Source organism: Caretta caretta, chromosome 6 (genome assembly GCF_965140235.1).
Source record: "Caretta caretta isolate rCarCar2 chromosome 6, rCarCar1.hap1, whole genome shotgun sequence".
In the NCBI taxonomy this organism is placed as follows: Eukaryota; Metazoa; Chordata; order Testudines; family Cheloniidae; genus Caretta; species Caretta caretta.
Window position 1 is genome coordinate 49,615,757 of NC_134211.1, and position 227,904 is coordinate 49,843,660.

The 227,904-nt window shown below is 42.8% G+C and overlaps 1 protein-coding gene and 1 long non-coding RNA gene across 3 annotated transcripts; one reads left to right on the plus strand and one right to left on the minus strand.

Annotated features, from left to right (window-relative positions):
• Positions 1–9,899: 9,899 nt before the first annotated feature.
• Positions 9,900–203,076, minus strand: ABTB2 (ankyrin repeat and BTB domain containing 2). 2 transcript variants are annotated; one of them, XM_048852837.2, is made up of 17 exons: positions 201,614–203,076; positions 71,043–71,189; positions 67,976–68,186; positions 38,005–38,157; positions 33,268–33,433; positions 29,592–29,681; positions 29,040–29,141; positions 25,183–25,279; positions 23,587–23,722; positions 21,476–21,702; positions 20,344–20,522; positions 19,295–19,400; positions 19,078–19,180; positions 17,940–18,030; positions 15,858–15,926; positions 13,446–13,559; positions 9,900–12,143 (listed from the first exon to the last, which is right to left on the minus strand). In XM_048852837.2, the coding sequence occupies exons 1-17, from the start codon at positions 202,482–202,484 to the stop codon at positions 11,946–11,948; spliced, it is 3,060 nt and encodes a 1,019-aa protein (XP_048708794.2). In that variant the 5' UTR covers positions 202,485–203,076; the 3' UTR covers positions 9,900–11,945. The 2 variants fall into 2 exon arrangements, with proteins under 2 accessions (XP_048708794.2, XP_074985604.1); XM_075129503.1 differs by lacking the exon at positions 201,614–203,076 and adding an exon at positions 72,430–72,449.
• LOC125637814 (uncharacterized) lies at positions 34,430–37,584 on the plus strand. Its single transcript, XR_007357082.2, has 3 exons — positions 34,430–34,515; positions 35,516–35,593; positions 36,611–37,584. It is a non-coding gene; the product is annotated as an uncharacterized LOC125637814 (long non-coding RNA).
• Positions 203,077–227,904: the final 24,828 nt, after the last annotated feature.

Here is a 227,904-nt window from a genome sequence, read left to right on the forward strand (position 1 = left end):
GGAGGCAGGTGTTGGATCCTGGGCCTTGGTTATCTGCTTCTGGGCAGTAGGGGCTGGAGCGTGCTGTGTTGTGTTCCAGGGTTCCCCTGTGGCTGACTCAGGATTGTTGACTCCAGAGGGTGCTGGATCTCCTTGGTCTGAGGGATGGTTACTGCAATGCAAGACTTTGCAAGGTGTGTCATGGGTAAATTGCATCGTTTAGGCTTTGAGTGGGGCCAGAAGGTGTGGGAAAGGAATTGACTTGTGTACCTAGAGTTAGTGTTAAATGATTGGTGTGGAATTGAGAATGATTTCATTGGTGCCTCTGCTTGTTTTGCTTCCTTCTCCGGAATTTACAGATGTGTGATCTGATTGGCCACAAATGACAGCAAAAGGTGCTTGAGGTACCTGTGTGTTCCTTGCAGGAGACTTAAGCAACAGTTTTAAATTGTTTCAAGCTGAGCCCTTTGACCTGTGTGCAGATTAGGACTCATTCACACAGAAGTTGGTGTTTACCCTGTGATGGGTGTTCACCTCATACAAAGCAGAGCAGGTGACATTAGATTGAAAGGCTGCACCTGAGGGAGAGCCAGGGCTTGAGAGGCTGATTGATGATGGAGCCCAGCTGAGAAGGAATGGGTGGGGCTGGCAGAAAGCTGGGAAGCAGGCTGCAGTCACACCCTGGGAGAAGGAAGATGTTTTTGGGGCTGCAGTGTTAAGTAAAGTTACAGTGACTCCTTGGGAAGAGGGAGTTTGGACTGGTAAACCTGGGAGCCAGAAGATGTAGGAAGTAGTCCAGGGAAAGAGCAACAGGATCAGGGAGAAAGCAGGTCACAGTGCTACATATAGGGTCCCTGGACTGGAACCCAGAGTAGAGGGCAGGCCTGGGTTTCCTTAGCAGCCCCTGGGAAAGTGGCACAGACTGAGCATTGGAGCCGAAGACTGCCTGGGACAGTTGTTCAATGGGACTTTGCTAACTCCGGAAGGGGACTACAGTGTTGTGACTAGAAGGCCAAGACAGGAAGAGAGAACTCCCTTAGTCATTCAGAGAGAGTGACAGAAGCGTAGTTGGGTCTGTAAATGAGCGGCGGAAGGGGGCATTGGACTGGAAGGAGATAATCCCCAGAGCAGCCAGGAGGAGATGCCTTTGTGGTGAGTGGACCCCGTGACATACTCATTGAATATGTTGCTGGTCATTATACCAGAGCAGTGGGAGGCTTTTCCTATTGCACATCACTGCTCAAGGCCAGAAAACTCTAATTGAAATTCCTCTTCTTAAAATGTGGAACTGGTGAAAACCACTGAGCCTGTTGTAGGAATCCTTAAACTACGGTCCTCCTAACAGGGTTCAGAGCTGTGCAGTTTAAAATGAAATCTTTTATAGGGCCCATTTGGCTGCGATGTCTACCAGAAGCCAGTTTGTGTTAAAGGTGAGACTAATGGGCAGAGGGTTGTGGGGTAACTGAGGAAGTTGATATTTATTTCCAAGACTAAAAATACCTCAGATGTGTATTATAAACTATATCTTTGTCCCTGTCTCTCCCAGCTATTTGTTGTTGCTTGTCTTAGATTGTGAGCTCAGGGACATGGTCTACCTGGGTTTGTAAAGAACCTCTTACAGCTAAGCCTTGAGCCTGCTTGGGGCCTCTGGCTGCTCCCCTGTTGTAAATGTTACAGGTAGCATCATGGTCTCATACACAGTGCATCAGACTGGGAGTCAGGAATACTGGGTTTTATCACTCCTACCTACCCTTGACTTCCTTTGTCTTTGGGCAAGTCATACACATTCTCTGCACCTCTGTCTGTTCAGGTGGGGATAATACATAGCCTGAACACATTTATGGGCTTCATTAATGTTTGTAAAGTGCTTTGTGATCCTCTGGTGGAAGGTGTAATATATTATTCAGTGAAAAGAAAAGGAGTACTTGTGGCACCTTAGAGACTAACCAATTTATTTGAGCATGAGCTTTCGTGAGCTACAGCTCACTTCATCGGATGCATACCGTGGAAACTGCAGTAGACATTATATACACACAGAGACCATGAAACAATACCCCCTCCCACCCTACTGTCCTGCTGGTAATAGCTTATCTAAAGTGATCATCAAGTTGGGCCATTTCCAGCACAAATGCAGGTTTTCTCACCCTCCGCCCCCCCCCCCCCCCCACCCCACCCCCCACACACAAACTCACTCTCCTGCTGGTAATAGCCCATCCAAAGTGACCACTCTCTTCACAATGTGTATGATAATCAAGGTGGGTCATTTCCAGTACAAATCCAGGTTCTCTCACCCCCCTCCAAAAACCACACACACAAACTCAATCTCCTGCTGGTAATAGCTTATCCAAAGTGACCACTCTCCCTACAATGTGCATGATAATCAAGGTGGGCCATTTCCAGCATAAATCCAAGTCATTATGCAAGTTAGCCTATTTCCCCTTGCTTTTTGCTCCCCCCCCCCCCCCCCAATGTTCTAGTTAAACTTGGATTTAAACTTGGAGAGTGGTCAGTTTGGATGAGCTATTGCCAGCAGGAGAGTGAGTTTATGTGTGTGTGTGTTCCCGGTGGGGGGGTGAGAGAGCCTGGATCTGTGCTGGAAATGACCCACCTTGATTACCATGCACATTGTAGGGAGAGTGGTCACTTTGGATGAGCTATTACCAGCAGGAGAGTGAGTTTGTGTGTGTATGGGGGTGGGGCGGTGAGAAAACCTGGATTTATGCTGGAAATGGCCCACCTTGATTACCATGCACATTATAGGGAGAGTGGTCACTTTGGATGAGCTATTACCAGCAGGAGAGTGAGTTTGTGTGTGTGGTTTTTGGAGGGGGGGAGGGGGTGAGAGAACCTGGATTTGTGCAGGAAATGGCCCACCTTGATTATCATACACATTGTGAAGAGAGTGGTCACTTTAGATGGGCTATTACCAGCAGGAGAGTGAGTTTGTGTGTGGGGGGGTGGAGGGTGAGAAAACCTGGATTTGTGCTGGAAATGGCCCAACTTGATGATCACTTTAGATAAGCTATTACCAGCAGGACAGTGGGGTGGGAGGGGGTATTGTTTCATGGTCTCTGTGTGTATATAATGTCCACTGCAGTTTCCATGGTATGCATCCGATGAAGTGAGCTGTAGCTCAGGAAAGCTCATGCTCAAATAAATTGGTTAGTCTCTAACGTGCCACAAGTACTCCTTTTCTTTTTGCAAAGACAGACTAACACGGCTGTTACTCTGAAACCTGATATTATTCAGTGGAAATTAAATGATGATGTAGCTTGCTAAATCATATGGTCATGTTTTTTCAAACAAATGGCTTCATTTTGCTTTTACAGCTATGCTTTGCAGGAGTAATGTATTACATTGGCAGGTTCCCCCACCTCATTTGCAAATATTCTTGAATTCAGGCTACATGGTCACAATATATGAAAATATCATTGGTCAGGTGACGCTTTTTGCATATGAGTGACGTACTCTTACTGTAACATCTTTCTACCTGTGCTGTTCAGGACGTAGGTGTGGAAATGCCGATTTCTGGGGAGACCCTAAAGTGGGTTTTAAACCTGTTGTGTCCTGAGTGGGTAAGATTAAACTGGGTTCTTTAAGCAGCCTAGCAAAATGAAAGAGAGTGGAGCTGTTAACTGCTCTTCATCTGACTTCTTTCTTGAGCTCTCTCTAGTCTTCTCTGGTTATAGATTCCTGCTCTATTGAATGTGTATTGGATACAACCTAATTCCTCTGAAATTGGTAAGAGGCTCACACTTCTGTTAATGAGTAACTGCTCTAATCAGCTCATGGGATAGATACTATTTTATCTCGGCAGAATATTGACTGTTTTGGAAGGGAGTGTATCCACAGCTGAGCTGTGTTCCAGTACTTTGGAGTATGTAAACTTTGTGATCATTAACTTCCTTTGGATCCCTCCTTCTGTTCATCAGTCACTTGTGGAAAACAAAAAACCTCAAGTGCTACAATAAGTGGCACCAGATTTTTACAAGCTTAGTTGAACCACATTTTCCCTGTCTGTGCTTTAGATCAGTCAAGTAGATTAAATTGCAGCTTAGAATAAGGGCTTGTTGAAATGCATCTGTTTAGCTTCATGAGAAGTTACTCCTTTGCAGAGTTCGTCTAGTGTTCTCCTTCTCAGACATTTCCCCCCATTAAAAGACTGAGGCAATTTTCTTGGCTACTGAGGCTACGATATCACCTTTGTGAGGGTTTCCTTGCTGCCATGTTTGTATCTCCCAGGCATAGCCAAGGTTTCACTGTACTCCTAGCCGCTGTGTGCCAAATGTTCTCCTTTTCCGTAAGAATCAATCTTAAGCACTTCCGTTTTTGTACGATCACTAGTGCAGCTCTCCTGTTAGCTGCTCTCCTTGCCAGAGGTGTAAATGTCCATGGCTGGTCTGGGCTAGCTGTAGCAGTCCCCCCAGGACAGCACTGTGCTGGCCTGGGCGAACTTGCATTTTGGTGTCCCTGGCCCCTTTGTGTGTGGTCGCAAAAAGCAAAGGAGGACTTGTGGCACCTTAGAGACTAACCAATTTATTTGAGCATAAGCTTTCCTGAGCCACAGCTCACTTCGTCGGATGCGCGAAAGCTTATGCTCAAATAAATTGGTTAGTCTCTAAGGTGCCACAAGTCCTCCTGTTTTTTTTTGCGAATACAGACTAACACGGCTGTTACTCTGAAACCTGTCATTTGTGTGTGGTGTCTCCCCTCCCCTCCCCTCCCCTGCACCTGGCCCCTATGGGCTTGGCAGGCTTCCCAACCCCTGCACTCTGCCCCTTTGCCCCTAATCCTGGGCTCTCTCTTGCACCCTAACCCCTGCACTGGGCCCCCTTTTCCCCTAACCTCTGCACCCCTGTCCTGCTCCCCTAACCCCTGTGCTCTGCTGCCTGTGCCCATGTGGGGAAACTGACCTGAATGCATGGAGTAGCAGGCATTGTTGCTCCCTCGCTGCCCCTCCCCACCCTTCCACCACCCGCTGCTCCACCACGCACCCCTAGGAAGCAGAGAAGGGAGGATGGAGGAGCCATGTCAGGGCTCCCTGGATCGCTTTCACCACCTGGACTGCATAAGGGGAAGGCAGCAGAGCAGCAGCTCCTGGTGCTCACCGCCCAGCCCAGCCCAGCCCAGGTGGGGAAAGTGACCTGGATGCAGGGAGCGGATGGTGTTGCTCCTGTGAGTCACTGCTTCCCCATCACCGCCAGTGTTCCTCCATTGGGAGGGAGAAATCTGGGTGCCCCCAACCTGGCACCCCCTGCTAGCCGGGAGCAGGGTCTGACTCCACACAGACAGTGTGCATCTCTGTGATGCTGCGCAGCTCCCTCTTGGCCATGGTGCCCTGGACGGTCACCTGGGTGGCCCACTCTAAGGCCAGCCCTGCTACGGTGTCTCCTCCAAAATTAGAGCCCACAGCCTCTTTGGTCAGAAATCTGTTGTTTCACCACTATCTCTGCGCTTCTCAGTAGCCTCCCATTACAGTCTCTCTAGTCCCTAGCTCACACTCCTGGTGTGACATTTATAAAGGAACTTCTTTCCATTTGTCTGCTGGCTTCGGAAACTCAATTCCTCTCTCTGGCTTATGTGTTGCCCTTTAAACTCTGACTTTAATGCTCCCTCTTCCTTGCCAGCACCTGGTCGATGTACCCTGGCCTACTCTCTGGCCCTTCACCCAGCCCCCCAGTTCATCTCTGAGCACACATCTGAGGATAGAATGAGATCTGTTTTTCTTACTGACAAAAGTGAGTGTCGTCGTGTCCCGTCCCCCCCCCCCCCCCCCCGCGGCAAAGCCCTTAACATTCCTGTCCAGGAGCACAGTGCTTTCCTATTACTCTTCCTGTGCATGTGTTCACCAGTGGAGGGCATTATAGACACCCAGAAGAATCAGGCATGCAATCCCTTTGCTGCTTGTGCTTTATAGCAGAGGTCCATGCCAGCTGAACTGCATGCGCTTCTCCAGTAGCCCGTGCTCCCCTTCAGTCTTGACAGTTCCTGTAATGGTGTGAGGGCTGTCAGACCAGGTCTCTATAACACAGTTAAAGCCTCAAGGCCAGTCCTCCTATGGTTCAAAGCCATCTCCTGGTGCCTTGGCCTAGCATGTCGAGGTAGGAGCTGAGCTGTTGCTGTAGATCTCTCTCCCCTCCCTCCCTGGTGTGCAGCAGTGACCCTGTCAGCCTGTGATGAGCAAGTGCTGTGGCTAATTGGAAGGAAATGGCAAAGCCATGTATGAGCTGAGCAGCTCTCTCAGCAGGAGGTGGATAGGCATGACCTAGTTGTCAGTGGAATCAGCCTGCCGCCTTGGAGACCTGTGAGCTATTTTGACAGCCGGAGTGACCTACCTGATCTCTAGGAGACGTAGCTTGGGTGGAGAGGAAGAAACAGAACTGGTGCTGCTATTGTGTGTGGGGGCAGGGGCGGGCAGGCGGAGTTGACTCTGCTGGGGTGGGGTGCTCCTTTGGCCTGTTCTCCAGCTACAGGAGGTGAGTCCCCATGGCCCTGAGGCTTGACTGTGAGCAAGGTGGTAGAGTAGGGAGCCCCTCTGGCTCTAATAACACTGCATACAGTAAGGGGCGGGAAGGAGGGGAAAGCATCTTTATTCTCGTCTGTAGCTGTTTTTATACCACACTCACCCTGTAGAATCTGAGTGCCTTCCCATAGGGCATTAAGCTGCATGGCTGCAGATCTGTCACATGTCGATTGGTCTTCCATCCTAGGGTTAGGCATTTGACTGGACCAAAATAATTGATCGAGTGACTGGTTAAATATTTAGAGCACTAACTGGTTAAACAGTAACAAAAAGAACAATACTTTATGGTCTCCAATAGGCTTAGCCTTAGATATACACTTGTGCCTAATTGCCAAAAACAAGTTACTTAACTAAGTTAAGTAAAATGCAAAACAATGAAACACAAGTTCTAAAAAATGAAAACTGCACCATGCTACAATCGAATGGTGGGCTGCTGCCTACACCAGTGTGTTGTTGCTGGAATAGTTGATGATGATAAAATTTGACTCTGGTCAAATAGGCAGTCAGCTGACCAGTCAATGACAGCTTGCAGGCCTATCTTCTCTCCCCAGAGGGAGAAGGGTGTCCACTGGAGTGCATTCATTGGGTAGTTATGTGGGGGGGGGTTAATGTAAATATACCTGTTGCCATGTGTTGGTATTGGAGAAGGCAAGGTAAAAGAATTGAAGTGGTGAGATTTGTTGGTCCTTAATCCTGTCCTCCATCTAGGTTTTGTGATAGTGTATCCCTAGATTCCCCGAACATCTAGACCCCATGATCATTGGGCTTTCTCTGTATTGGTGATGCATCTAGACTCATTTTCGACAAAGAAACGTTATGGTGCGCACAGTCGTGGAAGCAGGGGCCAGAGGCTGGCAGTCAACACAAAAGGGCCTTCCCTGGCTCAGAGCAAAGCTGAGCAGAAAGTGAGGTGACAGTTGAGAGATGTAAAATCCTTCCCCACTCTGGGCTGTGGGAGCCCCTGGGAGACTGAGCAAAGCTAGGTGAGAATTTCACTCAGTCTAATAACCTGCCACTCCTGCTGAGTGCAGATGTGGGGCAATGGGCTGTGACTGCTCTGTAAACCAGGCCAGCAATCTAGCTGAGGGGCTCAATAGTTATATGTGATCAATACCAGCCCAGAGGTGGCCTGAATGACTGACTACAGTGGGGGGTGGTTTTGTTCTGAAATCTGCATTTGCAGTCCAGTTTTGGAAACAATCTGTGTCTCTGACAAGCTGCATGAAATCCCTGCAATCTGCTCCTGTAGCATGAGCCTGGGTTCAGCTAAGAGCCCCATCTGTGAAATGTCAGATGAGGCACTATGGACTGGTCCTGTCTCCAAACATTTTGCCTTTCGTCAATGCTCATCTCCTACCCTAGAGCAGCCATGGGAGTGCTTGAGAGCCAACAGAGTCCCAGAGGATCATGTGAACTTTGGCCCTGTAATATATCATTAGCCAGTCTTGTGCCAAGGGGTTTATATTGTTATGACCAAATTGAGCATGGATGAACCCCTAACATAAGGCAGCTACTGCCTTTGCCCAATCAGATACTCATCTAGCTGGGTCTTCACCACACAGGCCCCCTCACAATACTGCAGTGCATGTGTCGGAATTCTGCTTCAAGTCACCATGTCTAAATATGGAATCTACCTTATTACAAACAAAGCCTACAACCCACTGGGGCAAATCATCTTGTTTTCCTTGATTCTGTTGCATAACAGGAGCTGTCCAGCTGTTCCACATGTGCATGAGGAACCTGCTCTAGGCATATTCCATTTTGTTAGCACTAGGGTGCCATGGGGTGTTTCTTCTTTGCTCTGCAAAGGTTTACTCCGAAGTTTAGCACAGTCTTTACTGTAGCCTGGAGAAAGCAGCCCTTGAGTGACTCCAAGCCCCTGAAACTCAACAAAGGACACCCTAGTGAGATGATGTGTATTTCCTTTGAAGTTTTGTGCTTCTCCAGAGGTGCCCAAAGTTTGCCGGCAGCCCTTGATTTGCACAGAATGGAACAGGTAGCCAGGCAACCTGAAGGAAGTACTTGAATGTATTTATTCCATTTCCTTGAGTAAAAAGGGGCCCCTAGGAAAATCTGTCCATCTTCAGCTGAGACTTTTGTTTGTCCCATGATTCCTGAGTGCAGGCCTGTTTTTTACTGGTACATTTCTAGGTGTCTCACTGGCATAGTGCACAAGAGAGCACATGCTGGTATGTATTTGTCCCAAGGGAGCATTGTTGATCATGTAAATCAAATGCTAGGAACTGCTCTGAGACACAGATTGTTACAGAACCTGGCCCCAGAGCTAACTGCACAGCCCCTGGGGAAGAAGAGCTGTGATTGCTAAGGAACAGACAGCCAGCAGCCAAACAGACCCTCCTGCTCTATGGAAATTGTTCTCCTCTAAAACAGGGTTGGTAGGATGCAGAGAATTGTAATGTACTAAGCAGCCTGAGAACTTAGGTGCCTAGTTCCCAATTTCTTGGAGGATTTGGGCCTAACTACCTCTGAAGCTCTGGGCCTTGTCCCTGAGAGGAGACATGCTGCACATTCAAAAGGTGCAGAAGCCTCTCTCAAGCCCTAAATCAGTAGGGCTGGTGCTGTATGAGTGCAGCTGAGTCAGTGGAAGTAGGGTATGCTATTAGGGGGCAGCTGTACCCATTTTAGCTTTTCTGTTTGAAATGTTGTTATGAGAGGGTGTCCTAAGTGCCTGTCACTCAGCAGTTGGGAGGGAGCTAGACAGAAATTTGTGGTCTAAGAGTTGATTAAAATAGTTGCATAGGTTAATCCTCAAATGCTGTGCATGCTGGCTTGCCCATGATCTCCTCTGCTGAGTTACTACAGTAATTACATACATTTGGGCTTCTCAGCCAAGCTGGCTATATCATCAAACCATTTTCCCCACAGCCAGACTTCTGCTGAGGATTTCAACAACATTGCTCCCTCCCTGGAGACACTTAATAGGGCTCTAAAGAGCTGAAAGGGGAGAGAAGTAGCTGCGATGAAAGAAGACCCTAGCTCAGTCTCTTACTGAAGAATGAAAAGGAGTACTTGTGGCACCTTACTGAAGAATGTTTTTATTTGGATTTTTTTTTTTTTTTTATTTTCTAATTCTCTCCCCCTTCTCCCTAGTCCCTGTTTGACAATAATTAAAGTGAGTGATTCTCAGGCAGGAAAGACACATCCCCTCATGTTTGCTCCCCTTGTACCATGGCATGACAAACATGCTTCCTACCCCCCCCCCCATGGGCATTTTCAAAACTATTCCAATCTCAAAGGTAAATGGCACACCTGTCCCTACACACACAATATACAGGCTAAAGTACAGAACAGCCTTGTCTTCATTAGTGGAAAAATGTTACCATGTGGTAAATGCTTCCCCCCCCCCGTTAAAATAACTGAGTCAAAACACAAAGCATAAATGTTACATTGTTAGCAAAATCCTGGTACATTTACATAAATGACACCATGAATGTACAGTTAACAGACGATATTACAGCAATAAAACTGGACCTATGCTTTTGTACAGCTAGCTGGAGCAGCTCTTTGAAATATTTTCCAGGCTATGGCCTTTTTGGGGTTTCTTCCAGTGAGAAAGCTGGAACAGCCTCTGGCTTTCTAAGAATAAATAGGGTTAATGAAGCTGGTGCTCTTCAAAACTGTGTATTTATAACACAAGTCAGACCAGTTGGAAATTGGCTGAGAACACCAGTTGATCATCCATAGGCTTATATGTCCCTGGCTAGCCAAGCACACTCAGGTCATGCAATCTGCAATCCTGTTTTGACCAATTAGCTGGAGATGTTGCACTCTGCCCTTCCTTTCCCCTCCTCCACCAAACCTTGACTGTTCTTTTCGGCTGAGCCTGAGCCTTCTCCCCTCAGCCTGTTTAGCATTTCATAGTTCAGATTTCCAAGAAATCCCAACTCTACATTGAAAGCTTTCTTTCCCCCCTCCCCCCGCCCCCCAGCCTAAAATGAAGCATTTTAGCTAACACTTTCAGTATGTGCCAACACAGACCAGCAGGGAATGGTTGCAGGGGGCAGGTTTTAGCTAATGGTGACAGCAGGATGAATGGACATCAGTCACCTTACATCTTTGTTTCTAAGATCTGTGCTTGTATTTTTTTAAAAAAAGTTTGGTAGTTTCTGCCCTTTGTAAGCTAAGAAAACACAGTGAATCTTAAAACTAGATACTTCAACCCTAAGTACTGCAACCTAAACGTTTCCTAGACATAGAGGGCAACGGTGAGCTAATGCGTGCAAGCATTCTGCAGTATACCCTTCCCCCCACCTCCAGGGAAGTAGTGTATTTGAGGAAGTATCCCCATTACTTCCATCTCCACAGCTGTAGAGAGGACTGACTTGCCCATGGCCACAAGTTTGTGTCAGGCTTTCCTCTCATGCATGTTTCTCTACACCACGCCACCTCCAGCAAGAGAGCACAGCATCAGGGAAGAATGAGCTGTACATTCCTGCTTGGCTTTAAGGGAGTCTAGGTGGTACACACAATACTAGGACCTAGGCCCCTCAACACAGCAATAGGTTTTGCTGCAGCATTTTTGAAAACCACCTCCTCTCATTGCATCAGTCACTAATCATGCAGGAGTGCTCCATGTGCCATTCCCAGACTGTTAAAAATGGGATGACTTGGACACTACAAGACACTTGATCAAACCTTTACAGTGTAAATAGGATAGGCTATTTTCTTTCCCATTGGCCACCACTGAACACAGACAAGTAGATCAAAACTTGGCTACATTCTCCAAAGTAGGTGCTACTGAAAAAAGATAATTGTAGAGGCCTATTTTACTGTCTCACCTTCTCTCAGCCTTGTGGGGTGCAAAGAATTTATGGGCAACAAGGCTAGAGTCTTTTGCCATGTGTAAAACTCGTGTTTATAGCTACAGTGGTAGCCTGAGCATGCTAACTACTATACGCATTTGGTCAGGTGACTGAATGCTCAGAGGTTCATGGGATTAGAGGACTATCAACACACCCTTTTAAAAGCACCACTGGTGTATACACATCAACCTGATGGGGAGTGTAGATTAGATTAGCATGTTCGAAACACCCCCAGTGTTAGGCCTCACTCTGCTGCATCTGCGTGCGCTGTTTCCCTAGCAGCTTTCACCTTGTGCTCATGAAAACGGAAACATAGATCTTCTCTTCAGGCCAGGTTCTTCAGTTGCTGCCTCCATTTTTCCTGTTGGTGCTGTCCTGGTGTCACTCTGATGCCGTACAGCACAGAAGAAAAAAGCCACCTCCCCTCCTTTGTCGTTAGAATAGTTGCAGCACTCTAACACGCTCCCCAGAGAAATCACTGCCCTAAGGGCGTCAGCTTAGGTGGGGACTTTCAGCATGAGCTGGTGGTTCCATAAGACAGACCTGGAAGCCCCAGCTGGATAAGGTCCCGTGCCAGTGTGATGCCCTAGCGTTCCTGCTGCTGCTGCTTTGCCCCTGCCTCACACTCTTGAGGTGATGTAAATAGAATGCAGTCGACTGGCCAGTGTTGTCTGCAGGTCCCGCAGAGGGTCCAGACCTTGCACCTTGCTGTTCCTGCCGTAGATGAGCTGTCGGAACGAGTCCTGTTCCAGCAGAGAGTTCATGTGTTTGAGGAAGAAGCCCTCGCAGAATGAGGCCAGTTCAGGTGCACTGTGGATCTGTAAAACAGAACAGGAGCCAGTGACCTTCTCTGTGAGCCCTACAAGTTAAAGGACATTTCCACAGCTGCCACTGCTAAGCCCTTTCCCTCTGACAGCTTCATTGGGCAGGATGCCTGCAAAACAAAGGACGGTTAGGGGAAGGGGTATGTACGTAATGATGTAGTTGGTAAATGCTAATGGAAAGGACACCCATGCTACGAAGGACTCTCTTTCCTCTCCCTGTGTGCGTGCATGCAGCTGGAGAGGTTCATCCCACTGGGATATTTTCCAGGGGATGAAGTAAATTTTTTATTTCTAATCCTCTGATCTCCTTCTGTTAGCTGAGCCACAGTCCAGTGGCCCTTAAAGGAAAAGAGCAGCTGGCTGATGAAATGGCCAAGATACCTGTTTTGTGTGAGCCTCAAGTCCATGTGTCGCATCATCACACAACAAAGGAATCTTGCCAGCTGGTATGTAATATGAGTGGCCATGGAAATATGGTGTATATGATAGAATGCTCACTCCTAGACCAAGGCGCAGAATGAGATGGGGAAGAGCCACTCTAATACCATGCCTGTGAGTGCCTCAGATTGTCCCAAGGGCTCTATAGCTCCCAAATAGTCTCCTTTGGTTCTCCCAGTAATTATTTACCTAGTTACATCCACTTCAGCATCATCAGATAAGACACCACGACACTGGGGGAAAAGCAATGTATTTTATGCTCAACATTTAGAAGCTCCCAAAGGTTTGGGGATTCTTAACAGGAATAGAATTTTTTTATAAAAGTTACATAAGGAACTCAATTTACATTAGAAAATCAATTCCCCCCCCCCCCAAAAAGGAATAGTTTCCCCTTGGCTGTTGGGAACCCAAACACAGCAGCCTTGGGCAAGTGCATGAGATTCCCACATTGAAACTGTCAGTCTGGTGTCACTGCACATAATGCAAAAAAGTAAACAAATATTAATAGAAATATAATAAATATTTAATGTTTATTTTACTTCCTAATATTTTCTGATGTAATCTTTAGCAGCCTGCTTCTGCCTCTCTACTACATCCCAGACTCCTGCTGATTTCCAGGAATGCTGAACTGCTCTATGTTCCTAGTGGTAACACACGTTGGGTCATTTATATTAAATTACAGATTGGATACAAACTCTCATTTTGCAAGCAAATTTAGTGCAGAATTGGCTCAGCCAGTGCATGCCTGCATCATCTTGCACCATGACTCTTGTCCAAAATACCACACAGCATCAAGCATGTGAAGTGCCTGTGTTCCTAGGCATTTGTGGGGTCTAAACAAGATAGCTCAGCCTTTACCTTTGCATATTTATAGATGTTAACAGAGCTCTCCATACTGATGCTCTGGGCACATAAGATTTCACAGTGTCTTTGGAGGCCATCCAGTTGAAACAGGCTGGCGGCTGACAGCAGCTATTGGGACAAGAGAGACATTTTTCAAAATCAAAGTGTGGCTGACTCCTGACTTATGGAAGGCAAATAAAAACATACATTCCTTCCTCAAAGGATCTTCTAACTCCTTCTCTTGAGGGCTAGCCCTCCTGTGAGAGCAGAAGGCCAATAGAGAAGAATACACATAGCATTTTCATTATTCTGAGTATAGCACTGAATGAAAGTGGCAAGCGCCTTCCTGCATTCTTAAATTTGTGCACCTCCTAGAAAAGTCAGAAGAGAGACATTTACTACATCCACTGGCAGCTGAATTCATCTTCCTTTTTGTTTAGGTGACTAGGGAACTGGAGACAGTCTATGACGGGGTGGCCAAATTTACTGACCTGCTGAGCCTCATATGACCATCTTCAGAAGTTCGAGAGCCAGGGTGCACCTACCAGGGCTTGGGGCTTCAGCAGGAGTGGGGCTGAAGTCCCAAGATGCCCCTCCCCACTGCAAGGTAGAGGTCCTGAGCTCCTTTCTCTCCTCTCCCCCCCCCCCCCCACTTTCTAGTAAGTAGAGAATGGGGGAAGATGTGATGAGAAGCTGGAATATGAGTCAACAGTGGGCCCTTGTTGCCAGAAAGGCTAACAGCATTTTGAGCTGTATAAGTAGGAGCATTGCCAGCAGATCGAGGGACGTGATCGTTCCCCTCTATTCGACATTGGTGAGGCCTCATCTGGAGTACTGTGTCCAGTTTTGGGCCCCACTCTACAAGAAGGATGTGGAAAAATTGGAGAGAGTCCAGCAGAGGGCAACAAAAATTATTAGAGGTCTGGAACACATGACTTATGAGAAGAGGCTGAGGGAGCTGGGATTGTTTAGCCTGCAGAAGAGAAGAATGAGGGGGGATTTGATAGCAGCCGTCAACTACCTGAAAGGGGGTTCCAAAGAGGATGGCTCTAGACTGTTCTCAATGGTAGCAGATGACAGAACGAGGAGTAATGGTCTCAAGTTGCAGTGGGGGAGGTTTAGATTGGATATTAGGAAAAACTTTTTCACTAGGAGGGTGGTGAAACACTGGAATGCGTTACCTAGGGAGGTGGTAGAATCTCCTTCCTTAGAGGTTTTTAAGGTCAGGCTTGACAAAGCCCTGGCTGGGATGATTTAACTGGGAATTGGTCCTGCTTCGAGCAGGGGGTTGGACTAGATGCCCTCCTGAGGTCCCTTCCAGCCCTGATACTCTATGATTCTATGTGTGGGACTCTGCATGCCATACATTAATGGTAAAAGAGCCACAGTTTGGCCACCCCTGGCCTATGAAGTCTTTTAATCTACCCTAGGCTGTCAGTGACCAAATATAGTTACTATCTGATGGCCTATGTGTCTGGCCTCAGTCCAGTTCCTAGTGTACAGACCTCGTCATCACAAAAACCAGCACCATAACTGTCTCCATGATAGCAGTCTCAGTAGAGAGGCCTGGGACACTGAATTATCTTCTCACCCTTTGAAGTACTCCTTAAATGGCAGCATTGAGGCACATAGGCAGGGTTGGGTGTTGTACATGTTCTATGCCCAAATACAAGGGTTGGCTCCTCACTATGTTTGCTTAAAATGTAGACAGTAGAGGGAAATCTCTCTTCTATCTGCTGTGTTCTATTACACATTCCACATGGTCTATTTTCCTGGGGTAGGAATGATTCATACAGGAAGTTTCTGTCCATGTTTTGAACCCGCTCCCTGTTAATTTCATTTGGTGGCCCCTAGTTCTTGTGTTATGAGGAGGAATAAATAACACTTATTTACTTTCTCCACACCCATCATGATTTTATAGACCTCTATCCCCCCCTTAGTCATATCTTTTCCAAGCTGGAAAGTCCCAGTCTTATTAATCTCTCTTCATATGGAAGCTGTTCCATACCCCTAATCATTTTTGTTACCTTTTTCTGACCTTTTCCAATTTCAGTATATCTTTTTTGAGATGGGGCAACCACATCTACACACAGATCTCCTTGTTCTGCAGAAGCCATCTGAAGTAGTAACCGCTTCCTATTTCAGATGACACAAACTTCCTGAGACCTAAAAACACATTCACCTTCCACAATTCCTTATTTTCTCCTAAAAGAACACTGGGTGTTTTAACACTTTTCTGTGTGCATAAAGCAGCCACATGACATGTCCCATGAAAACATTGGTAGCTGCTCTCATCTTTCCCAGCAGTCACTTGTCAAGCAGTATTGACTATGTGCTTTGAAAGCATCACCTCCTTTCAAAGCCCTAGCTTCTTTTGGCTTCCACGCCCCATCATCCCTGAGTGCATTTGGAAGAAAATGTTCTCACCTCTAGGATATCAGCTGTGGGAATTTCCATAGATTCTGTTCCTCCATAATATAAATACTGCATCAGCATCTGAAATAGGAAAAGGGCCAGGCCTGAAGCTTTTGTCAGTCAGGACACAGAGGAATTTAAATACCCATGCTGCCCTTAGGAAGCAAACAGAAATCACAGCTCCAGCTTCCCGTGGGTCTTGATAACAGCTTTGACATTTTCTAATGGCCTGGCTGTGGTGCTTTCCAATGTTCTTTTCTTTTTCTGGCTTTGAAGGGAGCCACATCAAGGAATTTAGGCCAAGGGTGACAATGTGTCTCTGAGCAACGGCAAGGCCCCTGTTAAAACTCTGCAGGGGGTCCTGTTTTTTGTAAAGCTTTGCAGGCTAGCTGCACCCAGGAGCTGCCAGGCAGTGAAATTGGTGGCAGGCTAGCTGAGTGCATATACACTGTACAGCCTGCCAGATGGTGACACACTGCCCTCCCCCTAGAGCTTCCAATAAGCCTCCCCATATCACAAGTCTTTCAACCGGGGGGTTTGAGGCCAGGAAAGAGAGGGGTTGTTTGGCTGAGGAGACAGACATGGGCAGCCCCCGTTTCCACTCTCACCCTCTCATGCTCACCTCCCTACTGTTCCAAAACCAACCCCTTTGCACTCTCCTGCCCCTTCCCCATGCCCGTTATCAGGGAACTGGTTTTTCACTTGAAAACCAAGGTCATCCCATTTACTACTATTTATATTGCAGTAGTGCCAAGCAGCTGCAGTCAGGGTCCCATCGTTCTAGATGCTGTACAATCATATAGCAAAACCTGATCCCTGTGCCTGCTGCTGAACAGAACCCAGGTCTCTTGAATCTCAGTCTCATGCTTTATCCACTAGGCAAAACTGTCTCCCCTAAACAGTGAAAATGATACCACTTTCAGTAGGTAACCTCATGTCCTCTAAGAACGTGCCCCAAAGTCTCCTCACACATCCGCTCCCTCTCTATTTCGTTAGAAGGGCACCTTTACTGGTCATTTCTTACAGCTTTCAGTGTATTATTTTTCAATCTACCACATTGTCCCAAGAGGCAAAATCCTCTCCCTGCCCTCTCTGGTTCTACGACATTGCAAACACCACAGCCTGAAAATCATGCCTTGGAGCTTCTCGAATCACAAAACCCCATTGATCAAAGACCTTCTTCATGCTATGTTAAGGAGACCTGCCTTAATACACTTTATTCTCTTCAGTCATGGGCCTGAGCTGCACAGCTTGGATGCAGACACTGCAATTGCTTTTCAATTCAAATACAAAATGTCAGAAACCCTCTTGGGATAGAGCAGTAGGGATGTTTCTGTGCTCAAATTATCCCCATTGGATGCGGAGATACTATATGGTGATGACCATATAGAGACACTGTGAGGGAGAAAGCCAAGATGAGTCCTAAACACTTTAGTGAAACAGTTACAGACTTTCAGCTGTTCTGCACTTTCAGATTTCTCTATTCTGCACATTTCCTTCCTAATTTGAAATGCAGATCTGAAAACCTGGAACAATGCCTGACTATTGGATTTCACGGACCTGCTGGGTTTTTTTTTCTTTTTTTTTTTTTTTAAACCTACCATCTCTTCATCATGAACGAACCTCCCTTAGGTCACATAAATATGGAAACACCAACAAAAGTAATAGTGGAATTCTCAAAATCAAGTCTTTAAAGAGAGCCCCACCGACTTCTGACCGTCTGATTTGAATTACTAGGCAGGTCTCCGGCTCTATCCAGGGTTCTTTTTTTACTTAACACAGCATGAAAATTGTGCCTGGGAACTTGCAGAACTACACAAAACTACTCAAATAAAAGACCCTATTTGTCCTCCGTTATGAAGGAGATTGGCTGCCTTAAAAAAACCAAAATCCAATCGTATTCTTTTCAGAGCTAGGCCCAAGCTGGCAAGTTTGGATGCAGATCAGAACACACCTAAAAACGCAGAGATGTTTGAATCAGACCAATTGCGGTTATCATTTCTCTCTGACATTAAAACATGTAGCCTTTGCTTCACAGTCAGTACAGGAGGAGACAAACAGTGCTCGTGGTAAGGGTGCGCATAATTTACATACCTTGAAAATACTGTATTTCATATCACCAATTTCAACAGTCTTACTGCCTTGGCTGTCTAATTCTGGTTTATTGGTCATCAGGGTCTTAAACCTGAGAAAATGGAGACAGAAGTTTGCTTAATAGATTTTCTGCATTTTTGCCACTCTGCATCATCTTTGCTTGGGTTCGTCAGTAAACAAAGGGGAAATGGAGAATCTTAGTCCTAGTGTATTTGCATTTATACTTTATATTTTTCAAAACAAATAATCAACATGTTTAACAGCAACTAAACTGTAAACTTCGGAGTGCAAAATCTGTAAACTCCCCAAGACTGGATTCACTCCCATGTTACTGCAGTTTTAAGGTGTTCTAATTGCACTGAAATCCATGGCATTAGACTCACATAAAACTGGAGCTGAATCAAATCCTGAGAATTGTACATTGCATTAATATTAGTTTTAAAAGCAAATAACTGATCCTATAATAGGATCAACTGAAAAATATCTCCATGTAAGGAGCAAGAGCAAAATATATTGGGGATTCAGTGTATTTTGTAAAAAAAATCAAGGTACACAGTGCTAAGGAGCCAAATTCTTTATACCTCCCTCACTTGCCTTTGCTCCTGGGGTGCAAGAGAGGACAGAATCTGGCCTTAACGCTTTTGCTGAGGACTTCCCTGGGGTGAGGCAGGCTCCAGTAAGTACAGAGCTAGAATACCTGGCTCCTACACTGTCCTTCCCTCAGCCTTGGGGGTTAGAGGCAAGGAGGGGTGGGAAAGAAGTGGCCAGAGCAAGCTGCACTCCAGCTATGCTCAGGTGCTGGACAGTTCCTTAGTAAACATTAACCACTAGTGCATGCCAGAGCAGCCCCCTTGTTGTTCTAACCTGCATTGGGACTGGGTAGAAAATCAGGTCTGACCCCACTCCCTAATGGTCTGAGCATAGGCAAAGAATCTGGCTCTAAAAGTTTTGTGGCTTGATCATGTAAACTCAAGTGAGTAGTCTTTACTCATGCCGGTAGCCCCATTGAGGCTACTGGTGATGAAGGGCTGCTCATTTGAGTAAGGGATTACAGGCCCCTGTCCTCCATCACTAATCTCCATTTAGCACGAATAACACAGTTGCAGTTAGTAGGTGTAGCTCATGGAGGCTGACTCACCTGTTGGAAGCAGTAACCAGCAGGACTTTGTGTGCATAAAACAGCTTTCCTTCCACTAGAAAAGTTACATCAGACATTTCTTTATTGTTTAGAAAGTGAGGATCTGTTGGAAAAAAGATGGGACAGGGAAAAAAGTTTAAAATGCTGCAGCACGCCAAAGAGAAAATGCAAAACCACTGTGGAAACTGTCTCACTGAGATAAAGCTGAGTATCTCACCAAGCCGGGCCGGCAACGTCTTTTGTATTTCAGGAATGTTGGGTATAGGACTGCTGCCATAGCAGTGGGTGAAGATGGCTGCAAGCTGCTGGTTGATTGAATCATTCTGTAAGGAAGAAGGAATTTATATCATTAGTGCTTAAAAGTAGGCTCCACGGGCTGTAATAGTTTGCTTGCTGCTTATATAATAGGAATCTTCCTTTGCTGCTTTTAAGGACTACTCTGTCTATAAGGGCTCTGTGCAGAGAGGCCAACTCAAGACCTATGCACACAGGTGAATTTCACCACAAAAATATTCTCAGCAAGTTTATGGCACACATCTGTCAAGGAAAAAGAATTACTTTAAGAGAGCTCAATCCTTACACAGCAAATCTCCCCCGACTTCTACACAACAAAATCCACAGCATGGCTTATCATCAGGAAACTGTTCCTAACGTATCAGTTTGTTGCTTGGCTCTGCACTATTTTAAAGTTCAAATTTTGCATTAGTTTTTAACCATCCAGTCCCTCTCCCTGCTATCTCCAGGGAGTCTACAATGATATAGGCCCTGATCTTACTCCCACTGAAATCAATGCAAAAACTACCATTGAATTCAATGGAAGCATGGTCAGGCCAACTTTTAAAAAGAAAGAAAAAAGATTGCTATTCAATAACAGCTAATAATATTGTTCAGAAAATTCCAGGAAGGTAGATGAGATGCTACCGACAGTCTGAGCTCCCCAGTACTTTGCAGGTAATCCCTTTCGTTACTGTAAACTCACTCAGTTCCAAAAGCCAATCACTAAAGTGGGGTTTATACAAGGATTTCCATTAAAATAAGCATCTTTGACATGGAGGAAGCAAGTATTGGATCCCTCATGTCTTGATCCCTGGTAGTGCATTATTACATAAGCTTGGGTAAACACAGCCACGGCTGTCTGTACATCCATAATTCATTCGGGCCCTGACATGGGTTTACGTTGCTTCTAGTAGAAACAATAATCAAATAATTGTGAAACTCCTGGCTCAAAGGATTTGAACTTCATGTTGTTAAAAAATGAATGATTACTTTGCTGGTTTTGAGGATATCAAACATTAGCTGCAGCCCTTCGTTAACCAGCTCTTCGTTATAGTCCTCCTCCTTAATAGTGACAAACTCCCTTAAGAGGTTCTGCACGACTGAATAGCGAAACTGGTAAAAGGTTGTCCGTAATGACTCAATCCACACATGAAGCTTCCATGGGATTCCTGTAACCAGACACAAGGGAAAGTGAGTGGGGGGAGGGTAGTTGCTGAAATAGCAAGCAAGAGGGTATTTCCTCTCTTACTCTAATCATCATCCGCATTTAAGTGGCTCTTTTTATTTTGAAAGTGCTTTACAATTTACACAACTAATTTGACCTCCCAGCAAATCTGGAAAGCAACTGTACCACTATCCCCATTTTAAAGGTGAGGAAGCTGAGTCACTGAGGAAAGCTCAGGAAAGCGAAGTGACTTGCCCATGGTCACAGAGAAAATTAGCGTCAGGACTAAAGATTAGAACTCAGGAGTTCCTGTTCTTGCCAAGCCTGCTATCCCTTTAACCTTCATTTCATCCACCGGTTTTCTCTGCAAGCATAGCAGCAATCTGAATTCTGCAGATTAGCTGCACCATTACAGAATAGCCAATTTTATATAAACCCATTGTGATAGCTATAATTCAGTATTGCGGCATGTTTGTTCTGATGAGCTATCTTATTTAGACATGCACATTTCAAAGTCTTCAGTTGTCTACCTTACAGGTGTAAGAATAGGTGCAAGCCGGGTCCTCAAATCCTATTCCTGGGCATTGACTGTCTCTGGTTTTGAGAGCTCAACTTGAGACACTTCCGAGGGGCCTGAGTTTTCAGATGTGCTGAGCACTCACAACTCTGACAGACTTCAAATGGAGTGGAGTGAAGGGATCAGCTGCTCTGATCTTCAGGTCCCAGGCTGTTCCAGAAATTGGGGCACTCTAAATCAGTGGGCCCTTTTGAATATGCAGCTGAGTGATCAGTAAGCAGTTTGATTTCTTTTCTATTTAAATTAGAGACTACCCTTTTCCCCCATCAATGTGTGTCAGATCTGAACTTGATGGTGAAGGCCCTTCTCCTAGTGACCTGTAATCCCTGCTCTCGCAGAGACAGGTTATTAGGGTTCTAGCTACTTCAGATCTGCCTTACCAAGTACCCGGAGCTCCATGGTGATGTCCACGTAGCCATGCTCAGCACTGTAATACATGGCCTCCTGCAGGGCCTTCATCCTGGTTTTACACAGCCTGACCTGCCCCTCGATGGAGCTGTCCTGGCTGGAGGTGTCACTCTCCACTCCCTCAGCTAAAATCTCCTCCAGCGAGAGAACATCTCCCTTCGACTGCTGAGGCTGGGTCAGGAGCTTGCGCAGCACGTTTCTGTGGAGGAAAAAGAAGAGGAATTGCTCTTTAATAAATTAAAGGCCCACAAACCAGACAGGCCAGGCAGGGTGATTTGGGCCCAGAAGTCCTGGAAGCCTGACTTAGTGACTCATTTCTTTCCAGAGATGAACCCTTCCTCCAGGGGTGCTGGAACAATTTTTACAGGGGGATTGCTGAGAGCCATTGAACCAAACTGTAAACCTGGTATATAATGGAAACCCCTTCAAGCCAGGGAGTGCTGCAGCATGCCCCGCACCCCTAGTTCCAACACCTATGCCTTCCTCCTCCCCCCAGAGATGGAGCTGGGTTCCTCTAATGATTGGGTCTTTAAACGTTATTATGGCAGATTAGTCAGGACTGGTTTCATCAAATCCTGTGAGTGTTTGCTTTGTGTGGCTGGCAGACCAGCAATACTAGCAATGGCTTGCCCCTGTCCAACACCAGAGGGTCCCATTTAGAATTCCTGGGTCCTTGGTTTTCCTACAGATGTGAGAAGCCTTAAGGGACAGATGTTGGCTATCCAAGACAATTAGGCCAACATAAGATGTTGTGCTGAATTGCCACTAGCTGGCGCTCTCAGTGCACAAAGAACTGGATTTTACCCTTTCTGCATGAATTGATACTACATAATCTCATGCCTTCTGATCACCCTCCCACAAAAATCATCCAGAAATAGGAGGCTTAACTTCATTATTTGCATAGTAAGAACATGTTATAGAAAGAGGACTCTTACTGTGGCACAATTAACCCATCGGATGCTTTACCATAAGACATTGCACAATCAAGGATGTTAACACTGAAAAGATAAGGTGCAACATTTCACAAGCTCTTGAGTCATGGGAAGTAGCATTAGGAAAATGTTTGTCGGTATAACTACATCACTGTAGTTCCTGGGGAGCCAAGTCTTAATGCAGACATGCTGCACCAATATAAAGTGGGGTTTACATTGTTATGATTCAATTTGGTAAGTTACCAGCATGCGCTGCATTGATGTAAGCCCAGTTGTACACTGCTGCAGCACATCTAGGTTAAGGGTTTGGAATTGGTGTAACTATATCAATGTGGTTACACCAAAACTAATTTTTCTGATGGAGACTGAGCTAGAATGATTTCCGGATCAGTTTACAGATAATGAAATGTTATTTCTAAATACCAACCCTGCAAACACAGCCTGGAATGGAAGAGCCAAGCTGGTTTTTTTCTGATTCACACATCATCTGTATTAAAGTTTCTGCAGACCTAATTCTGCCCCAGATTGCACCTCAGGAACCCCATTGCCTTCAAATTCTGCCTCCAGTTATACACGTGCGACCCACATCTTCGGAATTGTGCCCTGCAGTTGGAACTTAACAATTCTGTTGTTGCTGCCTGACCCAGAAACAAATCCAGCTCCTTCTCTCCTAGCTATGGTGGCTCTGTAGTGCTGCTAACAGGTGTGAAAAAAGCAGAAGAAAAACTTATTTGCTGACTTTAGTGACTAAAATATAGATCTGCAAACCCTGTGGGATTGCATCTGTTGAATAAGAAGGTGCCAATTTTACACAGTTATTCTGGGAATAGAACCACTCAAAGTGATAATTACTTTCCAATGCATTCCTTCAAAAGTAAGTGCAGGGTCTGGCCACACTGGAGTCAGAATAATGCTAGTAACTCTACTGCATTAAAACATGGCTATTGCTGGGAGGGTTCTAGCAACACTTCCTAGACCAGTGTGGATAGGGATTTTTGGTCTGGGAATTGTGGTGTAAAGCCATGCTACAGCCTGTGTGCGATGCGGGTACCCTACAACAAGAGACCTCAGTGAACTTGTACAACAATTGTATACGAATCCCCGCACTGAGAGGGTCTTCAATTTAAGGCTGATTTTGAACAGAGGTTTACCTGTGCCCATGTGCGGCTGAGTGACTAAAGCAGTTCATGTCTTCGTGAAGCGATGAGGACATCCCATTGACTTCCAGCATACTCAGGAGGGGGTCTGCGCCCCTACTCAATAACAAACTGACCAGCTCATAGTTCCCTAAGAATTGGCAGGAAAGTAATGATAATTCCATTTTCCAGCATCCTTTAAAAGGCACTTCTATAGCACCCCACAAGTGTTAATTAAGCCTCACAACACCCGAGAGGGAGACAAATATTATTATCCCCATTTTACAGATGGAAGAAACTGAGACACAAAGAGGCTAAGTTGCCCAGTGCCACACAACTAGTTAGAGGCAGAGCTCAGAAGAGAACCCAGGAGTTCTGGCACCCAGTCCTGTATTCTATTTGAAGCACAGGCACGTCTTTATGTATAAATGGGGGGGGGAAGGGAGGTATATTTTACTATATTTTTAAAAAGTTACATTTCCCTCGTGTTTCAACATCTTGAATTCAAACTACATTACAAGCAGATGTACATGCATCTGGCTTCAATATGGACAGATTCTCAGTTGTCAGCTCCTGCTGAGTGTAGCTAAAAGGGGGTCCAAAAGGGAATCTGGGGGCTGCTCTAACTTTCTAGCTGGCTATGGCCCGCAAGGGGTCATCCTGCAGCCATGGATAACTGGAGCACCATGCATTCCAGCCACCCTCCATCCCTGCTGCCAGAGGCTGCAGGAGTGGTGGTGGGAGAGCCAGCTACAACAGCTTTGGGGACAACCTTCTGCTCCCTTTATGCCATTGGGATGGCACAAAAAGAGCAAACCAGAGAATCCATCCCATAATAATCAGACTTCAAACAATGGAGAAAGAACAGAGGAAAACCAAAATGGTAGGCTGCAGGTGAGGGAGAAGAATAATGATCTTTGAGCTGGCACAGGTGAGTCCTTATATGCCATGTAAACCCCCGACGTGGCACCTGCTTGGAGAACAGGCTCAAGATGTTGTTTCTTTTTTAAACGAATGAGATAAAGCAAAGATCTTTGTACAACCTAGGATGGTTTTTCCCAGTGTGACTCTTGGGCTGACGAAAGGTGTTAGTCTGACAGCCTTGGAGGCTATTCAGCTCCAGGAGAGGCAGAGGATGGACAGTGGCAACCTAACTTTCCCAGTGCTGCCCCATGCACGCACTATGAGGGAAAGCACGCTGCAGTCCCACTCAGCACTTGGCTTCCCTGCTGAGGCTGTTGGCAGGAAGTGATAATTAGTGACAGTGGTAAATGTGGACTGAGCTGACACGCAGCAGCACATTTCAGGTCGGTCACCAAACAGCAGATGGCAACAGCTCTCAGATACTGTTAACCTAGGCTAGGCTTCCACTAGTGATTTAGGCATGAAAAAAGTACTGTATCCCATTATCTAACCCCCGGAAGCTACCTACTCCCCCACCAGTTTGAAATTTTCATTACACCTTTCATTGTTAATTGGCTTAAAGTACAATGCAAAGTAAATCCCAAGTCATGTAACTAAAACCTAAACATCTGACCCATACTTCTATACTTCTGCCATAGTTTTCCTGTGATCTTGGGAGTGAGAACGTAAGCATCTTATTTGACTCACCTGCCGCTGAAGCCAGTTGAAGTGGGGTCTCAGCATAATTATCCTCACCGCTGTTAACTGCGGAGCCCTCAACATGGGCACCAGCATCCAAGAGCAGCTGCAAAAGATCAATCAGAGACAAGAAGTTCAGAACCGAGCAATTCAGAAAGACACAACAGAAGAGCCTGTGTGTTGGGAGGAAAACCCATTAGGTCCGTAGCAAAGGGTGAAAAACACAAAGGGAGCTCAGCAAAAACTAAAGGAAAAATATCCATCGCAAGGCAAACTCACCTCTCACATGCATCTGTTTGTTGCCTGAGTCTGGGACTGAAGCCTAGGGGCTCATGGCTAACATCTCTTTAGGGATTTATTTATTCTTCTCTCTTTACTGTTCTTGTTTTTTTTGTTTTTGTTATACTCGGTCTAGTTCTGGTGAAAGGTATCAGGTGGACAGGAGACTAAAGCCCCCTATTTATTGTATCCCAGTGGGCACGTTTTCATCTGATCACCAGACTCAAAAGGGTTAGATGCTTTTGCAGTGTGGGAAATCCCTGCCATTTGGTTACATGCTGTGCAGGAAGCAGACAAGATGGCTAACGGAATTTGCCACAGGAGCCAAACTGCTCCGTCAGAACCTTAGGCCCTGCAAATTCTGGATGACAAGACTCCTCGGGCTTCCCTGATCTGCCACCCGCGAAGCCTAATCCTCATTCGGGGCATAAACTGTGTCTTTACTTTGGCCAGGGAGTTAACCAGCCCCCACCCTGGGGGAACTCTTTGCAGGCAGACTGGCGCTAAGCCAGCCGTAACTGGCCATGGAGGAGTGGGGACAATATCCTTTTCAAACATTTGAAGTAGCAAAAAGTAACAAAGTCACATTGACACCATCATGTGGAGCGGGATCAACTGGCAGGAAATGGAGGTGACTTAGCTGTAACTGGAAGTTCTTTGAGATGTGTCATCCCTAGCTGCATTTGACACGTGGTGCCCATGCATGTAAATTCTAACAAGCAGTGTCCATTGGCCTGCACACACGCAGTCATTCACCTTGGGCTCCAGACTGAGGGCGTAAGAGGCAGTGTGGGCCGATGCCTCTCCAGTTCCTCCTTGTACCGCAAATCTAGTAAGATCCAAAGCAGAGGGGATGGAGGGCAGATAGGGACCACACATCTCAAAGAATTTCCAGTTGCTGGTAAGTAACCTCCATTTCTTTTTCGAGTGCTGGTCCCTATGTGTATTCCACATGTGGGTGATTGATAAGCGGTACTCAGACTGGAGTGGGGGTGCAAGAAAGATGCTTGAATTATTGCAGTTCCCACTACTGGGTCTGCACTGGAGGTTTAAACTAGCGTGTAGTGTTTAATGAAGGTGTAAATGGAATTCCAGATAGCTGCCTGCCTATGTCCAGTAATGGTATTTCATCCACTGATGCTGTAGAGGCAGTTTGTGCTCTGGTGGAGTATGCCCTTACTCTGTCAGGTGGAGGGATGTGCACTAATTGGTAGCACGTGATGATGCACCCAGAAATCCATTTAGAGATCCTGTGAGACAATATAGCTTGTCCTTACAACCTCTAAGTTATGGCAAGATAGGGGCTGAGGTCCCAGGGGGCGGTTAGGGGCGGTGGTCCCTGGAGGGGGCGGTCAGGGGACAAGGAGCAGAGGGAGTTGGATGGGTCGGGGGTTCTGAGAGGGGCAGTCAGGGGACGGAAAGTGGGAGGGGGTGGATAGGAGGTGGGGGCCAGGCTGTTTGCAGAGGCACAGCCTTCCCTACCCAGCCCTCCATACCGTTTTGGTACCCTGATGTGGCCCTCGGGCCAAAAAGTCTGCCCACCCCTGACTTAGAGTACAAGGATAAAAGCTGGAGAAATCCGTGGACACAGGGATTCTGACACAGGCCATGTGGTGGTAAGAGGGAACTGGAGAGGTTATGGCCTGTGCATGGCTCTTATGCCCTCGGTCGGGAGCATGAGGTGAACTACTGTATAAGTGCAGGCCAATGGACACTGCTTGTTAGAATTGCCAGACTCGGGCACACGTGGACCCACTGGGAAATACACATAGGGAGCGGCACTTGAAGAAGAACCCTTCATTTATAAGAACAACAAAGCAGGTCTGGGCATTTGTATTTCCAGGCAGGGGCAGACACCCTGTTGACCATGTATAGCCATAGAGGGCAGCTAGTTGGGATTCTTTCCTCTGGGAAAACCACTGCTCCTCTACTGGACAGAGTCACAATCATCCAGCTATATGGCATAAACCTTACACTGCTGGTAGTTGATGGAGTTAATCTCCTTTTAATTCACATGGCAAGAACCTGTGCTTTTGGAGCAGGAGCATCTGGGTTCTATTCATGCTGCTGGTATGGCATGCATTTCTGAGCAGCCATCGTATGCAGCACAATGACAATCATGGAGCCCTAGGTGGTCACCAATTTATTACATCCCTTGCCTCGGCACAGACTGGATGTATGATTGTGCCTGGTAATTTCACATTTACATTTTCAGCATAATATTGCTGGTGGAGGACAATGACTTTTTCTACTTACTAATTTATTTCTCCCTTGATGGAGAAGCTAGATCTGGCAAATCCAGTCATGGATATCAAGAAAGAGGCAATTCCACTGGGCTTCACTACATTCAGAGAAAGCGGAGATAGGACTCTTTCAGTGATGATCATTGTAGGGAAGGTTTTGACATTAGATTTAGAAGTTTAAATACTTAAAACATCTAAGTGAATAAACACTCGCTGCAGGCAACATAATACGGCCCAGAGGAGCAGAAGGCTAAGTTCAGTCCAAGGAGCCTTGTTGATGTATTTCTCAGCACCGTCTCCTGAGAGTATCACATGTATTATCTCACATGTAAATTAAAATTGTACAACCTTTGAAATGCAAAGAGTGCACTGGCAACTTGCCAAGGACATGAAGGATGAATCTAATTTGCATTTATATTTGCATACATTTGTAAAACCAAATATAAAAAAACCCCACATTAGCTTATAGTTGTGTCTTCCTTGAGAGCTGAATAGAAATTACTTATTGCCTCACCAGCAGCTGAAAACCTCCTGTGGATCAGTTTTGACTCACTCTGAAGTTAGAGAGAGAGGGTGGGTACCTTGGAGGGCTCCACAAGGCACCCCGGCATCCAATTCTGCATGCCCTCTGTGTGAATTCAGCAGAAAGACTGGCAATGAGCATGCACAGAGCTTGCAGGAAGGGAATCCAAATGTACCTAGTGAGCAAAGGAGTGGCTGCATGTAGCAGCACTCCCACTGATGATACATTCAGAACCCATTGTAGGAGAGTCACAGCTTTCAGGGCTGGAGCATGCAAAGGGAGCATAGGGTGCTCTTCTCTCAGGAGCGGGCTTCTAAGCAGGAATGGACAGGCAACTCAATTTTTGCACCTATAAAAAGTATCCAGGCCATAGCTAATACTTTCAAGAAACATGCTGACCAAGCACTCTGCCCATACTTGGGCACACTCCCCTGAAAGCACCAGTTCACCAGACACCATTGTTAGTGGCTGATCCACATTGTTTTGAGGCCAGAAAAACTTAAGACATTAATATACAAATAGTATTTAGAAAAAAGAATAAGAATTTGTAGAATGTTTCATTGTCAAAGCCTTTCCAGAGCTTAACGAATCAACCCCCACCAACACTGTAAGGCATGTCACATTTCCCTCATTTTACAGGTACATGGATAATCAGTGATTTTAAAAAGACCAAAGCAACAAAGGGAACCCAGTTCTGAGCTTGGTTTAAAAGCTAGGAGGTCCTGGCTCCCTGCCCTGTGCTCAGAGAAATAGATCACCCCTCATTCTCTATGTATATTTTAAGGATTCATCACAACTGTGTCTCCCTCCCCTTTGCTTACCTGAACTACAGAAATGTGTCCATGTAGCACAGCAAAGGTGAGCGCAGTCCAGTGCCGGCTGTCGGGATGGACTGAGGGATATCGGGGATTGCTGCCAGGAACCTGGGAACATGAAAAGCTCAGTTATTGACCATAGCAGTCTCTGTCTCTCTCCCATATTCTTCAGACTCTACTGTAACTGGCATTTCCCTGGGGAATAACAATCCCTGGTAGTGACAGACTGACACCATTCAGAGAGTGCTGCCTGGGCTGATCATTGTGTTCTCTCGTCTGGGCTTCTCTAATGTGCCTATTGATTTCCCTTAGTGGCAGCTCTTTCCAAAAGGAGACCTTTTTTGCTCCCTGTGTCAATCATTATTTCAGCCACTGCGCACTCCAAGGGGCTTTGGGCTTTATTTCTCCCAAAACCTTGAAACAATGAGCTCTGAAAGTAAGTCTGGTGTACAAACTCCACAAGCTGGAGCTTTTGGTTGCCGGGAGCGATTTCATAACCGATCCTGCTTATTTACAAGTCAAAGATGAGCAGGTTTTCTGGTTTTGGCTCTTACTTACTGGTATATCCAAATTTGCTCCAGCATCAATCAGCATCTGGACCATGGCTTCATCTCCAGCAGCACAGGCATACATTAGCGGGGTCACGCCCTTCAGGAAGAAAAGTCAGCAACAGTTAGCCTGTATCTATGGGCCTCACAGCAGAGAGTCCATCGGCCAAAGGGGCTGATGGAACTGGGTCTGCAATATAGGTGTGTGTGTGTGTATATTTATAATATATATATAAATAATGTGCAGTGTGTGATGTACATACAATGTGTGCGTGTATATGCATTTGTGATTTCTGCGTGCTGCGGGGGAAATCAAGACATTAAAATAGGAATGTGACATGTCCTACATTGAATAAATAGCAGATGAGCTAGCAGTCATTTTAAATGAGTTATTTAAAATCCTAAACTTTGCACTGAGCCATGTTTTTAGAGGCAGCCCCTTTCCTAAGGCTGCAGGAAAGGAATAGAGCTCCTTGCATCCTCCTTGGCCAGGGGAACTTAAGCAGAAACAAACACAGAGAAGTTTACTTGGCAAATACGATCTCCATTGGCAAAACAATATTTGTTAAAGTATTTCAGCACTGACAGAATATTTCTACCCATAAAATCTCTCTCTCTTGCTTTCTCTCTGTTTAAACAATGACCAGCCAGAGATTACTCATGAGCTAGACTGGCCGTATTTACAAACAAATCACTCCAGAAATAGCCAAGCCAAGTAAATGGCCAAAACTTTCATGATGAAATAGACTGAAGCTCACGTCTCAGGTTCTTTCACTTTTCATTATCTGGGTTTTTTAAATTTTATTTTATTTGATTGAATTTTTCACAAAGGGGCATGTCTGCACTAATCAAACAATAATCTAGCCTCATTCTTACAAAGGGGCCTGAATCAAACCCTGGATCCAAATGCCAGGTGTGGAGTTTGGATCCCACACATGCTGCTCAAGCTTCTCTCTGAAAAGGCCAGAATCTGAATGCCCCCAGACCTGGGACAGTTCTGATCCGAAGCTGGAACTGCCTTCTCTGGGAATGCTTGGAGCTGGGGTTTGGCTTTGATGCAGGCACATGACAAGGGTAGGAAATTCAGCTGTAGATTCAGAGTTAGAGCTGTGGTTTAGGTTCTGGGCCATCTCTATTTGTAACTAGAGCCCTGCCAAACTCAGGGGTTCAATTCTAAGGGGTTTGTATAACTCCATCTTTCCATTTGAGTCATGGGCCTTTTGCACTCCCCTCCCCACAAGTTTTAATCTGCATTTCAGGTTCAGATAAAAACCAAGAACTCAAAAGGAAACTCACCCCAAACCTCTGAGTTTTATTTTTTCCCCACAAAACCATATGAAACCAATGAGTAGCAAATGGCATCCATTGGAAACCATAAATCAGCCCAAGACATTGCTCCAAGCTCAAACCTCAGTAACCCTACTCTGAGTATTGAGGCTACGACTAGAGCTGGGTCTGAACAAACACTTCAGACAAACACCTTCAAAATCTGAAACTGGTTCTGAATGGTGGGGCCAGCGGCTATCTCACTTCCATCTGATTGGGTGGCCCTTACCAGGAAAGTTTTGTCCAGCTCTGCTCGCCATGAGTGGGGCAGTAACACCTGCAGTAATGACTCAGAGATTCCTGCCTACTGTGTAGCATTTTAAGAATGATTTCCTTTAGCCAGGGTAAGTCTAATATGAATGTATCAGCTGGGCTGGCTAGGTATCACTTTGGTTAATGCTCCACTCTGCTGTCCAATAGACCTGGGTTCTGTTTCCAGGCCTTAAGTCAGTTTTCCATAGGCATGCTGGCTCTGGCACATCCCATTACAGAAACAGGTGCCAGCTGCAAAGTTCAGGTCTGGATCCAGATCCCACATATGGTAGAGTTGACATCTAGGGTTTTGATTTAACCCCATCCTTAGTTGGTAATGCAGCAGAGAAAGCATGCTCAGACCCTGGGACTCTGAAAGAAGAGAATCGTCTTGCATTGTTTCACAGTGATACAAGTGGCTAATCACAGAACAGCAGTGTCTCCCTAGACATCCTCCTCCAAGCCTCCTTAGTCAATAAGATGCTAGGATGCTGGGCTGTAAATTTGGGAGAGGTGTCCTCTGTTGAGGACATGAAAAGTAAACACCAGTACAGCAATCCTTAACACTAATTCAATGAAATCCTCCAGTAGGATTGGCTACAATATGACATCAATCGGGTGATAATGAGACTATGATATCAACTGTTTACAAAGTTTTAAACCCCTTAGCTTGTGCTGTCAGCAAAAACCATCAAAGTGCAGAGTTTGGCTGAAAAACAACCCCCCACCCTCTGTCTGGCTGAAGGGAAAAAAATTGGCAATTGGCTCTGCGCTGTGATTTCTTTGGTGTGAGGGTAAATAAATCAGCAGGTCACTGAACAAAGCATCAGAGGCAAAAAATATCAAAGATTTGTTTTGAAAGAACAAAAGTCCTCTGGGCTTTATATCCTGAAACCACAAAAATGTGAGGGAAAAAACCCCCCAAGTGGCAGATTTTCATGAAACAAAACAGACTGGAGCCAGCTGTATTGTTTTAAAAGTGGCGCTAGTCTTCCTCCAGGCTGCCCCACAAATGTGTGCTGTTGCCCCTATGCCCACAAAGCCTATGTAAATCAGGTCATTGTGCATCTAATAACTCACCTGTACACAACCACCTTTCATGGACAATGCCTGTTTGCACACTTACAGGCAATTTCCCCCCCCTCTCCCCCACTCCAGAAGCAATAGGTGTATGTGCATTTGTGAAGGTGGGTCTATTTTAAAATATAGTCTGCAAGCCTGCAATGATGTGCAGCACTATAGATATTATACAATCATAGAAGATTAGGGTTGGAAGAGACCTCAGGAGGTCATCTACTCTAACCCCCTGCTCAAAGCAGAACCAACCCCAACTAAATCATCCCAGCCAGGGCTTTGTCAAGCTGGGCCTTAATATGTTTGTCAACCTTTCCACTCCTAATAGGTATCTTGCTGTCCCCGAATAGAAGCAGCTCCTGCTCATTGCCACAACTATTGTACTGTCATCTCAAAGTAATTTTTTAATTCAAAGTAAATTCAGTGCAAGGAAAGGTGCCCTGTACGGAAGTCCACTGTTAATCATTGGGACAGAGTCAGTATGGGCAGTTCCAGGCTATTTGGCTCATGTGCCTCAACTCAGATCTGAAGAGACCACTTCAGAAGTGAAAGGATAAAGAAGTCATCTGCCTGCTGAGCTCTTCTTGGCCTCTCTGTAGAGGGTTCCAACTGGGGCGTTAAGAGCAGCATCTAACTCAGTTCATACAGGTCACCCAAAAGCCATCAGATAGTAACACCTTTTGGTCACTCCTCATTGACCTGGCCTGAATTTCAACTGGAGAACTAGCCACTGGCAGCAAGCATGTAGGTATCTTAATTTTGCAAACATTTAGGTGCAAAACAAAATCTAGCTTTCCTATTATATATCCTGAATACTAATCTATCCTCCATTTGTGCTGGAGACATGCCATAGAGCATTCCAGGGAATGCAGCTGCTCACCAAGCGATGTAGAAACAATTCTCTTTAAGAGTTCACAGGCTAACCCAAGCTAGAACTTGAGAAAAATACCTGAGTCATCATGCATTGATTTGCCTCTACAAAAAATATTTAATTTCCTCATGCAGGAAAACTTTCTCAGGGTCTTCTCATATACCTGATCATCCATTGTGTTAACCCCATCAGGTCCCAGTGCCTCTATAGCTTGGTTGATTAGATCAGTCCTTCCACAATTTAACATTCGGAAACCCAGGTCCTGCTGGAATTTTTCAGTAGCAGCCTTAGCATCCAGTCTTCGGAAGGAGCTAAAACAGCATTCAGGTCTGTTGAGGACAAAGGCCAAAAAGTGCAGCAATTATTTCAGGAGGGTTTGTGTTTTAAATAAGCAATTAGTTATAGTACTGCTTCTCCAGATGGCTTTATGCTCCATTATTGGGTTTTTCTATTTTGCCTGCAGAAATGTTTGTTATATAATTGTAATGCATCAAATGTATATGAAATCATATTCAGAGAAAGAGAGGGAGAAGAACTCTGTTGAAATAAAAAGTACAAATATAGTTCCATGATTAAATAATCATTATGGCTCTATGTAAGAGCCTGGCTACTATTCCCAAATAAGATTTTGCTTATCATGATCTTTTATCACCTTACTCCCACATTTTTTCATCCCTGCATTATAATGAAGATTGTCCATATCTTCTTTTGGGTGGCAGACCATTCTCAGATCCACCCCAATAAAAGCAAACTTACTCCTGGGCTATATTTATATTAGGCTCCTTTCCTTCCATTCTCATCCTCTTGACAGCTACCAAGCTATCTGCTTCTAAACAAAGATAAAGGAGTCTGGAGATTATTGTAAATCTCCAGACTTATCTTTTGAGAGACATCTGAATTCTGAGGCTAGGAGCCTCTCTTGTGCACTGAAGGAACATCACCAAGTTGTAGGCATTTCCTATCTCAACTGAACCTTGACATGGTCACCCACATTGTGTGATTTCATTTGCTGCCTTCTCCACTGGCAGCCTGTCCTGACACGGGCTCTTGCGCAAACTCCCAGCTGCTGCAGTATTTGGCTGCCAACTTCCTTTGAAAAATTAGACAACCTCAACATATTTTAACCTCTTTTGAAACTTTGCGTGGGCTGCCAGAGAAGTAATGCATTCATGGTTTTAGAAGGCTGTGCATGAAACTTACTCAGGGTCTCAAACTTATCTGGTAACTTTTCATACTCTTGTCTTTGCAGGCTGATGACAAATTGTGACCAGATGCCACAACAGACTTGTCCAGTTAGCAAAGTCCTTCACCCATCTAGTGGCTGGCCTAATTGTACGTGGGAGTCCAGCACAATACCACAGCCAAAACTCATATGAGGACTTTGGTGATCTACAAGCATGAGGTACACTAGGTGAGAGTCCAATGTGAGCCTCTATCCAGTGGAGCTAAGTAGGAAGATTGTTTTGGTTTAAGACTAGACACTATCAAGAAGTTGCCCAGGGCCACACAGAATGGCTTCTTGGGCTAATACACTGCAAGCGCTTGCCCGTTTAGTTCTTACTAAGAACTTGCCTACACTAGGTGAAAAGGTGTTACAACACCCACTTGGTTGGAATACCTTGCACTTGTATTGCCTGTACAAAGCCATGCAACAGCATTTTCCAGCCATCCCTTTCATTTTACAGGTGTTGGTTTGCAGTGCCTGGGACAAGGCCTTCAGCTCAGGCCCAGCTGAGCAGGTGCCACCTACAATGGTGTTTCTCCCCATTGTGGACGGAAAACCACACTGCAGCTATGACTAGATGGGTTCAGTAGGTCCCAACTTCACCCCACAATGCAGGGACTTACACTTGAAAACTACCTCAAATCTCATGCTCCTAGCAAGTGGGACAGGTGCTTCACAGGCTATGCAAGTGTCCAGGGGCTATCCAGAGAAGTGTCAACTATGCCCAGGGCAGAACACCATCCTTCAGAAAGGAGCTAATGTCTAAGTATTTCCTAGGAAAAATTCAGTAGGAAGGTAACACTACAGTCTTGGAATTTTGTTATTGTGAGAGATTTTTCATGTATTAGATAGTCGTTATTAGGGCAGGTCAGTGAAAAGGTGTCTATGGAGGAGTGAACTGTCTGAATCATCAGGCACTAGACAAAGATGAATGCAGTAGACAGGCCAATAGCTACTGCCAGAGGTAAGGTAACAGGCGAAGGACCAATGACCACTGCTAGAGGCCATAGGTGGATAAACAGTCAATCCTGGAGGTAGGGTAAGTGATTAGATGGACAAGCAGACCACACTGCTATGATAAATGTTATTATTATGATACTAGATTCCTATGTTCCCCTGAGAACAATTAGCTTCTGTCAACTTGAAGTCTAGTGAATTTCAGTAAATGAGTTAAATGTATTTTCAGGTGCTGTGCCTGCCCTTGAGCTGCGACCTTACTCTGTTCATTTGTTTGGCTCTGCAGTCACATTGTCCTAGTTTCAAAGTAAGTGCTCTGTGCAAAACAAGGGGAAACTCATTAACCAATGCCACAGAAATAGTGAAACTGACTACACACAGACTGCTGTCAAATACACCAAGTGAGCCATCTAGAAAAATAGAGAAATACCTTTGGCTCTCATCTCTCTGGGTTACAGTGATCTTAGCTATGCTTGTAACAATAGGTGAGGCTATCTCAGATAGCTGAGTGGTTTTAAGTTGATGGTGTCCATTTAAGCAGGTACGGTCAGGGTGAGGAGTGATGATGTTTATAGATCACTTTTTGAAATGATACACTGAGAGCATTGGATTGAAAATCTTATAGTCACTGTCTCTCAAACAAACAGGTGTGGAGAACTATTTGTCTAAGAAATCTTTATCAGAAGATAGATATATAAAGTTTTAGGACAGAGGTCATTATAACAGCAGCACTTACCCTTCTACACCGCCTTTCATCCATAAATCCCCCCCAAGTGACAGAATCCTCCTGCGAAGTGCGAATTATCATCATACTTTGTAGACGATGCAATGGAGGGACAGAGCAGTTGTGATTTGCCTATGATCACACAGTAAGCCAGAGGTACAGCTGGGAATAGAACCCAAGAGTCCTGACTCTCTGTCACTTGCTCTAATCACTAGACACAATTGCTTCCTGTAAGTGAGAGGGTCATGTCATTGGCACTACAATAGGGACACCTCCCTCTTTTCAACACTTTTTTCACGCAGCACAGTCAATGTTCCCACCTCCAAAAACCCCATCATAGGGAATACTTAGGGCCTTTGGGATAACAGCTTAGAAAAGAAGGGTCAGAACAAACCGTTTATGAAGTTCAATTCTGACTTGTGATTTCTGCCTTCTGCTGCAAACACGATGTGCATTATTTGATGCAAAAGCTGCCTTGGTTGCAAAGAAAGATTTATGGTATGGTATATTTTGGTGAACGGCAGGAGAAAATATATGGGTGTGGGAAGGAAAAAAGCACTTGGTATTTCTTACAGATTTTTTCTTTTCCCCTGTAATCAGAACAACATGGATAGAAACCTTCATCAGACTCCTTCCAAGAGCCAGTTTTGAAACTCCCCTCTCAACAATCAGAATACAGAACTGAATTCCTGTATATTCCACATGCTGTGGCTGAATCCCTGTCCTCTTTCCTCCCCCTCACCCCATTCATTCATATGAGAGTATCTGGATTGCCTGGGTTTCTAAAGGTGGCTTTGTAGTTTATCAGTATGTACTCTCAGCCTTAATTCTACCTTAGCAAACTTTTTGTCTAGGAATTTCCCTTTAATTTATATCAATACACTTCTGAAACAGAACCTGAAAAACCCTTTCCTCTTTTTTCTACATGTAACCTAGAAATTAAGGAGCCATTTGTGTTTCATATACAATATCTCTCTATTGAATTTACAAAAACCTGTGGAGATTAAAACAGCACAGGATACCTTTGAAGTGGGAAGCCTGAGTTTTGAACAGTTCATTCAATCTAGAGGAAAGATTGAAAAAAGAACTATGAAACTAAGATTGAAAGGAGAACTACTGAAACGAGCAAGAGAGAATGCTGATAGTTTGCCCTTCTACCGTGCCATCTCAGAACCTCAGAGCCTTTTACATTGTTTATTTCAACCTTTTGTGGTAAATATTGAGGCACAGGAAAGTGAAGTAACTGCTCCTACGCCACACAGAGAATCAGGAGAAAAGCTAAGACTAGAACCCAGAAATCCTGACTAAAAACCCCTTGCTGCAACCACTAGATCCACCTCCCTTCTTCGCACAAAAGACCTAAAAAGTAACAGTACATTTTTTTCCTTACAATGTTAAAAATATCATTTATTATTGTTTATATGTCCACTGCAAGGTCACCATTAATTAAATGCAGCAGGATTAATTTGAGGAGGAAAAATTCACTTTGCACTAATGTGTACATTTCTAGCTGGGGTTCCACAAAGCAGTTTCACAATACCAAAATCAGTGCTAACACCAGTAAATTTAGCAGAACATAGACAATCATTGAAACACAAATGAGTACTAGCGGCCCCAGCTTACTATAAAATTATGAGTAATCCATGTGTGGAGGAAGGCTCTCTAAGTCTAACATTTTAGACTTAGGCTCTTCACCAGGGTATTTAAAGAGGCAAAGGATGATCTTGTGGTTAACACTTGGGCCTGGGAATCAGTCTACTTATATTCTTAGCCTGCCTCTGCTGCAGACTGTGTGCATGACAGAGGGCAAGTCACAATCTCTCTGTGCCCGATCTGTAAAATCAGGCTAAAACTTCCTTAGCTCACAGGAGTGCTGTGAGGCTAAATTCAGTGATGTTTATAAAGTGCTTTGAGAACATCCTCCAATGGAAGGTGATACAGAAGGGCAAAGTGCTATGATTATTATAACTGACTGTAAAGATAAGCCCACATACTTCAGCTGCCGTGGTTCGCAGTCCAGTCCTGGTAAGAGCAGCCTGGCCGTCTGCCTGATATCATCGCTGTCCACAGTTAAACTGCGCCGATGCTCAGCGTAGGTGATAGCCACTCGCATCCACTCCATCAGCGGGGGCAGAAGCATGAAGGGCCTGTGCAGAGAGTGAAGAGACCCGTTACAGTCAATGCTGGTTTCTTATCTTGTATGGTGAGATAAAATGTACTCCACAGTTTCCTGGACATGAATGTTGGGAGGTGGGCCAGAAGGCTCCCTGTTTTATCACTGCATAAAACTCCCCCTGTAAAAGCAAAGTCTGCCTCTTTAGCTGAGTGCAGCTGACTGATAGTTTAACAGGTAAAAAAAACTGGATTTGGGATGAGAGTTTTGACAGCTCAGCCCTGATTATCTGAACTTCAGTTTACCCCAGACGGAGTCATGTTGAGTTACGTGACAGTGTGTGAGACTGAGTGAATAAAGAATGGTGCCTCCTGGTATCTGGGCCACAGAAGGTTAAGGGGCCTGCTACTGCTCCTAGCTATCAGCAGGCTCTTTTCGCTCAAGTGGTTGAGGCTTGTGGTTTTGGAGCTGAAGGGGTTGTCCTAGCTCCTCATGTGTGAGCGATTTATATAATACATGCACCTGTTGTCTCTAGAGAGACACGGTGGGTGAGGTGATATCTTTTACATATACCAATATAACCTCACCCAACTTGTCTCTCTAATATCCCGGGACTGACGCAGATATAACAACTCTGTTGCCTCTACCACATGGGATTTGTTACAATGATCTGACCATCCGTTATGACATTGAAAATATCCTTGACTATTCAATTAACCAAACTTACTCAAGGCTCCCCCTTGACATTCGGTTAATCCATGTTTTGTGCTGTTAATATCAATGGCTCTTCTCACTCTACATTCCTTGCACACAGAGATCAGGTCTCCATTTCTACACATTTGGCCCTCTAGGTCTCAACAGAGCTGTAAGAGCTATGTGTCAGGTATGTTTTTCCACAGACAAACATCAAACATGTACTTTCAGTTTGGAGGACTTATTTTAGACTGAAGGGGAAAAGGAAAACAGATAAAGAACTAATATGTCGTCTCCATGAGAGAGTACAGTGTGTGAGAGACTCACTCTGTAACATTACTTAGATTAGAGACTAACAAATTTATTTGAGCATAGGCTTTCGTGAGCTACAGCTCACGTCATCGGATGCATTCAGTGATGCATCCGATGAAGTGAGCTGTAGCTCACGAAAGCTTATGCTCAAATAAATTGGTTAGTCTCTAAGGTGCCACAAGTCCTCCTTTTCTTTTTGCGAATACAGACTAACATGGCTGCTACTCTGAAACCTGTCATTACTTAGCTTGTAAACTCTTTGGGGCAAAGATCATCTACTTTTGTGGTTGTACAGTGTCTAGTACAATGGCGTCCTGTTCCAGGACAAGTGCTCCTAGGTATTACAGTAACATACATAATGATAATAATGTTTGTCATCTTGGGATAACTCTCAGAGAATGTCTGAGACAGGCTAGGAGGCCTCCTTTACTTTTAAAGGTGCAGTAAGATAGAAAACAGCCCTACAGTTACACAGGCATATATAGCACAGGTAGCTGGGTACCTGATTTACAGCCTCGAATGTATCAGCGTATTCCCACACAGCTAGCCTGACAAATGATGATTTGTTTGTTTTTTCCAAAGGCACCTGCCACCCGAGTGCTAGGCTCAAAAATACCACGTATACTTCAAAACTCTATAACTAAATCCACCTCAGAGTTGATTCACAGTAGCAAAGAGTTGTTTCCCTTTTGAACATTTAAACTGGAGGGCTTAAGGGAGAGGGTGCTGCTTCTTTATAAAGTTCAAATCAGTCAAACACACACAACAGAGGAATATAAAATGACTTGGGTATTAATGAAAGTGGCTGAGACTGTGAAAGGCATTTTCAAAGTGATGCATAGGGAGATGGGGGGGAAAGAATTGAAAGCACAAATCCTGTTAGAAATTATTACAAATAATGGGATTTTCAAGCAGAACTCCCTGTGTAAGGCTTTGAACAGCCATGTCTTCAAGTTGGAATATCTGCACATCAAAACATGTACCATCTGCTTCCATTTTGCTACTAGCAAGGTGCATGCTAACCAGGCACCAAGATTTTGTTGCATACGAAGTGCACAGTTTCCCCTCGTGCTCATTTTTCTGCTGTTCTCAGCAGAAGAGAAATGCCCACAAACTCACAGACCCATTCCATCACCTAGTCAATGCCCCCTGACTAATGCACAGATGTTCCTGACAGTACATTCCCAAGCACTTTATCCAACCTGCAGTCATTTTAAATGAGCCAAGTTATGAGGCTTCTAGTGCTTCCCTTCAGAAGATTATCTCACAGCTTAATAGGATCCCACCAGTAGGAAGGCTGTCCTGATATCCAGCTACATTTCCACAACTCACTCGGCTTCTGTCCCATTCCGGAATGTGTGGGATTCCCTCCTCTGGTGATGTGATACCAGAGTCAGTCACAAAGTCACCAGCAGACCTGGAATGTGAAGGGCTTGTGGGATAAAAAAAGTTTCCTGATCTGAGCAGAATTTTCAAAGGCTTTAAATCTCACTCCTGAGCAGGCAGTAGGTCACGTGGTGACCAAGAGGGAATGACTTCAGATTGTAAAAAAGCCCATCTAGTAAAGGGTTTGTTCTCCACTTGCTGGCTGCTCTTCTAATTTTAGTTGCTTTGCTCGTGTTTCACTTACCTACTTGGTCCATTAGACCCTAGAAACCAAGCCTGTGAGGCAGAATTATCACGTGTAGCCAGTCTGTGCTCAAGAAGAATATCACTACAGCACAGAAGTCCAATGGGAATAGGGTTAAAAGGGAGCTGTCTGCATAGCTAGGAAACAATAGCAGCCTAATTTACAAAGGTTCAGAGTATCTGTAGCTCCCCTGGAAGTCAGGAGCTCAGCACCTTTGAAACTCAGACAAGCACCTAAATGTGGGAACAAACTGCCCAAACCATTGCAGTCTCTGTTGAAATGACCTTCCTGCCAGCCTTGTGCCCTCAGAAGCGTTGCTTATTTCATTGCAATAACTTTATGCCCAGCTACAGTGTTCTCTTCCCCCTTGCCCCAAACCCCAACACTCCATATTACTATGCAAGTCAGAGGGAATCGCTATCTCTTCAGGTGAGTGACCAAAGATTTCAGCTCCTGTTTATCCGTGAAAGCTTTACACGTCCATGGGACTTCTGCCCTGGGAATGGATTTCCTTTTATGCCCCCTTTTACACAATTATTTCCTTTCTTCACAGCTCATATGACCCTCCTAGGCATGCTCACAGGAGCAGCTTTGTGTTACTTTACTCCCCAAAAATCTGTCAGCAAAGATCCTTGCTGCTGTTATATGATCCAAACTCTCCGAGAGACAGACCAGTTCAGTGGGATGAAATGCCAACACTCTCCACCCCCTCACAAAATAAATGGTACTATCGCACTACCTGGCCTTTTACCCTGGGTGCCCTTTGCCTTCAGGCAAATGTTGATTATTCCACAGTTTGGAAAATATGGGGAAAAAAATTGCAGAAAATTAATGGGAGATGCCTCAAGTTGAGCAATAAACTTATGTATGTGCCATGCTCTGCACGACACATTTTCCTTAGGAGTTTTTGACATTTAGAGACATTTGGCAGCCCATAAAACAGAGTAATCCAGCTCTGGAAAAGGTTCTGACTCCCAGTGCCTGGATTACAAGGGCTCAATACAGTCCAAGAACATACTCTGTTTTCAAAGCAGAAGAAAGCTACCGTTGCTTCATTCAGTTTCTCCCAAAAAAGGGAGGGGGGGCGCCTTAAAAAAACCAAGTAACCTAGCATGAGAGTTAGGGAAGTGCATGATAGCGATGCACAGAATGGGCATGTCTCACATGTATATCTTGCAAAGTGTGAGATTAATATCTGACAGTGATATGTTGATGATGTTTTAACAAGAAACTCCTGCATTTCTCTTGCCCTTCAGCTTGGGATAAACTCCATGTTTCCAGGGGTGGAGACGGGGATACGTTCTTGCAGAGGGGTGAATCTACTACTCCCCCTCCCTCATTTAAACAAAAATGCTTTCTCAGACCCATAGTCAAGGAGGGAGGCAGTAACAGGACTTGTCAAAGGAAGTTACATTAAGTTCACTAGCAAAAACTGTTATAACTGTTCCTGGAAAATAGACTGTGCTCATTTGATTAGTATGGCCCACTATTCAATTAGCAAGTGAAGATCATGGAAGGGGGAAGGAGATATCCTCCCATGGGGACATGTTTAGAAACTACTTGGTATTTAGTGCCAACTTGTCTATTACAAAGGGTAAAATAGCTCTTCAGAAGTATTTTTACCCACACAACCTCTCTGCTGCTACGTGCAATGGGATAGGCTCACCACCTGACAGGCTCACCAGGCTGAACTGGAGCTCCCAAAATGTTGCTGACTTTGAAACACTCCTCCCAGAAGCAGCAGCCCCCCTAGGGACATGCCCCCTCTATTAAACTGTTTTTACTGATGAGATTGGAAGTTTGATTGATTAAGGGAATAGTGCTGATATAAATAGACTTCTCTAAGCCATCTGACATGGTAACCACATGACATTTTGATTAAAAAACTAGAATAATATAAAATTAACATGGCACATATTAACTGGTTTAAAAGCTGGCTAACTGATAGGTTTAAAAATGTAATGGTAAAGAGGGAATCATCATCGAATGGGTGTGTCTCTAATAGGGGCTCACTGGGATCGGTTCTTGGCCCGACGCTATTTAACATTTTTATTAATGACGTGGAAGAAAACAAAATCACCATGGATAAAGTTTGCCAATGAAGAGGCCAGGTCACTGAGCCAGAGCAACCTGAATTGCTTGGTAAGCTGGGTGCAAGCACATGTTTTAATATGGCTAAATGTAAATGTATACATATAGGGACAAAGAATGCAGGCCATACTGACAGAATGGGCACTTCCATCCTGGGAAGCAGTGACTGAAAAAGATTTGGAAGTGGTGGATAATCAGCTGTTCCAGTGCAACGCTGTAGCCAAAAGGGCTAATGCAATCCTTGGAAGCATAAACAGGGGAATCTTGAGTAGGAGTAGAGAGGTTATATTACTTCTGTATTTAGCACTAGTGCAACTGCTGCTGGAGTACCGTATCCAGTTCTGGTGTCCACAGTTCAAGAAGGAAGATGGTAAATTGGAGAAGGTTCAGAGAAGAGTCACGAGAATGATTAAAGGGTTAAGAAAACATGCCTTATAGTAACAGACTCAATGAGCTCTATCTATTTAACTTAAAGAGAAGGTTAAGGGGTGACTTTATTACAGTCTATAAGTACCTACATTGGGAACAAATATTTAATAATGGCCTCTTCAATTTATCAAAGAAAAGTAGAACATAATCCAATGGCTGGAATTTAAAGCTAGACAAATTCAGACTGGAAATAAGATGTGAACTTTTAAACTGTGAGGGTAATTAATCATTGGAACAACCCACCCAGGGTCATGGTGGATTCTCCATCATTGACAATTTTTATACCAAGGCTGGGGTTTTTCCTAAAAACTCTGCTCTAGAAATTATTTGGGGGAAGTTTATAGCCTGTGTTATAGAGGAAGTCAGGCTAGATTATTACAATGGTCCCTTCTAGCCTTGGAATCTATGAAATACATGGGTTAGTCGTATGCAAAGAAGGGGAGATCTCCAGGAGGGCAGGAACTTACCCCAATATCCTTCCATTTGAACACTGGTATAAAATGCTTGGAGGATGTCTACACTGGGGTGTAATTTCCATCTTGGATCAATGTACGCTTGTTAGCACTGTAGCTGCAGTAGCATGGGCTAGCCATCCAAGTACTTACTTAGGGTCCTAGATGGGAGGCCAATGTCAATTGAATTTACTGAGCATTGCCCCAGGGGCTTCTACTCTTCTTGTTCCCAGAGTCTCTCTACCTCCTCCCTGAAGTCTCCTCTGTCCATGTCCCATGAGGCTCCTCTCTGCCCTCTCCCACACCCAGATGACTAGGGCATTGAAGAGTGGGGGTGGAAAGGAGACATTCTGCCTGCTGCCTCCTTTCTTCTCTCCCTGTGCTGGGCTCTGGTCTCCTGCTGTGATAGCGTGAGATGCATAAGGGAGCGAAGAACGGGGGCCAGCAGTGGCATAGCCGCGGCAGAGAGGAGAGCCTGGTGTTTGGAGAGAAAGAGGAGGTTGTCTTCCTGCTGGCAGGTCAGGCAAGGCTGGTCCTGGGACATAATTGGAATAGCCCATTATTGATCTGATATGTCCTGTGCTGGAGCACTTTATACTGCCAGGGCAGTGATGGGACTGGATGATTTAATAGATCTTTTCCATTTGTAACTACTACTACCTAATCCTAGGTAGCTGCTTTAAATACATGCAAACCTGAGCATCTCAAAACACATGTAAACACCATAATTAACACTCTGTCAAGTGTGAGCCACATTAACTCCTCTCCATGCCATTTATGGGAACTATATGCAAACTGCACATGGACAGAAATCACAAATCTTCAGATGTATGGTTTTGGGCTTGGTACTGTACACTGTTTCCATTGGCACCAAACAGAGACAGAGAAAGAAAAGACAAGGGAGAACAGCTGACTTCCTAGCTATCATCTCCCAAGGAAGGAGACAAAAACATGCCTATTCACAGACAGAGAGAGGGGTAGGGGCTTACACGGAACTCCTGTAGAAGTTGGAGCCAAACAGTAATACCTGACCCAAACGACACCCACATTTTGACCCAAACTGCATGGCTAGGGCCCATTTCATGATGTGGTGATGTGGGTCAAGGTCATTGTCAAAGAATGAGTTGGCTCTTCAAGGGAGTTGTGGGTCAACCTCACCTTTGCCAGCCGTAGCCCCTCTCCCCCAGGAGGAGAAAATGAGTGGGGTCATGTAATGGGGAGCATGTGACTAAGACCCAGGCCTGCTGGGATGGCAGTCTGTGGGAGAGTCAGAGGAGAAACTCCAGTTAGAGAAGACCTGGGCAAGAGTGCTCTATTCAAGAGCAGGGGAATAGCCAGGAAAAGACCAGAGAAGAGGCCCAGGCTGAGTAACTCTCTAAGGTGCTTTGGCAGAAGGCCTGGGACAGAAACCTGCAGGGAGCAAGAGCTTGCTAAGAGGAAAGCCTCAACATGGACAGGGCTAAGAACCCTGCACCAAGGATGTGACACAGCTAGGAAGGCTGGGTGGAAGATATGTTGTTCTGAACTTTACATGAATAAACCAGACTCCCAGAAAAGGGAGGGTTATTGAGAAAACACTCAGATTGTGAGTTTTATTAACTAGGGAAGAAGGGAACCTGAGGCAGCAACCAAAACTAGACCAGGTAAGCCCTGCTACAGTCACCCAACAAATCAGTGGCAGATTAGAACCCCAGACTCAACTCCCAGCCCCTTGCTTTAATCAGCAGAAAAAAACTGCTTCTTTTAATATTAATATTCTTTTAATATATATTTATGTATGAACACAGAACAATAATATGCAAAGTGATTTAGAAAATGCAGGCTAAGACATGTTCCTGGCTCCAAAGAGCTTCCATATAAAGGACTCCTATTTCTTTCAGAGTCCAGATATTTTTCTCTCCAGGAGACCTAGCAAGTGTGCTGGGACAGGAAGATAGGAACTGCTATACTGGATCAGACCAGAGGTCTGTCTCGACCAGTGTCATGTCTTTGACATTGGCCAGCACCTGATGTTTCTAAGGAAGGGACAAGGAGTTGCTTAATGGACAATTGTGGAATAGACTGACCACCAGGGGAAGCTTCTTCCTAAACCCCATGAGTTACTGGTTGGCTCATATATTAAAGCATAAGGAGGGTTTAATATTCAGTGGGTGTTCTTATTATGCATATCAATGTCTAAACTTTTTTTTAAAGCATCTTAATGCTGACATCAGGAGCAGTGAGTTCCATAGGTTAGCCATGAATTGTGTAAAGAATATCTTTTTATCAGTTGTCAGAATGACCCCTAGCAGGATTTTTTTTTTCTGTAATGTAGGTGTCCTTGCAGTTTTCCCCTTGAATATGCAACACAAACAAGCTAGTCCTAGAATATCTTCAACCTAAAAGTTCAGTTCTGATCTTACTTAAACCAATATTAAAACTAAACCAAAGTTGACTAGAAAACATGACAAAGTTGCTGGGTTTATGAGGAACTGACTATGGGTAAAAAATCCTTGAGTGTGCAGCCCACTTGCAATTTACTATAATCACATTTTTATAAACTGCACCTTAACTCAGAACAGGAAAAGCTCCCTCTTTCCAGGCTGAAAGCATTGTTTCTGCTCTGGAATGTGCAATGCTTCTAGTTAGAAAACCAAGTCTACAACATCTGTATGCCTCCACAGAGAGGGCTCTAGCTCTCTAAACAGAGAACATTAAAAAGCAAACTGCACCTAAAACTGTGTTCAGTTTCTGGTAAACATAAGCAGTGGCCTTAAGCATAAAGCCTGCAGGTTACTGGCATGGCCTACTTCCACCCACTCTTCCTGTGCTGTCTGATGGGCCCCTTTGATCTCCCCACTAGCACTGGAACTGGTGAACTACCATGAGTCCAGAGCTCAGTCCCCTGACAGTGGAAGCAGAGGGGGATTGTACGCAATTCACTTCTTCCTCTTGCTCCCACTTACCGCCCCCAATGGCAAGTTGAGGCTTCTCTGAAAATTGTAATGCTGATCCTGTACAGATGATAATCTGGAAACAAAGGAAAAGGTGAATTCTTTTGTGCGACTTTGGATAGCAGTGTTGGACCAGATCTCCAGCTTTAACCTAAAATTAGCGTTCATTTACATATTTAATTCACTTTAGCGAGAGGCAAATGCAACTCGTGTGGCTGAACTGTGCATCTTGAGTTTGTTAAAGTTCCACTTGTACACACAGAGGAAAAGCTTTGCCAGTCATCTACTGCCCTGACAGTCTGTGCTATCCAATGAACACCTATAGCCCAATCCTGCTGGCCTCCTAAAGGACTGCAAGATGCAGTCCCTAATCCTGCCTCAGATTGGGAAAGTGCATCATCAGATTGTTATTAAAATGAAGGTTCTTCACAGGACTGATTAATGTCTCTCACCAGGTCAGGATCTCCTTATAAACCATTTCTGTGCATCATGACCTGACCAACTGTACCAACTCCTATAGCAGTATCAGTCTATAGCCATGTTTCCAGTACTGGTGAGTGCAAGGGTTAGTTTCCTTTTCCTGGGTGGACCCTAGGCCCTACCCTCTGCGATGGTTGCACTGAGGGAAGCAATGGCTGCACCTGCTGAACAGGTGAAGCAAGGGGACCTCCTCCCTCTGTTTCCCCCCTCCTCCCAGGCTTTATATGCCTGAGCAGAGTTCAGGAAGAGGCATAATCTCCATGCCTTCCAGACACTGCTACTTTGGCATTTTGTTATTACAGCTCTAAAAGTCTTGAGTCTTAAGTGACTTGCCCAGGAGGTCACTGACAGTGGGGACGGACTACAACTTCTGGCACTCAGCCCTGTGCCTTAACCAAAAGTCTAGCCTGCATCCCCCCCTCTTGTAGGTTTATTCTCTTTTCAAAACCCACAATTAACTAAGGATGGGCAAGCTGACCTGAACCTTCACCTGTCCCTCAAGCCAATCCAAACCAAGAATCTGTAACGGCTTCCTTTGTCTTCTCCCACCCACCTCCATTTCCCCCCATTTCACGTACCAACTGGAAATGAGAAGCCTTGGAAGTCTCATGAGAAAATCCATTTTTGTGAGATTTCCAGGCTGGTTCTTCAGCCTAAAGGGTCTGAGGAAGTTTGGATAAAGGTCCAAAAAGCTTCCAACTTTTTGTTCTTGTTCAGACCAACCCAACCCCTCGTGGTCCCATGCCAAAGGGTTCATCTGTACAGCAGCTGGGAGCAAGCCTCATCGCCCAAGTAGACAGACTTGCTGTAGTGGGGCTTGTGTTAGCACCCTAAACATAGCAGTGGCGATGTTATGGCTCAGGCTTCAGCTTGGGCTCTCAAGTCCACCCAACCCTCTAGGCATGCGAGCCCACATGTTTACCAGGGCTGGATGGCTCAGTCCCACTGCAGGGTAGACATACCCTAACGGAGTTCCCTTAAGAAATACTGCCATGTGCTACAGGTACAAAAAAATGCATAGAAAGAAAACTATGTATACATTGTTGATCCTAGCATGCATGCAAAGAGATGCCTTAGAGGGATGGTGCTGCACCAGCATACTACGTGGTTGCCACATATGCAGGAGGATGGAAGGCCTAAAATGGGGTGGTCTGTTGCTCCGGCACTAGCATAGATCCTGTGACCAGGAAAACCAAGAGCTGACTCCTATAGTTCACTTCAGGAGCTGCAGTAGAGGACTATGTGAAGACCACACTGCCTGCAAGAGGATTCTGAGATGGTCAGGGCAGCATTTATTGGGGGATGGTGTGGTTTTTCAGCATCGGGTACTGTAACTTGCTCTTCCTGATTTTTGCCCAGTGCCGTGATATGGTCCACTATAATTCCCATGAGCACCAAAGGGATCAACAAAGACAACAAGCCTTTTAGCTGTGACTCAGAATTTTGCCAATTGTGTATTTTAAAACACATGTTGCTTCTGTTTGCCAATTCAATTCCAGAACAGATTTTCAGGGCCCAGTTGCAAAACCATGAAGATGGGCGATTGCCCTTCTTAATGGAAACTGCTGACAGCCCCTAAATTACAACAGTGTGAACAAAGCACCAGTAAGATGCAATTTTTTTTTCCCAATACGGAAATATATAAAGCCATTTAATTAGTTTTAACTGTAAAACATAAACAAAGACAGTCCCAAATTAGACAAATGGTTCTGGCAATAAATAGGAAATCATTTCCGGTTAGCTTACAGCACCAGACAGAACATAATTAATATTTCAAAAGAGAATTTTCCAACACAAAACAACATTGTATGGAGCACTAGACTGTCTGAGACTAACAGGAGACTCTTTAATTTAAGGAAAGAGGAAAGGCTGATACCAGCAATGCTTGTGCCGGAGATGAAACCACTATTTTTTTTTAAGCATTTGATTGATGTTGCATTTGTGTGCAACATGCTGTTGCTGCAAGTGTGGCCTTTGTGTAACACAATTCCCATTTGATGTCGATGCCAGCATTTTCCTTATGAAAAGTTAATTTTTCAGCTGTCGATAATTAGCTGGAGTCTGAGAGGAAGAGTTCCAGAAACTGACTTGGCCTGAAGGTGTGAGCCACCATTTAATACACGCAGATGAAGTGAACAGTGTGTGCTGCTCAGTGCTGAGGTACTGCAATAGAATATGTGGACTAAATCATGTACTCACTCCACCCAGGCCTGCTACTACTTTACTCAGGCTCTGGCTGTACTGTGCTGTGGTCTCACCAAGCAAGCAGAATCCAAGTGGGCCATTACTTGGACAGAGACCACCAAGCTGCTGCAGGAAGTGGTGGTTGCGAATCAGTAGGGGATGCTCTTCTTTCAAAGTGATGAATCAATGCCCCGCATGAGGTTACTAGTGTTACACATGGCATCTTTTTAAATGAAAGATGAGGAAGAGTCTGATCATTTGTGCTCATGATACACTATGGCACTTTTTGCAAAAAGCACAAATGTTAATGTTGGTCTCCTAACCAAGTACCAGTTTCAAATAGATTCCATATTATTCTTCAGTTCCTGTCCTCAACTGTTGTGCAGAGTTGCTGCACACTCTTGAACAGCTAGCTGCTCAGCTGCATCCAGAGGTGTTTGCATGTCAGTGGGGAGCGAAACGATCCCTATATATACACGCCCCCTTTTGTCAGGGAACTTAATTAACTAGTATTTGCCTAATGAATAGAGATAATTAAATAAATGGTAGAGACTGAGATTAAGAGATATGATTACTATCATTAGTAGTAAGAAGGGCTCTGAATATAAAGAGGACAAAAGCTGGGTGCCATCTTGCTATACTTAGCTACTGATCATTCAGAGCCAGGCTTGAAAGTGTAGTGGTGGATTAATAAACCTCCTTCTCTTCACTACATTTAAGGCAGAGAGGAAATCTCACAATTTCAAACCCATTATGCTTGTTTCATTGTGCAACATACCTCATGTATCTCTATGAAGGCCAGTCACAGATAGAAAGTTAGTGACAGTTTTGACAGACATACCTGGAGGGATTCAGCTCTACAATTCCAAACATACTAAATTCGCACTGTGTATACTTTAAGCCTCAGACAATCAGAAAGCAGCACCCGGCATCATAACCACAGATTTCAGGTCATTACTTTATGTCTCAGCCACCTTTAAGTGTATAATAATTAATTGTATGTTACACACCGTCATTGGACAGAGTCTTTTGGCTAATATGCCATAAGAACGTCCATAAACAAGAAATGCCGGTAAATGTCAAATGCTGGTTTTATACTTTGATATTTTACCACACATTCTCGTGGGAGCTTTTCAGCAGATAACAGTTTGGCCTTACCTTGAAGAATTTAGGCAGGATACCTTCAAAGCTATGCTGTGCAGTTTTTGGGATCTATTAGATAATATGAACCTGCCACCATCTCAAATGAATTATTAATTACGATGCTTTTTCCTTTTGGATAAATAGCATTAAACAGTTATACTCCTCAGGTTCATGGCATGAGGTTGCCAAGCTCCTGTTGTAATGAAATCTATGTGATTCAGACAATAGTCACAATTATTAGATAAATCATACACTTGGGGATTATGGTTCTCTTCCAGTTTCTTAAACACAACCCTTTACCACTTGAGATTAAGGAAAACTCCTTTAGCTGCTAATGGTAGCAGGTCCCTTAACCTCTCTGTGGCCCAGCACCCAAAAGGCAAAGCCAGTGTATTACTAAAAAAAAATCAACCTGCTGGAGAAACTGTAGACAGCTCCCTCTCCTCACTTCTACTCATCCACACACATGTATTTCTAGGGCATTGAAGACTACAAGCCAATCTCACTAGCTAGCACTAACAATATGAGGACTCTTTATGAACTGAATTTTGCAAACAAATAAGTAACATATAGGCCCTGATCTTCAAACATGAACATGCAATTGTATGCACAGTTATAAACCATGACTGTTAGCGCAAATGAGGTATTTGCGCACACAGACGCATAAGCAATAATTGCATGTGCTCCTACTGCATACCAGCTAGTGACACAGCCATGGTTTTGTACTTCTGGTACTCTGTGTTATAGGTATGCAGATATCATGTTGAGTTTGCAAATGACTGAAGAGCAAATTGAGTGTGCATAGCACTTGTTGTACAAGCTGCTCATAGGAGTGTAAAACTTCCCAGCCACTTCTCTATATCCATAAGCTTCTGTACCCGATTTTTTTAAATGTATATTTAATTTGTACGGCCTTGCGCAGATACACAAATGTGTAACCACATCCGATCTGTGATCCGCAACAATTATCCGTGCATACCCGTGGATTTGCAGGGCTCTACACCGGGGGCCAGACTGAGGCTCTGAGGCACGCCCCCTCCGGAGCCAAGTCGGGGAGAGCCATGCTGGCATTTGTGAGGAGCTACGGCAGCCCCTCCACCAGCCCTGAGCAGGAGGCTTGAGCAGCCCCCCAGCCAGTGTCCCAGCCCTCCGCCCAGGGCAGGTGGAGGGACCCAGGCTGCCAGCACGGCTCTCCCAAACCCGGCTCCGGTGGCGGAGGGAGGCTGCTCAGAGCTGCAGCCTGGCCACAGTAAGATCTGGGCGGGCAGCTGTGGGGAGCCGCAGCAGACCCTCCACCTGCCCTGGGCGTGGGCCCTGCCACCAGGCCCTCCACGCAGGGCAGGTGAAGGATCCACACCGCAGTTCCTCACAGCTGCCCATCTGCTCTTACTATCAGAGCCCTACACGGATACAAAATCTGTATCCGCATCCACGCTGGTACCCGCAGAAACAGTCCACAGATAGAAAGCGGATACCCTTGGATTTGAGGGCTCTATTAATTTGCTTTATTTGTATAGGCCAAGTGAACCACCATTCTCATGCTTCCCATGGGGAGTTTCTTATACACAACTAAAACAGATGAATGGTCCTTACGTCGTCCTCCGCTTTCTTCACCTCCAGAAGGTCCTACCAGACCAATGCTCTTCATTCTCAAGTGTTCTAAGAGCGCAGCAGCATGGCAGCTCCAGCAACATACGAGGCCTTCCAACCTCTGGCTAACAGATGGGCCGAGATCTGGCATGTGGTGAGATGAAGATTTTTGTTTCCCTTGTTTCCAAATGACAAGGATATTTTTTCCCATTATGTCTGTTCAACCTCAGTTGTCAGAAAGCACATTTAAGACCAATGAGGCAACAGTGAGAAATCCATTATGAACGACACATGAAGTGAAACATGTACCAATCCTGCTGCTAAACATAATACGGGTGATTTATTTTTCTTTAGTTTTTTAATTTAACAATTCTGTTTTATCATTAAAAAAACTCTGTCTCCTCTACATGTCTCTGCACCACCTGTTTGAATAAGCTGCTCTAGTCAACATCCAGGTGTTTGTGTTCCAGACACAAAGAAAGAGTAAGCAATCCAATGTATGTGGGAGATGGGGACAAGAGGAATCCCTCTTTCCAGTGTTGGTTCTGACACTCAGAAAAGTGAGAAAACTAAATCAGCATAAAATAAATTCACCCTCCTTCTAATCCTATACATCACATCCAGCTGTGGTAGCCTGACTTGGTGGTGCCCAGGAATGACTGTGGCAGGAAGTGCTGCAATGTTGTAGCTAAACACAGTTGGAAAATAGTGGTATGAGATCCGACTTCTGCTGGTGAGTCCTAAAGTAGCCTGAGATTGTAAACAAGGCATTGATACAGTGGTACAGCAACAATAGCTGAAGCAGGCCCAAATCCAACTAATTGCTCTGATCACTTCGCATTGCTAACCCACATAACCTCCGAGCTGAGTTACAGCAAGCTTCAAATTACGTCCTTGTGAATCACATAGGCATTTCAACAGATTTGACACAATTTGTGTGCAAAATCAAGAGAACTTCAATAGGGATTTAGCTGAGAAATCTGGGTGAGCCACATAAACCAGCATTTTCTCGACAAATTGCTGAGGAGAGTGTTTTATAGGGTGAATGAAAGATGCTATACAAAATAAGTGCCTGATCTGGTAACCCTTATGAATGGTCCTTACTGAGTCCACTACTGGTACAAGTCAGATAAACACAGGTTGCAGGATCAGTCCCTAGAATTACTTGATTACACTGAATTTCTAAATGTGTTGGGTGTCTCTCCATCCAGGACCAGGACCAACCACAACAGCTATACTCGTCAGGTAGTCTGGAACTATCCATGATGAAAGATTTGTAAGAACCAGGGATTGACCTTTCTCAGCAGAAGGCCCACAGCTCTGAAAGTCCTTTCAAGAGGAGTTAAGCCTGACCACAAATTTAACTGCCTTCATATCTTAATGTAAATCCCACCTGCTGTTTTGGCCTGTCCATGATAATGAACAAAATGTGGGGAACAAAAGATAAAGAAGAAAATGTACTCAGACCACGTCAGAGAGAGAGAGAGAGAGAAGAATAGAGTACTCTTCATGTTGCTCCTTTTCTCCTTTGTGAGATACCATAGTGATGGACTCAGTAGAAGAATACAATAGAAAGTTATATTGTACTTGTCACATGATCAAATCTTACTAACTGGTCTGTACACTCAGTTGCGCAGGAATGATGTTTAACCCTGGAGGGAAGTTTGGTGCAGCCACAAAAATCTCCACAGTCAAAATATTATTAGAAAATATAAAATCCCATTTGCAGGGCATAGACGTTATTGCAGAGTGCACATGGGGGTTGAGTGTAGAGTCTCCAATGTGCGGAAACAGGACCTGGGCAGAGGAAGCATACGAGACTGCTAGCCCCAGACTTACTAGTGAAGGAATCATAAGCTGATGTGCCAGTGTTCCTGAGTGACCTGTCTGGGAAATAATTTAGTTCATTTCTTCCGAGACTGGTCCTTGCCTGCCGACTGTGAATTCCACCCCTGCTAGCTGACCCATCAGAAATGCTATTTTTCTTTTCCACTTCTCAACTTAGTTTCCCTGCTTCTTCTACACTCTTCTGGTTCATGTAATGTTCACTTTCTCCCAGGCCTCCTCGCTCTGACTGGGAAGGAAGGTAAGGGGGCTGTCTCCAAAGTTTACTCCGCCAATTGCTTAGCAGAAGGGACAGCCTTTGCCAATGGCTAACTGCTGCACCCAACATCTTTTTAGCACTGGCAGCCTCTGCCTGCATGCACAGGAATCTGGAGTCTGACACAACTTCTATCTACCAGAAGATCACGCTGACTTGGTGCCATCAGACAAGTTCAGGCTAGATTCACACACTGCTCTTCACAGCCAGTTCTTTCTGAGAGCATTGAGTTGTGTGTCTCCGAAGTCAGCCGAGGGTACAAGAAAAAGAAGCAGCTGCTTCAGACCCTAATCATTTGGGGACCCCTTAAAGAGGGGAAGCCTGCCAGGTTCCGCAACTCCTTGGCTGGCTCGGTCTCTTTCTCTGGCAAACATACCCACTTAATGTGGGGGAAGGGGGAACAATGTGGGGGAAATTCCCATTCCAGCCTCCCTCTGCAGATCCAAAAGCTTAGATCCAAAAGGAAGGGGGAATCTCACAACAGCTACCCCATTCCTATAGGGGTGGGGTCGCTGGAATGGATGATCACATGGTCTCCTCCTTCCAGAAGCCTTAGGTCCCATCCTTGCTTGGTTCTTTGTATGTGTTTCAGCTGGTGATGAGGTGGACCAATCAGTTTGCATAGCCTGATGGGGATTCAGAATGAAGCACTTTGAACACAGCCTGTTAAAAAGGACTCCTGCAGACAAACCACAGGCTATGCTGAGTGTGCTGTGAGCATTCACCTGTGCACCAGAGCACTAGTCACTTAGAAACACAGTATTGCCAGCTCCTGTGATTCTGATGTCACCAGTAATGAGATTTTTGGCCTTGGCTGCAGGCAGGCTCACCATGACTCAAGATACAGCAGCCGCCTTTGTGTGATTTTCAGACTGCCAATTCCCATGAATTTCAGTGGGCGTGAGGAATTACAGCATTTGGCGCTTCAAACTTGCAACACTTGTTAGCTCATGTTTGGTAGCCCCCAAAAGTTTGACACAGGTCAGATCAGTATTTTCTGTTTACCATTAGGTAGCAGTTTGTCTTATGATTTCTCTCTTATTAGACAATGTTGGCAGTAATCCTTGTATTTGCAAAATAAAGAAATTCACAGAACATTCTCTTGTACAATATTGTTTTCTAACCTAGATGAGCATTTTTTCAATTAACCTCCCCTAAACCTGATCCAATGCCCATTGAAATCAATGGATAGACTCCCACTGATTGCAATGGGCTTTGGATCAGGTTCCCTACCTGTATTACAGTGTTTTAAAACTGAAGAAACACTCTTCAGCTCTGCTTCTTAGCAAGTAAGAAATAGCTAGTGTCTGCATGCTACCCATTTGCAGTTCTTGTAACTACAATTTCAAGAAGATTTTCAATCTTAAACTCTTTGCTATTTGTGCATTAAGTTTCCAGCTGGTCAGATGAAAATGAAAGTGTGTGACAATGAGTGAGTGCCTGGGTGACTAAAGGGCACATTTGGAATGTATTCCCAGGGCTGGTACAACCAGAAGTCTCCAATACCAGGTTCCCTTTATTGTTCATTGTTTATTACTCTACAATACAAAGATCAACCTAACCAGTACACATCATAAAGGGAGGGGAGGAAACCCAAGGAAATTTTTTTAAATTGTTGGGGGTTTATTTTACTGCAAAGACATTTTAGGGATGACAGAAGGTGAGCGAGGATTAGGATCCCTGGCTTCTCTTCCCAGCTCTGGGAGGGAGAGTATGTGTAGTGAACAGCACAGGGGACTGACTGGAGTTAGTCTTGACTCAAAAGTTCTCTTCCTATACTACTGATTTGCTGGCATGTCATTTAACCTCCATCTGCTTCAATTATTCTATAGGCGTGTGTCATGAAAGATAATATAATAAGAGTTTTGAAAAGCTCTATTAACTAATGTGGGTGAAGGGCATAGAACTCCTTGGTTGAATGCACATTAAAGGAAAAGAATGATGATGGAGCCAAGCTGACAGTTTCTTCTCTGGGCAACCCCCATAGTTGCTATTCCTAATGGAGGTTAATATTTCCTACTGGAGTAAATTACAGACCTCAAGTTGCAGAACTTGCCTGTTTCCTGAGGAAAGAGTTGGTCAGTGCTTAAACAATATCAGTACTAAATAAAGGACAGTCTCCGGCCAAGTGCCCCTCAGCAGTAGTGGCTAGCAGGTTGTTTTGGCTTCCTCTTTTATTGTTAAGAACATCTTCATAACAAAGAAGGAAGCTAACAGCTAAGCTGTTCTGAAGAGTAAACGTGACTTGGTATATTTTATGACAATAGCCACCACCACCTCACTCTTTGGCCCTGCAGAGATTAGAAACTAAACTCCCCCTGGGGTAATCCTAGATTTTCACAGGAATCTCTTTTAAAGGAGGCCCTAGCAATTTGTGCTTCACAATTCCTTATTCATGACTGTGTGCCTCTGTGATCTGATAGTGGATTATTAAACCAAAATATACTGTTTTCATCAAATGCTTATTGTAAATGCCAGGTTGATGGTTTTCAAAAGAATATCTGCTCTGCAAGACAAATCCCACTCAAACGAGTTTCATGTCTGAGTTGATTCAAATCTCCTGTTTGTGGATTACTCTGGGGAGAAACCACACTGTGTTGATGGAATATATTCTAGTCTATCATATTTGCTGAAAGGAGAAAGAGAGTAAGCCACATTCTACTCTCAATCCCCGCCAGTGTAAATTTGGAGTCACACCACTGAAATTAATGGTGTTGCTTGGCTGCAAATTACAGCAGGAAGTGATCCAGTGGTAGCTCTGCAACTCTAAAATTCTTTCTTAAAATGCTCCTTATCGACATTAGGAAGCATATCTTAGTGGTTACAGGGAGGTAGGAGATACAAGTTCTTATTTCTAGCTTTGATGCAGACTTGTATGTCACCTGTGGCAAATCACTTACCTCTCTGTCTCAGATTCCTATAATTGAGTGCCCAAGCTGCATAATCAAATCGAGGGCTCGATTTTTGTCACCCATTCTTACCTTGAATAGTACTGTACAAGTCATTCTGGAGTTATCAGTGGAACTATTTGGACAGGGCCAGACTGCGATACCCTTACATACATTGACTTCTGTGAGACTACTGATGGATTAAGGTACTATTCAACATGATTAAGAATATCAGTCTGGTCCATAGTACAATACTACTCAAGGCAAGGGGCTCAATCAGGGCCCAAGCAATTCTCTATCTACTTATGTTATGCCTCACGTATATAATAATATGTAATAATTTCCAGAGACAATTCACTGATTTACCATGCACAGTCATGATAACCATGCCTCTAAATTCATCATGCAAAAAAGAGCTAAGCTTATAAAAAAAATCTCCCATAAATTAAAAAAAAATCTAAATCTATCTGCTTCTAGAACTTGAATGAAATCAACTCTCTGAAACTCCTATGCATTTCTCAATAGTCACTGGTTGTCAGAAGTTGAAGTATAGAAGGGCTTTTTTACAATACTGTACATTTATTGGGCAGATCCAAGTAGTTCCATATGCCTGAAAAATACATGGCTACAGCTACCCTTGAGCTGAAACTAGATTTGGACATAAATCAAAATAAGGCATAAAACAAGATGCAGTTTCCCAATCAGAAAGAGAAAGACTGAACTTCAGAGTGAACTATGGGATGACACACCCATAAAGCCAGTTTCAAAGTGAAACAATAGCCAGTTTCTCAAGTGCTTGATGTGGCAGGCCTAGAGAGAACAGCCCCATCAGACAAGAGATCTCAGAATGTAATTTTATTGCCAGCAATCTCAGAAACATGGCTTATTGAGCTGAATGTATCAAGCTATGTTCCAGATGGGGCGCAGAGAGCAACAAGACAGGGCTGTAAAAAAAATTTGAACACAAATATCTTCATAGAATCATAGAAGATTAGGGTTGGAAGAGACCTCAGGAGGTCATCTAGTCCAACCCCCTCTTGAACCTGCATTAGGGAGGATTCTTCCAAGGAGATCCAAGAGACAGCTTGTGGTTCCGCTATTGCACTACATGACACTTCATGAGACCAGAGTACTTCTGTAAAAGTATTGCTACTGAGGCCAGGTCTATAAACGTACATCAGTATAAATGTGTCACTCAGGGGAGTGAAAAATCTCCGCATCCCCACACAGTTATATCAACCTAAGCGCTGGTGTAGACAGTTATGCCAATGGGAGGACTTCTCCTGTTGACAGCTGCTGCCTTTCGCAGAGGTGATTTAACTACAGCAATGGGAGAAGCTCTCATGTTGGCATAGTACGGTCTTCACTGAAGTGTTACAGCAGCGCAGCTGCACCGCTGCAGTGTTTTAAGGGTATCACCTGCATCAAGCCTAAAACATAGATATTTAGAATGCAGTCACACTCCTACTGGCTAGATGTCTTCTGTACACAGAGGAAGAGAACATCTGCCAACCAGGATTGAGAGGCTTAATTGACTTTGGCCCTAAGCACTTCACCGATGAGATGAAAGGGGTGTATAAGGAAAAAAGTATTTTTAATTTTTTTGTTTCAAAAAGCAAAATGAGAAGATTTTCCAGGTGGGTGTCCTAACACTACAGGAGTAGCCATGCTGGAACACTATCTTCTTCTGTGCAATGCTGGATGCTTCGTAGGAAGGGGCAAATTCCTCATTAAGCACTTCAACATGCAATACTATCCCGTGGGAGAAGACCTCTCCCTTTTGCTAGCACAGGTTAACAACAGTAATGAAGATGTGGTGGCATGGGTTTCAGCAGTGGATAGTCACCCCAGTACAAGCCCACTGGGGACATTGGGTGCCTACCAGGGTTGCTGGCCCCCCTCTGAAGTCCATGCCACCGCATCTTCACTGCTATTGTTACCTGTGCTACCTAGATTAAAGATAGACATACACAAACTACTGTGCATACAATGGGCTGACCGCCAAATCTGAGCAAACATCAACTTTAGGCCTGTCTGGACTGCGGTTTGATTGTGGATCTGGACTTAATGACTTGGGCCCATCTCTGGTTTCTCTCCTAGCTAGTGAAACCCTGGGCTCCAACACTTTGTCAAATAAATGTCTAATTCTTTATTTTGTAACTAGCTAAGCCATTCGTCTCAATATTTAAGGAGTACTTGTGGCACCTTAGAGACTAACCAATTTATTTGAGCATAAGCTTTCATGAACTACAGCTCACTTCATCGGATGCATCTGATGAAGTGAGCTGTAGCTCACGAAAGCTTATGCTCAAATAAATTGGTTAGTCTCTAAGGTGCCACAAGTACTCCTTTTCTTTTTGCGAATACAGACTAACACGGCTGCTACTCTGAACCCTCTCAATATTTAAGTGACATTTAATCCTGAGAGAAGCTAGCACCATAAAGTGCTGGTGAGTTTCCTCTGGGTTCTGGGAGCATCAGCATTGCTGCATTTCTCATCCTTCTCCACTGAACCACATTGCAGAGCAGACATTGCTGCACATACTCCATACAGCAGAAGACACAGAAGGAAAACAGCTAGTCTCAATTGGTCATCCTTTCTTCTGCTGCCTGGCAAACCAGAGTGTGCACTGAGAGGCAACAGATGATGGCAATAACGTCTATACATTGCTCCAGCTTGGCCCTTTTGGCAACTGAGGCTTGAATGGTTTCAGAGTAACAGCCGTGTTAGTCTGTATTCGCAAAAAGAAAAGGAGTACTTGTGGCACCTTAGAGACTAACCAATTTATTTGAGCATGAGCTTTCGTGAGCTACAGCTCACTTCATCAGATGTATACCGTGGAAACTGCAGCAGACTTTATATATACACAGAGAATATGAAACAATACCTCCTCCCACCCCACTGTCCTGCTGGTAATAGCTTATCTAAAGTGATCATCAGGTTGGGCCATTTCCAGCACAAATCCAGGTTTTCTCACCCTCCATCCCCCACACAAATTCACTCTCCTGCTGGTGATAGCCCATCCAAAGTGACAACTCTTTACACAATGTGCATGATAATCAAGTTGGGCTATTTCCTGCACAAATCCAGGTTTTCTCACATCCCCCCCACCCCCATACACACACAAACTCACTCTCCTGCTGGTAATAGCTCATCTAAACTGACCACTCTCCAAGTTTAAATCCAAGTTAAACCAGAACATCGGGGGGGGGGGGGGGAGGGGGTAGGAAAAAACAAGAGGAAACAGGCTACCTTGCATAATGACTTAGCCACTCCCAGTCTCTATTTAAGCCTAAATTAATAGTATCCAATTTGCAAATGAATTCCAATTCAGCAGTTTCTCGCTGGAGTCTGGATTTGAAGTTTTTTTGTTTTAAGATAGCGACCTTCATGTCTGTGATTGCGTGACCAGAGAGATTGAAGTGTTCTCCGACTGGTTTATGAATGTTATAATTCTTGACATCTGATTTGTGTCCATTTATTCTTTTACGTAGAGACTGTCCAGTTTGACCAATGTACATGGCAGAGGGGCATTGCTGGCACATGATGGCATATATCACATTGGTGGATGTGCAGGTGAACGAGCCTCTGATAGTGTGGCTGATGTTATTAGGCCCTGTGATGGTGTCCCCTGAATAGATATGTGGGCACAATTGGCAACGGGCTTTGTTGCAAGGATAAGTTCCTGGGTTAGTGGTTCTGTTGTGTGGTATGTGGTTGTTGGTGAATATTTGCTTCAGGTTGCGGGGCTGTCTGTAGGCAAGGACTGGCCTGTCTCCCATGGCCGTTGGAGACAGTGAGGTAACAGATGGGAGGGGCTCCTCTCTGAAGTAGGAAATTCTTAGGTCACTTTTGAACCTGGTACATAGAGCAGCTGCCCAGCTGAAAGCAAAAAGAGCATCAGCCATTCTGAGGCATTTCAGTGCAACTGGGGGTGGGAGGATTTGACTGATAGCGGCCTGGTTGGCAGTCACGTCACAAAAACAGCCCCCTCTGAGTGAACAGCAAAATCTGACATAAGTATTCTGAAGGCCTCCAGTGGCCAGCAGTCAGAACCACAGTTTCTCTTGTTCCCATGAGCTGGGCCCCTGTGTACTCATGGATGGCTTTTTGCAGTGCTCACAGCTTTTTCAGCCTAGAAACAGTCAATTTCTATCAAGCTGGCAAGTCCTGAATTTTTACTGCTGGCTGAATGGGGCCTTCTCCATCAGCTCTGGAATAAAGTTTTTATTGGGAGATTCAAATGCATGAAGAGACTGTGAGCCTCTGCCAACAGAGTGTTATATACTCTCTGCCATTCAGAATAAAACGACACACTGCAGACAGGGTGTGAAGCATGACACATGTGCATCCTGGACAGTTCATAAAGCTCTGACAATACTGGCTCCACTGACAGTGATGATAGACACGATTAGACTTAAAAATAAAGTATTCCAAAGTGCTTTACAAAGCAATGCTATCAAGAAACAACCACTGCAGACAATTGGTATCTTGGGCTTATGGGCTTACATTCCACCTGAGGATCTCAAAGCATTTTACGAAGATGGAGAAGGTATCATATCCCCTTTTTACAAATAGGGAAGTTGAAGCATAGGAAGAACATAAGAACAACCACACTGGGTCAGACCAATGGTTCATCTAGACCAATATCCTGTCTTCTGACAGTGGCCAAAGCCAGGTGCTTCAGAGGGGAAGAACAGAACAGGCAATCAGTGAGTGATCCATCCCCCATTGTCCATTCCCAGTTTCTGACAGGCATGTGACAACACGTCCACAACCTTGGACACCCCATCCTCTTTTGGAGGCAGCATGGTCCAGTGGCGAGCAGACTGGCCTAGGAGTTACATGGGGCCCATGGTTTCTATTCCTGGCTCTGGTACGGCCCTGCTCTGCAAACTTGGCCAAGTCACTTCACCTCTCTGTGAATCCGTTTCTCCATTTGTAACATGGGGATAATGACACCTTTATTTGTAAAGCACTTTGAGATCTATGGATGAAGAGATAAGTATTCCAGAAGGTCTATCATCTAAGAGATAAGTATTATTATCTTGGCCAGATACCAGAGTTATCTTCTACTCCTTTGAAAAACACCACAATATCTTTAAATTCCACCTGGAAAGCTAGCAGATGTGGGCAAAGGGCCCTTGGTTTAACATGGGATAGTCCTTCTCAAAATGCCGTGCCCCATAGTCCCACTAGCATTGGACATGATCACGGAATGTAGAATGCTACCCTCTGAGCCAGCATTTCTCAAACAGTGGGTCCTGGGAAAGGTCTAAGTGGGTTGTAGTGCAGTGCCCCAGAGATGCTCGCTGCCCTGTGTTCTCACTTCCCTTGGGCAGCAAGCAGAGGCTTGGGGAGCGTGATCCAGGCAGCAGCAGCATGGAGGAAGCACCTCTGGGGCACACACAGTGGGGACAGGCTGCTAGCTGTCTGCTCCCCGGCGCCAGTCACTTCCTCCATGCTGCTGCCCCTTGCTCTCACTTCCCCAGCAGGCAGCGGCACAGGGAGCAGGACCCAGGCAGGAAGTGGCCGGAGCCAGCAAGTGGACGGACAGTCAGCAGTCATGGTGGCCCGGTTGTGGAGAGAGAAGGGTTGGCTGGGGCTGTAGGAGGGGACAGGGCTGGAAGAGCCAAGCTTGGGAGGAGAGGGAAAGCAGAGGCCAGAGGGCTGACAAGGGGAGCAGGGGTAATGGTGGGTCTCCCCACAAAAAAGACAAAATGCAGTTAGTCGCCTTAGTAACAGTTTAGGAACCACTGCTCTGAGCCATACTGACATCAGCAAGGGGAAAAAACAGGGCAGGAGCTTCGGGAGCGAGCCACACCTGTTTGTTCTTCACACAACGAAAATATGTTGGCTGCTGTGTAATCTTTGTGAAACCCAAGAGATATGAGTGCCTGGTGCATACTGATTTTTGCCAGTGACTAAGGCAGATGTGTTCTGATATGACACTCATGAGCTCTGACGCCCTCAGGCAATCTGGGATTTGTTGCTATGCAAAGATTTACTCACATCTCAGATCCTTGTCTAGAGGGTTTGACATGATATTTCACAGGTGTGGCACTTTGCAAATTGCAAAACACCTCCCTGGGTGTCTCATTTGGCACAATGCAGCAGACAGTACTCTGCATGTGCAGAGGATGAGGCCAAGATGGGGTTCAAAGTACATCATGTACCAAACATGCTGTTTTCAACAGGGACAATGTTCCAAGGCTTTTTACTTACTGATGCCTGTTTTCTCTCTTCACTGCAGCTTTCTGCCTCTGGACAGGAATCAGAACACCACAGAGCCGCATCACCAGCCAACAAGCTTCCCCAGGTTTCAATGTGAAAATATACACTAGAGTCCTAAATAGGAGGCTTCTGCCACTTGCCAACCTGCAGAGAGGCTCCCAAGCTTCTCTCAATCCCACATGGCTCTCACTATCTCTACCCCTTCATTTACTGCCACCACTTTTGGTCTATCAATTTGGCTGCTAAGGGAGTTACCATGGACAAGGAGGTGCAGTTTGCATGTTCTTATGAACAGAGGGGGCCTAAGTGTGCAGGCCACTTGCATGGGGATTCTCACACACAGTTTACACTTCCCCTTTATATGTGCATTCTCACACTCCCTCACATACACATGAATTGCACTCAGAATGAGTTGGTTGTAGGGTGCTGAGTCTGCATGTATCAGCAACTCTGTAGTTTGACAACATGTTTTCAGCACCATTTTGACAGCCTAGACATGACAGCAGCCATCAGGGATAGTTTTAGGATAGTGAATTCTATATTCCCCCAGTGTCAGAGGGAAGCACTAAAAAGTCCTTCCCAACCCTGATTTTGCAGTGATTTTCATAGTATGCCCCTTCATAAGTGTAATGGGTGGCATAAAACTGATTGACAAAGAGCTCATCTGATAAAGCAAATGGCTAATAGGTTATGAGCTTTGAATTTGCAACAGCAATTCCCACTGAAGTAAATAGGAGTTGCAGGTGCTCAGAGCTTCTCAAAATCAGTCCTGAGTTTACAAGACTAGACCTGTAACTCTAATAATCATCTCCCTCCTTACTAAATTTAGGGCTTTTAAAAACATTGATAGATTTTGCATGGCAACCCAGGAACCACAGCACAAACAATTGCAAAGCATTTCAGCATTATTGTCCTGGTTCATGACTGAGATTTTTCATTAGAAAATAGCCCAGATTTGCAGTACACATTAAAAGTATATTCTAGAGAGACCATAAATGCACAACAGAGCAATGCAGAGTTTGCAGCTGATTTAGCACAGCTCAGTAAAGAATAAAAGGGCTGGCTACACAGCTTTGCCAAGTCAGAGTAGGTGAATCAATGCCTTCATCTATCAGACTGCGCCCTGGCACACACTTATGCAACCTGGACTGTCTTTTCCCTTTAGTTGGGAATGAATAAACAGACTCATGTACAAAGCGTCCCCAGCAATATTTACCCCACTAGCCATGTTAAATAACAGGGATTGGGGTCAATGGGGTATGGACACATACAAACATATCTCGGAACAGATTCCAAGTGGGGTTGGAAGTTAGTTGCTGTTGGTATATCCAGCAGTTTGACTTACACAGGTTCCATCAAAGTTTGAAGCCATTTGCTCAGTCTGGTATATTCAGGCTCATGTTTTTTTTCTAATGCCAAACTTTTGATTTTTTTAAAAAAAAATATCGCTTTTAATTTCCTGTACACCTAAGTCTCGATCCGAAGTGAGTGGTGGGAAACATTCCAAAAACCTGCTGCTGATGCAGCATCTAGTATTGATTTAAACATAAAATAGACATACAGCTTGCATTGAAATTGTGATATTGCATTCTCTAACCCAGCTCTGGAGATCATAGAAGGGATGCAGGTGTGGAAGAAAAGTGGAAAACTGGGACGGCATTCATGTTTTAACCCATATAAAACTCTGATCAACTACTCTCACTGGGTATGTCTACTGTAATGTAGACATACTGTGTGTGGCCTTTTCAGATTGGTAGGCCAACTTTGCAGTTATTACGTTTGCATCCCCTTCCCTATTTTAACCATGTAACTTTATTCTTTATCTATCTAGATACAACAACTTAAAAGGAAACCTGCTGCATTCCCTATTTCCTCTTATTTCTATCACAAGCTCACACTGGTTCTCTCCAGTTGCTTCTATTCCCACCAGACAGATCTTTTTAAGGTTGTAGTTTCTTCTGGAGGAAGATCGGGCATCAGTACAGGGAGAATTATTATTCTGGAATAAAGTAGCACGCCAATAAGATTGAGACCCCATTGGGGTTGGTGCCGCACAAGAACATAGTAACAGTCTGCCCGGATGAGCAAAGGAACCTCCCTGACAGTCTGCTAAGGGGTAGGCTTGTGAAGGGATTCAGGAAGGAACATCTTTCAGACTGAGATGTGCACTCTGCTTTCTCTATCAGGGACACTTTATAATTGTGCTCTCTTTATTTGCCATTTTTAAAAATCTACAATAAAGACACTCAGGCTGAAATTATAGCAGTTGCTGTTTGGATAAAGTGACCAGACGTCCTTTTTTCCCTCCCAGACTTCTGCATTCTGTCCTGGAAACCTGGAACCAGGAAATGGGACACCCATTTTTATGCTCAGCACCTCTCCTCGCCCACGGGTCCTGCTGGGGGCTCTGCTCAGAAGCTGTTATCCCCTGTGCCTGAGGACAGCAGCTACAGCAGACTTACCACCCACCACCATCGGGGCTTGGCCAGTGGCACTTGCACCTCCATCGGGCCTGAAGGAGTGAGCCCTGGCTGGCAGCGATGGCAACAGCAGCAACAGTCAGGCTTGCAAAAGTGGGGCTTGGCAGCGGCACCAGCCCTGAAGGTGATGAGAAGGGGTGAATGCATGAAATGGGCTGGTCCATGTCCACACTGGGAAACGGGGGAAGAGAAAGTCATGAAGGACCCTGTCCGGGGGTGTGTGGAAAGGCCAATTTGTTGTGATTTATAAATTATTTTCTCCGTTAGTGTTATTAAAGTGACTTTCAGCTAACTTTTAAAAATGACATTAGATGTTAAGTTTGTTATTTTATTATTTTTAAGTGAGAAAAAAATTGTAAGTTAAAAACATCTCTTTTTAAATTAATGGGAGATTGAGTGACAGTGGAATAATCTGTTTTTATCATATTGTTACGGCAGGTGTCACTTGGTGGTGCTGTTACACACAGTCTTCCAAGTTCTTAGCTGGCAAGAAAGTTTTGGACAGGCTGACATGTAAGTCTTGGGAAGCTGTGCTGGGTTGTTGTTAGCCGGATTATGCAAGATTGGATATAGAGGCAGCTTGGGGAGAGAGGGAGCCGTGTGAGCAGCTGGAGAATTTGCTGTCTGCCTTGGGCTCTGATAAGAATCCATTCTTGAGGCAGAATTGCTCCTTGGGAACCAGGCACTGGTTGGGCTGTGATGCCTGAAAGAAGGGATTGCCCTGCATGTTGTTCAACCATCTCATCCCAGCACTGGCGAATGTGTGCAAATAAAGCAAATTTACACTTAGAGTATATCTGGATTTCATATCACCAAATTTCTCTTTCACTGGAGAACTGACCTATAAGGCCCTGGACATCTGCTGCCACTCAGCACAAGGGGGACACTGGGGTCAGTAGAGGACATTGGTGTTGGAATAAGGGGCCACAGTATTAGTAAATCTGTGACAGGTATCATCCCTTCCCCTGCTCCTGTGCGTTTTCATTTTGAGAATGTGGCCACCTGGCATGGGAGTTGGAATCTAACACAGTGCAAGCCTAGGATGCTTCTCAACCAGAGACTGCTCTCAAAAGGAGCAAAAGGGATATGCTGTGTGCTTGACTTTCTGCCAGGCTGACAATGAACCACATAGCAGAAGGCACACTAACATGTCCTGGGTACAGCTGGCCAGAAACTGGAATTCCCATTCTATGGGACATTCAGAAATTTAAAAAAATAATAATTCCAAAACAGAACAAAAATGAAATTTCAGCATTGCTTGTGGAATGTGAATACCAAAGTTTTGTTTTGCTGAAGAGCTGGGATACTGGAAGCCCTAGCTCAGGGGCAGTCCATCTGGTGGGCTGCCTCAAAACCAGGGACCCTGGGAACCAGAAAGACGGGAAGCCCCAGAGGTCCAGGCTAGCAAAGAGCTGCAAGTTTAGGAGCTGGACTCCCAGGCTCCCCATCAGCCTGCCAGGTGGGCTGCTGAGGAGCTGGGTGGGTGAGTCAGCAGGAACCCAGGCAGGTTTTGAAACCTAGCTGGCAGGCAGAGCTGTATCAGAAACCTGCAGGGTTTCTGTCAGAATTTAGTCAAAAAATCAATACATGCCCCCAGAACGTTTCAATTTAGACAAATCAACCTTTTCTGATTAAAAAATATTCCACTGGAAAATTTCCAACCAGATCTAATAATAAGACTACTTGCAGAGTCAGGTACTACTTGGCATGAGTAAGAGTGGCCCTTTTGTTTTTATTGGGGTATTGACTTCTTGTGTAAGTTTCCCACCTACTAGACACGTAGCAGCAACTGAAATAAGCCCCCTCTGAGGCTCTCCACTGCAATCAACCTTCGTATTCCCAAGAATGATGACAATCATTAATCAGTGGTATTGAGAAGGTAACGTTTTCTTTGGTAAGGTCTTTACTGCTTTAGGCAGCCACATGCACTCCTGGCAATGTCCCTAGACAAGCCTTGCTGGCGATATACAGTATACATCTTGCTCGGAAAAGACTGTCTGAGAAAGTAGCTTGCTTCCCAGCTCCAATTCCAACACCTTGTAAACTTGGCAAGACTAATGACCCATGCTGGCTGGACAGCAGGAATAACTGATGCCTGATAGATAGCCTCCTGCAAACGAACTGCACTGCACATAAGCCCTGAGCTATTCTGCAAAAGGAGGCCTTGTTGGCCTGATTTCCTTACTGCTAACAGTTAACAGACTTCCCTACCGTTCATTGTTCAGGGTCATCCTTGGTGGATCCAGGTTGGGGTTCTCCATGGACTCCATCTGAGGACAGCGTAGGAAGTAGTAGAGGGTATGGAGGGCATCAGGGGACCAGGTAATGGGCTGCTGTTGCCTTGTTTGCCGGATAGGGCTCATGCCAGGGCGGAGGGTGTTCAAACATTGCATGTGGTGCATTGCTCGCGATACCAAGTCACCTGCACAAAAGGGGACAGGAAAAGCATTTCTGAATGTTTATCCAGACCCATATGCTTATTTTCTCAGCTAAATAAAATCACTGGCAACTGAGAAAGCCTTCTTTGTGTGTAATTATTATTTACCCACTAAGCCAATAGGCAGGTCCTGGAGCTGCCATTTTATAGTTTATTGCAGCGGTTCTCAACCTGTGGCCCAATCAGCACAGAGCTGCGGCCCATGTGACATCCTCAGGGCCACAGACAGTAATGGATGCGGCCCACAATGTTAAATAGGTTGAGAATCACTGGTTTATTGCAATGGAAATTTAATTTCCTTTTAAATTCCTAGCCATTAGACAAGTCATGGTAGAATTAAACTACTATCTAAGTAGCTAAACTTGCCTGTCATCTGGGATCAGTGTGATGACTTTGCATTATTTTTCTTCGCTATTTTAATGCTGTTTCTTTTCTTCTGAAGCCACATCCATGGGTTTCTTGCCTGCCTTTGGCTAATGAAATACACTTTGTAAGATCCTACATCAGCACTGGGTTGGGAACATAATTTATGCAAGGGGACAGAGGCAGCGTCCATGTAGGTTGCTTGTTTTGGTTCTCCCTGTCCTCTACATGTTATGAGGCCAGACCAGTTCCCTACATTGGAGCCATCTGATCCCACCTAACTAGCCCTCAAGTCCCAACTGTCTGCCCAGGTTCTTATGACAGAAAGAGGAAAGCCTCTGTCCTAGTTGGAAGTCCCTTCTTGTTGGTTGTCCGCTTCTCTTATCCTCCTCACTGTTCTCTAGCTGAAGATTGATTCCAAGGAGTAACAACATCCACCTCCCTTATTAAAGAGCCAGTCCTTATATTTCTCTCTCTCTCTGATTTTCACAGACCTTGCTGGAAGTCTCTCCCTGAGCCTCATAAAGGTCTCAACTCAAGGAGAAAGCATCCAGTGTCTTCTGAGCTGCTCAGTTCTTGGGGATTCTGAACCCTTGTCAACCGTCCTGTGTCAATACATTGGAAGACTCCTGACCAGGCAACTGGGAGGGGGAAAATCTATGTTACACAGCTGCTACTAAGAAGATACTAACCCTTCCCCCTCAGAACAGGAAGCTGCTGTGGGTTAGCACCTGCAGAGAACACCTTTGGTTATATAAATCTCAAGTGCTCTTCAGCTGACACTTGCTTTAAACATACTACACCCCACGTTACAAACACTACAGTAGCCTGACAGTAAAGGCCTCAAGTGTTACAATTTACAGTAGTGGTATTCCCGTAGCACTAGTCTGAACCACTACTATAGAATACCATATAGGCACAGGGTCTCTTTTTTCCCTGGGAATCTTCTGTTGCTTTATGTTCTACCGTCCTCTAGAATCCTCACAGGAAATGTTCCTCTATTGTGTTCTATGGTTACAATGCTGGGAAAGGATGGAATTGAAATAGCCACCAACACCAAGCTGGGTCTGAGATGGCGCCGTGAACTTAGCCACTCAAAATGTGAATTCACCCCCCCCCCCTTGACTCCCAGTGCAGTTCTTAGGATGATGCTAATCCACTTAGGTCTAACAGCAAAAAGACCAAGTTTACTACTATGCCTCCAGCTGAACGCTTTAGGGATTGATATTACACAGGCTGGGGAAAACACATGGCTACTGTATGTCTGAGCATTATGCAGTTATTAGTGAGTCAGATCGATGGGGTGTTAAAACCTCACTTTGCAACGTGAAGCTGTGCACTCATTCGTCGCATAGTAAATTCATTTTACAAGTAGACTCCAGAGAGGAAAAAACCTCCTAATGTCTCTGCCTTTCTCATTTCTGTTGCTCCTGAATCTTTCCCTAAAACCCAAACATTCTTACAAGAGTCCTGTGCATCTTCTAGCTTCTGTGCTAATCCGGAATCCCGCATGATCAGAAAAGAAATACATCTGGAATTCAAATTTTCAGCAAAGAATAACATCCCACTCCCTACTTCTTTGGCAACCTCCAGACCATATTTTAAAATCAGTAGGTGACTATATCAGGACATCCATTCACTAGACGTAATGACTAAGCTGGCCAAAGCAGGGACTAGGAAAGAGGGAGAGGAAGCCGCATTCAATCATGGGCCCATGCTACAAAAGCTCCCTTGTGTTCCAGCATAAATAGAGGTGTGTTAAAAGAATTTGAAAAACCTCAAATTAAGGCAAGTTGCAAAATAAATGGTGAAACCACAAGCTCTGGGCCTGGCCAACCCCTGATATTCATTAGCCTTCAGATCACGGGGACTGGGACAGTCATGCCAGCAGAAATTTTGCAAGGAAAACCAGGCCAGAAAAACACAAATCATTTTGGTTTATTTTAAAGGGGCACTGTCAAGTAGTTTAGGCCCAAAATCTGGGGTTTGTTAACAAAAAAGATTTACAAAATTGATTATATCAGAAGCATTCTCAGGATTTCCCTCCTCCTCATTTTTATATTTTAAATTAAAACAAAAAACTTTCCCCTGGAGCGTCTGCCATCCAAACTTTACTAGTGTATGACAACTAGAAAGTGAATTTGTGGCCATTTGACTAACTGCTGTTAATCTGGTGCTCCGACATTAGGCTGATGAAAGCCATTTAAGCACCTACATAGCTAGTAAATAGATCTTTCACCAGCACTGAAGTCACTAAGACAAAGAATAAAATGCTGGAAGAGGGACATTTTATGCATAAATTAAGCATAAAACATCCTAATCTGATTTCCACGAACAGCACCCTGAAACAATCAAATTTTACATAACATGGAACCAATGCCGCTCATGCTGAAGCCAATGACAAAACTGCCATTGACTTCAATAGCAGCAGTCCTTATATTTTGTTTAAACAAATGATCAGTTACAGCTGAAACTCACTTAATTCTGAGATGCTTCCAACGCAAGTCGCCAAGAGAGACTGTTCCAGAGTTCGGAGCTCCAGCTGGGCATAAGCATCGGCCCGTCCATCACTGCTTATGGAGCCATCATTGTAGGGGCTGAAGTAGGCAGGCAGAGACAGCACACCTGGGGAGAGCAGTGAACAGGCCTGTTACAAGTGAAATTGCAGGGCCAGGGGAATACTCCACCATTCAGGGATGGAATGGAAATACTGAAAGCACTGATTTCTCTTTGTAGTGGTGACTGGGGAATTCAGTGCATGCTGCTCACTCAGCCACAGTGCTCAGGTGGTCTTTGGAACCAATTAATTCTGTTGATTGGCAGAAGCGGAGCAGCTGGGCTCTAGGGAGCAAACACAAATACTATTTGCAGCCTGTAAATGCTGGGAACAAAGAGTTTGTAAAATTATTTTATTGTAAAATTACAACAAAAATTTTGGAGAGTCTAAAGAAGCCTTTAAAGGTATGTCCACACAGTAAAAAAATCCCACGGCAGTGAGTTTCAGAGTTCAGGTCAACTGACTCTGGCTTGCATTTCAGGGCCAAAAATAGCAGTGTAGATGTTTGGGCTTGGGCTCCAAAGCCCTCCCCCCTTGCTGGGTTTCAGAGCCCAGGCTCTCACCTGAGCATCTACTCTGCTATATTTAGCCCTGCAGCGCAAGCCCAAGTCAGTTGAACCAGGCTCTGATACTCACTGCCGTGGGTCTTTTTTTTTTTTATTTAGCTGTGTAGACATACCCTAAAACTGTATATGCAAAAATGAAGTTGTGTGCCCACAGGCTGAACTTGCATAGCTGTAATCAGATTGTTGGATGCAATAGCCTGATTTTTAAGGTTGTTGAGCATAATTGCCAAGTCCAGCTGAGGTGAATGGGAACTGAAGATTCTCAGCATCTCTGAAAACCAGGTCATTAATGATCTCATTTGTGCAGCTGACAGTAGGCAGTTTTGAACGCACAAGTTTAAATTTTTTTACGTGTTGTGAACATTTGGGCAGGTAAGATTACTCTTAGAAGCGGATTTTGAAAAACTGGCCCATAAAAGCATTTATTTGCATTTCTACAAATGACCCAAATAGAAAGTTCAATTAGAAACACCTCTCCCTCTGTTACACTCTCTCTCTCTCTGGTTGTTAAGCATGTTTCTAAAACCGTTTCACTTTCTTTACAAAAGCATTGATGTAAAATGACTAGTTATGTCAATAACATAAAAGCAATTTATATAGTGGTGATCAGAACCCACAATCTGCTTCCCCTCCTCCCCCCCACTGTTCCTCACATGTTCTTGTCAGCTGCTGGAAATGGCCCACCTTGATTATCACTACAAAAGGTTTTTTTTTCTCTCCTGCTGGTAATAGCTCACCTTACCTGATCACTCTCCTTACAGTGTGTATGGTAACACCCACTGTTTCACGTTCTCTGTGTATATAAAATCTCCCCACTGTATTTTCTACTGCATGCAGCCGATGAAGTGAGCTGTAGCTCACAAAACCTTATGCTCAAATAAATTTGTTAGTCTCTAAGGTGCCACAAGTACTCCATTTCAGTCTGCTTTGCGTATCACTTCACAGTTCTTCCTTTGTCTATAACAAAACAGAGCCAAATTGGGTGAGAGTTTGGTGCGACTGGAAGTACTGTTTAGAGCCTGTCATAATGTCCACAGGCACTGAGCGAGCTTACACAGGCAATTCAACCATTGCACTGGAATCCTGATGTGCAGCAGCTCCCATAATTCCACTCCTCGATCCATCACACAATTTCTTGCTATTCCAGACCTGGGACCCCATACACTTCTCTGTCAACATACCTCAATCTTGATCTGTGGCACCCTAAGCTATTCACTTTTGTCCCCACACAGCTCTGCTAATACATTTCAGTACTGTCATGCAGTACCCCTACTGTTCCAGTCCTAGATGTGGAGAGTGCTTCATTCTTAATCTGCAGCCACCTCCTGTCATGTCAGTCCCCTGCCTCCCATCAAGCAGATAATTGCCAGTTAACCTGCACCACACTGGGAGATCTTTGTTACTTTGTCTTGGTGTTTTCTTTTGAGATTTTATACAGAATTGATCTCTCCCTTCCTCTCCCATTCAGCAGGACACCTCCTCTTCACATCCTGTTCAGTGGCACAGCCAACGATTGCATCAAGAACTTCCTAGACATTCTGAGGATAAGGGAATGATTTATCCTGCTGTGTCTCTGCACTGTACATCACTGTTGGCTAATGCAGAAAACCCTGCCAATGGTCTCTAATCTGAATAATTAGGAAGCTCGAGTTCTAAGAATTAATAGAAGCAACACATGCAAACTGGAAGCGCTCTCTCACTACACTGCAGCCCCCTACACAGAGTGTGAGCCCACTTCCTTTTCCCATGTTAGTCTTATGAAAGGACATTTTAAGGCATATGGATTGAATTTACAACAGTGGGAGAAGGAAAATGGGCTGATTTGTTAAAAGTTTCAAATGGAGCGCACAACTCTAGGAAGGTGGAAACAGAAATGGGCAGTTACATTAATTAAACAAGCAGGGCACACACACACAAAAAAAAGCTTTCGGAGCAGATCACCCTCCCCTCTGCTTTCTCCCCCAACGGTTTCAACTGAAAGTTGGTTGGTTTGTTTTAATTACAAATAAAGATTTTGTAGAATGATTTAAGCTGGGCAGACAAATCAAGCAAATTTTCTCAGCTTTTCAGGTTATGGCTTGGCAGTTGTTGGGAATAGTTGGAAATAAAAGTGATTTATTCACTGGGAAAAGTCACTCATATCTGCCCACAAAGTATCGTAGTATTAGAGGGCAAAATATTTAGGGTCTAATGATTCCACTGGCTGGGAGAGAGGTATGCCTGTTACTTAAGTGGGAGATGAGAATGGAATTAAGTCCTTAAGGCCAGATCCACAGCCCACTGATGTCTGTGGCGGTATTCCATTGATATAAATGGGTTTGAGATCAGGCCCTTAATATACAGCAATAGCATTTATAAAATTTGTTTCCTGTTAATTTAGCAGTGTGTGCGTTTTTCACAATTGAAGGGTACTGAGTCCCTGACAGAGTCCTGAGAACCATCCCCTTTTCCCCTGTTGTAGCCTCCCCTTTCTGCAAGGCTTCACAGCACGCTAGCCATTCTTCTGGAAGAGGACTGGAGAGAGCTTCCTATGTAGCACATCAGCACCCTTCCTTAACAGGCCAGAGTAATACATTCCATTCCCCCAGCAAGCAACAAGCTTGCTGGCATCTGAAACACTTTGCGGCCTGGGTGAAGGAAGCAAAAGGCCAGAAGGCAACTTCAATACTTGCTGTAAACAACTGCAATTCCATTGACATCAATCTCCTCTAGTTGTTAGCCATATAGGGCCTGTGATACATATGTGAGCAATTCTGATTCTCTTCATTAGAGAGCAGTGCACACATGTACCCTTCTTTCATAAGGGTTACATTTTTACTCATTACTGCATTTTACACTCACTGCATTCTTTCTTGGAGATGAAAGGGTCCTGTAGTGGAGAGAAAGAGCACTTTGCTCACAACTTTTCAAGAGACTAACAGGAGCGACTGACTGGGCAGCAAGAGTACAATATTCACCACAGTTTGTTTACAGCCTACTTTACTGTGCTAATTTTGGTACTACTTCCGTAGTCCCCATCACTTCATGGGAGGTAGAGAAATACTGTTAGTCCCACTTTGCAGACGAGGAACTGAGCCCCAGATGGATCTGTAGCCACACTGAGTCCATTAGGGTTGGACTCATGTAACTGGGAGCCAAATTTGATCTTTCAGAGGAACAGCCGTGTTAGTCTGTATTCGCAAAAAGAAAAGGAGTACTTGTGGCACCTTAGAGACTAACCAATTTATTTGAGCATGAGCTTTCGTGAGCTACAGCTCACTTCATCAGATCAAATTTGATCTTGTATCTTGTATCTTTTAGCCTACAAGAGTCAAACATGGTTTTCATGATGGATAGAGTCAACTGCACTGCGACATGCTATTCTGACTGCAGATATCAGAAATGTTCTGTAGCAGAGATAACAACACAGTCCCACCCAGAAGTGGAATAATTTTCTGAAACGGTGTTAATCTGACAAAAAAGCAGAAACTCAGACAGATGCTTCACTTTACTTCTCAGAGACATGTGGATAATGTATAAATCTCACTCCGAGCTGGAGGTGCTGATGGTGATTCTGATTTGGTAATGTCACATGCTTTTACATGCTCCTGGGATAGGTTATTATGAATGCGTCAGAATGTGAACATCTTACCTTACTTTTGTATCATGACTTTGCAAAGGTGGAAGTGGAGCATATTCTAAGTGGTTAGAAAAGGAGTTAAGAGTGGCTGTGCCGCTGACTGACTGACCAACCTTGGGCAACTTTCATCGCTTCTCTGTGCCTCAGTTTCCTCCTCTATAAAATGGGGCTAATTATGGTTACCGATCCGAGAGTAGTGCTATAAATCTTAATTAATATCAGTAAAAGTGTTTTGAGATTTCCAGATAAAAGATATTATAAAAATGCAAAATATGAAGTGTAAATTGTTCTGATTGAATTTGTACGGCCTGTTTATGAATTTAGATTTGGCTTTATACATTTTTATTCATGGTCATATTGATTTTGATCAAGGCTAACTAAATAAGCAAAATATAACTCAATTAGATTAATTTGTACCTGAACCTTCTCTTTTTACTTTCAATCTGGGAGTAAAACTACAGTTGACATGAATTTCAAGGGTATATTTCCCCCACGAAATAACAACCCAAAGCAACCTTTAATTACAATGCTGCAATGATCCATCAACAGCACACTTTGTTGTCTATAAAATATTTTTTTGTTGTATGGGTTACATTGTGTGACTCTCATCCATTCCTGGCCATGCCCTGGTATTTTGGCAACAAAACTATATATATTTATTTATTGCCAAAGAGATTAAGGAGCTAATCCAACTCCCAATGAAGTCAACAGAAGTCTTTCTACTGATTTCAGTGTGGTATGGATCAGGCCTTAAAATCACAACAATTTAAGCAGCAGCTTTTCCCGAGATTATTGGGAGGTAGCACTACATACAGCAGCCCAACTGAAAACACCTTCATAGTTCTGTGATCAAGGCAAGGTTTAACAACAGTACTTAGTTTCTGATATTTTCATAGGTTTTGAAATAACAACTGGGAATAAAGCAAGGTTTATTCTACCTCACTTAATATACGAAATCTGCTCCAGGGCTCTTAAAAGGCAGTTACTGGGTGGAGTTCCAGTCACTGGGTGAAGCAGTTCTTCAGAATGAAACTGTTCTGCTAGCCTGAAGGTTTTTGAATTGTCGTCTGTAATCTGATGCTTTTTAAGAGCAACTGAAAAATGCTTCTGCAATCTAAATTGAGTCCAGGGATAGACAAAAAACACCACCAACAAAAAATGTTCACACCATTCGACATCTTGTTGCTTTTAGTGGTGCAGTGGGGATGCTGTTATGGCTGGTGGGCCATCACTTCCCAGGCAAGTTGGCCATGCAACTCTGCAGTTTCCACCTGATGTGGGGTTTGGTTCAAGCTCAAAGCTCAGGTCAGGTTTCTCTAAAGGTTTGAGAACTTCACGAGTGACTCCTGGGCTGAATTTTGAGCGAAGCTGGGATAATTTGCAGCTTGGCATCAGTCACATGACAATTATGGTTTGGCATCAAAAGGTGAACTAGGAGGTTTTGACTGGATTTTGTTTGGAGATTTCATGCTAGAGGGATCAAAATCCTTGTCCATGACATTTTATCTTTACGTTGTTAAGCTCGCCAAGTTCTTTGCATGTGATGTTTATGGAAAAGGACTCTCCAATGGGAAGATTTTCACTGTGTTTTCTGGACTTCATAGCACTTTAAAGCAGTTGGTACAGAAATCTGCTGTAATTTAAATCTTTCACGTTGGAAGACAGCTTCTTGACTACCTTGTCAGCTCTTTGAGGTCTTCCAGATGGTTGCATGACGTTTAGAGGTGGCCTTTCAGAAGTGGTAAAGAGCCAGTGAGACTGGTCTGAAAAGCAATGGAATTCTGCCATCTGGGATTCCTTGTGGAGATTGCATAGGGCACTAACTCTGCTAGAAAGGTGTGACAAAGTCTAAAGAGCTTGGTTCAGGATATATTAAGCTACCAAACACAGATATCGCTATCCCATGGGGCATACGTTGGGGAGTATGGAGACAAGGAGGGGGTTACATGTTGCGCTTTAACTTGTTTTTAGATGAAACCAGTAAAATTGCGTTTGTTTTATACATCTTTCCTCTGGGCAGAACAAAAATAACCTCTTTAAAACAAGGACTATCTTTTTGTTCTGTCTGTACAATGCCTAGCACAGTGGGGTTCATGACTTCCTAGACATTACCATAACATCAACAAACAAAACAAACATGGGACAAAGATCCATTTCAGGAAATTAAACCTAAAGATGAATTTTTGACAGCTCTGGGAGCACTCACTAGATTCAGGATCATATCTAGCCATTTACCTATCCTTAATCATGATACATTTTGTATGAGTCACATACGCACCAAAACAAAAAGTGTAAATAATACACAGGATCCATCAAGAATATAAAAAAATAAGAAAGAAAAATGTCTTCTGTCATGGGCATCAAGACAATTTTGCAATATATGTCTTGTGATTAGTTCCATACGGAACATTTACAAAGGTCAAATGTTAACTGAATCCAGTAGGCTTGTAGAACTAACATTTTAGAGACAGAAGGGTGAAATCCTGCCCCCACTGAAGTTGATGGCAAGACTCCCATTGATTTCAATGGGGCCAGGATTTCACCTAGGAAATCAAGAAGACTCTAATCCAGAGGTGGGCAACCTGTGGCCCATCAGAGTAATCTGCTGGTGGGCCATGAGACAGTTTGTTTACATTGACTGTCCGCAGGTACAGCTTTGCGCAGCTCCCAGTGGCTGTGGTTCACCATTCCCAGCCAATAGGAGCTGTTTGAAGTAGCGGCTGGCCCGCACTGTGGCCACCTGTGGCCGGGAACGGCAAACTGTGGCCACTGGGAGCTGTGGGTGGCTGTGCCTGTGGACAGTCAGTCAATGTAAACAAACTGTCTCATGGGCTGCCAGTGGATTACCCTGACGGGCCACAGGTTGCCCACCACTGCTCTAATCCAATTGCAACTCTAATTACCCCGTTTGGGTGGGACACAGAGACAGATGTCCTTTTTCTACAAAAAGTGCCATAAATCTTAAACATCTTGAGTGGTGAGGGACTCCATTAATTTCTGTCCCGCAATGCAGTGCCATGCTACACTGATTCAGAAAGGACTCAGAACAAAGAGCACCACCTACCAAGTCTCTGCCATCTCCTGGACCTTTTATTTTTCTCCTTGGCAGGCTCTCATCCAAGTACTATGAAAGCTCAAGCCTACTTGGTTTTATGAAATCTGACATCATCACAGCGATAGTCTACTGTTCCTTCTGACAGCAGAGTACACCAAAGGAAACCAGCCAACCAAAGTGTTCCTCCGCTAACATATACAAATGTAAACATATCAGGTTCTGAGATCAGATACAGTCATGTATCACCCTGATAGGAAGACAGGAGTTGGGAAAGAAGTTTGTGATGGGAGAAGAGTGCTTATAACTGCTAACTAATGGGAAAGTAACAGTTTTGCATTAAGTGATTACAAAACAGATGGGCACATCATTCAGTGGGGCTCTGTCAGCAGTAAGAGAAATCAAAACCAGTCATATGTATGAGCATCCACATTTAACAATCATACCTTAATTCAAAACAAATGCGGGAAGGAGACAGCAGGAGGGAAAGAAAGGCTTAAGCACTGAGACAGAAGGGTCCTTGGATTATCTACAAGTGCACAGTGGTGCACAGTTTAAGAGCCACTGTCTTAGCTGTTCAGTTCTGGAAACTGCTGGGTACAGATCAGATCAATTCGCACACCCACACATTAAAATGAGTTTTGTGGTCTCACACTGATTGTTTGTGGCCATCTTTCCACACCAGGCCCCTCACATACATGCGAACTGGCAGCCTCTTCTGAGGGACAGCCAGGGCTCCATTTGACAACACCAGTCAGGACCGTGGTGCACAAGCATAGCCAGGAATGAGAGAGTAGGGGGTGCTGTAGTCAGGACACTTGTCGAGATGAGGGGATAGAGATTTGGGGGCTAGACTAAAATAGGAGGAGAAGTGTAGGTCAAGATTTAGGGATGATGGCCAGGGTGAGGGATTGTTGCCAAGATTGGAACAGTTGTGGGTGTTGAAGGTCATGACTGTTTGGTAGGGAAGTGTGGGGAAACTTTTACAGTGCCGATCTGTACTACATTTAGCTCTAGGCAGAGCTCTCAGTTTCATGAGTGGAACATACTTTGTGTCCTAATGCACACATCAAAGACTAATACTGGCAGCCACAGTTTGTCTGGGCTTAAGTAACATGTTATCAAGAGCCAGCATTGTCTTCTAGAAAACAATCTGGTCATTATTAGCAAAATATCAATAGGCATTATTCAGAGGAACAGCCGTGTTAGTCTGTATTCGCAAAAAGAAAAGGAGTACTTGTGGCACCTTAGAGACTAACCAATTTATTTGAGCATGAGCTTTCGTGAGCTACAGCTCACTTCATCAGATGTTTGTGAGCTGTAGCTCACGAAAGCTCATGCTCAAATAAATTGGTTAGTCTCTAAGGTGCCACAAGTACTCCTTTTCTTTTTGCGAATAGGCATTATGTGGCTCAAGCATAAAGATGCCCCAAAACTGCAGGCTTAAGGACACCCTGAAAGTCCATTATCTCTCCGCTATAACCTGGCTCACCAGCCCCAATGTTCCATAAGTATGTGGAAGAATCAGAGTTTACGGACTCTGCAGCTCTAGGGGAGCTATTACACTAACATTCGGTGTACATTATAGTGCAGAAAATCTGTAAGTCAGCACAAATCCTTAAATGCCTGGGTAATCTCACGGAACTAATCATGCTTTCTACTAATACTGGACTGTCAGAAAACACTAACAGGTTTTTATTTCACCCATCCTTGAAATACAATCATCTCTGGGGTGGCACATGGCTGCCATGCTACATCAGCATCAAATAACTGTTTTGGGAAAAGGAGCGGACCATTGAAAATGCTGGGGTTGGGCTGGAGGTAGGAGGTATAGGGGTAGGGTACTGGAAGTTCCATAGCATGGCTGGGACAAATGGCATTCTAGATGATCAAGAGTGGATAGAGCCTCTTTTTTACATCGTATTCAAAAGCTGACATGAAGATGGCAGAAGGGCAGCACACTACCAGCAAACACAGCAACAGGGCATTGGTTATTGTTATTATTCAGAGAGAAGCAATCACCAGTCCGACTTCCCACACCACGGTGAGTTTTCCTTGGAGGTCTCCTGTCTAACCACTGACCTGGCCTGACCCCAGTTGCTTAATTTGATATAATCTGATGAACACACATCCTGAGCTGGTATTTTAAAGGATAATGGAAAACCAGGTACGTTTCCATAAAGTTCATCATAAACATATTTTGCAATCTGGAGCAGTCAGAAAGGCTAATAGAAAGTTAAGAACCACTAGGAAAAGGATAGATAATAAAACAGAAAATATCATAATGCCACTATACAAATCCATAGTATGCCCACTCCTTGACTACTGTGTGTGCAGTTCCAGTCATCCCCAGCTCAGAAAACACACATTAGAATTGGAAAAGGGCAACAAAAATTATTAGGGGTATGTAACAGCTTCCATATGTGGAGAGATTAAAAAGACGGGGACTGTGCAGTTTAGAAAAGAGATGACTAAGTGGGGATATGCTAGAGGTCTATAAAATCATGACTAGGGTGGTGAAAGTGAATAGGGAAGGTGTTATTTACCCCTTCACATAACCCAAGAACTAGGAGTCATGCAATGAAATTAATTGGCAACAGGTATAAAACAAACAAAAGGAAGTACTTCTTCACACAATGCACAGTCAACCTGGGGAACTTATGGCCAAGAGATGTTGTGAAGGCCAATGTATAAGTGGGTTCAAAAAAGAATTAGATAAGTTCATTAGCCAAGACAGTCAGGGACACAACCCCATGCTCTGGGTGTCCTGAAATCTCTGACTGCCAGAAGCTGGGACAGGAAGACAGCGCATGGATCACTCAATAATTGCCCTGTTCTGTTCATTCCCTCTGAAACATCTGGCCCTGGCCACTGTTGGAAGGCAGGATACTGGGCTAGATGGACCATTGGTCTGACCCAGTATGGCTTTCTTTTGTTATTATACATCACCTTTTATCTGAGGCTCTCAGTGCTGTGGCCGGAGGGCCACCATCATTACCTCAGTTTCATAGATGGGGAAACAAAGTCATAAAGAGTTGAAGTGAGCTGTCCAAGCTCACAGAGGGAGTTAGTGCCAGATCTCTGCATTGCCCACATCTCCGCATTCAGAGCCACTGATTAGACCAAATTTGCCGATATTGAATCATTGTTCTATTGTCAACTAGCCCAGATTTTAAATAAGTGGCATGGCTGTGTTTTAACTTGGGTCTGGAAAACTATGCTCACTGTTTTACAAGCTATGATAAAGTCATTTGAAAATGTGGTCTTTGATGTCATCATAATACATTAAAAAGAGACAGAGGAACTTTAATAATTTTCCCATAATTTCTAGAAATGTAAATTTTTTGTAGTGCAACCATTGCAGCTACTTGAAAAGAATCTGATGTGCTCAACAAACACAATCTCGAAGCGCAGGGCCATTCTCTCTAAGATCACCAGCATTCATGGCATCGTAATTTCCATGTGGAATTTGAGGGCATAATAGGACCCTGCAACTCAGCTGTAACAATAGGTTTCGGAATAAACCCCCTGTGCTTTTATAAATTTCTGTTTTCAGATTCCAATTAGACTCATTAAAGAGCAAACCCTCTACAGGGCTGTAAATATCACATGGACAAATGAAGAGAAGCTTTATGAGGCACAGTATATTTGCCACAAGCTTTCTGGAAGAAGTGAAGAAAACAGACACACTTGCCAACAGTGAGTGCAGTCTAATGGGTAGAGCAGGAGACTTGGTGTTATGCTGCCAAGGTTCTATTTCCAGCTCTGACACTGACTTGCTGTGTGACCTTGACCAACTTACTGGATCTCCCTGTTTCTCAGTTCACTTAACTGTAAAATGGGAATAATACTTCCCTACCCTCCAGGGTGATTTGACAGAAGCTGCTTTCTTAAATCATCTAACTTCTCCACTCATTCAGAATCATTCCCGTACACCTCAGTAATGTCCCTTTATCCAATATGTACCGACAGTAATTTTCTTATGGTCCTTTTTCAGTTAATAACATTAACAACTTTAATTTAGTTTTACCCCAAAGAATCCAAAGTGCTTTGCAAAGTGTGCATAGGGATCACCCCACTCCACCCCACCCGAAATGCAGCTACCTTTGGGGTGAAACTCAGTAGCTCTAACAGTGCATGACAATACAACGTAACAGCTTAGAACTGGAAGAGACAGGATTTATCCAGTTGAAACTACAGAGGGGAATGTGGGAAGGTAGAATGGATTTTAGGCAGGTAAAATAGATTTTGGCTAGGACTCTGGGATTACATAGTTACTGTTACAAAACATGCCATAAGAGATTTACTTGTCATCTAGGGTGACCACCCATCCTGAATTGGGCAGGTCAGTCCCAAAATGCAGAGTTCAAGTCCCAGTCTCGGGCTGAATTACTTCCGGACAGCATTTGTCCTGGATTTCCTGCAGCACCACTCCATGCCTGTCTGAGGCTCAAGGGCGGCACCAGCCTCTTCCCAGTGTGGGGGAGGCTGAGGTGGGCCTTAGTCCCTCACTCAGGGCAGATGGAGGGTCTGGGGCTCCCTACAGTGGCTTTGGCTCCCTGGGCATCTCTTCCAATGGCCCGGCTCCCGCTTTCAGTTTGGCCAGGGGGCAGGGCCACAGAGAGGGGTAGGGCTCCTTCTTGTGTCCCACTTTTGCCATGAAGGAATATTCTGGAATAGCTAATGTGCATTAATATATTCCACAATAGTTATTCCAGTCAATTTCCCTGGGTAGTTAAGACCTTAGTCTGATTAAACTAATCCACATTCTGGTCTTTCCTGGTTGGATTTCATATACCATTCCATAACATTAAAAATAGATCATCTATTAATCAACATCAAAACCATAATTACATCAATCATTTGGAATTCTCTAAGCATGAGAAATAAATAATTCTGTACATCTCAAATTAAAAAATAAAGCTTTACAAAAGGACCTCCTCCCCCTTTTACAATTTAGAAAGCAATTCTAACTACCTCCCAATATTTAGGAGGCTGTAGGTATGAGCTGCTTTAAACCACTGTAGGTTGCTACTAATGGTATCTCACTCTACACATATTTTTAATACCTAATATTGTAACAAATCCATGACCAAATAAGAACTTCATGGTGACGGAATTCAGATCCTCCTGTTCCTAAAGGACAGGCGACTACCACGTGAGCGAAGGATAATCTCCATTAGCAGTATAGTCCCTATGATGCACAGTGGTACCAGACAGAATCAGAACTCCTCAATACACGATACTGTCATTACAATAGATGTGTAGAACCGGGTAACATTTTTCAAATAGATTATTCACCAAAAAATGCAGTTTCAGTTCACAAAACTATTTGTGAATTTGACACAGATTTGCTAGATTGGGGTGGGGAGGAGAGAGAGAGAGGGAGAAGCGGCTAGATTCACAAGGGGATTTAAGCACCATTTAGGCCGTGGGTCTCCCACATGCCAGCTGAGTGCCTTAACCATTAGGACAAAGGCCATAAAGGAGGGCACCACCTCCACCTCCTCTGGTGATTTTGTGACTCTAGTCCTTTCAAGATTCCCAGAAACAAAATGCTTTGGGTCAAACAACATAACATGTTTCCTTAGACATGAAACAGACTTCATAGAATTCTTCAATTTGCCAAAAATGTCTGGATTCAATTTACCCTGAACCACATTTTTTCTTGATTTTTCAGAACGAACTGCCAGTGAACTGAACAATCGGTTGTATATGTATACAATCGGTTGTATATGAACGAGTAAGTTGTAGCACCATTGCCTCTGACTCAGTTCACTTGATACAGTCTATGAAAGTGGACTGTGAGGGGTCAGGCTGATGTCTCAATTAGATAGTCATGTGCATATCATACAGGTAAATACAAATGACTCATAAAAGGATGGGATTGTCAGTCATTGACTAAAGCTAATCTGTGTCTAGCCAATGTGAAACTCAAGGAACATTCATCTCTAGGGCCATTTATTTAAAAAAAAGCAACTGAAATAAATGACACATGCAGTACATTGCAGTTTCACACACACAGTTAACTTCCAATGTACTGTACTCTGTTGACACTCTGACTACAATAAACAATGCAGTCAGGAGAGGTAAACTGGTCAGACCACCATTAACCTGCACGCACAGCTCATTAATCACGAGGCCTCACCATTTTTACAGAACTTGCCTGGGGCTCACATTAAAATGTCTTGGTGAGCTCAAGTTTTGGAATAAACAAACATCAGCACTTCCCACTCTGGAAAGAATGTTTGTGTCTGAAAACAAAACCCATGTGCCTCTTGACAGGGTTATTTACATGGTCCAGAATAATTTGGACAGTGCTAAAGGTCTGTGTCAACTGTATATTGAAAAAGAATCCATTTGTCTTTTGATTCCGATTTACTCAAATAAATACTTGGAAGTATTTGGCAGGCCACTTTTTCTACAATATGGGATATCGTTCTCTTAATAATAAAATAATAATAATAATGTTTTGCATGTCTATATCTTCTCCCATTCAAAAATCTTAGAAAACTTTATCAACAAAGGCAATTACAAAAAAGGCTCACAAGAACCCTAGAGTCAATGAGAATTCCACTCATGCAACAGCTGTAGGCTCAGGCCCTCTCTCTGCTCTTCGGTGGCCTCTCTCCTACTCTCTCAGTGCTGCCCTGCTCTGTCTCCCCTTATCTACTTCCATGCTCACTCCTCTCTTTCTATCTTATTTCTTTTCATGATATGTGTCAGTTTCTCTGGCTTTCCAGGGCCTATTTTATTCTCCTTCATTGCTTATGCTCTCTCCCCTCATCCACACCACACAATCAGGGACACTGCCTTTCCACCAGTGCCAAATATGTTGTATACACAAGAACACACCCCCTACCTATTTTTGAACCGTGCCATTTCCCTCTAGAGTGGTGATGGGACAATCAGAATTTGGCAATATCTTTCGAGCCCTGCATTAAACATCCATTACTAGGCCCGGTCCTTGCTCTCAGATAATCTAAAACAGAGGCACTTTTTAATCCGTAAATCCTTGGTCATAGCCATTTATAGTTTGTACAACAAGCATAACTTGTGTTTCATCACCAACGGGCAACCCTTCTTTAGCATCCATTAGGGCTCTAAATATAACTCATCCAAGCAGCAATTCAGTTTCCAACAGTGTCTCTTTGAGTTTTGTTTTTAAAAGCAAGTTTGTCTACTGTCTTATTTCTAGACATTTACATTAAGAATGAAATACTTGGTTAAGTAATTGGTCAGAGATTAATAGATCCATTGCGTTGTTTTAATACTCTAAATAGTTATTCAAAAAAACCACACACACAAATACAAAACAAAAAATTCCACCAAAGGTTGCCAGAGTTTTTATTATAGAATAAAGGTCTCTTTAAAAAAAAATAACCCCGAAAAACATGAAAAAAGCAACACTGAGAATATCACTCAGATCTGACAGTTATTTAGAGTTTAGAATCATTACCACAGCCCAAGCTACTAACATGCCAGCTACATTAGAGACTGAGAATTAGTATCTCATGAATTTTAAAAACATGGGAGAATACAGTCTACTGCAGCCATTGTATTTGTGCACAAGCCCATTTTGGGCTCAATTACTTTATATATACTTTGCCAATGTACTATTTTGCTGTAGTTCAGTGGTTTTCAACCTGGGGTCCACAGACTATGCCTAAGATTTCCAAAGGGGTCCGCACCTGCATTTGAAATTTTAAGTGGTCCACAAATGAAAAAAGCTGAACACCACTGCTGTAGTTCTTTCATAATGGAGGGTGGTGCTAATTAGACTGTGCTGCCTAGGAAATATATCCAGAGAGCCCGAGCTAATTAATTAGAGATTTATGCCATTGCTAGGTATTCTTTTCTTGACACTTGGAGTGCAGCTTTTTGTGGAGAGGACCTCCTTTGGCTGAGGTGCTGACAACACAATGAATCAGACTGTCACATAGCAAAGGAAAAAGAAAAAGTCTCTGCTAGGGCAGGACAGGTTCACATTTTTGCACAGACAGCACACAGGGAGGATGGCAGCCCTCACTGAGGGAAGGGATCGCATTCACTCACACACGTACACAGCTACCACTCTGTGTCTCACACTCAGACAAAAGCTTTAGAAAAAGAGGAAGATGCCTTGGCAGCAGCATATTGAGTGTTCCAAACACAGAGGCTGCTGACCTCACAACTCTGACTGTTGATCTCTAGTGGATAGAATCAGAACTGCTGCATCCTGACTCATAGGCCCTCTACTACTAACACAAGATGAAGCATCTGAGGCTTGTCCCTCTGGACTAGGAAGATCAAGTTCCATGCCCACTCCTGTTGGGAAGTCCTGAGTGACCTGCTGGGGTACAACAAAGGGATAACTGCAAAGTCTTCCATGATCATACATTTGTTACACTATTTTCCAGTCTGATAAGCAACTCAGAGATCTTTGCAAATAATCATGAATTACACCTTGGAACATGCCCTCCGATGAGACAACAGATGTATAGAAATTGAGCAACTTGCCCAATGTCACAGCAGGTCAGGGACAAGGCCAGGAATAAATCCTTGTATCTTGTTCAATACACTGGAAGGGCTACAGCAGCACAGCTGCACCGATGCAGCTGTGCCGCTCTAGTGCGTCTGGTGAAGATGCTTTGCCAACAGGACAGAGCTCTCCCATCAGCATAATAAAACCACCTCCCCGAGAGGTGAGAGCTATGTCGGTGGGAAAAGCTCTCCTGTCAAAATAGTGCCATCCACACCAGTGCTTAGGTCGGTGTAACTTACGTTGCTCATGGGAGTGGCTTACTCACACCCCTGAGTGACATAAGTTATACCAACATAACCTGTAGTGCAAACAAGCCTTAGGACTACCACAATCCATCAGAAGACATGAGTGAGAGGAGGGAAAGAAAAGGACTTCATCAGAAGGCCAGGTGGTACTTATACAGCATTAGTACAAAGTGTCTGCAACACTGGGCACAAGCACAAACATGACCACTATGTGGGTATTTGGCTAGCAATAGCTTTTATAGTATTTCAGCAGATTATGATAGACACTGAGTCTTCTTGATAGCCCTGAAGTTGGCAAGAGAGGAAAGTAGGCTGTCGAAGGAAGATCTTGTTATTGCCAGGGATGTTAACGTGACTAGGTTGTTCTGTTAGGTAAATGATGACAGCAACAGATTCTCTCTTTAAAATGCTACTTTATGAAGCAGTCACATTACACTGTAAATTAAAGGTGAGATTCCCACTCAGTTATCCTTTTGTTGATCCCGCAGTTAATGCAAGCGATGATGATCTGGGTGGTGATCCCCTCCCAAATGGTGATTACATGGTATCCAGCACAGCCTCACTACTGATGTTCAATAAACAAGCACACCATGGAAGTGCTCCAGAACCAGTCAGTGATCTATTAGGAGAGAAGGTGAGATCAATAGCATGTGACTGATCACCTTTTGGATCCAATTGCTTTACCCTAGTGATGTTAACAGCCCTGTCTGCTGCCAAAGAGAAATCTTAGGACTGGAAACTGCTGTGTCTTCCATGTCATGGGAGAAAAGGAAAAGCTAGACCCAGCGAGAATGCAGACTGGCTGAAGATGTTTAAGTGTTGTGAAAGGGGTATAGAATAGAGGGAGTGGTTCTACAGGAAGTAGAGAAGGAGAACAGTGGGGAGCAGAAGGAAAGGTTGCATGAAGGAGAGGTAAGTCAAAGAGCAAGTGGATATTAGGAAAGACTCCAACAGAGGGAGTACATTTAGATCACCCTGGGAATAATTTTCAAAATATCTAACCTTTAGAAAAAAAAAATTTCAAAGTTCTGAGGAACTCATAACACTCCCCATCCATTAACCCCCAATGGTACCTCTCCTTATTCCTACACAAGGAAATCCAGCAGAACTCAGACATACTTAATTTTAACACTGACGGTATTTCACGTGCGCTTTTGGGGCCAAGCAGTTTTGTTTGAGTCCCTGCATTTTTGATGTGCGTCCTTATGGCTACATTTCAGAGATAACCATACTCCAAAAGAAACAGGACTTAAAGAAACTCAGGCAAAGGAATCATCATACAATACTATAACCTAGAAGTCAGGATAGGTTTGGAGCTTCATTACAATTCCTTCTGAGTAGGACAGTCAGGCAGGCATGGACAAAAGATGCTACATTCTTACTACCAACTTTCCTCAACTCCCCCCCCCCACACACACACACTCTACCCCATTCTTTCTAATAAATCATTGATTTATTACAACAGCCCTCAAGGCCCAGCTGCTGCTGCTTCATCGCAGTGGGAGCCAAATGATGATTGAGATGCCAATATATTAGACTGGCCTGATTCACAGAAGCATAAGGAACAAAGCATTTGTGTACAGCAAAGAGAAATGAATTTAAATCAATTGCAATGCAATTTTCTGTGATGGATTAGCATCTTTCCTTTGACCTAAACATGTCATGCCATCTTTATGCTGACAGCAACTAATGTGCAAATATTTGTGCTGTGTGCACCCTGTAGGAACTTTGGTTTTTCAGTTGTAGAGTTATTTTCTTGGATATTCTGCTCATATGGAAACAATCAGTTTTACATTTCACCTTGAGAGCTTCATGTCATTATACTGTTCTAGCTATTGCTGTTATATTTTTGTCCAAGAGTATAGGGGGCATACAGGGTTCTTTAGAGTCTTCTCTAAAATCCCCTGCTTTAGTCTGTAAATCTTGAGGTCCTGAATGACAAACTGGCCAAGACCAGGACACTAGATTTTCTTCAGTACCTAACAGTGTTATATTCCAGTTAGCGAGAGGAATCAATGATAGGCTGACCCCAGAGAAATGTTCTACCTTCCAAAGCGATCCTAGCACATTTCCTGAGGAGCAGTTGACAAGGTTTAGAATCAAACAGATCTCCCACCTGGCAGTACTGGGTGCTATGGTGAGCCAGCAGGTTGTCCTGATACCATTATCTATATTCCTTGTTAATTAGATTTGGCATCCTCAAATCACTGCATAAACATTAACTAATTTATCCTCACAGCACCCCTGTAGATATTAACCCAATTTTATAGATGGGAAAAATGTTTGATGGTGACACAAGGCCACAAGGGGTGTCAGAGGCACAGGCAGGATTTAGAATTCAGGAGTTTGTGATCCCGAGGCCCATGCTCCCCTCTGCAGATCAAATGGCCTCTCAGTTAGACAGCAATCCCTCCACAGGTACCAAAAATGAGAACATGGAGGCCTACCACATCATCACCTGGGAACCTGCTCTCACCGAAGCCAGTGGAAGCTTTGCTAGAATAAAGTCCTTGACTTCAGTGGGAGTTGCTAATGTTGAACACTGCTCAGGAGTTGGCCATACGCAGTGCCAACAGATACACTTAATTAGTGTTCAACTGCAGATAACCGATGCTATCCATTTCCATTTTTGACCAGTGCAATAGCTGTGTTGGGGTTCCAATGGATTCCCAAGTAGCAAACACATCACAGCCAGAGTGGTCATCTTTACTTTCCTCTATTACCAGGCCCTATGTTTCTCATCTCCATATTCTAAGAGATGTCATAGCTTGTCTAAATTGTCACAAAGTAGAGCAATGTTTCTTCTGTATTTATGTTTGGTAACTGTTCTTTCCTTATAAAAATGACCACTATTTCTTTGAGGTGTTTTAGAATGATGGGGAAATAGCCAAGCATCAATGGACCTTCTTTCAAAGCAAAGCACGCAGATTGACACTCTTGTTTCTTATTTATATTGCAGTAGTAGCTACAGTCCTCAACTGAGATTAGGGCCCCGTTGTGTTAGGTGTCATGAAAACACATGGTAAGAGATAAGCCCCTGCCCTGAAGAGCTTACAATCTAAATGGACAAGACAATCAAAGCCTGAGAAAAAGGAAGCATCGTTATTATCATTTTACAAATGGCGAGCTGAGAAATTAAACGACTTACCAAAATCACACAGGATGTCCCTAGCAGCCCCAGGAATAAAATCCAAATCTCCTGAGTTCTAGTCTAGTGCTTTAATCAATAAAACCACCCTTCCACTCCTGATATATCAGGGAGTTTGCTAATTTGAGATTTACTGCATCATGGTATCCAGGCTGATGTAATATTTTGGCCACAATAAAAAAAAAATGAATCATAAGATATTTTCTGGAAACATCACCATGGCCTCCACCTCCAACCTTTTCTATTGCTTTCCTTCTGAACAACCTTTTGCACTTGGCAAATTCATTTTGTAGCAGGAAGCCAAAAATAAGAAAATTTGGGGAAGGAGAATGCTCCCTGTAAATTCTGCTTTTTAACTCTAAAAACAAATCCTTTACTTTTTGTCTCAAAAGCAAATATGTTTAAATGATTCCTGCTTAGGTTTTAATTCTCTGCATGTGAGCTGCCCATTCCTGTATGTACATTATCAGCTGTAGCCTAGCAAAATCAGTGCAATAAACCATGAAGGCAGTTATAATGAATAATGCAAGTGTTGAGCCTTCAGCTCATTTTTAATGCCCTAAGGGTCCTGCAGAGGTGTTAACCCTATTCTATGTATCTGTATGGAATGCGTAATCTGACCCTTAGTGCCTTGTAATGGGGACCTCTCATGGGGCCACTTCTTTAGAAAGAATGAAAGGTGATTCTGTCTCCACACACAAGGGGGTAAACTTTTTCCCCCAAATGAAAACTGAGAGTCTCATGTAAACACATGACTCCAGGAGCTGGGACCCCTCACTCCGGCCCTGCTTGAAGGAGACACCTCTGTGCTGAAGCATCTGGGGTTGTTAATGCTGTAGGTGGCATTCTTCTCTTCAGCTCTGTGTTGAACTAACTCACCAACAGTGCTGTTTGGGAGCACTGGGCTGCAAACAGTCCCAACCAGCTGTGGTCATTAAAGTTTCTGTGGCACTTTGTTTCTAACAGTAGATGTGTTAATGTAACGTCCAAATTGGACAATTAGTCTGTCAAAATAGTTGCCGTTTACAGTGTTGTTCACTTCCTGTCCTAAACCTGCTGTATATAGAGCTGCTGTGTGCTGTTAAGCAGCTGCCATGTTCTACTCCAAAGGCTGCTGCATTGCAGGGGCAGTCAATGTGGAGGTGCTGATTCTTAATTACTAACTGGTTGTTTTAAATACTTTGCAATGGATTAAATGCTATAAAAGTGCAAAGTATTATTACTACATTAAGAATATTTTATGCAACAGAAAGCTGGTCTACATGGACCTTTACTATGTGGCAAGCCAGGGTATGAGGTCTAGTTTGCCACACAATAACATCCTGTGTGGACAGTGCTACAGTGCCCTAAAAGTTCCATTGTGCACACTGATGCACTCCCATTTCAAACAGCAGTATGTCACTCTACACTGCAGAATTGTTTGTGTGCTGTCACATGGGACACTACTGCATGGCAAGCTAGTGTGCTGTAACATGCTATGTCGACGAACCCTGAGAACAAAGACAGAGGTCCAAATTCTCCTCTAAGCTACATCCATTCAACTGCAGTGCCGTGCTGTGGTGAACAGAATAGAATAGGAGTGCCCGGATTTGAGGGCTGAGTGAGAACCTTTATGTTAATGTAGGTCTTTCATCTTGAGGGAATAAATGCTACTATAGATTAAATTGTTTCTTTGCAAAGAAGTCTTCAACCTGGCATCCCTTCTGTCAAAAGCAAACCCAAGAAACAAAAAGCAACCCACCCACCCGCATGGTGTGATTTGATGCAGGAAGTCATGGAATGAGATTCAGCTCCTGATCACTTAATTCTCACAAATCCTCTTAAACAGTTCCTGCAGTCTCCCATCGGAGCTGACATTCTGGAAAAAATAGTAATAATAATCTCTTAAGCCTTTTGGGCTTGGTGCAGTTCAAGGATGCAAAGCTGGACTGAAAGCGCTTAGCATTTGAGGTTGGGTTTGAGTTAAAGAAATTGGCAAATCATCAGAAAGCTGCCCTAGGACTCAAAAGGCACTCCAAGTTATCAGCAAGTTTCCATTCACTGTGCTTGCCTAAGAGGGGACTAAAAAGGGGATGATGCAGATAATGCTTTCAGTCATAAAAAATGGGTAGGTAAGATTGTAGCAGGAACGGAAGTAATTGTGCTTCAGATCCCTCTGTTGGCTTTTTGCTTCCAAAACCAAGAGGAAAGATATATTTTGAGTCAAGACAGACCCAAGCTGCAAAATTGTGAGTGGGTTGAACTCTGGTTCCAAAGAGGTGGGAGAGGAGGGCATTAGGACTTGGCCCCTTTTTAAAGACAGGGTCCATTTGGGAAAGTCAGAATCAGATCTGGGTTCAGATTCAGACCTCAGGACAACTTCCTCTCTAAATATGGAGAAGGATCAGATTTAGGTTCCAAGCCAAGATGGAATCTTTAGTAACTGTTTCCATCTCTGTCATAACTTTGAACATTTGTTAGGCATCCCTCAAAGTCTCCTCTTTAAAACAAACAAAAACAAAACACACAATTCTCATAACCTTTCCTCTCAGTGGTCTAAGCAACAGACCAGAAGTACTAGCACTTACTGGAAACTCAGTGTCATATCGCAACTGGGTCACCTCCAACCTTCATCCTTCTGAAACAGATCAGCTACAAGTGGGAGGCTTTGAGTTAGGACCTTAAAATCCAAAATGTTCTTTCCTGCTTTGTATGGACATGAGTGACCATATAGCAAGTGTTGGGTTGTCCCCCAATGTCATTGGTCACAATTTATCCCACCAAACGCTGTTGTGTAATATGCTGCATGCCAACTGGTTGCCACTCGGTTGCCACTCTCCTCCTCAGAGCTGGTTGCATTTCAATGACACTGCATGTGTCTAAATTATGAAGTACATTGAGATAGAAGATGCAATGTAATATATCAAAAGTTAGTTTCTTCAAATTTGTTTGTTTGCCTTTTGATTCATCCACGGAGGTTCACCCTGTCCATATCTTTATTGGGTGACAGCAACCATATTGCCCTGCACTTAGTAATAAAAGTGGAATCTAAAGTGCCTTATGCATTAATCATGTCATCTCTTTCATATTCTGTCCCTTTGTTAATACAGTCTCACTATTTCATTTGTTTTGTTTCATTGCCTCTCTGTACCGAGCTGATGACTTCAAAGATTTTTCTACACCACCTAAATCCTTTTCCAGTGCAGTGTGCTGGATGACTTTCCCAGTTAACAACACATTCCGAGCTTGGCTCCCTCACTTCCAAGTTAGTGAACTATTAAATCTACACAGTTAGATTAGATAGTATTTATATGTTAAATAATCCAGGGGGAGGAACGGATTACTGTAATCTGGACGGGGGGCATATGAACCCCTCTCCTGCAGGAAGGTCACGGCTGGGTCAGGCTGCCATAGAGTTTTCTAGCAGGGGATAATTTAAGGTAAAAACCTGGGGCAATGAGGGAAGGGGGAAATCATGAAGATGATTTTATTCTCCAAGAAAAGGGAAACGTTCTTGAGGCAATATTATGAATCATACAACTGTACCATTCATCATTGGAATTAGAGCCAAAAACACATACAAGATTGCAAAGGCAATTGTAGGGGGAAGTATGGTTTAGTACTCAGTGCACAGGACTGGGACCCAGGAGTTCTGAAATGTATTTCTGTTTCTGCCGCTGTCCTGTCATGCAACCTTCGGTAAAGCACGTGCCTCAGTTTTCCATCCATAAAACAAGTAACAATAATGCTTACCACACAGCTGGCATTATGAAATTTCATTCATGTTTGGAAAGTGCTTTGAGATCCTTCGGTGGAAAGCAATCTAGAAGTCCAAACTACTACAGTATTTTCTGCAGGAGGTAGTAATTTGACAGAGGATGTAGCTGGTATTAAACTCATAAGAACAGATTTAAAATTTTTATTAAAGATAATGTTTAAAATCAAATTCACACAAGTTAAGAGGGAAGGTACTGCACATCTGTGGTCAGGCTCGAGTTATTAGGGATTACAAGTATTGGTTACAAGATTCACAGGATACATACATAGTACATAACCAGCGTAGACCCAGATTGGGGTGCGGGAGTTTTTAAAACGTCAGTGGATAAGTGGTCTCGGGTACGCGACCCATAGAATGTATTTAGAGTCCAAGTCAGTATTGGTGTAGTGAATAAGTGCATGAGTGGGTTGAGTCCCTTGGTTCGTCAGGGAAGGAAGGAAGTGGGTTATTTCCCTGACTGGCGTTCTCGATTACTCAACCTGTTACTGATGGTGTCCCATGATGTGTTCCATGTAGATCAGTCGTTCTCAAAGCTGCTCTGCCACTTGTTTAGGGAAAGCCCTGGGCGGCCGGGCCACTTTGTTTACCTGCCGCGTCTGCAGGTTCGGCTGATCATGGCTCCCTGGCTGCGGTTTGCTGTTCCAGGTTAATGGCTGCAGAAAGCGGCGTGGGCCGAGGGACATGCTGGCCACCCTTCCCACAGCCCCCATTGGCCTGGAACAGCAAACCACAGCCAGGGAGCCGTGATCAGCTGAACCTGCGGACGCGGCAGGTAAATAAAGTGGCCCGGCTGCCCAGGGCTTTCCCTGTACAAGCAGCGGACCAGCTTTGAGAACCACTGGTGTAGATGTCTCTGGACCACCTGATGGTGTCAGACACCATGAGCTGTCTCATGAGCCGGGCGTAGCGCCAACCGACTCCACACGCTCTCAGCGCTGGCTAGTTGTGTGGGTCCCACATGCCCAAGGCCCCCACAACCAGGGTGTGAATCTGGACCTCATAGCCCTGGGCTCTCAGGGCTTGGCCAGTGGGGTCATGGTACACTTAATCTTAGCCAAAAGGCCAAGAAGAAGTGTTAAAGTCACTGCCTTACAAGGCCGGGTTTGTGGTTCACCTAAAGGAGACTGATACAATTCAAAGCTAATATGCTCTTTGCCTACTCACAGCCCAAAAGGAAGAAGTCTTGAACAATTCAGTAACCCCCTTTTTAAACACGCTCCCCCCCCCCCAAAAAAAAAAAAAAACAAAACCCACAAAACAAAAAGCAGCTCCTCCATTGAGCACATGTAATGGAAGGTGCTGGCAGGGTTTATTTCTAATGTGTCATCTCTCTTTTTTTTTTTTTTTTTTTTTTTTTTTTGCAGATAGAAGATTTTATCACATGCAGTTGTTAAATGAATAAACAGCTTCACAACAATTATGAGATAAGGTTGAAATCCATCAGTACTCTCCAGCCCTTGGCAAGCCTGAGTGAAAATGGAATACAAACCTAGGCATGCTAGCTGGAGAGCAGGCACATAATTTTGTATCTCACAAGACACACATATTAGAAGCACTGCCTACTGTCAGTGAGTGACTGAAATAATCCACTGTGGTTATTGACTGAAGAATACCCAGAGAGCTTCACGCCCAAACCTCAGGTCTTACAGCAAAGGCTGGAGTGGGAGATGGTTTACCAGTCTCAGGTTAACATAAAGGAAGGATGACCTTTTAAGTGAAACAAAAGAGTATCAGTATCCCATTTCTGCCACTCACTCACAGTGTGGCTTTGGGTTTGTCACTCAGGTTCTCCATGCCTCAGGTTCCCCATCTGTAAAATGGGGCAATAATAGAGCCTTCACCATGAAAGAATTCATATTTTCAAAAGCAACTGTCATCTGAGGTGGGGGGATGTGTTCTCTACAGTACACTGAAAGCTGGTTTCTGCATCAAAGCTGCCTTTGGAGCAACATTCTAGTCTACGGCCTGGTTTTTATTTTGACCTTGAAAACTAGGTGAATCAGACTGAGTGTGAAGAGAACAAAAGGATAAATAGGAAGAAGGTACACGTGTGGATGAAGCAGCAGCGGGAGTGTGTCTCTGATTGGAGAGCTGGTTTCTGTGGGTGCTGGGAGAACACAGGACCCAAAGAGGCTCATTTACCACAACACTGCAATGAGTAATGAGCCCATGTGCCTTCCAGCAGGGAGCATGTGATCAGCTTGAGGGTTTGTGGGAGGAAGAGGTCTTTCTCCACCATGCCCTAATTGGATTGTTATCAACAGCTATTCAGTTGCCTATGATCTGCTCATGTGCTTCATTGTGACCTCTTATGTGGAACCAATCCACAGTGAAATTACATAAACTTCTCATTTATCCTCTGCTTTAATTTGCTTTTGACGTAAGCTATCATCTTTAAGTGGAAACCGTTTCTTTTCTTTCCACACTCTGAGCCTGATCCTGCAAGGTGCTGCATGCCTTTATGCAATTGCAGACTCCAGTGACTCAGCACCTCTTGATCCCACGCTCCATGAGCATATTGCCCCTCTGGGAGAGACTGGGATTGGAAGTCTAAATTTTATCCAAATCCTGTTCCAGCCTGAGCTGTCCTTGCTCAGATAACAGCCAAAGAAAAATGGCATATGTTTCATCTGAAAGTGACTGATTTTCATCTACACCAATTTCCTAACCCTTCATTAAAGGCAAGAAACTGGTCAATTCAGCTTCTTTACTCCCTTTCACATGGTCTTTAGCCATGACTAAGGCTTGGCAGACCCACAGCCAGGCTGTGAAATGGATGAACATTTTTTTCTCTTTTAAGAAGCATAACCACTTGGCTCACTTTAATGCCCCTTTAATCTCTTTTCAATATTCACATATTTTCCAGTCCAACTAGAAAGCAATATCTGCTGCTGGATACTGTATTATTATTATTTTTAAAAAAGAAACAGCCCTTGTTGGTTGATTATTCAGCATCATCTGACTGATCCTGCAATATGGAATCAGAACAATTTTTGATCCAGATAATTGAAGCCAAATAGACTAGTTTGAATTTTTTTTTAAATTTGTTTTACAGCCCATCATCATGAACAGCTTAAAGTATGCTGACCCCAATAGCCTGCCACGTATAAAGCCTGGTTAGTTCAGGTATCTGCAAAAGAAATATACTAATCATAGTTCATGCCACTGGAAAGAAAGACTTTCCCTCAGGTTATTTCCATATTTGCAATGCTCCCAAATAAAAAGATCACCACTTGCTGCACTGCAGCATGAAGAGACTGTTTCCATGGGAAATCATGCAAACAATCAGAGGAATTTCTTTAAGTGTTAGGTTGACTTACTGGCAGTTTCACACAACCATTGGTTTCTCTGTCATGACAAATATTCAAGAGGAAAGTGAACACTAAGTAGAAATGTCAAACTTCTTCTACTAGGCACAAGGAATGTCAGTCTCTCTCACTCTGCCTTATTCCCAGCACTGCCCTTTTAACCTGCCACTTCCCCAGGCTGTCACGTGCAAGCAATGTTTAGGTGCCTCAGTGACACAGGCAGCTTGATCCCCGTCTCAGCTCAAAAGAGTTTTACATCAATTTCAATTGAGTAACACCCGACTTACTGATTTCACTTAGGCCAGTGTATCAGATTCCTTATGTCTTTTACTAACTACACCATGCAGAATCTGGAGTTAACAGAAATCACCTAAAGAAACAGGAATTGAAGTGGTCTCTCAGAGATCCTGTTACATCCTCCTGAGAAATAACACTGTGGGAGAACAGTTATCCTTTAATTTCTCAACACTGCTGAAACAAACAAACAAAAATCCTGCTGGTACTGCAGTGCTGAAGGCCTAACTATTGCTAATAAAGACTCAGGAAAAGAAAACCCTTCTTCGCCAGAAAGGAGATTGTTTTACTGTCAGTAAACAGAGACCATCGGCTTGAAGCCATTTAAAAAGGAAGAGGGTGGGCAGAGTTAAAAATGCTCTATTTTCCAGTGTTCCACATTCCCCTGCAGTTTTTGTGGATTTTGCAGTCACATTTTCTTATTTTTAACAACGATCGTCTCTGCCCTTTTGCTGTGGGGAGAGGCCCACACAAACAAGGAAATGGACTAAATGACATACAGAGTTTCATTATTAATAATCAACCTCATGCCTGACTGTAGAAGACATTAGTTAGTGACTAAGTTTAAAAATTCTGACCTACAATGACTTGCTCAAAAATGAGAGAGAAGGAACAGAAGTAGGAACAGAACTCAGGAGTCCCGACTCCCACGTCCCTGCTCCAATCACCCAACACCACTTCCAGGAATTAACATGAGTAGTGTTAAGATAAAGCCCAGCCTAGCTGTGCTTTACACCTGTCTTTGGAGTTCTGATACCGCTACACTATATCTAGGTCTCCTGTCTGATACGGGCTGCTTAATGAAGGAGGATGAAGACCAAAGTTATGAGCATCTCTAGGCTGGCATCACGAAAATGCCAACACTGGCTGCAGCATCTTGCTGTTGTTTGGCAGTTCTTTCAGTTGACAGTACTGCCAGTGACACTGGACAGAAAAGCAGCAGCAAGGGACACTGTAGTCCTGTTAAAGCAGCACCCACCACACAAAAGAAGGAGGATGGTCCAATGGTAAGACGATAAAACTAGGTTTCCTCATTCCTCGGCTAATTTCCTGCTGTGCTACAGACTCCCATGTGTGACCTTGGGCAAGACACTTAGTCTCCCTGTACCTCAGTTCCTCGTTTGTGTAATGTCGCTAATAGCACTGCCCTACTTCACCGGGTGCTGTGAGGAGCCACACATTAAATGATTGTGAGGTGCTCAGAAACAATAGTAACAGGCGCCATATAAATTCCTAAAACAGACAGGTAGCATGGGGTCTCTAACTCAGCCATACACTTTAGGCAGCGTAGTGCCAGCCGAACTCCTGGGTGCTTGCTTCTGCAATGCTGACAGCAGGGACAGCATCTCATCTTGCATAGAACCTGCAGAGCACTTTGGAGAGCAGCCTACAGGGAAATAAGGAATGCTGTCAAAAGTGAACATAAGAGGATCTGAGTTAGTACTGGGGATGTGGTGAGATGCAACGTAATTAGAGTCCTGGCTGAAAAGGAAAGACAAGGCAATGAGGAGGGTGTGTGTGCGTACACACATGCACAGGGAGGGAGGACAGCCAGAAAAGCTTGTCATAGCTGACCGCTCTTGCTTCCCACAAGCAAAGCTTCCTGCCATCCGTTTTTACTACAACAGAAACAAAAACAACGTAAGCATGGGGAGAGCCATAAATGAATTCTGTGGGCGTGAGATCAGGATGCATGAGCTATGATGTAAGCTGGTATTGCTACAGCCTGTGAATCATGCAGGACAAAAAAGAGAAGTTCTTGCCCAGACAATACACACAGTGTTAGACCAGTGTCCAGGCCACCAGTGCTGAGCTCCCAGATGAGAGCTACAAGTCCTTGACACCTACACAAAAACACAGACAAATGCAGTAGAACGAACTAAAAATGAATCCAGGACACTATAGGGTTATATATTTTCTTTCAATCATTTTATTTCCCACCAGGAAATTGGAGTCTCTGACCTCACCGCACATAGCTCCTCTGCTGAAAACCTGGTCAAAAATCTCAAATATAATTTATAAAACCATTGCTGTGAACTTTGTAAGATTTAAAGGACCAGATCCTCCACTATACTATAGCACCATCAAACAGGGATTTTCCTTATGCCAAGGGCATCCCCAGGTAGCATAGCGACAGCAATCAGGTTTCTGGCTTGTTTGTACTACTGGGAAGCATGGGGCCAAGGATTCAGCCCTAAGTGCCTTAACAATATTCTACGTGGGACCACCTAGTGGCCTAATATTCAGATTTGAAATACTTTTTCTGTACTCCCTGGAACCAGACATTTGAATCTCAGCACAAACTGAGTTCCATGTGGTTTATTACATGTAGTCCTTTCATATAAGACCTTAAGAGCTACACTCCTGGCTGCAATGCATGGATGTTAGCGATTCCATGGCAGTCTAGAGGTTTGCCCTGGTGTCATTAACCAATGTTCACCATTCCCTTGATAGTGTACAGGGTACTGTGTGCCATTTGGCTGTTGCTTCTCCCCCCAGAGAAGTTTGTATTTCAATGGTACTGGAAGGCTGTCAAACGACATTGAGCAGCATATATAGTTTGAGACACTTTGGACTGAAGCAACCATGTAGCTGCAAAATATTATTGGTACTCAGATTCCCCCCCAACTCCATAGGCCCAATAGTGCAGAGATGGCAGAACAGATACAAAAATGGCCTAGCTGATGTGGAGCTGCTAGAGGATAGGAATGCCTTTCCTTGGGCTGGCAAGGCTCCCTCCCTCCATTCCTCCCTCATACCTTCTCATTGGCTTTGAGCCATTAAACCATGGTGCACGCATTACCACCAGCCAAAGCGGGGAAACATCCATCCTGTCTGGGGCAGGTGAGTGACTGCCAAGATGCAGGGTTACATCTGACCTACTTTGGAGGGTTCCTGTGGTCAGCCACAGCAAGCATGTCAACACTGTAAGGGCCGGCTAACTGGACAGAAGAGAGAGTATGTGTCAGAGTCTGAAGGAAATGGCCATACAGAGATGAGGTTGATGCTTGAAACACAGAAAGCCACCAAATCCCACCTATTTTGTGCAATAGGACACTGAATTTCCAGTGGGCCAGATCAGTCCATCTTTACCATCTATAGCAGGAGTGGGCAAACTTTTTGGCCCAAGGGCCACATCGGGCTTGCAAAACTATATGGTGGGTGGGGTAGTGCCCCCTCGCACATCCTGCCCACTGACTGCCCCCCTCAGAATCCCTGACCCATCCAACCCCCTCTGCTCCTTGTCCCCTGACTGCCCCGACCCCTATCCACACCCCTAACCGTCCCCCGGGAACTCCCACGCCTATCCAACCTCCCCGTTCCTCTTCCCCTGACCGCCCCCCAAAACCTCTGCCCCATCCAACCGCTCCCTATCCCGACTGCCCCCCCAGAACACCCAACCCATCCAACCCCGCCCCCACTCCCTGTCCCCCGACTGCCCCCCCAGAACCCCTGACTGCCCCCGACCCATCCAACCCCCCTCTCCTTGTCCCCTGACTGCCCCGCCCCCATCCACACCCCCACCCCCAACAGGCCCCCCGGAACTCCCATGCCCTATCCAGCCCCACCCACTTCCCTGACAGCCCCCTGCCCTAACCTTCGCCCCATCCAACCGCCCCTTGCTCCCTGTCTGTCCCCTGGAATCCCCCGCCCCCTTACCATGCCGAAGCCATCCACACTGCCCGCACTGCCCAGCAGGAGAAGCGAGCCAGAGTGCTGGTGGCGCGTCGTGCTGAGGCTGCGAGGGAGGGGGACAACAGGGGAGGAGCAGGGGGCTAGCCTCCCCAGCCAGGAGCTCAGGGGCCAGGCAGGACAGTCCTGTGGGCCAGATGTGGCCTGTGGACTGTAGTTTGCCCACCTCTGATCTATAGTGCAGTTTCTACACACACACACACACACAGGAAGAAGGGATTATTACCCAGCTCAACTAGAAACAGAAGTCCAAACAACTCAATTTTTCAGGCTCTTTTCAGATAAGAATGCAGATACAGGAGTTGCTTATCTGAACTCACCTGGAACTCAGGACCTTTGGAGGTTTGGAAGAATAGCTGCAACAAATAAAAGCCCCCATCAGAAGAGGAAGTGGCACTGAAGTCAATGGGAGCTGAGGGGGCTCAGCATGTCATAGGATTGGGCTCCTAGACAGCTGATGCTGTGTATTTGGAAAACACAAGTCTGGGCTGCCACCTCACAGAAATCCTAACACCCCATGAAATGAAAGGAGGTAACACTCAAATTGCAAGGAATATGCCTGGCCTGAACTGTAAACACAACAGCAGCAGATTAAAATAAATCACAGCTGAAGCTGTTTCAGTGAAAAAATGTGAGTATAATAAAAAGCAGAGAAGAAAACCCAATATTGCCTAGTCAGTAGCAGCCCGTTTGCTCTGCAGCATTTATTTTTCTACTATGGTGTCCCCAGTGAGTCCTACAGAATAAATCTACCATGGAGCTATAAGAAAGGGCTCTTTTTTGTGTGGGTGAGAATCGGATTTTAAGTAATAACACAGTCTATGGTTACCAGAGAGGAAACAAAATCAGTTCTGTCAGGCAGGTTTCTCCAGCTCCCCTATAACAACATATCAGCGTGGAGGATATGCTCCTTAACAAAACCCTCCCCAAAGCATTTCTTCTTACAAATTAAAATATACACAGACTAAATTCTGATGTTGTCATTTTTAACTGCAGAAATGAAACCCCACTCACTTCGCTGCTCTAAATGTAAAGGGCTAATTCTGGCCCCACACTATACAGGGCCAGATGCACAAGGGGGAAGGTGTGTATCATAGAATCATAGAATATCAGGGTTGGAAGGGACCTCAGGAGTGTAGTGCAGTCAGCAGCCCTATGCTTATAACTGGTTGGAATTTTCTCATCAAAATGTTTTTTCGATGAGAAAAGCAGTTTTTGCCAAAAAATTCAACAAAAATTTCCCCTGGTTACAACCTAAAATGGAAAATTTTCAAAAATGGAAAAAAAATCATTTGGAAAAATCTTAAATTTTGTTTTTAATTTTATTTTATGGGTTTTTGCATTTTTATATTTTTACCTTACTTCATGACATAATATAATAGTTGTGGTTCTCAAACTTCATTGCACTGTGACCCCGTCCTGACAACAGAAATTACGACACGACCCCAGGAGTGGGGACCAAAGCCTGAGCCCTCCCAAGCCCTGTCGCTATGGGTAGGGGGGCTGAAGTCGAAGCCCAAGGTCTTCAGCCCCAGGTGGGGGGCCTGTAACCTAGAGCTGAAGCCAAAGCCTGAGCCCCACCGCCCAGGTATCAAGCCCTTGAACTTTGGCTTCAGCCCCAGTGGTGGGGCTCAGGCTTCAGCTTCGGACCCCAGCAAGTCTAATGCCAGACCTGGGAACCCCATTAAAACGGGGTCCCGACCCACTTTAGGGTCCCAATCCACATTTTGAGAACTGCGGAGTTACACTATTCTTATTTTATTTTAAAAAATTACTAAGGGCAGCTGCTACTTAGTTCTGTCTGAAACATCTTATCTGCTTTCCTAGATCAAACCGTCTCCTGCTTCTGATGTGACCAGACAGTCGGAAAGAGTATCAAGCTGTATCACACAGTATTACGTAGCAGCTGCCCTTAATGATTGTAAAAATAAGAGCAAATAAGAAAATATTTCAGCTATTGAGTTAGGTCACATTATGGCAGGTCAGTGGCAGTAGTGTACATTATGCATTACTGTTACTAACATGTAAAAAATCAAAAATAAAATTCAAAATGAAATTTCAAAAGCAAAATATTTCCAAACACTGACATTTTTCAGGAAATTCCATTTTGTGGGGAACTTCAAAATATTTGTTTTTGCTCTGGTTTGGAATGAAAATAAAATGTTAAATATGTAAATTTTCTGTGAAAAAGAAATTTTGAGTTGCAACCCTCTCTACCTGTGTGGATAGCCCAGGCTGTGTTAGTTGCTCTGGGAGATAGAGAACCAGGGAGACCTACAGGGAATGCCTGTGTCCAGAAGGCTCAAATAAAAGAATCCCCTTTATATTCATTATTGCAAGTGCTGCCTCTTTGCTACAGGGAATTTTAAGAAGCCTTCCCCTGCTTGCACTCCTGTGTAGTGGGGAGCTAGCATCCTAGTGCTTGTGCACCCTCAGTGCACTGAGAGAATCACAGTGCTGCCAGCAATGGTAACTCAAAAAGGGGCACAGCCAGGAGAGGGTGAGGCCATGGCCTGCTCTCCTCTGACAGCAGCTGGCAGACCAGAGCTGGTCCTGGTAGAAGGAGCAGGGGTATACAGGCTCTGCATTCCCACCATCATCACACTCATGCCTAATTCTGCTAATCATCTCCCTTGCTCACTTTCTCCATTGGTTTGTTACACACACCGATCATCTCGCTTTTGAACCCAGACAGTAACCTCCTTGGGACAGGGACAGTCCTTTTACCTGTGTTTGTACAGTGCCCACCAAAATGGGACCCTGATTTAGATTAAGACGACTGGGTGCTACTGTACTACTAATAAACAAAATACTAACAAGAGGAGCTGTCAGTTACAGTCTACAAAGAGGATTCAACAGAGAAGAGAGTGAGTGTTAGTTCCTGTCTACACTATTATATCTTTTACAGGAAAGGTTTTGGGCACAATCAAAACACAGTCTGGTCTTCCAAGCAAGGAAGGAACTGTACCATATTTTAAACAGAGTCCAGAATTTAGTCTCAGACTTAGCCAGGACCCGACTAAAACACGGTTTGGTCCTGTCTTTAATGCAAGACCAAAATGTGTTTTAACCTTGGTGCTGCCATCTGCAGCTGATTCATCTGTGGTCCCACCTACACTAACAAGTGCCAAATTGAGAGAATCAGTTACACCATGTCTGTGGTTGCACGTGGGACAGTGCAGAGGGGAGGTTAGAATATTCAGCAAGTGGCAAAGGCCTTGATTTTCAAGAGGTGATATTTCCAAATCTGCACTGGAGATGTGTGCTCTGCTACAGCAACCACCACCCCGGCACTGTCATCCTGCAACTGTCTACACTACAAACTAGGGGTGCGATTCCCAGCTCGCATAGACATACTCATGCTCATTTTCATCAAGCTAGCACACTAAAAATAGCATAGCCGCAGTAGCACGGGCAGCAGTGAGTAGAAGCATGGGGTAGCCACCCTGAGTACAAACCCACCTGGATCCTCTGGGTACAGAAGTGAGCTGTAGCTCACGAAAGCTTATGCTCAAATAAATTGGTCTCTAAGGTGCCACAAGTACTCCTTTTCTTTTTGTGAATACAGACTAACATGCTGCTACTCTGAAACCTGTCATAATCTCTTTGACAAACAAGATTTGCAGGGGCTTTAGGTTAGATCAAAATTTGGCCAAGTGTGTTTACAGGAAACCTAATCCAAAACCTCATCCTTACAAGCAGGTTGTAATTCATGCCAAAACTCATACACTGAACTGGGAATTATTTACAAAAAACCCACTGAACTTTTTCTGAAGACTGAATTATTTATATCATTTAAGGAAATAATGTATATGTCTTCAACCAGCTGCTGAAAAGCCTGTGCCCACACAACAAGCAGCACAATACTAGCTGACTGAACTGATGCTCAAAGAAGCATTTCTTCAGGGAATTAAGAAGAACTAAGAAGAGGTACAAGGAGAGAGGAAGAAGCAGAAGAAAACTCGGGGGGGGGGGGGGGGGAGGGGGAAATGGGAGAAGGAATAACTGACCTGAATAAAAAACACAAATACCTGCTTTCTGTATGGTGTTTGGCATAGTGAATAATACATCCCCTTCCCTCCCCTCCCCTGCACTCTGCCCCGAAAACAAGGGTGAAATTCTATCACCGATTTCTTGTAACACTGAGGGCTGCTTGGTCTGAACTTTCACTGCTACTCCGTAGCAGAAGAATCCTAAGATTGAATTATGCCCTTGGATTTCCTTTGGGAAACCTGCATGGTTATCTGACTTACATTTTCAACTCTAAGAGCAAAAGGGCTTGTGTTGTACTTTTGCTTTTGCCGAATCTGAATCCATAGTTATCATGCTGATTGGGAAATGACTGGATAGTTACAAATGTGAGCATAGATACAGCAACAGATTTAACATTATGAATGCCAATATGAGATGGGTCATATTTGCTTCTAGATAGGATGCTTTTCTCTCCCCCATGTAGCAGGGCCTGAGGAGAGGCATAGGCTGTTGGCCTTTACACAGGACTGGGAGCCTGGAACTTCACAATTCTAATCCCAGCTGCAGCAAAACCACAGAACAGCTCTAAATCTATTAGTTATCCATTCTAATCTTACAAGGCCAAGTTTATTTGAAGAGTGGTAATTTTATGGACACTTGATTCTGGGTCAGATTTACATTGGCATAGTATCTCTTTAACTGCAGAAATACTTGTCATGGCAGGTTACATACATGTGAGCAAGGAAGGTAATTTTTTTGTTTTTCATTTCATCTGAGATCCCCGAGGCACTTAAAATGGATGTAAATCATCATGATAGACAAACAGGAAGAGAGAAGTGAAGTTATTTCCCAGGTTCACTAAGCAAATCAATGACAGAGCCTAGGGTGACCAGATATCAAGTGTGAAAAATTGGGACAGAGAATGGGGTGGGTAATAGGAGCCTATATAAGAAAAAGCCCCAAATATAGGGACTGTCCCTAAGAAATCAGGACATCTGGTCACCCTAACAGAGCCACGAATTAACCAATGAGTCTTGCAACTCCAGTCTCCAGGTTTAATCACTTGACCCCACCCTATCTCTAAAATGAGCTTCCTTTCCAGGTGGGTGCAGGAATATCTTTTATTGGACCAATTTCTGTTGGTGAAAAAGAAGCTTTTGACCTACACAAGCTCTTCTTCAGGTCTGGGAAAGGCACACAGTGTGTCACAGCTAAATACAAGGTAGAAGAAATTGTTTATCATAAGTAGTTAACATATATTCTAAGGGACTGCATTAACACCACTGCAGTCATAGGACAAGAAAAAAAAAGGTGGGGGGGCAGCTTAGTGGGTTACAGATTGTTAAATAAAGCATAAATCCAGTGTCTTTAAACCATGGTTTTACATTTAAGCTCCCAGCTCACCTTTTGAAGGTGTTGTGCAGGTTTCCTTTGAGGATGAGGACTGAGAGGTCAAATATGGAGTGATCATTTTGTGAAAAATGTTGGCCCACTGGTGGTATGTTTTTGTCTTCTGTCATTTTTCTGTGTGAGTTCATTCAATAGCATAGTAGTTGTCTGGTTTCACTCAAACTGTTGTTACTGAGGCATTTAGTGCACTGGGTGAGGTACACCTTATGTTGTGATAAGCCTGGGTAAGATCCATGGATCTTGAAAGGTGTGTTATGGGGGATATTGATCATCGTAGCAGTCAGTGATGTGTCTACAGGATTTGTATCTGTTGTTCTGGCAGAGTCTGGTACTGCTTTGAGTTGATGTGTCCTGGGCTGATGATGAGCTTGGCTAGGTTGGGGATTTGTTTGAAGGCCAGAAGAGGGAGTTCAAGAAAGATTTCTTTCAGGATGTGGTCCCCTCCGAGTATGGGTTTAATTGTAACCTATATGGGTTCCAGTGTGGGATGGTAGGTGACAATTAGGGGTGTGCGCTCAGAAGTTTTTTTGTTCTTCTGTATTGAAGCAGATTCCTAACAAGGCAGCAATGATTAATACCCCCTTTCAAGATCCATGGGACCTATCCATGCCTATCACACATGAGGTGTACCTCATCAAATGCCTCAACAATAGCTTTGTGCATGACACCAATCACTATGATTCTCGAATGAACTCACACAGAAAAATGATACAAGACGAAAACACCATCTCACCTGTAGGCAAACATTTTTCACAAAAACTATCACTCCGCTTGTGACATCTCAGTCCTCTTCCTCAAGCGAACCTGAACACCACTTTCAAAAGATGAGCCCAGGAACTTAAATCTATAAACTTTGCTAGACACCAAAAATCATGAATTTAATAATTACAATCTGTAACCCACTAACCCTCCTTTGTCCTATGACTGTAAAGGTGTTAAACAGTCCACTTCACCTTGAATGATCTTTTGCAATGTGTGTTAATTCTGTCTGTTCCACCCTTGTATTTAGCTGTGACACACTGTGTACCTTTCCCAGACTTGAACAGGAGTCTGTACAAGCTCAAAAGCATGTCTCTCTCACCAACAGAAGTTGGTCCAATAAACGATTACCTCACCCACCTTGTCTCTCTAATATCCTAGGACCAACACAGCTACAAAACCACTGCAAATAATAATGGGGTTTGTCAGACTGACTAGCACTGGCAATTTCATATCAGAGCCATCAACAAGTGATGCCTTCAATCTAAGGAGGAAGACAAAAACAAGCTTTACCTCAGAGAGCCGCAAAAAGGAATAATAAAAAGGAGTTAAGAGATTAAATCAGCCCAAATTGATAATAAACTCCAGGTTTGTTTTGAACTGAGCTCACTCCCAAAATGTGACTTTTGTGTGGAATGACTCAGGGGATTGGCTGAACCAGGAATGTTTTGATTTTTATATTCTGGATTTCATTATCTCCTTTGGGAAAGTGGATGCATCTGAAAGCCTGAAAGTTCATTTGTAAAAATCCTGCCATAGCTAGACAAGCAGGAGTGAAACCAAGCAGGATCAAGTGCATGCTGGTGCCTTTGAGGCAGAATTCAAGTTCCTGCTTTGCTTCAACATTCACTGAGTCTGCAATGGGGGAGCAAAGAAAGAGGCTTTCATTACAGCAACAACACATCAGCCCGTTTTGGGGGGCAGTTTCTTTGTCTCAGCTTTACATTGCAGCATGTAGAAGCAGCTCATTCTGTAACACAGACAAATTCCTCTGTTCCTCACTTTTGCCTTACCCTCCCTACCAGCTGGTAACCACCGCTAAGACCTCATCCTGAACCAGGAGATTGTTTATATCACCCCCATGGAAAACTTGTTGCTTCAGGCCACCACAGTTAACATTCCTCCTGCAGAGGTTCAGTAGTTCATTTAATGCCATGATAATTACACTATATGGGCTTCCTGAGACAAGGGTATACCTCCAGAGAATCCCTCACTGATATTTATCTTGAGTCGTGTCCCCCCCCCCCCCCCCCACCATGGTTAGGACTGAGAGGAAAAAATAAAGCCAGAACACATAAGAGATAACATTGCCCAGTCAAAACACCCCTGAGCTGTGGGGCACTAGAAAGCAGGATTGAGATCCAAATGTCACAATGAGGTCTGTGAGATTGATGGATGCGTAGACAGACAGAAATCTACATTCTGCATCATATCACAGGCCAGCCTCTAAAACTGACTCAAAGAAATGATGTTGCAGCTATTTATCTACTCCTTAGAGCCATCATTTCTCAGGGTGCTCAGATCATTCATAATGATCACAGAGGTGTCCCTGCACCAGTCAAATATAGGACAGGACTGAGAACAAAGGGAACACTGAATGAACGCTCTCCTTACACAAGATTTTACATCTGAAAAGTATTTGGCCCTGTAAAACATGAGAGGGAGATGCTTATCTCTGTCACCCCACATGCTCTTTTCACCCACCACGCCAAAGCTCCATACCTACTGCATATTGAAGTTGTTTAGTTTCAAAGACAGCTGACAATAATATTCTCATTTATAAAGCATGTTTCCCCCATCCTCAGAAAAGGACTCTGGGTGCTGCATGAGCGATTACACTCAGTCACAATAATACAGTAGACTAAAAGCTCAATTAAAAAACAAACATATGACAGGAATTGAACAAAAACACTTTTGAAAAGGGAGCGTTGTCTTTCCTCTAGCAATTTCTTTATGAAAGCATGTTTCATAGCTCTCCTTATCAAAGCACATTGCATAATAATCATTTGGAGTAGGGAAGTAGTATTATTTCCTTTTTTACACCTGAGGCAATTGAGGCACAGAGATACCTGGCCAGATTTTCAAAAGAGTTCAGCACCAAACAGTCCCTTTTGTTTTCAATGGGAGATGCTGGGGGCTGAGCATGTCTGAAAACCCGGCTTCTTCATTTAATTACCTAAATAGAAGATGAACTGTTTTGAAAACATGGTTCTGTGGGTATGTCTACACTGCAATTAAATTAGCTGACTCAGGCTAACAGGCCTTTTAATTGCCTTTTAGACATTTAGGCTCAGGCTGGGGCCTGGGTGTTGTATCAACCAGGCAAGGTACTAACAAGCTTCAACAGGACTTTATTTTTAAAGTGGAAACCTCTTTACCAAGCTGCTGCTGCTGCACCCTCAGAGGAGGAGCCTCTCAACTCCTCCCCCCTCCTTCCTGTCTTTTCAGACTCCCAACAGCCAGTGCTCCCAATTCTAATAATTACAAGCAACATCTAAACACCACATTCCCTCCTCTCTTAAGAAACTCTCCCAATTAAAATAAACATTATTGTTCTAACTACAGGAACAAATATGAAACAAGACACTATACTGTTGGCAGAAATATTACATTGAAAACACTGTAGATACTACATAACATAGTCTCTAGTCCAGACAGGTAGTTGTCTGGGTCTGACAGGCCGTCTCTCAAGCCTTGGTTCCAGTGCAATGTCTTGTTGTGTTGGTACTACGGTGAAGTCATCCAGTGCAGGCTGGGTGTTGGCATAATCTCCTCTTGGTGCATAGGCAGGTGCAAGATAAGAAGCATTCCACACCTGCCCATCAGAAAGACGATAGGTGTAAGGTCCCTTCTTCTCTATGATTTTAAGAGGAGCTGTGAATTTATGGTCCCCTTTGCGTAAAATTCCAGGTTTTTGTATTCTAACGAAGGAACCACACTGAAACTTTGGTTCCTTAGCACCCCGCCACTTGTCTGTGAAAGCCTTAGACTTTGCTTGGTTCTGTTCAACTGTTTTTCTCACATCATCCTCGTTTGGGGCATCAGGTCGTGCCTTTAACAATCCAGCAATGTTCAGTTTAGTATTCATCTGTTTCCCATGCAGTAACTCTGCGGGTGATCTCTGCGTTGTGGCATGTTGTGTAGCCCGGTATGCTTGCAAGAAATCAGCAGTGAAGGGTATCCACAATCACCCTTCTAGTTTAGCTGTTTGCAAACTCTCTTTCAAACTTCTGTTAAACCGTTCAATGACCTTCTGTGTAAAATGTTCCTCTGTGCTAGAAAAGTTTCATACTCCAGTGAAGTAAATTGACTACCATTATCTGAAACCAGTTCTTTGTGTTTACCTTCCCTGCTAAAAACTGAAGAGAGGAACTTAATTACTGTAGCAGAAGAGATTTGTGATGTAAATGCTACCTCAGACCATTTACTGAAATAGTCTATTAAAGTGATGGCATAATGGCAGTCAATTGGAGCAGTATCAAAGGGTCCTATAATGTCAATCGCCACTTTTTCCCCATGCAGATTCAGGAAAAGGAACAGGCTGTAATGGAGGGATACATGTCACTGCTGTCTTATCATGCATTTGGCAAGTGACACAGGATTTTATGAGAGCTTCAGTTTGAGAGTCCATCCCTGGCCACCAATACAGATCCCGTAGTTGTTGTTTGGTTCAGACAATTCGTTGATGAGTAGCGTGTGCCAGGTGTATGAGTTTTGATTGTAATTCTTCTGGCACAAGGAGCCGGTGTGCACCTCGTAGCACACAGGCATCAAACAAAGAAAGTTCATCCTGAACTCTAAAATAAGGCAGCAAAACTGGGTCAAGGTTTTTAGGGTGACTGGGCCATCTCTTTGTCAGAAATTCCCGCAGTTTTTGTTGAATTGGACATGCTGAACAAGCAGCTTGAAATTGTTCTCTTGTAACTGCAGTGAGAGTGCTTGTAATAAGCGCAACCACTACATCCCATCCTCTGGTGGACCATCTGGTGAAGGCAAAGGCAAGCGAGAAAGGAAATCAGCGACCACATTTTGGTTTCCAGGCTTATATTCCAGTTCATAATTGAAAGAGAGTAGTCTCGCAGACCATCGTGCAATACGGTATCCTGCTCTTCACAGTCCTTTCGTGATGAGCAACGTCGACTGTAGAATATTTTCTTTCAGCATTACTTAGTGTCCTTGAAGCAAATGCAACAGTCCTCTCTGTGTTGTCCTCATCCAGTTGTGTAAGAACAGCCCCAAGTCCATAATCAGAAGCATCAGTAGTTACAATTGTGGGCAATGCAGGACTGAATAGTGCAAGTACTGGACTATGTACAATCAAGTCTTTCACAGTTTTGAAACTAGCTTGTGCATCCGTTGTCCACATTAAGGTTGAACTTCTCCGTAGTGATTCCCGTCACGGTTCAAAGACAGAAGCATAATTGGGAAAGAATTTTGCATACCAGTAGGTAAGACCGAAAAAGGAATGTAAGGTTTGCAAATCTGTTGGAGGAGGAGTATTTGAAATTGACAGGATATGATCTGGATCAGGTTTTAGTCCAGCCTGTGAAATTGTATGCCCCAGAAAGGAGAGTTCAGTTTGTCTAAATTTGCATTTGGATCTATTGAGCTGGAGGCCTGCTGTGCTGATGCAGTTTAGTACAGACTGCAGGTTATTGTCATGCTCCTCAGAAGTATTTCCAAACACGATAATATCATCCAGATAGCACTGAACTCCATGTTGATTCTTCAGAATCAATTACATCATTTTTTGAAAGGCACTTGGGGCAGATGCGAGACCATATGGAACACGTTTAAAACGAAATAGTCCCTCATGTGCAATAAATGCTGATAGGTCTCTGCTATCTTCATGCAACATAACCTGGTGCTATGCGCTCTGCAAATCAAGAGTAGAAAACATCTTTGCTCCACGGAGTTCTGCAAATACTTCTATGTGAGGAAGAGGATGGCTGTCAATCACAATAGTTTTATTTGGCTCCCTGAAGTCCACACAAAGGCAAATGCCTCCACCCTTCTTCTGTGTCACTACTATAGGTATAGGACACATTCCGAGGAGTCAATCTCTTCAATAAATGTCCTTTTGAACAAGTTTTCTAAGTTCCTCTGAAACAGCTTCCCAGACTGAAAATGGTAAGCGCTGTAACTTCTGTCGTACAGGCATCACATTATTCCGCATTTTAACTTTATGCAGAAACCCATAAGCACAGCCAAGTTTCTCCTCAACTTGGTGTTGGGTCCCAGCTGAAACTGGTGTGTGTACCGCAAGAGTGCTTTGCTGTGGAAGATCAATTCGTCCATTAACTACCCTGAGATTTAAAGAAGCCAATACCTCTCTGCCAAGGATAGGAGTGCCTCTGTGGACAATGTAGAACTCTGCAATTACACAGAAATCACCAAAAGTAACTATTACTAGCAGGCAGCCATGTACTGGAATATGGGTTTTCAAATAGCACACCAAGTGAAGTCTGGGTTCAGTAATGCAGATAGTTGGAATCAGGTAGTATAGATACTGCTGTGCCAGTGTTCAACATTAACTGAATAGAGTGTGTTTTGCCTGAGGGTATGGCGGAAACATTTACAGTGCACTTTATCTGTTCTGGAATATGTGAAGTAGTGATTTTGTCCACGCTCAGCACAGTAACATCTGGTATTGTAATTGCATGCACCTGTTGATTGAACTGGCTACTGCGACATACTTTAGCAAAATGTCCAATCTTTTTGCAGTGATTGCACTGAGCTACTTTTGCTGGACATCCTGTGTAGCCTGCAAGGTGTTGTGGGGATCCATAGCGAAAACATGCTTTTATTGTATTTTGAATTTGCTGATTCGGTGGTTTTTCATTAGTTTTCCCTCCTGCAATTGTGTGTCTGCAGCGGTAGTGAAATTTTCTGCAAAGGAGTCACAGCCTGGACCGTGCCTCCTGTACCATGCTCATTATTTTGGCTTCAGCTGTAGCTGACTCAATCTGAGTAGCAATGGTTATTGCTTTTTCTAGTGTATTGTGGTTCTAGAAGTAAGCTTTCTCTTACATGAAGCATGGTTGTTTTCTCAATGAGCTGGTCTCTAGTCATCATCTGCAATATTCCCAAAGTCACAAATTACAATCTGACTCCTCAGGGAAGCAATATACTGCATTATAGTTTCCCCTGGTTTCTGCTCATGCTGGCGAAATCTGCAGCAATTAGCTACTACATTCACTTTTGGCACAAAAAATTCTTTAATGCATTGAGTGCAGTCTCATATTTATCATCTACAAGGGGAAAAGTGTAAAATATACGCTGCCCTTCTGCTCCAAGGCTGTGGATTAGCAGAGCACTCTTTCTTACTTCAGAAATCTCTGTAGCACTGATTGCAAGCAGATAGGTCTCAAACATATGGATCCAGGTAGTAAAAGCAATTGGAGGCTCACCTGGGCTTTGCAGAAAGTGTGCAGGTGGGTTCAGAGGCAGAAGATCCATCCTCGTCGCCAAAATGTTGTATCAACCAGGCAAGGTACTAACAAGCTTCAACAGGAATTTATTTTCAAAGTGGATACCTCTTTACCAAGCTGCTGCTGCACACTCTGTAGCTTTCTCCCAGCCTCTCAATTCCTCCCCCCTCCTTCCTGTTTCCTGTCCTTTCAGACTCCCAACAGCCAGTGATCCCAATTCTAATAATTACAAGCAACTCTAACCACCACACTGGGCTATAGGACCCTACAAGGTAGGAGGGTCCGAGAGCCTGTAGTTCAGCTGAAGCCCCAACATCTACACCAAAATTAAACAGCTTCTTAGCCTGAGCCCTGTGAGCCTGAGTCAGCTGGCACAGGCCAGCCATAGGATTTTAACTGCAGTGGAGACATACCCATTGCGACTTGCCCAAGATCACACAGGAAGCCTGTAGGAGAGCTAACAATAGAACCCAGATCTCCTGACTCTCTGCCTGGTATTTAAGCCCCAGTATCATCTTCCCCTTCTCTTTAACAACCCAAATCAAAGTAGTGTCCATGAACAATCTAGAACTACCTTGCTGCGACAGTATTTTGGCCAGGCAGTGTCTGAGACCTCTTAATTGAGCCCTGTCCTGACTGGTCTCTGCACTCTGGTTCTAGCCACCTTTTAGGGTTTCCATCTTTGTGCCTTAGCTCAGCCAATGACCTGGGTTTTTGCTGCCGTGGCTGCTAGGAGTGTAAGTCACTCCAACTGGAACATCTGCTCCATCCCATTCTCCCCTCCTCAGTTTTTATACAATATCTGAAAAAAGTATCATTACTGTTTGATCAGCTATGGGGAGGCATTGAGGCCTAGCGGACAGGGAACTGAGCTGGGATTCATTCCATTACCAGCTCTGCCACTAGGCTGCTAGGTGACCTTGGGCATGTCACTTCTCTGTGCCTCAGTTGCCACATCTGTAAAATGGAGATGATACTGACCTCATTTGTAAAGCTCTTTAAGACCTAGTAATGCAAAGAACTAAGTATTATTATTATGTGGACTTTCTAGACACTCATTTCAGAGTCACAAATCCTTCACAGGCCATTCACTTAGTTATTTGGGTTCAGACTAAAATAGCTAATGACTAACTTACTGAATAAAGAAATGCTACTGTACTCCTTGGAGTATTGCTTCCTGTGCCTCCTCCCCCATCCTCAGACATGTGTTAGTAGTTAAGAGCTGTTTGCTGAAGTTCAAAGTTTGGCAGTGGTGGTGGTGGTGGGGAAAACTACGATCAATGGTCAAAACACAAGAGTACAAGTAAAAAAATAAAAGACATTCTGATGAGAGACATACACAATACTTTGTACGTTTGTAGTTGGCGAAACAGAAACGGGACAGAGAACTTAGGTCTTGATAACAGACATAAATCTGCGGCAGAAATTAGACTGAGCCAGTATGAAGTGGTACTCTGTACCAGCATTTGTCTGGGGGTCCTTTGGTTTGTGCAGAATTTAAAAACATTTAAAAAACAAAACAAAACACTTTTGAACATGACCTGATGCAAGGCAATGCAATTCCAGAATCAGAAGACAAAAAACCTGAAACACAAGCTGAAAATTTGGAAGGGTTAGCTCTGAGTCCTCACAATGATAATGTAAATGTCAGCATGGTTAGCTATTTTACTGATAATGATTTTAGCAGCAATATCCTGCTCTTCTGGGACAGTGGGAGGAGCTGAAGCAGAATACTGTCATTTCCACCTGCCCTGAGCATGTACTGGAGTATGACACAAGCATGCCTACAACACTGAGGGTGCAGGATGAATCCCAGCTTTTGGGTGGCAAGTGAATGTCAGTTATCATTTATGTACCATTGGAACGTGGACACAGGATGAAGAGGCTGTGGGTACTACTTTTTATGAAAAAAAAAAACAAAAAACCAAAAACACAACCAACAATGAAACCAGCAACTTCTCTGCATCCCCCAAATCAGAAAATAACTAACAAAAATTTAAAATCAAGGTAAAACAATCCATAGATACCAGCCTTTAAATCATCCCTCCCTCCCTCCCTCCCTGATCCCTAGAAAAATTGATTAACTTTGCTGTGTGCCTTAAACATTGACAAAGTTGGGCCATTTCAGTCCAAACCAGAGGCTCCTCATAGAGAATGCCCTTCCAGCAGGGTCCTCTCTTTCTCTTAAAGTGAAGTGGCTCCAGCCTGAGATTGGCATTTTAGCCTGGGGAGACAGATACTCTCTCAAGTAGGCAGGTTCCAAGCCATTTAGGGCTTTTAAACTGCAAATCATGTTATCCTAGTTTGGTCCAAGAGGATTATATATTTAATGGAAGATTTCTGTGGCTGTTTGCTAAAGTTTGCCAAGTACCTGATTTCGATTACCAGCAGGGACTGGTATATAGAAAAGTTTCTGTAGGTCTATAATTTATTAAGATAATGCTAAGTTTCCAGGCAGGATTGTTCCCTCCAGCATATTTGAGTGACTTGTTTAGTCTTGCTTTAAAAGTCCCAAGTGATGGAGACTCCCACACATCCCTTAAATGACTATTCCCCAACCTAATGCATCTCATGTGTCAGGAAGTTTTGTTCATATTTGTTCATATTTCTCTTCGCATCATCCCATTTACTTTTCCCATTTACTTCCTCTCTTCCCCTCCCCCCCCAATAATTCTTCCCCTTCATTGGTGTTACACCCTTCGAATATTTATACTGGCAGGCTATTACATTGCCTTCTTTGGCTTTTCTTAGCCAGGCTAGGCATATTTAGCCCCTTTAATCGTTCTTTGTCATTTAGCCCCTCCAGTCTCCCGGTAATTTTTGCTGCTTTTCTTTGAACTCTTTCCATTTTCTCCTATATCTTTTTGGTATTAGATGTGGTGCCCAGAAATTAATGCAATATTCTAGACGCACTAACACCAGGAGCCATATATAGCAAGAGTACTACCTCCTTCATGGAATGATGCCTTTACGTTTAGAACTGACAATTGCACTGGAGTTTTTTTTCAGCTATATCACATTGAAAACTCATGTCTAATTTGCTTTCCACTCTCACCTCTACAGTAGACCTTTCAGCATTACTGCTTCCCAGATTTCTCTTTCCCTACTGAATGTAAATTTGGAGTTCCCATCTCAAAGATAATTAGCTCGTTCTAGCAAGGTTAAATGCAACAGACGTCATGTTTAAATAGTCCGTATTTGCTAAGACAACAGGATGTGACTATGACCTATTAAGGGTCTCTCCAAGGCCTAAGTTTTGTTGCAGAGCTGATAGGAAACAAAACTCAATCAATATGAAACCATAACCATTCATAGCTTTATCTCAAAAACTGTCACACTGTTACAGTAGTAGATTTTTCTGAAAGCCTACCAGACATTCCAGTTTACAAAAAGCGCTTTCAGTTGTTGGAGCTGCTTCCTGTGCTCCCATAAGGGACATTATTCTCCACTCTTGAGAGCTCTTCTTGAACGCCTCCTCAGAAATACATGGAGCCAGACTCTGATCTCAATTACACCAGCATAAATGGGGAGTAACTCCACTGAAGTTAATGAACATCAGGAAAAACATATTTTCTCATCCTCTGTGTAAGCTCGATGGTGTGGGTAAGTGGTGAAGCTCCAGATTTGGAATCAATTAAATCCTTTGGCCACATTTTGGACACCCCTGTTTTTAGGAGCCCAACTTGAAATACTTTAAACCCAAAATTATTTTTAAAAAACCCCCACATTATATTTAAGCCCAACTCATGATTTTGGGAGCCTGTCTCTTAATATTGAATGCCAGAGATTGGCAGTATTGGAAGCATAGCCACTACACCACCCCTGAGGTGGGTAGATGTGCACCTTCTGCTGTGTTGTCTGGCTGCAGTTGTGCCTGGCATCTGGTTAGCTCCTTGCACCCTCGTCTTCCATTGCACATCCATGCAGTGGCCAGACACTCTGCCCAGGATTTGTAAAACACTTTAAGTTGTACAATGACCTTTAACAGTCAGCCAGCTACTTTGCAGATCAAGGACTTGAGAACTATAAACCTCTCTCTCGCCAACTGTCACTGATGTGGTGATCTTGAAGAGCCGTGGTACTTTTATTGGTTTTAGGACAGCATGAAAAATTTTTACTTCTTGAAGAATGATCAAATAAGTGAGTGAGAATTGTACACATTGACGCAACATTTTTTTAGCGTGTGAGTGAGAATATGGAAGAAATGAGCAAGCAACGTGCAAAAGGACGAAATGGCTTTAAAAAAAAAAATCAAGCCGAGGCATGTTCTATTCAGCATCTGGCCTCTTTCCACAGCTGCTCCTCCTCCAACCAGGCATGCAGCAATCTCACTGCCACACACCCTATGGACTCGGCATCACTAGACTGTCAAACAACACAGTTTCCAAAACATATAAAGCATGAATTGAGCTAGAACCAAATGTTGATGATTTACAATACTACAGGGATTCTATCAAAAGTGAAGAAAGATCCTGCACCAAGACTGATTGATATACAAACCTCTTTTCAAGTTGCACCTCTGAAGACTAGTTTCTAAAAAACATTTTTCTTCCATCCCAGGATTTCTAAGCATCTGAGAGGTATCCCAGGTTCTTCAATTGCATTGTTGGACATGTCATGTGTTGACAGTTGCTTCATGACTTAAAGTGATCTGGGCTCCAGAGGGTCATAGGTCTGGACAAGATTTCAGGAGGTGGGGCTGCACTGTAAAATGTATTTGAACAAGCCGTCTGAACCCTCACACCAGTGAGGAAATAATGAAATTCCACTGACTGCAAGACACCTCCTCCTACCTCCCCATAACATTATTAGGAACACAGTTTGCAAAGTAGTCAAATGCAATGTAGGATTAGGGATAGAATTAGGGTATATCTGGGGCTAAAAATCACTCTTATTTGAGCATTTTGGCCTCAAACTTTTTATAAGCAAAGGAAACAGCCTAGTGCTCTGAACACAATATTGACAGCAATAAAAGTTTTGAGTTCTAATTTCTGCTCTCACACTGACTCCTCTGTGGCTTTAGGCAGGATACTAAATTTCCCAACCTATAAAATAGGGGCTAGTAATACTTACCTCCCTACCCTCCCCTGTTGTGGGAATTAGTTCATGTTCTCGGAGCACTTTGATGTGCTCTTGTTCTGAAGTGTTTACAATGGGATCTAATTGTACAGATTATTTTACTCAATAGCTCAGGAGAGACCACACCTAGAAGTTGCCTTCAGTTGTGGGAACCTGAATCTGCAAAAAGATTCTAACAGAATGGCAAGAGTTCAGAGAAGAGCAACAAAACTGAGTAAGAGGCTGGAGGGATTGTTCATAAAGTAATATTAAAGGAAATGAAAATGCATTGCTTCGTTGAAGGCCAGCCAATGGGGGGTGTGATAAGTATGTCTGAATATTCAAAAGGCATAAATATTGAAGGAAAGAATTTGCTTAGGGTAGTCCCATGGGTTATAACCAGGTAATTGGCAGAGAGATAAAGGGAAGCAAAAGAAGACAGCCCAAATTTCAGGGGTGGGTGTGGGGAAATCCTGACAGTGAGATCTGCTACACTGTGGATGAGACTTGCCAGGAAAACAGTGGAAGCCTCAATATTTGGGACACAGAAAACCCCTTGGGAAAAAACGTATTGTAGGGAAATATCCTGAACAGACAGGAGAATTGACTAGCTGTGACCTAATAGGTATTTTCTATCTCTATTTCTTTGATTCCTCCAGAAATATATATATATATATATATATATTTCATTTTGCAGTAGCACCCAGGGGCCCCAAACCAGGGGATCAGGTTCCCATTGTGCTAGGCTCTGTACAAACGCACTAATGCACTCATATCTATCTTTCTAACTACACCGGACCCTTGCTAGAACGCAGGATTTGGGATTCATGCACGGTACTGCATTATAGAGGGGACCGCGTTAAAATGAATTCCAATTGAAGTAATTAAATTTGGGATTCATGGCCGCGACCGCGTTATATGCGAATTTGTGCTATATAGATGCGTGTTCTAGCGAGGGTCTGGTGTATATTATAAAATCAGTGGTGTCCAACCTTTTGTCCTGGTAGCTGACTGTATTACTTAAAAAAGTCCAAGGGGCACAGTCACTACTTTGGAGGGGATTCTCTGCCCTGTTCTGTTCTTTTGGAACCACTCACATAGCAAAAAAGGAACCTGCTGGGAGAGAACAAAAAGTCAGGAGTGGCTCTGCCACTGCAGAAGCTGCAAGAGAAGCTCCCTCTGCCTCCTCCACACAGGAACAATTTTGAGTGTAGCTCAGGGAACACCTTTTCAATTCACGACCACGTGCAAGTTTTCTTCTTAACACAAAAAGAAAAGGAGTACTTGTGGCACCTTAGAGACTAACCAATTTATTTGAGCATGAGCTTTCGTGAGCTACAGCTCACTTCATCAGATGTATACATCTGATGAAGTGAGCTGTAGCTCACGAAAGCTCATGCTCAAATAAATTGGTTAGTCTCTAAGGTGCCACAAGTACTCCTTTTCTTTTTGCGAATACAGACTAACACGGCTGTTCCTCTGAAACCTTCTTAACACAGTCGCCTTGGAGGGCCACAGGTTGGACACAGATCTTCGAGATGTATAACTGCATCAAGAATTATCAGAGGGATCCAAAGCAATGGAGAAATAGACTATGAAGTGGGGTAGCTGTGTTGGTCCCCAAATATTAGAGAAACAAGTTGGGGTGAGGTAATATCTTTTATTTTAGCAACTGCAATTGGTGAGAGAAGTGACCTGAAGAAGAGCCCTGTGTAAGTTCGCAAGCTTGTCTCGCTCACCAAACAGAAGTTCGTCCAATAAAAGATATTGCCTCACCCACCTTGTGTCTCTGAGTCATTCGTTCATGAAAAATAAGTGGAATTTTCAAGGTCATTGTGGAAATCCACATCCCTTCTGGAAGTGTTTTGTTTCTCAGTGACCATATTAGCTGACATACCTGTCATGAAATCAGTTGCAGCAGAGACTACAGAAATATTTGGGCTAAGGCAATTTTGCCAAGTCGGTAATGGCGAGCCTAGGTACCTGATGGAAGCTCAGACTAAATAAAAGTGGGTTCCATTTAGTTCTGGCAGGAGAAGTCCAGGCTCTGGACTTTGGGGTTAAGCAGAAGGCCTTAAACCAGAGGTGGGCAAACCACGGCCCACAGGACCATCCTGCCCGGCCCCTGAACTCCTGGCCAGGGAGGCTAGCCCCCAGCCCCTCCCCCCAGCCTCCCCTCCCCCACAGCCATGTGGGCAGCGCTCTGGGCGGTGGGGCTGTGCGCTCCTGCAGTGCAGAGCGGCAGCATGTCTAGCTCTGGCCGGGCAGCGCAGCTGCCAGACATACTGCTCTGAGCAGCATGGTAAGGGGGTGGGGGGTTGGGTAAGGGGCAGAGGATCCTGGGGAGCAATCAGGGGACTGAGAGCTGGGGGCGGTTGGATGGGACAGAGGTTCGGGGGGGGGGGGCGCAGGGGACAAGGAGCAGGGAGGGAGGGGGTTGGATGAGTGGGGAGTTCTGAGGGGGCCAGGCTGTTTATGGAGGGCTGGGTAGGGAAGGCTGTGCCTCCCCACAATTTCGCACCCCGGGGGCCAAAAACTTTGCCCACCCCTGCCTTAGATAAGCTAAAGGCCATGACTGAAGTTAGGGCAGAGTTTGAATTGAGGACTGCTTTGAGTTCCTCTTGTGAAACAAAACAACTTCAGAAACTCCACTGATGTGAGAATGTTCATGAAGCCATTACCATATGGAATGGGAAGCGCCTGCTTTATTCCTGTGGTTAGGAGCATTCATCTGTTTGGAGAAGAGGCTGGAGAAAGTATTTGTCAACTGTTTTAAGTTTAACGTGGGAAGGGATCTGCTCCATCTAATGTCTGCCTCATTTAGCGGGAAGTTGACAAGCTGCTGCTTTATCTGAGAAACCAAAAGACCTCTTTCACTATCATTTTCAACAAGGCTAGGGAAAATCTGTCCCCCACAAAAAACAGGAAGTCTGCCAATCATATGGGTGCAGATCCTATGCTGTCTTATGCACACTGGGTAGCCACATGCTTACGTCCTCTCCTCTCCTTCAGGAAAAGCACTTGAATTTATGGACCAAGGGATTTTCCTCAGAACACTATAATACATGGCATTTCCAAGGGTGAGTCAGCCCATTATTTGCACATTTGCAGTTTTGTGCACAGACAGGGTAGTTCAACCTGGGACTGTGCAAGATTTACCCACACATTTGGAACCCAGTACTGCAGTCCCAGCCTGCAGCATCCACCCCCTACCGATCTTGCCCTATTTCCCTTCCCCATCACTTGCAACAGCACCTCATTGCTAACCTACAGCTCTGTTATTTGAGTGCTGGGCCACTCCTAGGCTGAGTTGCCAACTCTGTCAGCCTGTGTAGTGATTTTGTCTAGTACGGGGTCAGCAACCTGTGCCTCCAGAGTCACAGGCAGCTCTTTGGCTGCCCCCTTGCGGGCAGCCATTTTTTGAGGGTGCCCGCAAGTGCAGGCTCTGGCCAGGAGGCGCTTACCACAGGCAGCTCCTGATTGGTGGCGCAGCAGGGCTTTGGCCCCACAACGCTCCCAGAAGCGTCTGGCTGCTGGCACATCTCTGCACGCCTCTTTGGGGGAGAGGGGCAGCGGGTCTCTGTGCGCTGTCTGTACCCATAAGCACTGTCCCCACAGTTCACATTGGCCAGTTCCCAGTCAATGGGAGCTGTGAGAATGGGGCTGGGGGCAGGGGTCACCCCCACCCCCAGCAGGGGCATGCAGGGACATGCTAGCAGCTAGCCGCTTCTGGGAGCATCATGGGGCCAGGGCAACAGGCAGCCTGCCTGAGCCTTGCTGCGCTGCGGGCCAGGAGCCGCCTGTGGTAAGCACCTCCCAGCCAGGGCCTGCACCTCACACCCCTTCCCGTACCCGAACCCCCACCTCAGCCTGGAGCCCCCTCCTGCACCCCAACTCTCTCCCAGAGTCTGCACCCCTCATCCTCTCCTGCACCCCAACCCACTGCCCCAGGTCAGAACCCCCTCTTGCACCCAAACTCCCTTCCAGACCCCACACTTCAATCCCCTACCCCAGCCCAGACCCCCCTCCTGTTTATATTCAAATTCAAACGGCAGAAGTCACATTAAAAATATTGGTGAGTAGTAATAACTTTAATACTGTATGTTCAATTATTATTAGTTGATTAATTCTAACTCTACAAGTAGCTTTGCGTGTGATGCGGCTCTCAAAATATTTTGGTCAAAGACAAAAACAAAAAAATGGCTCTTCTTTGAAAGGTTGCCGACCCCTGCTCTAGTGGAACACTGTACTTGGTAGAGTAAGTGGAGACAAGACCAGAAAATTCATTTCATCTTGTGAACTAAAACAGATTTTCCATGCAACTCTTCACAGGCATAAAGGCTACAAATAGAGCTACAAGGATTCTGACAAACGCGGGCATTTTGCTATCTGCCTGCAGCAGTCTGAACAACCTTTCTGCCTCTCTTCTGGAAGTACCACCTCCTGTAGGCCATATTTCCAAATGATATTGGAATCAATAATCCTTGTTTATATAACACTGTATCTTAAAAGTGTTTTATAAACAGTCAGTCTTCATAACTCCTTTGTAAAGTAAGTTAATATCCTCATTTTACAAGGTGAAGAACTGAGGTATAAAAGAGATTTATGCTTCTCTACACAGAGCAGCAATGTACACCATATAATGGGAGCTGCGGCTGCTCTGCTAGAACCCCTCAGTCCCAAACTACAACCTCTTGCTGTTCTAGTCCTGGGTCACCCCTGTAAATGAACACTGGGTACCATCAAATAACCCCGTATATCAATGTCACCAAGAAAATAACTGCACTGTCTATGTGTCAGAGAGAAAAGTGTGGAGCTAGGTATTCATCTACCAGAGCCCCTCTGAAATTATGCATCACAGAAAAGCTCCTGAAATCATTATTGTAACGCTGGCAGACCAACTACCAGCTCATCCAAGGACCCTAGGTCTCAACTGAACACTGACTAGTACATAGCTGGATCTAGTCTGGCTCACCTGTATGTTAATATGGTTAAAACAGGTATTCGAATTCTAAGAATGTGTTTACACTTTATGAAATGCTTGTAAGTTGGGGTATGCATTAGTCTCATTTACAATATCTGTATCCCAAGGTTAATATTGAAGTGTTTGCTCTGTAACTGTAAATTATCAGATGAGACAGAGGAATTAGTGTGAAATACTGGTTTACAACAAAAGGTGTCATCTCCTGCCCAACAAAGAAGGCCATCAACACCAGATAAACTATAGGTATTGTGGAACATCAGAAGACAAAAGGCTTTGTTGATTGCTCTCCCTTCCCTCCATCCCGATGGAGAAGAGACAAAAGTGAATTCCTCCCATCAACTAAGGGCTCCTATACCAAACTGCTACAGTGGCACATCTGTAGTGTTTCAGAGGAACAGCCGTGTTAGTCTGTATTCGCAAAAAGAAAAGGAGTTCTTGTGGCACCTTAGAGACTAACCAATTTATTTGAGCATGAGCTTTCGTGAGCTACAGCTCACTTCATCAGACGTATACCGTGGAAATTGCAGCAGTTTCCACGGTATACATCTGATGAAGTGAGCTGTAGCTCACGAAAGCTCATGCTCAAATAAATTGGTTAGTCTCTAAGGTGCCACAAGAACTCCTTTTCTTTTTACATCTGTAGTGCTTCAGGGTAGACACTTATGCTGACAGGAAGGGTTCTCAGTTTAGGTAATCCACCTCCCCAAGACATAGTAGCTAGGTTGATGGGAGAACTGTCCAGTTGACTAGCGCTGCCTGAACCAGTGGTTAGGACATTTCAACTCCGGGGCTCAGGGATGTGGATTTTTCCCATCCCCTGAGTAATGTAGTTATATCGACCTAATTTCCTAGTGGAGATTGGGCCTGAATTTGCAACTCAAAGCAGAAGAGGAGAGAGAATAAAAAGCCCTAGCAAGGAGAAATGGAATCTCTCTTCTTCTTGGACTCTCACGGGCAAGGTTTTCTAGGCATAAGTGAGAGATCACCAGTGTTTGAGTTAGTCCTAAAGGTATCTATAGAGCTTGCTTATTATAGCAGCTTCTGTTACCCTTTGAAACTTAAGACTGGAACTCATTTGTGTGTGTAAGTTGGCCTGCTTTAATCTTGTAAATAACTCTTATTTCCTTTTCCTAACGAATACATCTTTAGATAGATTATTATAGGACTGGCTACAGGTGCTGTCTTTGGTGTGAGATTTAATATACAATTGACATGGTATACGTTACTGGTCTTTTGGGACTGGAAGTAACGTGAATATTACTGTGATTTTTGGTATAAGAGACCATTGTTCACAAAGGCAAGCTTAAATGGGTGGCAAGATAGATCAAAGTACCCAAGGGGACAGTTTGTGACTCCATGGCTGTTACAGTGCCTGAGGAGTTTATACTTGATAACTGGTTGCTGAAATCTAATTATAGAACTCTCAGCTAATTTGCAATTTGTGACTTGCTTCTTAACAGTCTGCCCTGAGGTGAGTACTCATGCTCTTGAGCCACTACAGGACAGCTTGACAACTATTCCTCTTAAAATTAACTCATTAAACAGCCCAGGATAATAACTGTGGGGGTTGCCTAAACTGTTGACTTCAGGTTCAACCCATGGTGGGCAGAAAAAAATTCTGTTTTGGCCCTGATTCAAACTAAATCATGACAATGCTGTGTCACAGGACACCTGTGAAGGAGCCATGGCAGTAACAGTTGTTCTCCACAGACTATTTTAGCTTCCCTTAACCAGTTATTACCATTTGTACATTACAATACACTCCCTGCATCTCACAAGTAGCACTATTCTGAAGCGAGATGCTGTGATAACAAGTAGTAACAGGGTTGCTCCTTTAACAAGATAGTGTTATCATTAAACCATAGTCTAACTGAGTTGGCTGAATAAGTGGCCTATGGGCATTAAGCCAACAACTCTGACACATCTTGCAAGAGAGATTTCTGGGGAAGTGAATAGGATAAGGATCCTGTTAGTTCACTAGTTTGAAGTCAGGGGGATAGTGACCAGAAGTTACCCTCATCTGACAGGTTTCAGAGTAGCAGCCGTGTTAGTCTGTATTCGCAAAAAGAAAAGGAGTACTTGTGGCACCCTAGAGACTAACCAATTTATTTGAGCATAAGCTGACAGCTCTGCAGTGACCTATGTGAAATTAACTGGTGTCCTAGTGGACAGGTGTCCATTGTAACAAGAACCATGACTGCAGTTGATCCCCATGCTAGCAGTCTCACAGAGAAACCAAAGACTGAATGGGCACACAGGCCAACCTATCCTCTTATGCCTAGAACTAGCCCCGCCAGAACAGTAGGAGGCACAGTGCTGGGGGAGCCTTGTATAGTGTTGATCCTGTTCTGTGGCTAGAGAGTTTCAGCAACTGCTTCCAGCTGCCCCTTTGCACCAACACTAAATGCAATGAAAAATAAAGTGTTATAAAATACAAGTGATTCTACATCTGACGAGAGGTTCCAGAATGCAACTGCTGCTATATGGACAGAACCCTGACAATGGCCCCCTTGCAATCAAGACAAAACAAGACATTTTTGAAGTTGTGCAATTTAGAACAGGAGCAATAAATACTCCAAGCTTTATTTTATTGAAAAACAAAAACCAACAACAGGTAATCATGTCTGTTACTGGAGAGGGCTGGAAATCCAGTTGAGGGGATTTCATTTACACTGGAACCAAACCTTTCTCTGGGGAATCTGCTTCACTAAATTGAATACAATACCTCTATTCGTTCATTGCTTTTTCCATTAGCCGCCTTGCTTTCGAGCACCCATTCTCTGCACAGCCCTCACTCCCACCCCAACACCATACTTCTTCTGTAACTATCACATGATCACTTTGCAAGCTGTGGTCCTTTCTTTCATTGTTATCCTTGTGATACATATTTTATGTGCTTGGCTTGCAGAAATGACGTCTGTTTAGATTAAAACCATGTTGTAATTTGGAGGAAAACATGCACAGCCACAGTTGAGCATGACAGAAGGAAGCTGCCCCTGGTTTTGGAAGCAGTAGTATCTCCCCATTGGGAATACTCTAGTACCATGTTTATTGCTTTAATCAAGAACAGGGGAAATGGCTGATGTTTAGCTGACCTTTCCACCCAGAACAGTGCGGAAGCTGCTCATCCCCCAGCTATATGGGGCAACCATTTTACAGGTACTCTCATTTCTACTTAATGGCTCTTCCATTTGTTCTAATGGCTTTCTCTACTTCTGGCAGGAGCATGATTTATGGAATCCACAAAAACGAATGGATTACACAGTTAACGAATGAATCAAACAAACCAAGAAAGGCCAGATCATATGATTGACTAAATGGGACAGAGTTATTCAAATGGAGCTTCTGTTACATGTATTTTACAGTTGCTTACACTGTAGTTTCAAAGAGATTGAAACTAGACATAAATTACTTTACTGTAATTTACATAAATTACATTTACTTCAAGCTAGATCTGCATCCTGTAACATCTTTCAGCAGTGAGTTGTCTCCCAGTGAATTAGACACTGTTAATGCAGTGACTGCAGACAAATATAGTGACTGTCTGGTGATGGTTCACACACTCCTTTGGACAGAAGAGCCTGGGAAATTTCTGTTTATCTTAGAAATACTGAAGACACCTAACATTTTAATTTATAAAAGTCTCTCTTGAGGAATGTCCAGGATTCTAGGGTTCTATCTGCTGCTCTTTTCGATTAGTTTCAGAGGAACAGCCGTGTTAGTCTGTATTCGCAAAAAGAAAAGGAGTACTTGTGGCACCTTAGAGACTAACCAATTTATTTGAGCATGAGCTTTCGTGAGCTACAGCTCACTTCATCAGTTTAATCAGTTTCATCGATTAGTAACTTGATCTTCCAAGCTGGCCGTCTAGGTCAGCAAAATGTTCATTAGCTCTTTGTGGCTGGCAAGGGTTCGATATTTCCTAGCTGGCCTACAGCAGCAGAAACTCTAGGGTGGACCTTGTCTTCAAGTGCCACCTGGACACCTATGATGAATACTTGACTCCAATGTCCATTCAGTACTTAAAGAGGAAGCCCCTCCGCATCACAGTAGTATCTGAGCACCTCAGACTCTTGTGTATTTATCCTTACAACACTCCTATAAGGAGGGGAAGTACTGTTATCCCAATTTTACAGATAGGGGATTCAGGCAGACAGAGACTTTGCCCAAGGTTACACAGGAAGTCAGTGACAGAGTAGAGAATTGAATACTGGTCTCTCAAGCCCCAGACCAGTCCCTTAACACTGGACCATTCTTCTTTTCATTTTTCTCCTACTGTGAGCATGGCTCAGTTAATAACACACCTGCCTTATCACAGGCAGGAGTGCTTTTAACTGAACCACATGGACACTAGGAGTTGAATAGCATAACTGTCCTAACTTGGGGTCCCAGAAGTAGAAGAGAGCAGTTCTGATAAATGCATTTTTCTCCTCACCCTGTTTCCCTAAAGTCATGTTTGTGGGTTTTTTCCTTTGACTTCTGACTTTTAAATGAATCATCAATTACAGATGAGCAAAGTCAGAGTGTAGTTTTGGTTTTGCAAAATCCTCATGGTTCAGGTTTTGGTTTTCTATAATCAAACCCAGGAATGATTCAGATCCAGCTCTCATTTTATTCAAATACCCATGGTAATTTTTTGGAAACTGTGGTGGTTTGATGATAGTTCCAATTCTGACACATTTTTACAACGCAAAAGGTGGTGGACAGTTTAAACAAAACCAGGAAGATTCCATGCCCTGCTTCATCCTATTCTATCACTATCATCTGGTCCAGATCTATTCAGTTTGTATTCCTAAAACCAGTGTTTACTCAATGGTCTTTCTTTTTTGTAGAAGAAAGGCCAATACAACACCAAAGGGTGTGAAGAGAATGAATTGTAAGTTGGAATCTTGGTTACCATTATAAATCTTCTAAGCTGTGACACAGAAAAGAATTAATGTTGAAGAAACAGAGGGGTTGTTGTTTATTTGTTAATACGGTTTGTAAAACATAAGAACAGCCATGCTGGGTCGGACCTATGGCCCATCTAGCCCAGTATCCTGTCTTACAACAGTGGCCAGTGCCAGAAGCTTCAGAGGGAAGAACAGAACAGGGCAATTGTTGAGTGATCCATCCCCTGTCATCCAATCCCAGCTTCTGCCAGTCAGATGTTTAGAGATATCCAGAGCATGGGGATTGCATCCCTGACCATCTTTTGATTATCTAAGTCATGGGATACTGGAGAGATTCCAGAGGACTGGAAAGGGGCAAAGATAGCACCAATCTATGAAGAAGGAAATAAGGACAATATGGGGAATTACAGACCAGTCAGCTTACCTATAAGTACCCCAAAAAGATAATGGAGCAAATAATTAAGCAATCAATTTTCCAACACTTACAAAAGAATACAGTGATACAGTAACAGTCAGCATGGATTTGTCAAGAACATATCGTGTAAAACCAAAGTAATAGCTTTCTTTGACGGGATAACAAGCCTTGTGGATGGGGGGAAAGCAGCAGATGTATTAAAGTCAAGATATACCACGACTTTTGATATTGTCTCAGATGACCTTCTCATAAACAAACTAGATGAAGCCACTATGAGGTAGGTGCATAACGTTCCCAGAGAGTAATCATCAGTGATTCACTGTCAAGCTGGAAATGCACATCAGTTCTGGATCCCGCAGGGATTAGTTCTGGATCCAGTTCTGTTCAAGATCTTCATCAATGATTTAGATAATGGCATAGAAGGAACACTTATAAAGTTTGCGGATGATACCAAGCTGGGAGAGGGTGAAAGTGCTTTGGAGGATAGGATTAAAATTCAAAATGATCTAGACAAACTGGAGAAATGGTCTGAAACCAATAGAATGAAATTCAGTAAGGACAAATGTAAAGTACTCCACTTAGAAAGGAATAATCAGTTGCATATATACAAAATGGGAAATGACTGACTAGGAAGGAGTATTGCTGAAAGATCTGGGGAGCATAGTGGATCACAAGCTAAATATGAGTCAACACTGTCACACTGTTGTTTAAAAAAATAAAAGCAGCAAACATCATTCTGGGATGTATTAGCAGGCGTGTTGTAAACAAGACATGAGAAGTAATTCTTCCACTCTACTCCACGCTGATTAGACCTCAACTGGAGTATTGTGTCCAGTTCTGGGCACCACATTTCAGGAAAGATGTGGACAAATTGGGGAAAGTCCAGAGAAAAGCAACAAAAATGAAGGTGTAGAAAACATAACCTGTGATGGAAGGCTGAAAAAAAAAAAAAAGGGTTTGTTTAGTCTGAACATGAGAACAGTTTTCAAATATATAAAAGGTTGTTACAAGGAGAAGGGATAGAAATTTTTATTTTTCTCATTAACCTCTGAGTACAGGACAAGAAGCAATAGACTTAAATTGCAGCAATTGCAGTTTAGGTTGAACATTAGGAAAAACTTCCAGTCAGGGTAGTTGCACTGGAATAAATTGCCTAGGGAGGTTGTGGAATCTCTGTCACTGGAGATTTTTTAAGAGCAAATTAGAAGAACACCTGTCAGGGATGGTCTAGATAATATTTAGTCCTACCATGAGTGCAGGGGACTGGATTAAATGACCTCTCAAGATTCCTTTCAGTCCTACAGTCCTATAATCTTGGCTAACTGCCAGTGATGGATCTATCCTCCATGACCTTATCTAATTCCTTTTTGAATGCAGTTATACTTTTGGCCTTGACAACATCCCCTTGCAAGAAGTTCCACAGGTCAATTGTGCATTGGGTGAAGAAGTACTTCCTTATGTTTGTTTTAAATCTGCTCCCTATTATTTTCATTGAATAAAAATAACATTTCCTTATTCACTTTCTCCACACCATTCATGATTTTATAGACCTCTATCATATGCCCCCCCCTTAGTTATCTTTTTTCCAAGATGAACAGTCCCAGTCTTAATCTCTCCTCATATGGAAGCTGTTCCATAACCCCACTCATTTTTGTTGCTCTTTTCTGTACTTTTTCCAATTCTAATATACCTTTTTTGAGATGGGGTGACCTGAACTGCACACAGTATTTAAGGTGTACCATGGATTTATATACTGGGAATATGATATTTTCTATCTTATTATCTATCCCTTTACTAATGACTCCTAACATTCTGTTAGCTTTTTATGACCGCTGCTGAACATTGAGGGGATGTTTTCAGAAAACTACCCACAATGACTCCAAGATCTCTTTTTGGAATGGTAACAGCTAATTTGGACCCCATCATTTTATATGTATAGTTGGGATTATGTTTTCCAATGTGCATTACTTTGTACATTGAATTTCATCTGTCATTTTGTTGCCCAGTCACCCACTTTTGTGAGATCCCTTTGTAACTCTTTTGCAGTCTGCTTTGGACTTAACTAGTTTTGTATCATCTGCAAACTTTGCCAGATAATCTATAAATATTTTGAATAGCACTGGCTCCAGAACAGATCCTTGGGGAACTGACTATTTACCTCCCTCCCCTATGAAAACTGATCATTTATTCCTACCCTTTGTTTTCTGTCTTTCAACCAGTTACTGATTCATGAGAGGACTTTTCCTCTTATCCCTTGACTGCTAACAAAGGCTTTCTGAAAGTCCACATACACTATATCAACTGGATCACCCTTGTCCACATGATTGACGACACCCTCAAAGAATTCTAATAGATTGGTGAGGCAGGATTTCCATTTATAAAAAGCCACATAGATAAACATGATTTGTTGGGGAAGAGTCAATGTGTCTGATCATTCTGTTTTTTGCTATAATTTCAACCAATGTGGCCGGTACTGAAGTTAAGCTTCCTGGCCTGCAATTGCCAGGATTGCCTCTGGAGCCTTTTAAAATTTTTTTTAAATGGCATCACATTAGCTACCCTTCGGTCATCTGTAGAGCCCTGCAAATCTGCAGATATTCACTTAGGGTTGCCGACTTCCTACTCGCACAAAACCAAACACCTTTGCCCCGGTTCCCAGCCAATGGGAGCTGCAGAGTCAGTGCTTGGGGTGGGGACAGCGTGCAGAGCCCCCTGGCTGCCCCTATGCCTAGGAGTCAGAAGAGGGACATGGCACTGCTTCCAGGAGCTGCACAGAGCCACAGCGGGCAGGGAATCAGCCAATGGCCCGGTCAGCAGTGCTGAGAGCCACCAGGGTCCCATTTCAAGTGGGCGTTCCAGTTGAAAACTGGACACCTGGCAACCCTATATCCACTACGTATCTGTAAAAAGAAAAGGAGTACTTGTGGCACCTTAGAGACTAACCAATTTATCTGAGCATAAGCTTTTGTGAGCTACATCCGATGATGTGAGCTGTAGCTCACGAAAGCTTATGCTCAGATAAATTGGTTAGTCTCTAAGGTGCCACAAGAACTCCTTTTCTTTTTGCGAATACAGACTAACACAGCTGTTACTCTGAAACCTATGTATCTGTAGATATCTGCGGACCATGTTTACAGATACAAATTTTGTATCCGCGTAGGGCTCTAGTGAGTCATCTGATACATAGGCTGATACACACCAGAGTTATTAGTTCTGTAATTTCATATTTGAGCTTGTTCAGAATACTTGGGTGAATACCAACTGGTCTTGGTGATTTATTACTGTTTAATTTATCTATTTGTTCCAAAGCCTCAGTCTTTGTCACCTAAACAAATGGCTCAGCTGTGAGATTCTCCGTCACATCCTCCACAGCGAAGACAGATACAAAAAATTAATTTAGCTTCTCTGTAACAGTTTTGTCTTCCTGTAGTGCTTCTTTTTGCACCTCAATCATCCAGTGGCCCCACTGAGTGTTTGATAGGCTTTGTGCTTCTGATTTACTTAAAAAGTGATTGCTCTTCGTTTGTGTCTTCAAATTCATTTTTGGCTGGCCTAATCATACTTTTACCCTTGACTTGCCAGAGTTTCTCCCCTTTCTGTTTTTCTCAGGAAGCCTTTTTGCCTCTAAATGTCTTTTACTCTCTTGTTTTTTAGCCGTGATGGAATTTTTTGGTCCTTTTATAGTTATTTTTATGTGGGATATACATTTAGTCAGAGTCTATTACAGTGTTTTAAAAATATTTTCCATGCAATTTGCAGGCATTTCACACTTGTGACTGTTCCTTTTAATTTCCATTTAACTAGCTTCCTCATTTTTGTCACATTTCCAGCCTGGACACTGAAGTCCACTCATTCTCCACAGGAAAGATACAGCACAGATAGCAGCAGCAGCGCACGCTTCCTCATGCCGCTCCCTTGGAGTCCCTTAGCCCTACTCCAGCAGGGTAATCTTTTCAGGCACCAAGTTTATTCAGTTCTTGACCTCTCTGTTGAGTCTGCCAACAAGGTGGCCAAACAATGGCCAGTTTGGTGGCAGGCTGTGTGATCTGAACACATACGTATGGCTGAGAACAATCGGATTAGCAACAGGACACTGGTGACAGGGACTCTCCACCAGTCTGTACTGAAGACTCAAATCAGCAATTCAGCAGTAGAAGGCTCCCTAACTTATTACAGTCCCTTGAGTCACCTTGTCTCTCCAGAAATAGAATCCTTTTCAATTGTGATGCTCTGTACCTTGGGGGAACACCCAGCACCCCCATGTTCATCCTTGTAAAATGATTGTGTAGTATCCAATGCAAAGTTTGTCATGTTGAGTGTCTTCGGAAGGCTCATGGTGTGCTGAGCATTGTTGTTATAATAATGTTATAGGATGTAATTTCATGTTTACAGTGATGAGGCTGAAAATGTGTCCTCATGGGTTTAAACAAGCCGAGGCAAAAAAACTCTCCAAGAGCAGAGCGGCAGTTCACACCTCCTCAGGGCATGTATGGGACAAACCCAGCCCAGCCTCACAGAAACAAAGGACACTGTCATAGGCAGCAACAAAGGATCTGTTGGACTGTGGAGTGAGTCACCCTTCCTTTGGTCAGTTTGGGACTATAGTGAGGTAATGCTCACCTGACTCTAAAGGGGTGGGGTGGGGTGGGGGCAAAGCCAAGAGGGAAGAAAAAACAAAGGGAGAGATGTTTGCCATGCTCTTCCTCTCTCTTCCACTTCCATCTACAGACACCACCACCAAGCGACTGAAGCGCTGATCAAAGGGAGAGCCTGGCTGAAGAGCAACCAGCCAGCCTGTGGTGAGAAGCATCTAAGTTTTTAAGGACACTGAAAGTGTTAAGATCAGCTTAGAATGTGTTTTGCTTTTATGTCATTTGACTGAACCCAACTTATTATGCTTTGACTTACAAACACTTAAAATCTATCTCTGTAGTTAATAAATCCGTTTGTTTATTCTACCTGAAGCAGTGTGTTTGGTTTGAAGCGTGTCAGACTCCGCTTGGGATACAAGCCTGGTACATATCAATTTCTTTGTTAAACTGACTCACTCATATAAGCTTGCAGCGTCCAGCAGGCATAACTGGACATTGCAAGATGGAGGTTCCTAAGGTTATGTCTGGGACCAGAGATATTGCCTAGTGTCATTTGGTTGCACAATCCAAGGAGAAGCTTACATGCCAGAGGCTGTGTGTGAACAGCCCAGGAGTGGGGGTTCTCACAGCAGAGCAGGGTAAGGCTGGCTCCCAGAGTCAAGGATTGGAGTGGCCTAGCAGATCACCGGTCCAGATAACACCAGGGGAATGTCACACTACCCAAATCAGCAACCTAGCAGTGGAAGGCTCCCAAAACTTATTACAGTCCCTTGAGTCACCTTGTCTCTCCAGAAATAGAAGCCTTTTCAATACCAACTAAATCTTTCATTAAATAAAATATGTCCTAAATATCAGTTATGACAAAATGTTAAAATTCACTACTACCCATTTGCACTGGTACTACAAGAAATATTTCTAGTCTCGGGAGCTAATGTAATTTATGAAACCCTACTCTGTTGTTTATGCCACGTGCAAAAGTGGCAAGAGGTACTCCCGCCCCCCAAGTCTGACATTTCATTTCATCTTGCTGTTTTATTAGCACTCACATCTGGATTACATCAATTTAAAGCACAGTTTTTATTATCAGTGTTGCTTAAGGTTACAGTATTTGACAAATCCTGTATACCAGGCTGTCAAATTGAATTAACATGGGAAACAGAGGGGGAAAACAAAGAATCAAGAGGTTGAAGCTCATTTTATTCCTTTGTGTTCAGAAAGGAAGACAAAATTAACCCCTCTGAAGGTGGGGTGCTGATCCCCAGAGACAATTCTTCCAGTATATGGTAATTGGCAGTCTCCCAACAACACACAGGAAGGCCAGGATAGAACATTTGCAGTCATCCAGGAGATTAACTGACCTTTCATGGGCAGCCAGATTCCTACAAACAGAAGCCATCCTCCAACAGGAAGTCATTTTTTAAAGACAGCAATGCTTGTTTCTCTACTATCCGCCTGTTGTTGATTTGTTAATAAAATATAAAGTGTTTTATTCAGGATGATTCTGTACCACTACCCTAAAGGGCTCCTTGTATCCAAACAGCTGCTTCTGAAGGACACTGTGCGTTCCCCAGAAGGCCATAAAGACTAACTGATCTCATGCTTGCTCAGCTGACATAGGCATTTTAAACTCTCTAATGATGCACTTCAAATCAGCCCTTTGAAGATTCTTCCCATGCAGTTGCCCACACTATCTTTTTAATCTTATCACTGCGATTCCTTCCTGATGGCCTTTATGCTGAAGTCATGCATCAGTAACTACAGGCTGGAATGAGTAGTCATCCCTGTCTTCCCCACAACAGACCCACTGCACAACACAAACCAGTCAGAAGCCAGACAGCTGATCTGTGCAAACTAGCTCGATCGATCAGATTTATTCAAATCCAGCAAAATGCTGAATAAACAGGTAGACAAGATAGATAACTCTCAACTAAACATGAAGCAATCAGCTATTTAGCATATTTGTAAGGAACAAATCCTGGATCACGAGGTGAGCAACCAAATGGTGTGCTGAGGATCTCTGCAGGGGATTAAAAGGAAGAAATCTTGTCACCAGGCTACAGAGCAGCTCCATGGACAATACTGCAGCTCTGATGCTCTAGGAGCAGGCTCCCCTGGAGGTTTTTGCAGCCCTGAAGGGGCAAGGGAATTGACACAAATAGTCTTGGCCAGTTTCTGCTCTCAGTTATGCTGGGCTGAAATCACAGCACCACCACTGATGCCAGTGACGTTTCTCTAGCTTTCTTATACTGGTGTAATGGAGTTGTATTGAGCCTTCTGTTTTCTAAACTAGTTCTATTTCTGCCTTTATAAATAGTACAACCTGTGAATAAAAACTAATTCTGGACTTGTTTTTCCTCCACCAGAGTCAACATTCCATGGTGTTGTTCGTGAACTTCACTAAACCTGCACTCATTAAGCCAATTTAATTGTGTAATTTCTAATTTAAAATGAATCCATCCAAATACTGAATGCTGCAAGTTATGACCCAGAGCATGATAGTGTATCACCTAGGTCCAGTGCATCATCACACAAAGTATAGTTAGATGCAACTATGCACTTGATGTTGTTTGGCAATTGATGCCTTTCACAAAGGACACAATTGATTTTTGTTCATGGGGGCAGTATTGGGGAGGGGACACAGAGAAGAGAAAGAATGGAGACAAATCTTCACAAGACTTAGATGGAAGCTCTCAACAGGCAGAAAGGAAGGCAACGCGGAGAGACAGAGAGAGAGACACAAGATTTTGAGCTACACAGAGTTCTTCTGGTCTGGGTACCTTTCAACCTGTGGAACTCTTTGCCAGAGGATGTTGTGAAGGCCTAGACTATAACAGGGTTCAAAAAAGAACTAGATAAGTTCATGGAGGATAGGTCCATCAATGGCTATTAGCCAGGATGGGAAGGGATGCAAAATCACGCTCTGAAGTGTCCCCAGCCTCGGTTTGCCAGAAGCTGGGAATGGGTGACAGGGGATGGATCACTTGATGATTACCTGTTCTGTTCATTCCCTCTGATGGCCACTGTCGAAAGACAGAATACTGGGCTAGATGGACCTTTGGTCTGACCCAGTATGGTCGTTCTTTCATTCTTTGTGCAGCTCAAAAGCAACAGAAGTTGGTCCAATAAAAGACATTACCTTATGCACCTTGTCTGTCAGAAGCAAATGTCAGATACGCACAATATACCCACAGGTCTTTAGCATGATTTGGGGAATTAGTCCCATGAACAAGCTCTCAAAACTCTTCCTACTCAATGTAATGTTAAGAGAGGCAGGTGGTACAAATAAGCATGTCACAGAGAGTTGGACAAACTGATCAATGATTTATTTTACTGATCTGAAGGAATCCTTGTCAACAACGTTATTGGGACTATAAAACACTTCTGTACTTGGCTAATTAGGACAGAAGCAAAGAGTGTCAGTGCAAAAAATAACTAATCATATGAAAGACGGAGGTAAACTTGACAGCGGGTGACAGATCACTTGGCTGAAGTGTGATCAAAACTTACTCCTACAGTGCTGGTCTATGCTGATGTTGCTACTTAATGGTTTCAGAAGTGGTAACAGACGTTTGCCCTATGCTGATCACCTGTCTATTTATATTGTAATCTCTTTGGCACAGAGACGGTCTCTCATTACATGCTTGTACAGTGCCTAGCATATGGGTACCCAATCTCAGTTGGGCTTCTAGGAGTTCTAGCATACAAATAAATACTCAATAGGTGTATTTATTTAATATTTAATTAAACATATTTCAGACTTATTTAGAAGAGGAGATTTAGTGACAGATCTTTGCATGGACTATTCTCGGGTTATTTTATTTCACATTAAGAACCTCCACTTTATTGTAGATCAATCAGACTAGAAATTAGCCTTTCCCAAAAGTTATGGGAAAGAGATGAAAGTTCTGTTGTTTGATCTGTCTGATGGGACTGCACAAAGCACCAGACAAACATACAGTGGTAGAATTAAAAAAAAAAAAAAAGCAGGGCATCATAACAGTAAGTTGCTGTTGCACATTTTAGAAAGCTCTCTCCAAGACTAGTGGAAAAGCTGGCCCTAAGTGCTATTTGTTACACTCTGGTGCACCCCAGAACAATAATCCCAAAACACAAGGAAGGCCACACCTGCAGGTAGATGATTAATCAAAACATGTAATAACCATGAATTAGTTAAGTCAGCAAGAGTCTGAACAAAACCTACCTGCAATTTGGACTGTTAAGTAGGAGCAGGCCCAGAGTAACTGCATACACTCAACACCACACACACACACACACACACAGGAATACTGAGTTCAGGGAGCAGGAACCAGGACAAACAGGAACAGGGAGCAGTAAGCAGGAAGTCACCACACTATTATCCTAACTTATTAATAAAAAACTAATATAAAGAATGGACGAAGCAGGACAGACGTATAAATAGCCAGAAGCCTGGGCTACACCACATAGTTGATACATACTCTGTCTGTGTCCTCTCCCAATATAACAAGGCCAGTTCTGCTAACATGGGATCCTACACATTTACAGAGAAGGGGTCAAGATTTACTCATAAGTTTCACCAATACCAACCTTTACAATATATGGTGAAAAATAATAATAAACCATGGATCCAAACACTCTGAATGCTAGAAAAGTTCTGATCCAGATCCAGTTTTTGTAATCTGGGCCCACCAGCAGTGAAAACAAAAAGACCTCACACCATGCCAGGAAAACACCACACAAAGAAACAGTGTTAAAAGAAAATAAAGACACGGTTTCATAATGTTCTCTGAACCAGTTGTCTATGCTGCAGTACACAGAAATGAAATGAAAGTACAACTCCATTATTCTTTTCATATTTATCCTAGACATCAGCTATTTAGGTATCATTGCTCTTTTATTGTTGTGCACTGTTGGCTCAAGGCTAATTTTCTCCAATTGCCTCAAAGGCTCAGCATGGTAATGAAACACCTCCCCACTAAAGTGATTGCTGCAGCGTACACTGTAATGCTCCATTCTTAAATAAACAGACGTGAAACAATTATCCTTCGGGGAGCACAAACTCACCTTGTGACAGCAAGAACTTTCACACTTCTCTCCAAGTTTTTTCTGTTTTTCTCCATTATGATATTTTTGTATCTATAGGTTATATTTTGATAAATCAAAATTATCATTTTCAAGTTCTAGCTACCACACTGCTCAAGATATCAGAGTGTGAAACTAGAAAATCTGGCTCGTAAGTAAAAAACAGAAAGACAGCTGGTGTTCATAGAAAATGAGAGTTTGGCACAATAATTAGCAATGTTTTGCAAATACTGTAGCAAGATTTTCAAGCTCTGGTAAAAATCCAACATATTTGTGAACACTCCCAATTTTCTCCTGAATGAAGGACCAAGGAAGATCTGAATTTCATATTCCCCTCCAGATTTGTTCAAAGGTAGCTTCTGATCTCATATTGTTGTGACACCACGCATTTATGTGGAGTTACTCTGGATTTACATTCATGTAAATGAGAGGAGTCTGGCCCTCAGACTTCTCTCCCTCCTGCTCTTCAGACAGTAATACTATATTTAAAATATTTTATATGACATCTTTAATCTCAGGATCCCAAAACAATTTGCAAACATTAATGAAGCCATGTGAGGCAGTTAATTATCCCCATTTTACAGTTGAGGAAACTGAAGCACAAAGGTGCTGTAACATGTCCAATGCCACATAACAAACGTGGCAAAGATGGCAGTATTACTCTGGTTCCCTAGGCTTACATTGAGGTAGGCACTGTAGACTCTAATTTCTAATGCATTATATCTCCTTGCAGCAGGGTGCGATCTGGTCTTGCTTTGACGCCCCACAGAAACAGACTGAGTAGACTCCATCAGCTGTGTATCCACTATGCCATTCATTTGAGTTCCCTCCACCAACACCTCCACAGTCCCATGCCACAGTACTATTTAGAACATCCCCTGTGCTTTCAGCAGTGATTAGGGTAGACGTCTCCCTTCCCAAAGGCAACTTGTGACACTGGGCTCAGCTAGCCCTGTTCCTCTCTCCCTGGCACTTCCTTCCTATGCCTCTTTATCAGTCTCCAGCTGACGGGCTAATTGGCTTGCTAGCTCACTCAGTGTGATTAGCTAGTTATTTTTTAGTTACCCCAATCAGCTTTCTCCGGGTGAACTAACAGACGTCAGGGTGCAGGCTCACCAGTTCACTACCTGCACTCTGTCACACACCTCCCCCACCCTTGCTTACCAGCCAGGCTGTTTTCCCCCCAGACCCTCCCCTCTTTAGAGGGGATGCAGGGCTCTTTCTGCTCACACTCACCCCCAGGGTGGTTGTCCATTCTACACCCACAGAAATCACACTTTGTGGGTGCGGGTCAACCCCCTAACTCCATTTCTGCCCACAGGTCCTCACACCACGAGCAGCCTGTTTTCCCCACTCTTTTTGCCCTTTCATCCTTTGGTTTGGGGTAGGGCCCACTACACCCCCTCCTTTTACTGCTCCACTGGGGACCCTGGCTCCCACAGACTGGTCCCAAGATTCTTCCTCCCACTGTTCTGATGGTGATGTTTTTCTGACCTTTGCCTGCAAGCTAGGGTTACTATTTTCTCCTACCTCTTGTTCTGGGCTGAATGTTTCCATCTTCACTTTCTCTAGGGAGGTCCTATTTTCCTCCTGGCATTCTCCTAGGGTTTGCTGATCCTATATCATGCCCCTTTACCCTATTTCTTGTTAACCCTGCTTCCAGCTGCAGGGGATTCCAGAGCCCATTTTCCTCTTATAAGGGAAGTGGCTCCCATCTGTCCCTATAACAACTAGACGAGGCAGTCCATCTAACATGCTGACCTGCTTCCATTTAAACTTCTCCTTAATCTCTAGGGATCTCCCTGCCGTTGGGCAGTCTCCTCTTGCTGTGGATATATTCTAGTTTTAAGCTCCCACCTGGTAGCATCCAATGGAGCTTCACACTTCACCAAATCACTTCAGACCAACGAACATACTGAAGCAATGTTCACCAGCCCCCCAACACCTCTTCCCCACCTTTACAGGGATGATAAGCATTTTCTTTTTCCGCCTGTCTCTGTTAGTCAGTCGACCTACAAAATTCTGTGAACCCACATTCCATAATTGGGCAGTCCCACTTCATATGAACCGGTGCCCACATTGGTAGCAAAGTTTGCCCTGGTTACCTGAAGGAGTTCCCCTCAACTCCTCTTTCTTTTTGGTTGTCCTTGGTGTGGCAAAAGTCACCACCTTCTCTGAGTCCTGTCCCTGAAATGGACTGACTTCTTTCTTGGGAAAGTCCACGTCCACAAACTCTCCTGCAAGCTTACTGCTTCCTGTGAGGTCATTGTGCTTTTGGGGAAGCTCTGAAAAATTGCTCCACTATTACCATATCTGTTATTTCCCACACATTTTGGGCATCTGGCTTTAGTCAGCAAGTCACCCAATCTGTTCATTTTTGTGTGAACGCTTTGGGCTGCACACCTCCTGTCCATCTAGCGGCCAGAAATTTCTGTCCATATTTGTCAAATGAGAGGCCACCTCCCCCCCCCCGCAGCAATCATAGTTCCAGGTCTGCTCTTCGCTCAGGGCCATAGAGGCCATCTGGCCTTCCCCTGACAAACAGACAATCCCTTATCCCATCTGGCTCCCATTGTTACCTTAGAAGTTACTAAAACATGTCAGGGTCATCTGTTGGACCCTCTTATGCAGGCTCACATCATGTCCTACTGCTGTTCCCTGTTGCAGGATGCACAAGACCTCATATCAGTTGCTACTGCCGCTACACCTGTTCCTTTATGAACTCTTGCAGGCTCTTCTGCTGCTCAGCCTGCCACACAAGGAGGGACTGTCTTTCCATCCGATGGGATTCCTATGACAAATGCATAGGCTTCTGCATCTTTTTTTGTTGCTCCACCAGTCATTGTAGAGTTTGCTCCATTGCCCAAATCCTCATACCAGCTCCCCTGTCTTGTCCTCAGCCACCACAGATGTGGAGGCTTATCCCAGACTGATTTAACCCATGTAGCAGGGCATGTAGAAAGCTCCTACCTTCCAGCCCCACAGAAACCAGCTCAGACTCCACTGGCTGTGTATCCACTGTGCCATTTGGGTCCCCTCCACCAACACCTTGATAGCATTATTTACAATATGCCCTGTGCTTTTGGCTCTTGCCTCAGGACCTGAGAGGAGTAGGGGGTCTCCCTTCCCTGATGCCTCTGTGAGACTGGGCTCAGCTAGCCCCATTCTTCTCTCTCCTTAGCACTGCCTTCCTGTGCCTCATCATCCGTCTTGAACTGTTGGGCTAATTGGCTCATTAGCTCACCCAGCCCACCAGCCTGATTGGGGTTGTGACGTTGCACTCTATGATTTTATGAAAATATGCTAATGAGTGTGAATATGATGTAACTGGAATATGCTTCATGCAAAAGGTCTCTTGTAAGGTATCATTACAAAGCTTATAATCTACTGAGTGTGGTCATCCTATTTGTATAAATGTATCATTCTTGTATCTGAAACTAGAAATATGAAATATAACTCTGAGGTCCTATTGTAGTTATGCAAAATGTGGGTCATTAATGGTGGTTTGAAATCTTGATGGCTCCCATCAGCTAGGACAATTACCTGTAGACCGGGCAAGGAGCACTGGCTCACCTAGAAGAGACTGACAGAACCACAGGGCGGCTGTTCTCTGTGATGAGCAGCATAGTACATTTCTCTGTTCTGCTTCCTCATGGGAAGGGGGAAGGCGAGATTACTACAGGTAATATTTATAGCAGGGCCTTGCTTATAAGTAGTTTAACTTACCTGTTCCCATGAACTTTTCTCGCAGTATCCCTCATTAGCATAAAGCAATGAATGCAACTTATGCCAACAAACTGTTACTAATTCTAACCTCTCTGCCACTTCAAAGACTTTGAGTTTGATTCTGCAGCCCTTGCTTCAGTAAACCACCCTACGGGGGGGTTTTCTGGAGCAAGGCCTGCAGGATCAGGCCCCATAGACATTGTGTAATTAAAAGAAAAAGCTGTGCCCGTTTTACCATCAATATAAATACAAGAAGTTTGAACTTCATCCTTTACATCCTGCACATGCAGAGAACACCACAAAGAACGTACAGGAAACACTTGTGAATTTCAGACACAGTAGATACTGTGGGTAAAGGAGAGCTTAGGTATTTGGAGGGAGCATGACCCAATGTATCAGGAGACCTTCGTTTTCTGATTCAGGCTCTGCCGCTAATGCTGCCCTATCCCCTCAGTTTTCCAATATCAGTACAATGAGAGAGAGAGTCAAGAACTTTGACTGAAATATGTGGGTGAGAAATACTACAGAAAATACTAAAAATACAAACTGTATTTAGTATCTCTAAAATAAGGGAACTCCCTCTTTTCCTAGAACACTGTCATTGAAAACTGTTAAAAGAGAGACAACACATAAAACAATTTTAAATTGTGATGCAGGACACATGAAAGTAAGACCCAAATCTATCCCGGGTGTAACTTAGTTGATATCAGTGACTTTACATCAGGGATGAATGTGGACCCCCAGATTAGAAAGGCTTTTAATACAGAAGAATATTGTACCAAAGACTGTTCTGTAGTGCTGGCAAGCAGAATGCTTTGGGTGTGAGCCCCCCTACTTGAGTGGTCATAGTAAAAACTAGGAAAAAGAGATTTGGGGGAGGGAAGAGCTCAGGATGAAAGAAGGGGAGCAGTGTGGAAGGAGGAATAGTGTAAGAAGCCAGAAAAGGTGATGTGAGTGTGAGAGAAGGAGATGGTACATAGCTACAGTCAGATCGATTGTAGGAAAGTTAAAGCCTAGATAAGTAAAGGGCTGATGCAATATAATGTAAAGTAATAAAGTAACAATGCTAAAGATTAAAAATTACCATTCTAAAGTTTCTCATATTCATTCTCCAAAGAACCATAAATGGAAAGAGTCATAAAATTCTCCCAATACACTGTTTTCATCCTTTGCTGTGTTGGCCTTTTAAAAGGGACTTTGCTCTCTTGTGTCATGTAAAGTAGCAATCAATGTGATCCTTGAAAACCGATTCTGAAGATCAGATGTAGCTTTTGCTAATATTTCTAGTACCTTCTGTGCTCAGAAGGATTTCTCATTACAACTTGTATGTTAATGAACTTCTAATCTGAGACAACCCCCACACGGGTCCCAGCGGAAATAGTTTTAGCATTGACAACATCTCTATAACCCAGCATATTAAGGTAACAATAATATCGTTTCCATACCAGCTTAAAAGACACTTTGATGTTCTGACTCCAAACTGGCCAGCTTTAGTGCTGTTGGCTGACCTCACACGTTGGACTGATTAAACCTTGTGTATGTAGCACATTTAATAGTTACTGCGGTGGGGGACGGAACAGAGTCATACAAATTCCTGGGCTGGGAAATAAGAGTACATACTACAGCTTTATCAGCTGGATAAATCTGTAATGTATCCAGTACTTACATTGCAAATTCCCCAATAGATCTCTGCAAAGCAGCAACCTTGAAGTTACAAGCATGCAGACCCTTTTGTGCTCAGAAATAGCAAGTGACTAATGAGGTAAGACAGCACTCTCAATTTTCAGTAACATTTGTTAAGAAATGAAAGAACACCCTAGTTATGGCTGCATGTGGCCTGATTTTGATCTCATACACACTGTTTTTATGCCCCTAGACTGCACCGATTTCAGTGGAGTTACTCCTGATCTACACTGGAATGAGAGCAGAATAAGGTACACTGGCTTCAATAAGAGCAAGATCGGGTCTCCTAAAAAGCTTCTAGCTGAGATACAATCTAAATGTAGGGTCCATGCAAATGTTTCACATTTTTTGAATCAACAGATTTAGAAAAGTTTGAAGAAGTCGAGAAGACAAAGCATTCTTATCCATTCCGGACACTGGCATAATCAGCAGCAGACCAGAGCAGCCAGCTTAACAAGATGCATCCAATGAAGTGAGCTGTAGCTCACAAAAGCTTATGCTCAAATAAATTGGTTAGTCTCTAAGGTGCCACAAGTACTCCTTTTCTTCTTAACAAGAAATGCATTCACCCAGAGAGAGCTCTCTATTTAGGGTAGGCAGCACCAGCCTCTTGCTGATCTGAGCTGAATAAAGGTGTTAAATGATTTGGTCCACATACACTGACAAAAAGTTATGGCCAACTGTCCTGTGCTGAAAGGTTTCTTTTTCATAATACAGAATAAAGAGAGAGGAGCATGATGGATCATCTCTGTGCTGCATGGTAATTCATAGGCAGAGAGTGATTCAGAAATGCTAATGGTGTTATTTAGCTATTCACATGGGGTCATTTGTTTCAGTGGCACAATGTGCGTAAAGGTTGCTATGCCCATCTAGAGTATTTACTGGGCAGGTTCTATGTTATTAGAGACGAGCCTATTACATAGCTGACACCTTTTAGAAATAGCTTATTGCTCTAAAAGTAACAGACTCTGGTTGCTTGTTTTGAGCAGAAGTGCGGAGATTCTTTATCTTCTATGACAGTGGGGAGATGCTTTAGTTTCTATGACAGTGGTTTCCTAGCTGTGGTCCACAAAGCACTTACTCTTGATCCACAGAAAAAAATGTCTGATCACAGGGTGCTAGTTCTTCCTCCTTATTTCCAGCTGCTAAATCTCATTTAAAGAAAAAAAGCAAAAATCCTTTTCTAAAAGTTAAAAAAAATGTAAAAGCCAACCCCCATCCCCAAATTTATTATTTTAAAAATCTTATGATTTTGGGGGCCAGATATACAATTTTTAAATGCCTGCAGTTAGCAATATTGAAAAAATAGAAGTATCTGTTCCAAAGAGTTAAAGTAAATCTAATTGTAATAGTCTACCTGGATTTGCGATTAGGATCTAGGCACTCCATTTAAGCCAACCAGCTGTATGTTTTCTGTTAATAAAGTTATTCTAACATCAATCAGATCAGAGAATATTCATTGATAAATCTATCATATCATGAAAAGACAACTCAAAACATAAACCTCTCATATTAGAACTCCTTTTCTCTGTACTAATATTTTTATAAAATGGAAAGAATTCTAAACATTTAAAATTGTTTTATACCACTTTTGATATGTATTTATTTCTTGTATTTTTTGCACTTCACTGGGTTCGGAAAACAAATCTAGACTTGACTTGTCAATTTTGCTTTCTGGTTCTAGTCAGTTTCATGTTCCTCCTCTCAAGCAATAGCTGAAGCTTGTTAAGATTCACAATTCTGTTGTGAAAAGAAAAGGAGTACTTGTGGCACCTTAGAGACTAACCAATTTATTTGAGCATAAGCTTTCATGAGCCACAGCTCACTTCATTGGATGCATTCAGTGGAAAATACAGTGAGAAGATTTATATACACGGAGAACATGAAACAATGGGTGTTACCATACACACTAAGAAAAGGAGTACTTGTGGCACCTTAGAGACTAACCAATTTATTTGAGCATGAGCTTTCGTGAGCCACAGCTCACTTCATCAGATGTGGCTCACGAAAGCTCATGCTCAAATAAATTGGTTAGTCTCTAAGGTGCCACAAGTACTCCTTTTCTTTTTGCGAATACAGACTAACACGGCTGTTCCTCTGAAACCTGTCACCATACACACTGTAATGAGAGTGATCAGGTAAGGTGAGCTATTACCAGCAGGAGAGCGGGGTAGGAACCTTTTGTAGTGACAATCAAGGTGGGCCATTTCCAGCAGTTGACAAGAACGTCTGAGGAACAGTGGTGGAGGGGGGGAATAGTTTTACTTTGTGTAATGACCCATCCACTTCCAGTCTTTATTCAAGCCTAAGTTAATTGTATCCAGTTTGCAAATTAATTCCAATTCAGCAGTCTCTCCTTGGAGTCTGTTTTTGAAGGTTTTTTTTTGTTGAAGAATTGCCACTTTTAGGTCTGTAATCAAGTGACCTACAATACCCACCTGCTGAAGTGAAGGAACAGATTGACAGAGCCAGAAGAGTACCCAGAAGTTACTTACTACAGGACAGGCCTAACAAAGAAAATAACAGAACGCCACTAGCCATCACCTTCAGCCCCCAACTAAAACCTCTCCAACGCATCATCAAGGATCTACAACCTATCCTGAAGGACGACCCATCACTCTCCCAGATCTTGGGAGACAGACTAGTCCTTGCTTACAGACAGTCCCCCAACCTGAAGCAAATATTCACCAGCAACCACACACCACACAACAGAACCACTAACCCAGGAACCTATCCTTGCAACAAAGCCCGTTGCCAACTGTGTCCACATATCTATTCAGGGGACACCATCATAGGGCCTAATCACATCAGCCACACTATCAGAGGCTCGTTAACCTGCACATCTACCAATGTAATATATGCCATCGTGTGCCAGCAATGCCCCTCTGCCATGTACATTGGCCAAACTGGACAGTCTCTACGTAAAAGAATAAATGGACACAAATCAGATGTCAAGAATTATAACATTCATAAACCAGTCGGAGAACACTTCAATCTCTCTGGTCACGCAATCACAGACATGAAGGTCGCTATCTTAAAACAAAAAAACTTCAAATCCAGACTCCAGCGAGAAACTGCTGAATTGGAATTCATTTGCAAATTGGATACTATTAATTTAGGCTTAAATAGAGACTGGGAGTGGCTAAGTCATTATGCAAGGTAGCCTATTTCCTCTTGTTTTTTCCTACCCCCCACCCCCCCAGATGTTCTGGTTTAACTTGGATTTAAACTTGGAGAGTGGTCAGTTTAGATGAGCTATTACCAGCAGGAGAGTGAGTTTGTGTGTGTATGGGGGTGGGGGGGGTGTGAGAAAACCTGGATTTGTGCTGGAAATGGCCCACCTTGATTATCATGCACATTGTAGGGAGAATGGTCACTTTGGATGAGCTATTACCAGCAGGATAGTGAGTTTGTGTGTGTGGTTTTTGGGAGGGGGGTGAGGGGGTGAGAGAACCTGGATTTGTGCAGGAAATGGCCCAACTTGATGATCATGCACATTGTGTAAAGAGTTGTCACTTTGGATGGGCTATCACCAGCAGGAGAGTGAATTTGTGTGGGGGGGGTGGAGGGTGAGAAAACCTGGATTTGTGCTGGAAATGGCCCAACCTGATGATCACTTTAGATAAGCTATTACCAGCAGGACAGTGGGGTGGGAGGAGGTATTGTTTCATATTCTCTGTGTGTATATAAAGTCTGCTGCAGTTTCCACAGTATGCATCCGATGAAGTGAGCTGTAGCTCACGAAAGCTCATGCTCAAATAAATTGATTAGTCTCTAAAGTGCCACAAGTACTCCTTTTCTTTTTGCAAATACAGACTAACACGGCTGTTACTCTGAAAACTCTCATTACAGTTTTCAGAGTAACAGCCGTGTTAGTCTGTATTTGCAAAAAGAAAAGGAGTACTGTGTATGGTAACACCCATTGTTTCATGTTCTCTGTGTATATAAATCTTCTCACTGTATTTTCCACTGAATGCATCCAATGAAGTGAGCTGTGGCTCACGAAAGCTTATGCTCAAATAAATTGGTTAGTCTCTAAGGTGCCACAAGTACTCCTTTTCTTTTTGCGGATACAGACTAACACGGCTGCTACTCTGAATTCTGTTGTGGAACATTTAAATGCCTCAAGTACCCCATTTCTATGTTGTTTTTCAATTGGGTTTTCAAAACCTTCTCTGAATAGAAACATTTTTTAATTTAAAAACAAACAATCCTGATTTGGGACCTAAGTCTAGTTGACAATGCCCTAACCAAGCCTGAAGAAGAGCTATGTGTAGCTCAAAAGCTAGTCTCTTTCATCAACAGAAGTTGGTCCAGTAAAAGCTATTACCTCACCCACCTAGTCTCTCTAATGTCCTTTAAAAAGCATAAGTAAATCTTGAATGTGTTAAATGACTTTCACATTTATCTGTTCTCCTTTTATCACAGACAATAGCATGTAAAGCTGCCTGAATTTAAAGTAGGCATCTAATTCCCACTATAATGGACATATCTTTCTAGCAGATGTTGTTTGGAATATCTGGTCATTATAAAAATCTACTGACCAGAAATGATTAATTCAAAGCATCTGAGTAGAGGAAGAAAAAGGGGTGTTTGATTTAAATTTTCACAGGTTTATTCATAAACACTATGCACATCAATGCATGGAGCCTTTTGCATGGAGCAAGGAAGTGCTTGACATTATTGTACAATCTGAAATGATACAGATTTAGTGAACAGACCCTCTGATCTCTGGGCCAAGATTTCTCAGCATATTAAGTTTCCTTATTTGGAGGAACTGCTTATTTAGAAAACTGTGGCAATTGCTGGAAAACCAGGAAGGCAGTTGTTTGAAAAGCAGAAGCAGACTTGGATTCATCTGAGTGTCAGAGCAAGAACTTCATCTGTTTACTGTAACATTTAGTAAGCAGTCTGGAGAGACCACAGAGAATTTGTAGTAACAACTGCATGAGTACTCAGTTGATCTGGCATTTGCTCAGCCTTTGGTAGCCTCTACCTCTCATTGGGCATGTTCAGAAGTTTAATGTAGGTTTTAGCACAGTCTAGCCTATATTAACATGATCTAATTTGCACAACCACTCCCATTTTAGTAACTTAGGTCCTGATCCTCTATCAATCCAAGTCAATAGCAAAGGTCCCATTGACTTGGATTGTGCAGGGTCAAGCCTTAGATTCCTATATTCCCACTCAATGATTTTACTCATCTGCAGACCAAACTTGACACAGAAAGTTTGAGGTAGTTCATATAAGGGTGGAGGGACTGTTGTTCATTTGGTTTTTTGCCCCATTATGGAAAAAATGTATTTTTTGTATTTTCGTTCATTTTTTTTTAAATTTACTTTTTTTTTCTTTTTTATAAATAATAATGGGATTCCCACTGACTCATTTCACAGAGCTGACTGCTTGTAGCTTTTTACCTTAGGCTCCACCATTGGGCAAGCTTGCAGAAAGCATATAAAGCTTGGCACCTCCTCTTAACACAAATATATCGCAAAAAAACCCAAAACAACCAGGTTGCTGAGTTAGGAAAAGCAGGATGTCTTTCCAGATTATGTGGAGTTAGTAAAGCATGCTGGGGTTTTTTAATTGCTTTTGCTAGGAGCTATCCATGTTCCTGTGATAATTAATCTTTGTTTAATATTAATTCAGCAAACCCTCTCCTCCGACTGTGAATACTAGAAAATTAAGAAACAAGTCACAACCTAGTCTTGAGTTCAAAGCTACTTAAAAAAAAAAAAAAAAAGACTGAATTCAGCTTTGGGGAATGGGAGAAGCCCCAAAGGCCAAAGCCGTGATCAGAATGAAATGAATGCGCATCAAGTATTTAACAACTAGATTTCAATTATAAAGCCCAAAGTTTAATTGTTAACTGTCCTAACCCATCAGGAGTACTAAAAAAAAAAAAAAAAAAAGGACAGAAACTAGCCTTTGATGGCAGAATGAAAGTCCCTGAGCTATTAATCATCGGTTATCAGTTTGCCTTGGACAACTAAAACTCATTAATATAAATGAGAACCCTGAAAGCATCACATTAGTGTGCTATCAATTTGCTTCAGAATCTACACTACTGAAATAGCTACGTAAAGTAAAATACTTTAGCTAGGCAATATTTCACAGTGCATCAAAGAATAATTTCGGCACTATTCATTTTACTCAGCTGATTGTCAAATGTAACTGAGAATGATGGATGTTCAAATCTGAGCTCTAGTAGCTTCCCCCCCACATTCCCTTTAATTGGTTTGTTTTTCCCTAATTCTATGATCTATGGTGTTTGATGAATCAACCAACACAGCAAACATCCAGATTCCATTTTAAGAAAGCAGATGGTGGCTATTCACTAATGCTTGGTAATACTTCCACTGACCTCTCTCTCTCTCTCTCTCTCTCTCTCTCTTTTGATTATTTCCACAGGCCATGATATTCCACTTTGAAGCCTTTCAACTACAGTTGCTCAGACTGGACCTGCTCCCACTTCCACGGAAGATGGTGGAAGCTTTCGGAATTCCTGCCAATTAGAACTATAGGCCTTCAGCAATGTTGCAAAGGGCAGCTCGGTCTGAGATATGTTTTTTAAATTACTTTTGCTTTTCAATAGATTTGCATCTCATCAACGTATAGCATAGTAGCAAATATTTCCTATGGTTGTATTACGTTTCTGCCCTTTAAAGTTCATAAATAAGGACTTTCCCCCATATTTTTTTATTAATACCCAGCAGGTAAGGATTTGACTGTCATTGATCATTTACTAAAAGGCAGACTACTAAATCGTGCGCAACATTTCTGGGCAATATTGCCCAACTGTCAAACTTTCATTTCACATGGCACTTTGTGCTTGTTTCTGGCAAACAGAAGAATACAGAATTCTTATGCAGTAGAGCACCCTATAAGAGAGTTTATACCAAGTGCCTGGTGCCCCCTCACTAGGGTGTTACCAGGTAACAGATAAGTACAAACAGTTGGGTATTTAATTAACACTCCTTTCATCTGTTTGAAGGCTAAATACCCCAGAATTAACCCCCAGCAAAGAGACTTACAAGCATCTCCTGTCACTGATGAGTTAATGCACTAGTGTCGGAGAGCAATACTCTTGTTCCTCTTTTGTGGGTAGCTGTGTTCTAGCAGTTAGAGCATGTGGATGGGAATCAGGAGACTTCCCATCTTCCCACTGAATTGCTACCTTAGAGGTAATTTTGCTTGCTCTGCCTCAGTTTCCCCATCTGGAACTAATGGAACTAATAATACTTAATTATCTTTGTTGAGAGCTACAAATTAAAAGCAATACATAAGGGTTAAGTATTTTACTATTTAAAGACTACTGGGCCTGATTCTTCTCTCACTTACATTGGTGTGGCTCCATTAAATTCAGTGGAATTATTCCTGATTTATACCAGTGCAGATGAGGAGACACAAGTGCATTATTTTTTAAAAATACATTTTTTCACTTTACAGAAGAGTAACATTAATTTTTTCCCTCCACACTTTGTTGGTTCACAGGTTTTCCTCTATCATCAATATCAGTCAGGCGGGACTTGCTTAATGCTGCACTATTTTCGATTTGGAGCATGAGTGCTCCTTTAAGCCCTTCCATACAGCTTTTTCACTAGACACATCAGCATCTTGAGTGTATTAGTCTTTTGCGGGAGAAACAGTAGTTTTGAACAGATAGCACAAATGCTTATTAGTAAGGCTACGATTTAATCATGGGTATTTTTAGTAAAAGTCATGGACAGGTCACAGGCAACAAACAAAAATTCACAGTCCAAGACCTGTCCATGACTTCTACTATACAGCCTTGACTAAATCTTAGCTGGGGGGAGGTCCTGCTCTGGGGAGGGGTCAGGGGTCATTGGCACTGACTGCCGGGGGCCACAAAACTGTGGCTGCTCCGGCTGCCCCCGGGGCCGCCCACCCACCGCTGCTCCCGCCACCCTTGGGACGCTGCTCAGGCAGTCTCTGGGACCAGCCGTACTGGCAGTTGCTCAGGCAGTCCCCAGGGCCAGCTGCCTGGGGTCACGCAAGCAGCGGCCGATATGGCTGGCCCCGGGACCGCCCGAGCGGCTAGCTGCGGAGCTGCTCCAGCAGTGGCCGGTGTGGATGACACCCAGGACCCACTGCTTGGGGGGTCAGCCGCAGCAGCTGATGCAGAAGTCACGGAGGTCACAGAAAGTCATGGAATCCGTGACCTCCGTGATGGACGTGGAGCCCTACTTATTAGTTACTCAGCATGGACATATTACCAACCACTGCATTAAACAGCGAAAGGTCTAGACTCTAAAGAGCTGCTGCTGCTGCTCTCACCACTCGTGCTACCCTGCAATCACAGGGGCCTGGGTATGGGATTGCCAACAGCAGTGTAACTTTCAAGGACATGCCAATAAAACCAAAATGGAGCTGTCAGGCCCAAAACCTTTACAGGGAAAAAATACCATTTCCAAAGACAGAGGTAAGAAAAACACTGAGGTCTTATATAGCACTTTTCATCCATAGATCTGAAGGTGCTTCACAAAGAAGATTAGTATTATTACCCCTATTTGACAGATGGGAAAACAGACACAGGAAGGTGAAGTGATTTGCCCAAGGTCACCCAGTAAGCCAGTATAGACTAGAACACAATTTTTCTGACCCATACCCAGCGCTCTATCCACTGACTAGACCGGTGGGTCCCAAACTTTTCTTTCCTGCGGATCACCTGAAAATTGCTGAGGGTCTCAGCGGACCACTTAATGATCTTTCCAAATGTTGTTTGTACCGTTAGCTAACTATTGTAAAGCGCTTTGGATAAAAGTGCTATATACAAAAATCTTAATAAATAATTTTTTTGTTCTACAAATAAAAAAAGCACACAACTCATATTTTAATATCAGTCTTACCTTTCCAATGCGATGGATGTGTCCTCTCTCCCCCGCCACAGCAGCCCCCAAGCTGGGGCTGGGAAGGAGGGGGTCTCTCCCTGGCAGCCACAGCCCTGGAACTGGGGAAAGTCACCTCTTTCTCTGGCCGCTGCAGCCCTGCACGTCTCAGATTCCCCCCACCCCCTCTTCTCACCCCACATCCCCCTCCCACCTACACCCTATTCCCTCCCAAGGCCATCACCTCACTTTACATGTGCATCTTCTCCAGGGTCCAGGCACCTAATTAGTGGAGCCACGCTTGCGTGGCTCCACTAATTAGGTGGATAGCCCTTCATTCTCTCGTGTGTGGCCACCCAGGCTAAATAGTAGGGAACAATCCGCAGACCACGTGAATGGAGCTTGCGGACCACTGGTGGTTCACAGACCACAGTTTGAGAATCTCTGGACTAGATCATGCTGCCACATAATGCTTTCCACTTTTAATTATCTTCTTCCATTCAAAAGAGCTCAGAACATGGAACAAATTTTAATAAAGTAAGCCTCACAGCCTGCCTATGAGTGTATTATCATCCCCATTTTACAGATCTGTAAACTAAGGCACACAGAAAGGTGGGGAGGGGGGCAGTGTTAGTGCTTGCCAAGGTCACAGAGCCTGTGCTTGAGTTGAGAACAGTCTGTAGGGCGCCTGACTTCCACAAGATATTCCTTCCTCTCTCTCAAGGGGAAGTCCAGTTTCAATATTCATATACAGGTAAACCCCGATTAACTGAATGACTCAGGAGTCATGAAACATTGAATCAGATGGAATTGTATGAATCAGAGTTAGAGAGAAACAAAAACAATTTCTAGATTAAATCTGGATTTGGGGGTCTGTCCAGAATTCAACAAGTGGTGTCACTTGTTTCAGAATATCTTGGTTTATCTTGCAGGGTTTATCATGGCCCTCATTCAGTAAACACCTAAGCACATTGACTTCAATGAGATTTAAGTGTTTTGCTAAAAAAGGCCCCATTTCTCTCAAACTCTGTTTCCTGTTGCAATGGCATAAAACCTAGAGTAACTCCGCTGTTTTCAAAGGAGTAACTATGGATTTACATCAGTGAAATGCAGAAGAGAATTTAGCCCCACCCTTTCAAATTTTGATACTGAAAGAGGATATTTCCTGCAGTGTCTGAAATGACTTCAGCCAATACCACCTTTTCCATCAGTTCTGTTAAGGTCTGTTTTGCCTGTTCAATTATAATTTTAGGGATAAATGAGAAGAGAAGGTGAAAACAGAAGGGCTTCAGAGGAAGGGGACACATTACATTCTACACTTAGTGCTGACAAGTCCTTTCACAACATGGCAACAGCAACATCATGAAGTGGTAGTAAAGCCAGGCTAATCGTTACCACCTGACTGTTTGGCAGAAGTGCCTACCTATTAACAATAAAGCTTTTACATAATCGCCTGACTCTAGGGGGCCTTTTGAAACCTGCCTTACTTCCCACATATTCATTAGATTAAACAGAAGAGCCTTAGTGTATTCACACATGTAGTGTCCTTTGGAAACTGGACCCTGATAGACAGGAATTTGGTTAGGAATGTTCCTTGGGGAAAAAACCTGATAGCATGCAGCTTTGGTGGGGCATTTTTAATTCAAAACTTTAGGGGATGGTACTCTCCCCTTCTGTTAAAATGTGATCTTCACAGTCACCAAACCAAGAACCTATATCCATTTCCTTCTTGGCTCACTAGGTTTTAACGATCTGCCCCTTAATAAAGCTGAAGATTAACCATTAAACAGCATGGTCTTTCTTTGTGGTGTGAGGAGCTCAGCATGTAAATCCCTACTCTTCGGGATAAGAATATGCCCCTAAATATTTACATCTCTCTGTTATTTTATACTCACTTTCACATCCGATGACGTGAGCTGTAGCTCACGAAAGCTTATGCTCAGATAAATTGGTTAGTCTCTAAGGTGCTACAAGTACTCCTTTTCTTTTTGCAAATACAAACTAACACGGCTGCTACTCTGTAACCTCTCTAGTAAATGTGACCTTCATCCGTGCTAGAACTACAATGGTTACCGTAGAAACTCTAAGGCTTGTTTAATAAAAAAGATTTCTAAATGAAGTTTCAAATCTAGGCTTTGACCATCACTAAAGGTTCCATAGCACTTTTTTGCAGGATTAGCTGTGGCTCATCACTGCCAAATGCTAATTTTGTTAATTACATTCAGTATACCTACAAACTCTATCTTTCGCTTCAGCTGGCTAGAGCACTGTTCTTTGCTTCCTTTCCTAAGCTGTTGTGTTGTGTCACCCTGTGCTGTGAAACAACTGTCATGTTCCACCCGAGAGGTGGCCACATTTCAGGAACAGATGAAATTCTTCTTACGATATGTAAAATGTTTTGGTATCTTTGGGGATGAAAGTCACTATATGAATTTGTCATTATACTCTCTTCCTGTTTTAATCCTTTGAAATACAGGATCCAGCAAAAGCAGAACTCTTGCTAGGAAGTTTAGCAGACAATACACAGTGGATATTTGAATCTTAAATGAAAAATGAAACAGCAGGAAATAATAGGTAACAGGCCATTTGTTCAGAATATCATAAAATGCACCATGTTTAATTTGTGAGTGGTATAATAATATTTTGCATTTACATAGTGCTTTTCAGATGAAAGCCTCAACACACCTGCACCTGGGACAAACCATCCTTGATAAACCGATGTACTAATGACATTGATATTATGCACATGGATAGATTAGATGGTCCATTTGTGGTTCCTTCTAGACCAAGAAATGCTATGGATAATGTATCAACTTAAAAATCAGCAGCCCCAAATCTATGAACAACATTCAGTGCAAGTGAATAAAGACAAACAAATTTGTCACTAGGAATTGGTGAATAGTGAGGCATATTAAGCCACCAGTCCTGGGAGTCTCTCATATGAGTCAAGCATCATCATCATATGTATCCTCTTCCAATGGCCTTTGTAACCGGTTGTAGCTACATAATTAAAAACAAGAGAAAAGCCCTCCCTGTGCCAAACGGAGAATTATTGTGAGTTATCATCTGTATTCTAAAAAATTAATATACACCAAAGCATCTAGAAAGCCTTGTAAAAATGCATGCCTCGGTTTTGTCTAAGAATTTTTAGTCAAGATAGAAGTGCAGCACAGGAAGAGATAAAAATGAAAATAAAGAGTCCCTCTGGAGAAATAATGAGGTGAAATTGCCAGACCTACCTGCTCTCTTCCTGCCACTGTGGTTCCAGGAGGGAAACAAACAACATGACAGAAAGTAGAGTTTTGTGATTAAATGTCATGTCTTGGAGTCAGGAGACCTAGGTTCTGTTTCCAGGTCTATCATGGATTTGCCGTGTGACCTTGAACAAGTCAAATTAACCTCAGACTTAGTGCCTCATTTTCCACGTGTTGGAGGGTTGCTGAGAAGCTTAATTCTTTAATGTCTATAAAGTTCTCAAGATCCTCGGATGGGAGATGCTACAGACGTGTAATGTATTTAAGGAAAGAATAGGAAGAAGAAGGCATAATGCCACATGTACTATTTAGCAAAGAGAAAAAAAACAAAACAATTTTTTCTCAGTTGTGATTATTAAACCCTCCCCCCCACACACACTTTTCAAGACAAGGGAGAGTTCACAACAGAAATCTCACCTAAATCCACATTCCCCTGTGGTGTCAGGGAACATAATGCCTTCCAGACACTGAAAGGACTGTCAAACATAGCCACCGTGGGTGTATTCCAAAGTCGAGAGACAGAATTGAGTATTTCTCAAATGATAAACCTCTTCCCTTCCCTTACTATGCTCCTGGTAAAAATAAGTGTGTTTGGAGTACATATCCATTTTGAACACATATGTGAGAACAGAAAGACAGCATCTATTTTAGATGCAATTACCACTTGAAGGGTGCTCATTACTGCTAAAGATGCTCTTTGATAGGACCAGTACCTGCAACACACACTGGCATTCAGCAAGTGGTGCTTTAAGCTGCTAATTATTGTGCTACCACAATTGCTCCATTCTGATATACTGTAATTATATTTCAGATCTACAAGGAAAAGGCTGTCTGTACGGTCTGGGAAGGAGGACAGCTGGAATTTTTTTTTTTTTTTGACAACTGCTTTTTGACAATTTGAACCCTAAGTGTTTGTTGCTGTTGATGAGTTTCATTATGTCTATTAAGTTTTGCCAGAAATACTTATGGTAGTGGTGATTTAGCACTCATGACCCCATTTTTTGTCAGCAGCCTATGTAATTGATATATTTGTCCAAATTTTGTAATTAAAGCACCTCCTGGAGCGGCTATAGCAACAGGTGCCTTTAGTAATCAAAAATGAAGTTGTATTATTTGTTTTAAAAGTTTTCTTAACAGGGCTGTATCAAGAACATTCTGACCAGATTAATTTCTCTTAACTCCTTTGGAGTTGCGGCAGGAATGAATTTACTCCACTATCTCTTGATAAACATTTCACCACAAAAGAAGAGCAATTAAAAGTTGATGGGCACTGGACTAGTGTGAAAGTTGATGGTTACAGTTCACCAGGGATTTTGCAAACATCTTAGTCAGTTTTGGTTCAAGTAGTTTCTAACTTCTTGGGTTTCAATTTTTAAACAGTGTGTTTCTACTTTGAAAACTGACTGGATAAAAATGGTAACTTATTACACCACAGCTTTGCTCCCTGCTCCCCTGGGTGTATTCAGAGTCAGATTTGCTGAACACAGACACAAAAAAAATATATATTTTTTCTGCTTTTCACACCTGTTAACACTATAGGAGCCAACATAGTTAAGGGCAGGTCTTACACTAGAAAGTTGCATTACTTTAACGATACTGACTGACAGTATATGCAGTTTTACCAGTAAAAAGGTGCTTTATACCAGTATAGCTATTCCTATGTGAGAAGGGGAATAGCTATGCTTGTGTAAGTCATCTTTATTTCCATATACTTGCATCCAAAGTAGGGCTTAACCAGTATAACTATATCAGTAAAAGATTCTCCTCTAATCAAAATAGTTATAATAATAAAACTCTGAAGTGTACATCAGGCTTAAGAGAGAAAATGAGCTAGATTCTGTTTCTCCCTGTGCATCGTCAACAGTATTGCTCTTTACCAAGTTCCACGTGAACAAATGTACTGACTGCATTGGTATTGCACAAGTTTCACTGAAAGCATAACTGGAAAACAAAGAGGTTACACATTGAAGGTGTTTCCGAAGGAATAATTTTGCACTGCAGGATGCTTACTACTGGTGATGACATGTGGGAAGGAATGATCCCAGCTTGGTTCTCAGGGTGTGCATTTGTAGGCACACCAGTTAGCAAAAAGCAAAACATTTTTATTGATAAATTGACCATATATGATATGTACATTGTTAGGACTTCATAATCAGGGAGACCCATAATGCCATTTTCCCCAGAGCCACTTTTCAAAATAGGACCACACTTGCAAGGTACAGGGCCAAATTCAGCGCTGATGTAAGCAGCCACATATACCAGGTCTGAATTTGATCCACAGGCTTTCCAACTCCCCAGTGGTTAAGATGCAACTCAAATAAAGCTGATCATTTTAGTTAACTTCTATTATTGCTTATGGGCTACTGAGAGTTTGTTTGACTGAATATACCCACCAGACAACCAAAACCGAAATGAAACTATGAATCTGAACCTGTGCCCATCCAGAGACCGCAAATGTTTTACGTGCCCCTCTGATAACACCCTACTCCGCTATGGCAGGGTTCAATGTGGTCTCCTACTGGAGGCAGCAGGTTTCACGATAAAGCATCACACTTCCATATGGGAGGTGCAGGCTCATGCAGTCGATTAGGACTGAAAATTCAGGCCCCATCAGAAACCTGCGGAATTCAGAGAGCTTCAAAACTTTTAATGTAAATTCTGTCCTTTAAAATGTTTTTGTTAGCTTAAGTGGGCTAAAGCAACTACTAAATTAATTTTTTAAAGCAAGAAAATAGTGTTTCAAGGTAAACTCTGATTTCCAATAGTTTCTAAGGTTTGGCACACACATATATCAGTATAACTACATCGCTCCGGGAATGTGCAAAATCCACATCCCTGAGAGACCTACTTATCCCAACCTAACCCCCCCCCCCCCCCCCCCATGTAGACAATGCTATGTTGCCGCGACAGCTTTCCCCCACTGACATAGCAACCACCTCTTGGGAAGGGGGATAAACTACACCAACAAGAGAGCTCTCTCCTATCAGCATAGAGCATCTTCAATAAAGCACTAGAGTGGCACAGCGGCATCGGTTCAGCTGCGCCAGTGCAGAGTTTTAAGTGCAGATGTGCCCTAAGAGGAATTGCTCTTGCTCAGCCGTATCAGCCTCATGGGTCTATAGAGATTGCAGCTTCCCATTTGCTGTTACTTATCCTTTTTAAAATCATATTTCAGACACTTCTAACAACTAAATTTGCTTTGTAATTAGATGCAGAGGTTGGAATAGCTTTTATATCACATCACAGTTTCCCTGTCCCTAATGTTTCCAGTACAATTTAGCTGGATCGTTAGACAAATAACCAACTTTGCGAGACAACGGTGTTTTTTTTACTGGTTTCTGGGGTGGTTGCTTAAACAGGTTTCACTGGAAATAAGATATACTGGTCCAGATTCTGGTTAACTCAGATCAAAAACTGGACCATTTTTATTAAGTCTGAGCCTGTCCCTTCTCTGAATGTGAGGAAAAGCAATTGTTTGCCTTACGCTCATGCTCTATAGCTGGACAGATTTACCATAGAAGCACTGCCATGAATATTAAAACTAGAATCAGCTGAGCTTAAACATTTCTGTGTATTAAAAAATAATAGTGGAATGCATGTTTTAGCCAGCTATTAATGACTGAGTCTTTCTTCACCTTAATATACAGCAACTAAAACAGTTCTAATTTAACAAAACGCTAAATTGTGTTCAACCCCACAAGGATCCATAAACGCTGCAAAGACTCAGTTCCATGTCTTGACACTTTCTTTTTTGGCAAAGCTTTCCAAGTGAGAGAACAGTGAGGTCTTTATGCTATCCCCACATATGCATCCCCCACCGCTCCAGCACAGAGAATACAGGAAATAGATACAGCCCTACACACTTGAGACAAGCTACAGAATTTACCACTGGGGCAGTAAAACTTGGAGAATTTTCATTTTGGGAAAATCTTAATGGAAAGTCATTGAGATTCCACTTTCATCTCAGAAAGGAATTTTACCACCAATTCATATAAATACTGGAGAGAAGGGGCACGCTTAGGGTTTGATCCTGGCTGGAACGTGCTGAGCATCTCCTGCACTCCTTGGCTCAGCACCTGGCAGGACCAAATTTTTTCTACTCAATTCATTGCAAGGGCTTTAAGCAGAGTAGCTGCAGCAAGCATTCATTTCAACTGCATGGTTAATGCCCCACATGTTCAGCAAAGCACAAACCTCAGTCTGTGGACTGCATTTACAACAGAGACTATCCCTTATAGCACAACTGAAGATATTTCAGGAAGAAAATCTGAGCTGGAAAACTGATGCCTCCTTACAGAGTGGGCTGAACTCTGTTAACGATTTATTAACTTAACAAGGGTAATGATCCTGACTTCCCTCAGGTACAATAATTTTATGTAAGTATTCCTCAAATAGTTTGAACTAATCATTTTTGGACTACCAGTAAATGGCTCACTTTAACTATCTGCAGTTGTGTGGTTGGTCCTGTAAGTCAGTGGTTCTCAACCAGGGGTACGCATACCCTTGGGGCTACGCAGAGGTCTTCCAGGGGGTACATCAGCTCATCTAGATATTTGCCTAGTTTTACAACAGGCTACATAAAAAGCACTAGCGAAGTCAGTACAAATTAAAATTTCATACAATGACTTGTTTATACTGCTCTATATTCTTCTACACCCTGAAATGTAAGTACAATATTTATATTCCAATTGGTTTATTTTAATTATATGGTAAATTGAGAAAGTAAGCAATTTTTCAGTACTCGTGTGCTGTGACACTTTTGTATTTTTAGGTCTGATTTTGTAAGCAAGTAGTTTTTAAGTGAGCTGAAACTTGGGGTACGCAAGACAAATCAGACTCCTGAAAGAGGTACAGTAGTCTGGAAAGGTTGAGAGCCACGACTGTAACTGACAAGGTATTGTTTCTGCTTCCCGATTGGATGGTTAGTATTCAGAGGCCCCAATCAGGAGTAGGGCCCCTTTTTGCTACGGGCTGTACAAAACAGTTTAAACACAGTCCCTGCCCTAGAGAGTTTGAAAAAATATCATAAAATTGTTCTCCTCTACCATGTGTCGGGGGGTGGGGTGGGGTGGGGTGGGGGGTGGAATGTATCCAATAGCAGGTGTTCATATATCAATAGCACACAATTATTTAGGACCTAGTGCAACACCCTAGGGGAATCCTTTCATTGTCTTTAATGCATGTTTAATTGGGCCCCTAAGTAGAACAGTACTCAACATCCTTCCTTGAGGATGTCAATATTTCCTCTGAAATCTCCTAACATGATGCCCAGTATAAGCCAATGGAATGAGGAAATACGGTGAGGGAAGATCACACAGTTCATCAGAACTCCACATACAGTAAAGATTATTAACTTCTTAAGTGGCTGGGTAATGCTATGGATAGTCAGATATCTATATATAATGTGCAATCTAGCAGCAGGTAATTTTGCCTAGAGAAAAGAAAGTTCAAAGCTTTCAGCATTTCATGAACATGCTTCTTTAATGGGTTTGAAGAAAAGCTCTTTTTTTTTTTCTTTGCTGTTTATCATAAGTTCTTACAGGCAGGGACTTAAAGAATATGAATCTCAAATGCACAGCAAAACAACTATACTCTTTTCAGTAAAGTAAGAAGCATGTCTAGTGGTTAAAGCAGAAGACTAGAAATCAGGACTTCTGGGAGCCAGATCCACAGCTGCATCAGAACTCTACTTAGTGCAATCAAGGAAAGGAGTGAGGGTCAAAGGTGACTTTAACCCCATTGCGCTACCCCAATTTCCAGGGTTGCTGGAGGTACGTTGGTGTCTGACATAACTTTACAGCAGCCTAGAGACTGCTTAAATTTTGCTGGCTTATAACAGCTCCCTACAGGCCATTATGCTTGCCAGAGATTGCTGGCACTGGAGGGGGTTGGCATAGAGTTACAGTGGCTGTATACCAGAAAAAATTCCCTGATATTAGGGGAATCCTCAGCTACCCATTAAGCAGCAGCACAAAGGAGCTATAATTTGTTATTTCCCCAGCTCTGCCATTGAAGTATTATGTGACATTCAACAAGTCACTTCACCTATCTGTATACTAGATAAATATGATGATATCTTCTTTGCAAGGGAATAGTGAGGCTTATTATATTTGTAAAGCACTTTCAAATCCTTGGACAGAAGACACCTTATAATTGCAAATTATCATATAACCACTACCTTTACAATTCCTGGCTTGGGTGCTTTACTGGAATACTTTGCAAGCAGGGTGTGAAGTTAAAGCAATGCACCAAAACTTTGGAGGTGTGTCATCTTATTCACAGAAAGTTCTCCACCTCTTATTATGCACCCACAAAGCTTTAAAATTATCATTACAAATGTAGTGTGGCCTAATCCAACTCTACTGTATAGCAAAAGGAGAAGAGGGTGGAGGGTTTCTTGGTATTCGCAATATTCAGAGTAATCACAATGTGATGCCAACCACAAAGTCCTAAAATAAATAAAGAATATCCCCTGCATCAAAAAAGACAGACTTTCCCATAATTCACAATAAGGAAGCTACCTTGGTTTACCATCAAAACAGAAGTCCGAGATGACAGCTTGCCGTTGGGCTGAGCAATCATTTGTCACAGGATGGATTATGCGTAGGTTGTGGCTAGATGGGATCTGTGGTGAACTGAATGAACATGTTTTGTGTAATGAGCATACGTGGTAGTTTGTAATAATAATGCTATGGAAATGTTACTCAAATGTGGGTAAGTGGGTGGTGAGAAATATTCCCAGTCATTTTGGGCTAAATTCATCTCTGATAGAATTCCCCTGAGTGAATTAGCTTTGTGTGTTTGACAATACTGAAGATCTGAGATGGCATAAAGGGGTATTTATTCCAGGCCTGGAGATCTAGGAGGAGAAGGATCTTTGACAGGAACAATTATCCTTACTGTTAGCTTTATCCATGTGGCCACCTATTATCTTTTATTCTGTTTTTGACAAAACAAGGACAATAAAAACAAACTTCTGGAAGTCAAGACTCCCAAATTTTAATCCTGGCTCTGCCACTGATGTGAACTGTGGTCTTGGGCAGGTCAACTAAACTCCCTGCACCACATCTGTACAATGGGTATGATAACGTAACATCAGGGTTATCCAAATTAAAAATCAGCAGTCTTTTAATGCAGCCGGAGCCCTCACACAAAAAGGCCCATCTCCCCTCTACAGGCAGCACCACACCCCAATCACTTTTATATTCACTTTCCATTTCCCCACACCCAGCCTCTCTCAAACCACCCCCACCTGCCATGCAGCTAGTGGGGAAGAAAATATATATTCTGCTACCTTTCCTTCTTCCACATATCCCTGGCAATATATTTGTTCCCAAGTGTAGCATCCTGTTCTTGCACAACAGATCTAGAAGTTCCTGACCACCATGTCATTTCTAAGTCTTGGCCATGACTTGCCATGCCCATAACGGGCCATACCTCCAACTCTTCTCTTCAGATCCAAACACTATGGGCAAGCATCGGGTGGTCTGCAAATATTCTGAAGTTGACACAAGGGTTGAGGGTTATTCAACTTGTGTCCATCAGCCAACGCCACAGCTGGAACAATATGTGACCGTTCACTTTGGGAGACCCCAGATTTGGCAGAGCTAGCGCTAGTCCTCTCTTTTTCAGTGCTGTCTTCTCAGGGGACCCCACTGAAGAACTCATGCCTGCCCCCTATTGGGTCAATACATCAAAGCATTGTCCTTTATCCCTGCCTCCCTTTAGTTTCCTTATGTCTTGCCTACAGTACCTCTTTCTCAGGTTGTCCTCTTCGTTTTTGAGGGGCAATCCTGAGCAAGATGGTCCAATGTCCTGCACCCCTACTGACTTCACTCTGCTATTTTATTTGTATCCAAACCCAACTTTGTAGCCAATTACCAGCTTTTACACAACACAGCAGACAAAGCTTATTGTTGAAGGACGTGACACTCCTCAATGTTTTATTTATGGTACAAAATTATGTCTGTTATATAGTATAGGATCCTTTCTATGCTTATTGCTTGAAACCTTAGTACACATCAGACCACATAGTTCTTAGTAACTTCTTATTGTACACAGGTAACTCAAGAGGTCACTTTTAATAGAAAAAACATACTGTCTTCTATTTTGACTACTTAAAATATTTTATTATTGCTGCCTTGATTTTGCTATTTAGAATAAAGCTGTAAAGGTGAAACAGCTCATTTTCAAAGGCCTGGAGCAAACAATTTTATTAGATGGTCCATTTTCTGCTCAAGAACAGCTGATTTGAAAGGAGGAAGTCAAGATGTGGAAATCGGAGTGGAAAATGCCAGCTCTGATTGAGGAAGTGGGTGAAAAATCTGAAGAGCTCTGTCCAGTATGGAAGGTACATAGATTCTTGGATACATAAAAGAATGCACCAGATTCAGGCCAGCAACAAATGTTTCCCTTAATGTATGTGTGTGTTTCTAGAGAGAGAAAAAAACCTGAATGACTACTGCCATCCCAACTTTTTGAAAAGCGGACCGAGGCAGCAGACTGTTCATTCTATAGAAAGCCAAGTAGAACACAAAGTGCATCCTACTGCCAGCTGTACTCTTGATCAAGGATTTTAAAGTCTTCTTGGCATACATCCTTGTCTGGGGAGGTAAAGCTCTCACTCTGATTGTCCAGACTACTAACCTCCCATCCCAAACCAACATCTATCTGAAAATTAAAAGATGAAAGGGCATCAACTGGGAGATTGTAGTCTCTCTGTTTAAGTAACTTAACCTAGAACTGAAGACTGGAAGTGCAGTTGCATGGAAGGGGACAGCTGAGCCCAGGGCAAACACTACAAGGGATCAATTTTTGTTTATAATCCAAAGATTTGCACAATTACAGGTTATCTGCTGAAGCACCACTGCTCTTCTTTCCCATTTCAACGTCTGTTTCTCTTGGAAAGTTTTTTGTGTTTATACAAAAAAATAAATTAAAACAGCAGAACAGCAGCTTCTGAGCCAATACCGACAGCCATGATATGTTTCTGATCTCAGGACAGTCACAAACATGTGGTGGGTGCGTATGGGGAGTGTAATCACTAACAGGGTCAAATTAATGCCCAGTATTAACTTCACTGAAATGAAAGGTATCAACGTTAGGAATCAATTCTACATTGATGGGGTTTATAGACAGCTTTGATTACCATGAAGGTTGTTCCTTCATATTCCCATCTTTAGAGTTTAGGAAGGACTAGAAAAAGCTCTTTCTACAGGATTTTGCAAGTACCAGACCCGAGCAAAGAAGCCTCTCAAGTCACAGTTGTTCTGCGAGATAAACTGCAGGAAACAAACAAACAGCAATCCAGACAGCCTGTGTGATGGTGTAGTGCAATATGGGATTTTTACAGGCACCCAGTGGGATGACTTGCACACCGCTTATGAGTAATGTGGCCAGCCCAGTCTCATGCTAATAAAACTTTATATCACACTACACCACTACTTAGTATTTTATGGCACATATGACACAGAATGGCTATTTCAGAGCCGTTTAAAGGAATTGCTTCGGTTCTATTTGCATATGCCTCCTCCTGTGCCAGGAGAGTCCCAAGCCAATGTCACCCAACTGTACAGAGAGAGAGAGAGAGAGAGAGAGAGAGAAAATAGTGCCAAGAAGCATAAACCCTGAGCCTTTTCAGGGAGAGCTTTCTACTGCATAGGAGTGGGCTTGGAAGGATTAGATTTTTATTGATAACCATCAGTTTCACCATACACAAACTAATGACAAAAATATGTCCATGGCTGATCATTGAAACTGACAGATAGTAAGCAAAATGCTCCTTGAGAATTTGATTTAAGGATATTTATGTTGTATGTTTTGACATGTGTGATGTTGACCATTTGTATTTTGCTGATTTTAAAGCTTGAGTTTGTTGAACCTCAACATCTTTACATTATTGTCCGACTCCCATCCTATACATTTCTGCAGTTGTGAAGATTTAAATTGATAAAAAAAATTTAAAACTTACAAATAATCACTATTATGTTTTGAAATTATAAAAAGAATTAAAATAAAAGTTGAAATCTCCCAAACCTAAGTACAAGCTGATGCCCCCTTCCCAGTCAAAACAGTCTACCACATCACACACACCCCCATCCCGGCTGATTACCTCAACAAGTTCCCCTCTCCCCTAATTGTATGGATTTGAAACCAGCCAACTAACCTGATTATTCCCAATCCTCATCCCAGTGAGCGGACCCATGCACCTACCCTAACCCAGGCAGAAGGCACTGGGCTGGGACTCTAGAATTCTGCATTCATTCTTAGCTCTGCCACAGACTCCCTTTATGACCATAGGCACATCACTTTTCTCTCTGTATCATAGTTTCCAATCCTCACACGAGTATTTTGAGGATAAATCCTCAAATAGTTATTTAACTATGACAAGGTTCCAACAGAGTTAAAATGTATAGTGTCTATGAGACCTAAGCATGCCTTTGGACAGACCCAGTTAAGAGTTGCTCATGGTAAAGCCCTGTCCACACTACCGTTTTTAACCACATTGTAACTGTGGCCTCTGACTCAGTTACAGTTGTACTATAAGTGGGGCTTTTGGGTGGGGATGTGGATTTAAAACCAAGGTCTTGGCATGAAGTTTGTACCTTGGATTCATCCTGTTAAAAAATGCAGGTGTGCAACATTTTAAAACTGGCGCACAGTCCTGCCTCCCTGTTTTTCAGCTTGAGCATCTTTGTCTGTGAGAGAGGAGAGAGAGCTGGCAACCTAGGAGGGGAATGGATTTCAGTTACATACAAAAGGGAGAATTTTACTCAAGAATGCTTTTCCTTGAAGAAGAAAGTGCTGAAAAAAACCCTAATATGTGGTGCCTATGCTTCTGTGATGCGAGACTGTGTGTTTAAGAGTCCCCTTTGGATAATCTGCATGTAAATGAGGCAACATTAGTTGCAAATGTCTCTGGAAACTTAAACTTGCTGCACATTCTGAAGCTTAAGTAAAAACAGAACCATCAGAGAGAACCCCTAATTACCACATAGCAGGAACTCTGATTGAAACCATCAGGGCAGAGTTCCTGTGTTTCACTAAATAAATACACCAAGTTCAGCTTTATTGTTATTTTAGCCGATGAAAGAAAAATAAAGTCTACCTCCACGTGCATGAAATTACCTGAATTTAAAGACCTATTGGCAATGGACTCAGAATAATGTAGGATTTTCTTCTCTCTCTTTTTTAAATGTTTGCATTTAAGTAGCCCAGTAGGGTTGCTTGGGTTAATATGAAATACTGAAACATGATTAACCCCTTGGCTTTTAGCATTTTACTTGGAATTGTCCCTTTGAATTTTAAGTTCCAGAGAGTAAATAATAAAAGCAACTATTTTAAAAAGTAACCATTTATTAAATCAAAGCAAGGATGTACTGAAGAGCATTTTGGTATAGTAGATCATATATTTTAATACCACATTTATTTTCTTGGCCATTGTTTTATTACTGCTCTCTGGCTGCTGCCAAGGACCAAGTTATTCAGAGGTGAGTGATAAGACCTTCTGTGACTATCCTCTGCGAGGTTATTTTTGAGTAATAATTTCATAGGCAGTTCATTCCAATTAGAGACTAAATAGATGTAAATTGGTATGTAGGGAATGAGTCTCCTTTTGATGCTAACACACACTCAATCCAATTACACTAATGAGATTTATAGCTTACTACTGAAAGAGGAAGACACCCTAGAGTTTCAGTTACTTTCCTGGGCACATCACTGTTCACATTCTGTAAATCATTACTAAATAAAATGAATCAGTCAGAACAATATGTATGGACATTTGCAAAGTTTGTAAGTGTCTTGAAAGTGCAACCTTTACCATTTTTTTTCTCCAGTCTTCTAAGGTTTGGAGTGCCCTCAACTCCCAGTGCAGGTCACTGTGTGTTGATGCACACTCAGCACTTTATAGGATCAGTCTCCAAATTCGCGAGAGAGAATGTGATCAATAAAACTTAGAATCCTTATTGTTTATTCATTTAAACTGCAGTAGGGCTGAAAGTGTATGAGGTATTGGACCAACTCATTGGGAATACTGATAATTGCAGAGAAAAGTTTAGGGTCTAAAATGGACACTAAGATGAAAGACAAGGAAAGGGATGCAACATACATACCAAGCGGTTACTCATATCTCCATTCTGTCCATCTTGTTCATTTATGCAGGATAATAATAATGCTAAATTATGTATCTTCGACGCCCCCCCCCGCCTAGTCATTATTAGTCCCTTAATTTCTGTAGATGATGCAGCACAAGTGAGTTTTACGGGTTATTTTAATAAGGCAGGAGTGGAGGCTGGTGCCTCTTAATGGCTGACAGGTGAGAGCAGGTCAATCAACATCTGCAGGTCTGAGAAAGAAGGCAAAGCAGATGTTTAGGGCCACATTTTCAAAAGAAATCTCTACTAGATCCCTGAAAACAAGCACAATTTTGTACATCTCAGTTTTTGCACATGCAGAGATGGAAGCTCTCAAAGTGATTTTTAGACATTAATGAATGTACCCACCCCACAGCCCTGTAAAGTAGGAAAGAATTATCTTTTTACAAAGGGAGAAACCAAGATGCAGAAATATTAAGCGCTTAGTTCTGGCCTCCCTGATCAGGGTGCAAATCCAAATCTAGTTGGGGTTTCACCCAACTAAGTAAGGACAGAATTGGGCCCTATGCGGCTTAGTCAAGGCAAGTAAGGGACAATGGGTAAGTCTACGCTGCAATCCAACCTTGGATTGCAGCTCAGGTAGATATACCCACACCATCTTTATCCATGCTAGAATCACTACGACCTGGCACAGGCTCCAGCATGGGTTGTACAAAACCCTCCCAGAACCCTGGGTACCTATTTGCATTGCTGAAGCCCGCACCACCACATCTATAGCGATGCTTTTAGCCGTGCTAGTTGTGGGTATGTCTGCCTGAGTTGCAATCACAGCTCAGACGTTTGCATACCCAAAGAAATGGACCCCAGGAATCCAAGCTCCCAGTCCAGAGCTCTAACCAACAGATCACACTTCCCTGCTACTGTATCTTAAAAGTGTGACCAGGTTTTATTTAAAATTGGTAACAATAAACTCACTGAGAGCAGACCTTAGCTAAGAGTTGTCTTAATAGACAGTTTACAAACCTTGGCATGCTGTAAGAAGTATAATGGAACCGCTGACACTGTATTAAATATAGCTGCACAAATACCATGTTGTAAGACAACACATTCCTGAAGGGGAATTCAGCTGAGAGAGTTAAAAAGGGTGTGCAGGAAGAAATATGCAGTTAGGTTTAGTAGCAGCTCAGCTGTGCTTAGATTTCTGAGGGAGATGCAGCATGTATTTATTAAATATGATTAAGTATGGTCAGCAGAATATCAGGGAGCTACTGGGTGGGAAATACTGCTTGTGGAAGCTGCAAACCCTCTCTCGAGCTAAGATTTCATTTCTCAGAAGACTTTCTAGAGCAGCTGAAGTCTCAGTCTCGTGCTGGGGCAGGAAAGGAAATGCGGCATTTCAAGTCCTGTGTTTTGCTACACTTGTTTACTATGCATAAAGTCACAATCTGGCCTAGTAAAAAAAAATTAGTTCATTCCCTGTTTACCAACAACATTTCATTAGCATCTACAGATACACCAAACTATTGGAGAGAACCCAAAGAGCCTCCCCTCCCTTTATGGTATTGCTGACACCATGGATACTTTGGAGTTTTTCATGACAATATTCAGCTTAATAAAATTGGAGAGAGTGTCTTCCTTCCACAATGCTGAACACGCTTCTTTCAAACCTAGAGACCGAGCAGCACTAGTAAGTACTGGGACATTACTATATAAGAAAGGCAGTGACTAGGGCACCAGACTGGGACACAAGAGACTAGGGTTCTATTCCTGAATCTACAAATGACTTGCTGTGTGACCGTGGACAAGTTACTTGATCTCTCGGTGCCTCTTTTTCCTCCCAGGCTTTGTCCGGTCTACTTAAACTGTAAGTTCTTTAAGACCGGATCAAGGCACAAAGGGCTCAAATCCCAGTGGGGACCTCTAGGCACAACTGTGGTACAAACAACAGTATATTGAATCACCGAACGGATGACACCAGGACATAATGGAAGATGTCCTATAAAATGGGCTGGAAGTTGAAAACTAAGTCTAGATTCAACATGTAACAGGGTGTGTGGATGTAAGATAACTGTACATAATAATAAACACTTGTGTAGTTCTTTTCATCTATAGCTCTCAAAAAGTGCTTTACAAAGGTAAAGTATCCTTAGCCTCATTTTATAAACAAGGAAAACAAAAGCAAGGAATAGGTAAGTGACTTGCCCAAGGGGACTCAACAGGTCATTGGCAGATTTGAAAACAAACTAGAATCTGGAGTCCTGGGTTCTAAGTCCCTATCAACTGGACTATATTATCTCATTCAATTGCTTCAGTAAGACACCCAGAGAAGCGTGATCTCTTAACACCCACACACTCTGCAGTGAATTATTACACTTAAGTTATTTTAAATATTATTTAAGACATATTAAAGATTTTTAAAAAGTTGTATGAAATGTGTCCTTTTGTCTAAAATAACCCATACTATTATAAAATGTCTATTAGATATTATTTTAGATTAATTATACTATTGTCATCCCTCTGTCGAGTGGTAGTGTAACTCATTTTATTTATACTGTATACACCAGTTCCTGAATGGAGGTGGTCAAACAGAATGCAGGCAATGCCCTCTTTCAGAAAGCTCAGCCAACGCCAAATCCTGCTTTCCAAGACACAACTCTGCCTCCAAAACTGACTCTAGTTAGAGAAATTAAGGCAGAGGGCAAACTCTCTTGTTGCTTGCAATACCGCCCCCAAAATGAGCCTGCAAGATTTGCTAACACTCAAGATGGAGCTCAGCAAAGTAGGAAGCCTGTTGATGGTTGTCCAGGTTTTTGATCTAGTCTGAGGTTCAAGATCGTTTTTATTTTATTTAAGCTAGTTCATCCCATCACTAACCAAAAACACACAAAAATCCTACTTTCTTGCCTTTCACAGATTACTGGGCCTTAAGTCCTGTAGGTCTCTGTAGATTCAAGAATGAACTTACCACTGGGGTGTTCCCTCATGGCCAAGCCTAGTGTAGCAGCTCTTTCCTGTCTAGCACCCCCTGCCAATGGTCACTTCAGTCCTGTGGTGGCTCGCCTCTTCTCAGGACTAGATCCTCCAGCCAGGTCATGTTTTAGTCCCACCCCTCCTGGTGTAACAGAAAGTCCAGCAAAAACAAATGTCCAATTTGTCCATCCATCCATCTGCCCTCAGTTCCGGGCCCAGTGGTTTGTACATGCTTCTCTCTGGGCTCTCAGTCGTTCTTATCCTCTTCTCACGGGCCTCACACCACCTTACCAATGACACTAGGGAAACCCAGACCCCACTATAAGGGATTCCAGTGAGGGGCAGTCAAGGTTCACTCTGCCACCTCACCTGTCAGCAGGCCTCACCCACAGCCTCTCCAGGTTCACCCATTTCTCTGGGCTAGGACTTGCAGGGCCCTCCCCTGGAATCCCCCAACAAATTCCCAGAACAAAAGTATTAAACTTAACTCCCCTTCTGCCCTCCTTAGGATTGACCTTTCATCCCTCTCTGAACATCGCCCAGGCCTCCCACCCTGGAAGCCCAGATCCTTCCTTGTTACCAGGATTCACCAGTAGCAGTTGCTCCAACCCCAAGTGGCTGCTCTGTCTCTCTCCTGGCCTCCTGCCAGGCTTCTCTACTTAGAAGAGGATCCCAGAACCAACTCCCTCCCTGGACTTCCTCCTTGACCCTCCCAGTCTCTCCACTAGTCCTCCAGCTGAGCTTCGTCTCTAATGAAGCCTGGCCTGTTTTCTAGGGGCAGCCAGGTAGCATAATTGGCCTCTCGTGCCCACATTAATCCTTTCATTGTCAGGGGAGCGGTGAGAGGTACAAATTCCATCATAGCCACTATACTGAGAATGGCTATACAGAGACAAATTGTACTCAGCGAAGAAATGCAACAAATGAGCTATCCCATTCAATCCACCTCCCCACAAGGTATTCTCTCTATATCCATTTCACAAAAGTTTTTATGTCTATTTCAAATTAACCCCCTCTCCTCCCAAATCTATGCTCTCATAATAAAACAACAAATAAACTTGGAAATGTGGGTCAATTTCTGCGTTCGGTTACACCTGTGCAACCTCACTGACGTCAGCGGCATCGCATGGACTTAACTGACAGCAGAACTTGGCCCATGTGCTTAGGACATTAGAAAATCTGAAACATACTTTCCAGACTCTGCGGGTATGTCTACACTACAATTAAATACCCGCGGCTGGCTATGTCAGCTGATTGAGGCTCGCAGGGCTTGGGCTACAGGGCTGTACAACTGTTTGGACTTGGGCTGTAGTCCAAACTCTGGGACTCCAGCCCAAGCCCCGCAAGTCCAAGCCAGCTGACATGGGCCAGCTACGGGTGTTTAATTGCAGGGAAGCCTGTGTTCCCAAGCACTGCAGGGCCCCTTTTGTCTCTTTACTTGTTACAAGCTGTGAAAAACAAAGCACAATACTCACTGCATATAAAAATGTACTTTTATATAGTAAGAGCCTGAATATTTGAAGCAGTCAGATTCTGGAGTGATGCTTAAAGTCTTCAAACACTAAAGCTTGCTCTATCTGAATGTTGTTCCAAATAGTGGCTGATTACCACCATTAAAGCAAGCCAAAGAATAATGGTTCCCAAAGCAGCCAACTGGAAATTCTGAACAGCTGTGTTATTGCGGTACACGAGGAGTTCTGGAAAAGCAATAGACCTCTGTTACACCAGTGTAAATCCAGAGTCTATTCCACTGAAGACACAGATCACTTTATGTGTGAACAAGATCAGAGTCTGGCCCACAATCCTTAGGACAGTAGCAAAACAGAATTCACCATTAGTGTAGGTACAGAAAAACCACAATTCAAGGCTTACTTACTATATCTCTATTGACCTCAGCTATTTGCTGTATAAGCCACATACCCTCTCTCTAAGGGAAAAGAGATGATTCAATCCCCAAGAGTTCTCATTTTGGTTTACCTTGTATGCTTTTACTGACAACTATGCCCAAGTGGGACTCCTGGGTTTGTTGACTACTGTGTATTGGAGACCACAAATCTGATTGTATCCTCACAGAAATGAAGGTGCTGATCCAGGCTTTCCCTAGAACAGAACAAACGGTTCTAACATGTGTTGGACATTGGGTAAAGCGAGATCTGCATTTGCAGGAACAGCTGGTTGCAATGGGCCCCAGCAGGAGCACAGAATAGACCCTAAAGAAAGCACAGTCTCTTCATCAGTCTGACCCGTAATCCCCTTCCCCCAACTCAATATTAGTGTAAATAGTAGTAGTTGTAAGTGATCCAGAAATCTCTAAGAGGCAGTAACATGATTATTATGTATCAAGTGCTTATGATATGCTTGGAGCTGTACCAGGAACTTATGATCTGAAAAGACAGACAAGATGCTCTGGGAAACCTAGAGGTGGGATGTTTTCTTCTTATACAGAATCTCATTCATTCACTCACTCACCCTTTGCAGGCAATGTGAAAGTAGTGAGTTAAGGGGAGATCAGGAGTGGGGAAAGTAGGGGAGATTGAATGAGGTAGGGAGATGCAAATCTGCATGGGTAGGACAAAAATTTAACATGTTAGCATTCAAATAGCTTGGCACAAAATTTCACAGCAATCTTTCACTTGGAGAGGTATTTATATGGCCTCATTCTTTTCATAATATGAATGAAAAATTTAGAAGTCCTTTCAGCATGAATCCACTTTGGTTCTTTTTACTGAAGCTTTAAATTAAAATCTTTCTTTTAACCTGTAACACTTCTTAAGAAAGGGAAAATGCCAGAAGAATGGAACAAAAGCTTTGTGGTGCTTACGTTTAAACACAAAGGAGATATTACACTCTATACTATCACCCACTTACACTGACATCGCATGCTATGTAAATATGGGAGAAGATTATCAAAAAGAGTCTGCATGGAATTGTTGAGAGTTGGAAGGGTCAGTATGGATTCTTGCCGGGGAGGAAAACAACCGATGCCATTTTTGCACTACAAGTCCTCGTGCAGAAGTTCAGAGAAAAAAAGATGGCAACTGGGCATAGTCTTTGTGGACCTGGAGACAGAGTACAACCTTTTACCAAAAGAACTAGTTTGGCGGAGTTTGCTACAGAGAGGTGTGCCAGCAGGATACGTCTCTCTTATCCAGGATATGCATGATGGAGTGACCATCATAGTCAAAACCAAATGGGGCTACAGCGGAGAAATTCCAGTAAACGTTGGTCTACATCCAGGGCCAGCATTGAGCCCCTTTTGTATATTCTCACTTATCACATTTGTGATAACCACAAACAAAATGGAGCCACCTAGGAGCATGCTGTTCGCTGATGACTTAGTGATACACACAAAAGATTGAGAGATCCTGAAAACCAACTTTGAACAGTGGCAACACAGCTTTAAGCAGGCTGGATTTAGCATGAACTTTGGTAAGACCAAGACTATGATCACTGAGGGAGGACTCCCCCCCATAAAGGATATCACAAGTAGAGAGTGAAAGAATTTAAATACCTAGGTTCAGTGGTTGCTGACAATGGAGCCCTCCTGAGTGATTCCTGGCATTGTACTAAACCTGCTTGGTGCAAAGGGTGGGAGCTGACTCCAGTTCTCTATGGCACAAAAATGCCAGTAAAGTTAAAAGGTAGAGTTTATATAAACTGTAATTTGGCTGACCTTAATGTATAGCACTGACTCTTGACCAGCCTTCGGAAAGGAAATCAGTATTTTCTTCAACACAAAATGGAAATCTTTAGATGGTCAAATGGATGAATATTTCATGATAGGAAATGAAAGGCGGTTGCAAGGGGCCTAATCAGAGCCGACCCACAACATTTTGGCACCTGAGGCAGGGAGCTCAAATGACACCCCCATGCTCCCTTGCTTGGGCCAAAACTTTGAAAGATCTCAATTCTGCCTTCTTCCTGTTCTACTCCTCTCATAGTACTGCTCTGCTACCTACCCCAATAAAGGAGAGCTAACAATTTAAAATGACTTTTTCAAAAAGTTTAAGTAACACTTAACTTTCAAACACCTGAACAGCAAACGTAACTCTTCTTGTCTGCATAGTAAACACTGGCATTTTTATCTGTTTGAAAAATCAAAGTGGTGCTTTCCGTGCCTTCTTGGCTGCAAAGACCTGAACGGTTTCCTGAAGGTCCACAGTCTGGGCTCTATTGAGATGGTTGCAAGGCCGACCAGCCTCTCCTGTTTCATTGTGGAGCACAGATGTGTTTTTATTAACCTCAGCTTGGAGAATCTGCAGTCTCCACTGGCAACTGTTACAGGAAGTGTTAGAAGTATGTGCAGAGCAACAAAAGCATTTGGAAAGAGGGTGGTCACCTTATTTGTGCACATATATTCCAGAACAGCCTTTGGAGTTGATTCTGCTGAAATGTATCTTGAAAGGGCTTTCAGTTCACCACCTAAATCACTCGCATCAATATTGCGCATGTTATCATGTGTCAACACTGTCTCTAGTGCCCTGCATTGCTGGTGTAGGTCTTCTTCAGGTATAGTGAGGAGTTTTGGAATATCATACAACATCCCAAATATACTGCTGTGTTTCTTGAGCTGCATGAAACGTTCAGCTGACTGTACTGAACAATCTAGCACCTGGTTAAAGAATTCAACTTTGAATTGTTGTTTGGGGTCTCTTATGGGACCCCATGCCTCGTAATCAAAATGTCGTCTTCTTCGGTGACCCTTGTATTCTTGAATGGGTGGGAAAATAGCTTCAGTGTGACGTTCCTCTGCCAACTTCTGTGCACTCTTCAGAATGTTTTGAAATCCCTCATCTGACCAGTAAGACTGTAGGTATGACTTTGCTTTGTCCAATTGTTCCATTCCTCCACATATATCAAGGTCAATACCTTGGAGTCTCTGCTTACAACATTTATTTTAAATAGTACATCATGCCACAACACTACGCCACACAGAAATTTGAAGTTATGCATGTTTCTGGTGATTCCATTTTCCTCTGCCACTGTTTTCCCACAAACAGTTCCTGTCATAGCATTATCCTCCATAATGGCAACTATGGCATCATCTTCCCTCCTAATTTGGAGTTTGAATGGCTTTATCGCCTCCACTCGACTTTCCCATTGTGTGGCACTCAGTGGTTTCAGTGTCAGAGAGGATGTTCCCAGATGTTGCTTCACAATTGGCCATTGATGAGTTGATGCAGAGAAAAATACATAGATGCTTTGAATTACATTAAAAAAATTCAGCAGTCTCACTAGAAGCTGATGCTGCATCACTGACCACCAACTTCACTGAATGAGAACTGCATGGGACAATAAAAAAGCTCAAGGGTTTAACTCTAGGATCCGTGTCTGCACTCCTCTGTTCTTTTCTCTCATGTTGGCACCATTATCATAGCCCTGACCCCTCATATCAGCTACCGCAATTCCCATATCTTCCAACTTTTTAAGAAGCACATGTCATACCAGCTCCTATAGTATCATCAATGTCAATAAATTCTAGAAAATACTCTCTGACAGTCACCATTGCAGGGACATTTTCACTAGGTTCTGTTGTTGTTACAAAATGCACTATTAAAGTCATTTGTTCCGTACGGCTGATGTCAGGTGTGCAGTCCAGAATAACAGAGTAATACCTTGTTGACTTCAGATCTGTCACAATCTTCTGTTTGACTTTTGTTGCCAGTAACTGTATGATTTTGAATTGTTTTTCCAAGGTAGCGGAGTGTGTACATTTCTTGGGTGGTGACTCTTCTTAGATGCTTCTGGAGTTCAGCATCAAACTCAGCAATCAGCTCCACAATGTTAAGTTTCCATTGTTTGGCACATACAGCTGAGCTGAAGTGCCAGGCAGTGCTAGGTTTTGGGTAGCAAGCATTCTCACAATGGCAATGAGCCTTTTCAGAACATTTTGCCAGTAAAGACACCCTGATCAATCTTCTCTTGATGCTGATCATCTATAGTGGCCTTTAACCTTAGTCTCATCTCAAGCTCTTTCCATCTATGGAATGCTCTCTGGTGATTTGCTGTCTTTTCATGGCATGCCAGATTTCCAGCCAGATTCTTCCAGTCCTTTGTTCCTGTAGAACCCAATGTGGCTGGAAGATTAGACTGGAAGAGTTTGCAACAAAAACAGTATGCAGCATTCTGGGTTTTTGAGTACATAAGCCATGACCTCTCTACTTTGTCACCATTGGGGATTTCACGCCAGTAATGTGTTGGATGGAAACTTGTATTTTCATTGTCTTTGATGAACATGAAGTTTTTCACTTGCTGTGGCCCATGCAGTACAAGGAAGTCCCTCAGGCTACTGCTCAAATGGGTCCACAGTCCTGGAACATCTAGACTTAAGGAACTAAATTCAGCAGCAGCTGTTTCTTGCGCCTCCACCACACTCTTCTCTGATCTACACTTTTCTTCAGGAATGTGCATGGTTACATCCATTTGAGATGGAGATATGGATGCTGCAGTAGCTGCCAGGTTACCTGCACTCTGACTAACTGGAAGACCAGGCATCTCCTCATCACTCACATCCTCACTGGGGCCGGAAGGCTCACCATGAACATTTGTGTCTATATGTCTCAGGAGAGCTCCTTCCTGCTTAGATAGAAAAGCTTCCTTTGCTTTCTTTTTCTGAATGCTGCCCCAGAGGGGAGTTTTCTTCTTTCACTCATGACTGCTGTTCTGATAGTGGCTCAACACTCATTTGAAGGGGACAAATAAGCAGGCTGGTAGCAGGGCCTGAGGGAGGGAAGATATCAGCCTCTTAAAGGCCTAACTGGCTTCTACTACTTCAGTTGAGTGCCTGTTCTCCTCAAGAGGGTTCAGGGAAGCAGCAGGAAACAGGAAGCTCCCTGAGAAACTGGTGTTAATCAGTCCAGGCTCCTGGGGGTGCTAAGAGCTACATAAGAGGCTTCTCCTCGTCCCTCTCCCTGCAGCTCCTGCTGCTTTCTGTTATTCCCTCTCACCTTTTCTCCTGCCTGCCTGTTATGTCTCTTGTGCCCTCCTTCCCCCAGCATAGCACTCCACCATCTCTGTGCATCTAGAGCAGAGAGAATACATATGCACCAGCAGCAGACACAGTTTTCTACACTCTGGATCCTAGTGGTGCCCTCCCACAGTCTGGCACCTGAGGCGGCCGCCTGAGTTCGCCTCATGGTAAGGCCAGCCCTGGACCTAATGCAGGTTTCTCCAGTTGAAGACAAATTGAGGGAGGCTAGGCTACGCTGGTCTGGGCATATGCAGCGGAGACTGGAGAGTAATATCAGTAGGATGGCTCCTGCAATGACTGCGGATAAAAGATGACCAAGAGGGAGAACAAAGACCAGGTATATGGACCTTAGAGAGATCAATTCTCACAACCACCTGGAATACAATCATGAGTTTGGAAGAAGGCTATAAAAATTGGCAACCCTGATGAGAGAAGTAGTAAGAAAGAAGACTATGATGATGACTGAATATTTAGGTGAAAAATTTAGCATCATGTGCTGCAGAACAAATGCAGGAAAGCTTTCAAATAATAGTAAGTCCTGCTTAAAATCTTTATCAGTTGAAGGTTAAATTGAATGATTAATGGGTTCTTTTACATGTCATGCTGACTTTGGTGCAAAATAGGCAGCTGCTTTATGTAAACTTGTACATTTCTCTTTGATAGCAACCACAAAATAAAACAAGACACTCCCACTTAAAATCCTCTAATGCTCCTGCTATTCGTTTGTCAGATAAAAGCAGAAAACCACCAACCTATTATTCCCAATCAACTAGAAGTATCACCCGCAAACAAGCCAGCGTTGTGTAATGTGTACCATATTTTAAGGATGCTTATTCCAATACATCAAGTGAATCGTCTTAGAAAAAAAAAGAAAATAACAAAACAAATGAAATGAGTTAAAGTTACTCCAGATTTACAGCCATGTAACTGAGATCAGAACTTGCCCCAACATTTCCCACTGTAGATAGGTGACTAAATTCATTCCTCCTGTAAACTCACAGAATTCATTGGAGTTACACTGGGGTGAATTTGGCCCATGATTGCTAACATGAACATTTTCATCTCTAGACTAGTTTTTGCTGATTAGCGGACATTGACAATTATTTAAAAAGACTGCCTTTGGGATGTTGAAGTTCCCACTATCTTTCATATTTCCAATTAATTGTTAATTGGATCTTTAGGTGACCAAGCTGACTGAGTCAAAACGTAAAGAAATCAGAACACAAATCAGAAGGACTGGATGGTTAAAAAAACTGGCAAACATACAGAACCGGTCACCTCCAGGCAGGGCCCAGATTGGAAATAATATAAGTGACCATACACTCCCACCCTTGTGATGACAGAATCAGATTCAATTCACAGCAGATTGTTCAGCTCTTCATAATATGATCATCCTCTTCTTAATTATGAGCTTCCATCAGCTATGAAATAATTAATACTGACGCTGAAACTATCATCATTAGGCTTCTGGTCAACACTCTTGATATGAATAGCATCAGTTCACACCTCTCAGAATTATTGTGCTAGGCTACCTGCCGACTCAGCAGATGTTGCTGCATAAGTTTACACACAGTTCACATTTTAAAGGTTATTTTTACAATGATAAAACCAGGATATTATTATTATTATTATTTTAAATGAAAGCCAAGATTTTGCAGGACAAAAAGGCATCCGCCTGGAAAAAATAACAGCTCGATGTGCAAATGTGATCTGGCTCATTTGACCCCTACCTCAAGGTCAATACAGCTCAGGCTGTATGACTGCCTAATTGATATGACTCAGTTGTTTCAATCCAGTTCCTAACAGTCAAGGTCCCATCACAAAAGCTGCCATCACAATTGGCAATATTTGGCATCTTAACGTACAATCCTTGTCATAATCATGTGTGTAGTTCCACTGACTTCAATGAGATTATTTGCCTGCATAAGGCAAGTAAGAATTGATCCTTACCAAAGAGGCCAAGGATGTAATGGGCATGGAGAATAAACAACCCTCAAATTCTTACGGGAAGTCCCTATCAATCAGAGTTGAAGCACACTGATCGGACCCATGTGAGCAAAGTTGTTGTGGGTTTGGGGATTTTTTGCTACTAACCATGCTGCATTTGTACTGTGGAAGGAGACCATCCATCCATCACAGCCATCAATACAGAGCCCTTCACCTGTACTAAATCCACTTTTATTATAAATTATTTCACTTTTCCTGTGTAGAGAAGAAACTGAATAGAGGTGATTTTTTTTTTTTTTTTAAATCTCCAGTGAACTGTCAAAGACTGCCTCATGAGATATCTTTAAAGGAAGCATCCAGCTCAACAGTTGTACTTTTTAGACATGCTGGAAACTTTGCAAATGACGTAATTTGTTATCTGATTATGACTGTGCTTCATGTCTCGCTAGTGGTTAAGAGATACTGTTCCCGGAAGCAAATCACCAATACATTTGAGGTTCCAGGCTCTGACTCCCAAGAACATACATTCATAACTCTGGCCATAGGCAGCCGCTGGCTACCTTTCTTGGGATTTTAGCAATACTAACTCATAGCTACTGTCATTGATCCTATTCGGCTTTCAGTTTGAAAACAAAGTAAACTATGTATGTAACAACAAAAGTGAATCATCACTATCAATGACAATTCCTAATGACATTTAGCTAGACTTTTCACTTGCACTGAATGTCAACACAGTGGGACAGAGAGACATTTTATTATGAGCAATTGTATTGGATACAGACCCTGGTCTAATTCTGCTCTCTGTTACACTACTTTAAATCCAGAGGCCCAACGAAGATGACTGTGGAATTACTTTAGATTCACAACAGAGTAAATGTCAGTGCATCCGATGAAGTGAGCTGTAGCTCACGAAAGCTTATGCTCAAATAAATTGGTTAGTCTCTAAGGTGCCACAAGTACTCCTTTTCTTTTTGCAAATACAGACTAACACAGCTGTTACTCTGAAACCTGTCAGTGCAGTGTAGCTCCTGAAACTAACTCTCATACTAGTCATTTAAATGTACCAAATGAGTAATGATTTGTAGGGGAATTTAAGAGGAAGACTCGAGGGAAATGGCATTTTAGTCTTTCTTCCTTAATTGAGTTTATACTTAAGATAGCAATATTCCCTCTTCAGGACCCATTCAGACTCTGAAAGGCAGTTTTACCAATATGCCATCAGAATATTGATAGTAAATCTGGACTGAGTGCTTTTCTTTTGGGGAAAAAAAAGGAAACATGGTATCCAGCAAAAAAAGCCTACTGAGCTAATAATTCATTGAGATCTAAAAGCACACAGACAGCTATAAAAGAAAAATATTTATGAGCGTCCCGTCCGTGTCTATTATTAGTTGTCCTTTGAGACTTGCTTCAAATCACTTCATATAATCAGAAATAATTTCATATATAAGTAGTAATGCATTTGGTTTACTAACAGACATCACACAAAATCTGTGTCTTTTTTTCCAATTGAGAAATGAAGCTGCAATTGAAAAAAAATGGTTCAGATGAAAATCTCTTTTTTCCTGCCCTGGTGGTCCTTCATGAAAGCAAAATATTTCAGACAGTGCAACAGACCACACATAATCCCCCCAGAACTCAGTAATTAAAACTGTCAAATGGAATTTTGGGATCCTTGAATGTGCTCTAAAAGTTGTCATCCCAGATGTTACCCAGGGTCCCCAAATTCCTAAAACCATCCCTGTGGTATGGGAGAACTTAATAAAAGTCTCCCTAAAGCTGGTGCTGAGGTCAAAGAAGGTGTTAATAGAGTGAAGCCTGCACTATACAGCCAGCAGGAAACCCTGTCTCATCAGGAGGTTTGGTTTATAGTTTGGATTCATACCAAACTTGCTCAAGATTGAGGCCGTGGCCAGGGCCCTCAATGTGACAGCTCAAGCCCACAGTCATGAGAGATCACAAGTTCAGTAACTCAACATCCCTTCAGGAACAGAATGACTGAGATTAGAAAACCCTGACTTAAAATAGAATAATCTTAAATAATTAGCAAGCATATTGAGGGATTTATGAACAGCAAGTTAAAACATTAATGGAACCAGACTGAGGTCTCAGACTGGAAACTTTACCAAAGTCTTTTGACATTTTCAAAGCTACATCTGCAAAGCACATGCAACATCCCTTTTCCCTCCCCCCAGGGATTCCATTTGTGCGTAGTAACTTCTCAAAACAGATTTTTTTAAAAAGTGTCTCTTTATGAATGGGAAATTTTGGTTACCTGGCTGACAAGTTTCAAGGAACTTGCATTGATGACTGCTGTGCTTTCCGGAAACTCAGTATTTTTTTCTGGAGGCTGAGGCTCTATGAATAGGGAGTACTGTACATATAGAGGAGCTTTCTTCTGTAATAAAGTAAGCCAACATCATGGGCTTCATGCTGCCCAGTGCAGGTGCTGAGTGCCGAGCATGCAAGATGAGGAGCGATAAGCAGAACTAGGAGTGCAGGGACACCCGATCCCATATTGGGAGTGTTGCTGCGTGGCTGCAAAACTTAAAGGAGAGAGTCACAAAAGCAGGATGAGGTCTGCATTTAAGCCTTTGTCTCCTGATACACCCATTCTCTGCCCTGTATTATCCTGCACACTGGTGAGTAAGAAAACTATACAGCGATCTTGAGACTTATTCCATCGGAGGGCTTGTCTACTCTAGCAATTAACAGCGCTGCAACTTTCTCGCTCAGGGGTGTAAAAAAACACACCCCCTGAGTGCAGCAAGTTTCAGCTCTGTAAAGCGCCAGTGTAAACAGTGCCCCAACGCTGGGAGCTATGCCGCTCATTGAGGTGGGTTTTTTTAGGGTGCTGGGAGAGCTCTCCCCCAGCGCTGTGCCGCGACCACACAAGGCACGCTAAAGCTCTGCCACAGTAGCGTTTTAACATTGCCAGTGTAGACTAGCCCTTAGACAATGGAAGTCTATTCCCAGTTCTCACCCTTAACTGTTCCCAGGCATAACCTAGGCTCACATTATGCTAAAGCACAGGAATGTTGGGCTCTCTACTCATACCCTGTAGGGGACTTGCAGAGTCAAGGCCTGTATCTACATTACTCCTGTTTTACATGATTGTAACTCTACAGATTCAATGGAGTCACACCAGCACAGAACTGGAGTAACACATTAGTGAATCAGGGCCCAGATATATAAACGGATCACTTGAAATTACACAAATATTGCTTAATGTGCAAAAAATTCAAGCTTTAAAAACTGGCATATAAAGTATAAAGGGACTTAAAAAAAAAAGCAAGTAGATTTACTTTGCACTGCTTGTTCAGTAGAACAGATAGCCCGTTCTCTTGCTCTTTTTTAACTGCAAACCTTATACTAGTTGTGTATATTTTGGATCCTTTCCCATCCTACCATGATTTCCTGTCTGAGTCTGCAGCCCATGGCAACAGCAGAAAATTGGAATACAGGCTTTGCAGATGGTGTTAGGCCAACTGATTCATGCCAATTTAGTATCTTCTTCCATAACAAACACATTATCTATGTCTTGGCTGTGTGGCAAAAATTACCCTCCTGCTAATAAATTCAATCTATCTTAATTTATAAACTGTACTTTCCTTAGGGCAGCTCTGACCTTTTGTAGTTTAAAAGAATACAATGTGTGCACATACAAGATAGGGGATATTCTGAGTTACTGCAAGGCAATCAGGAAACTTAACAGTTTTATCACTTGTAGTCCCTGCGGTATATCGCCTGAGAGAATTAGTTAAAAATGTTATATATAATTGATGTGCAGCACATTCGTCATAGGTTATTCTGCAGAATGATGTAAGCCACAATTCCATGTGTCAGCAACAAAAATAGAGACCCAAGCTTATATGCAAGAAAAAGGTGCCAGAAATTACTCCAAAGTTTCTTTCCACTGAGAAATCTAGTGTTAAAACGAATCTTCCTAGAGTAGTTGTAATAAAAGACTTGACATCTGGCATTGCAAGAACAAAAAAACCTTAGGTGTTTTTCAGTGACTAACATTAAGGACCATGTGCTCATGACAGCTACAGAGTCACTGATGCATCCACAAACCACCACCCCTCCACCCAAACAACTTTGACAGATGCCTAAACACTAATTGTGTACATATTTATTACAAATGCACGCACACAGAGTTCATTCCATAAAGGACCTGGATATTTTAACCTATTACCCATGGCTCTCTCACATTATGAGCTATAGACTTATTCAGTATCGAAAACTTCTGTATACTGGGCCTAATTCATCTCAGAAGATTACATGGGTTTCAGTCCCATTGATTTCAATGGGAGTCCTATGCAGTCATCATAAGACAGAATCTGGCCCACCGTTTTCAGATCAGCATAAACATTTATTAGCTTTTCCAGCCCAACCGCAGAGTATAAACACACTTGGCTAATGCATTCCTCGCTGACACAGGAAGAAACGGAGGTTTTGCCTTCAAAGCAATAGTAAACAGACACAACATTGGAGAGCCTCAGCTTTCACACATCATTAATTGCATTATCCTCCCTTTCTCCTGCCTTCAAAATCCAAAGTAACTAAGGCTACGTCTACACTACAAGTCACACTACGCCACAAAATTATAATTTACATCACTCGGGGGATGTGAATAATTCCCCCCCCCGAGGGATGTAGGTTAGACCGACCTAAGTACCCACGTGGACAGCACCTCTTGTGAAGGTGGGCGCTATTAAGCTGATTAGAGAGCTCTCTCCCACTGGCAGAGCTTCTTCACTGGAAGCACTACAGCAACGCAGCTGCATCGGTAGAGCGGCACTGCTGTAGCTACTGTAGTATAAACATCGCCTAAAATGGGGAGCATTATTAAAAAAAAAATGCAGGTTCACAAACCAAACCTCTGAGCACAAGTGCAGGGTCTGCAGAACAGCTCTGGATAATGCTTTTCATCACCAAAAAACAACAGTATTTTTCCAGGCACAGAGATGCATAAACACTTTACAGTTAAGAAAAGTTGAAGGAAACACATAGGCTCTGGTATGTTAAAATAACCAGTACTGCATTCTGCTGGATTGAATCAGACCTGCTCAAGTGTGTATCATAGACTCTATACTGCTAACCACGATGGCAGATTCTCCTTCAGCTAGCTAAAGTGAAAAGGTCTTTTGGTTCTGGAACAGGAAAATAAAGGGATATTTGTCAAGTTAAAAATCCTATCAAGAGTATGAGGAGAGTATGAGGAGGAATTATTGATCAATCAATCAAGGCTTCCTTTCTGTGCTTCTCTTCTTCCTCACAAAGTAAAGCAGAAAAAGTGGCAATTGAGTTGGTTACAGCACGGGTTATGATTGGAAGAATGACTATGCAAAAACAACCCTTCTTATGCACTACACAGTTAGATTTGCTGTGTCTTTGAGTCATGTATTTATTTACATTCGTTTTCACTGCCGATAACCTTGCAGAGCCAGCACGGCTACAGCAAAGCCAAATGGACCATATTCCACTTTTTTGTGTAATTTAAACAGTGAAGAATCACCACCACTGTGGATGAGCTGCAGTGAGACTCAGAGACAGACATCAGGTTAATTTGCAGAATCAGCTTTGAGCTTGTGGGGCAGACAGTCCAAGAAGTCCAGCCAGATCTCCTCTGAACTACACCTATGCCAAATTGGAGTATCCTCACTGACTTCACTGATGTAACTAAGAATTTGACCAACCATGTATCAACATCTAAACAATTAAGCAAAAATAAATATGGAACCATACCATTTTTTCTGATCACAGCTGTATCAGGAGACAGAACCCAGTACCAAAAGGACAAGAAATAACGATTTCTTACTCTGGGGCCTGATCCAAAAAACTTCTATTGGCTTCAGTAGGCTTTGAATCAGGCCTGTGGTGAGCAGAGACTTCCATTGAGACACTGAGCTTGCTTTTACTAAGGATCAAAGAAAATAATTTAATTGGTTATTTATGGTTTTACCAGCTCCACCCTGAGTTATTTGTAGTTCAAACAGAACTCTGGGCCACAATACTTATCAGTAACAACATTTGTGACCACTTTGTTTCAGTATTGAGAGAACTTCTGGATGTCTCTTGAAAATACAGCATTTTATAGACAGCCCTTGAAAAGATTTCCAGTATTTTGAAAGGGAGGGATTAACAGAAACAACCAAGTTAATTAGTTTTAAATTAGCTACTAATTAAGATCAGTTTTCTTTCTTGCTTGCTCTAAATCAGCCAGACATCTAAATGAGACTATCCATGGAAATCAGTATGTATTTGGTGTAGCAACTTGAAACAATGATAATTCAAGTTAAGTTCACAGTAAAACTATGTCAGTCCCAGTCTATGGAGATGTTAAAATCTCCAGACTAAACAACACTGTCAGTGCAAGTAGAGGACAAAATGAATAGTATAAAATAAATAAATAAAATAAAATCATCACTATCCAAGCACGTTGCTGTACAACAAGCCAAAGAGAAGAAATTCAGTACATAAATAACTAGAAATGAAATCCACCCCATAAGGAAGAAATAAATTTGGAGTTTAAGATGCTATTGTACCTTTACTTTGCTAAAATTTTGCCTAGACATTGAAATACATATGGTCATCTATCAGAAAGTCCCACAAGATTGAGCAATGGGAAATCTCTCTTTAATCACTTTGGATAAATATGCAACTAGAGAAGCAGTTTTGAGGAAACACTAACAATACTGCACACTGTTTTTAAAGAACCACATACAGGATATGTAACATTGTCCAGTGCTGTAGGAAGCTCCTACAGAAAACCAAAAAAGCTGAGTTAACAATCATGCAAAGACCCTCTGTAGGGTCATGCTGATCCCCCTTTGCTGCACCAATACTATACGAAATCTCAGCATTCAATCCATCCAAAGAGTTCCCCCACCCCACAACAAATCAAAGTACCTCTCTACTCCCATCCTACCAGAGTGATGTGGCATTCCTGGTTCCCTGCCCTACCATACTGCTTCCTGTTCCTGAGTCTCCCTAGTTGACCACAGCACTTTCAATGCGTCTCTGCATATGAACTCTATGGATCCAAGGGACTCTTTCTTCCCAGCCCACGGCTCTGATCTGCACATACATGGATGCTCCCTTAATCTAGTCATCCCTTCCCGAGGTTCTGTGTTCTCTCCTTAATGAGCTACATCTGTCTCAGTAGTTCATGACTTTAAGCCATATCAACCAACAATCAAGCCTGCAATTATTAGACTGCAGGATCATACTACAATGTGACATAACACAGTTCCACACAGTTTTGATTATATTATAATGGGCCAACTCTGCATGGTGCTTCAAATGCCATATATCTCACGTTATAGCAGTCTCAGATGATCACCCAGAAAAATGTTCGTTTTAAGAACACTTTCACAGCAGATTTGACAAAAACACAAAGAAGGTACCAATGTGAGATTTCTAAAAATAGCTATAGCACTCAACCTAAGATTTAAGAATCTGAAGTGCTGTCCAAAATCTGAGAGGGATGAGGTGTGGAGCATGCTTTTAGAAGTCTTAAAAGAGCAATACTCAGATGCAGAAACTACAGAATGCAAATCACCGAAAAAGAAAATCAACCTTCTGCTGGTGGCATCTGACTCAAATGATGAAAATTAACGTGAGTCGGTCCATTCAGCTTTGGATCATTATGGATCATCAGTATGGATATGTCCTCTGGAATGGTGGTTGAAGCATGAAGGGACATATGAATCTGTAATGCATCTGGCACGTAAATATCTTGTGACGCCGGCTACAACAGTGCCATGCGAATGCCAGTTATTACTTTCATGTGACATTGTAAACAAGAAGTGGGCAGCATTATCTCCTGCAAATTGTTACCAAACTTGTTTGTCTGAGCAATTGGCTGAAGTAGGACTTAGTGGACTTGTAGGCTCTAAAATTTTACATTGCATTCAAAAATAAAACAGTTATTTTGTGAATACTATATTTGTAAATTCAATTTTCATGATAAAGAGATTGCACTACAGTACTTGTATTAGGTGAACTGAAAAATACTATCTTTTGTTTTTTACAGTGCAAATATTTGTAATAAAAATATAAAGTGAGCAATGTACACTTTGTATTCTGTGTTGTAATTGAAATCAATAGAATTGAAAATGTAGAAGACATCCAAAAATATTTAAATAAACGGTATTCTATTATTTTTTAACAGACTTATTAATCATGATTAATTTTTTTAATCGCAAGACAGTCTTAATATAAACGTTTCCTTACATATGAAATAGCAGAAATTACCTGATAGCACTTGCCATGTTTGATAGGATGGTGCCTAAGAGGGCACAGGATCTGTGGATGAAGATAGATATGCTGCTGGTGCTAATGTTTGCAGGAAGGCAAACAGCCTTCTCTTTTCTTGGAAGTCTGGAATATATAGGCTTTTCCCTACCATCCATCCACCTATATACACACATGTCAGCATCACTGTTACATCATGCAGGTTTTTAATTGTCAAGTGACATTTAGAAAAACTTTTGTTCAACTCATATTATGAGCTATCCTTTTCTAGATTTCAGTTATTTTTGTTTGTACTTATAAACCGCTGGAAGACATAATGGTAAATGTAGGAGTGTGGAGATTTCCAAAAGGGACGACACAGCATTTGAAATAACCACTGTGGTAATACATTGCAGCGGATTCTGAATGGCACAGGTTACGGATAACGTCGAGGATAAGTGATCACATTCAGACGGAGGTAAATTTTTCAGAATTGACTGGGGTACTTAGTAGCCTAAGTCCCATGGACTTTCAATGAGACTTTGGCTCCACAAATGCCTAAGTCACTTTAGAAAAGGACTGCTGAAGCATCTAAAATCACTTTTGAAAATTTTACCCCAGGACAATAATGACCAAAAGGCACAACCACTGTGTGACATTAATGTTCTTAGTCCAGTTCTGTGGGAGTGGAGAGAGGAAAGAAGTGGGGAGAATAGCAGAAAAACCATCATCACAATTGGTGATGGCATTAATTAGCATCCTTCTTAGCCCTCTCAGAAGAAGTGTCAAGCTACTGATTGATATCCTCTCAGCCACAGGTTAGGGATGGAAAGACTGTACTGCCATTGCCTGCACCTGTTCTGTGGATAGAAAATTTCAGTCTGCAGGACTGTCACTCAAGACCTTTTTTAAGCGCTGTGTACATGCATGGAGTAGTGGATAGTCACTACTTTAAAGGAAATATTTTTAAATTAGGATTTCAAGTCATCAAGATTCCCAAATCTGAGAAAAGCTTGTAAAAAAACCAAACAGCTGCCTTGCTTCTCTGCTCTAGCCACTAACCATGAAGCGCTGCCCCTTCAGCTGAAAGACAGTGAAACATCTTATTCCTGAGCTACAAAAAAATCTAAAGATTAACTGGAAACCTACCACTATCATCTTGGAATACATCAAAAGCCAGAGAAAGCTGTAAAGGGCCAGGAAAATACTTTAAAGAGATAACCATCTGCATCTGCTAGTTTTACTTTTTGTTGTCGTTTGTTCGAATGCACAAGTCACACATTAAACACACAATAAATGTCTTGCTTTATTCTGGCTGCAAGAACTTCAGGCTCACGTCAGCACAGAAACTCCAAAGAGGTCAAAGAATGCAAAGGGTAAGGAAGTTACACAATTAAAATTGCAGTGCAGACTGTAATACTGTAAACCTAGAGAAAGGGGATCACAAATGGCTAACGTTTTCCATCCGTTTCTCCCCTAAAATATTACAAGGAACCTTTGTACATTTCCTGTGAGCTTATTTAGCCCATGCCCTCAAATACAAATAAAGGGCCAGATCCTGAGCTGATGTACATCCATAGGTCTCCATGGAAGTCAATTTACATAGGCTGAGGGTATGGCCAAAAGAATTTGGCTGGGTCTATACTTGGGGCTGTATCGCACAATCACGCCACATTTCGCCTTCCTCATCTAACCTATTCTGGTATCACGATAGGATAGCTAAAGCAACTACAGTATTTTACAGAACATTCAACGATGCGAGGTGAGGGGTCTCTTTTTATTCCAGCTTACTCTGAAATGGATTCATCTGTTGGCCAAAGACAGCTCAATGCATCTCCCCTCATGTAAGTGTTTGTATAGTTCTAGGGGATTAAAACATGAATTGAAAAGGACAAATCTTTATTACCTTGGATTATTCATAAGTGACACATCACAATCCTTTCCCTAGTATTCCCCAATGCCAATAAACCCAGCACTCAAGTCTTCCATTTTATGTATTAGCTAAATAATTAACTTAACAGATCCTCTAACTAAAGTGCTTTCTACCATTTGTGCTACCATGCTGGTTATCTGCTTCATGAAGTTACCAAATAAACTAGGAACCATGTACCACCTATATAAAACAGCTTCAGTAATTAGCTTGGGGAGAAAGCATCATGTCGGTCATGAATGACCCCTTAGGCTGACCCATGATGATAAAGGAAAATACTTTGTCCTCTATAGGACCTTTAATCCCATGGGCTCAAAACATTTTACAAACATGAACAAATTAAGTCTTACATCTTTCCCCAGAAGTTGGTACTATTAGATCATCGCTGTATATATGGGGAAACTGAGGCAAGGAGAGACAATGGAACCTGCTGAAGGTGAAAAAATAAGTCTATGGCAGAGTAAACAATAGACCCAGAACTCTTGACTCTCAATCATTTTAAAAGGACCACAACAGAGATGGACAAGTTCTGCCCATGCATTCAATTTTGGCTGTGGATTTTCTGATGTGTGCCTCTGTTCACCCACAGACTCTTGCATTTAGCCACCAGGGAAAGCTTGAATATACTCACAAAAATCAGCATAATCTGATCTAACTAGACCCTAAACTGACAGTCGGAACTGACCGATCTTACAATTTGTTGGGTGTCTAGGTTAAGGGAGATCTTCCTGTAAAGAATATAATAAAAGTGGAATTTAACCCAACTACCTAATAGAAAAAGAACCACACAAAAAATTTCAAGCAGGAATGTAACTGAACTAAGTCATGTAATTAAATAATCAGTTATGATCCCTTGTGCAGTAAGATCACAATTTTAAAGGGCTGAAAGGAGATCATATTTCAAATACAAGAAAACACTCAAGCATATAGGCTTTTTTAAGTGGGTATTTTATAGTTCAAAATTCCATGTACCTTGATTTGATGGGGATGATCCTTAGTTTCCACTGCTACAAAAGTTAGAAATTACAGTATATCCTACCCTCATTAGAAGTAACTTTTTTATACTTATTCTAAATTTAGTATTCAGGAAAGTAAAGTCTACAGCCAGGTATAGGGCAGGGCCCTATAAGCTGTGCAAACACACCTCAGTCCTGCCCTGCAACACAGTTTCTATTCCAGTCTTGGGCCTCTTCTGATCAGAGGTTGCTAATTGTACCTAACCACGTGGAAGTTTTGTGGTGACATGGACAAGTGTGCACTAGCGACTAGAATAAGATCACTAACTCCATTTTTACTTATGAGCTAAGCTAAGATCTGAATTCAGACCTCTAGAGGTGAAAGGCACAGACACAGACATTAATTTGGTCCACCAATGAGCACCCTTAAGCCTCACCCTCTTATAACACCTTCTATTTTCTTCTTTTCCCTTTTATAAAGCCTTAGCTGCCAGCAATAACAAACTTTCCTTTGGACGTAACCACAACTTAATATTTTTCACATTGCTTCTCTCCATCACGTGTTTTAAGAAGGGTGTAGCACGTTTCATAATGTTTCTAGCTCTTGTGCTATAAATATCAGAAGTCTGGTAAGAAAGTTTACAGTCCTGACTTTTAAAGTAAGGAAACATGAAGTCACTGCTGAACTGGTTTTAACCACTGCCTCAGGCCTGCTTAGATTTAGAGCCAGATGTCAAGTGTTAAAACACTGAGATGTTTAAAATAAACATTCAGATTCATCCTATTAAACAAAAGAGCAGCAAAAATGCTCCTCTTTTTCTCTCTACCAGAATTCAGCATAGTTTATTGTTAACAACTTATGGGATATGTCTTCACTGCAGCGTTAGCTCAGTCTATAGTCCAGGTGTTGCCCCTAACATCCCCTTCCATATGCACAGAAAAACCTCTAACCAAGGCTTGAGGAGGGGGCTTTGGATCATGCTAGCAGGCACAGCTAAAGGTATAGGCTTCAGCTTGGGTTACTTTCCAGCCCAGGCTGGCAACCCACCTACTTTTCAGTGAGAATTCAGGCCAATCAAATCTGGTGCTGTTGGTCCTTCAATCCTATCTCACAATTCCACCTGGGCTGTATTTTCTTGTTGATTTCTCTTCTTTCACACTGCATTTTAACCCTGTGTTTCCCTGCTCCATTTCTGCTGCACTTACACTGCATCTGAATAGAGATGCATCCAAGAAATATTAAGTTGACCCCACCCGATTGGTAAAGCTGTAGTGTGATATGAATAAGACTCAATCTGGGGAGATGTACCCACAATGACATTTTCATGTGTAATGGACAAGAGAGAAACAAAAAGGCAGAAAAGTCAGCCAGCCTATAGTTTGCAGACTGAATTCTTTTAATGACATTCTCATTAAGAGTTCTTACTGCCATATGCAGTTTGCTTTTGCCTTTGGAATGGTCTGCAATAATAGTGAGCATGTAAATAGCTTGCAAGTGGCGTTAAAGTATTGTTCTCATGTCACTGCCACAGACAACAGCTCCCTGCTAGGGCAGAGACAGAGATGAATTCATGGAGCAGCCCAGTTTAACGCACTGTTAAGAACCATGGGATATCCCACCAGAAGTCCATGCCAGCACACATGCTAGTACAGTTCCATTGTGGACACAGTTATACAAGTCTGACATGGGTAGTGCTTTGCAGTGAAAACACTCCACCCATGCTAAACTAGCCCAGGCTAAGCTAGGCTAACCCAGCCCTTCCTAGGCAAGCTGAGGCTAACTCTGCCATGAAGACATATTCAAGTTTATTTCTTATAACAGGAGGAATATTGAGGTCAGTTTCTCATAATGGCCAGGGCATAGGGCTGCAAATCCAGACTCCCAAGTTTTATTCCCTAATCAGCACTGATGTGTTGTGTGATCTTCCACAAGTCGTCTGTGCCTCACCTTACCCATCCCTGTAAAATATCTGTACATTACTTATCTGCCACAAAAGGATGATGTGAGACTCAGGGCTGGTCTACACTAGGAATTTACATCGGCATAGCTACGTCTCTCCGAGGTGTGAATAATCCACACTCCTTAGAGATGTAGCTATGCTGACGTAACCCCTGGTGTACACAGCACTAGGACAACAGAAAAATTCTTCCAGAGCCCTAGCTACCACTTCTCGTGTGCGCAGGTAGTGTCTACACTGAAGCGCTACAGCGACACAGCTGAAGCTCTGCCACTGTAGCAGTTTAAGTCTAGAAATACCCGTAAGGTTTGCAAGCAGCAGCAATGTCTTCAGATAAAAAGACACTGCACACGCAAAGAGGACTATTCCTAGAAAGCTGCTCAGGAGAACATTAGGAGCTGCTGGGTGCTGAGCAATTTTAAAAAATCTTATTGTATTTGATACTTCAAGTCGTTCTCTGTACTTTTTCCCTTTTAAGTTCTATATGCAAAGTCAGACAAACCCTGACTCCTTCCTCAAGCTAAACTCCTATTGATTTCCGTGGGAATTTAGCCTGAGTGAGGACTAAGTAGCAAATAAGCAAGGAGTGCAGGATTTAGCCCAATATGTATTATTCTTGGTCTCATTTTTCCATTCTTTCTCTTACACCACTGAGATGAGCTCACATTAAAGGAGCAATGATAACTAGCTTTAGGTCCAACATTTAGATATGGGTCAAATGTCCAAAATTCTATTTTTAAAAGGGATGCAAATGCTTTTGAAAATGTTACCTTTTGTTACTAAGAGAAAGGAAAGGGATCTTACAAAAGCTAGCATTAATATAAATATTTTCAGTATCATTGCTAGATCTCAGTGAACCCAGACTATTTTTATGTATTGAAACATTCCCCCTGCAGCCTTATGTACCTAAGCACTGCAGCACTGTACCAGTACATGACAACCAGAAAATGAAAGTGAATATAAAACAAGAGTAATGCTGATTAATTTATTTCCATTGCCCAAATCCAGCAAAATGTATAAAGTAATTTAAACTTTTTAAAATGTTCACTCTTAATTATTTAAGGTGATATTAATACACAGAAAAAGATTTGTTTTTTACACATATGAATTCCACAATGAAAGCATATGTTTCATAAAGAAAAGGCAACCTATTCAAATTTCACACAGCCCTGCAAAATATGCTTGGATAGAAATTAATTCTGAAATGTTAGAAAACTGATGTGGATTAGAGCTGCTCTGTATTTACAGTCTTTCTTTATCCTGCCACAGCTTCAGGTGCATAGGACATTCACCAGTTTCTTGTGCTGGTGTGTTCAGGCTTCCAAGCGTCCTGTTGATGGATCTGGCTTTTTCCCTATTGTTTTCTCTATTGTTCTACATAATGTTCCTCTAGGTCATCCTCTTTTTCTCTTTCTAGGTGGTGTCCATATTACTACTTGCCCTGGAAGTCGTGCTGGTCCCATCCTTAAAGAGAGTGTCCTAAATATGTCCATCATCTTCTTACCATATCTGATGCTTTAGATTGGTTTGCTCTACTTAGAATTTCTGATGTTGCAAGAAACTCCTTCCAATGGATTCTGAAGATCTTCCACAGACATTTATTTTGGAATGATTTGATCTTATCCATTTCTCTTGTGCATTTCCATGACTCTGCTCCACAAAGGAGGATAGACATTATGCCAGTGTGAAAAATTCATATTTTTGTGACAGTGCCAAATCTTTTCAAGTTTATGAAAGTTGTTTGCTACTAGTAGTACTGAAGAAAGAACAAAGGAATCATAACATTCAAAAACTGGTAGGAAAAACACTTCAACCTCTCTGGCCACTCAGTAAAAAGATTTAAGGGTGGCAATTTTGCAACAGAAAAGCTTCAAAAATAGTCTCCAACGAGAAACTGCTGAGCTTGAATTAATATATATACTAGATACCATTAACTTGGGTTTGAATAGAGACTGGGAGTGGCTAGGTCATTACACATATTGACTATTTCCCTAAATTAAGTATCCTCACACCTTCTTGTCAACGTTCTAAATGGGCCATCTTGATTATCACTACAAATGTTTTTTTCTCCTGCTGATAATAGCTCATCTTAATTAATTAGCCTCTTACAGTTTGTATGGCAACTTCCCCTTCTCTCTCTCTCTCTCATACACATAGCTTCTTACTATATATTTCATTCAATGCATCCAATGAAATGGGCTGTAGCCCATGAAAGCTTATGCTCTAATAGAAGTGTTAGTCTCTAACATGCCACAAGTACTCCTGTTCTTTTAACAAAGGAAGAGTCTTTCCATTTGCATCTTTAATAAGGCCTCCATTACTGCTAAAGTTTCCAGTTAGCTGTTTGATTGTCTTATACAAGGTTCTAAGGTCACCTCTTTGGCTAGCCTCTTGACATTTTCTATCAATATATTCTCTTATTTCTTCTAGCACTCCTTTTTACCTCTCTGTCTAGAGCTCTATATTCTTCATGCCTCTTGCTTGTCTCTCCTTGTCTTATCATTCATTCATTTACAGTATAAATACAATATCCATGCACTGGGTAGAGTGCTAACGTTCCCTGTAATTACAACTGCAAAGAAAGTTGATAATTGAAACAAAATTGAAATTAATAAAATAAAAACACATTATTTTGTGTTGTGTTGACATCCAAGAGATCAGACTGGTATTTCAGAGTGTCACACCGTATATGATGCCTTGTGCGCTGGAATGATAGGTGATAGGACTAGAGATACAAAAACCCTGTCATGCACCTCAGCATTTCACACTTACAACACGATTAGCTGGATGTAATCCAATGAAATCCCCATCCCACTCTGAACAGCATATAGCTAGTTCAAATATACATACTCACTGGGACTTTATTGGTAATTTAACAAGCAATAAAAACTTTATCCTAAGTTTGACTGTACCTAGGGTTTTCCCTGCAGGGCCTCCTCTGTCTCAGTTTCTAGTTCCCTTTGTTTCAGATGGATGCTCCAAAGCCTCTTACAACCAAGTTGGTGATAACAAAATATATCTAGCTGCAGGTGTCCCTAGTAATTAATCTGCTAGTTTACAAAGTTCCAGCACCAAATCTTAGGGTGACCAAACAGAGAAGCCCTGTTACAAAGGAGTTTATTGTTCAGATTAATCTCTAGTGTAACTCCAATGAGTTCAAGGATGAATTTGGCCTAGAACTGTCGTACTATCAGTTTCATGGAATGAAATGAAAAATCAATCACAAAAGGCCACATTTTCAGCTAGGCCACTACCCATACTCCACCTGCATGCATACATGCCCTTTGCAGGTGCAAACATGTGGATGAACACTAAAAATATTGACATCTATGTGCATACAAGTAAGAGTTAGCATTTGCAGCCCTAGAACATTGTCCCACTGGGTTCTCTGGATACAAATTCTAACATAGGAGTATACAGGTATTAGAATTGTTCACAGGTATGCCAGTGTTGCACATCCACAACTGAAGGCTAGGGTTGGAAAACGTACCTTCTGGGTGAAATTCACCCATAATCACATGGTTGTGAAAGGTCATAGTGCACTGGAACTACCAAAGTCCTGCTGTTTGGTATGTAGGCAGCTAGAATCTGCACATCGTGCAGGTGGTGGCCTACCTAAGAAACAACCAAGGAGTTAGGGCAGGCCAGAATAGAGATGAGGTGCAGTCACTGGGTACACACATATAACAACCTGACCAAAACCACAGCACAGATTTTGTTTAAGGATAGCAGCCCCTAGTGCAGCAAAGTGGTGGAACAGAGGAAAAAGTTCCATTTTAAAATCGATTCACAGCCCATGAAAGGTGACAACTAGAAAAGTACAGTGGCAGTAACCATCCTAAAGCTTTCCGACTCCACTTATCTTATTGATCATGTTTGCAGCTATTATCTCTCAAATATATACTTCCTGATAACATACAGCTTTTCTGAGCAGTAGTGAAGATAATTAATTTATTACAATTAATGAGACACTATGAACACTCCAATTTTTTTTGTTCAGATAACCAGTAAGTAGTTTGAATAAACAACATACATTACAAGGGGTTTTCTTTATTCAATGCTTAGTCACTATAAATGGATCTCGGCAGGGGTTAGCACCAGGACTATATATTGAAGTACAAAACTTATCTTAAATATTTCATATTAAACTCAAAAAACAACTTTAACAAACATGAATAGTGCTACGCCTCTGCAAAAGCCAGGAAATTAAAATTAGGACTTAATTTAGGTGCATGGAGAAATATAAAGCAAAATGGGGTTAGTTACTGACCGAATATGGGGCTTTTAGTTTCCTTTGTGCCTCAGCTCTTAATATCATATACTATCATATTAGACCAAATTCTTCTCTAGTATAACTCCACTAAAGTTACATGTGCAATCAGTTTGCCTAAGTTTTCCTAAAATATCTTTTAAGAAATGTTCAGGGCTGGTTTTATTTTTTTGTTTAAAAACCAGTATAACTTGTTCTGGAACCTTAATCCCTTTACTTTGAAGTACCAATATGTTAGCAACAAAGTTCCTATGCTGAGCATCACTTCAGCTGTCCCACCTGCCAGGTGTGTTTGGGAGCACTCAAACTGTTAATGACCCTTTTGCTTTTGAATTCTGCAGCAACTTCAGCATTACCATCTATGGAATGTTAGGACACAGCATATGCAGTCTATCTGGATGTCCCAGGAACGCTCAGGAGTATTCAGGTGGTTAAGAACGGTAAGTGCTGTGCTTAGCAGACAGAATGATAATGCCAAAAGCATTTCTGGAGTTCTTACAACTCAGCATAATGAATAATAAATGAGTCAATTCATCTACAGCATAGGAGAACACACACAGCAGCACGAAAACTGCCATACTGGATCAAATCCATGGTCCTTCTCCTCAAGTAAACTATCACCAAGAGCGGCCAGTACCAGCTGCTTTAGAGGAAGGTACAAGAAACCCTTCAGGTTGTAGCTATGGGGTCATCTGTCCCCAAGGGAAGTTTCCCCCTACAATTAGAGATCTGTTTTCACCCTGAAACGGAGTAACTCCAGAAATGCTAGAATAGGTCCTTAATATGTACAGCTGTGCTGAAGACAACTTAAAAGGAGACCCTGTCTATGCATGCACCATTAACAAGCCCATCACACTTTTTGTAAAGATCAAGAGTTTCCTCCTGTGTCCCAGGCTAATGTTTCTGGAAACCAGCTGAAAATCTCACCCAACTAAAAGCCTGGTTTATAATTCTTAGCACATGATCCTGAAGTTCTTGCACATTTGTTTCAATAAGAAGTTTGAGCATGCAAGGACGGCAGGACCAGACCACAGCAAATCTATGTATCAGCAATTTTAAATTGGAAAAAAAAAGTCTATATACTGAAGATTGATGGCTTTAACCAATCTTCTATTGATGGCATTTAAGATGTTTACAATTTAAATCTTCTACATCTGTGCTTTAGCTTCCCTTTAACCAGTTTATATACTTAATTCAGTTTTGTCTTTGAAAATGCCCAGTTGCCGTAATAAACTGCAGATATTGCTACTGATGAGCCATACAGGTGTTTGGTATTGATAGAGCAATAGGCAAACAACTCAATTAGCACTTAGTAGCTCCCTCCATGTGTTTCCTTATTGGGAATCAGTGCCTAGAAGGAGTGATTCCTTTTGTATACCAGCTCTTGTTTGTTGAGTTTTCCAGACTGCTGAGCATAATGGGCCAAGTTTTTCTCTCCATATTTGTGTAAATGTCAAATAGCAATTCCACTGAACTCAGTGGAGTTGCTCCACATTTCCACTAATATAACCAAGAGCAGAATTTGGCTCAGTGGCTAAGCTTCTTATACAGAAATGAAATGCAGTGACAACTCACAGCCTGTTGTTGCAGGATCTATTGTACTATGTTGGTTACCTATTCATTTTGCCCATTTAATACTTTTAGCTAAATCCTCAATGCAGTATGTCATCTTTGACTTGTAATTGCAAGACTGGACGTTAGAAGAGAGTCACTGATCCTTATGTTTCAGGTTAGATTAATTCAATTTAATGTGGCCATTTAACACACCTGAAGACACCTTATACTCTGCAGGTACAAAAAAGTAAATGCATGTATTGAAAAATGTTCAGCAAGACAGAAACCACAAAAAGAGGCTAAAGAAACCAGCCTTTTCCATGACCAGTCAATGCTTAGTATTCAATTGCATGAGCTGAACACTTGGTGTTTTGCAATATTTAGAACTGTTTCCTTGCATAGCTGTTTATGTTTCCATCAAACACCAGCCTCCATTCATTCATTTATTATCATTCCAAAAGGAGATTTCTGTTCAGGCAAAGAGACTTTATAAATCAGCAACACTATGGATTAACATGCTCAGTTATCTCAAAGACAGAAATTGAGTGGCAAAAACTGAACAGAGAACATGGTTACCTAGAGGACAAACCTTTCAAAGTAGCACCACATGAAATATTTTACTCCAGATGACAGGGAGAAGAAGGTCCTCCTGTCCTTTCACATAGATCCTCAACTACAAATGTTCTTGTGGCCTGCACAGGATTATCTAGTATTGTTTTGGTGGCAGCCAAAAAAGTACTAGGCATTTTCCCAGCACAGAGAATACAGTCCTGACACTAAAGAGCTGAGGTTTAAAAAGAAGGTGAATTCATTTGTATATTTCACTTGACATAATTTGCAGTTATGGATTCCACCAGTGCCAAGGAAACATTCCAAAAAGCCACCCTGTTTAGAGACAATTCTGCGCATGTCGCATATTTGCTGTATTTCTCTCCCACATATTGGACAACTCCTGCCCATATCTAATAGAGACATATGTTGGGGAAGAAGGCATGGAGTGATGGTGGTTGTGCTGAACAGGCTGGCTCAAGCCTGGCTAAGATGAGGAAGGGAGAAAATAAATTGTGCTCAGCAGTGTATTGCCCACAGAAATTAAGCCTTCTTCCTAGTGCTCTGAGACACTGCCTTATTGCTAATGTAAGAGGTAATGCTATGGAGGTGAGGAGCTGTCTCAATTCTTTTCCTCATTACACCTGTGCAGCACAGAACAGGATTTGGTCCTTTGTATAAATGCATGATATTTCATTGCTAACATTCCCATGAGAACAGGATCTTTATTTCTTAAGGGTAGATCTGCTCCTTTTGCTTGTCCCTCAATCTGAAGTTATTGATATCACAATTTATAACTTCAGGTGAGGACTAAGCAATCTGAACAGATGAACACAAACTAAACAGCCTTTCTTCATGGACTAAATGCTTCTCAAACTTTTATGTGGGACATCAGTTGCTCTTTAACATTCAGTGACACGGTTCAAAGACAAATATTGCACGTTTCCCCAAAGACCTGTCAAAATTTATTTTAAACCTTGTATCTTTCAGTATCACAGTAAAATACTGGCATTTTCCTATCTGCTTATTTACTTAACTGTCTAAAAACTCTCTCCTAATCAGATTACAGGGGTAAGTATCTTAATACTATGTTATTCTAATCCTCAATTTGGTGAGGTGAGTGAAAATTGGTATAATTTACATACCATGCACTATAACCTTTATCCCAACAGATCTTAAATAATTGCTGTTTGCTCAGAAGTTGTACAGTTATTTTTGAAAAACTAACCTCATAGTTGTTTTCCTTCTATAGGCTGTATCTGAGAAAAAACATGCTTAAGATCAAAAAGTTTGCCCCACAAAGCTCTCAATATCATCCTTTATATGATACTGGCAAGCTCTTCAGAGAAAAGTATGAGGGTGGTTTTTTTTTTTAAATCAGAATAAAGTTCAGAAAGTTTGTTAATGCAACTTTCCCTTATCAACACTTGAGATACACACACACTCATTCTCTCTTAGTAATGCTAATAAGCTCAGAGTACAACTGGTGGGAAGTTAATGGCCGTCTCAAATGCCTTTATTTTTGTTAATAACAAACGGCCTGTTTTTCCACTGCTGTTGCACCGTGTGTAGGAATTTACACCTGTGCACAGTGATTGCAATATCCTCACATTCTGATTTGGTAGTGTTTTGCATCTACTTTTTACATGTGCAAATTACTACACCAGGTGCAAAGCAGCCGAAAATCAGGCCCATGTCTATCACAGTACTATCTGCACAACAACAATCTTTATGTTAACAGTTGCATAACTTGGACTTACCATTAGCATTTTTCCCACAGATGAGATGTTCGTAAGGCTGCAGTACTCCCCAAAGCTCAGCATCATTGTTGATGACCAACTCAAGGATTTCAGAGGAGATCTCCGCCCCTCCTCCTCCTCCATCTGGGCTCTGACTCGCTAGAACCCTCCCTTTGATTTCTTCCACCAGATTTTCCATACAAGACGTCAAAGAGATAGCTGCATACTCATGAATCCTTACTGAGATCCTAGTATCCACCATCCACCTGAAAAACCTCCCCACTGAGAAGGTGAGGCCACATCGGGAGGACTTGCCTTTCCTCAATCCATCTCCTGCACTCATACTGTACAGGGAAAGAGCCTTGACAGTAGCCAGGACACAGCTTTCTGACAAGGACCAGCTCTGGATGAGCTTGATGGCACTTTGGACCTCAAATCTAGTACATTTGGAATGCATCACACTCAGACGTTGGGCCTCCCTGGAGACCCTGATCAGGGCTCTCCTAAGTAGCTGAGAGAGTCTCCTGACAGCTTCCTGAGAAAAGTTTCTGGTATTTCCTTCCCCCTTTCCTTTTCTGAGTATTTTCCCAATGTCTTCATCAGTCCAAGGGAATTCCTCTAGATCTGGCAGTTTAGGACACTTGGAAAAGATGTCTGCAACTTCGGGGTCTTCTGGCAGAACAGTGTTCACTGTATCCCAGCTGTTATTCCTACTATTCATGGAGCCTGAATAGTACCACCAGTTGCCTCTGTGCTGAGATGATGTGAAGGCTTGGGAGTTGGACTTAGAAGAAGAGAGACTAAGAGATCTGCAGGAATCCCCTGCCCCATAACCAGAGTCCAAGGTTAAATCCTCCAGGGTCTTCAGAGTAGAGCTGTATATCCCAGCCATAGGAAAGAATTGTGATCCAGCCCCTCAGAGGCACAAAAAGGTGAAGATGAAACTAGATCCTTGCTGCTGTTAGTGGACCAGAGAGGCTGGCACCACAAAGGGAACGGCTGGGCAGCTTATAACATTGCGGAGGAGAATCAAGTTCACACTTCAGCTTCAGAGGCTCCTTCAGGCTCTGCTGGGTGCCAGCTGTCTCCATTCCACGGGCAGGCTGAGATCATTCATTTTCCGTCTGGAGCACGGACGGAAAGTACGGGGAGGGAGTGCGGAGTGTCAGTATCAAACAGTCCCCAATGTGCCTAAGGAGTCTCCTCCTAGGGCAGGTCACTTCAGAGCCTCAAGACAAGGCCAACCCCACCTCTCCGCTCAACCGGGTGGTTCTGAAGGCAGCGGCGTGCTGAGCAGGCAGGGAGAGGAGGGATCCAGAAGACAAGCCTAGAGAACCCTTCCCCAGACAGCTACCCAGAGCAAAGCTCCAGCCCAGCAAGGGAGGGTGGCAGCAGGAGAGCCCAAGAGCAGCCCGGGGAGCTGCACACTCTGCTCCAGCCGGCACTCGGGCCGCTTGCGGAAGCTTTGAGCGAACTCTTCTGTGGGGCACCCCGTGTGCAGACGGCATGCAAATAACCTGCGGGGGAAAACACCAATCAGCGGCTCCGGACGGGGCTGAGGCAGCCCGTGAAAGCCGAGCTGGGCGGCTCGTATGTAAATCGGAGGCGGGAAGAGGGTCTGCTGGGAAGAGAAAGGCGGGCGGGGGGAGCACGCAATGGGAACTCCGGATTTCCAAACTCAGCGCGTTTGTGTCAATTTGCAAAACCCCGCGCGGAGTAGCCGCCTTTGGGCGACCCCCGCCGCCCTTTGCGCGCCGGCGAGGCGAACGGCGGGACTGGTTCCCCGCCCGGGGGCTCTCCGCGTGCAGCGGGGCGCTCTGCGCGCACAGACCGGTGTGCGGGACCCGCACGAACGAGTCGGGAGGCTTGGAAGGAAGCGGGTGCGGGGAGTGGATGTAGGACAACTCGATCACCTGTGCGCAGTGAAGATGCCTCTCGCCCCCCCAGCCATCCCGAGTGCTCTCTGCCTGCAGGAGACCATCGGAAACAGGCGCGCCGGGGGCGGGAGGTTCACTCTGATTTTCACTGGCGATTTCTTTTTCTTCCGCTGCTGGGCAATGAAAACTGTCCAAAGTGAAGATCCCAGCTTCTGAATGAAAGACCAAACACGTGTCCCTGAAAGCAGTGAGTGGGCTGGTCTCTCATTTTATTCAGACGCATAATTTATACACAGAGCTGTACGGACAGGCGGTTCATCTACCTGTCTCCTTTCCAGGCGGAGAAAATGAATAGGTGGATTGTAAGCGTGTACCATGTAGCCACGGTGCCGGCTCCTGAAAGAGGGCTTTGTATAACAGTCTACACCGTTCTGACCTTGAACCATGTCTCGTTTGTTTCTTTCCCTCACTCCAAAGTCATGGTCTTATTTCCCTCTCTAGTTTTATATATGTTATCGTTGCACTTATTATTTGCTTGGTGCAACAGCGCCGCTTTCCGGTAAGAAAGTCAATTCAGACCAGCTTCCTTATTTACCAGCGTTCAGGGCTTTAATTTTTAAAAGGTACTATCCGGTTGAAAAGAATATATTTAAAAAGCAACTGTTTTTGCCTCTGCCAAGAAGTTCTTACATTCTTAAAACTGAAAGACGTATACATCTGTTTTATTTTCTAATTTACTTCTCATTGTATATAATGGCTTTTTGCAAAATAAACAAACCCAAACCCATCATGCCAGCCAAAAACTACAATACATGTCTATGTCTAGACTGTAAAAAACTTCAAGAAAAACATCTATCTTTTGCTTACAGTACAACATTGATAACATTCGCACTAAACAACAGAGATGAGTGAATGAAAATAAGCTAGTCTGTTTTATATCTGTAGATAATTAGTTTCTTGTAATTAGTCCTTATGCACTAGCAAGAGTTACAATTATTTGTTTGTGTGTTATTGCTTATTTGTTTTAAAAGTGCTGTTTCTAATTCACTTTTGTTTAGTTTCATGGAAACATTTCTATTGGTCTTACTCTCTGAAACACACAACTCTTTACTTCAGATTTGTAAATTTCACAAGAGGTCTGTAGCCACTTCTTTCTCTCCAGATTTATATTTGGTATTTAAAACTTCCTGCCACAGGTTTTAATTTTCAGTTACTTTAGTCATTAGCTTAAACAATTAGCTATGTTTTGCTGCATGAAAATCAGACCAAACAAGCCAGCAGTTCTGCATATCTTCAGTAGATGGCACCCTTTATCACTCTCTGAATATCACACATCATTCAGGAGGAGTTATTTAAGTTAAGGGCCTATGTTGGCACAAGAACAACTGGACATAAGCTGCTTGTCAACAAGTTCAGGCTTGAAATTAGGTGAAGGTTTCTAACCATCAGAGGAGTGAAGTTCTGGAACAGCCTCCCATTTGGAACAGTAGGGGCCAAAAACCTAGTTGGTTTCAAGTTCGTGGAGGGGATGGTATGATGATTGCCTACAATGGCATGTGGCCCATCTGCAACTGCTAGTAGCAAATGTGTCCTGGAGATGGGACACTAGATGGGGAGGGCTTTGAGTGAATTCTTTCCCAATTGTCTGGTTGGTGGGTTACGCTGTCATGCTCAGGGTCTAATTACCATTTTGGGGTCAGGAAGGAATTTCCCCCCAGATCAGATTGGCAGAAACCCTGGTGGGTTTTCACCTTCCTCAGCATCAGCACAGGGCACTTGCACAGGTCACTGTTGCAAATGGTGAATTCTCTGTAACTTGAAGACTTTTTAAATCATGATTGAGGACTTCAGTAACTCAGCCAGAGGTTCTGGGTTTATTACAGGAGTGGGAGGGTGAGGTACTGCGGCCTTTGACATACAGGAGGTCAGGGTAGATTATCATGATGGTCCCTTCTAGCCTTAAAGTCTATGAGTCTATTTACAGTGTTAAAGTAGCAACTTTCCTTTCTTCGTATTTCAGCACGCTTGTTTTCAGAGGGGACACGTAGGGCAGCGGGGGGCTCATGCTCTCCCTCCTCCCCCAGTTGAGAGCGGTGTGCTCCCAGGTGGAGCTTTTACGTACAGCACAGCATAAGTGTGGAATGTGAGTTCTGCAGAGGAGCGGTGCCCCTGGGGCAGAGAGTCTGTATTTTGTTTCAGAGTAACAGCCATGTTAGTCTGTATTCGCAAAAAGAAAAGGAGTACTTGTGGCACCTTAGAGACTAACCAATTTATTTGAGCATGAGCTTTCGTGAGCTACAGCTCACTTCATCGGATGCATGCATCCAGTGAAGTGAGCTGTAGCTCACGAAAGCTCATGCTCAAATAAATTGGTTAGTCTCTAAGGTGCCACAAGTACTCCTTTTCTTTTTGTATTTTGTTTACAGACAGAGGCAGGGTGATTAGGATAAGAATGGGCTGGTAAATAAATTAAGAATCTGGATGTTTAGATGAGCCTGCAAAACAGGAATCCCTCTGCAGGGGGTGGGGGTTATTGAAAAGAGAATACAGGGGCCTCAGAAGAAATATAGCCAAGCCCTCTTAGCCAAGGTTACATTCAGAAAAGAGGAAGATTTGGGGGTGGGGGGTAGGTGAAAAGGAGCCAAAACCCAGGGAAGAGATAGCAGTGATATAGAGAGGTTCCCACACTACCTGTGATACTTATGTGGCCCCATCACCATAGTATCTGAATGCCTCACAATGTCTAACCTATTTCTCCTCACAGCCCCTCGGTGAGGTAGAACAGTGCTGTTATCCCCATTGTAGAGATGGGGCATTGAGGCACTCATTGACTAAAGGCCAGATATTCAAAGGTATGGGATTTTCAAAAGTGCCTAGAAGGTTAGGTGCTTTTTGACCCAACTAGATGCCTAGTTGTATGTTTGTGTGCCTAAAAGGCTTTGAATCTCTGTTCCTAAGGCACTGGCCTGAGGTCATACAAGCAGTCCATAGGGGGAGTAGGACCCAGGTCTCAGGGCTAGCTCCCTATCCACTGAACCAGCCTCTCTCTCTGCTGCAAAAAAAGAGGACTCTGATAGATGGCAGCAAAACCAAGGTGGCCAGTTTTCTGAGACTCCAGGAAATTGTCCCCAGGCGGTTAGAAAGGGTGTCATGGTTGATAGCATGAAAAGCAGCACAGAGGTCAGAAAGGATGAAGAAAGAGAATGAGAGTCAGCTAGAGGAGACCACTTAACCCCCAAGAGATGGCAGGTTCTGCTCCATGCTGGGATGTAAAGCAATGGCTGCTGTGCAATTTTACATTTTAACTGAAAACCATTGTGTTTTGTCATTTTTTGTTTTGAGTTTGAGAAAAGGTCATATAAGTATCAGATGTATTTATGCTTCAAATTCTTAGGGTTTCAGCTGTATCCAGGCCAATTCCAGAACAAAAAACAGAAATTGCATCCACAGAGTCCATAAAGGAGTACTTGTGGCACCTTAGAGACTAACCAATTTATTTGAGCATAAGCTTTCGTGAGCTACAGCTCACTTCATCAGATGCATAAAGTTGACAATAATTGTCATGATTTGTATTATGCACTGGGCACCATCTATGTGCTCAGCACTGTTCTGAATATTCCAGAAAATGTAGTCCCTGAGCCAGTGTGTACCCCTGGATAAGATGGCTCAGATATTTAAGTATGAAGTGTATAGTTATTGAGCACGTTAATGTCTGTGAGGGAAGGTGGTAATGGCAACAGAAGTTTCACCTGTTTAAGGACTGGAAGATTTGAACCTACAACTTCCTTTCAGGAGGAAGAGCTGCCCAGAGCTCCTGTGCCTATTTGTTTTCCTTTCCTGCCTGCAATGGCCCTGATATACTTCAGAAGTCTCAGGTTTTTTCTCAACTTTAAAATGTGGGATTTTCTTGATGTTGGGTTTTAAATATTCTCCTGTGAGAACTGCAACTCAATCACTCTAGTGCTGTGTTTAAGAGCCTTCTGGAAAGTAACTAGCCTTTATACAGAAGTGTAAGCAGCGTTGTCAACTCTAATGATTTTGTCATGAGTCTCATGATAATTGTTTTCCTTAAAGCCCCAGCTCCTGGAGTCCAGTGGATATGTGATGATTTCAGCCTTTGTTCATAAAGAAAAAGTAAGTTTCTAGCGCTCATGGCTTGTAGAGAAAGCTTGAAACTGTGATCCCAGTGCATCCTAAAGGCACAAAAAGCAAATAAAAAGAAATCCAGATCTATTATTTTTACATAATCTCATGATTTTAAAGCCAATCTCATGATTTTTGGTGAGCCTGATTCATGATTTTTGAACATTTATGGTTGGCAATACTGTGAAAGTGGCTTGAAAGTGTCAGTTTCACTCCTGTTTAAAGTCAGTTTCTAGTCTATTATTTGTAGTGGGGTAACACCCCTAGAGCCCTAGCCAGGTGCAGTATAAACTCATGGGGCCTTGACCTAGTAGGATGTTTCCAAAAGGTAAATGATCTATTCCAAGCTTGGTGAACTTCAAAAAAGTGATAGAGAGTAATCTAGACTTTTTTACATTTGTTTCAATTGTTGTCTTCAAGAGTTAGTAACAAAGTAAGAATACACATTAAAATTTTAAACTTAACCAGTCACTTAAGTGACTTGACACAAGATGTCCGAACATGTTAGTATTAGAGCTGAGTTGGTGTAATATTTATATAGGAATTAGATACAGCGCTCCTGTCAGTTAATTTCTAAGTTATTATCTGGGGGGGGGAACCCTCTGGAGTTTTCAGGTACCTAAGTAGCCCCTGGAATCACAGTTAGTTGCCCCCCCACACACCAAAATCTGAAATGGTGCCCCTGGCATTGGTGGGGGCATGCGGGGTTAAGTCTCTCTTCCCCCCCCTCCAGATTTCTGTGGGGGTCGAGTTGCCTTGTAGAGCTTGCTCTGCCCAGCCTGCTGGTGGGGGAGAGGGGCTCTCCTAGGTTTGCCACCCATCTCGGTTTTACACAGACAATCTGTTTTTTGACTTCTAGGTCCAGGTGCCATTTAGGGTTGCCAGGTGCCCAGTTTTTACTGGGCTTTCCAGTCAAAAAGGGGAACTGGCAGTGTCCGGTCAGATGTAATGACCAGACATCCAAAATCCAGTTACTGCAGGGCGGAGGGAGGCACCAGTCATTAATCTGCACCAGCCCCTGCTCAGCTGGGACCACCTCCTACCTGCAGACAGGCTCCTTGTCAGGTTACAGCAGCTCCCGTCCAAGCTCTGGAGCAGAGGGAGCTCAGCTCGGGAGCGGAGGTAGGTGGAGATGATCCAGCCAGCGATGGTGGGAAAGGGAGAGAAAAGTGAGTGGTGGAGGTGGAGCCTTGGGGGAAGAGGTGGAGAAGGGGTGGGGCCTAAAGGGAAGAGGTGGGGCAGGGGCAGGACCTCGGGGGTCTGATTACCAGCAGTTAGAAAGGTGGCAACCCTAGGCTCTGCCTTTCTCCTGCTGTGCCCTCTTCCCCAACTGGCATTTCCAGCTCACTCAGCCCCTCCCCCGCAGCAACCAGGTGCAGGCAGGGAACTGAGGGGGTAGTACGGGGCCGCTTCTCACGTTGGCTGACTCCGCTCAGGGTTACAAGAGAGCTCGGCTGGGGATGCAATAGATTTCCTGGTGGATAATACCCTAGCCTGATGGACTTATATCTTGTACTTCTTTTTAATACAATACTTCATGAGCAATTGGGGTGCTCAGCACCAATGAAAGTCAGGCCACTTTAATTAGGGTGTCCCAATGTGGAAGTAGGTGTGTTAGTTTAGGCACCCACATCTGAAAATATTAGCCTCAATATCTTGTGTCACATTCTTCTCCCTAACAGTGGTCAGTGGCTATTACCTGTACCTGTAAACAGTACTCTTTAGAGGTGGACTTCAACCCGTTGAAGAGGAGAGAGTTCATCACAATCTAACTTCTCAATGGTTAACATTAAAAAAGAATTGACACCTCATATGCAGTAAAATGCTTTTTTGACATGAATCTCATATCGTCATCATTCCTGAACCCTATGTCTAACCTACCTATATAATTTCATAATTTCTCCCTGTTTTTATATCACTGGAACTGCATCATCATCTTGGGAAGAAAAACCAGTACTAGTTATCCATCTTCATTTCATAAACACATATCAGGAATAGTCTCATTATTGTTTAGTCCTGCCTTGAGTGCAGGGGACTGGACTAGATGACCTATTCAGGTCCCTTCCAGTCCTACGCTTTTATGATTCTACGTCCTGTGTCATACAGTAGAACATAACCCCCAAGATATGGCAAAAGGCTAAGGTAGTAGCTTTACCAAAATCAGGTAAAGATCACTCTTCAATAGCCAGCTATCACCCAATATCACTCCTGAATTGTAGCTATGAACTCCTGGAGGAGATGATCATACAGAGAATACCTATGACAGGACAACTTTTGAGTAATGATCAGGCAGGTTTCCAACCAAATCAAAGCATCTATGACCAAGTGCTAGTACTTACTATGTACATTGAGAATGCATTTCGAGAGGAAGAAAACTGGAGCAGGTTTTTTTTTTAACCTTAAAGGATCATATGACAGTATCTGGCATACTAGTCTACTGTTGAAGGTGTCAGGAGTTCTTCCTAGATGGGTTGTCAGGGCAACTGAGCTGATAGTAGATACTTCCAGGTGGTGCTGGGCCACAAAACCAGCACCTGGAGATTCCAGAAGAACACACTCCCACTAGGCTCAGTGCTAGCAATCAACTTTATTTACTGTATTCATCAATGACCTACCAAACACCATCTCCAAGCGGTTCAAGTATGCCAATGATATTTGCTTGGCCTCAAGGAACCATGACTTCCAAAACATTGAAGAGGACCTGAACAGTGATATGACTACCATAGGTGACTATTGCAAGAAATGGAGACTGAAAACAAGTATATCAAAGACTGTGTCAACATGCTTCCACTTATAGTTGCTCAGAGCCAACTTGAGCTTAACATCTTGGGCAATGGTCAGTAGTTCGTACATGACTCAAAACCAGAGTCACCCTAGATCGTGCACACACACATATACTAAAGTAGCTCAGAAGTTCAAGAGCAGAAATTGTCTTCTGAACAAACTAGTAAGGTCCACCTGGGGAGCCAATGCACAAACACTACTTAGTTCGGAGCTCACTCTGTTACTTATTTGATGAATACTGTGCTCTCGTTTGGTCAAACTCTCCCCACACTAGACTAGTAGACTAGTAGACACACAGCTTAATCATACCTCGAGAATTATCCCAGGCACATAGAAGCCAACAAAACTTGTATGGTTACCAGTCCTAGCCAATATTCCTCCTCCTAACATCCAACATTCCTTGTTTACATGAAACTTCACCTGACCTGTGTGGGAGTTTGGCTGTACAGGAAACAAGATCAGCCAGTTCTTTATGAAGCAAATATTCTCATTCCTCACTTAGTGAATGGGTGTCAGTATCAAACAATTTTAAAAACAGACAGACGCTATTTTTTTTTTTTTTTAGGAAATATGAGTAATAGAATTTGTTTCAATTAATCTAGAGCCAGATTGTGTGATGGGATACACACCCAAAACTTATATTGGCTTAAATAGAATCAATGGTAGGCTATTGGGAATTACAAGTTTGTAACTGTAATAGGTTACAAGGGTTCAAATAGATTGTATATTATAAACATGTTTTCACATTCTTTCTATTTATTTTTAATACTGTAATGGATGTCTCTGATAATTGGTGTATGTAGACAGTTTTTCAATTAAGGATCTTAAAGTATCCATGGAGAATGAAATTCACCTATGCATAGATGACCAGCACAAGTGGCCTATGAATCACGTAAGTCCCATTTAAGCCTTATTTTGAAGGCTGTTGTAGTATATAGGCCTGAGACCATGCAGACCAAAGCACATGATAAGACTGATAGGCTACTTAATGTGGTAACGAAGCATCATGCTATAGTTGGTGATAATATTCTTAGGAATCACTAAATTAGATGTGTTTCAGAGTAGCAGCCGTGTTAGTCTGTATTCGCAAAAAGAAAAGGAGTACTAGTGGCACCTTAGAGACTAACCAATTTATTTGAGCATAAGCTTTCGTGAGCTACAGCTCAATTCATCAGATGCATACAAAATTAGATGTTGGTCAGATGGCCACAGCAACATATAGAAAAGCTGCTCTGTGTATGGTGTCAAATAAGAATACCAATAACTGGTTTACAGTCATACAGGTGGGGAAAAGAAATATAAAAGTCTAGTATACAATGATCCTACTATTACTTTCACAAGGGCTTTGATTAACATCATAGGAATTAATTTAATTATAGTATTTCCACAGCATTTTTGGACAGTGTCAACCCTTACTTATCTGCACTTTATATAATACACATAAAATTTGTGTTTCTCTACCTCTCAGCAAAGGTTTAACAGCTGGTGCTCTAGTAAGGTCTTTACTTGTGAGATTTCTTTCTTTTTCTTAATATACTACAGCACATTAGCTAGTATACTGTGAAGTATCATCCTTAGTATTGAAATGACAAAATAAATGAACAAAGTACATTTTGTGATGCATTAGCTTTACTTTTTATTTTATGTTTGTTCCTAGTCATTAATGCAAATTAGCAAGGGTCTGATGTATCTTCATTTTTGCTGTGCAAAGTTAAATGGTTAACGTGCACTTCACTATATACTCCGCCACTGCATGATAACAACATAAATTCTTCCAAGACAACTGCCATCATCCCCTGACATGCCCAGCCTGGATAAAGAACACAATAAGCTACACCCATGACCTCTCCCAGTTCCCAGTGCTGATCTCATTGTGATAGTTCAGCTTATATAAACATATCCACACCTAAATGGGATGTTGATTGATACTATGAGGTCAGATCAATGCATCTGGTCAATGCAGCATTACTAGCCATGCCTATCCTTTGAATGTTCTGATTTCTGGTCATGATATTAAGCTGCTTGATATACTATCCACTGATATTTCTTTCAATAAGTAAACCACTGATGCGGGCCAAGCTGCTACTGCCACTGAGGATAAAGCACTGTAGACAAGAGATGGGTAGAGAATTACACAATCCCTTTCCTGTCGCCCACATTGTTGACTAGGCAGCAGGCATAACTAGTGACACCTCAGAAGTAATGGATGTATCATAGTGCAGGTTAATGGGAAGAAAGACTTTCCAGTCTGTGGCAGGTGCCAGCCAATGGATCCTACAAAAACATATAAAGATAAGCCACATGATTCAGACAGAAGAGGCTTGTGTGGACTTGTGCCAGGATCATGAGGTATGGGGCCAGCAGACACTCACAAGATGATGAAACTGAGTGAGAAAGACACTCAAAGATGAGCAGCTGATGGATGTTGTGGATTGGGTTGAAATCCAGATTTGAATTTTGTGCCTTGGGCCCATCTCTAGTTAGTACCTATTCTTGTATATATGGCAATTATATTCAAGCAATACGTACCCCTTTGTGAACATTTGTTGGCAACAATCATTACGAGCAGCAGCAGCATGAACAAAAGTCTAGGGAGAATATGGGAAAAAGGCTCTAGAAGTTGGCATATAGTGAGGAAGTCAAGACATTTTTCACCAACAAGTGGATGGGGGATAACAATAGTACATCTATCCAAACACAAAATGTCAATTTGACATAGTAAAAAACAGACAACTAAGAAGATAAGTAGAGCTAGTGAATTAACGACTATCTGATGAAATTTAGTTCTTATTTCTGTTTGTAAATCATTCACAAACAGAATTTGATTTTTTATGACTTTGTTCACAATAATCATTTGAACAGTTTATGTGAAAAATATTCAGTCTATGGGATGTTCATGCGTACAAAACCCCCATTCTCACAAATGCTCAGGAATAGTGAATAAAAAGGGACAGAAACACAGTAGGATTGAACTACCATTGTAGTATTCTACCAGCTTCAGTGACAATTCAGCTGATGTTCTGATACATGGTAGAGATATCAATGCCTATAGTTAAGGTTGACTTTAATTTCCCATTATAAGCACCTTTTTTCAATTGTTTATAACTGAGCCAAACTTTTCCCATTTTGGGCTGGAATTTTCCAAGCCATGCATCTATCTCAGGCTGATTTTTTAAAGATTTTTAGCAAAAACTGTTCATCCATTTCCAAGACTGAGATGAAGAGAAAATAAATTGTTTTGCCCATGTTGGACAATTTCATTGACATGATCTAGCGCCTTCATGCTTTGAAGCAAGAACTTGAAATTAGGCCAGGATGTTGCCTTGGTGCCAGAAATATGGCTTTTTGTTGTCTTTGTGAAAGAATGCCTAAGTTACGAGTCTCTGAAAAAACAGCAGTTCACACATGCTCAGTAGAAGTACATTAGGTTTGGCAGCTAAACTCTCCAGAGAATCTGTCTGCAGTGAGCATGATGCATCCTAGGATTGCAGGGGCTGAGCAAGGGGCTGAAGGACTTTTCCCCACCTGTTGGGGGTCAGTGTGGTGCAGGAACCAATTTGCTGGTGGTCAAATTAGATTATCACAATTGTCCCTTCTGGCCTCGGAATCTATGGAAATCCACAACCGAGAACTGGGAACCTCTCTTTCCTGTGCTCTCAATGTGAGGGAGGGGGAGATAGGGACAGGAGCTGAAAGTGGGGAGATCATAGGAATTGTGAAAAAATTGTATGTGATCATGCAATTAAAGACTATCACAATGCATATGCACAAGCGGGCTGAATTAAAATTGCACAGGCAACTTGAATTTTAGTATTTCATATCACGAAAGCTTATGCTCTAATAAATTTGTTAGTCTCTAACGTGCCACAAGTACTCCTTTTCTTTTTACGGTTACAGACTAACATGGCTGCTACTCTGAAACATAACATTTGAGTGCTTGACTTTGCAAACAAACTTCTTTTAACATTTTTTGGGGGATGTAATTCCATATAAATTCACAGTGAACATGGGATGGGGTTAACACTGTAAATGTCTAGTATAATATCATTTATGACACTGGAGAGCTACACAGTAATTGTGATTGACACTATTTCATGCTGTAGTGAATGATTAGCTACAATGATAATCCCACTGGAAACACAGTGAATATGTATTCAATCAGCAATGGCCGAACAGTGTATATATCACTGCACATCATTATTTGTAGCATTACCTATAACTAGGTGCAGTGTATTTAACTGATCTGAGGTTGTGATATTTGTCATGAAATTCACCCCTTGTTGCAGAACTTTGCAGCACAATCTAAGCTTTCATTTAACGCTTGTGGTTACAAATTAAAAGCTTCTTACTTATTTGAGTGTGAACTATTGGTTACTGGCTTTTCTCCTGAATTAAAAGTTTCCTGGGTCAGTAGACAGCCTGAAACAATAGCTGTGAGTGATGTGGCCTGCCCCATTTATCTCAATGGGATGTTAATTCTGAAGATTAAATTACCTCAAATTTTAAATATCAGCATAATTGACTAGGTCACTGCTTGTAATTTTAGTGAAACATCCAGGTAATGTGCTTTGCGACAATTCCGAACCACTTTCAAGTCTTCCCAGGTGCAAAAACACCACAAAACAAAAACAAGCAACAAAGTCCTCTACCTGGCTACCAACATATCTTGCTTCCCTTCAGATACACATTTTCAGTGCAAATTGTCCCAGTCCTCTGAAGACTGAAAATGTATTGGAAGTCTAAAATTGAACTGAACATAAAATTTAATACAGGGAATTCTATAGTGATCACAGTACTGATTTTCATATTTAGTTCAATAAAACCCTCAATTTTTTAAAATGTAGAAGACACTGCTGTAGATTTTCCAGTCTGCTGCTCTGAAGTGCCAGAATAAGTTGGAGCCTTGCTGCAGAATTTAGGCCAAGTTTATTAAAGAACACACAGGGCCTTGGCTATAACAAGAACAGCCACATTTACAATGAGTGAGGAGAATTTTTTTGTGTTTACTTTCTATGCACCAGTTAAAATGCTCAGGTGATTGTCTAGAGAGTTTAATTAAACATTAACAGAAATAAGAAGTTGCCCCAGCAGTTGTGAATGCATCTTAGACAAAATAATAGATATTTTTGTGACATATAGTGAGAGATCCCTAATCAATCTGAAAAGATTCTTTAATCAGGATGCCTGTAATAATAAGCCACATGCTGCCATTACACAAGCCAGCTGTGAGCACCAGATATTTTCAAGTTGATGGCTATACAGCAGGCACTGTGATGAACCATTATTTTAGGTCAGGTGGAGTTGCTTTAGATTCAGCTAATATGGTATGAATATCTCTATATTCCACCATGATTGAGTCCTTTACTTGAATATAATAAACACCCTTGATAACAATAGTTATGCATTTTTGATATTTCTATCTTACTATTAAAATTAAGTATGTAGGCAGATTGCCTATGGACTCTTGTGTAGTTTTGCATCTTTGGGTGCCTACAGTTATAATGTAAAATGTATTGACAGCAGCAGTTGATTTAGTGATGAAAATCAATGAATCTCTATATGGCTACATATACATACCTGGGTGCTTAAAGCAAAGCTCCTAAAGCTATAGACACCTAAATAAAAAGGGTCTGACTTTCAAAGGTGCTGAGAACCTGCTGCTCCTATTGATTCAGATAGTATTAGTGGGTGTTTAGTGTCTTTGAAAATCAAGCCACTTTTGTTTAGGTGCCTAAATATGGGTGTAGGTTCCCAACTTTAAGAAACCAGGTTTGAAAATTTTGAGATCTTAAGGCCACATGTGGAAAAGTTCCAGGCTCCTTGTCCAGTGCTCTCACCAGTGGACACTGCCACTTCTCTTAGATCCTATATACATTATGTGTCCCCTCTCTGGAAATTGGTGAGCTGATTACAGAAAAAATGGTTGATTTGTGGCCATTCAACAGGTTTTTTTCATAACACCATATATGAACTGTGTGTGTATGTTTGTATGTGTGTGTGTATCCACACTTAACACAGTGTCCAATCATAATTGTATCAATACATTCTGGGAAAGTCTGGAAACCTATTCATACTGCCTCAGCAAGATATAGAGTGGCCAAAGAACAGGCACACAGAACACCAATGCTACCATGGAGAGAGCTGGAAGGAAGGAAGATCAGCCAGCCAGCTCAGACAGGCATTGCTATAGTGCAACCTATCCTGCAAAATAGCATTAGAATCTGCTTACAGAAGACAACTAAGTGCCCGCCTCGCCTGCTGGCAAGGGCAACACATGATTAGCTGCCATAGTTACTAACCAAGTATTAACAGTTGTATACAATGACAAATACCGTAGTTAGAGACAGCCACCTCAGAAACCAGTTACAAATTCAATTCAAAGTAATAATATAGGCAGGACCTTGCATGCATTTTTAACCAGCCTCTCATTTATTAATAATCTTATAAGATGCCTATTACAAGTACCACACACCAAACAAACACCATTATTTCTTTCACCTGAGTGCTTAGTCCAAACAACAAGGTTCAGGGTTATTGGCTATTTTTGAAGACCATTTTCCTCTCCTTGCATTCTACTGGCCTGTATTAAAGCTTTCATCAGACATGGCTCCCCACTTCCAGCATAAAATTACAAACATTTTATATTCAAGATAAAACTACACAATCATGCTTGTGTTGTAGCATTTATCAGAGTCTCACCAATACTGCCGTGTCTGTCAAAAATGCTGAGTCGTGCACACTACTGCTTGTATGTTGCTTCTTGCTGCCAGCTTCTGAAGAGATTACCCCAACCTTAGAAAAATGCTCAAGAATCATTAGTTATCTGCAATAGTACACAGGGTGCAAACACATTCATGCAATTAATACCACAGAACCGGTAACTGAGCATGGTTAGCTTTTATTTCTGTCTAGGTGTTTATGTGGCTCTCATCCTCACCATGGTGTCTGAGCAATATACAACTGCATACATATGATCTTCATATATACATATCAGCTTCAGCTTTATTATTAGTAGTAGGCTAATCGGGTGTTTAACAATAATCTGTGTGAATATTCTCTCAATACCACATCTTGGTCCATGGACAAGTGTTGATGCACCTAGCTATGCATGTATTGCCATGATTTTCAAAATTGGGTGCCTAATATCAGGTTCTTAAAGCTCACCAACAGCTCCCACTGACTAAGAATTGCTGGTAATCTTGGAAAAATAAAGCCACTTATTTAGGTATCTAAATATGCACTTAGGAACTGAATTTTTTGTAACTCAGTAATGCCTACAAGTCCCATCTGAGACCAGGGTCCCAGAGCCAGGCACTGTACAGTCACATAGTAAAATGACCTCTGCACATCTTACAGTGTAAACTGACAAGACACACAAGAGTGGGAGAAAGGAATGTGGAAATGAGGTACTGATGGGTTAAATGACTTGCCAAAGTTCAATAGGCAACCTTCAGTATAGCCAGAAATTGAGCAGCGGACAGGTCATTGATACAGAGCAATCTGGATAGTTTGGTAAGATGGCACAAACAGCCAACATATGTTTTAATATGGTTAAGTGTATATATCAAGGAACAAAAATGTAGGTCATACTTACCTGGAAGAGGACTCTGTCCTGGGAAGCAGTGACTCTGAGAAAGATTTGGAGGTAGTGTGGGATAATCAGCTGAACATGAGCTCGCAGTGCAATGCTGTGGCCAAATGAGCCAATGCTATTCTTGGATACACAAATAAGGGAATCGCAAGTAGAAGTAGAGGTTATTTTACCTCTATATTTGGAACTGGTAAGACTGCTGCTTATGGGCAGTGGGAGGCTAGTCCCCGGCTCCACCCCTTCCGCCCCCCGCCAGCCAGAGCCCCGAGATCCCCTGCAGCCAGAGCCCCAAGAACACCTCTTCCCCACGACCGGAGTCCTGAGATGCCCCCTGCTCTGGTGCCCCCCCTCCGCAGCCGGAGCCCCGAGACCCCCTGCCCCAGTGCCCCCCACCCCCTTCGTAGCTGGATCCCCAAGACCCCCGTACCCCCTCCAAGGCCAGAGGAGCCGCAGGCCAGCCCGAGCCCTGAGCCCCACACCCAACCTGCTTGAAGGAGCCCCTCCACAGACCCCAAGCTGCCCCAAGGGCAAATTCAAAAGCTCCTCTCTTCTGGAAGAAGAGCCTGAGCTTTTGATATGCCCCATGCAGGTTCTGGGGTGCTAAGGAGGCAGTATGTGTTACTCAGCTTGCCAGGTTCAGCAGTAATCTCCCGGGAGTCCATATTCAGACTGGAAAGAAGATGTACCTTTCTGACAGTGAGGGTAATTAGCCACTTGAACAATTTATCGAAGGTTGTAGAGGATACTCCATCACTGGTCATTTTAAAATCAAGATTGTATATTTTTCTAAAAGATCTGCTGTAGTTCAAACATGCATTTTTTACATTTTCAAAGGTATGGACAATGTAAGTATTATTGAGAAAGGCATCACAAGAGTATGGGCAATGTATCATTACAGGCCATCTGCAGCCATGTTACTGTGGCATCTTTCTGATAATGCTCTAGTTTTATCTTAATTCCTGCAGCCCAATAAGATTTATATGATGTCACTTATGCAGTGTCAGCTATTATTTTATGGCACAGTTTGCTACTATAAACACATCTGACATTTATTTGTTAATAACTTGTAACTACAATCACCTGTGTGGTATGAAAATTAAAAGTACAGGCCACTTCAGAACCAAATGGCGACAGGTTAATGAAGTAATAAATTATGTACACATATATTTAATTTTAGCAATGCTCCTTAGCAAGATACCAGTTAATTTAGGTAACTAGGCTTTATTCACTATGAAAGGTATTTCCTACTGTAAATTTAAGAAAATACAGTGCAACACTTCAAATACCAAGGTTACCATATTAATATATTTTAAATAAAATCGTTACTTTTTCAGGAGCAGCACTAAATGCATCTTACATCCCAAGTAGCTAGATATCCGCATTTGTCAAGGCCTATGTAATTCATCACTTATTTGAATTATCCTTGGCAAGAATGCAATTAAATTCGTTGATTGTAGGCTTCACCTGTATTTTCATTTAATAACTGAGAATCCCCCATAGGGCAGGGTGTAACTGTGCAGGGAACATACCTATTTCCCTACATGTTAAACACTTGGTAAATTTACTGCAATTATAGTTGTTTTCTTATAGCAAGGATCCACATACAGGAAACTATCCAGCAAACCACCTCAACACATGCCTAACTTTAAGCAAATAAGCATCTGATGCTGGATAGGTGCCATATTTAAAAGCATTATAGTAAGACCTTCTGATTTTCAGTAACAATAGACAATTACTACGATTTTCCTTTCAGAAGGGCAAAGTAACTGATGTGGAGAGTGGACATATTCCAATATTTATACAGAAAACTCATAATATGGATTAATTTTATTTTGTGGCTATAAAATCCTTCAAATAATAATTGAGGCTGTATTCCATCCCAGAAAAGGCACAATTTGTTCTAGAAAAAATGGCAAATTTCACAAGGCAACATTAAGTTTCACAAGAATAGGTATTTTAATAGTGATTATCAACTAAATTCTTTCTACATTGCTAGATAGAAAAGTTACGGTAATAAATGAACAAGATTATTAGAATTCTAATTTGAAAGAATCCAAGGAAAATGTGTGTTTAAGAAATATTCAGGAATGTTTGCCATAGAAAAGTAGATTTTAGTAATATTGCTTCCAGAGCATCAAATGTCACATTAGCAACTCTAAGTACTTTTTCCATATAAAAAAGGGCCATGTTTCTTGTTGGATTATTTTTCTGCTAAACTCTTCACAGTAATCTGCCCCCTGCCCCATGAAGTGGGTTGGGGCAACTCTCTTTCTGCTTCTAAATATGTGCTTGAGTTCCTAGATGGTGATCACATGTATCTTTTCTTTTTTGCTCATCTGGAAAACAGCATTTAGTATAAAACATACAGCTAGACATACAAAACACTCTGCTTGCCTTTTTGTTACCAAAATATTTTACTTCAGAACCAGCTTTTGCCTACCTTTACATTTACCGTTCACGTATAGTATCTTTCACATTAAAATGTGTCTGGCCTGTCTCCAGACACAGCTACACTAGGATCACCAAAGCCTGCGTGATCTGTGGGGAATCAAACAAGTCTGCAGAGGAAAGGAAAAAACTAGAATTTAGGAGCATAAGCATGTCCTTGGAAAAACAGTGCTATAAATCTTAGACTGTTTCTTTCTCTCCCATCTCTGAATGGGTTACTTTCTTTTTTCCTCCCTCTTCCAAGAAGTTTACAGAAAGAGCCTATGACGAGAACTACAGAACACAACCAAAAGGAGATAAATAACACAACAAATTCAGGGGAGAAGGGGGGATAGGGCTTACACCACTTAGTCACCATGAGGTAAAAACACAACTTTTTTAGCAGTAAAAACATAGCTCAACAGCAGGCCAGTTGACTCCCAATAAGGCTCAGCCCCCACTTGCCTACCTGCATTCTTAGGCCCACCTCACTACGATCAAACATATCACCCTGTCCGACACTCCCTTCCCTCCTGAGATTTTGTTTTTCACAGCAAATGGTTCCTTTAACATCTTCCTTAAAATTTGTGATGACTGCAAATACAACCTTAATCAAAGATGTAAATAGAAGGTAGCAAAACAACAATACATTTGGTATCATGTTAGAGCTTAAAGTGTAAACTGTTATGAGAGTCATTTGCATGGCAGCTCTCAGTGGCACCAACTGAACACCATTTTGCTTCAAAATCTCATATGTGTCTTGAATAAGATGCCATTGTCTTGTTGATTCAGCTTGGTGAATCACTACAGCTGATGGCTGATCTGGTTGGGCAAGAGGCAGTTTGTATTGGTCTGGTTACTAATCTGGACATAAAGAAGTCCCTGGTCTGGATGGGATATTGAGCAAGTGCCAACTCACAAATATTTGTGAAGCCCTATAGATAATGCTGGAGAATATTTGAACGATGTGAATGCTCAAACAACAGCAGCCACAGCCATATTCCAGGCTTTTCAGCAATCTCTGTGGAGACATTAGGACATCAAGCTTACTATGAAGTTGTGGATCTACAGACCTATTGAACCAACCGCTCCGTATTAAGTGGCAGGACAAGATCAGCAAGTGCCTTCGTCAACACTGGTTCATATGATGGCTTTGTTGATATTGATATATTAAGATGGAAGCCCAATGAATTATAAAGCATGTTTACCGAGGAATGCCACTACACTGTCAGCAATCATGATAAGATTGCCAGTGACAGATATAGACTAAACATGCAGCCAGACCGTCTTAAGGAACTAGCTGAAGATCAGTCGGGATGGTGCTCGATCTATAAGAAGCAAATTAGGGATTTTCCATGAGGATAACGTAAGTGTCATTTACTTCTATGTACACAGACACTTAGTTAATTGATTCCCATCTTGCATTCCATCAGCCTTTCTGGGCCCACGTGCTACACATCTAATGTTTCAGCATCTGCTCTGCAGAGGCAGTTTTTGGGGGGTTTGTGGTTGGCCATTCTTTCACTAATGTTGCATATAACTAGCCTTTGACCTATACCAGAGCATACTTTGAAGTTTTGGCATATCATGCTCTTTTGGCTATGTATCCGTGCTTGGAACTGAATGAATCTTTGCTTCTGAGTGCTAATGGGATTTCCCTCCAGTATGTGTTGCAGGAGATTTTACGCAGCCACTTACACTACTGTTTCCCTTTCTGTTCATTCTGGCATGCAATTATATGAACAGTTAGTCTCAGTTTCTGAGTTAACTGCACCTCTGACCTCTCAGTCTCCTCAAGGGCACCCCACTTAGATGACAACTGGAGGCCTAATATGTTTCTCAGGATGGAATTCCAGAATTGTCTCCCTCCAGACCAGGCCCTTAGGTTGCAGACCCTAGCAATTCACTATTATCGCCTCAGTAGATCTGACTTCAGTTCTGCCCCTGCAGTTTGGTTCTCTCAAGGACAATGACATGGTTAACCAGCGATCAGCCAGCTTTCCTACAGCAAACTACTAATTTATTCAGAACAAAAGCTTTTCAGAGAAAATATAGCTTAAAAATTAACAAAACAGCTTATATGCATGCCTAACTTACCTGGTGGTCACCCATATTCCACCTGGAGACTCTGGTAGATTTAAAATACTTCAGGTCCTCTCAAAAAGCCTGTTTCTCTTGGTTACAGTTTCATGCTTGTCAGTTCTTGCATGATATCTGCATCCATTTCTCCCCAGATCAGGGCTGTTATTTTCATGCAGTTTCAAGTTGTCTGCTCTGGTCTTTGAATCAGGTCAGACTAATCCGTGTGCTTTTTCCTCAGAGGAGTGAAACTTCAGAATACTTGTTACCTTGTTTCAAGTGTTGCAGATTTGCCTTAATCATGCCTATTTGTCTTTAATTCCTGCAGGAACCATTCTTTATTTTACCCATTTAGGCAGGAATGAAATCACAAACAGGGCCATACAGATACATATAACATTTATGAAGTCAATATAATATTCCATGATTCCACAGCATCTGTCACACCTTTTTCCTACCTCTACTTACGTTTCCTCGACAGTAGTCTTTTTGTTCCCTTTTATTACAGTGGAATAAGGGGTGGTGTATGTTTCTATTCTATTCTATTGCCTTTATATGCACAGATGCTTATTTCATGGGTGTGTGTGTGTATATATGTGTAAAACATTGCTATTGGTGATCCAAGACTTTATCATTTGATCTTTAGTGAGGTTACTGGAATATGTTATAGGGTCTCTGATATTTTCATGATCATGTCATTTTGCATTGGGAACACATGCAATAATAACTGTACCAGTCTCATGACTTTTGGAAAGCACGTGTCACCTTTCCTGTGAATTCATTTGAAATCCAGTGAAGTTGTCAGTTTCTGTGGTATTTTTGTTAATGTGATCATGCCTCTGGCCTGCTGTCTGATAGTCTCTACATTTTTGGCTATATATATTGTTGGGAGGCTTTAATAACTCAGGTTTCAGAGTAGCAGCCATGTTAGTCTGTATCCGCAAAAAGAAAAGGAGTACTTGTGGCACCTTAGAGATTAACCAATTTATTTGAGCATAAGCTTTCGTGAGCTACAGCTACTGCATCCAATGAAGTGAGCTGTAGCTCACGAAAGCTTATGCTCAAATAAATTGGTTAGTCTCTAAGGTGCCACAAGTACTCCTTTTCTTTTTGATAACTCAGACACCAGAAACAACAGCTATCCCTAAGAATTTCTTTTGTGATCTCTAGGATATGCCTCCTGCTCCTGGATTTCTCATGTCCTTAATACCATCTTTATGTTCTCTGAGATTTCAGTGGCACTATGTCTGTCACGACTTTCATGGTCACAAATGCCCCAGCTGTGAAAGTGATATTAAATAGGAAAGGAAGAGAGGGGTTTTCTCTGAGCTCATGGTTGTTTGAAAACAGTAATTTTATGACCATTTGCTTTTAGATACCCAAGAATGGTGGTGGAAGACCAGCCCAAAAGAAAAGATCTGATTTCCATTGTAGAGAAGCATACTCGTGGGATATCAAGCTATCCTTTTTTGGTGCAGTGTAGTGCACATCTGTTTGGCCCTGAGCAGATTGTCCATACTTTTCTTTGCTTGGGTCTTTTAGTCCGATGATCCAAGACCACAGCGAATTGACACATTGGCAATGAATGTTATCTGAACAACAGATTGTCTTGGTGATGACAGTTTGTGCACTCACGTGGCATGTTTTATGAAAGTTGATTCTCCTAATTCATCCTTTAAGATGCAGAAGAGTCCTACTAGGTGGGGAACCACTGGTGTATAATGGGAGCCCTCCAAATACAGAGGCATTTGAACCATGTAGCTTATAGTCTGTGTCCAGTCATGAAAGTAAATTACAGCAGAACATATTATATTAACAAATAGCCATACAAATGGCACAAAATCATAAAATTGACAGTGAACAAAGCAGGACAAAACCCAATATACTGAATATTGAATTAGGTTACTCACAAAAAAAAATGCACAGCCCTTCTCTGTATTTTTCTTTAATAAAGCAGATAGAGACCCAAGGAAACTTGTTGGTTTTGATGGTCTAATTACCAACTGTACAGCAGTTTGACAATATAAAGCACTGAGCAGTTTTAAGTAGTGGGAGTAACCGAGAAGGGCTTTTGTTTTGACAGTGTTGCCTTTCATAGGAAAACATTGTTTAGATGGTGCACAAGGTATAGAATATGTAAGAAATCTTGAGAGTAATACACCCATTTGAAAGTGTGGTATTCAATGAAAGGATGATCTTGTGGTTAAATCAAGGTTCTAGTCCCAATATTGCCCTTTTTTTAAAATATCCTTGGGCAATTCACCTCAACTCAAATTTCCCCATTTGTAGACTAAGAATATTTATTGACCTGATATTTAGGATCTTAACTCTGATTTGTCTGTTAGTCATTTTCTCCCAAAGCTCTTTCACGTTTTCTCACAGGCTACTCTTATGCCCAGGAATTGCTCCCCACATATGTCCACAAAGCTGCTACAACGTATGCTCCTTCAAATCTCATCTCTGCTGTGATTATTACAAAATATTACACTTGGTGTACTGCTTATTACACTTAATCTTCTCACTGTTATCTAATAATGCTTCTCCCCAAATGTTTGTTGTATCCACATATTGATTCTTGTTTTGTACTTATTTGTAAGCTCTTTGGGATATGAACTATGTTTTTTATCACATATACACAGTGCTGAGCACAATGGAGCCCTGATTCTTTACTGGGGCCCACAGATACTACTTCAATACAAACAACAATACACTAAATATTTATAAAGCACTTTGAGATCTTGAGATGAAAAGCACCAGAGAAGCACAAAATATGACTATATATAAGCATTTCTATATTCACAGTAATATATTATGGAGCTTATGCACAGTAATAACAAACAGACCAGCTTTTATGGAATACAAGTGAATTTATTCTCCTGTGATGTTACATGTAGTATTCAGAACAGCAATAGAAATAGTTTCATTGGTTTGATCAGGCAGCAAAAAAAGTGCGAACAAAGTGCTTTAATTATATAGTCCATATAGTACTTTAAAAGTTGGCAGTATGACGAGTAAATTGTAAGTATAGATCATTATTAATTATTATTATTATTAATCCCACAGAAATGTAATTAAAGGTGGAGCATGTTTTGGATTGCATCTGAGGAAAACATGCAGCTAGAGACCCAGTTTCCTCATGCAAATAAAGTTGATTAATTTAGAATTGTTTGAAGCTAGGTTAGTTATTTAACCTATAGTAGGAGACTTACTCAGGCAAATAAAATGTCACAGGAACCAAAAATCAAAACAGAAAAACAAGATTTTTGGAGGATGATAGGTAGGCCACAAAAGTCAGCAATGGGATAACCAAGGAGTTGGTCCAATAAAAGATTAACTCAGCCACCGAGGCCTGGCACCTCTCTAATTCAAACTAGAGTACACTGTTAATCACTGAGCAGGTAGCAGATTCTTCCCAGGTAGCCCTATTAGAGATGAAAAGTTAAAAATTCACAACTAATGGTAATTTTAAACAGGCGTTTGCATGGCATTATTGTAGCTGGCGTTGCAAGATATTTATATGCCAGATACACTAAAGATTCTTATGTCCCTTGATGCTTCAACCACCATTCCAGGGGACATTCGTCCATGCTGATGACAGGTTCTGCTCAATAACGATCCAAAGCAGAGCGTCCTGACGCATGTTCTTTTTCATCATCTGAGTCAGATGCCACCAGCAGAAGGTTGATTTTCTTTTTTAGTGGTTTGGGTTCTGTAGTTTCTGTATCAGAGTGTTGCTCTTTTAAGACTTCTGAAAGCATGCTCCACACCTCATCCCTCTCAGATTTTGGAAGACACTTCAGATTCTTAAACCTTGGATCATGTGCTGTAGCTATCTTTAGAAATTTCACATTGGTATCTTCTTTGCATTTTGTCATATTTGCAGTGAAAGTGTTCTTAAAATGAACAACATGTGCTGGGTCATCATCTGAGACAGCTATAATGTGAAATATATGGCAGAATGCAGGTAAAACACAACAGGAGACATACAATTCTCCCCCCAAGGAGTTCAGTCACAAATTTAATTAACGCATTATTTTTTTAACATGTATCATCAGCATGGAAACATGTCCTCTGGAACGATGGCCGAAGCATGAAGAGACATATGACTCTTTAGTGCATCTGGCATGTAAATATCTTGTGATGCCAGCTACAACAGTGCCATGTGAATGCCTGTTCTCACTTTCAGGTCACATTGCTGCCCACTTCTTATCTCCCATAAATGTAAACATACTTGTTTCTCTTAGCGATTGGGTGAACAAGAAGTAGGACTGAGTGGACTTGTAGACTCAAAAGTTTTTACATTGTTTTGGTTTTGAGTGCAGTTATGCAACAAAAATAAATACATTTGTAAGTTGCACTTTCATGATAAAGAGACTGCACTACAGTACTTGTATGAGGTGAACTGAAAGATACTATTTCTTTTGTTTATCATTTTTACAGTGCAACTATTTGTAATCAAAAATAATATAAAGTGAGCATTGTACACTCTGTATTCTGTGTTGTAATTGAAATAGATATATTTGAAAATGTTGAAAAACATCAAAAAATTCAATAAATTTCAATTTGTGTTCTATTGTTTAACAGTGTGATTAATCACGATTAATTTATTTAATTGTGGTTAATTATTTTGCGATTAATCACAAAATTTAATTGTGATTGACAGCCCTTGTTAATATACACCAGGGGGTTGAAACTCAATTTACCTTAGGGCCAGTGCCAAACCTCAAATCCTCCCAGTGGGCCAATAATGTCAGTTATGCCGCCCAGAACCTCCGCTCCCTCAAACTCCGCTCCCCACCTATCTAAGACTCTGGGAGGGAGTTTGGGTGCTGGGTGCAGGCTCTGGGCTGGTGCAGGAGGAGCAGATGGGGTTGCACCATCCCTGCAGCTTCCGATTGGCCACAGGAGCGCTTGGGGGGGGGGCAGCGCGCGGAGGCATGGCCCCGCCCCACCCCACCCCAGGGCCACAGGGTGGGGCCGGCAGCCATGTGGAGCGAACGTGCAGGAAGCTGCTCCGCTGCGCTGCCTGTGGTGGGCGGGGCCCTACGCTGTTTAAAATCACCTGGAGGATGCGCGGGGGGGGGGGGTCCGAGGGAGGCAGGCAGGGCTGAGGGAGAGACCCGGCCCCCAAACTGCTTGAGCCCAGCGGGCCACACTGGGGAGGTTCTCGACCTGCAGATGGCGACTTTGAGACTCCTGATGTACACTGTCATGTTTTAACATAGGGGTTGCTTAAAATGAAAAAATAGAGCCCTGATCTTCAAAAACACTTTTGCACAAGTTTAACTTTAAGCCCATGAGACTTCTCACCTAACCTTCCCCTTGTGTTATCTATAAAAACCTTTTACAAAGAACAGTTATTTACCTTTACCTGGTTCTCTGACAATTTTTGTCTGTGTTGATCCCATTTA

Excerpts from the sequence above, each read along its gene's own strand:
- ABTB2 (XM_048852837.2), bottom strand. The coding sequence starts at position 202,484 with ATGGCTGGGATATACAGCTCTACTCTGAAGACCCTGGAGGATTTAACC. Across the intron at positions 19,401-20,343 it reads ATATCCTCAAAACCAGCAAA|AATGATTCAATCAACCAGCA; the intron begins GTAATCATTCAT and ends TCTTCCTTACAG. Across the intron at positions 12,144-13,445 it reads ACATCTATAAATATGCAAAG|ATCCACAGTGCACCTGAACT; the intron begins GTAAAGGCTGAG and ends TCTGTTTTACAG.